Here is a 288,358-nt window from a genome sequence, read left to right on the forward strand (position 1 = left end):
AGTTAAAATATATATACACGGGGGCGGAGCTAACCGCTGGATCGGCAGGACGTGCATTGCAGGAGCTCTTCCATCATTTCTAGTTTACAAGTATTTAATTATATATTTCTGAGAAAATTCTACTCTATATTGGGACTACCTATGACAAATCTGCCCAGGAGTATATCTAATTCGTTTGTGAGCTTTTGTTGTGACTCCGTTCCTGACCTATGTTATCCAGTGTGGCCCTGAGGAGGCTGACATACTGCGCCATAGCTGAAGTCATAGCATCTTTTATAGTTCTATCTAGCTAACTTTGGAGCCTAGGCTGCTGTTTCCCCCCACACCCATATTTATGGGAGAAGCTACGATAAGCTCTATCATGGAAGATCTTTCTACAAGGCTTATTGCCCTCTTTGTAGACTTCGAGGAATCGCTGCTGCAGGAGCTGGCTAACATCCGGCAGTGTGCCGGTCTGGAGGATATTCTTGTGCCTGATGCGGCAAACAGGGAGAGAGAGGTGCGTACCCAGGGTTCTCGAGTGATTTCTCAGAGTTGTGGACAAGGCTCAGCTTCTGACTCATACAACCTAGAAGACTTTGTCCTTCCTTTATTTACTTGTTTTCCGGGAGATGCAGCTGAACCCCAGCAGAGTGTATTAAGTCTACCACCACGTGGCCATAGGGCAAGCCATGCAGAGACCAGCACTGCAGTAGTGGAAGCTAAGTTGGGTGATCGTGAGGATAAGTGCTGCAATTGGAGTGTGTTGTGCTTGAGACTGAGCGAGATCACAGAAACCCCAGTCCACTTGCTTGATAAGATACAGCAGCATGGGATTTGTTCTGGCTCTGTGCTAGGTTTGAAGATCTGGAGAGCAGGGGTGGGTTAAGTCACTATAACCCGCTATATAGGGATTCTACAAATTCATAAGGACAGCTGCAATTTAGATATATGTGCAATCCCATCTAATACTTGGACTGAAACATAACGAACTGCCAATTAGGTACTACATGCAGATTAACCAGCCTGAATGGAAAAATGTATATATTTATATAAATGTACCATGCAACAACTCCTATAGGCGATATATAACTATTTGACAAAAATGTTGGATTAAGTGTTCTGTTTTATAGTTTTCTTTATTCCTATATTAGTTCATGCTTCTATTATTTTTTTTTTTTATTTTTTTTTATTTTTTTTCTAGTCATCGTCCTGTTAGACTTTTTTGGTAGCCTAAGGTGGTAGACTATCAATCCACACAATGTATAAGCTCACCCTCCTACTATGCTATCAGTTAGTTAGTTTTTTTCTTGCCTTTCCTGCCTCTCCCTCAGTTGCGGCGAGATTACTGTAAATCCTAAATATAAAATGTCCTGATACAAGCTGTTATTACCGTTTACCACCACTAGAGGGGAGTCAAAGTCCAGTTACAGCCTGATCTACACGGCAAATTTATGTGGTCTGGCAGCCAAAGTCACTGTGTAATTACTTTTATTTTCCTCTAGACTTATTGTCCTGGGAATTCAGATTTGCTATATATAGTCACATATTATAAGTATAGATTTAGACCAGTTTTGGGACCCTCAGAAATACCCCCAGGCATCTTGAGCCAGTACCTGGTATATACTGTGGTATGTATTATGCCTGGATTCTTTATTTTTTAATCTGCAAGGTTATACTTGGTGAGATATAATTTTTGGTTATTTGTAATAGGCTTATATGTAACTATATATAACTCAATATGGAGCTATGCTCACTTCTAGACACATTAGCCGAAATCCAGTACCCTTCAGATGTATAGCTAAATATAATCATAACACTGGGTTTACAAGTTAGTCAGATGTCTATATATGGGGGGTTGGCTGAGGTACTGTCACCTCATACACTTAAGATATCTGAAATAAATGAAGCAGCTTTATACTATATTTAGGAGTATATTCCACTGCTGTCTGACTGTTATGCACATTGAGAGAGAAAAAGAGAAAAAAGTTGCTTTTTCATGTGTGAATATTTTAATATCTGCTTATTCCCACTTATTACAGTTTATATTATTATACAAAATATGTTAAGAACCTCGCTATTCTATTTGCAGGTATAGATGTGACTCCCATTATGTTTGAAATGTTCAAACTGCAAACTATTTCATTCCCATTACCCCTTTTGATGACAACTATCTCTAGACTACAGGTTGATGGTTTATTAGAGTGTTTTGTTTTTTTCTGTATGTATTATACTATATCTGATGACCTGTAATCTCTATGGTACAACAAGTTATAAATTTAAACAAATAGTTAAACTTATTTCTAAGCAGTTATTCCCCTTTTGTAACATGTTTGTACTCTTTTATATATTACTTCCTATGCTAGAAATATTCTATTTGTCAAGTTATATTCTTTACAAAGAAGAGAAATAAGACTATCTTTAGCTCATTATTATTGATGGCTGAAAATATATATTTTATTAGCTCACATATCCTACATGTCGTAATATAATGTACCTATTTGCTTGTCACTATAGATAATATGATTATACGCACTTGCAGTGTTGGAGAGGGCTATCATAGCTATGCTGAGACTCCTATAAGTAGTGGTTGTTTTGCTGTGCCGTCAGCGGCCGAGATGGCGCAGCATAGATCATAACCATAATTTTGAGGAGGGAGTCCTATACTGTTTTGATTTCTTCTTGCCCTAAAAGATACCTTTACATATTAATCTATATTGGTACTCCTGTAGCCCTTCTGGAAGTATTTTGTAATCCCAGTAGCGATTATAGTTTTTTATGAAACAAAGGAGAGATGATAATTGTCTCCTCGTATGAATAATATAATACGGTATGATCCTGTCCACTGTTGTTATTGATCATATAAGGTTAATAAGGGGTATTATGATGACCCCTATTTTATTTGATCCACTTTTTCCTTGTATGTACTTACTACAATCTGGACATAAGGTAAATTATGTATACTGAGGGGTTTAAATGGATATAGCACTTACTGTTTAAGATAGACTCATAACACAAGGACCATTTTAATAGGTTATATTTTGACCCTTAACTAACTGGACGGTATTGCCTCCACTGATATTACTCCACAAGGTTAATTCCCCTCCCGCACACATGGCTTACTTGGCAAGCGCAGGAAACCGTACCCCCTAGAACACGGCAGTAGTTATATTATCTATTTTTCTGCCTCTGAAACATTATTCTCTGGCCATATAGGACATAATACCCAAGTATATGTTTGCTATACTCACGCTAGTACATATTTTCTCATCTAATAAATATATTAATGGAACCCGCCCGCCCCCCCAGGGAGCTTATTTTCTAAGTGTTTACATGCCTGCCTTCTAACTAATACTGAGCTTAATAATTTACCTAGGGTCAGACTCTCCTGCTTGGGGGAGAATTAAATGTTAATATAGATGTAGTATAGATTTTGGATGAAATTCGCCCAGCCCTACATACACTCCTAGTACTAGTCCAGGTCCAACTCTACTATCTTATACTCTTTGTTTTTAGTTGGTTTTTATATTACTAGGCTCCGCCCCCCCCCCCTTTTTGGAGCTTATTTATTAAGCTAAGGGACACAGATCCCATCGATGACCCCCTAAAAACTACATAAGAGTTCTTCATTATAGTTATGTTTGATATACTTTTCTATAATATACGTATATGTTTATAGTCTGGAGGACCCAAAAAGGGCCCTATAGGTTGTTAATCCAAAAAACTTGAGGTCAGTTTTTCTGTTCTTTTAACCACACAGGAAGCATTACAATTTTACACATTATCTTTGACTATTTGTTCTGTAACACTTATTGTTTTTGAAATGTAAGTTTTCATTAATGATTCAAAATATGGCATGTCATGCTTACTGTATATGCTGTTATATACTTTTGACAATTGCCCTTGCGGGTTAAGGGCCTATGTCTGTGGTTACTATGCTCTGTATTGTTTTATTATTTACCTCAATAAAAATATTTAAAAAAAAAAAAAAAAAAAAAAAAAAATATATATACACAATTTGTGAGCTGCGTTTAACAGGAACGCAACAAAGTAGCAACTATCCGACTTGCAAACAGCTGATTGTCGGAAGGAGGGCGGGAGATAGAAAATTAACTGCGCAATACGAGTGAAGTAAGCTGCGCATGCGCACTGAGACCAACAGAGTCAAGATGGACGTCGGAACAGTGCTGCATAACGCAGCAGGGGATAAATAACCGATTACAAGCAAAGGATGCTTTGTAATCAGTAAAAACCAAAAGCAATCAAAACCGGAAGGAGAGGATAAGGTAAAAAACTAAAAAGGAAAATTTTTTATATAACCAACGAAAATGATTAATAAAAACAGAAAAAACTAACCAACAAAATATCTGATAAAAGTTAAGTATAACACTAATATAAACAAAAAACAAACACAATAAAAAACTTTATTATGTATAAAAATTATGATACTTATCTTTCTGATGCAGTAAAAGAAAGAGGATGTATTGCTGTATTTTGGACAGTTTATAGGACTTATTTTTAATCTGATGGGTTATGTGGTTTTAGTTTAATCAGTTCTCTATCCTGATTGGTCACTGATTTATTTTCTGTTGTACTGTCTACTTTTTAAATTTGACAGTTTGTTGTATTTTTATCTATACTTTAAATAACTGCATTTTAATAGTAAAGAAAGAGAATGCAAAATATGAGTCTCTGGTCTTGTAATAAAATCCATTGCTGTTCCCACACAGGACTGAGGAGTACCAGAAAACTTCAGTTGGGGGGAATAGTTTGCAGGCTTAACAGCATTAAGGTATGTTTCAGTCATCTTTTGTCTAGTCAAGACAAGATAATGCTAGAAGACTGACAAGAATCCCCATGTGGGAAGGGTAAGCCCATGTTCTGAGACTCAGTATAGGACTAAAGGCTTATTTAAGAGGGCTCAATAGGCTGGTTGACACTGTTGCAGGGCAATCGATTATTTTATTTAACAAAATACTCATTATAGACACTTTTTAAACACTTTTGGTGTGTTTATTACAGGGTTTTTATTCCACATGGCATTATTTTAGTCACCTAAATTGGGATTCTGAAGGCCTCACAACTCCGGAGTGGAGTGGGAGGGGCCTAATTTTGCGCCTCAGTTGCGCAGTTAATTCTGACAGATTGTTCATGCTGCTTCACATGGAGGGTTCAGAGACTGTTTGAGGACTTCAAGAGGCTTGCTTTTCACAAATCTAATCCCTAAGGGCAGGTAGGGCCACAGCAGGCTGCTGTGGCAAGGTGTTGTAGTTTATTAACCGGTTGTAGGCTTTAGACTGCTCCGGTTTGGGTATTAAAGGGTTAATCAGGCTGACACTTCTTGTGCAATCATATCGAAGCATTAGGCACATACTGTGAAAATTTCAAGTGATTTGGTTCATTTTTCACCGTTTTGTAAAATTGTGTGCGCTTTTTATTACTTAAAGGCACAGTACCGTTTATTTCAAATTGTGTTTTTTATTTGATTAAAGTGTTTTCCAAGCCTGCTTGTGTATACAGGGAGTGCAGAATTATTAGGCAAATGAGTATTTTGACCACATCATCCTCTTTATGCATGTTGTCTTACTCCAAGCTGTATAGGCTCGAAAGCCTACTACCAATTAAGCATATTAGGTGATGTGCATCTCTGTAATGAGAAGGGGTGTGGTCTAATGACATCAACACCCTATATCAGGTGTGCATAATTATTAGGCAACTTCCTTTCCTTTGGCAAAATGGGTCAAAAGAAGGACTTGACAGGCTCAGAAAAGTTAAAAATAGTGAGAAATCTTGCAGAGGGATGCAGCACTCTTAAAATTGCAAAGCTTCTGAAGCGTGATCATCGACAAGACAGGGTCGCAAGAAGCGTGTGGAAAAACCAAGGCGCAAAATAACTGCCCATGAACTGATTAAAGTCAAGCGTGCAGCTGCCAAGATGCCACTTGCCACCAGTTTGGCCATATTTCAGAGCTGCAACATCACTGGAGTGCGCAAAAGCACAAGGTGTACAATACTCAGAGACATGGCCAAGGTAAGAAAGGCTGAAAGACGACCACCACTGAACAAGACACACAAGCTGAAACGTCAAGACTGGGCCAAGAAATATCTCAAGACTGATTTTTCTAAGGTTTTATGGACTGATGAAATGAGAGTGAGTCTTGATGGGCCAGATGGATGGGCCCGTGGCTGGATAGGTAAAGGGCAGAGAGCTCCAGTCCGACTCAGACGCCAGCAAGGTGGAGGTGGAGTACTGGTTTGGGCTGGTATCATCAAAGATGAGCTTGTGGGGCCTTTTCGGGTTGAGGATGGAGTCAAGCTCAACTCCCAGTCCTACTGACAGTTTCTGGAAGACATCTTCTTCAAGCAGTGGTACAGGAAGAAGTCTGCATCCTTCAAGAAAAACATGATTTTCATGCAGGACAATGCTCCATCACACGCGTCCAAGTACTCCACAGCGTGGCTGGCAAGAAAGGGTATAAAAGAAGAAAATCTAATGACATGGCCTCCTTGTTCACCTGATCTGAACCCCATTTAGAACCTGTGGTCCATCATCAAATGTGAGATTTACAAAGAGGGAAAACAGTACACCTCTCTGAACAGTGTCTGGGAGGCTGTGGTTGCTGCTGCACGCAATGTTGATGGTGAACAGATCAAAACACTGACAGAATCCATGGATGGCAGGCTTTTGAGTGTCCTTGCAAAGAAAGGTGGCTATATTGGTCACTGATTTGTTTTTGTTTTGTTTTTGAATGTCAGAAATGTATATTTGTGAATGTTGAGATGTTATATTGGTTTCACTGGTAAAAATAAATAATTGAAATGGGTATATATTTGTTTTTTGTTAAGTTGCCTAATAATTATGCACAGTAATAGTCACCTGCACACACAGATATCCCCCTAAAATAGCTATAACTAAAAACAAACTAAAAACTACTTCCAAAACTATTCAGCTTTGATATTAATGAGTTTTTTGGGTTCATTGAGAACATGGTTGTTGTTCAATAATAAAATTAGTCCTCAAAAATACAACTTGCCTAATAATTCTGCACTCCCTGTAATACTAATCTGTTAAACATGTCTGACACTAAGGAAAAGCCTTGCTCTATGTGTTCAGAAGCCATGGTGGAACCCCCACTCAAAATGTGTCCCAAGTGCACTAATGTGTCTATACACTTTAAAGATCATATTGTGTCACTTAAAAATATAGCCCTAGATGATTCTTTGACTGAAGGTAATGAGGATAGTCCGCCTTCCTCTCCCCATGTGTCATCACCAGTTACGCCCGCTCAAGCGATACCTAGTACCTCTAGTGCATTGGCACCTATTACATTGCAACAACTAGCGACAGTCATGGATAATTCCCTTGCGGCCTTTCTATCCAAACTGCCAGTTTTCCCTAGCTCTGTTTTAAGAACCGATGAGGAGCAGTCGGAAGCTTTGGGAGGTTTATCTGATGTACCCTCACAACACTCTGAAGTAGGGGCGAGGGACGTGATGTCTGAGGGAGAAATTCAGGAAAGGTTTCTCAGCGGGCAGAATCAGATTCACTAGCGTTTAAATTTAAATTGGAACACCTCCGCGTATTGCTTAGGGAGGTTTTATCAACTCTGGATGATTGTGACCCTATGGTGGTCCCAGAGAAATTGTGTAAAATGGACAAATATCTAGAAGTCCCTGTATACATTGATGCATTTCCGATCCCTAAGAGGATGGCGGATATTGTTGCTAGGGAGTGGGAGAGACCAGGTGTACCTTTTGTTCCCCCCCCCCTATCTTTAAGAAAATGTTCCCCATAACTGATCCCAGGCGGGACGCGTGGCAGACAGTCCCTAAGGTAGAGGGGGCAGTTTTGATACTAGCCAAAAGCACAACCATCCCAATTGAAGACAGTTGTGCTTTTAAAGATCCTATGGATAAAAAGTTAGGTTTACTAAAGAAAATATTTGTTCAACAAGGTTTCCTTCTCCAACCTATTGCCTGCATTATTCCTGTAACTACTGCAGCGGCTTTTTGGTTTGAGGCACTGGAGGAGTCGCTCCAGAGGGAGACTTCATATGACAAAGTCATGGATAGAATTAATGCTCTAAAGCTGGCTAATTCTTTTATCACAGATGCCGCTTTGCAATTAGCTAAGTTAGCGGCGAAAAATTCTGGTTTCGCCATTATGGCGAGCAGAGCGCTTTGGCTCAAGTCATGGTCGGCTGACGTGTCGTCCAAAACAAAATTACTAAATATCCCTTTCAAAGGAAAGACCCTTTTCGGGCCCAAGTTGAAAGAGATTATTTCGGATATCACCGGGGGAAAGGGCCATGCTCTCCCGCAAGATAGGCCTTTTAAGGCTAAAACAAGGCTAATTTTCGTTCCTTTCGCAACTTCAGGAGCGGTCCTGCTTCAACCTCTGCAACCGCAAAGCAAGAGGGTAACGCTTCACAGCCCAAGGCAACCTGGAAGCCTTTGCAGGGCTGGAACAAGGGTAAACAGGCCAAGAAGCCTGCAGCTGCTACTAAGACAGCATGAAGGGGTAGCCCCCGATCCGGGACCGGATCTGGTAGGGGGCAGACTCTCTCTCTTCGCTCAGGCTTGGGCAAGAGATGTTCCCAATCCCTGGGCATTAGAGATCGTTACTCAGGGATATCTTCTAGAATTCAAGGACTCCCCTCCAAGGGGAAGGTTCCACATTTCTCGTCTGTCTACAGACCAGACAAAGAAAGAGGCGTTCTTACGCTGTGTAGAAGATCTACTCAAGATGGGAGTGATATTTCCAGTCCCAATTACAGAACAAGGACTGGGTGTTTACTCAAACCTGTTTGTGGTTCCCAAAAAGGAAGGAACTTTCAGGCCAATCCTGGATGTAAAAATTCTAAACAAATTCCTCAGAGTTCCATCATTCAAGATGGAGACCATCCGGACAATCTTACCTATGATCCAGGAAGGTCAATATATGTCTACCGTGGATCTAAAGGATGCGTACCTACATATTCCTATCCACAAAGATCATCATCAGTTCCTAAGGTTCGCCTTTCTGGACAAGCATTACCAGTTCGTGGCCCTTCCCTTCGGGTTGGCCACCGCTCCCAGAATTTTCACAAAAGTGCTAGGGTCCCTTCTGGCGGTATTAAGACCACGGGGCATTGCAGTAGCACCTTATTTGGACGACATCTTAATACAGGCGTCGTCTTTTCCCAGAGCCAAGGCTCATACGGAGATTGTTCTGGCCTTTCTAAGGTCTCACGGGTGGAAGGTGAACATCAAAAAAAGTTCTCTGTCCCCGCTCACAAGGGTTCCCTTCCTGGGAACATTAATAGACTCAGTAGAAATGAAAATATTTCTGACGGAGGTCAGAAAGTTAAAGCTTTAACTACTTGCCGAGTTCTTCATTCCATTCCTCGGCCATCTGTAGCTCAGTGCATGGAGGTAATCGGATTAATGGTAGCGGCAATGGACGTAGTCCCTTTTGCTCGAATACATCTCAGACCACTGCAACTGTGCATGCTCAAACAGTGGAATGGAGATTTTGCAGATTTGTCTCCTCAAATACAACTGGACCAGAAAACCAGAGATTCTCTTCTCTGGTGGTTGTATCAGGAACACCTGTATCAGGGAATGTGCTTCCGCAGACCGGAGTGGATCATTGTAACGACCGACGTCAGTCTGTTAGGCTGGGGCACGGTCTGGGACTCCCTGAAAGCTCAGGGTCTATGGTCTCGGGAAGAGTCTCTGCTCCTGATAAACATTTTGGAACTGAGAGCGATATTCAACACGCTTCAGGCATGGCCTCAACTAGCGGCGGCCAAATTCATCAGATTTCAGTCGGACAACATCACGACTGTAGCGTACATCAATCATCAGGGGGGAACAAAGAGTTCCCTAGCGATGTAGGAAGTAACCAAAATAATCAGGTGGGCGGAGGATCACTCCTGCCATCTATCTGCAATTCACATCCCAGGTGTAGACAACTGGGAGGTGGATTTTCTAAGTCGTCAGACTTTTCACCCGGGGGAGTGGGAACTCCACCCGGAGGTTTTTGCTCAGCTGACCCATCTATGGGGCATTCCAGAGTTGGATCTGATGCCGTCCCGTCAGAACTCCAAACTTCCTCTCTACGGATCCAGGTCCAGGGACCCCAAGGCGGCATTGATAGATGCTCTAGTAGCGCCTTGGTCCTTCAATCTGGCTTATGTCTTTCCACCGTTTCCCCTTCTCCCTTGTCTGGTAGCCAGAATCAAACAGGAGAAGGCTTCGGTAATTCTGATAGCGCCTACGTGGCCACGCAGGACTTTGTATGCAGACCTAGTGGACATGTCACCTGTCCCACCTTGGACACTGCCAACGAGGCAGGATCTTCTAATACAGGGTCCATTCAAGCATCCAAATCTAGTTTCTCTGCAGCTGACTGCTTGGAGATTGAACGCTTAATTCTATCTAAGCGTGGTTTCTCTGAATCAGTTATAGATACTCTGATCCAGGCTAGAAAGTCTGTCACCAGGAAAATTTACCATAAGATATGGCGGAAATATCTTTGTTGGTGTGAATCCAAGGATTACTCGTGGAGTAAGATTAGGATTCCAAGGATATTGTCTTTTCTCCAAGAAGGATTGGAGAAAGGCTTGTCAGCTAGTTCCTTAAAGGGACAGATATCTGCTCTGTCTATCCTTTTACACAAGCGTCTGGCGGAGGTACCAGACGTTCAAGCGTTTGCTCAGGCTTTAGTCAGAATCAAGCCTGACTATAAACCTGTGGCTCCGCCATGGAGTCTAAATTTAGTTCTTTCAGTTCTTCAAGGGGTTCCGTTTGAACCTTTACATTCCATAGATATTAAGTTATTATCTTGGAAAGTTTTGTTTTTGGTAGCTATATCTTCTGCTCGAAGAGTTTCAGAATTGTCTGCTTTGCAGTGTAATTCACCCTATCTGGTGTTCCATGCAGATAAGGTAGTTTTGCGTACCAAACCTGGTTTTCTTCCTAAAGTTGTTTCTAATAAGAATATTAACCAGGAAATCATTGTTCCTTCCCTGTGTCCTGATCCAGGTTCAAAGAAGGAACGGCTATTACACAATCTTGATGTGGTTCGTGCTTTGAAATTCTATTTGCAAGCAACCAAGGATTTCAGACAAACATCATCCTTGTTTGTTGTCTATTCTGGTAAGAGGAGAGGTCAGAAAGCGACTGCTACCTCTCTTTCCTTCTGGCTTAAAAGCATCATCCGATCATCCGATTGGCTTATGAGACTGCTGGACAGCAGCCTCCTGAGCGAATTACAGCTCATTCCACCAGAGCTGTGGCTTCCACATGGGCTTTCAAGAATGAGGCTTCTGTTGAACAGATTTGTAAGGCAGCGACTTGGTCTTCACTGCATACTTTTGCCAAATTTTACAAATTCAATACTTTTGCTTCTTCGGGGGCTATTTTTGGGAGAAAGGTTTTGCAAGCAGTGGTGCCTTCTGTTTAGGTTACCTGTCTTGTTCCCTCCCTTCATCCGTGTCCTAAAGCTTTGGTATTGGTATCCCACAAGTAAGGATGAATCCGTGGACTGGATACACCTTGCAAGAGAAAACAGAATTTATGCTTACCTGATAAATTACTTTCTCTTGCGGTGTATCCAGTCCACGGCCCGCCCTGGCAATTAAGTCAGGTTAATAAAATTTTTTGTTTAAACTACAGTCACCACTGCACCCTATGGTTTCTCCTTTTCTCCTAACCTTCGGTCGAATGACTGGGGGGTGGAGCTAGGGGGGGAGCTATATGGACAGCTCTGCTGTGTGCTCTCTTTGCCACTTCCTGTAGGGAATGAGAATATCCCACAAGTAAGGATGAATCCGTGGACTGGATACACCGCAAGAGAGAGTAATTTTCAGGTAAGCATGAATTCTGTTTTTTTCATCAGGATAAGGCTGTTTTGCGGACTTCGTTTAAATTTCTTCTTAAGGTTGTGAATTCTAACAACATTAGTTGGGAAATTGTTGTTGCTTCCTTGTGTCCTAATCCCAAGAATGCTCTTGAAAGATCTTTGCATTCTTTGGATGTTGTAAGAGCTTTGAAATATTATGTTGAAGCTACTAAAGATTTCAGGAAGACTTCTAGTCTATTGGTTGTCTTCTCTGGTTCTAGGAAAGGTCAGAGAGCTTCTGCCATTTCTTTCGCATCTTGGTTAAAGCTTTTGATTCATAAAGCTTATTGGAGGCAGGACAATCCCCACCTCAGAGAATCACAGCTCATTCTACTAGATCAGTCTCCACTTCTTGGGCTTTTAAGAATGAAGCTTCAGTTGATCAGATTTGCAAAGCAGCAACTTGGTCTTCTTTGCATACATTTACTAAATTTTACCATTTTGATGTATTTGCTTCTTCTGAAGCAGTCTTTGGTAGAAAAGTTCTTCAGGCAGCTGTTTCAGTTTGTTTCTTCTGCTAATGTTTTAAGTTTTTTTTCTTTCAATTTATGAGAGAAACTTATTTTTTGTGGATTTTTTTCAGTGGAAAATGGCTGTTTTTATTTTATCCCTCCCTTTCTAGTGACTCTTCTGTGGACTTCCACATCTTGGGTATTTCTATCCCATACGTCACTAGCTCATGGACTCTTGCCAATTACATGAAAGAAAACAATTTATGTAAGAACTTACCTGATAAATTAATTTCTTTCATATTGGCAAGAGTCCATGAGACCCACCCTTTTTCTGGTGGTTTATGATTTTTTGTAAAAAAGCACAATTATATTTCCAGTTCCTCTCTCTTTGTATGCTTTTTTTTACTCCTTTTTCTATCACCCCACTACTTGGCTATTTGTTAAACTGAATTGTGGGTGTGGTGAAGGGTGTATTTATAGGCATTTTGTGGTTTGGGAAACTTTGCCCCTCCTGGTAGGATTGTATATCCCCTTACGTCACTAGCTTATGGACTCTTGCCAATATGAAAGAAATTAATTTATTAGGTAAGTTCTTACATAAATTATGTTTTTTTACTTTTTTGTTTTTATGATGATGATAGTCTATAGGAATCCATAACATGTGGAATATAATGCCTGCCACTAGGAGGAGGCTAAGAACCCACACGCGTTTTAATCCCTGCCACCTCCCATCTGTCCTCAGTTTTGTTCTTGGCCTCCCAGGAGAAGGTTGAGAATAAAGGGGCGCTACCTTCTATCTTATGTATTATTGTATGGGAGCTCAGACCCACTACCCCTGGGGCTTATTCAGAAAGATGCAAGAAATTGAACTCCAACACTCTGATACAGGGATACTGGGTTATGTGCACAGAATCTCCCTATTTGATTTCAGCCGTAACTATCCTCAGGCATCATAGGGAAATGTCCCTGTGGGATTAAAGGTATTCCCTCTCAGATCCTCTGCTGTACCTTTACAAACACTGGATGGGCTCTATACTAGATACAGCTACAGACATCTGCTTGTAAGCTCATTGGAGTGCTTCACTCAGGTAAGTCATCACACATTCTCAGGTATAGCATAGCCAGGGGATATAGCCTGACTAAACAATTGTTTCAACTAAAATTGCTGTCAGTGCCCTCGTACCATCAGGGTCTGCCTAGGAACCCTCATACAATTTTTGCAGCTCTTTTGGGTCACTTTTTGTCTATTTGTAAAAATGGGTGGTCAGCGGTTCCCTCTGAAACTTTATGGTTAGCCTCTACTGGGAACTCTATGGGGGTATGTTTATTTCATTTTTCACTCATATCACCTTTTTACTTTTCTAATCTCAACATTTTTAGCCTCTCTGAGGCATCAGGAGTACTATGGGCGATAGCCCTGCCCTCTCACTTTTGCCTTTTATTTCCATGTCACTCCGGCCTCTGTCTCTGGGCAGAATAGAAGGGTTCTCAGTCTCTAATATTATTTGTGTGTGTTTTTCTGCAATCCGGGTCCCAAAAAGGGGTAATTTGGTAATTTTTTGGGCTTTGGGTGTCAGTTTTTCTCTGGGTTCACCTTGCCTTATTTAGGCCTAGATTTGGAGTTCGGCGGTAAAAGGGCTGTTAACGCTCCGCGGGCTTTTTTATGGCCGCACCATAAATTTAACTCTGGTATCGAGAGTTTAAACAAATGCTGCGTTAGGCTCCAAAAAAGGAGCGTAGAGCATTTTTACCGCAAATGCAACTCTCGATACCAGAGTTGCTTACGGACGCGGCCGGCCTCAAAAACGTGCTCGTGCACGATTCTCCCATAGGTTTTTTTTCAGCTCAAACAGCCCCATTGTTTCCTAACACCTGCAAAAAAGCAGCGTTCAGCTCCTAACGCAGCCCCATTGTTTCCTATGGGGAAACACTTCCTACGTCTGCACCTAACACTCTAACATGTACCCCGAGTCTAAACACCCCTAACCTTACACTTATTAACCCCTAATCTGCCGCCCCCGCTATCGCTGACACCTGCATATTTTTTTTAACCCCTAATCTGCCGCTCCGTAAACCGCCGCAACCTACGTTATCCCTATGTACCCCTAATCTGCTGCCCTAACATCGCCGACCCCTATATTATATTTATTAACCCCTAATCTGCCCCCCTCAACGTCGCCGACACCTGCCTACACTTATTAACTCCTAATCTGCCGAGCGGACCTGAGCGCTACTATAATAAAGTTATTAACCCCTAATCCGCCTCACTAACCCTATAATAAATAGTATTAACCCCTAATCTGCCCTCCCTAACACCTACCTTCAATTATTAACCCCTAATCTGCCGAGCGGACCTCACCGCTACTATAATAAATGTATTAACCCCTAAAGCTAAGTCTAACCCTAACACTAACACCCCCCTAATTTAAATATAATTTTAATCTAACGAAATAAATTAACTCTTATTAAATAACTTATTCCTATTTAAAGCTAAATACTTACCTGTAAAATAAACCCTAATATAGCTACAATATAAATTATAATTACATTGTAGCTATTTTAGGATTAATATTTATTTTACAGGCAACTTTGTAATTATTTTAACTAGGTACAATAGCTATTAAATAGTTAAGAACTATTTAATAGTTACCTAGTTAAAATAATAACAAATTTACCTGTAAAATAAATCCTAACCTAAGATATAATTAAACCTAACACTATACTATCATTAAATTAATTAAATTAAATACCTACAATTACCTACAATTAAACCTAACACTACACTATCAATAAATTAATTAAATAAACTACCTACAATTACCTACAATTAACCTAACACTACACTATCAATAAATTAATTAAATACAATTGCTACAAATAAATACAATTAAATAAACTAGCTAAAGTACAAAAAATAAAAAAGAACTAAGTTACAAAAAATAATAAAATATTTACAAACATAAGAAAAATATTACAACAATTTTAAACTAATTACACCTACTCTAAGCCCCCTAATAAAATAACAAAGCCCCCCAAAATAAAAAATTCCCTACCCTATTCTAAATTAAAAAAGTTACAAGCTCTTTTACCTTACCAGCCCTGAACAGGGCCCTTTGCGGGGCATGCCCCAAGGATTTCAGCTCTTTTGCCTGTAAAAAAAAACATACCATACCCCCCCCAACATTACAACCCACCACCCACATACCCCTAATCTAACCCAAACCCCCCTTAAATAAACCTAACACTAAGCCCCTGAAGATCTTCCTACCTTGTCTTCACCATACCAGGTTCACCGATCCGTCCTGGCTCCAACATCTTCATCCAACCCAAGCGGGGGTTGGCGATCCATCATCCGGTGCTGTAGAGGTCCAGAAGAGGCTCCAAAGTCTTCCTCCTATCCGGCAAGAAGAGGACATCCGGACCGGCAAACATCTTCTCCAAGCGGCATCTTCAATCTTCTTCCATCCGGTGCGGAGCGGGTCCATCTTGAAGCAGGCGACGCGGATCCATCCTCTTCTTCCGTTGTCTCCCGACGAATGACGGTTCCTTTAAGGGACGTCATCCAAGATGGCGTCCCTCGATTTCCGATTGGCTGATAGGATTCTATCAGCCAATCGGAATTAAGGTAGGAATTTTCTGATTGGCTGATGGAATCAGCCAATCAGAATCAAGTTCAATCCGATTGGCTGATCCAATCAGCCAATCAGATTGAGCTCGCATTCTATTGGCTGTTCCGATCAGCCAATAGAATGCGAGCTCAATCTGATTGGCTGATTGGATCAGCCAATCGGATTGAACTTGATTCTGATTGGCTGATTCCATCAGCCAATCAGAAAATTCCTACCTTAATTCCGATTGGCTGATAGAATCCTATCAGCCAATCGGAATTCGAGGGACGCCATCTTGGATGACGTCCCTTAAAGGAACCGTCATTCGTCGGGAGACAACGGAAGAAGAGGATGGATCCACGTCGCCTGCTTCAAGATGGACCCGCTCCGCACCGGATGGAAGAAGATTGAAGATGCCGCTTGGAGAAGATGTTTGCCGGTCCGGATGTCCTCTTCTTGCCGGATAGGAGGAAGACTTTGGAGCCTCTTCTGGACCTCTTCAGCACCGGATGATGGATCGCCAACCCCCGCTTGGGTTGGATGAAGATGTTGGAGCCAGGACGGATCGGTGAACCTGGTATGGTGAAGACAAGGTAGGAAGATCTTCAGGGGCTTAGTGTTAGGTTTATTTAAGTGGGGTTTGGGTTAGATTAGGGGTATGTGGGTGGTGGGTTGTAATGTTGGGGGGGGGGGGTATTGTATGTTTTTTTTTACAGGCAAAAGAGCTGAACTTCTTGGGGCATGCCCCGCAAAGGGCCCTGTTCAGGGCTGGTAAGGTAAAAGAGCTTGTAACTTTTTTAATTTAGAATAGGGTAGGGAATTTTTTATTTTGGGGGGCTTTGTTATTTTATTAGGGGGCTTAGAGTAGGTGTAATTAGTTTAAAATTGTTGTAATATTTTTCTTATGTTTGTAAATATTTTATTATTTTTTGTAACTTAGTTCTTTTTTATTTTTTGTACTTTAGCTAGTTTATTTAATTGTATTTATTTGTAGCAATTGTATTTAATTAATTTATTGATAGTGTAGTGTTAGGTTAATTGTAGGTAATTGTAGGTAGTTTATTTAATTAATTTATTGATAGGGTAGTGTTAGGTTTAATTATATCTTAGGTTAGGAGTTATTTTACAGGTAATTTTGTTATTATTTTAACTAGGTAACTATTAAATAGTTCTTAACTATTTAATAGCTATTGTACCTGGTTAAAATAAATACCAAGTTGCCTGTAAAATAAATATTAATCCTAAAATAGCTATAATATAATTATAATTTATATTGTAGCTATATTATGATTTATTTTACAGGTAAGTATTTAGCTTTAAATAGGAATCATTTATTTAATAAGAGTTAATTAATGTCGTTAGATTTAAATTATATTTAACTTAGGGGGGTGTTAGTGTTAGGGTTAGACTTAGCTTTAGGGGTTAATACATTTATTAGAATAGCAGTGAGCTCCGGTCGTCAGATTAGGGGTTAATAATTGAAGTTAGGTGTCGGCGATGTTAGGGAGGGCAGATTAGGGGTTAATACTATTTATGATAGGGTTAGTGAGGCGGGTTAGGGGTTAATAACTTTATTATAGTAGCGCTCAGGTCCGCTCGGCAGATTAGGGGTTAATAAGTGTAGGCAGGTGTCGGCGACGTTGAGGGGGGCAGATTAGGGGTTAATAAATATAATATAGGGGTCGGCGGTGTTAGGGGTAGCAGATTAGGGGTACATAAGGATAACGTAGGTGGCGGCGCTTTGCGGTCGGAAGATTAGGGGTTAATTATTTTAAGTAGCTGGCGGCGACGTTGTGGGGGGCAGGTTAGGGGTTAATAAATGTAATACAGGGGTCGGCGGGGTTAGGGGCAGCAGATTAGGGGTACATAAGTATAACGTAGGTGGCGGTCGGCAGATTAGGGGTTAAAAATTTAAATCGAGTGGCGGCGATGTGGGGGGAGCTCGGTTTAGGGGTACATAGGTAGTTTATGGGTGTTAGTGTACTTTAGGGTACAGTAGTTAAGAGCTTTATGAACCGGCGTTAGCCAGAAAGCTCTTAACTCCTGCTATTTTCAGGCGGCTGGAATTTTGTCGTTAGAGCTCTAACGCTCACTTCAGAAACGACTCTAAATACCAGCGTTAGAAAGATCCCATTGAAAAGATAGGATACGCCAATGGCGTAGGGGGATCTGCGGTATGGAAAAGTCGCGGCTGAAAAGTGAGCGTTAGACCCTTTAATCACTGACTCCAAATACCAGCGGGCGGCCAAAACCAGTGTTAGGAGCCTCTAACGCTGGTTTTGACGGCTACCGCCGAACTCCAAATCTAGGCCTTGGTGTCTAAGGTGAATTTTGGGCTGCCTTTCAGAGTAGAGAGCTTCTTAACATTGTTGTGTTTTCATACTTTAACATCTTTGCAACTCATGGATTCTACTATATCTACCCCTCCTGTAATTATGTCTGATCCATTGGAGGGTGGATCTACTGACCATATCTCCATTCAAAGTCTTTGTGTAATTTGCAAAACTTCCAGTATGTCAGGTTAACCAGCTATGCAATAGTTGTGTACCTCACATTGTTCATGCAACTCAGCCACAAACCATTATCTCCTCCAAGGGCATATGTTCTGCTCCTGTGTATACTACACAAGGAGCAACTACTGATTTTCTCCGAATTTAAAAGTAGGCTGCAGCAAAGTCAGAATATTTGGTGGCTATACCCAAACCAAACGAGCACAAGCGCAAATCTGAGGATTTGTCTACATCATTTGATTTGAAAATGCAGGTCTCCTCCGCTTAATCTCAAATTCCTAACATCTTACAGAGCTCTGATTCTGCAGAGTAAGATTCTTCTGTTTCAGAGGGGGAGTTGTCATCTGAGGATCAGGGTGCAATACCTAACCCTGAATTTGACTCAGTCTTCAGATTTAAAGTGGAGCAACTTTGGGCATTTCTGAGTCAAAACCTGCAGAAAATAAATCTGTTAATCAATTGAATGTCGTTTTCAAGGCCCCTCCAAAAATTTCTGAAGTATTTCAGGTTCCAGATAGTGTCTGATTTCATCACCAAGGAGAGAAAAGACTGACATTCCATTTGCTTTCCTTTCATTCTGGTTTAAGAGGATGTATCCTATTCCAGGACATAATGTGGAATTGTGGGAAACCATTCCCAAGGTTTATGGTGCTACAGTATTTCTGCATTGGCAAAATGCACTGCTATCCTCATGGAAGTTAACACACAGGACTCTTGCTTAAAGGGACACTGAACCCAATTTTTTTTCTATTGTGATTCAGATAGAGCATGCAATTTTAAGCAACTTTCTAATTTACTCCTATTAAATTCTTTTCATTCTTTTGTTATCTTTATTTGAAAAGCAAGAATGTAAGTTTAGATGCCGGCCCATTTTTGGTGAACACACTGTGTTGTTCTTGATGATTGGTGGGTAAATTCACCTACCAATAAACAAGTGCTTTCCATGGTTCTGAACCAAAAAAATAGCTTAGATGCCTTCTTTTTCAAATAAAGAAAGCAAGAGAACGAAGAAAAATTAATAGGAGTAAATTAGAAAGTTGTTTAAAATTGCATGCTCTATCTGAATCACAAAAGATTCAGTGTCCCTTTAAACCAGCAGTGGCTGTGATGTTTTGTGGCGGCGGCCCTATCGTGCGATTATTTATCTAATCTGGCAGCAGAGTCTTCTCCTTAATATCTTCAAAATTGCATTAGCGCCATCAAAATGTGTAATGCTTTCATCTGTAATGCAGTTTTGGACTTGATTAAGATTGACGTTAAAATCATATCCATGGCAGTTCTTGCAAGAAGAGCTATATGGCTAAAATCTTGATCTACATACATGATGTCTAAGAACAGGTTAAGGACTCTTTCCATACAAGGAAGGATTATTTTTGGATTAAGAATTAAGACGGTAACAGGAGGTAAAGCTTTCTTTTCCAATGACATGGAGAGTCCATGAATCCATTCAATTACTGTTGGGAAATTCCTTGCTTGGCCACCAGGAGGCGGCAAAGAACACCACAGCCAGAGCTTAACTGTCCTCCCATTACCCATACTCCCACAGTCATTCTTTGTCTTTGTAACTAGGAGGAGGTGAAGATGGTGCTCTGAAGATATGTCTTTTAATGGGTAGTTTCCCTTCAATATAGGATGGGGGTTTATGCTTTCCCATGTAAACTTCTTACAGTATTGGTAGCTGCTACAGGTTGCAGGGAACTTCTCTGTCCTCTGTCAACCAGGCAGCCAGTGTTATGTTTAACGCTTTTCCTTTCTCCTCAGGTCCCTGTCAAAATATCTGGATGTAGCTGTCAAACCTGGAGGGCTGTGTTTGCCCCACAGCATAGGCTCATAAGGCAAGTGTCTTTCCATATACAGGACACAGGAGGACACACTTAAAGGAGTATGAATCTATTTTTCCTGAGCCTGGGGATTTATTAATTTTCCCTTATTTCAAGGGTTATTTATTACAAGGATATTATTATATATTATTGTAGCCAATGGCACTGGAAAACTTAAAGCTGGTAGTTTCCTTCTTGTGAACAAATCAGTAGGGATTGAGGCTGTTAGTGTATTTTATAGTGTAGTCACTTAATCTTTATTTCATAGAAGGGATTATGTTTTAGATCAAACAGTGAAGGATATATGTGTAAAAAAAGCTTAATTTTTTTTAATCTTAGCCCCTTTTTTTCTATATAGAAATGGCTCTAACTATTTGTTTATGGTGCAGTAGTTATTTTGTAATAAGCACTGTTTATCCGCTCTGTGATCACGTGACCGTAATTCTACTTCCGGGTTACGGAGCAGTGAATTTAGTTTTATCTGTGTAGCAGAAGAGACATTAATCCTTTTCATTTGCTGTTGCTTGTTTTTATTTCCGGATCCTTACCACTACTTGGGGGAGTTCAGGAGAGTCTCTCAAACTGACAAAATATTTTTCATGTAATTGGCAAGAGTCCATGAGCTAGTGACGTATGGGATATATAATCCTACCAGGAGGGGCAAAGTTTCCCAAACCTCAAAATGCCTATAAATACACCCCTCACCACACCCACAATTCAGTTTTACAAACTTTGCCTCCTATGGAGGTGGTGAAGTAAGTTTGTGCTTAGATTTCTACGTTGACATGCGCTTCTCAGCATTTTGAAGCCCGATTCCTCTCAGAATACAGCGAATGTCAGAGGGATGTGAAGGGAGTATCACCTATTGAATGCAATGGTTTTCCTCATGGGAGATCTATTTCATAGGTTCTCTGTTATCGGTCGTAGAGATTTATCTCCTACCTCCCTTTTCAGATCGACGATATACTCTCATATACCATTACCTCTACTGATAGCTGTTTCAGTACTGATTTGGCTATCTGTTATATGTGGATGGGTGTCCTTTTGGTAAGTATGTTTTTTATTACTTAAGACACCCCATCTATGGTTTGGCACTTTATACATTTATATAAAGTTCTAAATATATGTATTGTACTTATATTTGCCATGAATCAGGTTCATGTATTTCCTTGTGCAGACTGTCAGTTTCATATTTGGGGAAAATACACATTTTAAGAAATATTTTCTTACCTGGGGTTTAGTCTTTTTTTCAAATTGACTATTTTTTTCTTGCAAATTGCAGACAGTATTAGGCCCGCGGGTGCAAAATTTTTTGGCGCGAAAAGTACATCCGTTGACGCAAGTTCGTCACTTCCGGCGTCGTAGTTGACGCGGAAGCCTTACACACGGTTGCGTCGTTAGTGACGCAAGTGTGTCATTTCCGGATATTGTTGGCACCAAAAAATGTTCTCTTAAGTTTTGCATCATACTTGCTGCCAAATTTTTCTAAATTCTCTTGGCATTCTTTTAGAATTCTACAGTTTCTTCAGGATGGTTTGGATAAGGGTTTGTCTGCAAGTTCCTTGAAGGGACAAATCTCTGCTCTTTCTGTTTTATTTCACAGAAAGATTGCTAAACTTCCTGATATTCACTGTTTTGTACAGGCTTTAGTTCGTATTAAGCCTGTCGTTAAATCAATTTCTCCTCCTTGGAGTCTTAATTTGGTTTTGAAGGCGTTACAGGCTCCTCCATTTGAGCCTATGCATTCTTTGGACATAAAACTTCTTTCTTGGAAAGTGTTGTTCCTTTTGGCTATCTCTACTGCTAAAAGAGTTTCTGAGCTATCTGCTCTTTCTTGTGAATCTCCTTTTCTGATTTTTTTTATCAGGATAAGGCGGTTTTGCAGACTTAATTTAAATTTTTGCCTAAAGTTGTGAATTCTAACAACTTTAGTAGAGAAATCGTTGTCCCTTCCTTGTGTCCTAATCCTAAGAATTCTTTGGAAAGATCCTTACATTCTTTGGATGTGGTAAGAGCTTTGAAATATTATGTTGAAGCTACTAAAAATTTCAGGAAGGCTTCTAGTCTATTTGTTATATTTTCTGGTCCTAGAAAAGGACAAGAGACGTTTAAAATTGGTTGCAGCCTGTCGGCACCTTCCGTCTCAGTCATTCCCTTCAGTGGCTATTTTCTCGTTTTCACATGAGACCTCTACAGCTTTGTATGCTGAACCAATGGTGCAGGGATTATACAAAGATATCACAATTAATATCCTTAAATCCCAATGTACGACACTCTCTGACGTGGTGGATAGATCACCATCGTTTAGTTCAAGGGGCTTCTTTTGTTCGGCCAACCTGGACTGTGATCACAACAGACGTGAGTCTTTCAGGTTGGGCAGCTGTTTGGGGATCTCTGACAGCACAAGGGGTTTGGAAATCTCAAGAGGCGAGATTACCAATAAATATTTTAGAACTCCTTGCAATTCTCAGAGCTCTTCAGTTTTGGCCTCTGCTAAGAGAGAACCGTTCATTTGTTTTCAGACAGACAATATCACAACAGTGGCATATGTCAATCATCAGGGAGCCCCAAGCTATGAAAGAAGTATCTTGGATACTTGCTTGGGCGGAATCCAGCTCCTGTCTAATCTCTGCGGTGCATATCCCAGGTGTAGACAATTGGGAGGTGGATTATCTCAGCCGTCAGACTTTACATCCAGGGGAGTGGTCTCTCCATCCAGATGTGTTTTCTTAGATTATTCAGTTGTGGGGTCTTCCAGAGATAGATCTCATGGCCTCTCATCTAAACAAGAAACTTCCCAGATACCTGTCCAGCTCCAGGGATGTTCAGACGGAAGCAGTGGATGCGCTGACACTTCCTTGGTGTTATCAACCTGCTTACATTTCCCCCCCTCTAGTTCTCCTTCCAAGAGTGATCTCCAAAATCATCATGGAACAATCATTTGTGTTGCTGGTGGCTCCAGCATGGCCACACAGGTTTTGGTATGCGGATCTGGTTCGGATGTCCAGTTGCCAGCCTTGGCCACTTCTGTTAAGGCCAGACCTACTGTCTCAAGGTCCGTTTTTCCATCAGGATCTCAAATCATTAAATTTGAAGGTATGGAAATTGAACGCTTAGTACTAAGTCATAGAGGTTTCTCTGACTCAGTGATTAATAAAAACTATGTTACAAGCTCGTAAATCTGTCTCTAAAAAGATTTATTATAGAGTTTGGAAGACTTACATTTCATGGTGTTCTTCTCATAAATTCTCTTGGCATTCTTTTAGAATTCCTAGAATTTTACAGTTTCTTCAGGATGGTTTGGATAAGGGTTTGTCTGCAAATATCTGCTCTTTGTTTTATTTCACAGAAAGATTGCTATACTTCTTGATATTCACTGTTTTGTACAGGCTTTAGTTCGTATTAAGCCTGTCATTAAATCAATTTCTCCTCCTTGGAGTCTTAATTTGGTTCTGAAGGCTTTACAGGCTCCTCCATTTGAGCCTATGCATTCTTTGGTCATTAAACTACTTTCTTGGAAAGTGTTGTTCCTTTTGGCTATCTCTTCTGCTAGAAGAGTTTCTGAGCTATCTGCTCTTTCTTGTGAGTCTCCTTTTCTGATTTTTCATCAGGATAAGGCAGTTTTGCGGACTTCTTTTCAATGTTTACCTAAGGTTGTGAATTTTAACAACATTAATAGAGAAATTGTTGTCCCTTCTTTATGTCCTAATCCTAAGAATTCTTTGTAAAGATCCTTACATTCTTTGGCTGTGGTAAGAGCTTTGAAATATTATGTGGAAGCTACTAAAGATTTCAGGAAGACTTCCAGTCTATTTGTTTTATTTTCTGGTCCTAGGAAAGGTCAGAAGGCTTCTGCTATTTCCTTGGCTTCTTGGTTGAAACTTTTAATTCATCAAGCTTATTTGGAGTCGGGTCAGGCCCCGCCTCAGAGAATTACAGCTCATTCTACTAGATCAGTCTCCACTTCGTGGGCCTTTAAGAATGAAGCTTCAGTTGATCAGATTTGCAAAGCGGCAACTTGATCCTCTTTGCATACATTTACTAAATTCTACCGTTTTGATGTATTTGCTTCTTCAGAAGCAGTTTTTGGTAGAAAAGTTCTTCAGGCAGCTGTTTCAGTTTGATTCTTCTGCTTTTGATTTAAGTTTTTTTCTTTCATTTATGAGAATAAACTTATTTTTTTTTGGGTTGTGGATTAATTTCTGTTTTAATTAATGGCTGTTTTTTATTTTTATCCCTCCCTCTCTAGTGACTCTTGCGTGGAGTTCCACATCTTGGGTATTTGCTATCCCATACGTCACTAGCTCATGGACTCTTGCCAATTACATGAAAGAAAACATAATTTAGGTAAGAACTTACCTGATAAATTCATTTCTTTCATATTGGCAAAAGTCCATGATGTATTTGCTTCTTCAGAAGCAGTCTTTGGTAGAAAAGTTCTTCAGACAGCTGTTTCAGTTTGATTCTTCTGCTGATGTTTTAAGTTTTTCTTGTCATTAAAGAATAAACTTATAATTTGGGTTGTGGATTATTTTTTCAGCGGAAAATGGCTGTTTTCTTTCATGTAATTGGCAAGAGTCCATGAGCTAGTGACATATGGGATATACAATCCTACCAGGAGGGGCAAAGTTTCCCAAACCTCAAAATGCCTATAAATACATCCCTCACCACACCCACAATTCAGTTTTTACAAACTGAATTGTGGTGAAGTAAGTTTGTGCTAAAATTGCTACGTTGATATGCGCTTCTCAGCATTGTTGAAGCCCGATTCCTCTCAGAGTACAGCGAATGTCAGAGGGACGTGAAGGGAGTATCACTTATTGAATACAATGATTTCCCTAACGGGGGTCTATTTCATGGGTTCTCTGTTATCGGTCGTAGAGATTCATCTCCTACCTCCCTTTTCAGATCGACGATATACTCTCAATTTACCATTACCTTTACTGATAACTATTTCTGTGCTGGTTTGGCTATCTGCTATATGTGGATGGGTGTCTTTTGGTAAGTATGTTTTTTATTACTTAAGACACCTCAGCTATGGTTTGGCACTTTATGCATTTATATAAAGTTCTAAATATATGTATTTTACTTATATTTGCCATGAGTCAGGTTCATATATTTCCTTCTGCAGACTGTCAGTTTCATATTTGGGTAATATAAACATCTTTTATAGAAAAAAAAAAAATTCTTACCTGGGGTTTAGTCTTTTTTCAATTGACTACTTCTTGCAAATTGCGGGTGGCATTAGGCCCGCGGGTGCGTCAAATGCTAAACTTTAATGCGTCATTCCTGGCGCGAAAATATTTTTGGCGCGTAAAAATACGTCTATAACGCAACTACGTCATTTCCAGCGTCATACTTGACGCCGAGACCTTTCAAGCGGTTGCGTCATTAGTGAAGCGAGTGTGACATTTCCGGTTATTTTTGGTGCCAAAGAGTTTACGTTACATTGTGCGTCATACTTGGCGCCAAACTTTTTCATTATTTCAATACCCCATTGATGTTTGCCTCTTGATTTTTTCTCTATCAGAGGCCTATGCTATTTGCTTTTTTTCCCATTCCTGAAACTGTCATATAAGGAAATAGATAATTTTGCTTTTTATGTTGTTTTTTTCTCTTACATTTTGCAAGATGTCTTTATCTGATCCTGCCTCAGAAGTTTCTGCTGGAACATTGCTGCCTGACATCGGTCCTACCAAAGCTAAGTGCATTTGTTGTAAAATTGTTGAAATTATTTCGCCGAATGTCATTTGTAATAGTTGTCATGATAAACATTTACATGCAGTTAGTGTATCCATCAGTAATAGCACATTGCCAGTTGTAGTTCCTTCAACTTCTAATGTGCATGATATACCTGTAAATTTTAAAGAATTTGTTTCTGATTCTATTTTGAAGGTTTTGTCTGCATTTCCACCTTCTAATAAACGTAAAGGTCTTTTAAAACATCTCATTTAGTTGATGAAATTTCAAATGACCAACAACATAATTTATCCTCTTCTGATGAGGATCTATCTGATACAGAAGATCCTTCCTCAGACATTGACACTGACAAATCTACTTATTTATTTAAAATAAAGTATATGCGTTCTTTGTTAAAAGAAGTGTTAATTATTTTGGATATTAAGGTAACCAGTCCTCTTGACGTTCAGTCTAATAAACGTTTAAATGCTGTTTTTAAACCTCCTGTGGTTTCTCCAGGGTTTTTTTTCCTATTCTCGAGGCTATTTCTGATATGATTTCTAAGGAATGGAATAAGCCAGGTACTTATTTTATTCCTTCTTCAAGGTTTAAAAAATTGTATCCTTTACCAGCAAAATCTATAGAGTTTTGGGAAAAAATCCCCAGTTGATGGGACTATTTCTACTCTTGCTAAACGTACCACTATTCCTATGGAAGATAGTACTTCCTTTTAAGGATCCTTTAGATAGGAAGCTTGAATCTTATCTAAGGAAGGCCTATTTATATTCAGGTCATCTTCTTAGACCTGCAATTTCTTTGGCTGATGTTGCGGCTGCATCAACCTTCTGGGTGGAGAATTTAGCGCAACAGGAATTGGATTCTGACTTATCTAGCATTATTCGCCTATTGCTAATCATTTTATTGTGATGCAATTTTTGATATTATCAAAATTGATGTTAGATCCATGTCTTTAGCTACTTTAGCTACAAGAGCTTTGTGGCTTAAATCTTGGAATGCTGATATGACATCTAAATCTAGATTACTATCTCTTTCTTTCCAAGGTAATAATTTATTTGGTTCTCAGTTGGATTCTATTATTTCAACTGTCACTGGGGGAAGGGAGTTTTTCTGCCTCAGGATTAAAAACCTAAGGGTAAATCTAAGGCTTCTAACCATTTTTGTTCCTTTCGTCAGAATAAGGAACAAAAACTCAATCTTCCCCCCAAGGAGTCTGCTTCCAATTGGAAGCCTTCCTCAAATTGGAATAAATCCAAGCCATTTAGGAAACCAAAGTCAGCCCCTAAGTCCGCATGAAGGTGCGGCCTTCATTCCAGCCCAGCTGGTAGGGGGCAGATTAAGGTTTTTCAAAGATATTTGGATAAAATCTGTCCAAAATCAATGGATTCGGAGCATTGTCTCTCAAGGGTATCGAATAGGATTCAGTGTAAGACCTCCTGTGAGAAGATTTTTTCTCTCACGTATCCCAGTAAATCCAGTAAAAGCTCAGGCTTTCCTGAAGTGTGTTTCAGACCTGGAGTCTTCAGGGGTAATCATGCCAGTTCCTCCTCAGAAACAAGGTTTGTTTTTTTTTGTTTTTTCAAAACTATTCATTGTACCAAAAAAGGAAAATTTTATTCAGACCAGTTCTGGATCTGAAAAATTTTGAATCGTTATGTAAGAGTACCAACTTTCAAGATGGTGACTATAAGGACTATTCTGCCTTTTGCTCAGCAAGGACATTATATGTCCACAATAGACTTGCAGGATGCATACCTTCATATTCCGATTCTTCCAGAACATTATCAGTTTCTGAGATTCTCTTTTCTAAACAAGCATTACCAATTTGTCGCTCTTCCATTTGGCCTAGCAACAGCTCCAAGAATCTTGTAATCAGAGAACAGGGTATTGCGGTGTTTCCTTATTTGGATGATATCTTGATACTAGGTCAGTCTTTGCGTACTGCAGAATCTCACACAAATCAACTAGTGTTGTTTCTTTGGAAAACATGGTTGGAGGATCAATTTACCAAAAAGTTTCTTGATTCCTCAGACAAGGGTCACCATTTTAGGCTTCCAGATAGATTCAGTGTCCATGACTCTGTCTCTAACAGACAAGAGACGTTTAAAATTGGTTGCAGCATGCCGGCACCTTCAGTCTGTCATTCCCTTCAGTCTCAGTCATTCCCTTCAGTGGCTATGTGCATGGAAGTTTTAGGTCTCATGACGGCAGCATCGGACGTGATCCCCTTTGCTCGTTTTCACATGAGACCTCTACAGCTTTGTATGCTGAATCAATGTACGACACTCTCTGACATGGTGGATAGATCACCATCATTTAGTTCAAGGGGCTTCTTTTTTTGGCCAACCTGGACTGTGATCTCAACAGATGCGAGTCTTTCAGGTTGGGGAGCTGTCACAGCACAAGGGGTTTGGATATCTCAAGAGGTAAGATTACCAATAAATATTTTAGAACTCCTTGCGATTCTCAGAGCTCTTCAGTTTTGGCCTCTGCTAAGAGAGAACCGTTCATTTGTTTTCAGACAGACAATATCACAACAGTGGCATATGTCAATCATCAAAGTGGGACTCACAGCCCCTAAGCTATGAAAAAAGCAGATACTTGTTTGGGCGGAATCCAGCTCTTGTCTAATCTCTGCGGTGCTTATCCCAAGTGTAGAAAATTGGGAGGCGGATTATCTCAGCCACCAGACTTTACATCCAGAGGAGTGGTCTTTCCATCCAGATGTGTTTTCCTGGACTGTGATCTCAACAGATGCGAGTCTTTCAGGTTGGGGAGCTGTCACAGCACAAGGGGTTTGGATATCTCAAGAGGTAAGATTACCAATAAATATTTTAGAACTCCTTGCGATTCTCAGAGCTCTTCAGTTTTGGCCTCTGCTAAGAGAGAACCGTTCATTTGTTTTCAGACAGACAATATCACAACAGTGGCATATGTCAATCATCAAAGTGGGACTCACAGCCCCTAAGCTATGAAAAAAGCAGATACTTGTTTGGGCGGAATCCAGCTCTTGTCTAATCTCTGCGGTGCTTATCCCAAGTGTAGACAATTGGGAGGCGGATTATCTCAGCCACCAGACTTTACATCCAGAGGAGTGGTCTTTCCATCCAGATGTGTTTTCTTAGATTATTCAGTTGTGGGGTCTTCCAGAGATAGATCTCATGGCCTCTCATCTAAACAAGAAACTTCCCAGACACCTGTCCAGGTCCAGGGATGTTCAGGCGGAAGCAGGGGATGCGCTGACACTTCCTTGGTGTTATCATCCTGCTTACATTTTCCCGCCTCTAGTTCTCCTTCCAAGAGTGATCTCCAAAATCATCATGGAACAATCATTTGTGTTGCTGGTGGCTCCAGCATGGCCACACAGGTTTTGGTATGTGGATCTGGTTTGGATGTCCAGTTGCCTGCTTTGGCCACTTCCGTTCGGCCAGACCTAATATCTCAAGGTCCGTTTTTCCATCAGGATCTCAAATCATTAAGTTTGAAGGTATGGAAATTGAACGCTTAGTACTAAGTCATAGAGGTTTCTCTGACTCAGTGATTAATACTATGTTACAAACTCGTAAATCTGTTTCTAGAAAGATTTATTATAGAGTTTGGAAGACTTACATTTCATGGTGTTCTCATAAATTCTCCTGGCATTCTTTTAGAATTCCTAGAATTTTACAGTTTCTTCAGGACGGTTTGGATAAGGGTTTGTCTGCAAGTTCCTTGAAAGGACAAATCTCCGCTCTTTCTGTTTTATTTCACAGAAAGATTGCTATACTTCCTGATATACACTGTTTTGTACAGGCTTTAGTTCTTATTTAAGCCTGTTATTTAATCAATTTCTCCTCCTTAGAGTCTTAATTTGGTTCTGACGTCTTCACAGGTTCTTCCATTTGAACCTATGCATTTTTTGGACATTAAACTACTTTCTTGGAAAGTGTTGTTCCTTTTGGCCATCTCTTCTGCTAGAAGAGTTTCTGAGTTATCTTATTTTTTTCCTAAGGTTGTGAATTCTAACATTAGTAGAGACATTGTTGTCCCTTCCTTGTGTCCTAATCCTAAGAATTCTTTGGAAAGTTCCTTACATTCTTTGGATGTGGTAAGAGCTTTGAAATATTATGTGGAAGCTACTAAAGATTTCAGGAAGACTTCCAGTCTATTTGTTTTATTTTCTGGTCCTAGGAAACGTCAGAAGGCTTCTGCAATTTCCTTGGCTTCTTGGTTGAAACTTTTGATTCATCAAGTTTATTTGGAGTCGGGTCAGGCCCCGCCTCAGAGAATTACAGCTCATTCTACTAGATCAGTCTCTACTTCGTGGGCTTTTAAGAATGAAGCTTCAGTTGATCAGATTTGCAAAGCGGCAACTTGGTCCTCTTTGCATTCATTTACTAAATTCTACTGTTTTGATGTATTTGCTTCTTCGGAAGCAGTTTTTGGTAGAAAAGTTCTTCAGGCAGCTGTTTCAGTTTGATTCTTCTGCTTTTGATTTAAGTTTTTTTCTTTCAAATGAAATAAACTTATATTTTTGAGTTGTGGATTAATTTTTTTCAGAAGATTATGGCTGTTTTTATTTTATTCCCTCCCTCTCTAGTGACTCTTGAGTGGAGATCCACATCTTGGGTATTGATATCCCATATGTCACTAGCTCATGGACTCTTGCCAATTAAATGAAAAAAAACATAATTTATGTAAGAACTTACCTGATAAATTAATTTCTTTCATATTGGCAAGAGTCCATGAGGCCCACCCTTTTTATGGTGGTTATGATTTTTTGTATAAAGCACAATTATTTCCAAATTTCCTTTGTTGATGCTTTCTACTCCTTTCTTTATCACCCCACTGCTTGGCTATTCGTTAAACTGAATTGTGGGTGTGGTGAGGGGTGTATTTATAGGCATTTTGAGGTTTGGGAAACTTTGCCCCTCCTGGTAGGATTGTATATCCCATATGTCACTAGCTCATGGACTCTTGTCAATATGAAAGAAATGAATTTATCAGGTAAGTTCTTACATAAATTATGTTTTTTATTTTATCCCTCCGTCTCTAGTGACTCTTGCGTGGAGTTCCACATCTTGGGTATTGATATCCCATACGTCACTAGCTCATGGACTCTTGCCAATTACATGAAAGAAAACATAATTTATGTAAGAATTTACCTGATAAATTAATTTCTTTCATATTGACAAGAGTCCATGAGGCCCACCCTTTTTTATGGTGGTTATGATTTTTTTGTATAAAGCACAATTATTTCCAAATTCCTTTGTTGATGCTTTTTACTCCTTTCTTTATCACCCCAATACTTGGCTATTCGTTAAACTGAATTGTGGGTGTGGTGAGGGGTGTATTTATAGACATTTTGAGGTTTGGGAAACTTTGCCTCTCCTGGTAGGATTGTATATCCCATACGTCACTAGCTCATGGACTCTTGCCACTATGAAAGAAATGAATTTATCAGGTAAATTTCCTACATAAATTGTTATTTAGACCTCTATCAGAACTAATCTATATCGTTCTTCTACGAGGGTTGGTAAGAGCACTCAGCCTTTGCTTGGAGCGTATATGTGTGCCACAATTTAATTTGCAAGATATTTTTGCAAATTTAATTTATATCTTATTTTTAATTTTGTTGTGAAATCTTTATTTCCTTCATGGAGGACAGTGTTATTCTGGAGACAGGTTTTCTTTACCTACGGGGGATATTTGTTTATATTGTGAGGAGGATCATGTATTTCCACCTGCACAACTTTGTTCTATTTGTTTGTCTTCTATGCTACAGGCAAAATAAAAAAAAATCTAAGACAACTGTTTCTAAAAAACGTAATCCGTCAGAGCCCTGTACTTCTCAGGATTCTGCTGCCCTTGACATGCTTAAATTCTCTCCTCAGTCCCCTTCCATTATTGTTGCACTGGCAGTGCCCTGGGGCTCAGCTCAATCTTTCTGGGGGAATTTTTTTACCAGGAGATTTGCAGCACAGTTTCAAACTGCTTTATCTGCTGCGTTGAGAACCTTACCTGTTGCAGGTAAGAGGAAGAGAAAGACTAAGCATTTTAGTTCTTGTATCTCTTCTATTTCCAAAGATGCTTTAGTCGGTTTACCCTCAGAGGCATCGAAAGTATGATGATCCTCAAAAAATTGAGATGAAGTATCTGACTGATTTGGAAAAACTAGTAAAATCTGAAGAAGTAAATTTCAGATTTAAACTTGAACACCTTCATTTATTACTCAAGGAGGTATTAGCTACCTTGTATTTTCCAGAATCTAAACCATCGGTGATTACTAAAATTCCTAAACTAAATAAGGTTTATGATGTTAAGTCCAAGTCTCTGGAATTTTTTCCTGTTCCAGACCGTATGTCTGACATTTCTAAGGAATGGGAGAAACCCAGGATTCATTTTTCTCCATCCCCTAATTTTATCACCTTTCTCTTCTCTGGCAACCAGTTGCAAGTATTGCTGCTGTAGCTGGGGCCGCCACATACTGGTGTGATTCTCTATCTGATCTAATTTCTTTTTTAAGATACAATGAGTCCACGGATCATCTTAATTACTAATGGGATATACACCTCCTGGTCAGCAGGAGGAGGCAAAGAGCACCACAGCAGAGCTGTTAAATAGCTCCTCCATTCCCTCCCACTCCAGTTATTCTCTTTGCCTACATTAGTGATAGGAAGAGTTAAAGTGAGGTGTTAGATTAGATACTTCAATCAAGAGTTTATTATTTTTAAAGTAGTGCCAGAGTGTGCTGCTTTTTCCTAGGGTGTAGCCGTAGTCCATATCAGTCTCTACAGGAGAGCTTTTGGTGGCTTTAGAGCAATGGGAACTTGTGGGACATAATTCTCACTGCGCCTTCCATACTGATGCTGCCCTGCCTAAGAAAACCTGAAGGAATTTTACTCAGGACTTTCATTTCTTTCCAGGTTCATGGGAGGGAGAGGACCTCTTAAACCTGGGTACTGCCTTGCTGCCAGGCAGACAAGGAAGTAAGTGCTAACCTTTTTTTCTGGGGGTAAAGGATCTCAGAGAAAGCTTGGGCACTTTATTAAATTTCCATCTATCCTCGTATTCAGATCAGACTCTCCTAACGTTAGAAGGGGACATTAAGGCAGTTAAGATGTGGAATTGTCTATCAAGCCTAAGGGAAAGACAACAGAGCTTACGACATAGAAACTGTGATCATCAAATGCATAGAAAGCTTTGCATGCAGTATCTGTTCGCTTGCTCTCGGTGGCTATGTTTAGCCTATGACGACCGGGAGATTTCATATGGATTTTTTAATCAGGCACTGGCATGTTTTTTATTCCCAGGCGGTCTCATCTAATAATAGAACCGCCTGGGTGTTTACATGTGGGTTTGCAGTGTATTGCGATATTGATGGACTAGCCTTCTTTAAATTGAGTTCAGTTCTATCCTGGTTATTACATAAGGTCTAGACTGTTGCCCCCGGTGCAATGACTAAAAATGGGGACCGGGAGAGGACTTGGGGTTCGCTCATGAGGGGCGGAGCTTGTATATGTTGCCAAGGTGTTCTCTCCTCCCTCCTAGCTGTTGTGGCTATACGCTAGGAGTGGAGGATGGCGCCATATAGTAAATATTTATTTTCTAACACTTCCGGTTTTGGGAAGTTCAGACGAAATTGTCTAAATACTTGTGGTTCAGACTGCGCTATTATGAGGTCAGGAAGGCTGTCCAACACCTCAGCGGTGTCTAGCTGATGTTTGGACAGAGTTTAACAGTACTGACGAAGTTTGCATACTTGTTTAGCTATGTCTGCCCTTTGTAATAATAAAGAGTTACTCTTTAACATTTCAAGAATACCACTTGCTATATGTTAGTTTTCACTAATACCTATTAAGTATTTTATTTAATTGAACCTGCTATATGTGAAGCAGGTTGTTTAAAGACATGTACATTATTTTTTATCACACATGCAGTGCCCTGCGGTTCCTTAAGATTTTCATGAATTGCTGCACTAGAAAAATCATGGCGAAGTCTAGGGACAGCAATGACGGCTGCTAGGTTCGCTTGCCTCTACACACAGAAATTAGTTGCTTTTAGAATTTAAAGAGACAGTAACGTTTTTTGTGTGTGTTCATTTTTATTACAAATTTTCACTCTCTTTTCTGATCCTACTCCTTTTAGGGAGTTTGCTGTTTAGGAGTCTATTAACCTTTTTCTCCTATAGGGTCAAAAAAAAAAAGTCCACATGCAATACCCTGCGATTCCTCTCACACTCCTTCCGGAGTTGCTCTGCTTTTCTGGCATTATATGTTTTTCCCACGGGGTAGAGAACATTACTAGAGGAATTATTTTCAATCATCTAGGGTGATTGATTCAGTGGTTGCTATTCCGACTGGTTCTTTCCTGTTACCTGGAAGAGGAAGATACTTCGGAATAATTTGAGAGAGTATTCTCAGATTCAAATAAATAAGATTGACGAAATTCAGGGTATGCTGCAGCTTTCTCCCCAAGCGTCCCAAGCTTTACTGCCCACTCAAGCAGTACTCTGCACTTCTGCTTTAGCGCACGCTGGAGTTACCTTAAGACATAGTTGATCTCATGTTTTACACAATTTCTGATGTGTCGTCTGCTTTCCTAATGCTGCATGGCAAGCGTAAGAGGAAACGCCAGACATGCAGTAACTGAGGTTTCTGAGTCTCTATGGCATAGCTTAGTGACTAGCCCATCTGCTTAGAAAGCAGTAGGTTGAGAGTTCAATTCCACCACCTAGGTGCTGTTACTTTGTATACAATCGAAATGTCAGATTCAGAGAATTCATCCCCTCTGACTGACACAGAGGTTGTAACTTTTAGGTTCAAGTTAGATCACCTCCGCCTCTTGCTCAGGGAGGTTTTTGATTACTTTAGACAGCTGTGTCCCCACAGAAGTGGTGTTCCCTGTAAAATATTTCTAAGTCCCTTCTTATCTAGACGTAATTCCTGTTCCAAAGCGTACTTCGGAGATCGTTACTATGGAATGGGAGAGACCAGGCATCCCCTTTTCTCCCTCTCCTATTTTTAAGATGATTCCCATAGCCAACTCTTTCCTAAGAGAAGGGGCTTTTTCCACCTTAGCCAAAAGCACTACTATTCCCAAAAAGGATAGTTATGCTTTCGACGATCCTTTGGATAAGACGTTACTTAAAAGGATTTATATTCACCAGGGTCTGCTATTGCAGTCAGCTGCGTGCATTGCTACCGTCACTAGTGCAGCAGCGTATTGGTTTAATGCTCTGTCTGAGATTCTCAGGACTGAGACTTCCTTGGAGGAGATCTAAGACAGGATAAAAGCTCTGAATTTAGCTAATGCTTTTATTACGGATTTCTATCCTGGCCTGCGGAGCCTTATGGTTAAAACCGTGGTCGGCGGTCGTATCGTCTAAGCTTCTAGCGATTCCTTACAAGGGGAAGAACTTGTTTGGACCTGGGTTGACAGAAATAATTTCTGATATCACAAGGGAAATTTTTTCTCATCTTCCTTTAAACCGGAACAATTTAAACATACTTGGAGACCCAACCAGTCTTGGAATAAGGGTAAACAATCCAAGAAGCCTGCTGTTGAATCCAAAACAGCTTGAAGGGCATGCCACCGATCCGGGACCGGATCTGGTAGGGGGCGGTCTTTACTTCTTCGTCCAGGCTTGGGTTCGGGACGTTCAGGATCCCTGGACAATAAAAAGTGTTTCAGGGATATGTATTTGAGTTCAAACGTTTTCCTCCCAGAGGCAGGTTTTTTTCTTTCAAGATTATCTGCAGACAAATGGAGAGGCGTTCTTACATCGGGTAGGAGACCTCTCTGACCTGGAAGTGATTGTTCCCGTTCCAGTACCGGAACAGGGTCAGGGGTTTTCTTCCAATCTGTTTGTGGTTCCCAAAAATGAGGGAACCTTCAGACTAATTTTAAATCTGAGTCTAAATACATTCTCAGGGTTCCGTCCTTCAAGATGGAAACTATTCGTTCCATTCTTCCCTTAATCCAGGAGGGTCAATTCATGACATCTCTGGATTTATAGGAAGCGTTCCTACATGTCCTCCTTCTTAAGGACAGGTTTCTATGATTTGCCTTCCATTATAAACACTTCCAGTTTGTGGCTCTTCCTTTCGACCTAGCCACCATTCCCAGATCTTCTCAAGGGTTTTGGAGTCTCTGTTGGCGGTACTCCGGTCACGGGGCATTGGGGTGGTGCCTTATCTGGATGACACTCTATTCCAGGCGCCATCTTTTCAACAAGCAAAATCCCACACCGATTTAGTGTTATCTTTCCTGTGACCTCACGGATGGAAGGTAAATTTTGGGAAAGAGTTCCCTAGTCACAAACAATGGAGTCACTTTCTTGGGATCCATAATAGACTCCTTGTCCATGTAGATTTTTCTGACAGAAGTCAGGAAATAAAAGATTATAGATCCTTGTCTAGCCTTTTAAGTCCACTCCTCGGCCGTCAGTAGTTCAGTGCATGGAGTTAATCGGGCTAATGGTGGCAGCATTGGACATCATCCCGTTTGTTCGTTCCATATTAGACCTCTGCAGTTAAGCCTGTTCAGGCAATGGTACGGTGATTATGCGGACTTGTCTCCTCGAATATCTCTGGAGCAGGAGACAAGGGACTCTATTCAATGACGGTGGTTTCTGGATCATCTTTCCCAGGGGTTGTCACCTTGGCGACTTCCGTTGCGGAAGGACCTTCTGATTCAGGAGCCCTTTTTTCATCCAAATCTAGTTTCTCTGTAGATGACCGATTGGAGATTGGATAATTTTATCCAAGCGGGGTTTTTCTGATCGTTCATAGAGACCATGTTTCAGGCTCTTAAGCCTGTGACTAGAAGGATTTACCATAAGATTTGGTGCGTATATCTTTTTATTGGTGTGAATCCAAGGGCTACTCATGCATTAGGGATAGGATTCCTAGAATTTTTGTCTTTTTTTTCCAAAAAGAATGGGAGAGAGCTTTTCGACGAGTTCCCTAAAGGGACAGGTCTGGGCTTTATCTATTTTGTTGCACAAACGTCTGGCGGGTTTCCCAGATGTTCGTTCATTTGGTCAGGCCTTGGTCAGGATCAGGCCTGTATGCAAGCTAGTTACTCCTTCATGGAGTCTTAATTTAGTTCACAAGGTTTTTTTCATGGAGCTCCCTTTGAGCCTATACATTCCTTAGTTATTATCTTGTTATCTTGGAATGTTTTATTTTTTTTGTTGCTATTTCTTCTGGTCGGAGAGTGTCAGAACTTTCGGCATTATAGTACGAGTCTCCTTATTTTATTTTATTTTCCATTCAGATAAGGTGGTTTTTCGTACTAATCTAGGTTTTCTTCCTATGGTTGTTTCTAATGGATCATTAATCTGGAGATTGTTGTTCTTTCGTCAGTCATTTTTTCTTGTTTGTGTATTTCTCAGGAAAACATAAAGGACAGAAAGCTACGGCTACTTCTCTTTCTTTTTGGTTGAATAGTATCATAGGTTTCACATATGAGACTGCTGGGCAGCAGCCTCCCGGGAGAGTTTCGGTTCATTCCACAAGTACTGTTGCTTCCTCATGAGCATTCATAAATGAAGTTTCAGTGGCACAGTTTTGCAAGGCTGCAACTTGTTCCTCTCTTAAAAAAATGTCTATGTTCTATAAGTTTGCCTTTTTTTTCTTCGGCTGAGGCCGCTTTTGGGAGAAAGGTGCTTCAAGCAGTGGTGCCTTCCATTTAGGTTCCCTGTCTTGTCCCTCCTGTATCATCTGTGTACTCTAGCTTGGGTATTGAATCCCATTAGTAATTAAGATGATCCGTGGACTCATCGTGTCTTAAAAAAGAAAAGAAAATTTATGCTTACCGGATAAAAAAAATTCTTTTTTGACACGATGAGTCCACGGCCCGCCCTGTGTTAGGCAGGTTATGGATTATTTTAAACTTCAGACACCTCTGCACCTTGGCTTTTCCTTTCTCTTCCTAACTTCGGTCGAATGACTGGAGTGGAAGGGAAGGGAGGAGCTATTTAACAGCTCTGCTGTGGTGCTCTTTGCCTCCTCCTGCTGACCAGGAGGTGTATATCCCATTAGTAATTAAGATGATCCGTGGACTCATCGTGTCAAAAAAGAAATACATTTATCAGGTAAGCATAAATTTTCTTTTTAGAAGAAACTTCTTTGTAGGATATTCAGGATATGATAAAGACTTTAACACTAGCTAATTCCTTTATTTGTGACGCTAATATGCAGGTTGTTCGCCTGAGAGCTAAGTCCTCAGGTTTTGCTATTCTTTCTCGTAGAGCATTATGGCTAAAGTATTGGTTGGCTGACATGGTTTCCAAGTCTTGACTTCTTCTCTTACCTTTTAAAGGAAAGTCTTTGTTCGGTCCTGGACTGGATTCCATTATCTCCACAGTCACTGGAGGTAAGGGTGTTTTCTCTTGTAAGGTGTATCCAGTCCACGGATCATCCATTACTTGTGGGATATTCTCCTTCCCAACAGGAAGTTGCAAGAGGATCACCCACAGCAGAGCTGCTATATAGCTCCTCCCCTAACTGCCATATCCAGTCATTCTCTTGCAACTCTCAACAAGCATGGAGGTAGTAAGAGGAAAGTGGGGAAATGTAGCTGTTATCTTACTTCAATCAAAAGTTTATTATTTTTAAATGGTACCGGAGTTGTACTATTTTGTTCCAGGCAGAGAAATAGAAGAATCTGCCTGTGATTTCTATGATCTTAGCAGGTTGTAACTAAGATCCATTGCTGTTCTCACACATGACTGAAGAAAGAGATAACTTCAGCGGGGGAATGGCTTGCAGGTTATCCTGCTATGAGGTATGTGCAGTTAAGATTTTTCTAGAAGATGTGAATGCTAGAAAATGCTGCTGATACCAAATTTATGTAAGGTAAGCCTGAATACAGTGATTTAATAGCGACTGGTATCATGCTTACTTTCTGAGGTAATACTCTTGTATATTTACAATATAAAACATTTGCTGGCATGTTTAAACGTTTTTATATATACTTTGGTGATAAAACTTTATTGGGGCCTAGTTTTTTCCACATGGCTGGCTTAAATTTGCCTAGAAACAGTTTCCTGAGGCTTTCCACTGTGTTACTATGAGTGGGAGGGGCCTAATTTAGCGCTTTTTTGCGCAGTAACTTTTACAGACTGAGACATCCAGCTTCCTCCAGGAGTCCCCTGAATGCTATAGGACATCTCTAGAGGGCTCTTAGGCTTTCCAAAATCGTTTGTTGGGGAAGGTAGTCCCACAGCAAGGCTGTGGCAGTTTGGTGTGACTGTTAAAAAACGTCTATGGTTTTTTTGATCCGTTTTTTTGATCCGTTTTTTGAACTAAGGGGTTAATCATCCATTTGCAAGTGGGTGCAATGCTCTGTTAGCTTATTATACACACTGTAAAAATTTCGTTTGATTTACTGCCTTTTTTCACTGTTTTTCAAATTCTGACAAAATTTGTTTCTCTTAAAGGCACAGTACCGTTTATTATATTTGCTTGTTAACTTGATTTAAAGTGTTTTCCAAGCTTGCTAGTCTCATTGCTAGTCTGTACAAACATGTCTGACATAGAGGAAACTCCTTGTTCATTATGTTTAAAAGCCATGGTGGAACCCCCTCTTAGAATGTGTACCAAATGTACTGATTTCACTTTAAGCAATAAAGATCATATTCTGTCTTTAAAAAATGTATCACCAGACGAATCTGACAAGGGGGAAGTTATGCCGACTAACTCTCCCCACGTGTCAGATCCTTTGACTCACGCTCAAGGGACTCACGCTCAAATGGCGCCAAGTACATCTAGGGCGCCCATAGCGTTTACTTTACAAGACATGGCGGCAGTCATGAATAATACACTGTCAGTGGTATTAGCCAGACTACCTGAATTTAGAGAAAAGCAAGATAGCTCTGGAGTTAGACGAAATACAGAGCATACTGACGCTTTAAGAGCTATGTCTGATACTGCCTCACAATATGCAGAAGCTGAAGAAGGAGAGCTTCTTTCTGTGGGTGATGTTTCTGACTCAGGGAAGATGATGCAACCTGATTCTGATATCTCTACATTTAAATTTAAGCTTGAACACCTCCGCGTGTTACTCAGGGAGGTTTTAGCTGCTCTGAATGACTGTGATACAATTGCAGTGCCAGAGAAATTATGTAGACTGGATAAATACTATGCAGTGCCGGTGTGTACTGATGTTTTTCCAATACCTAAAAGGTTTACAGAAATTATTACTAAGGAATAGGATAGACCAGGTGTGCCGTTCTCTCCCCCTCCTATTTTTAGAAAAATGTTTCCAATAGACGCCACCACACGGGACTTATGGCAGACAGTTCCTAAGGTGGAGGGAGCAGTTTCTACTCTAGCAAAGCGTACTACTATCCCTGTCGAGGACAGTTGTGCTTTCTTAGATCCAATGGATAAAAAGTTAGAAGGTTACCTTAAGAAAATGTTTATTCAACAAGGTTTTATCCTACAGCCCCTTGCATGCATTGCTCCTGTCACTGCTGCTGTGGCGTTCTGGTTTGAGTCTCTGGAAGAGGCTTTACAGGTAGCGACTCCATTGGATGATATACTTGACAAGCTTAGAGCACTTAAGCTAGCCAATTCTTTTGTTTCTGATGCCATTGTTCATTTGACTAAACTAACGGCTAAGAATTCTGATTTTGCTATCCAGGCGCGCAGAGCGCTATGGCTTAAATCATGGTCAGCTGACGTTACTTCAAAGTCTAAGCTGCTTAACATTCCCTTCAAGGGGCAGACCCTATTCGGGCCTGGTTTGAAGGAGATTATTGCTGATATCACTGGAGGAAAAGGTCATGCCCTTCCTCAGGATAGGTCCAAATCAAGGGCCAAACAGTCTAATTTTCGTGCCTTTCGAAACTTCAAGGCAAGTGCGGCATCAACTTCCTCTAATGCAAAACAAGAGGGAACTTTTGCTCAGTCCAAAACGGTCTGGATACCTAACCAGACCTGGAAGAAAGGTAAGCAGGCCAAAAAGCCTGCTGCTGCCTCTAAGACAGCATGAAGGAAAGGCCCCCTATCCGGTAACGGATCTAGTAGGGGGCAGACTTTCGCTCTTCGCCCAGGCGTGGGCAAGAGATGTCCAGGATCCCTGGGCGTTAGAAATTATATCCCAGGGATATCTTCTGGACTTCAAGGCTTCCCCCCCAAAAGGGAGATTTCACCTTTCACAATTATCTGCAAACCAGATAAAGAGAGAGGCATTCTTACACTGTATACAAGACCTCCTAGTTATGGGAGTGATCCATCCAGTTCCAAAGGAAGGACAGGGACAGGGATTTTACTCAAATCTGTTTGTGGTTCCCAAAAAAGAGGGAACCTTCAGACCAATTTTGGATCTAAAGATCTTAAACAAATTCCTCAGAGTTCCATCATTCAAGATGGAGACTATTCATACCATCCTACCTATGATCCAGGAGGGTCAATACATGACTACAGTGGATTTAAAGGATGCTTATCTTCACATTCCGATACACAAAGATCATCATCGGTTTCTCAGGTTTGCCTTCCTAGACAGGCATTACCAGTTTGTAGCTCTTCCCTTTGGGTTAGCTACAGCCCCAAGAATTTTTACGAAGGTTCTGGGGTCGCTTCTGGCGGTTCTAAGGCCGCGGAGCATAGCAGTGGCCCCTTATTTAGACGACATCCTGATTCAGGCGTCAAACTTCCAAATTGCCAAGTCTCATACTGACATAGTGTTGGCATTTCTGAGGTCGCATGGGTGGAAGGTGAACGAGGAAAAGAGTTCTCTATCCCCCCTCACGAGAGTTTCCTTCCTAGGGACTCTGATAGATTCTGTAGAAATGAAAATTTACCTGTCGGAGTCCAGGTTATCAAAACTTCTAAATTCCTGCCGTGTTCTTTATTCCATTCCTCGCCCTTCGGTGGCTCAGTGCATGGAAGTAATCGGCTTAATGGTAGCGGCAATGGACATAGTGCCGTTTGCACGCCTACATCTCAGACCGCTGCAACTCTGCATGCTCAGTCAGTGGAATGGGGATTACACAGATTTGTCCCCTCTACTAAATCTGGACCAAGAGACCAGGGATTCTCTTCTCTGGTGGCTATCTCGGGTCCATCTGTCCAAAGGTATGACCTTTCGCAGGCCAGATTGGACAATTGTAATGACAGATGCCAGCCTTCTAGGTTGGGGTGCAGTCTGGAACTCCCTGAAGGCTCAGGGATTGTGGACTCAGGAGGAGTCACTCCTTCCAATAAATATTCTGGAACTGAGAGCGATATTCAATGCTCTTCAGGCTTGGGCTCAGTTAGCAACTCTGAGGTTCATCAGATTTCAGTCGGACAACATCACGACTGGGGCTTACATCAACCATCAAGGGGGAACAAGGAGTTCCCTAGCGATGTTAGAAGTCTCAAAGATAATTCGCTGGGCAGAGATTCACTCTTGCCACCTATCAGCTATTCATATCCCAGGTGTAGAGAACTGGGAGGCAGATTTTCTAAGTCGACAGACTTTTCATCCGGGGGAGTGGGAGCTCCATCCGGAGGCGTTTGCACAATTGATTCATCGTTGGGGCAAACCAGAACTGGATCTCATGGCGTCTCGCCAGAACGCCAAGCTTCCTTGTTACGGATCCAGGTCCAGGGTCCCCAAGGCAACGCTGATAGATGCTCTAGCAGCGCCTTGGTTCTTCAACCTGGCTTATGTGTTTCCACCGTTTCCTCTGCTCCCTCGTCTGATTGCCAAGATCAAGCAGGAGAGAGCATCGGTGATCTTGATAGCGCCTGCGTGGCCACGCAGGACTTGGTATGCAGATCTGGTGGACATGTCATCCTTTCCACCATGGACTCTGCCACTGAGACAGGATCTTCTACTTCAAGGTCCTTTCAACCATCCAAATCTAATTTCTCTGAGGCTGACTGCCTGGAGATTGAACGCTTGATTTTATCAAAGCATGGTTTCTCTGAGTCAGTCATTGATACCTTAATTCAGGCACGAAAACCTGTCACCAGGAAAATCGATCATAAGATATGGCGTAAATATCTTTATTGATGTGAATCCAAGGGCTACTCATGGAGTAAGGTCAGGATTCCCAGGATATTATCTTTTCTCCAAGAAGGATTGGAAAAAGGATTGTCAGCTAGTTCCTTAAAGGGACAGATTTCTGCGCTGTCTATTCTTTTGCACAAGCATCTGGCGGATGTTCCAGACGTTCAGGCATTTTGTCAGGCTTTAGTTAGAATCAAGCCTGTGTTTAAACCTGTCGCTCCACCTTGGAGCTTAAATTTGGTTCTTAAAGTTCTTCAGGGGGTTCCGTTTGAACCTCTTCATTCCATAGATATCAAACTTTTATCTTGGAAAGTTCTTTTTTTGGTAGCTATTTCCTCGGCTCCTAGAGTTTCCGAGCCTTACAATGTGATTCTCCTTATCTGATCTTCCATGCAGATAAGGTAGTTCTGCGTACCAAACCTGGGTTTTTACCTAAGGTGGTATCTAATAAGAATATCAATCAAGAGATTGTTGTTCCGTCTTTGTGTCCTAATCCTTCTTCAAAGAAGGAACGTCTATTACACAATCTGGACGTGGTTCGTGCTTTAAAGTTTTACTTACAAGCTACTAAAGATTTTCGTCAAACATCTGCTTTGTTTGTTGTCTACTCTGGACAGAGGAGAGGTCAAAAGGCTTTGGCAACCTCTCTTTCTTTTTGGCTAAGAAGCATAATCCGCTTAGCCTATGAGACTGCTGGCCAGCAGCCTCCTGAAAAGATTACAGCTCATCCTACTAGAGCTGTGGCTTCCACATGGGCCTTTAAAAATGAGGCTTCTGTTGAACAGATTTGCAAGGCGGCGACTTGGTCTTCGCTTCATACTTTTTCAAAATTCTACAAATTTGATACTTTTGCTTCTTCGAAGGCTATTTTTGGGAGAAAGGTTTTACAGGCAGTGGTACCTTCCGTTTAAGTACCTGCCTTGTCCCTCCCTTCATCCATGTACTTTAGCTTTGGTATTGGTATCCCACAAGTAATGGATGATCCGTGGACTGGATACACCTTACAAGAGAAAACACAATTTATGCTTACCTGATGATAAATTTATTTCTCTTGTGGTGTATCCAGTCCACGGCCCGCCCTGTCATTTTAAGGCAGGTATTTTTTAATTTTAAACTACAGTCACCACTGCACCCTATGGTTTCTCCTTTCTCTGCTTGTTTTCGGTCGAATGACTGGATATGGCAGTTAGGGGAGGAGCTGTATAGCAGCTCTGCTGTGGGTGATCCTCTTGCAACTTCCTGTTGGGAAGGAGAATATCCCACAAGTAATGGTTGATCCGTGGACTGGATACACCACAAGAGAAATAAATTTATCAGGTAAGCATAAATTGTTTTTCTTATTCAGGATAGAAGATCTAAACCAAAAGGTCGTCAAACAGCTAATTTTTGTTTCTTTCGTAATAAGGGACAGAAATCTTCAGCTTTCTCAGTTGAATCAACCTAAGAATTCCTGGAAGTTAAATCAGACTTGGAATAAGAATAAGCAATCCAAGAAGCCCTTATCTGACAATAAGTCAGCGTGAAGAGACAGCCCCCTTTCTGGGACTGGATTTTTTGGGGGGCAGACTTTCTTTTTTTCCAGGAAGCTTGGATTTGCGATGTTCCAGACCCTTAGGCTGTGAACGTTTTCTCCCAAGGATACAAGATAGGCTTCAAATCTTATCCTCCAAGAGGAAGATTCCTTTGATCAAGACTCTTTAAACCTAGTGAAAAAGAGAGGCAATCTTAAATTGTGTAAAGGAACTATCTTCTCTGGGAGGGATTGTCCAGGTTCCTCCATCAGAACAAGGCCTAGGGTTTTATTCAAACCTCTAAGTCATTCCCAAAAAGGAGGGAACTTTGTCCTATCCTTGATTTAAAGAGTCTCAACAAAGTTTTTAATTTCCTGTCTTTCAAGATGGAAACTATAAGATCCATTCTTCCTTTGGTCCAGTATGGTCAGTTTATAACAACAATAGACCTAAAAGACGCTTACCTTCTTTTTCCTATTTAGTTTCCAAGGTTTGCTTTTCTAAACAAACACTTCCAATTTGTTACTCTTCCTTTTGGCCTGGCTACAGCTCCCAGAATCTTTACAAAGGTAATAGGAGCTCTTTTAGCGGTGGCCAAGACTCTCAGGGAGTTGCTGTTGCTTATTACCTGGACGATATCTTGGTTCAGGCTCCATCTTCTCCTTTGGCAAGATCTCACACGGACTCTCTCATCTCTTCTACGCTCTCTTGTCCAGATTTATCTTCCACCCATGTGTTCACTGGTTCCCAATACCAGAGTTTGTTTCCTAGGGACAATTATAGATTTGGTGTCCATGAAGATATTTGACGGATCTGAGACGATCCAAACTTCTTTCAACCTGTCTTTCCCTTCAATCCTCTGCATGTCCTTCAGTGGCTCAGTGCATGGAATTGATTAGTCTCATGGTAGCGATCATGGACATTATTCCTTTTGCCCGTTTTCATCTGAGACCTCTTCAACTATGTATACTCAGACAGTGGAACAACGATCATTAGAGTAGATCTCAAAAGATCGTCCTAGACAACCACACAAGAGAATCTCTCTCTCTTTGTGTCTTTGTCAGGACCATCTGCCCCAAGGCATGTGCTTTCTGAGACCGTCTTGGGAGATTGAGACTACGAATGCCAGCCTCCTAGGCTGGGGCGCAGTTTGGGGTCCCTTAAAAGCTCAAGGATCCTGGTTACCGGAGGAGTCTGTCCTTATCAATATTCTGGAGTTAAGAGCAATTTGCAATGCTCTAGTAGCGTGGCCTCAACTGAGTTCTACGATTACGGCTTTCTGAGCCGAAACATGTCAGCAGTCAATCCCTGAATGGAGCCCACACCACTCACATCGCCACTGGTGATCCAAGTTTGCTTCCCTACTTGGGAGAATATTTTTACCTGCTAATAAACGTTTTCAACTACACAACGGTGTGTGCTGGTGCACCTCATCCTTTCTTTCCTGCTACTCAACTGAGTTCTGTCCGGTTTATCAGATTTCAATCGGACAACATAACATCTGCAGCTTATATCAACCATCAGGGAGGAACAAGGCATTCAGTAGCCATGAAGGAAGTCTCTCGCATCATTCAATGGGCAGAGTCTCACGATTGTCAGATTTAAGCAATTCATATTCTGGGAAGCGGACTATCTGAGCAGACAGACTTTTCACCCAGGGTAGTGGGCTCTTCATACAGAGATATCCCTCAGGTGGGGTGTTCCGGAGTTAGATCTTATGGCTTCTCACCTCAATTTCAAGTTACCAATATACAGGTCCAGATAGAGGGATTGTCAAGCGATGTTGGTGGACGCATTAGCGGCCCCATGGGACTTCAGTCTAATTTATCTGTTTCCCCCCCCTTTGCCCTTCTTCCCAGGGTAATAGCTTGCATCAAACAGGAGCAAGCTTTAACGATCCTAATTGCTTCAGCTTGGCATGCGGACCTAATAAAGATGTCATCCTCTCCTCCGTGGAGATTACCTCTGGGGTTGGACCTTCTCATTCAAGGCCCGTTCCTACATCAAAATTTAGATTCTCTGAGGCTGATTGCATGGAGATTGAACGCTTAGTCCTATCTAAAAGAGGTTTTTTAGAAAAGGTCATTGGATTCCCCTGGTCTCATACAATTGCACTCTCTTCCCTAGTTTCTGGCTTCGGCGGGGGGGGGGGGGTGGATTCTTTCTGGGTTGTCCTTGTCCTTCCCCTTCCTTTTTCTCTTGTTTTGTTCTCCTTCCTCCCCCTTTTTTTTTCCCCCCCTCTTCCTTCTTCTCTTTCTCTTTTTTCTTTTTTGGCCTTGGCAACCCATGGTTGGGTTGACTAATTCAGAGATAAAATTTTGCAGAATTTTTACTTGCTCACTGTTCTTGATTTAAATGTAAAACAATTTTGAACTGTTTGATTTTTGTGATTTCTTCTGACATTTGTTTTTGTAAATTACTGTTGACATTTAAATAAAACAATTAACAATAATAAAATGGAAAATATGGGAGATAATTACATGTGAGGAACCTAGGTGTCTTAGGCTCTTGAGAAATTTCTGAGATATTTGAGAATTTATATGTTATGTGCAAATGAGAAATATTGAAGATAATTCTCTGTTGAAATTGTATTGCCTGTTTCTGTTCCTGATTCCTTGGGATCATATTTTGTGATGTTATTGTATGATGTAATACTTGATGTTCACATGTGTTTCTCTCAATAAAAAAAAAGAAAAAAAAAAAAAAAAAAAGAAAAGGTCATTGACACTCTGATCCAAGCTTGAAAACCTATAACTCATCGCATATATCATAAGGTATGGCATTCATCTCTCGCCTGGTGCGAATCACTGGGTTTTCTTTGGCACAAGGTGACAGTTCCTCATATTCTGTTATTTCTCCAAGAGGGTTTGGAGAAGGGTTTGTCGGCTAGTTCCTTAAAGGAACAGGTGTCTGCCCTTTTCAGGTTCTACAGGTATACCCCGCTCATACAGCGGGTTAGGGACCGGAGCCCCGCTGTAAAGTGAAAACCGCCTTAAAGTGAAACAAGGCAGTTTTAGCTTTCTTTTCACTTGCCAGTGTGTTTAAAAACTTGAAAAAATGTTTGAACTAACATATATTAGGGGTGCAATAGGGCTAAGTTTAGTTTAACACTAGCACAGCAAGTAATAAATACTGTACTTGTAAAATAGTGACAATTACTGTAGTAAAATTTTCCAAACTATAGCACTGAGACACAGATTGCACTGTAAAGCTGTAAACAGAGTGAATTGCGCATAACAAAATGGTGCCAGTCACTTTTCTCGCAAACTCACAATGATTACAGCACTATTTCATATTCCTTGGAGGTTGAACTTCAGCTCCACAAAGCGCTGTATTAGCGAGTCCCTGTAAAGTGAGGTATACCTGTACTTCATAAAAATGTATCTAATTTCTTTCATGTAATTAGCAAGAGTCCATGAGCTAGTGACGTATGGGATATACATTCCTACCAGGAGGGGCAAAGTTTCCCAAACCTCAAAATGCCTATAAATACACCCCTCACCACACCCACAATTCAGTTTTACAAACTTTGCCTCCGATGGAGGTGGTGAAGTAAGTTTGTGCTAGATTCTACGTTGATATGCGCTCCGCAGCAAGTTGGAGCCCGGTTTTCCTCTCAGCGTGCAGTGAATGTCAGAGGGATGTGAGGAGTATTGCCTATTTGAATGCAGTGATCTCCTTCTAAGGGGTCTATTTCATAGGTTCTCTGTTATCGGTCGTAGAGATTCATCTCTTACCTCCCTTTTCAGATCGACGATATACTCTTATATATACCATTACCTCTGCTGATTCTCGTTTCAGTACTGGTTTGGCTATCTACTATATGTAGATGAGTGTCCTGGGGTAAGTAAGTCTTATTTTCTGTGACACTCCTAGCTATGGTTGGGCACTTTTTTTTATAAAGTTCTAAATATATGTATTCAAACATTTATTTGCCTTGACTCAGAATGTTCAACTTTCCTTATTTTCAGACAGTCAGTTTCATATTTGGGATAATGCATTTTAACATTTTTCTTACCTTAAAATTTGACTTTTTCCCTGTGGGCTGTTAGGCTCGCGGGGGCTGAAAATGCTTCATTTTATTGCGTCATTCTTGGCGCGGACTTTTTTGGCGCAAAAATTCTATTTCCGTTTCCGGCGTCATACGTGTCGCCGGAAGTTGCGTCATTTTTTGACGTTATTTTGCGCCAACAATGTCGGCGTTCCGGATGTGGCGTCATTTTTGGCGCCAAAAAGCATTTTAGGCGCCAAATAATGTGGGCGTCTTATTTGGCGCGAAAAAATATGGGCGTCACTTTTGTCTCCACATTATTTAAGTCATTTTTTATTGCTTCTGGTTGCTAGAAGCTTGTTCTTTGGCATTTTTTCCCATTCCTGAAACTGTCATTTAAGGAATTTGATCAATTTTGCTTTATATATATGTTGTTTTTTCTCTTACATATTGCAAGATGTCTCACGTTGCATCTGAGTCAGAAGATACTACAGGAAAATCGCTGTCAAGTGCTGAATCTACCAAAGCTAAGTGTATCTGCTGTAAACTTTTGGTAGCTATTTCTCCAGCTGTTGTTTGTATTGATTGTCATGACAAACTTGTTAAAGCAGATAATATTTCCTTTAGTAAAGTACCATTGCCTGTTGCAGTTCCTTCAACATCTAAGGTGCAGAATGTTCCTGATAATATAAGAGATTTTGTTTCTGAATCCATAAAGAAGGCTATGTCTGTTATTTCTCCTTCTAGTAAACGTAAAAAATCTTTTAAAACTTCTCTCCCTACAGATGAATTTTTAACTGAACATCATCATTCTGATTCTGATGATTCCTCTGGTTCAGAGGATTCTGTCTCAGAGGTTGATGCTGATAAATCTTCATATTTATTTAAAATGGAATTTATTCGTTCTTTACTTAAAGAAGTCCTAATTGCTTTAGAAATAGAGGATTCTGGTCCTCTTGATACTAAATCTAAACGTTTAAATAAGGTTTTTAAATCTCCTGTAGTTATTCCAGAAGTTTTTCCTGTCCCTGATGCTATTTCTGCAGTAATTTCCAAAGAATGGGATAATTTGGGTAATTCATTTACTCCTTCTAAACGTTTTAAGCAATTATATCCTGTGCCGTCTGACAGATTAGAATTTTGGGACAAGATCCCTAAAGTTGATGGGGCTATTTCTACCCTTGCTAAACGTACTACTATTCCTACGTCAGATGGTACTTCGTTTAAGGATCCTCTAGATAGGAAAATTGAGTCCTTTCTAAGAAAAGCTTATCTGTGTTCAGGTAATCTTCTTAGACCTGCTATATCTTTGGCTGATGTTGCTGCAGCTTCAACTTTTTGGTTGGAAACTTTAGCGCAACAAGTAACACATCGTGATTCTCATGATATTATTATTCTTCTTCAACATGCTAATAATTTTATCTGTGATGCCATTTTTGATATTATCAGAGTTGATGTCAGGTTTATGTCTCTAGCTATTTTAGCTAGAAGAGCTTTATGGCTTAAAACTTGGAATGCTGATATGGCTTCTAAATCAACTTTACTTTCCATTTCTTTCCAGGGTAACAAATTATTTGGTTCTCAGTTGGATTCCATTATTTCAACTGTTACTGGTGGGAAAGGAACTTTTTTACCACAGGATAAAAAATCTAAAGGTAAAAACAGGGCTAATAATCGTTTTCGTTCCTTTCGTTTCAACAAAGAACAAAAGCCTGATCCTTCATCCTCAGGAGCAGTTTCAGTTTGGAGACCATCTCCAGTTTGGAATAAATCCAAGCCAGCTAGAAAGGCAAAGCCTGCTTCTAAGTCCACATGAAGGTGCGGCCCTCATTCCAGCTCAGCTGGTAGGGGGCAGGTTACGTTTTTTCAAGGAAACTTGGATCAATTCTGTTCACAATCTTTGGATTCAGAGCATTGTTTCAGAAGGGTACAGAATTGGTTTCAAGTTGAGACCTCCTGCAAAGAGATTTTTTCTTTCCCGTGTCCCAGTAAATCCAGTAAAAGCTCAAGCATTTCTGAAATGTGTTTCAGATCTAGAGTTGACTGGAGTAATTATGCCAGTTCCAGTTCCGGAACAGGGGATGGGGTTTTATTCAAATCTCTTCATTGTACCAAAGAAGGAGAATTCTTTCAGACCAGTTCTGGATCTAAAAATATTGAATCGTTATGTAAGGATACCAACGTTCAAGATGGTAACTGTAAGGACTATCTTACCTTTTGTTCAGCAAGGGAATTATATGTCCACAATAGATTTACAGGATGCATATCTGCATATTCCGATTCATCCAGATCATTATCAGTTTCTGAGATTCTCGTTTCTGGACAAGCATTACCAGTTTGTGGCTCTGCCGTTTGGCCTAGCTACAGCTCCAAGAATTTTTACAAAGGTTCTCTGTGCCCTGCTGTCTGTAATCAGAGAACAGGGTATTGTGGTATTTCCTTATTTGGACGATATCTTGGTACTTGCTCAGTCTTTACATTTAGCAGAATCTCATACGAATCGACTTGTGTTGTTTCTTCAAGATCATGGTTGGAGGATCAATTTACCAAAAAGTTCTTTGATTCCTCAGACAAGGGTAACCTTTCTGGGTTTCCAGATGGATTCAGTGTCCATGACTCTGTCTTTAACAGACAAGAGACATCTAAAGTTGATTTCAGCTTGTCGAAACCTTCAGTCACAATCATTCCCTTCGGTAGCCTTATGCATGGAAATTCTAGGTCTTATGACTGCTGCATCGGACGCGATCCCCTTTGCTCGTTTTCACATGCGACCTCTTCAGCTCTGTATGCTGAAGCAATGGTGCAAGGATTACACGAAGATATCTCAATTAATATCTTTAAAACCGATTGTTCGACACTCTCTAACATGGTGGACAGATCACCATCGTTTAATTCAGGGGGCTTCTTTTGTGCTTCCGACCTGGACTGTAATTTCAACAGATGCAAGTCTCACAGGTTGGGGAGCTGTGTGGGGATCTCTGACGGCACAAGGAGTTTGGGAATCTCAGGAGGTGAGATTACCGATCAATATTTTGGAACTCCGTGCAATTTTCAGAGCTCTTCAGTTTTGGCCTCTTCTGAAGAGAGAATCGTTCATTTGTTTTCAGACAGACAATGTCACAACTGTGGCATACATCAATCATCAAGGAGGGACTCACAGTCCTCTGGCTATGAAAGAAGTATCTCGAATTTTGGTTTGGGCGGAATCCAGCTCCTGTCTAATCTCTGCGGTTCATATCCCAGGTGTAGACAATTGGGAAGCGGATTATCTCAGTCGCCAAACGTTGCATCCGGGCAAATGGTCTCTTCACCCAGAGGTATTTCTTCAGATTGTTCAAATGTGGGAACTTCCAGAAATAGATCTGATGGCGTCCCATCTAAACAAGAAACTTCCCAGGTATCTGTCCAGATCCCGGGATCCTCAGGCGGAGGCAGTGGATGCATTATCACTTCCTTGGAGGTATCATCCTGCCTATATCTTTCCGCCTCTAGTTCTTCTTCCAAGAGTAATCTCCAAGATTCTGAAGGAATGCTCGTTTGTTCTGCTGGTAGCTCCGGCATGGCCTCACAGGTTTTGGTATGCGGATCTTGTCCGGATGGCCTCTTGCCAACCGTGGACTCTTCCGTTAAGACCAGACCTTCTGTCACAAGGTCCTTTTTTCCATCAGGATCTGAAATCCTTAAATTTAAAGGTATGGAGATTGAACGCTTGATTCTTGGTCAAAGAGGTTTCTCTGACTCTGTGATTAATACTATGTTACAGGCTCGTAAATCTGTATCTCGAGAGATATATTATAGAGTCTGGAAGACATATTTCTTGGTGTCTTTCTCATCATTTTTCCTGGCATTCTTTTAGAATACCGAGAATTTTACAGTTCCTTCAGGATGGTTTAGATAAAGGTTTGTCCGCAAGTTCTTTGAAAGGACAAATCTCTGCTCTTTCTGTTCTTTTTCACAGAAAGATTGCTATTCTTCCTGATATTCATTGTTTTGTACAAGCTTTGGTTCGTATAAAACCTGTCATTAAGTCAATTTCTCCTCCTTGGAGTTTGAATTTGGTTCTGGGAGCTCTTCAAGCTCCTCCGTTTGAACCTATGCATTCATTGGACATTAAATTACTTTCTTGGAAAGTTTTGTTCCTTTTGGCCATCTCTTCTGCCAGAAGAGTTTCTGAATTATCTGCTCTTTCTTGTGAGTCTCCTTTTCTGATTTTTCATCAGGATAAGGCGGTGTTGCGAACTTCTTTTGAATTTTTACCTAAAGTTGTGAATTCCAACAACATTAGTAGAGAAATTGTGGTTCCTTCATTATGTCCTAATCCTAAGAATTCTAAGGAGAAATCGTTGCATTCTTTGGATGTTGTTAGAGCTTTGAAATATTATGTTGAAGCTACGAAATCTTTTCGTAAGACTTCTAGTCTATTTGTTATCTTTTCCGGTTCTAGAAAAGGCCAGAAAGCTTCTGCCATTTCTTTGGCATCTTGGTTGAAATCTTTAATTCATCTTGCCTATGTTGAGTCGGGTAAAACTCCGCCTCAGAGAATTACAGCTCATTCTACTAGGTCAGTTTCTACTTCCTGGGCGTTTAGGAATGAAGCTTCGGTTGACCAGATCTGCAAAGCAGCGACTTGGTCCTCTTTGCATACTTTTACTAAATTCTACCATTTTGATGTATTTTCTTCTTCTGAAGCAGTTTTTGGTAGAAAAGTACTTCAGGCAGCGGTTTCAGTTTGAATCTTCTGCTTATGTTTTTCGTTAAACTTTATTTTGGGTGTGGATTATTTTCAGCAGGAATTGGCTGTCTTTATTTTATCCCTCCCTCTCTAGTGACTCTTGTGTGGAAAGATCCACTTCTTGGGTAGTCATTATCCCATACGTCACTAGCTCATGGACTCTTGCTAATTACATGAAAGAAAACATAATTTATGTAAGAACTTACCTGATAAATTCATTTCTTTCATATTAGCAAGAGTCCATGAGGCCCGCCCTTTTTTTGTGGTGGTTATGATTTTGTATAAAGCACAATTATTCCAATTCCTTATTTTATATGCTTTCGCACTTTTTTATCACCCCACTTCTTGGCTATTCATTAAACTGAATTGTGGGTGTGGTGAGGGGTGTATTTATAGGCATTTTGAGGTTTGGGAAACTTTGCCCCTCCTGGTAGGAATGTATATCCCATACGTCACTAGCTCATGGACTCTTGCTAATATGAAAGAAATGAATTTATCAGGTAAGTTCTTACATAAATTATGTTTTTCCAGATGTTCAGTCTTTTATTCAAGCTCTGGTCATAATCAGACCTGTGTTTTAATTCTGTTGCTTCTCATTGGAGCCTCAATCTAGTTCTTCGTGTTTTTCAACAGACTCCGTTTGAGCCTATGCATTCTGTTGATATTAAACTGTTATCTTGGTTTTGTTTTTATTAGCTGTTTCTTCTGCTCGTAGAGTTTCAGTATTATCTGCTTTACAGTGTTATCCTCATCTTATTTTTCATGCAAATAAGGCTGTTCTTCGTACCAAATTGGGATTTCTTCCTAAAGTTTTCTCTGATCGCAATATCACTCAGTAAATACTAGTTCCTTCTTTTTGTCCTAATCCTCCTTTTCATAAGGAACGGTTGTTACATAACTTGGATGTTGTATGTGCCTTAAAGTTTTACCTCCAGGCAACTAAGGATTTTAGACATTCTCCTGCTCTGTTCATAGTATACTCTGGTAGACTCTGGCTAAGAAGTTTCATTTGTTTGGCTTATGAGGAAGCAGGTCAGCAGCCTTCTGAGAAAATTACAGCTCACTCTACCCATGTTGTGTCTTCTTCTTGGGCTTTTAAGAACGAAGCGTCCATGGAACAAATCTGTAAGGCGGCTACTTGGTCCTTTTTGCATACTTTTTCTAAATTTTATGTTTGATGTTTTTACTTCAGCTGAGGCTTCTTTTGGGAGAGAGGTTTTTCAAGCTGTGGTGCCTTCAGTTTAGATCCCGATGCCTTTTGTTCTCCCTCCATGTCCATTCTGTACCCTCTCTGGCTTGGGTATTTGTTTCCAACAGTAATTGAATGGATTCAGTTTTGTTCCTTTCCCTCCTCAAGAGGTCTTCCTCAAGTCAGAGTTTTCCAAACCGGTCTGGAAACCTGAATATTCCTAGGACAAAAATAAGCATTCCAACTCAAAATCTGCACGAAGGTGCAGCGGCCAGAATCTGTTCTGGTTGGGTGCAGATTGAGTCTTTTTCAGGCAGCGTTGTTTCATTCAGTCCAGGACCCCTTGGGTTCAAAACATAATTTCCCAGGGCTACAGAATAGGCTTTCGTTCCAGGACTCCTCGAGGACTATTTCATCTGTCTCTTATTCCCAGAAATCCTGTGAAGGTGGCGGCCTTCATCAAATGTGTCCAGGATTTGGAGTAGATGGGAGAAATTTCTCTGGTACCTGTTTCAGAACAGGGACAAGGATTCAATTCCAATCTCTTCATTGTCCCAAAGAAGGGCACCTACCTTAAGCTGGAGTTAATTCACACTATTTAGCCCTTAACCCCTTAATGACCAGACCAATAACATGTCTGACATTGAGGAAAGCCAATATTCCATGTGTTTAGAAGCCATTGTGGAATCCCCACTTAAAATGTGTCCCTCATGTACTGAAAGGGGCCTTACATTACAAAGAACATATTTTAGCTGATAAAAGTATGTCTCCGGATGATTCTCAGTCAGAAGAGAATAAGGTTATGCCATCTACTTCCCAAGTGTCACACTTTTAACGCCCGCCCAAGCGATGCCAAGTACTTCTAGTGCGTCTAATTCTTTCACCCTGCAAGATATGGCTGCAGTTATGTCTACTACCCTTACAGAGGTATTATCTAAACTGCCTGGTTTACAGGGTAAGCGCAGTAGGTCTGGTATTAGAGTACATACTGAGCCCTCTGATGCTTTATTGGCCATCTCCGATGTACCCTCACAGTGTTCTGATTTGGGGGTGGGGAATTGCTGTCTGAGGGAGAGCTTTCTAATTCAGGAAAGATGTTCCCTCAAACAGACTCAGATATGACGGCCTTTAAGTTTAATCTTGAACACCTCCGCTTGTTACTCATGGAGGTTTTAGCGACTCTGGATGATTGTGACCCTATTGTAATACCACCAGAGAAATTGTGTAAAATGGATAAATATCTAGAGGTCCCTGCTTACACTAATGTTTTTCCAGTCCCTAAGAGGATTTCTGACATTGTTACTAAGGAATGGGATAGACCAGGCATTCCGTTCTCTCCCCCTCCTACTTTTAAGAAAATGTTTCCCATATCTGACACCATTCGGGATTCGTGGCAGACGGTTCCTAAAGTGGAGGGAGCTATTTCTACCCTGGCTAAGCATACAACTATACCTATTGAGGACAGTTGTGCTTTCAAAGATCCTATGGATAAAAAATTAGAGGGTCTTCTAATGAAATTGTTTATTCATCAGGGTTTTCTTCTACAACCTTATAGCGTGCATTGTTCCTGTAACTACTGCAGCAGCTTTTTCTGTTTGAGGCTCTAGAGGAGTCTCTTAAAGTTGAGACCCCATTAGATGATATTTTGAATAGAATTAAGGCTCTCAAGCTAGCTAATTCTTTTATTACAGATGCCGCTTTTCAAATGGCTAAATTAGCAGCAAAGAATGCAGGCTTTGCCATTTTAGAGCGTAGAGCATTATGGCTTAAGTCCTGGTCTGCTGATGTCATCAAAATCTAAGCTGTTAGCTATTCCTTTCAAAGGTAAGACCCTATTCGGGCCTGAACTGAAGGAGATCATATCCGACATTACTGGAGGTAAAGGCCATGCCCTTCCTCAGGACAAGACGAATAAAATGAGGGCCAAACAAAATAATTTTCGTTCCTTTTGAAACTTTAAAGGTGGACCCTATACTTCCTCCTCTGCCACAAAGCAGGAGGGGATTTTGCTCAATCCAAGTCAGTCAGGAGACCTAACCTGGAATAAAGGTAAACAGGCCAAGAAGCCCGCTGCTGCTACCAAGACAGCATGAAGGGGCAGCCCCTGATCCGGGACCGGATCTAGTAGGGGGCAGACTTTCTCTATTTGCTCAGGCTTGGGCAAGAGACGTTCAGGATTCCTGGGCATTAGAAATCGTGACCCAGGGGTATCGTCTAGAATTCAAAGATTCTCTCCCAAGGGGGAGATTTCATCTTTCACGTTTGTCTGTAAACCAGACAGAAAGAGAGGCGTTCTTACGCTGTGTAGAAGACCTATATATATATATATATATATATATATATATACCATGGGTGTAATCTGCCCAGTTCCAAAAGTAGAACAGGGGCAGGGGTTTTACTCCAATCTGTTCGTGGTTCCCAAAAAAGAGGGAATCTTCAGACCGATTTTAGATCTCAAAACTCTAAACAAATTTCTCAGAGTCCCATCCTTCAAGATGGAGACCATTCGGACAATTTTACCAATGATCCAGGAGGGTCAATATATGACCACCGTGGATTTGAAGGATGCGTATCTTCATATTCCTAACCACAAAGATCATCATCAGTTCCTCAGGTTCGCCTTCCTGGACAAACATTACCAGTTTGTGGCCCTTCCTTTCGGGTTGGCCACAGCTCCCAGAATCTTCACAAAGGTGCTAGGGTCCCTTCTGGTGGTTCTAAGGCCGTGGGGCATAGCAGTGGCGCCCTCTCTGGACGATATTTTGATTCAGGCGTCAACTTACCATCTAGCCAAATCTCACACGGACATTGTGTTGGCTTTTCTAAGATCTCATGGGTGGAAGGTGAACATAAAAAAGAGTTCACTTGTTCCTCTGACAAGAGTTCCATTCCTAGGAACTCTGATAGACTCGGTAGACATGAAAATTTTTCTGACGGAGGTCAGAAAATCAAAGATCTTAACCACTTGCCGAGCACTTCATTCCATTCCTCGGCCGTCAGTGGCTCAGTGTATGGAGGTAATTGGACTAATGGTAGCGGCAATGGACATAGTTCCGTTTGCTCGCTTGCATCTCAGACCACTGCAACTGTGCATGCTCAGACAGTGGAATGGGGATTATGCGGATTTATCTCCGAGGATAAATCTGGATCTAGAGACCAGAGAGACTCTTCTTTGGTGGTTGTCACAGGATCATCTGTCCCAGGGAATGTGCTTCCACAGGCCAGCATGGGTCATAGTGACGACGGACGCCAGTCTCTTGGGCTGGGGTGCAGTCTGGAATTCCCTGAAGGCTCAGGGTGTGTGGACTCAGGAGGAGGTCCTACTTCCAATAAATATTATAGAACTGAGAGCGATATTCAACGTGCTTCAGGCGTGGCCTCAGCTTGCTTCAGCCAAATTCATAAGATTCCAGTTGGAAAATATCACGACTGTAGCATATATCAATCATCAAGGGGGAACAAAGAGTTCTCTAGCGATGATAGAGGTTTCCAAAATAATTCGATGGGCAGAGACTCACTCTTGCCATCTATCAGCAATCTATATCCCAGGAGTGGAGAACTGGGAAGCGGATTTTCTAAGTTGTCAGACTTTTCATCCGGGGGAGTGGGAGCTCCATCCGGAGGTGTTTGCACAATTGATTCATAAATGGGGCACACCAGAATTGGATCTGATGGCATCTCGTCAGAATGCCAAACTTCCTTGTTACGGGTCCAGATCAAGGGATCCTAAAGCAGTACTGATAGATGCTCTAGCAGTACCGTGGTCGTTCAACCTGGCTTATGTTTCCTCCATTTCCTCTCCTACCTCGTCTGATTGCCAGAATCAAACAGGAGAGGGCTTTGGTAATCTTGATAGCGCCTGCGTGGACTTGGTATGCAGATCTGGTGGAAATGTCATCTCTGCCACCATGGAAACTGCCACTGAGACAGGACCTTCTCATTCAGGGTCCGTTCCAACATCCAAATCTAGTTTCTCTGCGGCTGACTGCCTGGAGATTGAACGCTTTATTTTATCTAAGCAGGGATTCTCTGAATCGGTCATTGATACCTTGATTCAGGCTCGAAAGCCTGTCACTAGGAAAATTTATCATAATATATGGCGTAAATATCTTTATTGGTGCGAATCCAAAGGCTACTCATGGAGTAAGATCAGGATTCCTGGGTTTTTGTCCTTTCTCCAAGAAGGATTGGAGAAGGGGTTATCAGCTAGTTCCTTAAAGGGACAGATTTCTGCTTTGTCAATATTACTACACAAGCGTCTGGCAGATGTCCCCGACGTTCAGTCGTTTTGTCAGGCTTTGGTTAGAATTAAGCCTGTATTTAAACCTGTTGCTCCGCCATGGAGTTTGAATTTAGTTTTAAATGTTCTTCAAGGGGTTCCGTTTAAACCCATGCATTCCATAGATATTAAACTTCTATCTTGGAAAGTTCTGTTTTTAGTAGCTATCTCTTCTGCTCGAAGAGTTTCTAAACTATCTGCATTACAATGCGACTCGCCTTATCTTATATTCCATTCTGATAAGGTGGTTTTGCGTACTAAACCTGGATTCCTTCCTAAGGTTGTTTCAAATAAGAATATTAATCAGGAAATTGTTGTTCCTTCTCTGTGTCCTAACCCTTCTTCTAAGAAGGAGCGTCTGTTACATAATTTGTACTTGGTTCGTGCCTTGAAGTTTTACTTGCAAGCGACCAAGGATTTCTGTCAAACATCTTCTCTGTTTGTTGTCTATTCTGGAAAACGTAGAGGTCAAAACGCTACGGCTACCTCTCTTTCTTTTTGGCTGAAAAGCATCATCCGTTTGGCATACGAGACTGCTGGACAGCAGCCTCCTGAAAAAACTACAGCTCATTCCACTAGAGCGGTGACTTCCACATGGGCTTTTAAAAACGATGCTTCTGTTGAACAGATTTGTAAGGCTGCGACTTGGTCTTCCCTTCATACCTTTTCCAAATTTTCCAAATTTGATACTTTTGCTTCTTCGGAGGCTATTTTTGGGAGAAAAGTTCTTCAAGCAGTGGTGCCTTCTGTTTAGTTATCTGTCTTGTTCCCTCCCGTTCATCCGTGTCCTGTAGCTTTGGTATTGTATCCCATGAGTAAAGTATGAATCTGTGGACTTGTCGTATCTTATAGAAGAAAAGGAAATTTATGCTTACCTGATAAATTGATTTATTCTATGATACGAGTCCACGGCCCGCCCTGTCAATTTAAGACAGATTATATTTTATGGTTTAAAACTTCAGTCACCTCTGCACCTTTTAGTTTCTCCTTTTTCTTCCTATACCTTCGGTCGAATGACTGGGGGCTGGAGTCAAGGGAGGAGTTATATAGACAGCTCTGCTGTGGTGCTCTTTGCCACTTCCTGTTAGCAGGAGGATAATATACCACAAGTAAAGGATGAATCCGTGGACTCATCGTATCATAGAAGAAATCAATTTATCAGGTAAGCATAAATTTCCTTTTCTTTCATGTAATTAGCAAGAGTCCATGAGCTAGTGACGTATGGGATATACATTCCTACCAGGAGGGGCAAAGTTTCCGAAACCTCAAAATGCCTACAAATACACCCCTCACCACACCCACAAATCAGTTTTACAAACTTTGCCTCCTATGGAGGTGGTGAAGTAAGTTTGTGCTAGATTCTACGTTGATATGCGCTCCGCAGTAGGTTGGAGCCCGGTTTTCCTCTCAGCGTGCAGTGAATTGTCAGAGGGATGTGAGGAGAGTATTGCCTATTTGAATTCAATGATCTCCTTCTACGGGGTCTATTTCATAGGTTCTCTGTTATCGGTCGTAGAGATTCATCTCTTACCTCCCTTTTCAGATCGACGATATACTCTTATATATATATATATATATATATATATATACCATTACCTCTGCTGATTTTCGTTTCAGTACTGGTTTGGCTTTCTACAACATGTAGATGAGTGTCCTGGGGTAAGTAAGTCTTATTTTCTGTGACACTCTAAGCTATGGTTGGGCACTTTTTTATAAAGTTCTAAATATATGTATTCAAACATTTATTTGCCTTGACTCAGGATGTTCAACATTCCTTATTTCAGACAGTCAGTTTCATATTTGGGATAATGCATTTGAATCAATCATTTTTTTTTTCTTACCTTAAAATTTGACTTTTTTCCTGTGGGCTGTTAGGCTCGCGGGGGCTGAAAATGCTTCATTTTATTGCGTCATTCTTGGCGCTGACTTTTTTGGCGCAAAAATTTTTTCTGTTTCCGGCGTCATACGTGTCGCCGGAAGTTGCGTCATTTTTTACGCTCTTTTGCGCCAAAAGTGTCGGCGTTCCGAATGTGGCATCATTTTTGGCGCCAAAAGCATTTAGGCGCCAAATAATGTGGGCGTCTTGTTTGGCGCTAATAAAAATATGGGCGTCACTTTTGTCTCCACATTATTTAAGTCTCATTATTTATTGCTTCTGGTTGCTAGAAGCTTGTTCACTGGCATTTTTTCCCATTCCTGAAACTGTCATTTAAGGAATTTGATCAATTTTGCTTTATATGTTGTTTTTTCTATTACATATTGCAAGATGTCCCACGTTGCAACTGAGTCAGAAGATACTTCAGGAAAATCGCTGCCTGGTGCTGGAGCTACCAAAGCTAAGTGTATCTGCTGTAAACTTTTGGTAGCTGTTCCTCCAGCTGTTGTTTGTATTGAATGTCATGACAAACTTGTTAATGCAGATAATATTTCCTTTAGTAAAGTTCCAATACCTGTTGCTGTTCCGTCAACATCTAATACTCAGAGTGTTCCTGATAACATAAGAGATTTTGTTTCTGAATCCATTAAGAAGGCTATGTCTGTTATTCCTCCTAGTAAACATAAAAAGTCTTTTAAAACTTCTCATTATCCAGATGAATTTTTAAATGAACATCATCATTCTGATTCTGATAATGGTTCTTCTGGTTCAGAGGATTCTGTCTCAGAGGTTGATGCTGATAAATCTTCATATTTATTTAAAATGGAATTTATTCGTTCTTTACGTAAAGAAGTTCTAATTGCATTAGAAATTGAGGATTCTGGTCCTCTTGATACTAAATCTAAATGTTTAGATAAGGTCTTTAAATCTCCTGTGGTTATTCCAGAAGTTTTTCCTGTTCCTGGTGCTATTTCTGAAGTAATTTCCAGGGAATGGAATAATTTGGGTAATTCATTTACTCCTTCTAAACGTTTTAAGCAATTATATAATTGTGCCATCTGACAGATTAGAGTTTTGGGACAAAATCCCTAAGGTTGATGGGGCTGTCTCTACTCTTGCTAAACGTACTACTATTCCTACGGCAGATGGTACTTCCTTTAAGGATCCTTTAGATAGGAAAATTGAATCCTTTCTAAGAAAAGCTTATTTGTGTTCAGGTAATCTTCTTAGACCTGCTATATCTTTGGCGGTTGTTGCTGCAGCTTCAACTTTTTGGTTGGAAGCTTTAGCGCAACAAGTAACAGATCATAATTCTCATAGCATTATTCTTCTTCTTCAACATGCTAATAATTTTATTTGTGATGCCATCTTTGATATCATTAGAGTTGATGTCAGGTATATGTCTCTAGCTATTTTAGCTAGAAGAGCTTTATGGCTTAAAACTTGGAATGCTTATATGTCTTCTAAGTCTACTCTGCTTTCCCTTTCTTTCCAGGGTAATAAATTATTTGGTTCTCAGTTGGATTCTATTATCTCAACTGTTACTGGAGGGAAAGGAACTTTTTTACCACAGGATAAAAAATCTAAAGGTAAATTCAGGTCTAATAATCGTTTTCGTTCCTTTCGTCACAACAAGGAACAAAAGCCTGATCCTTCATCCTCAGGAGCGGTATCAGTTTGGAAACCATCGCCAGTCTGGAATAAATCCAAGCCTTTTAGAAAAGCAAAGCCAGCTCCTAAGTCCACATGAAGGTGCGGCCCTCATTCCAGCTCAGCTGGTAGGGGGCAGATTACGTTTTTTCAAAGAAATTTGGATCAATTCCGTTCACAATCTTTGGATTCAGAACATTGTTTCAGAAGGGTACAGAATTGGTTTCAAGATAAGACCTCCTGCAAAGAGATTTTTTCTTTCCCGTGTCCCAGTAAATCCAGCGAAGGCTCAAGCATTTCTGAAATGTGTTTCAGATCTAGAGTTGGCTGGAGTAATTATGCCAGTTCCAGTTCTGGAACAGGGGCTGGGGTTTTATTCAAATCTCTTCATTGTACCAAAGAAGGAGAATTCCTTCAGACCAGTTCTGGATCTATAAATTTTGAATCGTTATGTAAGGATACCAACATTCAAAATGGTAACTGTAAGGACTATCCTGCCTTTTGTTCAGCAAGGGCATTATATGTCTACAATAGATTTACAGGATGCATATCTGCATATTCCGATTCATCCAGATCATTATCAGTTTCTGAGATTCTCTTTCCTAGACAAGCATTACCAGTTTGTGGCTCTGCCGTTTGGCCTAGCAACAGCTCCAAGAATTTTTACAAAGGTTCTCGGTGCCCTTCTGTCTGTAATCAGAGAACAGGGTATTGTGGTATTTCCTTATTTGGACGATATCTTGGTACTTGCTCAGTCTTCACATTTAGCAGAATCTCATACGAATCGACTTGTGTTGTTTCTTCAAGATCATGGTTGGAGGATCAATTTACTAAAAAGTTCATTGATTCCTCAGACAAGGGTAACCTTTTTGGGTTTCCAGATAGATTCAGTGTCCATGACTCTATCTTTGACAGACAAGAGACGTCTAAAATTGATATCAGCTTGTTGAAACCTTCAGTCACAATCATTCCCTTCGGTAGCCTTATGCATGGAAATTCTAGGTCTTATGACTGCTGCATCGGACGCGATCCCCTTTGCTCGTTTTCACATGCGACCTCTTCAGCTCTGTATGCTGAACCAATGGTGCAGGGATTACACAAAGATATATCAATTAATATCTTTAAAACCGATTGTACGACACTCTCTGATGTGGTGGACAGATCACCATCGTTTAGTTCAGGGGGCTTCTTTTGTTCTTCCGACCTGGACTGTAATTTCAACAGATGCAAGTCTTACAGGTTGGGGAGCTGTGTGGGGGTCTCTGACGGCACAAGGGGTTTGGGAATCTCAGGAGGTGAGATTACCAATCAATATTTTGGAACTCCGTGCAATTTTCAGAGCTCTTCAGTCTTGGCCTCTTCTAAAGAGAGAATCGTTCATTTGTTTTCAGACAGACAATGTCACAACTGTGGCATACATCAATCATCAAGGAGGGACTCACAGTCCTCTAGCTATGAAAGAAGTATCTCGAATTCTGGTTTGGGCGGAATCCAGCTCCTGTCTAGTTTCTGCGGTTCATATCCCAGGTATAGACAATTGGGAAGTGGATTATCTCAGTCGCCAAACGTTGCATCCAGGCGAATGGTCTCTTCACCCAGAGGTATTTCTTCAGATTGTTCAAATGTGGGGACTTCCAGAAATAGATCTGATGGCCTCTCATCTAAACAAGAAACTTCCCAGGTATCTGTCCAGATCCAGGGATCCTCAAGCGGAAGCAGTGGATGCATTGTCACTTCCTTGGAAGTATCATCCTGCCTATATCTTTCCGCCTCTAGTTCTTCTTCCAAGAGTGATCTCCAAGATTCTGAAGGAATGCTCGTTTGTTCTGCTGGTAGCTCCAGCTTGGCCTCACAGGTTTTGGTATGCGGATTTTGTCCGGATGGCTTCTTGCCAACCGCGGACTCTTCCGTTAAGACCAGACCTTCTGTCGCAAGGTCCTTTTTTCCATCAGGATCTCAAATCCTTAAATTTAAAGGTATGTAGATTGAACGCTTGATTCTTAGTCAAAGAGGTTTCTCTGACTCTGTGATTAATACTATGTTACAGGCTCGTAAATCTGTATCTAGGGAGATATATTATAGAGTCTGGAAGACTTATATTTCTTGGTGTCTTTCTCATCATTTTTCCTGGCATTCTTTTAGAATTCCGAGAATTTTACAGTTTCTTCAGGATGGTTTGGATAAAGGTTTGTCTGCAAGTTCTTTGAAAGGACAAATCTCTGCTCTTTCTGTTCTTTTTCACAGAAAGATTGCTAATCTTCCTGATATTCATTGTTTTGTACAAGCTTTGGTTCGTATAAAACCTGTTATTAAGTCAATTTCTCCTCCTTGGAGTTTGAATTTGGTCCTGGGGGCTCTTCAAGCTCCTCCGTTTGAACCTATGCATTCATTGGACATTAAATTACTTTCTTGGAAAGTTTTGTTCCTTTTGGCCATCTCTTCTGCCAGAAGAGTTTCTGAATTATCTGCTCTTTCTTGTGAGTCTCCTTTTCTGATTTTTCATCAGGATAAGGCGGTGTTGCGAACTTCTTTTGAATTTTTACCTAAGGTTGTGAATTCCAACAACATTAGTAGAGAAATTGTGGTTCCTTCATTATGTCCTAATCCTAAGAATTCTAAGGAGAAATCATTGCATTCTTTGGATGTAGTTAGAGCTTTGAAATATTATGTTGAAGCTACTAAGACTTTCCGAAAGACTTCTAGTCTAGTCTATTTGTTATCCTTTCCGGTTCTAGGAAAGGTTAGAAGGCCTCTGCCATTTCTTTGGCATTTTGGTTGAAATCTTTAATTCATCATGCTTATGTCGAGTCGGGTAAAACTCCGCCTCAAAGGATTACAGCTCATTCTACTAGGTCAGTTTCTACTTCCTGGGCGTTTAGGAATGAAGCTTCAGTTGATCAGATTTGCAAAGCAGCAACTTGGTCTTCTTTGCATACTTTTACTAAATTCTACCATTTTTATGTGTTTTCTTCTTCTGAAGCTGTTTTTGGTAGAAAAGTACTTCAGGCAGCTGTTTCAGTTTGAATCTTCTGCTTATATTTTCAGTTTTTATCATTTAAACTTTATTTTGGGTGTGGATTATTTTTCAGCGGAATTGGCTGTCTTTATTTTATCCCTCCCTCTCTAGTGACTCTTGCGTGGAAAGATCCACATCTTGGGTAGTCATTATCCCATACGTCACTAGCTCATGGACTCTTGCTAATTACATGAAAGAAAACATAATTTATGTAAGAACTTACCTGATAAATTCATTTCTTTCATATTAGCAAGAGTCCATGAGGCCCACTCTTTTTGTGGTGGTTATGATTTTTTTGTATAAAGCACAATTATTCCAATTCCTTATTTTTTATGCTTTCGCACTTTTTTCTTATCACCCCACTTCTTGGCTATTCGTTAAACTGATTTGTGGGTGTGGTGAGGGGTGTATTTGTAGGCATTTTGAGGTTTGGGAAACTTTGCCCCTCCTGGTAGGAATGTATAGCCCATACGTCACTAGCTCATGGACTCTTGCTAATATGAAAGAAATGAATTTATCAGATAAGTTCTTACATAAATTATGTTTTTTCTAACTTTGACCCCCAAACACATCTACAACCATTAAAAAACAGCCATGCCAAATAGTTTCTAAATTTTGTCCTGAGTTTAGAAATACCCAATGTTTACATGTTCTTTGCTTTTTTTCACGTTATAGGGCAATAAATACAAGTAGCACTTTTCTATTTCCAAACCATTTTTTTTTTTTAAATTAGCGATAGTTACATTGGAACACTGATATCTGTCAGGAATCCCTGAATAACCCTTTACATGTGTATATATATATATATATATATATATATATATATATATATATATATATATATATACATATTTTTATTTTTTTTTCTAGTAGACAACCCAAAGTATTGATCTAGGCCCATTTTGGTATATGCCACAATTTCACCGCCAAATGCGATCAAATAAAAAAAATCATTAACTTTCCTACTAACTTTTTCACAAATTTTAGGTTTCTCACTGAAATTATTTACAAACAACTTGTGCAATTATGGCACAAATGGTTGTAAATGCTTTTCTGGGATCCCCTTTGTTTAGAAATAGCAGACATTTATGGCTTTGGCATTACTTTTTGGTAATTAGAATGCGGCTAAATGCCACTGCGCACCACACTTGTATTATGCCCACCAGTGAAGGGGTTAATTAGGTAGCTTGTAGGGTTAATTTTAGCTGTAGTGTAGTAGACAACCCATAGTATTGATCTAGGCCCATTTTGATATATTTCATGCCACCATTTCACTGCCAAATGCGATCAAATAAAAAAAGAAAATCGTTAACTTTTTCACTAAGCATTCTCACTGAAATTATTTACAAACAGCTTGTGCAATTATGGCACAAATGGTTGTAAATGCTTCTCTGGGATCCCATTTGTTCAGAAATAGCAGACATATATGGCTTTGGCGTTGCTTTTTGGTAATTTGAAGGCCACTAAATGCCACTGCGCACCACACTTGTATTGGGCCCAGCAGTGAACGGGGTTAATTAGGTAGCTTGTTGGGAACTTGAAGGGTTAACTTTAGCTTTAGTGTAGAGATTAGTCTCCCACTTGACACATCCCACCCCTTGATCCCTCCCTGACCACTCTCAAACGGCTCTCTTCCCTCCCCCACCTCACTATTGTCACCGTCATCTTTAGTACTGGCAGAAAGTCTGCCAGTATAAAAATAAAAAGGTTTTGTTTAGTTTATTAATTTTTTTTTTATATATATATATATCTTCTGCAGTGTAGGATTCCCTCTTACCACCCAACCTCCCTGAGCCCCCCAAACAGCTCTCTGACCCTCCCCTCTCTCACTATTTGCTGCCATTGTGGGTACAGGCAGCTGTCTGCCAGTACCCACTTTTCAATAAAATGTGCCCATTTTTATATATTATATATCTTTTCCGCAGTGTAGCTGCCCCCCCACTCAATACCCAACCCCCTCCCAAATTCTGTCCCCAACATTATTTCCCCCCTCCCTCTCACACCACCCTCTCGCCCAACTTCAAATGTGCACATATGTGCAGATCGCACCCGCACGATTGGCTCTTTCTGCATCGGTGTGCAAAAAAAGGTATTGCAGTGATGCCTCAATATTGAGGCATCACGGCAATACCTTGAAAGTGTCTGGAAGCGATCAGGATTGCATCCACTGCTTGAAACCCCTGAGGACGTGCATGGTACGTCCTTGGTCATTAACTGACCTTTTTTATAGGACGTACCCTGTATGTCCTTGGTCCTTAAGGGGTTAATATAACAATATTGGTTATGGAAAGCTGGGGAATGGGTAGTAAAGGCATTATCTATCTTTTTAAACAATAACAATTTTAGTGTAGACCGTCCCTTTAAGCCTGCAGATAAGGGTGGGGTTATTGTCCTCTTAGATAAAGATAAGTACAACAAAGAATGCTTAAAACAACTGAATGCTATGACTACATATAAACTTCTTAATCATAACCCCATTTAGAAATGTAAGGCTATCTTGGTTAATTTTGCAAGGAGATGACTGGAAAAGGGCATTTTGAGTAAAAAAGAATTTGTTTTCTTTTGTTCTGCTTTCCCTAAAGTCTATATTTTACCCAAGATCTACAAAAAACAAGAAGATCCACCAGGGAGACCGATTGTCTCTGGTGTGAATTCTTTAACTAGCAATGTATCTCTATATATAGATAGGATGCTACAACCCTATGTATGCACTAGTAAATCAAACTTGAAAGCCACTATGAGCATACTACAAACACTAAATGATATAAAGTGGGAACCCAATTGGTGGCTCGTAACAGCAGACTTCACCTCATTATATACCATTATCGAAAAACATAAAGGTCTAAAAGCAGTTAAAAGCCTAATCTAAAGACCAACTAGATTTCATTTTGCAGGGGATAGAGCTCATATTGGACACTAACTTTTTTTGGTTTAATGACCAATACTATCTTCAAGTCAGTGGTACTGCTATGGGCACCAGATTAACTCCGTTATGCCAATTTGTTTATGGCAGCTTGGGAGGACACATTTGTGTTTTCTTCTCCCCTTGGAGCGAGTCTGGTATCCTATAAGTGGTGCATTGAAGATTTATTCTTTATATGGAAGGGATTGCAAATAGAGCTGGAAATATTTATGAATGCCTTTACAACAAATGGAATATTGACCTTAAATGGCAGTGTAGTCAGGATTCTATTTTATTTCTAGTTTTGGAAATTTACATTAAAAATGAACATATCCATACAAAATAATATTTTAAACCAGTAGATGTGAATAATTACATCAAACTTAATAGCTGTCACCTAAGGAGATGGCTACTAAACGTACCGAAAAGCCAATTTCGGAGATTAAAGAGAAATTGTAGTGAGGACAGGCAATGATTTTCAATGATTTTTAAAAACAGATTTTTAGAAAAATCATATACAGAAACTTTTATAGATGAGGTTATCGAGGAAGTTTCATAGAAAGACAGATCAGAGTTTCTTCACTATAAAAAAGAGAAAAGTTAACTAATATCTGAAAATAATCAGGGTAGCCCAATAATTCTCGATGATAGTGTACAAAATAAGGAAGTAATTAATATCATTAACAAACACTGGGATGTCTTGAGGAAGGACAGAAGTTTATAGTGTATCTTATCCGACAAACCAAAAATAGTTTTTAAGAAAGCACCAAATATTAAAGATAAAATAACCTCTAGTTATTTAAGAGAAGAAAAGAACATTTGGCTGAGTAGAGATAAAAAAGGTTTTGTCAAATGTGGATCATGTATGGGGTGCAAGAATTCTAGCACTCAAAATAAGACCTTAAAGGAGTTTCAAGTGACTAATAAGAGCAACAACAAATGATATACAATAGAACAATTGATTACCTGTCATTCTAATAACGCTGTGTACCTTGTGGAATGCTTTTGTCATCTACAGTATGTTGGTCGTACCAGTAGAAAATTGTTCAAAAGTTTCCAAAAACACGTATATGATATAAAAAAGGGATACGATCTCCATACTGTATCTGAGCATTTCAAGAGGGTACACAACAAAGACCCTAGGCATATATGGAAATATATGGGCATTAAAAAGATAATGCCTCATTGGAGAGGAGGCATTCTAGCCAATACTTTAGGCAGATCCGAGATGAGATGGATTTTAAACTTAAACACCTTTATACCTAGTGGGCTAAACAAAGGCTTTGAGCTATTCCATTTCTTATAGGTATACTTCCGATCCTTTTAAAATATACTTTTAAAACTACTTTTTAACCCCTTAACGACTGAGGACGTGCAGGGTACGTCCTCAGAAAAAAGGCAGTTAATGCCTGAGAACGTACCCTGCACGTCCTCAGTGTGGAAAGCAGCTGGAAGCGATCCTGCTCGCTTCCAGCTGCTTTCCGGTTATTGCAGTGATGCCTCGATATGGAGGCATCCTGCAATAACGTTTGTAAGCCATCCGGTGCAGAGAGAGCCACTCTGTGGCCCTCTCTGCACCGGAGATCGGTGGCTACCGGCGTTGGTGGGTGGGAGCCGGACCGGGAGGCGGGTGGCGGCCATCGATGGCCATGTGGATCTGAAGGGGGGCGGGATCGTGGGCGGGGGTGGCTGGGGGCGCGCACGGGCGCGCGCGCGTGCACGGGAGGGTGGGGGCGGGCGCGTGCACGGGGAGGGAGCGGGTGGGAACCGCTACACTGCAGAAAATGGGGAAATAAAAAATATAATCAAAATAAAATTATATACAATGAGCAAGGTGGTGGGGGTTTGTTTGTGGGGGGTGGGGGGTTGGGGGAAGCTACACTACAGAAAAAAACCAAAAAAAACCAAAAAAAAGCACTTTTTATTGTAAACTGGGTACTGGCAGACAGCTGCCAGTACCCAAGATGGCCCCCAATAAGGCAGAGGGGAGGGTTAGAGAGCGGTTTTGGGGGGGATCAGGGAGGTTGGGGGCTAAGGGGGGGATCCTACACAGTAGCATATGTAAATATGCTAAAAAAAAAATTCATTTTTTTTTAAAAACTCTTTTATTTTAGTACTGGCAGACTTTCTGCCAGTACTTAAGATGGCGGGGACAATTGTGGGGTGGGGGAGGGAAGGGAGCTGTTTGGGAGGGATCAGGGGGTGGGATGTGTCAGATGGGAGGCTGATCTCTACACTAAAGCTAAAATTAACCCTGCAAGCTCACTACAAACTCCCTAATTAACCCTTTCACTGCTAGCCATAATACACGTGTGAGGCGCAACAGGATTTAGTGGCCTTCTAATTACCAGAAAGCAACGCCAAAGTCATATATGTCTGCTATTTCTGAACAAAGGGGATCCCAGACAAGCATTTACAACCATTTGTGCCATAATTGCACAAGCTGTTTGTAAATGATTTCAGTGAGAAACCTAAAATTGTGAAAAATTTTACGTTTTTTTTAATTTGATCGCATTTGGCGGTGAAATGGTGGCATGAAATATACCAAAATGTGCCTAGATCAATACTTGGGGTTGTCTACTACACTACACTAAAGCTAAAATTAACCCTACAAGCTCCCTAAAAGCTCCCTAATTAACCCCTTAACTGCTGGGCATGATACACTTGTGGTGCGCAGTGGCATTTAGCGGCCTTCTAATTACCAAAAAGCAACGCCAAAGCCATATATGTGTGCTATTTCTGAACAAAGGGGATCCCAGAGAAGAATTTACAACCATTTATGCCATAATTGCACAAGCTGTTTGTAAATGATTTCAGTGAGAAACCTAAAGTTTGTGAAAAAATTCGTGAAAAAGTGAACAATTTTTTGTATTTGATCGCATTTGGCGGTGAAATGGTGGTATGAAATATACCAAAATTGGCCTAGATCAATACTTTGGGATGTCTACTAAAAAAAAATATATACATGTCAAGGGATATTCAGGGATTCCTGAAAGATATCAGTGTTCTAATGTAACTAGCGCTAATTTTGGAAAAAAATGGTTTGGAAATAGCAAAGTGCTACTTGTATTTATGGCCCTATAACTTGCAAAAAAAGCAAAGAACATGTAAACATTGGGTATTTCTAAACTCAGGACAAAATTTAGAAACTATTTAGCATGGGTGTTTTTTGGTGGTTTTAGATATGTAACAGATTTTGGGGGTCAAAGTTAGAAAAAGTGTGTTTTTTTCCATTTTTTCCTCATATTTTATAATTTTTTTTATAGTAAATTATAAGATATGATGAAAATAATGGTATCTTTAGAAAGTCCATTTAATGGCGAGAAAAACGGTATATAATATGTGTGGGTACAGTAAATGAGTAAGAAGAAAATTACAGCTAAACACAAACACTGCAAAAATGTAAAAATAGCCTTGGTCCCAAACGGACAGAAAATGGAAAAGTGCTCTGGTCACTAAGGGGTTAAAATATGTTTTACATTTTTTCAAACGTTTCATATTTAAATTAGGAGATAGTTGTTCCATATTTGTACACCAACTATGATCCGTATACTATATCTCCTTAGTATAATTTGTTTTCTTATGAGTATGCCCCTTTATATATTGGTCTGTACATACACTTAACATGTGTCCTGTGAGAATGGCATCTACCTTAGAAATAGGTTATCTCTTTTAGTCTAGCAGATAGAATCCCAAGTAATATCGCATATATATTTTTTTGATATTTTTACAATATATTTTTACAATACGTTTTATAAATTTAGAATGCTGTTTATAAATAGAAATGTTATTCAATGAGATAAGGATTTTTATCTGAAATTAGTACTATAAGTATGATTCCTGAACAATACACAGATATGATATCCGCATATTACGCTATAAACAAGACAATCGTGACCACCAGAAGACGATTATGTGACCGCCACGTAACAAATGACATCATGCATTTTTGGCGAATCAGAAGATATCTGAATATTTAAAAGACGGCACTTTTTGAAACCAATTATCCTTGAAAAAGCTGGCTGTTTTCCAGCAAAATGTACATCAGATACTAGACATTTATAGGACTTTACAAACGTTTGTATTGATGGTAGGAACTTTGGGGCTATCTGATTAATTTGCTTAGAGCCATTGGCCGCACATAGAACTGTTGCTTCTAACCTTGTTCCTAGACTGACACATTTTGTATTTCATGTCCTTTTGCTTTTAATAAATTTTATTTCCCTACCTACCTTGGGATAACCAGAGCATTATTGGGAGTTGCTACTGAGAGCCGTGGGGCTTTATACCTGCCTGACTTTCCTCTAAGAGCTTAGATATAGCTCTCGATAGTGTGAGTACTATTCCTTTTGGTACTGGGTACTGGTCCATACATTCTTCACTATTGTTCTCTCTTTTCTCTCCTATATGGTCTATTATGGAATATACAACTATCAAGCATTTATGAGACTCTAACACATCCTAATTCCATACACATTGGATTTTTCACATATCCTTTCCTATTTGGATACACTGTATATTTTAGTGTATACAGTTACAAAGTAATACCTGTTTATTGCTGGAAAATGTTTTGTGTTTTTAACCCCCACACTTAGGGGTCGGCCACTAGCATGGGGTGTCAATCATCCTGATCGTATTGGATTGGTGGTGGACAAGTTAAGGAGCTGCTGCCTCTTAACTTTAGTTTCCCTCAAGCAAGAAACTTTGGGCATAGAAAGCAGCATCCGCTGCTTGTTAAATCCCCTTAATATAATTCTCTAGCCACAAGACGAGAAACAAGAAGTCATAAAAATATTTTAAATTATATTATTATTATTATTGGTTATTTGTAGAGTGCCAACAGATTCCGCAGCACTATAAACATAGGCAGAATACAAGATAACATTTACAGGGATCAGACGGGTAGAGGGCCCTGTCAAGAGTCGCACTGTTGTAGTCAACTCTAAAGAAGGTGATCTAAAAACAGCATGGCTCTTAGGATTATATGCTAAGGGGGTTCAAGGTGATAGCAAAGGAGGAGAGGAACTGGTATAAAGAAAGGTTAGTGTAGGTTGTATGCATCCCTGAACAGTAGAGTCTTTAGAGAGCGTTTGAAGTTTTCAAAACAAGGGGAGAGCCTTGTGGAGCGAGGCAGAGAGTTTAGTGGGAGCCAATCTGGAGAAGTCCTGTAAGTGGGAGTGTGAGGAGGTAACAAGAGAGGAGGAGAGTAGGAGGTCATGAGCAGAGCGAAGGTGATGGGAGGCAGAGTATCTGGAGACAAGGTGTGAGATATAGGGGGGAGCAGTTGAGGGCTTTGTATGTCAAAATGAGAATTTTGTGTTTAATCCTGAAGGCAAGAGGAAGCCAGTTAAGGGATTACAAGATTGGTGCAGCAGATGAAGAGCGATGTGAAATGAGCCTGGCAGAGTCATTTATTATGGATTGTAAAGGAGCTAGTCAGCAGCTGGGGAGACCAGAGAGGACAGAGTAGCAGTAATCGAGGCAGGAAAGGATGAGAACATGGCTTAAAATCTTAGTTGTGTCTTTTATAAGGAAATGTCTAATTTTAGAGATGTTTTTATGGTGGAAGCAGCAGGATTTAGCCAATGACTTAATGTGAGGAGTGAAAGAAAAATCTGAGTCAAGTGTGACCCCAAGACATCGGGCATGCGGGGTAGGGGTATTGATGGAGTTGTCGCCATTTATAGAGAGATTGGGGGTGGAGATTTTGGAAGAAGGGGGGGAAATAAGGAGCTCAGTTTTGGAGAGATTTAGCTTGAGGTAGTGAGAGGACATCTAGGAAGAGATGTTCGAAAGACAGTTAGTGGCACGGGTAAGCAAGCAAGCAAGGAAGGAGAAAGGTCTGGTGCAGAAAAGTAGATTTAGGTGTCGTCGGCATACAAACGATATTAGAACTCATGGGACTTTATTAGGGAACCTAATGATGACATGTAGATTGAGAAGAGAAGGGAGCCTTGCGGTACCCCAAAAGAAAGTGGTAAAGGGGGCAGAGGAGGCCCCAGAGAAGGCTACACTAAAGGCATGGTTTGACAGGTAGGAAGAGAACCACAAGAGGGCTGTGTCACAAATGCCAAAGGACTGGAGGGTTTGGAGCAAAAGAGGGTGGTCAACAGTATCAAAGCCTGCGGACAGATCAAGGAGGATAAGCAGAGAGAAGTGGCCTTTTTGCTGTAAGTAGGTCGTTGGTAACCTTAACGATTGATATAAGATTAAATAATCATAACAATGAATATAAGAAGCACAGCAGGTATTTTTAAATATTTATTAGCACAGATAAAATATTTTATATAGATTAAGCCAAAGTAGTCAAATAGTCCATCCGGTGTAGAGACAACAGTTGAATTGCTGTGTCTGTCTTTTAATAGTCTAATCCATGTAGGGTATCAGGGTGATAACAAGCTGTGTTGAAATCGGCTATAAACTCTCTCCTGTAGGCTGGGTCTTTTCTGCCTTTTGTGTAGTTGGTATTTTCACAGATTGGATATAAAGGAGGGAACCCCTGCCAAAGTAGTCAAATAGTCAATCCAGTGTAGAGACAACAGTTGAATTGCTGTGTCTGTCTTTTAATAGTCTAAATCCATGTAGGGTATCAGAGTGTTAACAAGCTGTGTTGAAATCGGCTATAAACTCTCTCCTGTAGGCTGGGTCTTGTCTGCCTTTTGTGTAGTTGGTATTTTCACAGATTGGATATAAAGGAGGGAACCCCTGTTTTGTACTTTCCGTGTAGTTGGTACGTGCTGATGGTGTCCTCAGAGGGTCTTGTGTAGTCAGCTGTTGCACGGCTTGTACTTCTGGTTGTCAGATCCTCATAATGTCATTTCAAAGTTTAAAGTATTTAATCCTGTCAGAGTTATCTAGACAATAGAGAAATAATAGTTTAGTTTGGATATAACATTAGGAATGATTTCTATATGCAAGAGTGGTATAACATACTGTGTAAAACACTAATGAATGCTGATTGCCCAAGATGACAAATTCTCATTGTCACCAAGCAAAATGTACATTGTTTTACTAAGTCAGAACATTTTATGGACATAAAACTTGAAAAATATCTCTGATGGCCAATTAGGTAATATCCAACTTTAAAATAACAATTGAAAAAACATCAAAATGCTTTTTGGTAGTTTTTTGCTGCCACAGTATTTTTAAACTCCAGCCCTCTTGGACCCATAACAGTTGGCATATGAGAAGGGAATTAGAAATTATCACCTAGATTACGAGTTTTGCGTTAGAGGCTATGCAGTGCTAACGAGCAGTTTATGCTCACCGCTCACTTACAGACAGCGCTGGTATTAAGGGTTTTTACAACCCAGACAAGAAGTGAGCATTGAGCAAACTTTTGCTCATTACTGCACTCCAATACCAGCGCTGCTTACGTTAGCGGTGAGCTGGTGTAACGTGCTCGTGCACAATTTCCCCATAGGAATCAACGGGGAGAGCCGGCTGTAAAAAAGCAGCGTAAAGCTCCTTAACGCAGCCCCATTGATTCCTATGGGGAAATAAGTTATGTCTACACCTAACACCCTAACATGAACCCCGAGTCTAAACACCCCTAATCTTACACTTATTAACTCCTAATCTGCCGCCCGACATCGCTGACACCGACATTATATTATTAACCCCTAATCTGCTGCTCCGGACACCGCCGCCACCTACATTATACTTATGAACCCCTAATCTGCTGCCCCCAACATCGCCGACACCTATATTATATTTATAAGCCCCTAATCTGCCGCCCCCTATGTCGCCGCCACCTACCTACATTTATTAACCCCTAATCTGCTGCCCCTAACGTCGCCGCCACTATAATAAACATATTAACCCCTAAACCACCGCACTCCCGCCTCGCAAACATTAGTTAAATATTATTAACCCCTAATCTGCCGGCCCTAACATCGCCGCCACCTACCTACATTTATTAACCCCTAATCTGCCCCCCCATGTCGCCGCCACTATACTAAATGTATTAACCCCTAAACCTAAGTCTAACCCTAACCCCGCTAACTTAAATATAATTTAAATAAATCTAAATAAAATTCCTATTATTAACTAAATTATTCCTATTTAAAACTAAATTTCTTTCATGTAATTAGCAAGAGTCCATGAGATAGTGACGTATGGGATATACATTCCTACCAGGAGGGGCAAAGTTTCCCAAACCTCAAAATGCCTATAAATACACCCCTCACCACACCCACAAATCAGTTTTTACAAACTTTGCCTCCTATGGAGGTGGTGAAGTAAGTTTGTGCTAGATTCTACGTTGATATGCGCTCAGCAGCAGGTTGGAGCCCGGTTTTCCTCTCAGCGTGCAGTGAATGTCAGAGGGATGTGAGGAGAGTATTGCCTATTTGAATTCAATGATCTCCTTCTACGGGGTCTATTTCATAGGTTCTCTGTTATCGGTCGTAGAGATTCATCTCTTACCTCCCTTTTCAGATCGACGATATACTCTTATATATACCATTACCTCTACTGATTCTCGTTTCAGTACTGGTTTGGCTTTCTACTACGTGTAGATGAGTGTCCTGGGGTAAGTAAGTCTTATTTTCTGTGACACTCTAAGCTATGGTTGGGCACTTTTATATAAAGTTCTAAATATATGTATTCAAACATTTATTTGCCTTGACTCAGGATGTTCAACGTTCCTTATTTCAGACAGTCAGTTTCATATTTGGGATAATGCATATGATTTTATCATTTTTTCTTACCTAAAATTGACTTTTTTTCCTGTGGGCTGTTAGGCTCGCGGGGGCTGAAAATGCTTCATTTTATTGCGTCATTCTTGGCGCGGACTTTTTTGGCGCAAAAATATTTTTCTATTTCCGGCGTCATACGTGTCGCCGGAAGTTGCGTCATCTTTTTGACGTTTTTTGCGCCAAAAGTGTCGGCGTTCCAGATGTGGCGTCATTTTTGGCGCCAAATAATGTGGGCGTCTTTTTTGGCGCTAAAAAATATGGGCGTCATTATTGTCTCCACATTATTTAAGTCTCATTATTTATTGCTTCTGGTTGCTAGAAGCTTATTCACTGGCATTTTTTCCCATTCCTGAAACTGTCATTTAAGGAATTTGATCAATTTTGCTTTATATGTTGTTTTTTCTATTACATATTGCAAGATGTCCCAGATTGACCCGGAGTCAGAAGATACTACTGGAAAATCACTGCCTGGTGCTGGATCTACCAAAGTTAAGTGTATCTGCTGTAAACTTGTGGTATCTGTTCCTCCAGCTGTTGTTTGTAATGAATGTCATGACAAACTTGTTAATGCAGATAATATTTCCTTTAGTAATACTACATTACCTGTTGTTGTTCCATCAACATCTAATACTAGTGTTCCTGTTAACATAAGAGATTTTGTGTCTAAATCCATTAAGAAGGCTATGTCTGTTATTCCTCCTTCTAGTAAACATAAAAGGTCTTTTAAAATTTCTCATTTTTCAGATGAATTTTTAAATGAACATCATCATTCTGATTCTGATAGTGGTTCCTCTGGTTCAGAGGATTCTGTCTCAGAGGTTGATGCTGATAAATCTTCATATTTATTCAAAAAGGAATTTATTCGTTCTTTACTTAAAGAGGTTTTAATTGCATTAGAAATAGAGGATTCTGGTCCTCTTGATACTAATTCTAAACGTTTAAATAAGGTTTTTAAATCTCCTGTAGTTATTCCAGAAGTTTTTCCTGTCCCTGATGCTATTTCTGAAGTAATCTCCAGGGAATGGAATAATTTGGGTAATTCATTTACTCCTTCCAAACGTTTTAAGCAATTATATCCTGTGCCATCTGACAGATTAGAGTTTTGGGACAAAATCCCTAAAGTTGGTGGGGCTATCTCTACTCTTGCTAAACATACTACTATTCCTACGGCAGATAGTACTTCCTTTAAAGATCCTTTAGATAGGAAAATTGAATCCTTTCTAAGAAAAGCTTACTTATGTTCGGGTAATCTTCTTAGACCTGCTATATCTTTAGCGGATGTTGCTGCAGCTTCAACTTTTTGGTTAGAAGCTTTAGCGCAACAAGTAACAGATCATAATTCTCATAGCATTGTTAATCTTCTTCAACATGCTAATAACTTTATTTGTGATGCCATCTTTGATATCATTAGAGTTGATGTCAGGTATATGTCTCTAGCTATTTTAGCTAGAAGAGCTTTATGGCTTAAGACTTGGAATGCTGATATGTCTTCTAAGTCAACTTTGCTTTCCCTTTCTTTCCAGGGTAATAAATTATTTGGTTCTCAGTTGGATTCTATTATCTCAACTGTTACTGGAGGGAAAGGAACTTTTTTTACCACAGGATAAAAAATCTAAGGGTAAATTTAGGTCTAATAATCGTTTTCGTTCCTTTCGTCACAATAAGGAACAAAAGCCTGATCCTTCATCCACAGGAGCGGTATCAGTTTGGAAACCATCTCCAGTCTGGAATAAATCCAAGCCTTTTAGAAAACCAAAGCCAGCTCCCAAGTCCACATGAAGGTGCGGCCCTCATTCCAGCTCAGCTGGTAGGGGGCAGATTACGATTTTTCAAAGAAATTTGGATCAATTCAATTCACAATCTTTGGATTCAGAACATTGTTTCAGAAGGGTACAGAATTGGCTTCAAAATAAGGCCTCCTGCAAAGAGATTTTTTCTTTCCCGTGTCCCAGTAAATCCAGTGAAGGCTCAAGCATTTCTGAAATGTGTTTCAGATCTAGAGTTGGCTGGAGTAATTATGCCAGTTCCAGTTCTGGAACAGGGACTGGGGTTTTATTCAAATCTCTTCATTGTACCAAAGAAGGAGAATTCCTTCAGACCAGTTCTGGATCTAAAAATATTGAATCGTTATGTAAGGATACCAACATTCAAAATGGTAACTATAAGGACTATCCTGCCTTTTGTTCAGCAAGGGCATTATATGTCCACAATAGATTTACAGGATGCATATCTGCATATTCCAATTCATCCAGATCACTATCAGTTTCTGAGATTCTCTTTCCTAGACAAGCATTACCAGTTTGTGGCTCTGCCGTTTGGCCTAGCAACAGCTCCAAGAATTTTTACAAAGGTTCTCGGTGCCCTTCTGTCTGTAATCAGAGAACAGGGTATTGTGGTATTTCCTTATTTGGATGATATCTTGGTACTTGCTAAGTCTTCACATTTAGCAGAATCTCATACGAATCGACTCGTATTGTTTCTTCGAGATCATGGTTGGAGGATCAATTTGCCAAAAAGTTAATTGATTCCTCAGACAAGGGTAACCTTTTTAGGTTTCCAGATAGATTCAGTGTCCATGACTCTGTCTCTGACAGACAAGAGACGTCTAAAATTGGTTTCAGCCTGTCGAAACCTTCAGTCTCAATCATTCCCTTCGGTAGCCTTATGCATAGAAATTCTAGGTCTTATGACTGCTGCATCGGACGCGATCCCCTTTGCTCGTTTTCACATGCGACCTCTTCAGCTCTGTATGCTGAACCAGTGGTGCAGGGATTTCACAAAGATACATCAATTGATATCTTTAAAACCATTTGTACGACACTCTCTGACGTGGTGGACAGATCACCAACGTTTAGTTCAGGGGGCTTCTTTTGTTCTTCCAACCTGGACTGTGATTTCAACAGATGCAAGTCTGACAGGTTGGGGAGCAGTTTGGGGGTCTCTGACAGCACAAGGAGTTTGGGAATCTCAGGAGGTGAGATTACCAATCAATATTTTGGAACTCCATGCAATTTTCAGAGCTCTTCAGTCATGGCCTCTTCTAAAGAGAGAATCGTTCATTTGTTTTCAGACAGACAATGTCACAACTGTGGCATATATCAATCATCAAGGAGGGACTCACAGTCCTCTGGCTATGAAAGAAGTATCTCGAATTCTGGTTTGGGCGGAATCCAGCTCCTGTCTAATTTCTGCGGTTCATATCCCAGGTATAGACAATTGGGAAGCGGATTATCTCAGCCGCCAAACGTTACATCCGGGCGAATGGTCTCTTCACCCAGAGGTATTTCTTCAGATTGTTCAAATGTGGGGACTTCCAGAAATAGATCTGATGGCTTCTCATCTAAACAAGAAACTTCTCGGGTATCTGTCCAGATCCAGGGATCCTCAAGCGGAAGCAGTGGATGCATTGTCACTTCCTTGGAAGTATCATCCTGCCTATATCTTTCCGCCTCTAGTTCTTCTTCCAAGAGTAATATCCAAGATTCTGAAGGAATGCTCGTTTGTTCTGCTGGTAGCTCCAGCATGGCCTCACAGGTTTTGGTATGCGGATCTTGTCCGGATGGCCTCTTGCCAACCGTGGACTCTTCCGTTAAGACCAGACCTTCTGTCGCAAGGTCCTTTTTTCCATCAGGATCTCAAATCCTTAAATTTAAAGGTATTGAGATTGAACGATGAGGTTTCTCTGACTCTGTGATTAATACTATGTTACAGGCTCGTAAATCTGTATCTAGGAAGATATATTATAGAGTCTGGAAGACTTACATTTCTTGGTGTCTTTCTCATCATTTTACCTGGCATTCTTTTAGAATTCCGAGAATTTTACAGTTTCTTCCGGATGGTTTGGATAAAGGTTTGTCTGCAAGTTCCTTGAAAGGACAAATCTCTGCTCTTTCTGTTCTTTTTCACAGAAAGATTGCTAATCTTCCTGATATTCATTGTTTTGTACAAGCTTTGGTTCGTATAAAACCTGTCATTAAGTCAATTTCTCCTCCTTGGAGTTTGACTTTGGTTCTGGGGGCTCTTCAAGCTCCTCCATTTGAACCTATGCATTCATTGGACATTAAATTACTTTCTTGGAAAGTTTTGTTTCTTTTGGCCATCTCTTCTGCTAGAAGAGTTTCTGAATTATCTGCTCTTTCTTGTGAGTCTCCTTTTCTGATTTTTCATCAGGATAAGGCGGTGTTGCAAACTTCTTTTCAATTCTTACCTAAGGTTGTGAATTCTAACAACATTAGTAGAGAAATTGTGGTTCCTTCATTATGTCCTAATCCTAAGAATTCTAAGGAGAAATCATTGCATTCTTTGGATGTAGTTAGAGCTTTGAAATATTATGTTGAAGCTACTAAGAATTTCCGAAAGACTTCTAGTCTTTTTGTTATCTTTTCTGGTTCTAGGAAAGGTCAGAAGGCCTCTGCCATTTCTTTGGCATCTTGGTTGAAATCTTTAATTCATCATGCTTATGTTGAGTCGGGTAAAACTCCGCCTCAAAGGATTACAGCTCATTTTACTAGGTCAGTTTCTACTTCCTGGGCTTTTAGGAATGAAGCTTCTGTTGATCAGATTTGCAAAGCAGCAACTTGGTCTTCTTTGCATACTTTTACTAAATTCTACCATTTTGATGTGTTTTCTTCTTCTGAAGCAGTTTTTGGTAGAAAAGTACTTCAGGCAGCTGTTTCAGTTTGATTCTTCTGCTTATAATTTCAGTTTTTTTCATTATAAGATTTAAACTTTATTTTGGGTGTGGATTATTTTCAGCGGAATTGGCTGTCTTTATTTTATCCCTCCCTCTCTAGTGACTCTTGCGTGGAAAGATCCACATCTTGGGTAGTCATTATCCCATACGTGACTAGCTCATGGACTCTTGCTAATTACATGAAAGAAAACATAATTTATGTAAGAACTTACCTGATAAATTCATTTCTTTCATATTAGCAAGAGTCCATGAGGCCCACCCTTTTTGTGGTAGTTATGATTTTTTTTTGTATAAAGCACAATTATTCCAATTCCTTATTTTTTATGCTTTCGCACTTTTTTCTTATCACCCCACTTCTTGGTTATTCGTTAAACTGATTTGTGGGTGTGGTGAGGGGTGTATTTATAGGCATTTTGAGGTTTGGGAAACTTTGCCCCTCCTGGTAGGAATGTATATCTCATACGTCACTAGCTCATGGACTCTTGCTAATATGAAAGAAATGAATTTATCAGGTAAGTTCTTACATAAATTATGTTACTTACCTGTAAAATAAACCCTAAGATAGCTACAATATAACTAATAGTTACATTGTAGCTAGCTTAGGGTTTATTTTTATTTTACAGGCAAGTTTGTATTTATTTTAACTAGGTAGAATAGTTACTAAATAGTTATTAACTATTTAATAACTACCTAGCTAAAATAAATACAAAAGTACCTGTAAAATAAAACCTAACCTAAGTTACAATTACACCTAACACTACACTATAATTAAATTAACTAAATTAACAACAATTAAATACAATTAAATTATCTAAAGTACGAAAACCCCCACTAAATTACAGAAAATAATAAACAAATTACAATATTTTTAAACTAATGACACCTAATCTAATCCCCCTAACAAAATAAAAAAGCCCCCCCCCCAAAATAAAAAAGCCCTACCCTACACTAAATTACAAATAGCCCTTAAAAGGGCCTTTTGCAGGGCATTGCCCCAAAGTAATCAGCTCTTTTACCTGTAAAAAAAATTACAAATCCCCCCCAACATTAAAACCCACACAACCAACCCTACTCTAAAACCCACCCAATACCCCCTTAAAAAAAACCTAACACTAACCCCTTGAAGATCACCTGACCGGGAGAAGTCTTCATCCAACCGGGCCGAAGTCCCCAACGAAGCCAGGAGAAGTCTTCATCCAAGCCGGGTGAAGTGGTCCTCCAGACGGGCAGAAGTCTTCATCCAGACGGCATCTTCTATCTTCATCCATCCGGCGCGGAGCAGGTCCATCTTCAAGACATCTGACGCGGAGCATCCTCTTCAATCGATGGCTAACACAGAATGAAGGTACCTTTAAGTGACGTCATCCAAAATGGCGTCCCTTCAATTCTGATTGGCTGATAGAATTCTATCAGCCAATCGGAATTAAGGTAGAAAAAAATCCTTTTGGCTGATGCAATCAGCCAATAGGATTGAGCTCGCATTCTATTGGCTGATTGGATCAAACTAATTTTTGCAAGGCGGGAGTGCGGCGGTTTAGGGGTTAATATATTTACTATAGTGGCAGCGATGTCCGGTTCAGCAGATTAGGGGTTAAAAATTTAATTTTAGTGTTTGCGATGTGGGGGGGCCTCGGTTTAGGGATTTATAGGTAGTTTATGGGTGTTAGTATACTTTTTAGCACTTTAGTTAAGAGTTTTATGCTACGGCGTTGTAGTGTAAAACTCTTAACTACTGACTTTAAAATGCGGTACCAGGCTTGACAGGAGAGGGTCTACCGCTCACTTTTTGTCAGACTCGTAATACTGGCGCTATGCAAGTCCCATTGAAAAAAGAGGATACGCAATTTACGTAAGTGGATTTGCGGTATTTCCAAGTATGGACAAAAAAGTAAGTGGTGAGTCTGTACCTTCAAGACTTGTAATACCAGCGGGCGTTAAAAAGCAGCGTTGGGACCGGCCAACACTGCTTTTTAAGCCTAACGCACAACTCATAATCTAACCGAATGTGTTGTCTTGTTTGAGAGGAAGACATTTTGGGAGTACTCCTGAAGGCAAAGGTATCAAGTTTTGTTGAGTAACTGAACATGAGCTATTTATAAGAGACAAGAAGTACAATTTTGACGTTGAGCTTATTATGATAGAGGAAGTTCCTAGTCTTTAGGTTACTGGAGATGAGAAATAAGTTAATGCTTACTCATTGGCATGGTTGCTTTGTTGTAGTAAGGTGATGAAAAAGATAGGAAGTTGATGACAATAGATAATAGATTAAGGGATAAGTATGGAAATAAGAGAGATTTGCATATAATCAAATTTGGAAATTAAAAGGACATGTTTAGGGAATAATACAATTCATCTAATTCATGGGGGCCCATTTATCAAGCTCCGGATGGAACTTGAGTGCCAATGTTTCTAAAGTCCGCTGCTCCATAACCTGTCCACCTGCTCTGAGCAGGTGGACAGACTTCACCGCAATTCAACCGTGGCGAATCTGCAGGGGGAGGCATTGCACCAGCAGCATTCAGCGAGGTCTGATCAGGTCCGACAGACCTTTGTTAAATAGGCCCCATGTTGTAGAAATGTTTGTATCAGTATGAAATGCTCCTCCTGAACAGGAGATAGACAGTAAGCCAATCAGCCTTAGCAAGGGTTAAACACATACGCCTAGATTACGAGTTTTGCGTTAGAGGATGTGCGGTGCTAACGAGCAGTTTATGCTCACCGCTCACAGACAGCGCTGGTATTACGGGTTTTTACAAACCCGGCGTTAACCACAAAAAAGTGAGCGAAGAGCAAAATTTTGCTCCACATCTCACCTCAATGCCAGCGCTGCTTACGTTAGCGGTTAGCTGTTAAAACGTGCTCGTGCAAGATTTCCCCATAGGTATAAATGGGGAGAGCCGGCTGAAAAAAAACACCTAACACCTGCAAAAAAGCAGCGTAAAGCTCCTAACGCAGCCCCATTGATTCCTATGGGGAAAATACATTTATGTCTACACCTAACACCCTAACATGAACCCCGAGTCTAAACACCCCTAATCTTACACTTATTAACCCTTAATCTGCCGCCCCCGACATTGCTGACACCTACATTATATTATTAACCCCTAATCTGCCTCTCCGGACACCGCAGCCACCTACATTATACTTATGAACCCCTAATCTGCTGCCCCCAACATCGCTGACACCTACATTATATTTATTAACCCCTAATCTGCCACCCCCAATGTCGCTGCAACCTAACTACATTTATTAACCCTTAATCTGCCGCTGCCGCCGCTGCCGCCAACGTCACCACCACTATAATAAACATATTAACCCCTAAACCTAAGTATAACCCTAACCCCCCCTAACTTAAATATAATTTAAATAAATCTAAATAAAATTACTATCATTAACTAAATAATTCCTATTTAAAACTAAATACTTACCTATAAAATAAACCCTAACATAGCAACAATATAACTAATAGTTACATTGTAGCTAGCTTAGGGTTTATTTTTATTTTACAGGCAACTTTGTATTTATTTTAACTAGGTAGAATAGTTATTAAATAGTTATTAACTATTTAATAGCTACCTAGTTAAATTTACCTGTAAAATAAAACCTAATCTAAGTTACAATTACACCTAACACTACACTACAATTAAATTAAATTAAATTAATGACCTAAATTAAATACAATTAAATTAAATTAGCTAAAGTACAAAAAAAACACTAAATTACAGAAAATAATAAAGAAATTACACGATTTTTAAACTAATTACACCTAATCTAATCCCCATAACAAAATAAAAAAAGCCCTCCCAAAATAAAAAGAACCCTACCCTACACTAAATTACAAATATGCCTTTAAAAGGGCCTCTAACACTAACCCCTTGAAGATCACCTTACTGGGAGACATCTTCACCCAACCGGGCAGAAGTCTTCATCCAACCGGGCAGAAGTGGTCCTCCAGATGGGCAGAAGTCTTCATCCAGACGGCATCTTCTATCTTCATCCATCCGGCGCGGGTCCATCTTCAAGACATCCGACACGGAGCATCCTCTTCTTTCCACGGCCGACGACTGAATGAAGGTTCCTTTAAATGATATCATCCAAGATGGCGTCCCAATCAGAATTAAGGTATAAAAAATCCTATTGGCTGATGCAATCAGCCAATAGGATTGAACTGGCATTCTATTGGCTGATTGGAACAGCCAATAGAATGCCAGCTCAATCCTATTGGCTGATTGGAACAGCCAATAGATTGCCAGCTCAATCCTATTGGCTGATTGGAACAGCCAATAGGATTGAACTTCAATCCTATTGGCTGATTGCATCCGCCAATAGGATTTTTCTACCTTAATTCCGATTGGCTGATAGAATTCTATCAGCCAATCAGAATTGAAGGGACACCATCTTGGATGACGTCATTTAAAGGAACCTTCATTCAGTCGTCGGCCGTGGAAAGAAGAGGATGCTCCGCGTTGGATGTCTTGAAGATGAACCCGCTCTGCGCCGGATGGATGAAGATAGAAGATGCCGTCTGGATGAAGACTTCTGCCCGTCTGGAGGACCACTTCTGCCCGGTTGGATGAAGACTTCTCCCGGCTTCGTTGAGGACATCGGCCCGGTTGGGTGAAGACGTCTCCCGGTAAGGTGACCTTCAGGGGGTTAGTGTTTTTTTTAAGGGGGGATTGGGTGGGTTTTAGAGTAGGGTTGGTTCTGTGGGTGGTGGGTTTTAATGTTGGGGGGGTATTTGTATTTTTTTTTAACAGGTAAAAGAGCTGATTACTTTGGGGCAATGCCCCGCAAAAGGCCCTTTTAAGGGCTATTTGTAATTTAGTGTAAGGTAGGGGGGCTTTTTTATTTTGTTAGGGGGATTAGATTAGGTGTAATTAGTTTAAAAATCTTGTAATTTGTTTATTATTTTCTGTAATTTAGTGTTTGTTTTTCTTTCATGTAATTAGCAAGAGTCCATGAGCTAGTGACGTATGGAATATACATTCCTACCAGGAGGGGCAAAGTTTCCCAAACCTTAAAATGCCTATAAATACACCCCTCACCACACCCACAATTCAGTTTTACAAACTTTGCCTCCGATGGAGGTGGTGAAGTAAGTTTGTGCTAGATTCTACGTTGATATGCGCTCCGCAGCAAGTTGGAGCCCGGTTTTCCTCTCAGCGTGCAGTGAATGTCAGAGGGATGTGAGGAGAGTATTGCCTATTTGAATGCAGTGATCTCCTTCTAAGGGGTCTATTTCATAGGTTCTCTGTTATCGGTCGTAGAGATTCATCTCTTACCTCCCTTTTCAGATCGACGATATACTCTTATATATACCATTACCTCTGCTGATTCTCGTTTCAGTACTGGTTTGGCTATCTGCTATATGTAGATGAGTGTCCTGGGGTAAGTAAGTCTTATTTTCTGTGACACTCCTAGCTATGGTTGGGCACTTTGTTTATAAAGTTCTAAATATATGTATTCAAACATTTATTTGCCTTGACTCAGAATGTTCAACTTTCCTTATTTTTCAGACAGTCAGTTTCATATTTGGGATAATGCATTTTAATTTAACATTTTTTACCTTAAAATTTGACTTTTTCCCTGTGGGCTGTTAGGCTCGCGGGGGCTGAAAATGCTTCATTTTATTGCGTCATTCTTGGCGCGGACTTTTTTGGCGCAAAAATTCTATTTCCGTTTCCGGCGTCATACGTGTCGCTGGAAGTTGCGTCATTCTTTGACGTTATTTTGCGCCAAAAATGTCGGCGTTCCGGATGTGGCGTCATTTTTGGCGCCAAAAAGCATTTAGGCGCCAAATAATGTGGGCGTCTTATTTGGCGCGAAAAAATATGGGCGTCACTTTTGTCTCCACATTATTTAAGTCTCATTTTTTATTGCTTCTGGTTGCTAGAAGCTTGTTCTTTGGCATTTTTTCCCATTCCTGAAACTGTCATTTAAGGAATTTGATCAATTTTGCTTTATATGTTGTTTTTTTCTTTTACATATTGCAAGATGTTCCACGTTGCAACTGAGTCAGAAGTTACTTCAGGAAAATCACTGCACAGTGCTGGAGCTACCAAGCTAAGTGTATCTGCTATAAACTTTTGGTATCTGTTTCTCCAGCTGTTATTTGTATTGCATGTCATGTCAAACTTATTAATGCAGATAAAATTTCCTTTAGTACTGTTACATTACCTGTTGCTGTTCCGTCAACATCTAATTTTCAGAGTGTTCCTGATAACATAAGAGATTTTATTTTTTAAATCCATTAAGAAGGCTATGTCTGTTATTTCTCCTTCTAGCATACATAAAAGTCTTTTAAAACTTCTCTTTTTTCAGATGAATTTTTAAATGAACATCATCATTCTGATACTGATAATGGTTCTTCTGGTTCAGAGGTTTCTGTCTCAGAGGTTGATGCTGATAAATCTTTGTATTTGTTCAAGATGGAATTTATTCGTTCTTTACTTAAAGAAGTGTTATTTGCATTAGAAATAGAGGATTCTGGTCCTCTTGATTCTAAATGTAAACGTTTAAATAAGGTTTTTAAATCTCCTGTAGTTATTCCAGAAGTGTTTTATCTCCCTGATGCTATTTCTGAAGTAATTTCCAGGGAATGGAATAATTTGGGTAATTTATTTACTCCTTCTAGACGTTTAAGCAAATTATATCCTGTGCCATCTGACAGATTAGAGTTTTTTGGGACAAAAATCCCTAAGGTTATGGGGCTGTCTCTACTCCTGCTAATGTACTACTATTCCTACGGCAGATAGTACTTCATTTAAGGATCCTTTAGATAGGAAAATTGAATCCTTTCTAAGAAAAGCTTACTTATGTTCAGGTAATCTTCTTAGACCTGCTATATTTTTAGCGGATGTTGCTGCAGCTTCAACTTTTTGATTAGAAGCTTTAGCGCAACAAGTAACAGATCATAATTTTATAGCATTATTATTATTCTATAACATGCTAATAATTTTATTGGTGATACCATCTTTTGATATCATTAGAGTTGATGTCAGGTATATGTCTCTAGCTATTTTAGCTAGAGAAGCTTTATGGATTAAACTTGGAATGCTGACATGTCTTCTAAGTCATCTTTGCTTTCCCTTTCTTTCCAGGGTAAATAATCATTTTAGTTCCTTTCCTCACAAGGAACAAAAGCCTGATCCTTCATCCTCAGGAGCGGTATCAGTTTGGAAACTATTTCCAGTTTGGAATATATCCAAGCCTTATAGAAACCTATAGCCAGCTCCTAAGTACCTATGAAGGTGCGGCCCTTATTCCAGCTCAGCTGGTATGGGGCAGATTACGTTTTCTTCAAAGAAATTTGGATCAATTCCGTTCTTAATCTCTGGTTTCAGAAACATTGTTTCAGAAAGGTACAGAATTGGCTTCAAGTTAAGGCATCCTGCTAAGAGATTCTTTTCTTTCCCGTGTCCTAGTTAACACAGCAAAGGCTCAGCATTTCTGTAATGTGTTTCAGATCTAGAGTTGGCTGGAGTATTTATGCCAGTTCCAGTTCTGGAACAGGGGCTGGGGTTTTATTTTATCTCTTCATTTGTACCAAAGAAGGTCAATTCCTTCAGACCAGTTCCGGATCTGTCATTATTGAATCGTTATGTTAGGATACCAACATTCAAGATGGTTACTGTAGGACTATCCTGCCTTTTGTTTAGCAAGGGCATTATATGTCTACAATAGATTTACAGGATGTGTATCTGCATATTCCGATTCATCCAGATCACTTTTAGTGTCTGAGATTCTCTTTTTAGACAAGCATTACCAGTTTTGTGGCTCTACCGTTTGGCCTAGCCTCAGTTCCAAGAATTTTTTTCAAAGGTTCTCGGTGCCCCTTTTTTCTGTAATCAGAGAATAGGGTTTTGGTATTTCCTTATTTGGACGATATCTTGGTACTTGCTCAGTCTTCTCATTTTCGAAGAATCTCATACGAATCGACTTGTGTTGTTTCTTCAAATTCATGGTTGGAGGATCAATTTACCATTCAGTTCATTGATTCCTCAGACAAGGGTAACCTTTTTAGGTTTCTAGATAAATTCAGTGTCTATGACTCTGTCCTTGTCAGACAAGAGAAGTTTAACATTGATATCAGCTTGTCAAAACCTTCAGTCACAATCATTCCCTTTGGTAGCCTTATGCATGGAAATGTTGGGTCTTAGGACTGCCGCATCAGATGCGATCTCCTTTGCTCGTTTTCACATGCGACCTCTTCAGCTCTGTATGCTGAACCAATGGTGCAGGGATTACTCAAAGATATCTCAATTAATATCTTTAAACCGATTTTACAACACTCTCTGACATGGTGGACAGATCACCATCGTTTAGTTCAGGGGGCTTCTTTGTTCTTCCGACCTGGACTATAATCTCAACAGATGCAAGTCTTACAGGTTGGGGAGCTGTGTGGGGGTATCTGATGGCACAAGGGGTTTGGGAATCTCAGGAGGTGAGATTTCCGATCAATATTTTGGAACTCCGTGCAATTTTCAGAGCTCTTCAGTCTTGGCCTCTTCTCAAGAGAGAGTTGTTCATTTGTTTTCAGATAGACAATGTCACAACTGTGGCATACATCAATCATCAAGGAGGGACTCACAGTCCTCTGGCTATGAAAGAAGTATCTCGAATTTTGGTTTGGGCGGAATCCAGCTCCTGTCTAATCTCTGCGGTTCATATCCCAGGTATGGACAATTGGAAAGCAGGATACATTGTTTCTTGTTCTTTGGCGTCCTTCCAAGAATCTGCACACCAGTGAGGAGAGCAACATATGCTGGACTCTTAAGGGGGAGGTTGTGTGGTTAAGCTTCTGCACTCCTTACCACGGTCTCTAGCATTGTATATAAGCTCAATTTGAGCAATTACTTGATTGTATTGCCAATCCGATTGTATTTGGTGGTCTCTGCAGCTCTTGTGGCGCTTTTTATACTTATATTTTAATAAATCCATTTTATTCAAATATCCGGTTCAAGCAACTGTTTACCCAACAGTATAACATTGGGTGTGCGCATAAACCTGAGCTTGGCTATAGCTCCATCCCATGTGAGTAAGCACTTGTACACACGCATTCTACATTTGAAAAGGTTACAGAATTACGCTATGTGGCATTTCTTTCTTTCTTTTCATATGAGGACCAAAAGAAAATAGAAGCGTGAAGATTGTAGAAGAACATACATATCCTTATATGAACTTTTATAAGCATTTAGTTTATTTTAAGTATACTTTATCACTTGTCACGTTCATTACTTTATCACATTTATGTCACATTTCTTTGGTTTTTGTGATATCCTGGTATTTGCTATCAATTGGAAAGCAGATTATCTCAGTCGCCAAACGTTGCATCCGGGCGAATGGTCTCTTCACCCAGAGGTATTTCTTCAGATTGTTCAAATGTGGGAACTTCCAGAAATAGATCTGATGGCTTCTCATCTAAACAAGAAACTTCCCAGGTATCTGTCCAGATCCCGGGATCCTCAGGCGGAGGCAGTGGATGCATTATCACTTCCTTGGAAGTATCATCCTGCCTATATCTTTCCGCCTCTAGTTCTTCTTCCAAGAGTAATCTCCAAGATTCTGAAGGAATGCTCGTTTGTTCTGCTGGTAGCTCCGGCATGGCCTCACAGGTTTTGGTATGCGGATCTTGTCCGGATGGCCTCTTGCCAACCGTGGACTCTTCCGTTAAGACCAGACCTTTTGTCTCAAGGTCCTTTTTTCCATCAGGATCTGAAATCCTTAAATTTAAAGGTATGGAGATTGAACGCTTGATTCTTGGTCAAAGAGGTTTCTCTGACTCTGTGATTAATACTATGTTACAGGCTCGTAAATCTGTATCCAGAGAGATATATTATAGAGTCTGGAAGACTTATATTTCTTGGTGTCTTTCTCATCATTTTTCTTGGCATTCTTTTAGAATACCGAGAATATTACAGTTTCTTCAGGATGGTTTAGATAAGGGTTTGTCCGCAAGTTCCTTGAAAGGTCAAATCTCTGCTCTTTCTGTTCTTTTTCACAGACAGATTGCTATTCTTCCTGATATTCATTGTTTTGTACAAGCTTTGGTTCGTATAAAGCCTGTCATTAAGTCAATTTCTCCTCCTTGGAGTTTGAATTTGGTTCTGGGGGCTCTTCAAGCTCCTCCATTTGAACCTATGCATTCATTGGATATTAAATTACTTTCTTGGAAAGTTTTGTTCCTTTTGGCCATCTCTTCTGCCAGAAGAGTTTCTGAATTATCTGCTCTTTCTTGTGAGTCTCCTTTTCTGATTTTTCATCAGGATAAGGCGGTGTTGCGAACTTCTTTTGAATTTTTACCTAAGTTGTGAATTCCAACAACATTAGTAGAGACATTGTGGTTCCTTCATTATGTCTTAATCCTAAGAATTCTAAGGAGAAATCGTTGCATTCTTTGGATGTTATTAGAGCTTTGAAATATTATGTTGAAGCTACTAAGTCTTTCCGAAAGACTTCAAGTTTATTTGTTATCTTTTCCGGTTTTAGAAAGGCCAGAAAACTTCTGCCATTTCTTTGGCATCTTGGTTGAAATCTTTAATTCATCTTGCCTATGTTGAGTCGGGTAAGACTCCGCCTCATAGGATTACAGCTCATTCTACTAGGTCAGTTTCTACTTCCTGGGCGTTTAGGAATGAAGCTTCGGTTGATCAGATTTGCAAAGCGGCAACTTGGTCCTCTTTGCATACTTTTACCAAATTCTACCATTTTGTTGTATTTTCTTCTTCTGAAGCAGTTTTTGGTAGAAAAGTACTTCAGGCAGCGTTTTCAGTTTGAATCTTCTGCTTATGTTTTTTCATTAAACTTTATTTTGGGTGTGGATTATTTTCAGCAGGAATTGGCTGTCTTTATTTTATCCCTCCCTCTCTAGTGACTCTTGTGTGGAAAGATCCACATCTTGGGTAGTCATTATCCCATACGTCACTAGCTCATGGACTCTTGCTAATTACATGAAAGAAAACATAATTTATGTAAGAACTTACCTGATAAATTCATTTCTTTCATATTAGCAAGAGTCCATGAGGCCCGCCCTTTTTTTGTGGTGGTTATGATTTTTTTGTATAAAGCACAATTATTCCAATTCCTTATTTTATATGCTTTCGCACTTTTTTCTTATCACCCCACTTCTTGGCTATTCGTTAAACTGAATTGTGGGTGTGGTGAGGGGTGTATTTATAGGCATTTTAAGGTTTGGGAAACTTTGCCCCTCCTGGTAGGAATGTATATTCCATACGTCACTAGCTCATGGACTCTTGCTAATATGAAAGAAATGAATTTATCAGGTAAGTTCTTACATAAATTATGTTTTTTCGTACTTTAGATAATTTTAATTAATTGTATTTAATTTAGTTAATTTATTTAATTATAGTGTAGTGTTAGGTGTAATTGTAACTTAGGTTTTATTTTACAGGTAAATTTGTCTTTATTTTAACTAGGTAGTTATTAAATAGTTAATAACTATTTAATAACTATTGTGCCTAGTTAAAATAAATACAAACTTACCTGTAAAATAAAAATAAACCCTAAGTTAGATACAATGTAACTATTAGTTATATTGTAGCTAGCTTAGGGTTTATTTTATCGGTAAGTATTTAGTTTTAAATATGAATTATTTAGTTAATTGTAGTAATGTTATTTAGATTTATTTAAATTATATTTAAGTTAGGGTTAGACTTAGGTTTAGGGGTTAATACATTTAATATAGTGGCAGCGACGTTGGGGGCGGCAGATTAGGGGTTAATAAATGTAGGTAGGTGGCGGCGATATTAGGGATGGCAGATTAGGGGTTAATAATATTAAACTAGTGTTTGCAATGCGGGAGTGCAGCGGTTTAGGGGTTAATATATTTATTATAGTGGCGGCGATGTCCGGTTCGACAGATTAGGGGTTAAAATATTTATTTTTAGTGTTTGCGATGTGGGGGGCCTCGATTTAGGTGTTAATAGGTAGTTTATGGGTGTTAGTGTACTTTTTAGCACTTTAGTTAAGAGTTTTATGAAACGGCGTTGTAGTGTAAAACTCTTAACTACTGACTTTTAAATGCGGTACCAGGCTTGACAGGAGAGGGTGTACCGCTCACTTTTGGTCAGACTCGTAATACCGGCACTATGCAAGTCCCATTGAAAATATAGGATACGCAATTAACATAAGTGGATTTGCGGTATTTCCGAGTCTGGCCAAAAAAGTGAGCGGTACACCTGTACCTGCAAGACTCGTAATACCAGCGGGCGTTAAAAAGCAGCGTTGGGACCGGCCAACGCTGCTTTTTAATCCTAACGCACAACTCGTAATCTAGGCCATAGTTAATGAGAAAAAATTAAATGGTCTAATTCATTAAATAATTTTATTATTTCATTAACATATTCATTGAAATATGGTTGAGAAGAGAGATTGGGAAGAAAGAACGGCCAAAGTCTGAACCTTAATATACCCGAACAAAGAACATCAGTGAGAAGACAATGAAAGAGAAGTTATTGAGATAAATAAATACAAAGCTGTATATTTGGAAATGATCCATTAGACACTTCAGCCTCTTTTTCCCTGTTCCATTTTTTCCCTGAACTCATGTTTAAAGGACCAGTAAATTCAAAATTCAAAATGATCATGATTCCAATAGATCATGCCGTTTTAAACAACTACTACTATCTCATTTGTATCTTTTTTCTTAGTAACATTTCTTGAAAAACATACATAGGTAGGCTCACAAGCAGTAATAAACTACTGGGAGTTAGCTGGTGATTCATGAGTGCATATATATATATATATATTTATTCTCTTTTGCTCATCTGGTGTGTTCAGCTATCTCCCAGTAGTGATTCTTCAATAAAGGATACCAAGAGAATGAAGCCAATTTGCTAAGAGAATTACATTGTAAAGTTGTTTGTTCTGTCTGAATCATGAAAAAAATGGGTTTCATCGTATCCCTTTAAGTACTGTAACCCAAGCAGTTGCTGAACAATTAAGTTGAATATCCCCAATGCTCAGGATGTGTTCGTTCTCACATGGCACTTATATGGTTTTTACTTATGTCATATGTATTGCCAGTCGGTATTATTAAAATAAAAAGGGACCAGAACCTAACACTTAAACCAAACAAACCAAAACAGAAATGATGAGAGAGTTTTACATTTTCAATTACAGGTAATAGGATACAATAAATAATGAAAGTATATTGTAATGTTTATATTACAATCACATTGTTGCATACCTCTAACAGTACTTGATACTGAAATGATTGCTAAACACAGAGTAAAGCAGACAAATAATAAACAACAAAACACAGCACTTACCAGCTTAGGACATTAAATGGCAATGGGAGACCTCATGGATTTCCACTTGTCACAAGCTTCTGTGATGGTGAGTTCACCGCGCTAAAGAGATAAGTAGATTTGTCAGTGAGAACAAGTAACAGTGTTGCACCAATAGTAAAACCATATCTGCTGCACAACTAGGGATTGTACATTGTATAGTGCAGATAATGGGTTTGCTGTTCATTTCAATTATATATAAAAATAAGTAACCAGCGCCTAGGACTGATATCTGCTCACTATATCTTGCTGTTCATTTCAGTCAACAATGATGCTTGTTTTGTGTGTTTGGTCTGTACTTTATTTCTAAAGGCAGGAGCTTATTTTACTAACTGTAACAGTAACTTGCAGGATTTAGCCCCAATATTGTATTAAAGGGACATGATACTCATACTCAAATGTTGAAACACATGAAAGTGATGCAGCATAGCTGTAAAGAGCTGACTAGAAAATATCACCTGAACATCTCTATGTAAAAAAATAAAGATATTTTTACCTCAAAATGTCCTAAGTATTCACACCCCATTGTAAATGACTTAAAGCAGCAAACCAGTATGATTGTCCTGGGACCTGTAACGGAAATTTACTATGAATGAAATCTCATGAGAGTTAAATGAAATCTCATAAGATCACAGTAAAAGGATTTATGAACTCAGCACTGCTGATGTTGATTGGCTGCTGTTCATTTCTTCCTTCCTTCCTTCCTTCCTTTTTTTTTTTTTTTTTACCTGCAGCTGGACAGCAGCTGAAGTATATGAAGTTTATGCAGCACTTACTCTGGTGAGCTGAGGAAATTGTGAGGTAAAAATATCTTTTTTACATAGAGATGTTCAGGGTATATTTTCCTGTCAGCTTTTTACAGTTATACTGCATCACTTTCATGTGATTTAGCATATGAGTATTTTGTCCCTTTAACTGAGTTGTAGCGATAACTGAAATGTATATTGCAGATTACATAACATAATGATGCAAGAGCAGAGTGAAGTGAACAGAAGGCAGTCATTGTTTTTTGTCCTTACTTTTCTGCGGCTTGGCATCCTCTTCTCCCCTCTCTGTGTTGGCAGCGATTCCTGCACGCTATGGCCTGTGCCAGCAGACGGGCTGCACATCTTAAGGAGAACATGGGGAGAAACAACAATTACATTTGACAATAGCCTCAGACCAATGCAATAGAGATTTACTGTGCATTACTCTGTTATTTGGTTGCAGGTCTGTCTGATAAGGCTTAAAGGGAAATTGGACTCAGAGCATATATAGGAAATTAAGCACTGCATTACAAAATATGTTTTTGATCATCACATAACTTAACACTATTTTTTAGCACCATTAACAAGGTTTTGCAGATCAAAAGCATTTCAGGTATACACCCCCTACAATGCCTGGTGGTATCCACGTTCCTGATCTAATTTTCTGTGGCCAATTAGGGACAAATGTAAAAATAATTGCACTCTGTGCTAACTAATCACTGTGCAGCATGTTGCAGATTCAGTTAACTTAACCATACTTAAGTATGATGTACGCACTTCATCATACTTTTAGTCATTTTTTAACAAAAGGTACATTATTTTGCAGTGTTCTCTACTGAAGCCAATTATGAAAATATGTAACAGAGTTGAACTAAATTCTGCAGTGTGCACTTCCAATTCTCAAAACTGTGAAAACCCCAATTTTTAGAAATTCAGATAGAGCTTGTCATTTTAAAAAAAATAGATTTATTTCTATTTTCTTAAAGCATAAACCAAGGTAGGCCCATAAGTCTTTAGGAGTCTGCACATGTATTTAGCGCTCTATAGCAGCAGTATTGCAACAACATATAGCATTGCTTCAAATATTGTTGCTAATGCTGCTGCCATAGAGTACTAAAGACATGTGCACTCATAGGTTTACACTTCAACAAAATATATCAAAAGAACAATGTAACTGATAATAGAAGTAAATTGGAAAGTTGCTTAATATTGCACACTTTATCTAGACCATGAATGTTTATTTTGACTTTACTGTCCCTTTAAATAACAGTAAAAGGGGGCAAAGTAAATAATTAAAGAACATTACAAAGTACAGTATTTTTAAACACAATTAAACATTTTATATCACGTGTTTCATGTCCATTTGTATTGGTTATATTTTCCCATTTTGTCACTAGGTGATTTGAGATAATTGTTACATACCTCTAAAAGTACTTAATAGAGAAATGATTGATAAAGACTGATTGAATAAACCAGACAGATAATAAACATTAAAACAAAACTCTTACCAGGTCAGGACGTTCAATGATAAGGTCAGACCTCATGGATTTCCATTTCTCATAAGTTTCTGTGATGCGGAGTCCACCGCACTAAAGAGATGTGTAGATGTATTGGTGAGAACAAGTATACCTGACATTGATGCTTGTTTTATATTTTTCTTTGATTTAAAATCTTATTTATATATATATATATATATATATACGTGTGTGTGTGTATACTGTACATATAAAATGATCTTAAGTCATTGTTAATGTTATTACTTTTTTGCGGCTTAGCTTTATCTTCTCCCCACGCAGTGGTGGGAGGGATTCACCCAGGTTATAGCCTCTGGTTGCATCAGAAGCTAAGTCATATATGTTCTTCTTTAGATCTGTCAATGAAACAAATAGTTAAATTAAAGTTACATTCTTCTATTCATTAGTGATACAAACAGAGAGATGATAGAAAGATAACTTTCGTTAGATTTTTTTTGGCTGAAGTTACCCACTAAGGGATATAAAGTATTTCACACTAAAGGGACATGAAAGCCAAACATTTTTTTTCATGATTCAGATAGAGAATACAATTTTAAACAACATTCCAGCATTAAGGTATGTGCAGCCTTTTTTTCTGAGGAGACTTGGTGTATCAGAACTAGCTGGCATTATTTCCTTGTATGGGAATGGGATAAGCAGTAAAACCTATTTTAATAAGAGGGGTGTTACTGGAGTCCCTATATTATATTTATCATTAGTTGATATTTGGGCATTATGTGACATGGGGAGACAATATAAAAAACGATGTTTTATGTTTTTTATTTTTGGCACTTATAACTTATTGTTTTTATGCTTGAGTGTTGTATTGTGTGTGTATTTTTACTTTAGTGCAAAACCGCATTCCCATGCGGTGTTGTTTGGGGCCTACTCCGACTTTTGACCTTAAGGGGCGGAGCCTATTTTGGCGCACTTCATTCACACTTAGCAGCAGCAAACAGTAACTCAGTGGCTCCTGTACTGTGTAGCTGGTCTGAAGGGTTGGAAACTTGATTCAAAGTACCCTGGAGGCAGGTAGGTGTTACAGCAGTGCTGTGGCGAGGTGCAGAGGGTATTTTTACTTCTAAAGCTTTATTTCTGCCCTTGCTTCTGGGTGCAGTAATTTTTGGATTAACCAACGATATTAAGTTAAATTTGGCAATAATTTAAAGTTTTTTTTGTGCATTTTGGAAAAATTGTTCATTTTTTCTTTTCTTAAAGGCACAGTACACGTTTTTTCGAATGTTTATTTTATGCTATAAATAAGTGTTTAAAAGACTTTTGTGGTATTACTAGTCTGTTCAACATGTGTGACATTGAGGTTTCTCATTGTTCTATGTGTTTAGAAGCTATTGTGCAACCCCCTCTAACATTGTGTAACTTTTGTACTGAAAGGGCTTTACAATGTAAAAAGCATATTTTAAATAAAGTAAGTGTGCCTAAGGATGATTCTCAGTCTGAAGAGAATCAGGATATGCCATCCAATTCTCCCCAAGTGTCACAACCTTTAACACCTACACAAGCGACGCCTAGTACTTCTAGTGCGTCTAATTCCTTTACTCTGCAGGAGATGGCTGCAGTTATGTCAACTACCCTTACAGAGGTATTGTCTAAATTACCAGTGTTGCAGGGTAAACGCAGTAGGTCAAATATTAATGTAAATACTGAATCCTCTGATGCTTTATTAGCTATTTCCGATGTTCCCTCACAGTGCTCTAAGTTGGGGATCAGGGAATTACTGTCTGAGGGTGAAATTTCTGATTCAGGGAATGTTTTGCCTCAGACAGATTCGGATGCTATGTCATTTAAATTTAAGCTTGAACACCTCCGCCTGTTGCTTAGGTATGTTTTAGCAACTCTGGATGATTGTGATCCTATTGTGATTCCTCCAGAGAAATTGTGTAAAATGAATAAATATTTGTAAGTTCTTACTTACACTGATGTTTTTCCGGTTCCTAAGAGAATTTCTGAAATTATTAGTAAGGAATGGGATAGACCAGGTATACCGTTTTCTCCCTCTCCTAATTTTAAGAAAATGTTTCCTATATCAGATACCATTCGGGACTCATCGCAAACGGTCCCTAAGGTAGAGGGAGCTATTTCTTCCCTAGCTAAGCGTACTACTATACCCATTGAGGATAGTTGTGCTTTCAAGGACCCTATGGATAAGAAATTAGAGGGTCTACTTAAGAAATTATTTGTTAATCAGGGATTTCTTTTACAAACTACGGCTTGCATTGTTCCAGTAACTACTGCAGCAGCTTTTTGGTTTGAGGCTCTAGAAGAGTCTCTTAAGGTTGAGACTCCATTAGATGACATTCTAGATAGAATTAAGGCTCTTAAGCTAGCTAATTCTTTTATTACTGATGCCGCTTTTCAAATTGCTAAATTAGCGGTAAAGAATGCAGGATTTGCTATTTTAGCACGTAGAGCATTGTGGCTCAAATCTTGGTCTGCTGATGTGTCATCAAAACATAAGCTTTTAGCTATTCCCTTTAAAGGTAAGACCCTTTTTGGGCCAGAATTGAAGGTGATCATTTCTGATATTACAGGAGGTAAGGGCCATGCCCTACCTCAGGATAGGTCGGTTAAAATGAGGGGTAGACAGAATAATTTTCGTTCCTTTTGGAACTTTAAAGGAGGACCCCCTGCTTCTTCTTCCACAAAGCAGGAAGGGAATTTTTCCCAATCTAAGTCAGTCTGGAGACCCAATCACAACTGGAATAAGGGTAAACAATCCAAAAAACCCACTGCTGGTCCTAAGACAGCATGAAGGGGTGGCCCCCGATCCGGGACCGGATCTAGTAGGGGGCAGACTTTCTTTCTTTGCTCAGGCTTGGGCAAGAGATGTTCAGGATTCCTGGGCACTAGAAATAGTGACCCACGGTTATCAATTGGAATTCAAGGATTTTCTCCCAAGAGGGAGTTTTCATCTTTCAAAATGATCTGCAAACCAGATAAAGAGAGAGGCGTTCTTACACTGTGTAAAAGACCTTTTTACTATGGGGGTAATCTGTCCTGTTCCAAAATTGGAACAGGGACAGGGGTTTTACTCAAACCTATTTGTGGTCCCCAAAAAAGAGGGAACGTTCAGACCCATTTTGGACCTCAAGTGTCTAAACAAATTTCTAAGAGTTCCATCATTCAAGATGGAGACAATTCGAATGATTTTGCCAATGATCCAGGAGGGTCAATATATGACTACAGTGGATTTGAAGGATGCTTACCTTCATATTCCAATCCACAAAGATCATCATCGGTTTCTAAGGTTTGCCTTCTTGGACAAAAATTATCAGTTTGTGGCTCTTCCGTTCGGGTTGGCCACAGCACCCAGGGTCTCTTTTGGCGTTCTCAGACCGCAAGGGATAGCGGTGGCGTCTTATCTGGACAATATTCTGATTCAGCCGTCAACATATCATCTGTCAAAATCTCACATGGACACAGTGTTGTCTTTTCTGAGAACTCACAGCTGGAAGGTGAACATAGAGAAGAGTTCACTTGTTCCACAGACAAGGGTTCCTTTCTTGGGAACTCTAATAAACTCGGTAGCCATGAAAGTATTTCTGACGGAGGTCAGAAAATCAAAGATTTTGAATACTTTCCAAGCACTTCAGTCCATTCTTCGGCCATCAGTGTATGGAGGTAATCGAATTAATGGTAGCGGCAATGGACATCGTTCTGTTTGCTCGCTTTCATCTCAGACCACTGCAACTGTGCATGCTCGGTCAGTGGAATGGGGATTATGCGGATTTATCTCCAAAGATAATTCTGGATCAAGAGACCAGAAACTCTCTTCTTTGGTGGTTGTCGCCGGATCACCTCTCCCAGGGGACTTGTTTCCACAGACCCTCGTGGGTGATAGTGACAACAGATGCCAGCCTTCTGGGCTGGGGTGCAGTTTGGAATTCCCTGAAGGCTCAGGGTGTTTGGGCTCAAGTGGAGTCTCTACTTCCAATCAATATTTTGGAACTGAGGGCAATATTCAATGCGCTTCAGGCGTGGCCTCAGTTGGCTTCGGCCAAATTCATCAGATTCCAGTCGGACAACATAACGACTGTGTCATATGTCAATCATCAGGGGGGAACAAGGAGTTCCTTAGCGATGATAGAAGTATCCAAGATAATCAGTTGGGCAGAGGCCCACTCTTGTCATCTGTCAGCAATCTACATCCCAGGGGTAGAGAACTGGGAAGCAGATTTTTCAACCGGGGGAGTGGGAACTTCACCCGGAGGTATTTGCCTTATTGATTCTCATATGGGGCAGACCGGAATTAGATTTGATGGCATCTCGTCAGAATGCCAAGCTTCCAAGATACGGATCCCGGTCAAGGGATCCTCAGGCCGAACTCATAGATGCCTTGGCAGTACCTTGGTTGTTCAGCCTAGCTTATGTGTTTCTGTCGTTTCCTCTCCTCCCACGCGTGATTGCTTGAATCAAACAGGAGAGAGCTTCAGTGATCCTGATAGTGCCTGCGTGGCCACGCAGGACTTGGTATGTGGATCTAGTGGACATGTCCTCTCTGCCACCGTGGAAACTTCCGTTGAGACAGGACCTTCTCATTAAAGGTCCTTTCCAACATCCAAATCTAATTTCTCTGCAACTGACTGAGTGGAGATTGAACGCTTGATTTTATCAAAGCGAGAATTCTCTGATTCAGTTATCAATACTTCGATATAGGCTAGAAAGCCTGTTACTAGAAAAATCTATCATAAGATATGGCGTAAATATCTTTATTGGTGTGAATCCAAGGGTTACTCATGGAGTAAAGTTAGGATTCCTAGGATTTTGTCTTTTCTCCAAGAAGGATTGGAGAAAAGGTTATCAGCAAGTTCCTTAAAGGGACAAATTTCAGCTTTGTCAATTCTGTTTCACAAACGTTTGGCAAATGTATCAGATGTTCAGTCTTTTTGTCAGGCTCTATCTAGAATTAAGCCTGTATTTAGACCTATTACTCCTTCCTTTGCATTCCATAGACATTAAACTATTATCTTGGAAAGTTCTGTTTTTGGTTGCTATTTCTTCTGCTCGAAGAGTTTCTGAGCTTTCAGCATTACAGTGTGATTCGCCTTATCTCATATTTCAATCTGATAAGGTGGTTTTACGTACCAAATCTGGGTTCATTCCTAAGGTTGTTTCGAATAAGAATATTAATCAGGAAATTGTTGTTCCTTCCTTGTGTCCTAATCCTTCTTCTAAGAAGGAGCGTCTGTTACATAACTTGGACGTGGTCCGTGCCTTAAAGTTTTACTTACAGGCAACTAAGATTTTCCATCAATCATCTTCATTATTTATCGTTTATTCTGGAAAGCGTAGGGGTCAGAAAGCTACGGCTACTTCTCTTTCTTTTTGGTTGAGTAGTATCATCCACCTGGCATATGAGACTGCTGGACAGCAGCCACCTGAAAGAATTACGGCTCATTCTACTAGGGCTGTGGCTTCCACATGGGCCTTTAAAAATGATGCATCTGTTGAACAGATTTGTAAGGCTGCGACTTGGTCGTCCCTTCACACTTTTTCCAAATTTTACAAATTTGATACTTTTGCTTCTTCTGAGGCTATCTTTGGGAGAAAGGTTCTTCAAGCAGTGGTGCCTTCCGTTTAGGTTCCAGTCTTGTCCCTCCCTTTCATCCGTGTCCTATTGCTATGGTATTGGTTTCCCACAAGTAAGGATGAAATCCGTGGACTCGTCATATCTTTGTAAAAGAAAACTAAATTTATGCTTACCTGATAAATTACTTTCTTTAACAATATGACGAGTCCACAGCCCACCCTGTTCTTTTTAAGACAGCTTTTAACGAGTTCCAGACTGCCCCCCGGCCCAACAGGCTGGCATCCATGGTAACGATCACCCAGGAAGGTCTCCGAAAGCATGTGCCCTGGGACAGATGTTCCTGAGAAATCCACCACTGGAGAGAATCCCTTGATGACTGATCTAACTCTGTTCTCTGAGATAGATCCGCATGGTCGCCATTCTATTGTCTGAGCATACACAACTGGAGAGCTCTCATATGGAATCGAGCAAAAGAAATGATGTCCATGGAAGCCACCATCAGACCGATTACCTCCATACATTGAGCCACTGAAGGATGTGCAGAAGCCTGAAGAGAGATGCAAGAGAAAATGATTTTGTTTTTCCTGACCTCTGTCAGAAAAATCTTAATCAATAGAGAATCTATTATGGTCCCTAAGAACACTACTCTTGTAGCAGGGGAAAGGGAGCTTTTCTCCAGATTCACATTCCATCCGTGGGAACGAAGAAAAGACAACAATATCTCTGTGTGAGATTTTGCTAGTTGAAAAGATGGCACCTAAACCAATATGTCGTCCAGGTAGGGCACCACAGCAATTCCACGAGAATGGATCACTGCCAAAAGAGCCCCCAGAACCTTTGAAAACATTCTGGGAGTTGTGGCTAGACAAAATGGAAGGGTCACAAACTGGAAATGTCCAGAAAGGCAAATCTCTGGAATCTGTGATGGTCCCTGTGAATAGGAACATGAAGATAAGCATCCTTTAGGTCTATGGTTGTCATGAACTGACCCTCTTGTACTAAAGGAAGAATGAAGTGTATAGTCTCAATCTTGGGAATAAAAACAGCCCTGGAAAAATTGAAGACCAGCCCTACCTATATTCAGTCTGTACGCTTGCAGAATGATAGATAGATAAATAGTTAGATATATATATAAATATATATATATAAATATATATAGATGTACACACACACCAGCCAGCCTGAAAATCTAGGAGCCATTCCTATACATACATACACTATATAAATATATGTCTCTATATATGTCCCAATATGAGATAGCACACTTAAAACAAGTTAACAGTTATACACACATACATATATATATATATATATATATATATATATACACACACACATATATATATATACACATATATATATATACATACACACATATACCCCATACCCATAGATTCAGACACACAACATACACACACACCTCATAAACATAGATTCAGACACTCAACATACACATAGTTTCAGACACAGCATACACACACCACATACATGCAGACACACAACACACACAGCATACGCACACTACACAGCATTCACTTGTATACAGACACACAAAACTTGAACATTTTACTACATACACATGTATTTAATACAGAAGGGACAAATAACTACTATCCTACAGCTTTAATCTAGATGGGGCTGTTTTTTGTTTTTATTTCAGGCATTGAATAAGCTGTGCTTAGCATTGTGTGTGCCTGAAAATAGAATAAATAAACTAGGTATGTCAGCCCAGTGTCACTGACCTTTGAGTGCTGAGTTCCGGGGAGAACAAAACTTCACAGACTGCAGATGTGTTCCTTCCCTGCGTGGCCATTCAAGCAGCCAATACAAGGAGCAGGGGGGGAGGGCAGCGTTAGCTGCTTTAAATCTGTCAAAAAAACAAACTGAACTAGTGCGGCAGCTCCTGAGTCCTGTTAATTAACCGGCTGAGGCAGTGAATACAATACATAAAACTGGCTGCTGCACTAGTTCCTCACTGGCTTACCTTCTATTCTCTCTGCTAGCAGGGCAAGTAACATGACTTACAGCTCTCACATAAATTCCCCCAGCTCACAGGCAAAGGTGACAGCTCTTGTCATCTCAGTCAAGGAGGATGGAAGCGGCCAGTGAGTGAGTAAACTTACAACCCCCCCACCCCACATATATTCCACTATCTGCCCGCAGCCTCTATCACAGATTGACAGATATGTCACTTACTGAGCTCTGAGAGATGAATCAGGGTTTCCTACGGCTAGATTTAGAGTTTTGTCGGTAACGACCCGCGTAGCTAACGCCGGCTTTTTTCTGGCCGCACCATAAAAATAACTCTGGTATTGAGAGTCCACATAAAGGCTGCGTTAGGCTCCAAAAAAGGAGCGTAGAGCATATTTAATGCAGCTTCAACTCTCGATACCAGAGTTGCTTACGCAAGCGGCCAGCCTCAAAAATGTGCTCGTGCACGATTCCCCCATAGAAAACAATGGGGCTGTTTGAGCTGAAAAAAAACCTAACACCTGCAAAAAAGCCGCGTTCAGCTCCTAACGCAGCCCCATTGTTTGCTATGCGGAAACACTTCCTACGTCTGCACCTAACACTCTAACATGTACCCCGAGTCTAAACACCCCTAACCTTACACTTATTAACCCCTAATCTGCCGCCCCCACTATCGCTGACCCCTGCATATTATTATTAACCCCTAATCTGCCGCTCCGTAAACCGCCGCTACTTACATTATCCCTATGTACCCCTAATCTGCTGCCCTAACATCGCCGACCCCTATATTATATTTATTAACCCCTAATCTGCCCCCCACAACGTCGCCTCCACCTGCCTACACTTATTAACCCCTAATCTGCCGACCGGACCGCACCGCTATTATAAAAAAGTTATTAACCCCTAATCCGCCTCACTAACCCTATAATAAATAGTATTAACCCCTAAACTGCCCTCCCTAACATCGCCGACACCTAACTTCAATTATTAACCCCTAATCTGCCGACTGGAGCTCACCGCTATTCTAATAAATGTATTAACCCCTAAAGCTAAGTCTAACCCTAACACTAACACCCCCCTAAGTTAAATATAATTTACATCTAACGAAATTAATTATCTCTTATTAAATAAATTATTCCTATTTAAAGCTAAATACTTACCTGTAAAATAAATCCTAATATAGCTACAATATAAATTATAATTATATTATAGCTATTTTAGGATTAATATTTATTTTACAGGCAACTTTGTAATTATTTTAACCATGTACAATAGCTATTAAATAGTTAAAAACTATTTAATAGTTACCTAGTTAAAATAATTACAAAATGACCTGTAAAATAAATCCTAACCTAAGTTACAATTAAACCTAACACTATACTATCATTAAATTAATTAAATAAAATACCTACAATTACCTACAATTAAACCTAACACTACACTATCAATAAATAAATTAAATACAATTCCGACAAATAACTACAATGAAATAAACTAACTAAAGTACAAAAAAAAAAAACTAAGTTACAAAAAATAAAAAAATATTTACAAACATAAGAAAAATATTACAACAATTTTAAACTAATTACACCTACTCTAAGCCCCCTAATAAAATAACAAAGACCCCCAAAATAAAAAATGCCCTACCCTATTCTAAATTACTAAAGTTCAAAGCTCTTTTACCTTACCAGCCCTGAACAGGGCCCTTTGCGGGGCATGCCCCAAGAAGTTCAGCTCTTTTGCCTGTAAAAAAAAACATACAATACCCCCCCCCCAACATTACAACCCACCACCCACATACCCCTAATCTAACCCAAACCCCCCTTAAATAAACCTAACACTAAGCCCCTGAAGATCATCCTACCTTGTCTTCACCTCACCAGGTATCACCGATCCGTCCTGGCTCCAAAATCTTCATCCAACCCAAGCGGGGGCTGGCGATCCATCATCCGGTGGCTGAAGAGGTCCAGAAGAGGCTCCAAAGTCTTCATCCTATCCGGGAAGAAGAGGCGATCCGGACCGGCAACCATCTTGATCCAAGCGGCATCTTCTATCTTCATCCGATGACGACCGGCTCCATCCTGAAGACCTCCACCGCGGACCCATCTTCTTCCGGCGACGTCCAACTGAAGAATGACGGTTCCTTTAAGGGACATCATCCAAGATGCCGTCCCTCGAATTCCGATTGGCTGATAGGATTCTATCAGCCAATCGGAATTAAGGTAGGAATATTCTGATTGGCTGATGGAATCAGCCAATCAGAATCAAGTTCAATCCGATTGGCTGATCCAATCAGCCAATCAGATTGAGCTCGCATTCTATTGGCTGTTCCGATCAGCCAATAGAATGCGAGCTCAATCTGATTGGCTGATTCAATCAGCCAATCAGATTTTTCCTACCTTAATTCCGATTGGCTGATAGAATCCTATCAGCCAATCGGAATTCGAGGGACGCCATCTTGGATGACGTCTCTTAAAGGAACCATCATTCTTCAGTTGGACGTCGCCGGAAGAAGATGGGTCCGCGGCCGCGGTGGAGGTCTTCAGGATGGAGCCGGTCGTCATCGGATGAAGATAGAAGATGCCGCTTGGATCAAGATGGTTGCCGGTCCGGATCGCCTCTTCTTCCCGGATAGGATGAAGACTTTGGAGCCTCTTCTGGACCTCTTCAGCCACCGGATGATGGATCGCCAGCCCCCGCTTGGGTTGGATGAAGATTTTGGAGCCAGGACGGATCGGTGATACCTGGTGAGGTGAAGACAAGGTATGATGATCTTCAGGGGCTTAGTGTTAGGTTTATTTAAGGGGGGTTTGGGTTAGATTAGGGGTATGTGGGTGGTGGGTTGTAATGTTGGGGGGGGGGTATTGTATGTTTTTTTTTACAGGCAAAAGAGCTGAACTTCTTGGGGCATGCCCCGCAAAGGGCCCTGTTCAGGGCTGGTAAGGTAAAAGAGCTTTGAACTTTAGTAATTTAGAATAGGGTAGGGCATTTTTTATTTTGGGGGTCTTTGTTATTTTATTAGGGGGCTTTAGATTAGGTGTAATTAGTTTAAAATTGTTGTAATATTTTTCTTATGTTTGTAAATATTTTTTTATTTTTTGTAACTTAGTTCTTTTTTATTTTTTGTACTTTAGTTAGTTTATTTCATTGTAGTTATTTGTCGGAATTGTATTTAATTTATTTATTGATAGTGTAGTGTTAGGTTTAATTGTAGGTAATTGTAGGTATTTTATTTAATTAATTTAATGATAGTATAGTGTTAGGTTTAATTGTAACTTAGGTTAGGATTTATTTTACAGGTAATTTTGTAATTATTTTAACTAGGTAACTATTAAATAGTTCTTAACTATTTAATAGCTATTGTACATGGTTAAAATAATTACAAAGTTACCTGTAAAATAAATATTAATCCTAAAATAGCTATAATATAATTATAATTTATATTGTAGCTATATTAGGATTTATTTTACAGGTAAGTATTTAGCTTTAAATAGGAATAATTTATTTAATAAGAGATAATTAATTTCGTTAGATGTAAATTATATTTAAGTTAGGGGGGTGTTAGTGTTAGGGTTAGACTTAGCTTTAGGGGTTAATACATTTATTAGAATAGCGGTGAGCTCCAGTCGGCAGATTAGGGGTTAATACTATTTATTATAGGGTTAGTGAGGTGGATTAGGGGTTAATAACTTTATTATAGTAGCGCTCAGGTCCGCTCGGCAGATTAGGGGTTAATAAGTGTAGGCAGGTGGAGGCGACGTTGTGGGGGGCAGATTAGGGGTTAATAAATATAATATAGGGGTCGGCGGTGTTAGGGGCAGCAGATTAGGGGTACATAAGGATAACGTAGGTGGCGGCGCTTTGCGGTCGGCAGATTAGGGGTTAATAAGTGTAGGTAGCTGGCGGCGATGTTGTGGGGGGCAGATTAGGGGTTAATAAATATAATATAGGGGTCGGCGGTGTTAGGGGCAGCAGATTAGGGGTACATAAGGATAACGTAGGTGGCGGTCGGCAGATTAGGGGTTAAAAAAATTTAATCGAGTGGCGGCGATGTGGGGGGACCTCGGTTTAGGGGTACATAGGTAGTTTATGGGTGTTAGTGTACTTTAGAGTACAGTAGTTAAGAGCTTTATGAACCGGCGTTAGCCCAGAAAGCTCTTAACTACTGACTTTTTTCCTGCGGCTGGAGTTTTGTCGTTAGATTTCTAACGCTCACTTCAGACACGACTCTAAATACCGGAGTTAGAAAAATCCCATTGAAAAGATAGGATACGCAATTTACGTAAGGGGATCTGCGGTATGGAAAAGTTGCGGCTGAAAAGTGGGCGTTAGACCCTATTTTGAGTGACTCCAAATACAGGAGGTAGCCTAAAACCAGCGTTAGGAGCCTCTAACGCTGGTTTTCACGGCTAACGCCAAACTCCAAATCTAGGCCCTAGTGATTGGTGACAAGCGCTGCACATCCTCAGACTCTCACTGTGACATTCTGAAGTTCAGACTGAAGATCCCACCACCTAAACTTGCAGGCTGCAGCGGCGCGCCAAAAACTTGAATGAAGCCACATGATGACACTCACTGGTCATGTGGTGCACTATGCTATTGGGCACAATTTAGTCACGAGGATACTCAGTATTATTGGCTCTTTCCAATCCAATTCCTGCCCCAATACGGGAAACATGAATGGCAGTGGGCAGGGAGAGAGACAGAGCAGAGAGTCCCCCTGATGCAAAGATGCCAGTCTATTGGAGCGGGGGTGGCCACTGGCCACACATCTTATGCCAGCTAACTAGCTAAGCAGCTGCCTGCTTCTCTGTGCTCAAAAAGCAGCCGCGGCCACTCTGCTCCCTCACCTGCTCTCTAGTCCAACAGTGTGGGCTGAATGATCGGCCCTCTGTGTATTCTGCAGGCAGCTCAAAAAGCAGGTCATTGATACTTGCCTTGGCCACTGCGCTCCCTCATACTGTGCTGCGGTGCGGCCTGTGCTGTGCTCACTGCTTTCTCTTTACACACTATGTGCATCTGCCGGCCCACCAGCTGCCAGCACACCAGGATTTTTCCTGGTATCCCGGCGGCCCAATCCGGCCCTGGTAAAATGGCATCTGCAATAAAAGAATTTGCCAATTTAAGAGCTTTAATCCTATCTTGAATTTCATCCAAGGAAGTCTCTACTTGAAGAGAATCAGACAAGGCGTCAAACCAGTAAGGTGCCGCACTAGTCACGGTGGTAATACACACCGCAGGTTGCCATTAGAGAACTTGATGAACATAAATCTTTTTCAAATAAGCCTCCAGCTTCTTGTCGTTTTGGATCCTTAAAATAGCAACTATCTTCAATAGGAATAGTGGTTCTCTTAGCCAGAGTGGAAATGCCCCCTTCAACTTTGGGTACAGTATACCAAGGGTCTTTAATGGAGTCCTTGACAGGAAACATTATCTTAAAAATGGGAGATGGGGAAAAAGACACCCCTGGTTTCTCCCATTCCTGTGAGATAATTTCCCTAGTATGGTCCGGCACAGGAAAAGCCTCAAAAGGTTCATCAAAGAAAGTATTGTTTACTAGATTTCTTAGGAGTGACAATGACAGGGGTATCGGAGTCATCTAAAGTAGCTAAAACCTCCTTTAACACAAAGGTGTTCAAGCCTAAATCTGAAGGATACCACCTCAGTCTGAGAAGAAGGAATTATACTGTCTGAATCGGAGATTTCACCCTCAGAAAGTCCCGATGTATCTTGCTTGTCAGGCTTATGAGAAAGGGCAACTTGGGAAGCAGAACTGAGGACAGGCACCTTACTTTCTGAATTTCTAGATTTCCTCTTGCATTTGCCCTATAATCTGGGAATGGCAGCTAATGCCGCAGATACCGCTGAAGATACCTGGGCAGTAATTTCTGCTCTAAAAATAAACTCCACTAGAAGTTGTAGAGGAAACGCAAGGCACTGAATGTGATGCCATTCAGGCTTGGAACGTAGCAGGAAAAAGCTGAGGTATTTAAACAGCATCATCCTGAGAGACATTAGGCTCAAAAATGTTAACATAAAGAACAAAATTGCATAGGAGCTGCAATTTGTGCATCTGAACATAATAAGCATGAATTCATGAGAGCAGGCTCTTGCTCCATATCAGACATGTTGTGAAACAGTAAATAAACTTGTACAGAAAAGTTTTAAAGATTTTAATATTCAATTAAAATAAGCCAAGGAAAAAATTCACTTTAAATTTTATCCCAAATTTGGATCGATCCCCAGCTAAAATTATGTGAGAAAAGTTAAGAAAAAACATTTAATAAACATCAAATAAACTTCTAATATACCCCACAGGCAACCCCACACCTCAATTACTGAGGTGCCTTACCACTAGCAATTAAGACCGGATCACCCAGAAATGGAGAAAAACAACTTTTTCCTCAGAAACGTTATGAAGTAAATCCGGTCATGTGACCACAACTGCCAAGCTCAAATTACTGCTGTAACACAGAGGCGCACTAAAAATAGCTTCCTGGTATATTTTAAAGCAAAGGGGAAATGAATAAGCTGCTGAAATAGAAAATTTAGCCTTAAATTTAAACTTGTAGGGCGCGATCAAATATAAGGTGCAGGTTTCGGCGCAAGCGTGGGAACCCGCGCCACCCGTAATTTCACCTCGCACATCGGGGTATTACAGGTGGTAGTGTCTTCTTCCAAGTGGCAACCTCTTCTTTCTTCTTCCAGGATCCAGCCGGCGCGGAGTTGAAGACCGATGACCGCAGAGCTGAAGACAGGCGACTCTGGAACTGAAGACCAGTGACCACGGATCCATGGAGCGCGGAGGATCCTCTTCATACGATCTCCGCCATACACTGAATAGGAATTCAAGGTACGCAATTAAAAATGGCGTTCCTTGAATTCCTATTGGCTGATTTGAGCCTTCAAATTCAAATCAGCCAATCGGATGAGAGCTACTGAAATCCTATTGGCTGTTCAGATCAGCCAATAGAATTTCAGTAGCTCTTATCCTATTGGCTGATTTGTATAGAGTCGCCAGTCTTCAGCTCCGCGGTCATCGGTCTTCAACTCCGCCCTCCGCTCTGCGCCGGCTAGTTCCTGGAAGAAAAAAGAAGAGGTCGCGCTTGGAAGAAGACTTCACCGCCTGGAACAGGACCTTCTCTGCTGGACTTCAGGACAGGTGAGGACCACTTGGGGGTTAGACTTAGGGTTTTTTAAGGGGTTTTTAGGGAGTTTTATTTTATTTAGATAGGGTGGGCAGCAAAAGAGCTGAATGCCCTTTTAAGGGCAATGCCCAACAAATGCCCTTTTTTTAGGGAAATGGGTAGTTTAGAGTTTTTAGTGTTAGTTTTTTTGGGGGGTTTGGTGGGTGGGGGATTTACTGTTAGGGGGGGCTTTGTCTATTTTTTTGGCAAAACAGCTGATTATCTTGGGGCAATGCCCTGCAAAATGTCCTTTTAAGGGCTACTGGTAGTTTATTAGATTAGGGGGTGTTTTTATTTTAGGGGGGGTTATTTTCATAGGGATTAGGTGTAATTTATTTAAAATTTTGTAATTTTATTTATTATTTTCTGTAATTCTTGCTTAAAGGGACAGTGTACTCCTGAATTTTGATTAGACTGCCCCTTTAATTTATACTTAGTTTATTTGTATTTTAAAAATAGTGTTTTTTTTTAATTTAATAGTAACTTAAGTATTTGTAAATTAGGTAATTTTAGTTTATTTAAGGGGGTTAGGTTTATTGCATTGTGGGCTATGGCGGTTTAGGGGTTAATAGACTTTATTAGTTATTGCGGTGGGGGATTGGGGTTGACAGGTAGATAGACATTGCGCATGCGTTAGGTGTTAGTTTATTTTTGCAGGCATTTTCGGGAGTTACGGTGCTACCATACTCGGCGCAAGGCTTGCTGCGGCTGCCTTTTATGGCGAGGTAAAAATGGAGTAAGATTTTTCCATTTTCGCCACGTAAGTCCTTGCGCTGGATATTGGATACCGATTTGCAACGCGGCTCTATGTTAGCCTATGGGAGTAATAATTGCGGGCGATGGGTAACTTGTATGCTACGCCGTATAAGTAATACCAGAATCACGTAAAATCTGGCGGCGGAGGATTTTGCGGGCGACGCTGCATATGTAATGGAGGCCGTATTGTTTTATCAAGTAAATATGTGTCAGAAAATAAAGCCTAATAAAAACATTTTACCCTTTCTTTTTAAAAGAGTTTAAAAATAGTCTCACACATGCTACAGTGCCTGCTTCATGCCCCAGTGTAAACCATACAACAGGGTTATCTATGGTCCAAAAAAAAAAGCAGTATCTTTTCATTTGTTAAGTGCAAGGTCTCCCCAACTTGAAGAAAAAGCACTTACCTGCTCCGCTGTCCGGCATGTAGACAGTTACAAGGTATGAGAAGACACAGCTCCTCACAGAGACATTTGAAATAGAAAGAACAGAGTAGCCAAATCTGGCTTTCTAAACTAGGGCAGCAATTGTTAGAAAAACACAGTAAGTACCTCTTTACAAGTTCCTAACTGCTTTAAAGCCACCACAACCCGACTGCAAGGAATGACGAGGAATACGGCTATACACCAAAACTTGCTTGTAGATTAAATCAAAATTTTTCTTCAGACACCTAAACATTACCTCCTACATGCACCGAAGGCAAATAGAATGACTGGGGGTTAAGGGTAAGGGAGTGATACTTAACAGTTAAACTGTGGTGCTCTTTGCCTCCTCCTGCTGGCCAGGAGTGCTATTCCCAACAGTAATTACGCAAGCCGTGGACTCACCTTATCTTAGGAAAGAAATATGTTTTCATGATTTAGATGGAGAATTAAATTTTAAACAATTTTCCAATTTACTTCTTTTATCAAATTTGCTTAGTTCTCTTTGTATTCTTTACTGAAAAGGTTCAGGCACTGGGAGCTGCTGGTTGGTAGCTGCACATATATATTTGTCATTGGCTTACAGATGTGTGTTTAGCTAGCTCTCAGTAGTGCACTGCTGTTCCTTCAATAAAGGATACCAAGTGAATGACGCAAAATTGATAATAGAAGTAAACTGGAAAGTTGTTTAAAATGTATGTTCTATCTGAATCATAAAAGAACTATTGTTAGTTTTGTGTCTTTTTAATATACCTGAACAAAGAACGGCAGTGAGAAGATACTGAAAGAAAACTCATAGGGGCCCATTTATCAAAGGGCTTGCGGACCTGATCCGACACTGCGGATCAGGTCCGCAAGACCTCGCTAAATGCGTAGAGCAATACGCTCTCCACATTTAACATTGCACCAGCAGCTCACAAGAGCTGCTGGTGCAACGCCGCCCCCTGCTGACTCGCGGCCAATCGGCCGCCAGCAGGGAGCTGTCAATCAACCCGATCGCATTCGATCGGGTTGATTTCCGGCGATTCCTGTCCGCCTGCTCAGAGCAGATGGACAGGGTTATGAAGCAGCGGTCTTTAGACCGCTGCTTCATAAGTTGTGTTTCTGGCGAGTCTGAAGACTCGCCAGAAACACGGCCCTTCAAGCTCCATACGGAGCTTGATAAATGGGCCTGATGGAGATAATTAGAACTAATACAGAGCTGTTCATTATAAAAAGATCCATTAGACTCTCCAGATTCAGATTGCACAGGCTTATAATATGGTCCATACCTCCCTTATACTCATTGCCAGTCTGTAATGTTATTACCTTTCACTGATGTAGCATTGTCCAATACTGGTATTTCCATATACGTGGGTCTCTTTATGTCCTTTAGAATAAAAATTAGAGGAAAAAATACAGTTATTTGAAATAGGGTATAAGAAACAGCACTTTATTTGTCCATAGCTTAAGATCAAGTCAACAGAGATTTACAACACATTAACCTGTTATTGAGTTGCAGGCCTGTCTAATGATAAAAGGAGACATTAAATCTATAGCAGGGGTCGCCATCCTTTCGGACCTCAGGGACCACTAAACTTACAATTTTGAATCCCGTGGACCACTAACATTAATTTTTTTTAAAAGGTACAAACCGCTATTTGTGTGTGTGTGTGTGTATATATATATATATATATATATATATATATATATATATACACATACTGCACATAACCAGTATAACCGTAGCTAAGTTTACATTATGAATATATTTACACATTTTTAAAAATTATTTTTTGGAACTAACTGAATGACAGAACTGAGAGAATACTTCCAAATGACAGATGAAGGGTGAGTGCCAACTTTCTGCCTCTCTGGAAACAGAGAGGCAGAAGGTGAGAAAAAAAAGAATTATGTTTAAAAGGACCACAAGACTTCCAAGTTACCTCCCCAGTTAGGAATTATTCAAAACTACTTATGATTGGGGACAGACATTGGAGTCATAAATTAAGTTTATATCAGAAAGCTCTCAATATGGATGTGAGCTAACCACGACTGATGTTACTGGCAATTACTATAATACTGGTGAGATATGGCTGATCTGCTGGATGGCAATTACTTGAATTCAGGTCGAATGGCTTTGTGCGCAGGAAAATTATTAGAATGAAAAAAAATTAATATTTAATAAAAAAAAAAAAAGATGGAGGGGAGGCAGACAAACAGTGATGTAAGTTCATCTGAAGTAATTAGGAAAACTACTACAAAGAGACAGGTAAAGGGAAGAAAATAAATGAAATATAAGAGAGAAATAGTTTTTTTAAGATTTTCTTTTTTTATATACTTTAATTCCACTATTTCAAGCCAAGACTTTACCAACCTCTGCTGGCTTTAGAATGGAAGCATCTTCCCCTGAGCAGCGTGCCAGACGGGAGGAGTTAAAAATACAATCTAGCTACACAAGTTGTGCAGTACTATGCAACGTGCAAAGGGAGATTGTTATTTAACTCCTCCTCCACCGGTTTTCACTGATGTCCAGCCAGGCACTGTAGGGAGTTGCGGCACGACGGGGGTTACACCATCACAGAATATTAATTCCTGCTTGATGGTGTCAAGGAACACCAACATCTTCTCGTGGACCACCAGTGGTCCATGGACCACTGGTTGGCGACCGCTGATCTATAGTATATGTCAGTAATTAAGCACTGCATTGCACAAGAAATGTATTATTTAACATGAAAGCATTTAACACTACATTTAACTTTTGAAAAATCAAGAGCAGTTCAGGGATTCACCCAGTCTCCTTTTTTGTGACCAATTATGGACAAATGTATAGGAGCATGTACTTTGTACTAACCAATCACTGTGTAGATTGATGAAGATTCCCTTAAAAGAACAGTAAATACCTTGAGATTTTAATATAAAATGTTACTTACAGTATATGTAGTAAAACAAGTTTGCATTATACTTTCATTTTATATTTTGTCCTTTTTCATAAAATGTATCTGTAAAAATTGTAGCTTTTCTAATTCTCAGAATTGGAATTACACACTGCAGACTTCTCAAGGCCAACCCTGCTACATATATTTTCCTTATTTACTTCAGCATAAAACAATAGCAAAACAATGTACTTTATACTAACATAATGGCCTTGCCTTCTGCAGACTCAAGCCCGTGAAAATGGTGGGTGAAGTTTGGCTATGGGAATAACAACTACAGCAAATACGATGTTAATTTGTTTTAAAATTTTTTAGACTTGGCTAATATGTTAGTCAATAGAAGGACAACAGAAATGTCTGGTAATTACATTTGCGTCTCAGTAACAGTCAGACATGCACTTGTTTTATTTGTCTCTAGACTCATCTTCTCATCCATTGTCCAATATATTAAATTAACATTCTCTTGCACAAATTATATGCTGATGTTTAAACCCGGTGAAGGGTTAACCAGTTTACCGCTCTCGAGTTGGACCTTATCCATATGTTTCACCTCTTAGCTGGGGTCAATAATGCAACAGTTACAGTACATGCCCTAACAAATTAAAGCATGCATTTTTGGCACTAGAATAGCTATTTAACCCCTTCAATGCGCATGGCGAGCTATGTTCGTCATGCACATAGCAGCCTGCAGGTTCATGACGATGCCTCTTTGTCATGCAGGGGGATCGCCATTAAAACTCTGTTTTCAGCAATCTCTACACTACAGGGGCTGGTGACCTAGTGGGTGCCACTCCCAGGCTCCATGGTCTCTATCTCCTCTCTCTCTCCCTCTCTCTCTCCCCCCCTCTCTCTCTCCCTCTCTCTCTCTCTCCCTCTCTCTCTCTACCCCCCTCTCTCTCTCCCCCTCTATCTCTCCTCCCTCTATCTCTCCCCCTCTCTCTCCCCCCTCTCTCTCTCCCCCCTCTCTCTCTCCCCCCCCCTCTCTCTCCCCCCCTCTTCTCTCTGGTGACCTAGTGGGTGCCACTCCCAGGCTTCATGGTCTCTCTCTCCCATCTTTCTCTTTCCCCCCTCCCCCCTCTCTCTCTCCCCCTCTCTCTCTCCCTTTCTCCCCCTCTCTCTCCCCCCCTCTCTCTCTTCCCCCCTCTCTCTTGTGCGCGACCGTGCCTGACCATGCCCCCTCATGCCGGCCACGCCCCTCCATTCTGGCCACACACCCTTCATGCTGGCCACGTCCCCTTCACGGACCGGCACACCCGGCAATGCCCCCTTCCTGCCGGGCCATGCCCCCTGCTTACACCCGGCCACGCCCACTTCTGACGCAGATTAGTTAGGGACTCAAAGGCCAGGTGTGTTTGTCCTTGTGCTGTCTCTACTGCGCATGGCAGCTTCGGACAAACACACTTGGCCTTTTATTTAATAGGAAGTGTGTATATACATATACATAATTTTCAAGTGACATAAACAACAAACAAATTTAATTGCACTAATTAGTGTACAATTCAAGATTTAGTGATTTATTATATAAAATTACAAATATAATTATGCCTGACCATAAAGAAAAATGTAAGAATAAGCAGACGTAATTCAATTCCATTGCTGTTGTAAACATACTTGAAAACGAGAGAAATCTCAATGTATCCTTCCTGGTAAAATATTTTACAAATAAATAATAAATAAAATAACTGGTGGTAACAAGAAGAATCTCCATTAACCCCTTAATGACAACTGACGTACCAGGTACGTCATGCATTAACAACCAGTTAATGACAATAGACGTACCTGGTACGTCAGTTGTCTAAGAGAGTGCTGGAAGCGATCGCAATCGCTTCCAGCAGCTCTCAGGGTATTGCAGTGATGCCTCCATATGGAGGCATCCTGCAATACCTTTTTAGAAGACTCCGATGCAGAGAGAGCCACTCTGTGGCCATCTCTGCACCGGTAGCGATGGTGCCGGTTCGTTGGTGGGTGGGAGCATAACAGGGAGGCGGGTGGGTGGCCCATCGCTACCCGGCATCCGGTTCCTGTAAGTGCAATGTGCATGCCGGGTGCCGGGAGCGTGCGCGCGTGCGCGATTAGCTGGCCACACTGACACCAATGAGGAGGGAAGAGGGGGGAAAAAAGATGTTAAAAATATAAATATATAAGGATCTGGGAGGGGGAGGGGGTTGGGGTATTGTATTGCTACACTACAGAAAATATTAATAATTGCAAAAAGAGAAAAAGATACTTTTGTTTTTGGGGGCAAATTGGGTACTGGCAGACAGCTGCCAGTACCCAAGATGACGGCAAATAGGTAGGGGAGAGTGTTAGAGAGCTGGGGATCATGGAGGTTGGGGCTAAGGCAGGGGTCCATCACAGCTAAAACATTTTTTTTTTTTTTATTAAACAAAAAGAAAAACTCCTTTTATTTAGTACTGGCAGACTTTCTGCCAGTACTTAAGATGGCGGGGACAATTGTGGGGTGGGGGAGGGAAGAGAGCTGTTTGGGAGGGATCAGGGGGTGGGATGTGTCAGGTGGGAGGCTGATCTCTACCCTAAAGCTAAAATTAACCCTGCAAGCTCCCTACAACCTACCTAATTAACCCCTTCACTGCTGGGCATAATTTACGTGTGGTGCGCAGCAGCATTTAGCGGCCTTCTAATTACCAAAAAGCAATGCCAAAGCCATATATGTCTGCTATTTCTGAACAAAGGGGATCCCAAAGAAGCTTTTACAACAATTTGTGCCATAATAGCACAAGCTGTTTGTAAATACTTTCAGTGAGAAACCTAAAATTGTGAAAAATGAATTTTTTTTTAATTGTTTGCTCGCATTTGGCGGTGAAATAGTGGCATAAAATATATCAAAATGGGCCTAGATCAATACTTGGGGTTGTCTACTACACTACCCTAAAGCTAAAATTAACCATGCAAGCTCCCTACAACCTACCTAATTAACCCCTTCACTGCTGGGCATAATTTACGTGTGGTGCGCAGCAGCATTTAGCGGCCTTCTAATTACCAAAAAGCAACCCCAAAGCCATATAAGTCTGCTATTTCTGAACAAAGGGGATCCCAAAGAAGCATTTACAACCATTTGTGCCTTAATTGCAGAAGCTGTTTGTAAATAATTTCAGTGGGAAACCTAAAGTTTGTGACAAAATTTGTGAAAAAGTGAACTTTTTTTTTTATTTGATGACATTTGGCGGTGAAATGGTGGCATGAAATATACCAAAGTGGGCCTAGATCAATACTTTGGGTTGTCTTCTAAAAAAAAATATATACATGTCAAGGGATATTCAGGTTTTCCTGACAGATATCACCGTTCCAATGTAACTAGCGCTAATTTTGAAAAAAAGGGGTTTGGAAATAGCAAAGTGCTACTTGTATTTATTGCCCTATAACTTGCAAAAAAAGTAAAGAACATGTAAACATTGGGTATTTCTAAACTCAGGACAAAATTTAGAAACTATTTAGCATGGGTGTTTTTTGGTGGTTGTAGATGTGTAACAGATTTTGGGGGTCAAAGTTAGAAAAAGTGTGTTTTTTTCAATTTTTTCCTCATATTTTATATTTTTTTTATAGGAAATTATAAGATATGATGAAAATAATGGTATCTTTAGAAAGTCCATTTAATGGCGAGAAAAACGGTATATAATATGTGTGGGTACAGTAAATGTGTAAGAGGAAAATTACAGCTAAACACAAACACAGCAGAAATGTAAAAATAGCCTTTGTCATTAAGGGTAAGAAAATTGAAAAATGGTCTGGTCATTAAGGGGTTAAAGTCTATAGAGCTGTTTTATGTTACCATCAGTTTACACAGTTTACAACAGCTATGAAAACAAAGACTAAAGGTGCTAATTTTACAGATTGTAGCAGCAATTTGCAGGATTTTTCCCCAATAGTGTATTATATCTGTTGTAGTAACAATGTAAAGAACATATTACAGATTGTTATTGTAATTACTTTTCTGCGGCTTGGCATTATCTTCTCCCCTTGCAGTGATGGGAGAGATACCCGCTCATTATGGCCTCTGGTTGCAGGAGCAGCTGGGCTGTACATCTCCTTCTTTAGATCTGTATGGGAAACAAATAATTAAAGTTAATTTTCTCTATTCATTAGTAATACAGACAGACAGATGAAAGATAGCTTTAGTTTGATTATTTATTTTTTTTGGCTAAAGTTACCCACACAATACTGTGCTTTTAATTGAGGATAGAGAGAGCGATAGATGTATAGATGGAATTAGTGCTGCAAAATCTGTTGGCACTACAAATACCTGATAATAACAATAACAATAGATAGATAGATACATAGATAGGCTTTTACATATATATGCATACATACACATGTCTAAATATGTTTGTATGTATATATATATATATATATATATATATATATATATATATATATATATATATATACACATATACAGTATCTCACAAATGTGAGTACACCCCTCACATTTTTGTAAATATTTTATTATATCTTTTCATGTGAGAACAACAAAGAAATTATACTTTGCTACAATGTAAAGTAGTGAGTGTACAGCCTGTATAACAGTGTAAATTTGCTGTCCCCTCAAAATAACTAAACACACAGCCATTAATGTCTGAACAGTTGGCAACAAAAGTGACTACACCCCTAAGTGGAAATGTCCAAATTGGGCCCAAAGTGTCAATATTTTGTGTGGCTACCATTATTTTCCAGCACTGCCTTAACCCTCTTGGGCGTGGAGTTCACCAGAGCTTCACAAGTTGCCACTGGAGTCCTCTTCCACTCCTCCATGATGACATCACGGAGCTGGTGGATGTTAGAGACCTTGTGCTCCCCCACCTTCTGTTTAAAGGGACAGTCTACACCAGAATTTTTATTGTTTAAAAAGATAGATAATCCCTTTATTACCCATTCCCTAGTTTTGCATAACCAACACAGTTATATAAATACACTTTTTACCTCTGTGATTACCTTGTATCTAAGCCTCTGCAAACTGCCCCCTTATTTTAGTTCTTTTTACAGACATCCGTTTTAGCCAATCAGAGCTGGCTCACTGGAACTCCATGTGCGTGAGCACAGTGTTATCTATATGATACACATGAACTAAGACCCTCTACTGGTTAAAAACTGTCAAAATGCCCTCAGAGAAGAGGCGGCATTCAAGGGCTTAGAAATTATCCTATGAACCTCCTAGGTCTAGCTTTCAACTAAGAATACCAAGAATAAAAAGCAAAATTGGTGATAAAAGTAAATTGGAATATTGTTTAAAATGACATTCTCTATCTAAGTCATGGAAGTTTATTTTGGACTAGACTGTCCCTTTAAGGATGCCTCACAGATGCTCAATAGGGTTTAGGCCTGGATACATGCTTGGCCAGTCCATCACCTTTACCCTCAGCTTCTTTAGCAAGGCAGTGGTCATCTTGGAGGTGTGTTTGGGGTCGTTATCATGTTGGAATACTGCCCTGCGGCCAAGTCTCCGAAGGGAGGGTATCATGCTCTGCTTCAGTATGTCACAGTACATGTTGGCATTTATGGTTCCCTCAATGAAGTGTAGCGTGTAGCTCCCCAGTGCCGGCAGCACTCATGCAGGCCCAGACCATGACACTCCCACCACCATGCTTGACTGTAGGCAAGACACACTTGTCTTTGTACTCCTCAACTGGTTGCCACCACACACGCTTGACAACATCTGAACCAAATAAGTTTATCTTGGTCTAATCAGACCACAGGACATGGTTCCAGTAATCCATTTCCTTAGTCTGCTTGTTTTCAGCAAACTGTTTGCAGGCTTTTCTTGTGCATCACCATAAGAAGAGGCTTCCTTCTGGGACGAAAGCCATGCAGACCAATTTGATGCAGTGTACGGTGTATGGTCTAAGCACTGACAGGCTGACCCCACACCCCTTCAACCTCTGCAGCAATGCTGGCAGCACTCATATGTATATTTCCCAAAGACAACCTCTGGATATGACGCTGAGCATGTGCACATAACTTCTTTGGTCGACCATGGCGAGGCTTGTTCTGAGTGGAACCTGTCCTGTGAAACCGCTGTATGGTCTTGCCCTCCGTGCTGCAGCTCAGTTTCAGGGTCTTAGCAATCTTCTTATAGCCTAGGCCATCTTTATGTAGAGAAACAATTTTTTATTTTTTTCAGATCCTCAGAGAGTTCTTTGCCATGAGGTGCCATGTTGAACTTCCAGTGACCAGTATAATAGAGTGTGAGAGTGATAACACCAAATTTAACACACCTGCTCCCCATTCACACCTGAGACCTAACTAATGAGCCACATGACACCGGGGAGGGAAAATCGCTAATTGGGCCCAATTTGGACATTTCCACTTAGGGGTGTACTCACTTTTGTTGTCAATGGTTTAGACATTAATGGCTGTGTGTTGAATTATTTTGAGGGTATAGCAAATTGACACTGTTATACAGGCTGTACACTCACTACTGCACATTATATCATTATATCAAAGTGTCAATTCTTCAGTGTTGTCACATGAAAAGATATAATAAAATATTTACAAAAATGTGAGATACTGTATGTACTGTATAGTGTATGTATATATATATATATAAACATTTTAAATTAGGGGGAGATAAAAGGCGAGTTTAAAATCCTCCACTACACACAAAATATAGAAAAAATAACTCATTGTGTAGTTCATTAACAAATCTAGACAGGCCCAGAGGCTTGTTTTCCCACAGAAAACCTCTGAATTACATTGTTTCCAATGCAGCAAAGGATTATGGGTAAGATATACAAATTAAGTACACAATGACACACCTTTTTACTTAAGTCTGCTTTTCAGCAGGTTCCCTTTACGCCAAAGTATCGCTGTTCACACAGTTTATAAACTTAGCTAGGGTTAGTGCAGTGATTCATAACCATCCCAGGACAGACTGTTTCGTGGTTATTGCCACTCATCAGCTGGGAGAAGGTTAGAATCACTGCTGGGTGAAGTTGATTCCAGGCAGAATACAACAACATTTTAAATTAGGGGGAGATAAAAGGCGAGTTTAAAATCCTCCACTACGCACAAAATATAGAAAAAATAACTCATTGTGTAGTTCATTAACAAATCTAGACAGGCCCAGAGGCTTGTTTTCCCACAGAAAACCTCTGAATTACATTGTTTCTAATGCAGCAAAGGATTATGGGTAAGATATGCAAATTAAGTACACAATGACACACCTTTTTACTTCAGTCTGCTTTTCTACTGCACATGACAGCTTTGGACAAACACACTTCGCCTTTTATATTATAAGATATTTTAATTACATGCCTTAAGATTACTACATTTTCATGTAAGCTAATCTTACCACCGCCGCATTAGTCCTAAATTGCTAATCCTGATGAGCAAAATGCCTATTTTATGTTCCTATGTTCTTCACATAGAAAAAAAATGTACTATTAAAAAATAATTAAAAAAAAGAAACTGACAATTATAAGTTTAACAAATCATGACATAGACTAGATATATCAATGCAGATTTTATCTAAATAAAAGAAATTAGGTGGGTGCAAAAGGTCCTCAGTCCAAACGTTAGTAGTAAGTGCCAGAGAGAAGGGTTCCACACCCAATCAGATGTGCAATTACTTGATGTACCCTCAATCAATATGAGGTAAGTAGACAGTATCAGTCAGGCACTACCAGAATATGGATCAAAGTGTCGGGTTACGGAATCCTCAGGTACTACTGCTTGTGTAGACAGAAACTTCCAATTTGGCCCTCAAAAACCTCTCCCTCCGTCCGTATACAGACCGTTAGGTTCACAGATATGGAGAAAAATACAAGCCAGAAGGGGTTGCTCTCAACGCTGTACTCCGCTACTGATAAAGCCAAGTTTGTTTGGCAAAACGCGTCAGGGGGGTGTTGTGGGATGATGGGGTCCCAGTTTGTGTTATTTTAAAATATCTGAAAATCAGTATATTCAAATATAATTGCTGATAACAACTAACAGCCATGATAATGATTACAAATGGCAACAAGTTAGTAGATGGGTTAACTTGGTATTGATAGAGTTGCACAAAACATATGTTGCAAATTTATAATAGCAAGCCTATATATATATATATATATATATATATATATATATATATATATATATATATATATATATATATATATATATATATATATATATATATATATATATATATATATATCCAGTAATACGGGTTGCATATGAATTAAGCTGAATCACAATTTCAAGACTTATAAACAATAGGTGTTTGCAGTAACATAAGCTACAAACTTGTATGTATATTTATACTCATATAGTAAGCTTATTCTATCTAGTAAACCCGGGATATGAAATATTAAGTAAATCATATAACCAACTAGAAATTTATGCTGATATTCAGCAATAAAGGAGTATCATCACGACATAGGTTGCAAACTTATACGTATATCTACATAGCAAACTTGCATATTTTGTCAGCTACCCCAATGATTGCAAATGGCAGCAAGCAAATAGATGGGCTAACTTGATATAAATATAGTTGCAAGCAACATATGGTGCCAATTTACATTTATATAACTAACCGATACCTATAATTACAAACTTATATGTATCCAGCAACACGGGTTGCATATGAACTAAGCTGGAGCACAATTTTGAAATTTATAAATAATAGGTGTTTGCAGTAACACAGGCTGCTAATCTATATGTATATTTATATTCATATAACAAACTTATATCTATCCAGTGAACACGGGGGGAAAAATATTGGGTTAACCATATACAAAGGTAGAAATCAATTTGATATTCATCAATAAGGAGAATCATAATGAAGACAGATAGCAAACATATTTATATCCACACAACCAACTTGTATATTCTATCTAGCAATATAAGTGGTGCAATATTATGATATTTATAAACAGCTACGCTGACAATGACAACTAGCAACCAATATGACACCGATATAAGGGTTAAACTGGTATAGCAAGGATATGACTTATCAATACCAATAATAATACCAGAGTAATTAAACTATGATCACAATCTGGACCAAAGTGACGTCCAAACCCCACTGAGATATCCAGCTCCTAGCCTCACCCAATATATATCCCAATACCAATAATCCAATAATATCCAAGTAACTAAACTCTGATTCAATTCTGAACCGGAGTGACAACTTAACCCATACGCATAATAATATGAACCTAAAGGCAATTTAAATATTTTAACCTAAGTGTCACTGTAACATTACACATAAAATACAAAGGCCATATTATTGACATTAGGAGACACTTTAGAATCAACCAGCTGAATTTCAGATAAGAATTTGAATGTGTCTGTTGTTAACCCATCTTTTATAAGAATCAATAAAAGTTAAATTTTATTTTACCGAGTCCCTGCTTGGAAAATAGTCTGGGCACAGAGTGTTAATGCAGTATTCCTTTTCTGGAACCTTGTTCTAACACTTTCTTGTATGTTGAATGAATACTAGCACCACTCCTCAGTATATCAGATACAACAGAGGGAATAACGATATCCCAAATTATTTACAATATAAGAGGAGCATGCCTTTATAGTGCCCTAGTCTAATTGTGTGTAAAAGGACTGATCTAACAAATATCTATTAGCCTGAATGATTTTTTGACTAAAATTATGATTTGGGGGGCCCAGCCCCCCTAATTTAATACCTAATAACTCTGTAATTATGTTAGATCTAACAAAACAAATAGCTGATCATACTTGATCTAACAAATATATATAAAATAAAATAAAATTTTGTCAATTTTTTTTTATAAGGTGGGCTGATGATGGGTTAGCTTCCCCCCACCCCCCAATAATTGTTAAAACCACTCCTTGTATGCTAGATCTAACCAAAACAACAATTGGTCAAACCTGATCTAACAAAGATCTAATCAACTAAATGAAGTTTGTTTTAAAATGTTAATTTGGGGGGCTAACCCAGCTGATTTGTAATGAATACAGTAAGTGCAAGGTGTAAAATTGCTTTTCTCATAACAAACATAGCAGATGTGTTCTCAGATACTGTAGCTTTATTGCACACGTCTGTCTTTCTGGCTTTTTATTTCAATTTTGAAACCTTTATATCTCAGTAACTGCTGATCATTTTTTCACCACAAAAACACCTACCACTCAAGATATTTGTTAAGCAGATATATTTTATAAACGATTAATGCAGCAGTTATTGATAAAGATAATTGCTTTAACCCCTTAGTGACCAGACCACTTTTCAATTTGTTGACCATCTGGGACCAAGGCTATTTTTGCATTTCTGCGATGTTTGTGTTTAACTGTAATTTTCCTCTTACTCATTTACTGTACCCACACATATTATATACTGTTTTTTCTCGCCATTAAATGGACTTTCTAAAGATATGATTATTTTCATCATATCTTATAATTTACTATAAAAAAAAATATAAAATATGAGGAAAAAATGAAAAAAAAATGCACTTTTTCTAACTTTGAGCCCCAAAATTTCTTACACATCTACAACCACCATAAAATACCAATGCTAAACAGTTTCTAATTTTTGTCCTGAGTTTATAAATACCCAATGTTTACATGTTCTTTGCTTTTTTTGCAAGTTATAGGGCAATAAGTACAAGTAGCACTTTGCTATTTCAAAACCATGTTTTTTCAAAATTGGCGATAGTTACATTGTAACACCAATATCTGTCATGAATCCCTGAATAACCCTTCAAATGTATATATTTTTTAAAAGAAGACAACCTAAGGTATTAAACTTGGGGTATTTTGACTTTTTTCATGCAACCATTTTACCACCAATCTATGCCAAAGTTTGGGGGGGGAAAAAAAATAATTTGATTTTTTGACAAAATAGCAATTTAAGAATACATTTACTGATAATATTAAGGGTTACTGCCAAATAACACCCTCATATGTCTTCAGCAACATCTCCTGGGTACAGTGATACCACCCATGTACAGGTGTGTCGGGTTCTCTGGGGGCTAAAAGGCCTTAATTTTAGGAAGCGCATTCCAGTTTTTCAACTTGGAATTTTCACATCGGTCATCATGCACCCATGTCCTATTTGGGACATTTCTGAAGCTGGTCAATGGAATTTACCCCCATCAAACCATATATTTTTGAAAAGTAGACACCCTAGGGTATTTCAAATGCTTGTATTTTAACACTTTCCATGCACTAATTCAACCACCAGTCTTTGTCAAACTTTTGGGTAGTCATTATTTTGTGTTATTTTTCACACACATTGTACTTTAGGCATGGATTCTCAGTTCCTGTTATGTGTTACTACCAAAAAAAACCTCAATATGTGTTCAACAACATCTCCTGAGTACAGTGATACCACCCATGTATAGGTGTGTCGGGTTCTCTGGGGGCTAAAAGGCCTTAATTTTAGGAAGCGCATTCCAGTTTTTCAACTTGGAATTTTCACATCGGTCATCATGCACCCATGTCCTATTTGGGACATTTCTGAAGCTGGTCAATGGAATTTACCCCCATCAAACCATATATTTTTGAAAAGTAGACACCCTAGGGTATTTCAAATGCTTGTATTTTAACACTTTCCATGCACTAATTCAACCACCAGTCTTTGTCAAACTTTTGGGTAGTCATTATTTTGTGTTATTTTTCACACACATTGTACTTTAGGCATGGATTCTCAGTTCCTGTTATGTGTTACTACCAAAAAAAACCTCAATATGTGTTCAACAACATCTCCTGAGTACAGTGATACCACCCATGTATAGGTGTGTCGGGTTCTCTGGGGGCTAAAAGGCCTTAATTTTAGGAAGGGCATTCCAGTTTTTCAACTTGGAATTTTCACATCGGTCATCATGCACCCATGTCCTATTTGGGACATTTCTGAAGCTGGTCAATGGAATTTACCCCCATCAAACCATATATTTTTGAAAAGTAGACACCCTAGGGTATTTCAAATGCTTGTATTTTAACACTTTCCATGCACTAATTCAACCACCAGTCTTTGTCAAACTTTTGGGTAGTCATTATTTTGTGTTATTTTTCACACACATTGTACTTTAGGCATGGATTCTCAGTTCCTGTTATGTGTTACTACCAAAAAAAACCTCAATATGTGTTTAACAACATCTCCTGAGTACAGTGATACCACCCATGTATAGGTGTGTCGGGTTCTCTGGGGGCTAAAAGGCCTTAATTTTAGGAAGCGCATTCCAGTTTTTCAACTTGGAATTTTCACATCGGTCATCATGCACCCATGTCCTATTTGGGACATTTCTGAAGCTGGTCAATGGAATTTACCCCCATCAAACCATATATTTTTGAAAAGTAGACACCCTAGGGTATTTCAAATGCTTGTATTTTAACACTTTCCATGCACTAATTCAACCACCAGTCTTTGTCAAACTTTTGGGTAGTCATTATTTTGTGTTATTTTTCAAACACATTGTACTTTAGGCATGGATTCTCAGTTCCTGTTATGTGTTACTACCAAAAAAAACCTCAATATGTGTTCAACAACATCTCCTGAGTACAGTGATACCACCCATGTATAGGTGTGTCGGGTTCTCTGGGGGCTAAAAGGCCTTAATTTTAGGAAGCGCATTCCAGTTTTTCAACTTGGAATTTTCACATCGGTCATCATGCACCCATGTCCTATTTGGGACATTTCTGAAGCTGGTCAATGGAATTTACCCCCATCAAACCATATATTTTTGAAAAGTAGACACCCTAGGGTATTTCAAATGCTTGTATTTTAACACTTTCCATGCACTAATTCAACCACCAGTCTTTGTCAAACTTTTGGGTAGTCATTATTTTGTGTTATTTTTCACACACATTGTACTTTAGGCATGGATTCTCAGTTCCTGTTATGTGTTACTACCAAAAAAAACCTCAATATGTGTTCAACAACATCTCCTGAGTACAGTGATACCACCCATGTATAGGTGTGTCGGGTTCTCTGGGGGCTAAAAGGCCTTAATTTTAGGAAGCGCATTCCAGTTTTTCAACTTGGAATTTTCACATCGGTCATCATGCACCCATGTCCTATTTGGGACATTTCTGAAGCTGGTCAATGGAATTTACCCCCATCAAACCATATATTTTTGAAAAGTAGACACCCTAGGGTATTTCAAATGCTTGTATTTTAACACTTTCCATGCACTAATTCAACCACCAGTCTTTGTCAAACTTTTGGGTAGTCATTATTTCTTTCATGTAATTAACAAGAGTCCATGAGCTAGTGACGTATGGGATATACATTCCTACCAGGAGGGGCAAAGTTTCCCAAACCTTAAAATGCCTATAAATACACCCCTCACCACACCCACAAATCAGTTTTACAAACTTTGCCTCCAAGGGAGGTGGTGAAGTAAGTTTGTGCTAGATTCTACGTTGATATGCGTTCCGCAGCAAGTTGGAGCCCGGTTTTCCTCTCAGCGTGCAGTGAATGTCGGAGGGATGTGAAGAGAGTATTGCCTATTGAATGCAGTGATCTCCTTCTACGGGGTCTATTTCATAAGGTTCTCTGTTATCGGTCGTAGAGATTCATCTCTTACCTCCCTTTTCAGATCGACGATATACTCTTATATTTACCATTTCCTCTACTGATTCTCGTTTCAGTACTGGTTTGGCTTTCTACAAACATGTAGATGAGTGTCCTGGGGTAAGTAAGTCTTATTTTCTGTGACACTCTAAGCTATGGTTGGGCACTTTATTTATAAAGTTCTAAATATATGTATTCAAACATTTATTTGCCTTGACTCAGAATGTTCAACTTTCCTTATTTCCAGACAGTCAGTTTCATATTTGGGATTATGCATTGAATTATCATATTTTTTCTTACCTCAAAAATTTGACTTTTTTCCCTGTGGGCTGTTAGGCTCGCGGGGGCTGAAAATGCTTCATTTTATTGCGTCATTCTTGGCGCGGACTTTTTTGGCGCAAAAATTCTTTTCCGTTTCCGGCGTCATACGTGTCGCCGGAAGTTGCGTCATTTTTTGACGTTATTTTGCGTCAAAGATGTCGGCGTTCCGGATGTGGCGTCATTTTTGGCGCCAAAAGCATTTAGGCGCCAAATAATGTGGGCGTCTTTTTTGGCGCTAAAAAATATGGGCGTCATTTTTGTCTCCACATTATTTAAGTCTCATTATTTATTGCTTCTGGTTGCTAGAAGCTTGTTCACTGGCATTTTTTTCCCATTCCTGAAACTGTCATTTAAGGAATTTGATCAATTTTGCTTTATATGTTGTTTTTTTCTTTTACATATTGCAAGATGTTCCACGTTGCAACTGAGTCAGAAGTTACTACAGGAAAATCACTGCACAGTGCTGGAGCTACCAAGCTAAGTGTATCTGCTATAAACTTTTGGTATCTGTTTCTCCAGCTGTTATTTGTATTGCATGTCATGTCAAACTTATTAATGCAGATAAAATTTCCTTTAGTACTGTTACATTACCTGTTGCTGTCCGTCAACATCTAATTTTCAGAGTGTTCCTGATAACATAAGAGATTTTATTTTTTAAATCCATTAAGAAGGCTATGTCTGTTATTTCTCCTTCTAGTATACATAAAAGTCTTTTAAAACTTCTCTTTTTTTTCAGATGAATTTTTAAATGAACATCATCATTCTGATACTGATAATGGTTCTTCTGGTTCAGAGGTTTCTGTCTCAGAGGTTGATGCTGATAAATCTTTGTATTTGTTCAAGATGGAATTTATTCGTTCTTTACTTAAAGAAGTGTTATTTGCATTAGAAATAGAGGATACTGGTCCTCTTGATACTAAATGTAAACGTTTTAATAAGGTTTTTAAATCTCCTGTAGTTATTCCAGAAGTGTTTTATCTCCCTGATGCTATTTCTGAAGTAATTTCCAGGGAATGGAATAATTTGGGTAATTTATTTACTCCTTCTAGACGTTTAAGCAAATTATATCCTGTGCCATCTGACAGATTAGAGTTTGTTGGGACAAAAATCCCTAAGGTTATGGGGCTGTCTCTACTCCTGCTAATGTACTACTATTCCTATGGCAGATAGTACTTCATTTAAGGATCCTTTAGATAGGAAAATTGAATCCTTTCTAAGAAAAGCTTACTTATGTTCAGGTAATCTTCTTAGTCCTGCTATATTTTTAGCGGATGTTGCTGCAGCTTCAACTTTTTGGTTAGAAGCTTTTAGCGCAACAAGTAACAGATCATAATTTTATAGCATTATTATTATTCTATAACATGCTAATAATTTTATTGGTGATACCATCTTTTGATATCATTAGAGTTGATGTCAGGTATATGTCTCTAGCTATTTTAGCTAGAAAAGCTTTATGGATTAAACTTGGAATGCTGACATGTCTTCTAAGTCAACTTTGCTTTCCCTTTCTTTCCAGGGTAAATAATCATTTCGTTCCTTTCCTCACAACAAGGAACAAAAGCCTGATCCTTCATCCTCAGGAGCGGTATCAGTTTGGAAACTATTTCCAGTTTGGAATATATCCAAGCCTTATAGAATCCTGTAGCCAGCTCCTAAGTACCTATGAAGGTGCGGCCCTTATTCCAGCTCAGCTGGTATGGGGCAGATTACGTTTTCTTCAAAGAAATTTGGATCAATTCCGTTCTTAATCTCTGGTTTCAGAAACATTGTTTCAGGAAGGTACAGAATTGGCTTCAAGTTAAGGCCTCCTGCTAAGAGATTCTTTTCTTTCCCGTGTCCCAATTGACACAGCAAGGCTCAGCATTTCTGAAATGTGTTTCAGATCTAGAGTTGGCTGGAGTATTTATGCCAGTTCCAGTTCTGGAACAGGGGCTGGGGTTTTATTTTATCTCTTCATTGTACCAAAGAAGGTCAATTCCTTCAGACCAGTTATGGATCTATCATTATTGAATCGTTATGTTAGGATACCAACATTCAAGATGGTTACTGTAGGTCTATCCTGCCTTTTGTTTAGCAAGGGCATTATATGTCTACAATAGATTTACAGGATGTGTATCTGCATATTCCGATTCATCCAGATCACTTTTAGTGTCTGAGATTCTCTTTTTAGACAAGCATTACCAGTTTTGTGGCTCTACTATTTGGTCTAGCCTCAGTTCCAAGAATTTTTTTCAAAGGTTCTCGGTGCCCTTCTTTCTGTAATCAGAGAATAGGGTTTTGGTATTTCCTTATTTGGACGATATCTTGGTACTTGCTCAGTCTTCTCATTTTCGAAGAATCTCATACGAATCGACTTGTGTTGTTTCTTCAAGTTCATGGTTGGAGGATCAATTTACCAATCAGTTTATTGATTCCTCAGACAAGGGTAACCTTTTTAGGTTTCTAGATAAATTCAGTGTCTATGACTCTGTCCTTGTCAGACAAGAGAAGTTTAACATTGATATCAGCTTGTCAAAACCTTCAGTCACAATCATTCCCTTTGGTAGCCTTATGCATGGAAATGTTCGATCTTAGGACTGCCGCATCAGATGCGATCTCCTTTGCTCGTTTTCACATGCGACCTCTTCAGCTCTGTATGCTGAACCAATGGTGCAGGGATTACTCAAAGATAACTCAATTAATATCTTTAAACCGATTTTACGACACTCTCTGACATGGTGGACAGATCACCATCGTTTAGTTCAGGGGGCTTCTTTGTTCTTCCGACCTGGACTATAATCTCAACAGATACGAGTCTTACAGGTTGGGGAGCTGTGTGGGGGTATCTGACGGCACAAGGGGTTTGGGAATCTCAGGAGGTGAGATTTCCGATCAATATTTTGGAACCCCGTGCAATTTTCAGAGCTCTTCAGTCTTGGCCTCTTCTGAAGAGAGAGTTGTTCATTGTTTTCAGATAAGACATTGTCACAACTGTGGCATACATCAATCATCAAGGAGGGACTCACAGTCCTCTGGCTATGAAAGAAGTATCTCGAATTTTGGTTTGGGCGGAATCCAGCTCCTGTCTAATCTCTGCGGTTTATATCCCAGGTATGGACAATTGGAAAGCGGATTATCTCAGTCGCCAAACGTTGCATCCGGGCGAATGGTCTCTTCACCCAGAGGTATTTCTTCAGATTGTTCAAATGTGGGAACTTCCAGAAATAGTTCTGATGGCTTCTCATCTAAACAAGAAACTTCCCAGGTATCTGTCCAGATCCCGGGATCCTCAGGCGGAGGCAGTGGATGCATTTTTCACTTCCTTGGAAGTATCATCCTGCCTATATCTTTCCGCCTCTAGTTCTTCTTCCAAGAGTAATCTCCAAGATTCTGAAGGAATGCTCGTTTGTTCTGCTGGTAGCTCCGGCATGGCCTCACAGGTTTTGGTATGCGGATCTTGTCCGGATGGCCTCTTGCCAACCGTGGACTCTTCCGTTAAGACCAGACCTTTTGTCTCAAGGTCCTTTTTTCCATCAGGATCTGAAATCCTTAAATTTAAAGGTATGGAGATTGAACGCTTGATTCTTGGTCAAAGAGGTTTCTCTGACTCTGTGATTAATACTATGTTACAGGCTCGTACATCTATATCCAGAGAGATATATTATAGAGTCTGGAAGACTTATATTTCTTGGTGTCTTTCTCATCATTTTTCTTGGCATTCTTTTAGAATACCGAGAATTTTACAATTTCTTCAGGATGGTTTGGATAAGGGTTTGTCCGCAAGTTCTTTGAAAGGACAAATCTCTGCTCTTTCTGTTCTTTTTCACAGAAAGATTGCTATTCTTCCTGATATTCATTGTTTTGTACAAGCTTTGGTTCGTATAAAACCTGTCATTCAGTCAATTTCTCCTCCTTGGAGTTTGAATTTGGTTCTGGGAGCTCTTCAAGCTCCTCCGTTTGAACCTATGCATTCATTGGACATTAAATTACTTTCTTGGAAAGTTTTGTTCCTTTTGGCCATCTCTTCTGCTAGAAGAGTTTCTGAATTATCTGCTCTTTCGTGTGAGTCTCCTTTTCTGATTTTTCATCAGGATAAGGCGGTGTTGCGAACTTCTTTTGAATTTTTTACCTAAAGTTGTGAATTCCAACAACATTAGTAGAGAAATTGTGGTTCCTTCATTATGTCCTAATCCTAAGAATTCTAAGGAGAAATCGTTGCATTCTTTGGATGTTGTTAGAGCTTTGAAATATTATGTTGAAGCTACGAAATCTTTCTGTAAGACTTCTAGTCTATTTGTTATCTTTTCCGGTTCTAGGAAAGGCCAGAAAGCTTCTGCCATTTCTTTGGCATCTTGGTTGAAATCTTTAATTCATCTTGCCTATGTTGAGTCGGGTAAAATTCCGCCTCAGAGAATTACAGCTCATTCTACTAGGTCAGTATCTACTTCCTAGGCGTTTAGGAATGAAGCTTCGGTTGACCAGATCTGCAAAGCAGCAACTTGGTCCTCTTTGCATACTTTTCCTAAATTCTACCATTTTGATGTATTTTCTTCTTCTGAAGCAATTTTTGGTAGAAAAGTTCTTCAGGCAGCGGTTTCAGTTTGAATCTTCTGCTTAGGTTTTTCATTAAACTTTATTTTGGGTGTGGATTATTTTCAGCAGGAATTGGCTGTCTTTATTTTATCCCTCCCTCTCTAGTGACTCTTGTGTGGAAAGATCCACATCTTGGGTAGTCATTATCCCATACGTCACTAGCTCATGGACTCTTGTTAATTACATGAAAGAAAACATAATTTATGTAAGAACTTACCTGATAAATTCATTTCTTTCATATTAACAAGAGTCCATGAGGCCCACCCTTTTTTTGGGGTGGTTATGATTTTTTTGTATAAAGCACAATTATTCCAATTCCTTATTTTATATGCTTCGCACTTTTTTTCTTATCACCCCACTTCTTGGCTATTCGTTAAACTGATTTGTGGGTGTGGTGAGGGGTGTATTTATAGGCATTTTAAGGTTTGGGAAACTTTGCCCCTCCTGGTAGGAATGTATATCCCATACGTCACTAGCTCATGGACTCTTGTTAATATGAAAGAAATGAATTTATCAGGTAAGTTCTTACATAAATTATGTTTTTGTGTTATTTTTCAAACACATTGTACTTTAGGCATGGATTCTCAGTTCCTGTTATGTGTTACTACCAAAAAAAACCTCAATATGTGTTCAACAACATCTCCTGAGTACAGTGATACCACCCATGTATAGGTGTGTCGGGTTCTCTGGGGGCTAAAAGGCCTTAATTTTAGGAAGCGCATTCCAGTTTTTCAACTTGGAATTTTCACATCGGTCATCATGCACCCATGTCCTATTTGGGACATTTCTGAAGCTGGTCAATGGAATTTACCCCCATCAAACCATATATTTTTGAAAAGTAGACACCCTAGGGTATTTCAAATGCTTGTATTTTAACACTTTCCATGCACTAATTCAACCACCAGTCTTTGTCAAACTTTTGGGTAGTCATTATTTTGTGTTATTTTTCACACACATTGTACTTTAGGCATGGATTCTCAGTTCCTGTTATGTGTTACTACCAAAAAAAACCTCAATATGTGTTCAACAACATCTCCTGAGTACAGTGATACCACCCATGTATAGGTGTGTCGGGTTCTCTGGGGGCTAAAAGGCCTTAATTTTAGGAAGCGCATTCCAGTTTTTCAACTTGGAATTTTCACATCGGTCATCATGCACCCATGTCCTATTTGGGACATTTCTGAAGCTGGTCAATGGAATTTACCCCCATCAAACCATATATTTTTGAAAAGTAGACACCCTAGGGTATTTCAAATGCTTGTATTTTAACACTTTCCATGCACTAATTCAACCACCAGTCTTTGTCAAACTTTTGGGTAGTCATTATTTTGTGTTATTTTTCACACACATTGTACTTTAGGCATGGATTCTCAGTTCCTGTTATGTGTTACTACCAAAAAAAACCTCAATATGTGTTCAACAACATCTCCTGAGTACAGTGATACCACCCATGTATAGGTGTGTCGGGTTCTCTGGGGGCTAAAAGGCCTTAATTTTAGGAAGCGCATTCCAGTTTTTCAACTTGGAATTTTCACATCGGTCATCATGCACCCATGTCCTATTTGGGACATTTCTGAAGCTGGTCAATGGAATTTACCCCCATCAAACCATATATTTTTGAAAAGTAGACACCCTAGGGTATTTCAAATGCTTGTATTTTAACACTTTCCATGCACTAATTCAACCACCAGTCTTTGTCAAACTTTTGGGTAGTCATTATTTTGTGTTATTTTTCACACACATTGTACTTTAGGCATGGATTCTCAGTTCCTGTTATGTGTTACTACCAAAAAAACCCTCAATATGTGTTCAACAACATCTCCTGAGTACAGTGATACCACCCATGTATAGGTGTGTCGGGTTCTCTGGGGGCTAAAAGGCCTTAATTTTAGGAAGCGCATTCCAGTTTTTCAACTTGGAATTTTCACATCGGTCATCATGCACCCATGTCCTATTTGGGACATTTCTGAAGCTGGTCAATGGAATTTACCCCCATCAAACCATATATTTTTGAAAAGTAGACACCCTAGGGTATTTCAAATGCTTGTATTTTAACACTTTCCATGCACTAATTCAACCACCAGTCTTTGTCAAACTTTTGGGTAGTCATTATTTTGTGTTATTTTTCACACACATTGTACTTTAGGCATGGATTCTCAGTTCCTGTTATGTGTTACTACCAAAAAAACCCTCAATATGTGTTCAACAACATCTCCTGAGTACAGTGATACCACCCATGTATAGGTGTGTCGGGTTCTCTGGGGGCTAAAAGGCCTTAATTTTAGGAAGCGCATTCCAGTTTTTCAACTTGGAATTTTCACATCGGTCATCATGCACCCATGTCCTATTTGGGACATTTCTGAAGCTGGTCAATGGAATTTACCCCCATCAAACCATATATTTTTGAAAAGTAGACACCCTAGGGTATTTCAAATGCTTGTATTTTAACACTTTCCATGCACTAATTCAACCACCAGTCTTTGTCAAACTTTTGGGTAGTCATTATTTTGTGTTATTTTTCAAACACATTGTACTTTAGGCATGGATTCTCAGTTCCTGTTATGTGTTACTACCAAAAAAAACCTCAATATGTGTTCAACAACATCTCCTGAGTACAGTGATACCACCCATGTATAGGTGTGTCGGGTTCTCTGGGGGCTAAAAGGCCTTAATTTTAGGAAGCGCATTCCAGTTTTTCAACTTGGAATTTTCACATCGGTCATCATGCACCCATGTCCTATTTGGGACATTTCTGAAGCTGGTCAATGGAATTTACCCCCATCAAACCATATATTTTTGAAAAGTAGACACCCTAGGGTATTTCAAATGCTTGTATTTTAACACTTTCCATGCACTAATTCAACCACCAGTCTTTGTCAAACTTTTGGGTAGTCATTATTTTGTGTTATTTTTCACACACATTGTACTTTAGGCATGGATTCTCAGTTCCTGTTATGTGTTACTACCAAAAAAAACCTCAATATGTGTTCAACAACATCTCCTGAGTACAGTGATACCACCCATGTATAGGTGTGTCGGGTTCTCTGGGGGCTAAAAGGCCTTAATTTTAGGAAGCGCATTCCAGTTTTTCAACTTGGAATTTTCACATCGGTCATCATGCACCCATGTCCTATTTGGGACATTTCTGAAGCTGGTCAATGGAATTTACCCCCATCAAACCATATATTTTTGAAAAGTAGACACCCTAGGGTATTTCAAATGCTTGTATTTTAACACTTTCCATGCACTAATTCAACCACCAGTCTTTGTCAAACTTTTGGGTAGTCATTATTTTGTGTTATTTTTCACACACATTGTACTTTAGGCATGGATTCTCAGTTCCTGTTATGTGTTACTACCAAAAAAAACCTCAATATGTGTTCAACAACATCTCCTGAGTACAGTGATACCACCCATGTATAGGTGTGTCGGGTTCTCTGGGGGCTAAAAGGCCTTAATTTTAGGAAACGCATTCCAGTTTTTCAACTTGGAATTTTCACATCGGTCATCATGCACCCATGTCCTATTTGGGACATTTCTGAAGCTGGTCAATGGAATTTACCCCCATCAAACCATATATTTTTGAAAAGTAGACACCCTAGGGTATTTCAAATGCTTGTATTTTAACACTTTCCATGCACTAATTCAACCACCAGTCTTTGTCAAACTTTTGGGTAGTCATTATTTTGTGTTATTTTTCACACACATTGTACTTTAGGCATGGATTCTCAGTTCCTGTTATGTGTTACTACCAAAAAAAACCTTAATATGTGTTCAACAACATCTCCTGAGTACAGTGATACCACCCATGTATAGGTGTGTCGGGTTCTCTGGGGGCTAAAAGGCCTTAATTTTAGGAAGCGCATTCCAGTTTTTCAACTTGGAATTTTCACATCGGTCATCATGCACCCATGTCCTATTTGGGACATTTCTGAAGCTGGTCAATGGAATTTACCCCCATCAAACCATATATTTTTGAAAAGTAGACACCCTAGGGTATTTCAAATGCTTGTATTTTAACACTTTCCATGCACTAATTCAACCACCAGTCTTTGTCAAACTTTTGGGTAGTCATTATTTTGTGTTATTTTTCACACACATTGTACTTTAGGCATGGATTCTCAGTTCCTGTTATGTGTTACTACCAAAAAACCCCTCAATATGTGTTCAACAACATCTCCTGAGTACAGTTATACCACCCATGTATAGGTGTGTCGGGTTCTCTGGGGGCTAAAAGGCCTTAATTTTAGGAAGCGCATTCCAGTTTTTCAACTTGGAATTTTCACATCGGTCATCATGCACCCATGTCCTATTTGGGACATTTCTGAAGCTGGTCAATGGAATTTACCCCCATCAAACCATATATTTTTGAAAAGTAGACACCCTAGGGTATTTCAAATGCTTGTATTTTAACACTTTCCATGCACTAATTCAACCACCAGTCTTTGTCAAACTTTTGGGTAGTCATTATTTTGTGTTATTTTTCACACACATTGTACTTTAGGCATGGATTCTCAGTTCCTGTTATGTGTTACTGCCAAAAAACACCTCAATATGTGTTCAACAACATCTCCTGAGTACAGTGATACCACCCATGTATAGGTGTGTCGGGTTCTCTGGGGGCTAAAAGGCCTTAATTTTAGGAAGCGCATTCCAGTTTTTCAACTTGGAATTTTCACATCGGTCATCATGCACCCATGTCCTATTAGGGACATTTCTGAAGCTGGCCAATGGAATTTACCCCCATCAAACCATATATTTTTGAGAAGTAGACCCCCTAGGGTATTTGAAATGCTGGTATTTTCACACTTTCCATGAACTTATTTAACCACCAGTCTTTGTCAAACGTTTGGGTAGTCATTTTTTTGTGTTATTTTTCACACACATTGTACTTTAGGCATGGATTCCCAGTTCCTGTTATGTGTTACTGCCAAAAAACACCTCAATATGTGTTCAACAACATCTCCTGAGTACAGTGATACCACCCATGTATAGGTGTGTTGGGTTCTCTGGGGGCTAGAAGGCCTTATTTTTAGGAAGCGCATTCCATTTTTTACACTTCCCCTTTTCACATCCCATGCACCCATGTTCTATTTAAGACATTTCTGAAGCCGGCCAATGTAATTTACCCCCATAAAACCATATATTTTTGAAAAGTAGACATCCTAGGGTATTTCAAATGCAGGTGTTTTAACACTTTCCATACACTAATTCAACCACTAGTCTTTGTCAAACTATTGGGCATTCATTTCTTTGTGTTATTTTTCACATACATTGTACTTTAGACATGGATTCACAGCTCCTGTTATGTGTTACTACCAAAGAAGACACCAATATGTGGTCACCAACATCTCCTGAGTTCAGTGATACCACCTATGCATAGGTTTGGTGGCTTGTTTGGGCGGTGCAATGCCAAATGTCTGACATGTGTTTGTGATTTTTTTTCACATTTAACATATTTTCTTTGCCTATTGTCTTTTTTGGGGGTCTTTTAACATACCCCAATTTATTTGTTTTCCATAAATGTGATTATATTTAAAAAGTTGACCCCCCGGGGGGCGGAGCTAAGCCACAGACTTAGATGGCAGCCTTTTTCTAGAGCTCCGTAGTCCCTTAACATTTCGCATAAAATTAACGCTCTTGCTATAGCTGAAATTAAAGAAAAAGCACATCGGAGTATCTAAGGTAACAGTTAGTGCATAAAAGAGAGGAAGTTACAAGGAGCCGCTTCCATAATCAACGCACAAGCCGGAGCTGCGGCCCAGCAAGCGCCTCGTGACATACCCAAAACCGAGCGCACAACCTGAAGCCAGTGATCATTTGTCCCCACCTTATGGTCACTGACCTGACAACCCGCTCGGACTTGCTCAGGTAGACACTGGAGGGTCCGGTCTGATATCGTCATTGCCATCTGAGACGCCGGGCCGCATCTACGTGATTGAATTGGGCCTAGCAGCCGAAAACCATTACCCAGACCACGGAGCTGCCGCCAAGCTGATAACCGCAGCTTCATGTAAGTTACCGAAGTGGGGTCACATAACTTCCCGGGGAAGGGGAGCAGGACACTTAAACCGAAGCCCACATAAACTGACATAAGAGCACTGCTCAAAATCTAACACAGCAAATATTAAGCTGCAAAAGAAAATAAGCAGACTTTGACCCCATCAGAGAACTAATATACACAGTAGAAGGGTGCATAAATACGCTGAACAGACTCAGATTGATAAAACGGAGACCCACAGACTACTGTCCCTACACCCAGAAAAGGATACTTAAAGCAATCTACACAGACCCCTGTGAACTCTGAAAGGGAGGGGGCCCTGGGTGTCCATTACGAAGCTATATAGAATGACAAGTAAAAGAACTGCCAAGCTTTTGAAAAGCACACAATCAACAGCTATGGAGAACTACTTTACACCAGCAGACCCTGGACCCACGACATGTAGCACAGGGCAGGATAACACCAAACATACAGCAGAGGTGCAGGTTCACGAACCTGAGGTGCAGATGAATGCCCCATCCTATATAACAAAAGAAGACATAAGACACCTCTCCTCAAAAAATGACATCAAAGTGGCCATGCAGGATTTCAAGGCCATGTTTGGGGAACTAAAAAGGGATATCACAACAGTCAAACAACGAGTCACTTTAATTGAGGAGAAACAAGAAACGTTAAGCTCTGATATGCAACACCAAAGCAGCTATATTCAGGCTCAAGATGGCACAGTGCAGGTCCTCATGGACCGTGTGGAAGACCTCGAAAACAGAAGCAGGAGGAACAACCTTAGGCTAAGGGGTATACCAGAAACGGTTGATCCCCCTGTCCTCCAGACTTACATTCAAGACTTTGTGAAACACCTTAAAAGAGATGATTCAGCGCCAGAAGTGCAGATTGAAAGAGCACACAGGGCCCTTAGGCCCAAACCGCCAAGCAGAGCTCCCCCAAGAGACGTTATAATGAAGCTGCTGTCATTCAAGGAAAAAGAAGAAATATTGAGACTAGCTAGAACCCAACAGCCCCTCAACTTTAGAGGCACAGAAATTCAAATTTACTCAGATTTATGCCCAACAACGCTCCAGAAAAGAAAAGATATGAGATTTGTGACAGCAGTCCTCAAAGACAAGAAGATCCCTTATAGATGGGGATTCCCAACCTGCCTAATTGCAACGAAAAACAACACGACCCATGTCCTTAAAGCAATAGAGGACCTGCCAGGCTTCAATCAAGCACTTGGTCTTCACATTAATCCACCACAGGACATAGGTGACATCAGTCGCAGAGCACCAGGAAGGCAGCCCAGAGAAGATCACCCACCTGCAGAGCAATAGACTTTTGATTTTTTTTTCTTCTCTTTTGGGAAAAAAGGGAAGGGTATAAGAGAGAATGAGAAAGGAAAAAAGGGTAAAGACTGCCAATGCTAAGGACTAATGTATTGCACTATGTACACTAACCAGACGAAAGACACAGAGGTGCCTATCAGGTCGTATGTTTTATTTGTTGTGCATTTCTGATTGTCTGATTTATATTTGCCTACTGTATTACTAGTTTGTGTTCAAGTTTAGAAGTTAACAAGTAGAGCACTTAAACACGGTCTAGTGGAACAACTACACCCAATATAGCATTCTTAACATTTAGAGTCACTTAAGAGAGCGGGCATACATTGCACTAGCAACATAAGAGCACGCTTACCAACCTGACACTTTGAAAAAGACCCCAACATCAGCGCCTACATCCCCTCCGATGTATTAGGACAAGTCACCTTGGATAAGACAGAGGGATTTCAATTAGTGGCACATAACCGGGAGGCCTTCATAGTATTAACCATGTAATTGTAATAACTGTACATACCCGGGAAGTAACACAAAGCACTTGAGAGGCAGGTCTCTTAAACGTAAGATAAGCACATTCTATACAACAAAAAGGAAAGAGCTAGCAATAGGAGAAATTATATGTCAGCTCATTTATCTTAATAGTGTACATTGTGTTTGATTGATTTTATGGTTTGTTTGCATTGTATTGGCACTTATTCTCTCATACTCCAGTAAATTTAGTGTAACTAGAGAACGTTAATTTACTAAGTTAAGTACATAAGTTCATATTTCCAGCGAAATAACAGGGACAATTACCCTCTGATTTGTTGAAGTAATTGTAAGAGTCAATACCATTGCTTCTTCTTGTCTTCACAGTGAAGACAATTAACCCCTGACCCTACTAACTCTTGACTTTTGGACTCACCTCTCCCTACTGGTTCACTACCCCTCCTTATCCTTACTAACACTACTCCTCGTATCTTCACACTTACACCTACCTTTCGCTCCCTTTCTCCCCTATCTCCCCTCCACCTATCCCCCTTTCACCTTTTAAGTTTGTTTTTTTTTTTTTTTTTTTGTTTTTTCCCTCTCTCACTCCCCTCTCCCCCTTTCCCTCTACCCCCTCATCTCATCTGCACTAGACCCCTTATACCCTACACAAAATCCTACACAAAATGACGCAAAGGCTGAGGAGGCGCAACCCACGACCAGTGGAGCTTATTACTATTAACGTAAAGGGTATGAACAGCCCCTCTAAACGCTCCATAATTGTCAGAGATATGCATAGAATGGGCGCAGACATAGTATTTGTGCAAGAGACGCACTTCTCAGCAAATCAGGAGCCACATTGGAACTCACACCGATACCCTAATACTGTTTTCGCTTCGGGGCCTCACAAAAAGAATGGGGTGGGAATACTTTTCAGTGCTAACACACCATTCCAGAGTATCCAAACATATAAAGATCCGGACGGCAGGTATCTAGTGGTTACAGGTTTACTACATCATAGACCTATCACTTTAGCGAACATCTACTGCCCGAATCACTCCCAGCACCTCTTCTTACCAAGAGTTATCCGTAAAATTCTAGAATTGAAGGTGGGCATCCTGTATGTTGGTGGTGACTTTAATGCATCTTTAGTCCCGCTTGTGGACACTTCAGATGGCCTCTCTAGCGTCCCGCATAAGACCTTGAAACGTATAGTCACTTCTCTAACTGATTTAGGTATACATGACGTATGGAGGACACACCACCCCTCAGCTAGGAATTATACTTTCTACTCACATCCTCACAGAAAGTATACTAGAATTGATTATCTTTTTACAGACTCGATAGGCCTTACTATCACTAAAAGCAGCAACATCTACTCAATAACCTGGTCGGACCACGCACCAGTGGGGTGTTCTATCCTGTGGCCCACTGTTCCAATCACGCCCTATATATGGAAGTTAGATGACACTCTTTTAGATGACCCACTATTCAGTGCAGAGTTAAATAAGGCCATCATCGAATACTTCCACCTTAACGCAGACAACCATATACCAGACACAACGATTTGGGAGGCACACAAATACACCATAAGAGGAATACTCATCAGTAGGGCAGCAAGACTTAAGAAAGCAAGACAGGAGAGATATCAAACTCTATTATCACAGGTAGAGAAGGCAGAACTTGACCACAAAGAGCAGCCAATAGATGACACACTCACAAGAACACTGACCATAGCTAGAGAAGGGCTGGTTAAATTCCTGCAAGAAGAATACCAGAAGCAAGCTCTTAAATTAAGGCAATTGTACTATGAGCAAGGAGACAAGGCTGGGAAATTATTAGCAAGGGCACTAGCACGTAAAAAACTCAAATCCCATGTCCACCAGATGTCAGACGAGGAAGGGAATATTAAAACAGACGCAAACTCAATAGCGGACACCTTTAGAAAGTATTATCAATCATTGTATAACATAAAACAGTCAAATAGCGAAGTTGAGAATCTAGCAGGGAGGGAACGGGAAGAGGTGAAGATAGTAGAGTACCTTGAAAAAGCTGAGCTCCGCAAAATCACAGAGGATGACAAAGAAATTTTGGACTCCCCTGTCTCTCTTATAGAGATTAAACAAGCAATTAAAGATCTTCCTACGGGAAAAAGCCCAGGACCAGACGGCTTCGGCCTTAAGTATTATAAAAAATATGTTGATATCCTAGCCCCAGAGTTATCAAGGATGTTCCAGACCCTATCAAACTCCCCAAACCTACCAAGCACTATGCTAGAGGCATATATTACAGTAATTCCAAAACCTGGCAAACCGCATGACAAACCGGAAAACTATCGTCCGATCTCACTTTTGAACTCGGACGTGAAAATCCTTGCCAGGGTTATAGCCAACCGCCTCAATAGGCTACTACCAACCTTGATCTCAACTGATCAAGTAGGATTTGTTCCAGCCCGCGAGGCGAGAGACAATACCCTGAAAATTTAGCAAATGATTACGTATGCCCAAGTTCACCATCAACCACTCGCCCTGGTCACAACGGATGCTGAAAAAGCGTTTGACCGGGTGAACTGGCTTTTCATTCGCCAAACGCTGAGGAGGTTCGGGTTTGGGAATAACTTTATAAATATGGTTCTGTCTTTATACTCGAACCCAAACGCCAAAATCAGAGTCAATGGCACGCTCTCAAAGACTTTTGATATCAGAAACGGGACCAGGCAGGGCTGCCCCCTATCACCGCTCTTATTCGCCCTCACCATTGAAGTTTTGGCGAGCAGAATCAGAGCGAACACTCGCATAAAGGGTTTCGCAATTGCAGGGACAGAGCATAAGCTCTCTATGTACGCGGACGATGTCCTACTGACACTATCGGACTCCCCCAACTCACTGAGGGAGGCCCTGTTGGAGTTCTCTGCCTTTGGCGAGGTCTCGAACTTCCTCTTGAACCCTCAGAAATCAGAGGTACTGAATATTACAGAACCAGCAGCGACTTTTGGCCCCCATTTGACTGAGTGCCCTATAAAGATAGCACAGCATACTATCAAATATCTGGGGATTCTTATCTCTCCTGACATACACGAAATCGCAGAGATCAACTATAAACTCATTCGGGACGATGTTATTAAAGACCTAAATAATTGGAAAAATAAAACCATCTCGTGGATGGGGCGAACGAGTGTAGTTAAAATGAACATCCTCCCAAGGGTGTTATACGTCATGCAAACAATACCGATTACCCCAAAGACACCATTCATCCAGCAAATACAGTCAGCCGTCGAGTCCTATATTTGGAATGGGTTAAAGCCCAGAATTAAAAGGCAAACTACCTACCTGCCCAGAGACAGAGGGGGGCTGGGTGTACCTCTACTGAGGGAATACCAACGAACCATATCTTTGCAAAGATTGGTGGAGTGGAGTCAGAACCTATGCAATAAAGCATGGGTGCAGATAGATAATGATATTATGAAACGCAGCAACACTGGTGCTCAGGCCTGGGTCTCAGCTAAAAATCGCCCACCCGTAATACCGCAGTTCCCCTTACTCTCGGAAGTGTTTTCAACATGGGACAGACTAATTAGAATAGGCCCACAACTATCGTCACTACACTCACCAAACACACCCATACGGGAAAACCCAGATTTGGGAATCGAGAGCACCCCACATACTGTGGGAACACACTACACACTGCGGGAGATCTCTATAGCTAATATTCTGCACCAGGGGAAGCTCAAAACCCAGGCGGAGCTGGTTGAGTGGGCCCCAGACATTTTCACCTCGTGGTTTAGGACGACTCAGGTAAAACACTACTTTGACACACACAAAGATAAGATGGCACTATCTAGGAATAGATCACCATTAGAGATCCTTTGTGTGATGCCACAAACACCAACCCACCTCATTTCAAGGATCTACAAACTCCTTATATCAAGGGAAGGAATCACCCTTCCGAGCTACACGTTAGCCTGGCAGGATGAGCTGGAACAGGAGATAGAATATGGTGACTGGCTTAAGATCTTCGGGAGAGCTAGGAGAGCGTCCATATCCATGAAACTGCAGGAGGCCCACTATAAATTGCTTAGCAGATGGTACCTCACTCCCCACAGACTGCAAAAAATCTACCCCCACGCAAATGGGGGGTGTTGGAGAGGATGCGGGGGAGAGGGAACTCTTCTTCACATCTGGTGGAGCTGTCCACACGTAGTTTCCTACTGGGAAGAGGTGCTGGGAGACATGAGCAGAATTCTGGGATTAATCATTCCACCGAAACCCTCATACCTGATCTACCACGAACTCCCCAAAATAGTGGGGGAACACAAATATCTGCTGTTCCTGCTCATGTTGAACGGCGCAAAAGAACTGATTCCTAGGCACTGGAAAACAACCCGGACACCAGGACTGTCAGAATGGAGAGTCAGGGTAGGGGACTTACTAAACCTTGAAAGATATCACTACCTTAAGATTGGTAAACTTGCTACTCATGAGATGATGGCCCTGACTTGGGCAGGTAAGGGACTATAAAGCAATGCAAGAAAGGCACCTACCGAACTAACAGAAATCAGCTTACGACAATTGACATAAGGCAACCCTTGCCTACTGACTCCCCTCCCACCTCCTACCAGACTACACTCCCTCTTATCCCCTCTTCCCTCTCCCCAGCACCCTCTCCCTTTCCTATCTCCCCTCTCCCTCCCCTTTTTTTTTTTTTTTTTTTCTCCTCTCCTCCCTCCTCTTCTCTTTCTCTTCTCTCCCTCTCCCCTCTCTCTCTTTCTTCCTCTCCCCCTTCCCCCAATCCCTTGAATATTAACACCTCTTTCCCATAATTTCATTTTCACTTGCCCTGCGCCCATAAGGGCGACAACCTCAGGAACTTGATACTCAGCGAAATGTCTGAAAAAGCTGAGGTCATAATTGTTACAGTTTGTATAATCCTGATGTTAAATTTCAATGAACATGTTACCATATATATGTTAATTATCCCACACAACGGGTTTTATTACTTGTTGTAACGAGCTCAAAGTCCAGCTTTAAAGAAGCTCGAACAACCTAGTATCCAAACACTATTGCCTTGTATAATATAATAATAATATGCATATGTACATCGTGTTAATTTATGTATTGATATTTTGCATTATTACTTTGTTGTAAAGCTTCCTTATTTTTTTTTTCTCATAAATAAAGCTTGTTTGAAAACAAAAAAGTTGACCCCCCAAGGTATTATACATGGAGTGGTTTGATGACTTTGATGCAACCGTTTTAGCCCAAAAAATTGGAGAAAGTATATGGTGGTAATTTTTCAATTTTCATTGTTACAGACACATTGCTTTTTTACTATGATTTAGGAGAGACTGTTGTAAGTTATTGCAAAAGAATACTTCAGGTTGTTTTCTGCAAGGCACCCTGAGTACACCTATGCCCCCCATGCATAGGTTTGCCAGGATTTTGGGAAGGTTATGTTACATGATTTTAGTTATTAAAAATGAGAGTATTTCTTCTGATAGGCCTATCTTTAGTTTGGGGCCTATCACATACCCCACTTTTATTTATTGCATTCAAAGTGTATATTTTTTAAATGTTGACACCCCAAGGTATTGTATATGGTGTGCTTTGATGCCTTTGAAGCAACCGTTTTAGCCCAAAAAATTGGAGAAAGTATATGGTGGTAATTTTTCAATTTTCATTTTTACAGACACATTGCTTTTTGACTATGATTTAGGAGAGATTGTTGTAAGTTATTGCAAAAGAATTACTTCAGGTTGTTTTCTGCAAGGCACCCTGAGTACACCTATGCCCCCCATGCATAGGTTTGCCAGGATTTTGGGAAGGTTATGTTACAATTTTATGACTTGTGATTTTAGTTATTAAAAATGAGAGTATTTCTTCTGATAGGCCTATCTTTAGTTTGGGGCCTATCGCATACCCCACTTTTATTTATTGCATTCAAAGTGTATATTTTTTAAATGTTGACACCCCAAGGTATTGTATATGGTGTGCTTTGATGCCTTTGAAGCAACCGTTTTAGCCCAAAAAATTGGAGAAAGTATATGGTGGTAATTTTTCAATTTTCATTTTTACAGACACATTGCTTTTTGACTATGATTTAGGAGAGATTGTTGTAAGTTATTGCAAAAGAATACTTCAGGTTGTTTTCTGCAAGGCACCCTGAGTACGCCTATGCCCCCATGCATAGGTTTGCCAGGATTTTGGGAAGGTTATGTTACAATTTTATGACTTGTGATTTTAGTTATTAAAAATGAGAGTATTTCTTCTGATAGGCCTATCTTTAGTTTGGGGCCTATCGCATACCCCACTTTTATTTATTGCATTCAAAGTGTATATTTTTTAAATGTTGACACCCCAAGGTATTGTATATGGTGTGCTTTGATGCCTTTGAAGCAACCGTTTTAGCCCAAAAAATTGGAGAAAGTGTATGGTGGTAATTTTTCAATTTTCATTTTTACAGACACATTGCTTTTTGACTATAATTTAGGAGAGACTGTTGTAAGTTATTACAAAAACATACTTCAGGTTGTTTTCTGCAAGGCACCCTGAGAACACCTATGTCCCCCATGCATAGGTTTGACAGGGGTTTTGGTTAAAAAAAAACAGGCCCAATTTTAGAAAAAAATAGAGTAGTGAAATGTAAAAATCTGGCACAGTAAAAGTAAAAAAAACAAAAAAACATCTAACTGTAAACATAACCAAAAAAATATATATATATATGTAACAGCAAATGTATTTATTTTTTTAAAAATTGACCATTGTATGGTACCGCTTGAAGCAGTCCCCAATGCAGAGTGCAGGCTGTCCAGGGCAATCAGGACAGTAATATATGGTGTCCCTTCTCTTCCCCCTCTTGGTACAGACTCTGCATTTTTTTTGTGGTTTCTGCTTTGTGGCAGTAGGGGGGATTTTAAAAATAAAATGGGTAGCCCCAACTCTGCTCTCTCCCATCACCGCCCGGGGAGCAGGTGCATCATGGTACAAAATCCCCGTAATAATCTGGAGCTGAAACTGTAAAAAAGTCTTTTTAACTCTGGGGTTTGCTTTTTTGAACAACAAAAAAGCGTTGTGGGTTGCAATCTGCATTAGGTAAATTGCAACCTTTTTGTACCAGGCCCTTGTCTTCCGCATAATTAGGTAGGGCTGCAGCAGCTGATCAGCCAGATCAACCCCACCCATATGCCGGTTATAAGACTTGATGCACACTGGCTTCCTTATGATCTCAGCTCTGCCACGTACAGAAACCGCCACCGTCCTCTCTGTGTGGATGGTGGTAAGAAGGTATACATCCTTCTTGTCTCTGTACTTCAGTGCCAACAGCTCCTCTTGGCGCAGAGCTGAGGTCTCCCCCCTTCGTAGCCGGGTGCGTACAAGCTGTCCTGGGAAACCTGCGCGGTTCTTTTTAATTGTACCGCAAGCTACTGTATCAAAGCAATACAGTAGCTTGAACAAAAGGACACTTGTATAAAAATTGTCTAAGTACAAGTGATACCCTTTGTTCATTAGGGGTAATATCAGGTCCCAGACAATCTTGCCAGTGGTTCCCATATGTTCTGGGCAACCTGGAGGGTCAAGGTGGCTATCCTTTCCCTCATACACCCGGAAGGCCTGAGTATACCCAGTCTCGCTGTCACAGAGCTTATACACCTTTACCCCATATCTGGAGCGTTTGGAAGGAATATACTGCTTGAATCCCAGCCTTCCCTTATACTTCATTAGGGATTCATAAACGCATATATTCCTTCCAGGTGTATAAGCCTCTGCAAACCTGGCAGAAAAGTGGGTTATCAGGGGGCGGATTTTATACAGCCTGTCAAATTGGGGATGCTCCCTAGGGGGGCACAGGCTGTTGTCGCTGAAGTGCATGAAATGCAGAATCATTTCATACCTCTTCCTCGACATAGTCTGGGAGAAAATGGGGGTAGAGCAGATGGGGCTAGTACTCCAGTAGGAGCGAATGGAGGGTTTCTTTATGATGCCCATCAGCATAGTCAATGCCCAGAATTTTTTGAATTCTGGCACATTGATGGGGGCCCATTGCTGCTTTGCCAAATATGTTCCAGGCTTTGCAGCACGGAACTGATGGGCATATAAATTAGTTTGGGCGACAATGTTCCCCAATATATCATCGCCCAGAAACACTTCCAGAAACTGCTGGGGGCTAAAACCTGCCACATCTATATTTATGCCAGCATTTGCTGTGAAGGGTGGGATATCTGGCCTCTGGAGATGAGGCGTTACCCACTCTTCAGCAGCAATGGCAGCAACACGCCTCCTTCTGGCAGGGGGGCTAGCAGGGGGGCTGGCAGGGGGGCTAGCAGCCACAGATACATCACTATCAGTTGAGACTGCAACTAGTGATGTATCTGAGCACATGGCAGGGTCAAAATTGGGGTCTGAGTCAGAAATAGAGGCATCTGCCTCCTCAGCACTATATCTTTTCTGTGACATTTTTGTATCTGTCACAGAAAACAATTACTAAAAAAAATTAAATTAACTAAATTAATTAACTAAATTAACTAGCAAAAATGTACAGCTATGCTACTGCCAGTGATTTATAGCGATCACTGGCAAGCTAGAGGTTAATGGCTCTGAAAATTAAATTAAATTAACTAAATGTTTCTGAAAAGAGCCTTTGGGTTTTTAAAAAATTACAACAACAAAATTAACCCCTAAAAAAATGCACAGACAGCAAAAAAGTACAGCTATGCAACTGCCAGTGATTTATAGCGATCACTGGCAAGCTAGGGGTTAATGGCTCTGAAAATTAAATTAAATTAACTAAATTAATTAACTAAATTAACTAGCAAAAAAGTACAGCTATGCTACTGCCAGTGATTTATAGCGATCACTGGCAAGCTAGGGGTTAATGGCTCTGAAAATTAAATTAACTAAATGTTTCTGAAAAGAGCCTTTGGGTTTTTAAAAAATTACAACAACAAAATTAACCCCTAAAAAAATGCACAGACAGCAAAAAAGTACAGCTATGCAACTGCCAGTGATTTATAGCGATCACTGGCAAGCTAGGGGTTAATGGCTCTGAAAATTAAATTAAATTAACTAAATGTTTCTGAAAAGAGCCTTTGGGTTTTTAAAAAATTACAACAACAAAATTAACCCCTAAAAAAAATGCACAGACAGCAAAAAAGTACAGCTATGCAACTGCCAGTGATTTATAGCGATCACTGGCAAGCTAGGGGTTAATGGCTCTGAAAATTAAATTAAATTAACTAAATGTTTCTGAAAAGAGCCTTTGGGTTTTTAAAAAATGACAACAACAAAATTAACCCCTAAAAAATGCACAGACAGCAAAATGCAGCAAAAAAAAAGTGCACCTATGCTACTGCCAGTGATATATAGTGATCACTGGCAAGCTAGGGGTTAATGGCTCTGAAAATTAAATTAAATTAACTAAATGTTTCTGAAAAGAGCCTTTGGGTTTTTAAAAAATTATAACAACAAAATTAACCCCTAAAAAAATGCACAGACAGCAAAATGCAGCAAAAAAAAAGTGCACCTATGTTACTGCCAGTGATATATAGTGATCACTGGCAAGCTAGAGGTTAATGGCTCTGAAAAGAGCCTTTGGTTCTATATTTTTTAACAAATAAAAGAAATAAATCTCTCTCTCTGCTAAATACAGGTCTCTCTCTCTCTCCAACAAAATGGCAAGTGAGGAGAGGGAGGGAGATCCACACTGATCATAGTCAATATTTACAAATATTGACATGATCAGACAAATGGGGTATTTTATTATTATTTTTTTTTTAGGGTGGGAGGCTCAGATTGGGTGACCCTAGCTTGCCCCTATGATGAGGCAGGCTAGGGACACCCCCAGAGGCCCCATGATGCACTGGGCATCGCCATCTTGGATGCCTAGTGAAGGGGGAGGGGGGGGCTATTTAGGGCTTTTTTTTTAATATACGTTTTTTTTTATTTTTTATTATTACTTTTATTTTATAACTAACTAAGTGCCTCGACCCACCGAGGCACTTAGCACACAATCAGAGCATCGGAAGCGTGTCCGATCGCTTCCGATGCTCTGAAACACTGCCGGGCTCCACGTGGAGCGAAACCGGAAGTGATCACTCGTGGGGGAGTGATCAATCCGGTCCCGGCACTCGGGAACAGTATTGCAGGATGCCTAGACCTCAAGGCAAGCCTGCAATACTGTTAGAGCAGCTGGAAGCGATTCCGATCGCTTCCAGTGCTCTGTTAAACCGACGACGTATGCCATATGTCCTCGGTTGTTAAGTGCTTTTTTTTTGAGGACGTATGGCATACGTCGTCGGTCGTTAAGGGGTTAATGTTAAGAGAGAGGAAAAAATAGTATTTTTGAACACCTAACAATTAAAAAAATAATGAATACAGTCTGAAAGTGCCCATAAAACTGCCAAATACACTGCTCTGAAAATATTGCATTGTGTTTCCAATTACTTGTTATAACCACTACAGAGTATAAACATTATAGGAAGGGATCATTTATGTTTATTTTTGTATTTAGAAATGATGGTTTTGCTCATTCGAAACATCACTAATTGCTCTCTCTCTTTATAGTCAAAGGACAATACATTCTAAATATTCATTTTGGGTCGTGGTTTAAAAAATCAAAGCCAACTATTTAATTTACACAAACAAACCTAAAAGGAGCGGTTTCCAACAAGTCAATGGGAATATGTTAAGACAAATAGGGTACAATGTCTACTTAAACATTAAGAACCATTAATCTTATTGCACAGTATGTTATTTAAGCAGTAAATTGTGCTTACAATTTGTATCCAATGACACATTTATTAATCTTTCGCCTTCTCCATATCAGGGTCACACATAGAATGTCACAATTTAACCCCTTGTTATAAAGCTATTACACTTAGAGAACTGGAAGCTCGAAAGCTTTGTAAAAAGCCTTTTCAGTTTTAGGGCCTCATTAATGTTACTATAATTACAGATGTGCAGTCATAATAAATTCCAGACTTCTCATGTGTAGGAGCTCTCATGAACATATTTAGAAATCAGAACCAATCACATTAAATCTCCCTCTAAAGCAGACATCCTCAAACTTGGCCCTCCAGAGGTTTTGGAACTACATTTGCCATGATGCTCAGCCAGCTGATATGCTGGCTGAGCATCATGGGAAATGTACTTCCAAAACCTCTGGAGGACCAAGTTTGAGGATGACTGCTCTAAAACCTACTCTGTTTTGAACAAAGTACTTAAAAAACTATGTTCTGAAACTTGTTGCGTCCATTTAAAAAAAATGTAGGGGTATAATAAAAAAAAAACCCCACACTACTGCACTCAAAACTTGTTACTATAAAGAAGATGGCGCGATGAGTGTGTTCCCCATACTAAATATGCTCATACATTCTTATGACTGATATAAACATTTACACAAAGCATCAAAACAACTGCAGAATTTTCTCCATCTCTTAAGTCCACCATCCCCTTGAGTTATAATATTGTTTGTTAGTATGGATACAGCTCCCAGAGGAGATTATTACTAAAATACAAAAGGTCGTTGCTCTCACCCTTCAAATTCTGGATCACACGGAGATCTATAATCTGGTTCTGTTCAATAAAAAGTTTAGTGGGCTTCATGCCTCTAGAATACATTTTCCTCCACAACAACAACAAAACTTCTCTCCTGTAGCACAGTTTGCTGCACAAGTGACAGTTGAGACTCTTCTTAGGCTTTGTCACCATGTGACCATTATGACATCATCAACCACTGAATGTTCTCCTGTAGCATAGAATGCTGCACAATTGACAGTTGAGACTCTTCTTAGACTTTGTCACCACTTGACCATTATGACATCATCAGCCACTGTAAGTTACACTTAGCAAAAGCCAAACAAAGGCTCTGAAATAATGATAATGTTATAGAGACCATATTATTTATAGGATTCTGAGTAACAACAGTCTATTTAGCACTATTACACATTATGTGACTAACTGATCCTTCATTGTGAGAGTCATCATAGTCTCTAACATCTAATATCTGATTTCTACGGTAAACAAATAAATAACAGTGCTGGTATCTACTTATTTACACTCAAATTTTCTCTCATTTAAATTTTAATAAAAGAAAAAATATTACAACATTTATACAATAAGTAAAACTAATAATCAGTTTAGAGTGGCACTGGGCATGCAAAAACAATGACAAAAAAAGGAATGGTGAAAGAGCAACACATTACCGTGCTAAAAATATTAGTGCTGGCTTGAGACCTGAAATAAATAGTTAGGCTAGAATAAAAGTATAACAAAACAAATTAAAACATTAAAATAAAGTATAATTATACTCATTTATAAAAATATTAATTGTAAAATATATGAGTATAGTTGAAATAAATGTATGAAAAGTGTTTTAAAGAGATATACTGTATATGACAAGGTGTTTGACTGGGAATGGCTCAAAGTTCTACACATATGTGTATATATGTGTATAGATTTTAGCAGCTCTAATTCCTATTGGCTGATTCAAAATTTTGAGCCAATAGGAATGCAAGGGACGAAATCTTGAATCGTGTACCTTGCATTGAAGGTTGGTCCATGCTGGATGTGTTCAGGATGGACCCGCTCCGCGCCGCCGGGATCAAGATAGAAGATGCCGTCTGGATGAAGATTGAAGAGGCCTCTTGGATGAAGACTTCTCCCGCCTGGATGAAGACTTCAAAAACTGTAAGTGGATCTTACGGGGTTAGTAATAGGTTTTTTTAAGGTTTTTTTTTTAGTTTAGGGTTTGGGCAGCAGAAGAGCTAAATGCCCTTTTAAGGACAATGACCATCAAAATGCTCTTTTCAGGGCAATGGGTAGCTTAGGTTTTTCATTTTGGGGGGTTGGTTGGGTGGTGGGTTTTACTGTTGGGGGGGCTTTGTATTTTTTTTTACAGGTAAAAGAGCTGTTTAACTTAGGGCAATGCCCTACAAAAGGCCCTTTTAAGGGCTATTGGTAGTTTATTGTAGGCTAGAGGTTTTTTTATTTTGGGTGGGCTTTTTTATTTTGATAGAGCTATTAGATTAGGTGTAATTCTTTTTTATTTTGGATCATTTCGGTTGTTGTTTTTCGTAATTTAGTGTTTGTTATTTTTTGTAATTTAGTCTTTTTTATTTTTGTAATTAGATACTTTGTAATTTTAGGATTTTGTTAATGTGTAGTTTAGTTTAATTTAATTGGTAGTTAGTTTAATTTTAGATGAATAATTATATTAGTTTAATCGTTAGTTTTTAATTTGACAGGTAAGTTTTAATTTAATTTAAGATAGGGACATTGTAATTTTAATCTAAAGTTAGGGGGGCATTAGGTTTAGGGGTTACTAGTTTAATTTACTTTATTGCAATGTGGGGGCTTTTAGTTTAGGGGTTAATAGCTTATTTTAATATATTTTGTCGTGGGGGCTTGCGGTTTAGTGGTTAATAGGCTTATTATAGTGGCGGCGGTGTAGGGCTTAATAGCTTAAAGTGATGGTAAACTCACTTAAGTTAATTTACATAGTATGAAAGCACTTTTAAATATATGCATATTGATGCTTGTATTTCTGTTACACACACACTATATCTATTCTTATACCCATTTTTATGCGCCTCTGTTCCCTGCTTCTATACTGCCTCCGTATCTGAAATTCTTATGCTTCAGTTTGACAGGCAGCTATTGCATCCAATAGGAGCTGCACCATACACCCTATGTTACATACTGCCAGCAAGCTCCCGTGCTGGTAACTTCAAGCCAAATCTGTTTGAGGTAAAACTGCGCAAGTGCAGTTCGCTACGCTCTTTGCGCTGCTTACTCGCTACAAAGCAAACACATGTGCCGATGTTGTCCCTGCAGCAAACAGTGAATCTCTACGGTGAAGCAGTGTTTAAGCAGCGCAAAGAGCATAGTGAACTGCACTTGCGCAGTTCTACTTCAAGCAGATGCGGCTTCAAATTACCAGCACGGGAGCGTGTCAGCACGGGAGAATTTCAGATACGGAGGCAGTATAGAAGCAGGGAACAGAGGCGCATAAAAATGGGTATAACAATAGATATAGTGTGTGTGAAACAGGAATACTAGCATCAATATGCATATATTTAAAAGAGCTTTCATACTATATAAATTAACTTAAGTGAGTTTACCATCACTTTAAGTATAGTGAGGGTGGACGGCAGATTAGGGGTTAGTAATATTTAAATAGTGTTTCCGATGCGGGAGGGCGGCGGTTTAGGGGTTAATAACTTTGATAGTGGTGACGATGTTGGGGAGCTGTGGAATAGGGATTAATAATTATTTTTAGTGGCGGCGATGTCGGGAGCAGCAGATTAGGCGTTAATAACTTTAATATAGTGTTTGCGATGCGGGAGGGCCTCGGTTTAGGGGTTAATAGGTAGTTTATGGGTGTTTAGTGTACTTTGTAGCAGTTTAGTTACAGATTTGTAGCGTAAAACTCATAACTACTGCTTTTAGATGGCGGTACGGAACTTGTCGTTTTTTTAGCCAGAATGCAAAACTCGTAATGGCAGCGCTATGGGAATCCCATTAAAAAACGTCATTTTTAAGAGTGTGGTACTGACGTTGCATTACAGGCTAAAAGGTTTGCGGTACACCTATACCAGCAAGACTCGTAATGTCTGCATTGCTGATTTAACGCTGAAAATATCATATTTTCAGCGTTAAAAGACGAACGCACAGACTTGTAATCTAGCTGTTTGTTCTTTATTCATGAGAAAATTTTATTTTTATATCAATATCCATATATAGCAAAGGAGGATGGTAGAAGCACTCCTGGTAAATTGTAAAGGCCCAAAACCGGCCCGTGGTACCCCGGGTGCACTCCAAGTGTAATACAAATCAGCAAAGTAAGGGAGTCACTCACAGGGTCTTGTAGTTAAGAACAAAGTCTATATTGACGTTTCGGGGTTGCCCCCGTTTTCAAAATAGGCATTTTTTTAAACGGGGGCAACCTCGAAACGTCAATAAAGACTTTGTTCTTAACTACAAGACCCTGTGAGTGACTCCCTTACTTTGCTGATTTATATCCATATATATATATATATATATATATAATGATAAATATTTTATATATATATATATATATATATATATCCAAATGGTCGTAAAGCACTCACAGAAACATATTGTAATATCCAACAATTCATTTCTGCCTGCGGTGCGTGTCAATGTATCAATTACAGTCAGCCAAATAAGAAGGCACTCACTGGATCTTGAAATGCTTATCCTTTAATTTTATGTGACGCTTGGGGTTCCCCCTGTCCTCAGACAAAATTTATAATTACAACAGTGCACTTACCAACAGTTAAAGGGACACGGAACCCAATTTTTTCTTTTGTGATTCAGATAGAGCATGCATTTTTCAGCAACTTTCTAATTTACTCCTATTATCAAATTTTGTCATTCTCTTGGTATCTTTATTTAAAATGCAAGAATGTAAGTTTAGATGCCGGCCTATTTTTGGTGAACAACCTGGGTTGTTCTTGCTGATTGGTGGATAAATTCACCCACCAATAAACAAGTGCTGTCCAGAGCTCTGAATAAAAAAAATAGCTTAGCTGCCTTCTTTTTCAAATAAAGCTAACAAGAGAACGAAGAAAAATTGATAATAGAAAGTTGCTTCAAATTACATGCTCTATCTGAATCACAAAAGAAAAAGTGTGGGTTCAGTGTCCCTTTAAGGCAGCGTTCCGGAAGTCCCCGTGACCATGTGATCCAATAACACGTCATTGGTTGCTAATGGTAACCGGACCCTGCTCAGCAGACATCTAGTGAACATTAACAACAAAGTAATAAACAATTCAATTACAGAACTCTTTCTCATGTAACATAGCGGTTCAATTCAAGGATCCTGGAAGCAAATTGTGCCTTCGTGTTTCTTTTTAAACTTTTTAGTTATAAACTTAAGCACATATTTAGATACTTATATTATTGTGTATTAAATATAATACATACTAACTATATTTACTTCCAGCTACTACACTTTTTTTTATATAAACAGGATCTACTGTCTTCCTATCTTGGTTATTTCATATCTATGCTAAGTATATGCCTTGCTCCTATATTTTGCAGGATATATATATATATATATATATATATATATATATAGTTCAGTTTAGCAGGTGGAGAGCAGTGAGCACTCTCACTTCAAAAACAGCTTGCCAGGGTGCAAACAGGAGAAAACATCAATAAACAATGGCTTGCACTCACTGGTCTTTTCAAAAACGTGCCTTTAAGGCACGTTTTTGAAAAGACCAGCGAGTTCAAGCCATTGTTTTTTGATATATATATATATATATATATATATATATATATATATATATATATATATATATATATATATATATATATACTGTATATATCCTACAACTGTGTTGTATGCAGTCAAAGTATTCCATCTTCTATACATGTTGGGCTATTTCCTAATGCATTGTCCAACTTATGAAGTATTACATTTATATTGGCTATATCCAATCATTACTGCTGTTCATATTATTTCTACTCGTCTGTTGTATTCAAGGATTAGGTTCTCAGCTATTCCTCAGAGAGCAATTATAAAGCAGTCTGAACAGATATATGCTAAGTTGGTGAAACTAAAAAGAAAGGAGAAGGATTTAATACTTCATGGATTGTACCTTTAAGAATATCATAGAATTTTTTTTATTCTACGGGAGTTCAGAATCATAAATACTCCGACCATAGGCGGGAATAATCCCAATTTCTGTTTAAAATAGTGTAATAAACTGAAAAAAGTGCTCTTTGGATTTAATTCTTCTAGTAATTGAAGAAGTTACCACACTATTAGAATTAAAAAGAATTGAAATTAGACACTATGAGGATTTACATCTCAACAAATTGGAGATGGAAAAAGAACAACATTGGATTGCTAAACTGAAAGAGGAAATAGACAAATATGAATATAAATTAATTACATTAAAAAATTGTAAATTGGAGGATGTTATACCGTGTAAATAGACCTTGGAGGCAGAGGTATACCAGAACCAGACCACTTGGAACAGTGCACAGCTCTGGAAATAGTTCAGATTTAGATAAATCTAATCTGTCAACACTACCTATAACTTCCACCAGAAAGGGTATGACAACGCGGTCAAAAAACGAAGGGGACAGAGGAGCCATACCAAGCGGGGGGCTTTAAACAGACCTCCCTGACCACCCAGGAGGGAGCACATGATGAGGAGCTAGTCGTCAACTTAAGTAATCTTATGCTCTCATATGAAGAAAAAAATGTTCTGAACAAGGTCTTGTCATTCATTCCTACAACAAGGTCCAATGAATTTGATGTATATATATATATATATATACAGGGAGTGCAGAATTATTAGGCAAGTTGTATTTTTGAGGATTCATTTTATTATTGAACAACAACCATGTTCTCAATGAACCCAAAAAACTCATTAATATCAAAGCTGAATATTTTTGGAAGTAGTTTTTAGTTTGTTTTTAGTTATAGCTATTTTAGGGGGATATCTGTGTGTGCAGGTGACTATTACTGTGCATAATTATTAGGCAACTTAACAAAAAACAAATATATACCCATTTCAATTATTTATTTTTACCAGTGAAACCAATATAACATCTCAACATTCACAAATATACATTTCTGACATTCAAAAACAAAACAAAAACAAATTAGTGACCAATATAGCCACCTTTCTTTGCAAGGACACTCAAAAGCCTGCCATCCATGGATTCTGTCAGTGTTTTGATCTGTTCACCATCAACATTGCGTGCAGCAGCAACCACAGCCTCACAGACACTGTTCAGAGAGGTGTACTGTTTTCCCTCCTTGTAAATCTCACATTTGATGATGGACCACAGGTTCTCAATGGGGTTCAGATCAGGTGAACAAGGAGGCCATGTCATTAGATTTTCTTCTTTTATACCCTTTCTTGCCAGCCACGCTGTGGAGTACTTGGACGCGTGTGATGGAGCATTGTCCTGCATGAAAATCATGTTTTTCTTGAAGGATGCAGACTTCTTCCTGTACCACTGCTTGAAGAAGGTGTCTTCCAGAAACTGGCAGTAGGACTGGGAGTTGAGCTTGACTCCATCCTCAACCCAAAAAGGCCCCACAAGCTCATCTTTGATGATACCAGCCCAAACCAGTACTCCACCTCCACCTTGCTGGCGTCTGAGTCGGACTGGAGCTCTCTGCCCTTTACCAATCCAGCCACGGGCCCATCCATCTGGCCCATCAAGACTCACTCTCATTTCATCAGTCCATAAAACCTTAGAAAAATCAGTCTTGAGATATTTCTTGGCCCAGTCTTGACGTTTCAGCTTGTGTGTCTTGTTCAGTGGTGGTCGTCTTTCAGCCTTTCTTACCTTGGCCATGTCTCTGAGTATTGCACACCTTGTGCTTTTGGGCACTCCAGTGATGTTGCAGATCTGAAATATGGCCAAACTGGTGGCAAGTGGCATCTTCGCAGCTGCATGCTTGACTTTTCTCAGTTCATGGGCAGTTATTTTGCGCCTTGGTTTTTCCACACGCTTCTTGCGACCCTGTTGACTATTTTGAATGAAACGCTTGATTGTTCGATGATCACGCTTCAGAAGCTTTGCAATTTTAAGAGTGCTGCATCCCTCTGCAAGATATCTCACTATTTTTGACTTTTCTGAGCATGTCAAGTCCTTCTTTTGACCCATTTTGCCAAAGGAAAGGAAGTTGCCTAATAATTATGCACACCTGATATAGGGTGTTGATGTCATTAGACCACACCCCTTCTCATTACAGAGATACACATCACCTAATATGCTTAATTGGTAGTAGGCTTTCGAGCCTATACAGCTTGGAGTAAGACAACATGCATAAAGAAGATGATGTGGTCAAAATACTCATTTGCCTAATAATTCTGCACACAGTGTATATATATATATATATATATATATATATAAACAATGAGATTAAAGGAACACTTTAAAAATCAGAATGAACAATGAAAAGCGTTCAAGGGGAAGAGCACATTTGAAAAAAATGTAGCCACACCAGCAGATAACAGCAATTTTAGAAAGTTTGTTTACTCACAGGCTATGAGCAAAAAATGACAATATTTCAGGAATTACCCATTTAAGTTAACGTGGAGGAGGTTAGTTTTGATTTACTGGATGTGAAAATATATAATGGTCCTGGTAGACTTTAGTATGGATCTGTATAAGAAACCCTCTGACCGCAACTAAAATAGTGCTCATTCATCCCCTTTGATTAAATCCCTACCTAAGAGTCAGCTTCTCAGGGTTAGAAGGATAGTCTCAGATGAAATTAAAGCTCCAATAAGATGAAGGGAGATGGGTGAACAGTTTATAACTAGGGGCTATCCAGAATCACTAGTGGAGGACAGTATTAATTAAGTGTCCAAACTTAAAGGGACACTGTACCCAAAATTTTTCTTTCATGATTCAGATTGAGCATGAAATTTTAAGCAACTTTCTAATTTACTCCTATTATCAAATTTTCTTCATTCTCTTGGTATCTTTATTTGAAATGCAAGAATGTAAGTTTAGATGCCGGCCCATTTTTGGTGAACAACCTGGGTTGTCCTTGCTGATTGGTAGATAAATTCATCCACCAATAAAAAAGTGCTGTCCAGAGTACTGAAACAAAAAAAAAGCTTAGATGCCTTCTTTTTCAAATAATGATAGCAAGAGAATTAAGAAAAATTGATAATAGGAGTAAATTAGAAAGTTGCTTAAAATTGCATGCTCTTTCTGAATTACAAAAGAAAAAATTTGGGTTCAGTGTCCCTTTAAAAGGAGTGAAATACTCAAAACAGCTAAAAGAAATAGACAACAGGGTGAGAGGATTTTGTTTATAACACAATTGAGTAGTCAGAGTAAAATGGTTTAAAAAATCAGAAGGAATCACTAATATTTAGTAAAACAATGTAATCCAGATATTAAAGCTTTCCAAAAAAAACATGATTGCTTTAAAATGAGTACCATATATAAGAGATAACCTTATAAGGGCAGATATTGACCCTATTAAAAAAGAGAAAATAGGTTATATCACTAGGAAAAATCTAGGAAGTTATCCATGTTTGGGTTGTGTGAATTGTAGTAGCATAATAAAGGGATCCTATATTTTGCACCCCATGTCAGGTAGGAAGTATACATTAATGATTTTTACACTTGTAATACAGATTTTGTGATCTACTCCATTAAATGCCTATGTGGAAATATATATATATATATATAATGTGGGAATAGGGGAAACCATTTGCAGGGTGCGTGACTGCATAGTTGAGCATAGAGCTAGCATACGATCAAAAGATATGGAAGCCCCTGTATTGCATCATTTTACACTAACTGGCCACTCTGTATCTCAAATGCACTTTCAAATACTGGAACAAGTTAGATTACCTAGACAGGGAGGTAATAGGGAGCTATTATTAAAAAAGAGAGAAAAATTTTGGATCTTCCATCTTAACTCCTTAGTACCTATTGACATGAATTAAAGAAATTAATTGGTCTCTTTTCTTCTAAAAATAGATACCTTGTTCTAAAAAGGGTCTTGCAGATTTAGGGGCACCGCACACTTTTTTGGCCTTACTGCAAATCAACTTACGCAAATTGCGTATAGTCTTTTTTTCTACGGGACTTCCATACCGCCGGTATTAAGAGCTTGTCCTGGGAGGCCAAAAAGTGAGCGGTACACCCTATCCCGTCAAGATTCGTACCGCATTCTAAAGTCAGTAGTTATGAGTTTTACACTACAAAGCTGTAGCATAAAACTCATAACTAAAGTGCTAAAAAGTACACTAACACACATAAACTACCTATTAACCCCTAAACTGATGCCCTCCCGGATCGCAAACACTAAAATTTAATTATTAACCCCTAATCTGCCGCTCCGGACATCACCGCCACTATAATAAACATATTAACCTCTAACCCGCCGCACTCCCGCCTCGCAAACATTATTTAAATATTATTAACCCCAATCTGCTGTCCCTAACATCGCCACCACCTACCTACATTTATTAACCCCTAATCTGCCGCATCCAATGTCGCCACCACTATATTAAATTTATTAACCCCTAAATCTAAGTCTAACCCTAACCCTAACACCCCCTAACTTAAATATAATTAAAATAAATATAAATAAAACCTACAATTATTACCTAAATTATTCCTATTTAAAACTAAATACTTGTAAAATAAACCCTAAGCTAGCTACAATATAACTAATAGTTACATTTTATCTATTTTTCGCCTAGATTTAGAGTTCTGCGTTAGCCGTCAAAACCAGCGTTAGGGGGTCCTAACGCTGGTTTTGGCCTACCGCTGGTATTTAGAGTCTTGTAGGTAAGGGTCTAACGCTCACTTTCCAGCCGCAACTTTTCCATACCGCAGATCCCTTTACGTCTATCTTTTCAATGGGATCTTTCTAACGCCGGTATTTAGAGTCTTGACTGAAGTGAGCGTTAGAAATCTAACGACAAGACTCCAGCCGCAGAAAAAAAGTCAGGAGTTAAGAGCTTTCTGGGCTAACGCCGGTTCATAAAGCTCTTAACTACTGTGCTCTAAAGTACACTAACACCCATAAACTACCTATGTACCCCTAAACCGAGGCCCCCCACATCGCCGCCACTCTATTAAATTTTTTTAACCCCTGTTCTGCCGACCGCACACCTCCGCAACCTACATTATCCCTATGTACCCCTAATCTGCTGCCCCTAACATCGCCGACCCCTACATAATATTTATTACCCCCTAATCTGCCACCCCCCAACGTCGCCGCTACCTACCTACAATTATTAACCCCTAATCTGCTGACCGGACCTCACCGCTACTATAATAAATGTATTAACCCCTAATCCACCTCACTCCCGCCTCAAAAACCCTATAATAAATAGTATTAACCCCTAATCTGCCGACCGGACCTCGCCGCTACTCTAATAAATGTATTAACTCCTAAAGCTAAGTCTAACCCTAACCCTAGCACCCCCCCTAAGTTAAATATAATTTAAATCTAACGAAATAAAATAAATCTTATTAAATAAATTATTCCTATTTAAATCTAAATACTTACCTGTAAAATAAACCCTAATATAGCTACAATATAAATAATAATTATATTGTAGCTATTTTAGGATTAATATTTATTTTACAGGCAACTTTGTATTTATTTTAACCAGGTACAATAGCTATTAAATAGTTAATAACTATTTAATAGTTACCTAGTTAAAATAATTACAAAATTATCTGTAAAATAAATCCTAACCTAAGTTACACTTAAACCTAACACTACACTATCAATAAATTAATTAAATAAACTATCTACAATTATCTACAATTAAATCAACTAAACTAAATTATAAAAACAAACAAACACTAAATTACAAAAAAAAACAAACACTAAATTACAAAAAATAAAAAAAGATTACAAGAATTTTTAACTAATTACACCTACTCTAAGCCCCCTAAAAAAATAACAAAGCCCCCCAAAATAAAAAAATGCCCTACCCTATTCTAAAATAAATATTTTACAGCTCTTTTACCTTACCAGCCCTTAAAAGGGCCTTTTGCGGGGCATGCCCCAAAGAATTCTGCTCTTTTGCCTGTAAAAAAACATACAATACCCACCACCCACATACCCCTAATCTAACCCAAACCCCCCTTAAAAAACCTAACACTAAGCCCCTGAAGATCTTCCTACCTTGTCTTCACCACGCCGGGTATCACCGATCCATCCAGAAGAGGGTCCGAAGTCTTCATCCTATCCGGCAAGAAGAGGTCCAGAAGAGGCTCCGAAGTCTTCATCCAATCCGACAAGAAGAGGAGATCCGGACCGGCAAACATCTTCATCCAAGCGGCATCTTCTATCTTCTTCCATCCGGCGCGGAGCGGGACCATCTTGAAGCAGCCGACGCGGATCCATCCTCTTCTAACGACGTAATAAGTCCGAATGAAGGTTCCTTTAAATGACGTCATCCAAGATGGCGTCCCTCGAATTCCGATTGGCTGATAGGATTCTATCAGCCAATCGGAATTAAGGTAGGAAAAATCTGATTGGCTGATTGAATCAGCCAATCAGATTGAGCTTGCATTCTATTGGCTGTTCCGATCAGCCAATAGAATGCGAGCTCAATCCGATTGGCTGATTGGATCAGCGAATCAGATTGAGCTTGCATTCTATTGGCTGTTCCGATCAGCCAATAGAATGCGAGCTCAATCTGATTGGCTGATTGGATCAGCCAATCGGATTGAACTTGAATCTGATTGGTTGATTCAATCAGCCAATCAGATTTTTCCTACCTTAATTCCGATTGGCTGATAGAATCCTATCAGCCAATCGGAATTCGAGGGACGCCATCTTGGATGATGTCATTTAAAGGAACCTTCATTCGGACTTAGGACGTCGTTAGAAGAGGATGGATCCGCGTCGGCTGCTTCAAGATGGTCCCGCTCCGCGCCGGATGGAAGAAGATAGAAGATGCCGCCTGGATGAAGATGTCTACTGGTCCGGATGCCCTCTTCTTGCCGGATAGGATGAAGACTTCGGACCCTCTTCTGGACCTCTTCTTGCCGGATAGGATGAAGACTTCGGACCCTCTTCTGGACGGATCAGTGATACCCGGCGTGGTGAAGATAAGGTAGGAAGATCTTCAGGGGCTTAGTGTTAGGTTTTATAAGGGGGGTTAGGGTTAGATTAGGGGTATGTGGGTGGTGGGTTGTAATGTTGGGGGGGGTATTGTATGTTTTTTTACAGGCAAAAGAGCAGAATTATTTGGGGCATGCCCCGCAAAAGGCCCTTTTAAGGGCTGGTAAGGTAAAAGAGCTGTAAAATATTTATTTTAGAATAGGGTAGGGCATTTTTTTATTTTAGGGAGCTTTGTTATTTTTTTAGGGGGCTTAGAGTAGGTGTAATTAGTTTAAAATTCTTGTAATCTTTTTTTATTTTTTGTAATTTAGTGTGTTTTTTTTGTAATTTAGTTTAGTTGATTTAATTGTAGATAATTGTAGATAGTTTATTTAATTAATTTATTGATAGTGTAGTGTTAGGTTTAATTGTAACTTAGGTTAGGATTTATTTTACAGGTAATTTTGTAATTATTTTAACTAGGTAACTATTAAATAGTTATTAACTATTTAATAGCTATTATACCTGGTTAAAATAAATACAAATTTGCCTGTAAAATAAATATTAATCCTAAAATAGCTACAATTTAATTATTATTTATATTGTAGCTATATTAGGGTTTATTTTACAGGTAAGTATTTAGCTTTAAATAGGATTAATTTATTTAATAAGAATTATTTTATTTCGTTAGAATAAAATTATATTTAATTTAGGGGGGTGTTAGTGTTAGGGTTAGACTTAGCTTTAGGGGTTAATACATTTATTAGAGTAGCTGTGAGGTTAATAATTGTAGGTAGATGGCGGCGGCGACATTGGGGGCGGCAGATTAGGGGTTAATAAATATAATATAGGGGTCTGCGGTGTTAGGGGCAGCAGATTAGGGGTACATAGGGATAACGTAGGTTGCGGTGGTGTACGGAGCGGCAGATTAGGGGTTAAAAATAATATGCAGGGGTCAGCGATAGCGGGGTCGGCAGATTAGGGTTTAATAAGTGTAAGGTTAGGGGTGTTTAGACTCGGTGTACATGTTAGGGTGTTAGGTGCAGACTTAGGTAGTGTTTCCCCATAGGAAACAATGTAGCTTCGTTAGGAGCTGAACGCTGCTTTTTTGCAGGTGTTAGGTTTTTTTCAGCTTAAACTGCCCCATTGTTTCCTATGGGGAAATCGTGCACGAGCACGTTTTTGAAGCTGGCCGCGTCCGTAAGCAACGCTGGTATTTAGAGTTGAAGTGGTGGTAAATATGCCTGTACGCTCTCTTTTTGGAGCCTAACGCTGCCCTTCAGAGAACTCTAAATACCAACGTTGTTTAAAAGGTGCGGGGGAAAAAAAAACATGCGTAGCTAACGCATCCCTTTGGCCGCAAAACTCTAAATCTAGGCGTTTGGTTTTATTTTTATTTTACAGGCAAGTTTGTATTTATTTTAACTAGGTAGAATAGTTACTAAATAGTTATTAACTATTTAATAACTACCTAGCTAAAATAAATACAAATTGACCTGTAAAATTAAACCTAACCTGTCTTACACTAACGCTGCAATTAAATAAATTCCCTAAATTAAATACAATTAACTAAATTCCAAAAACAATTAGCTAAATTACAACAAAACCCCCCCCCCCACTAAATTACAGAAAATAAAAAACAAATTACAAGATCTTTAAACTAATTACACCTAATCTAATAGCCATATCAAAATAAAAAAAGCCCACCCAAAATAAAAAAACCCTAAACTAAACTACCAATAGCCCTTAAAAGGGCTTTTGTGGGGCATTGCCCCAAAGAAATCAGCTCTTTTACCTGTAAAAAAAATACAAACACCCCCCCAACAAAACACCCCCCCCAACAGTAAAATCCACCACCCACACAACCAACCCCCCAAATAAAACCCTAACTAAAAAAACCTAAGCTCCCCATTGCCCTGAAAAGGGCATTTGGATGGGCATTGCCTTTACAAGGGCATTTAGCTCTATTGCAGCCCAAAGCCCTAATTTAAAAATAAAACCCGAATATATCCTGAAGGATTTTGAACGGATGCCAAAGAGTGAACATTATAAAAAGTCTAATCTTAACATAAAAGAAAAAATGGCCCTTAAAAATTTGAAAAATAACTGGTGATACGCCAGGCTGATAAGGGTGGTGGGATTATACTACAGGATTTTTCAGATTATTTGGTAGAAGCATATAAAATACTTGGCTTTAATAACTATTATAAAAAATTGGCCTCAGCTCCAACAGATATTTAAAAACATAGATGGGGATTATAAATTTTGGTTTTCAAGAATGGATCATTTCTAAATCAGAAAAAAATTACCTAGTCCCTGTAAAACCTAATTGTGCCTTTTACTACGATCTCCCGAAAAGCCACAGACACCCAGGGCCAGTGTCCCCATTGGAGACCCATTATTGCGGGGATTGGTTGTTTTACGGACAATTTGGCAGCCTATGTGGATTATTTTTTACAGAAATAAGTACAGTACTCGCATTGGATTCACACATTAAAGACTCTCCTGATTTACTTATGAAAATGGATGGTTATGTCATACAGGAGGATTACCTGTGGATCTCATGTGACGTACATGTTTTGTACTCGAATATTCCATATGGATTAGGTTTAAAAGCTATCTCTGAATATCTTGCTGGGGATATGTATATACCTGAATTGCAGAAAGAATTGATCTTACAGCTAATTGCTTTTATATTGCAGCACAATTATTTTGTGTTCCAAGATGATTTTTATCTACAGATGAGAGGTACTGCCATGGGGAACAGGTTCGCTCAGTTTTGCCAATTTATTTATGGGCCTATTTGAACATATTTACATCTATGGGTTGGCATTCCGGTCGAACCTGGTCTACTATGGCAGGTATATAGACAATCTGTTGTTCTTATGGAAGGGGGACAAATGCTCTGCACATTCATTTGTGGAACATCTAAACTCCAATGATATAGGGCTAAGCTTCTCTAGTAACGTGGAGAGAGAATCTATAGTTTTTTTAGATCTGTGTTTATCATTATCTGTTGAGAACAATCCACAACTCATTTTAAGACCGTTTATTGCAATAGCTACTTAAAGGGACACTGAACCCAAATTTTTTCTTTCGTGATTCAAATAGAGCATGAAATTGTAAGCAACTTTTTATTTTACTCCTATTATCAAATTTTCTTCATTCCTTTGGTATCTTTATTTGAAATGCAAGAATGTAAGTTTAGATGCCGGCCCATGTTTGGTGAACAACCTGGGTTGTCCTTGCTGATTGGTGGATACATTCATCCACCAATAAAAAAAGTGCTAATCAGAGTTCTAAACCAAAAAAAAAGCTTAGATGCCTTCTTTTTCAAATAAAGATACCAAGAGAACGAAGAAAAAATGATAATAGGAGTAAATTAGAATGTTGCTTAAAATTGCATGCTCTATCTGAATCACGAAAGAAAAAATTTGGGTTCAGTGTCCCTTTAAACTACAAAAGCAATCACTTCACTTCTTGGAAGAATAATGTCCCTTACGGACAATTTAAAAGGATATGTAGGAATTGTAGCCTACTAGAAAATTATGAATCCTAAAGTACGGTTCTTAAAGAAAGATTTATAGAAAAAGGTTAACCCAGATAAATTATTGAAGCTGGATATGAGCGTGCAAAAAACGATAACAGACAGTTATATTTTCTGCCCAATAAAATTAGGAAACCCAATTGGAATCATCAAGAAGGGCCAATGTTCATTACTCAATATAATGTAAACCACATGAAAATAAAAAATATATATTTTTTTAAAATATTGTGGTTTGTTACTTAGGGATCCAATATTGGGCAAATCCTTGAACTCTACACCAAGATGTGTCTTTAGACGGGCACCTACCTTGAAAAATCCCTTAGCCCCTAGCAAAACTATTGTAAATAAAGACAAAAACAATAACAAAAAAGATTAATGATACAACATTGGTATCCAGTGGATTAATTGCCACTAAGGGTATCTTTAAGTGGCACATAAGAAACTGCAATATGTGTAAATATATCAGCCATGGTTGCAATCAATTTTCTTCACATACCACTAAAAAAACATTCTATTTCTCAACACCTCACATGCACTAGCACTTTTGTAGTTTATCTTTTAACGTGTAAACTTTGTGGGATTCAATATGTGGGTCGTACCTGCAGATTGATTAGGAATAGTTGGAACGAACACTACAGAAACATGAAGAGCAACTTTAATTTTCATAGTGTACCTAAACACTGTCATATGACCCACAATGGCAATTTGAATATTTACTCTATTTGTCCGATAGAGACTATTCCACAATCTTATCTATACAACAGATACAATAGGTTGAGACAAAGGGAGACATATTGGATCTACAAGCTGAAAACCCTGTTTCCCTTTGGACCATGAATATGGATCTAGCCGCTTTTTGATTTGATTGATTTTTTTCTACACTATTTATCTTCTATATCACATATTTATTGTAGTTTAGGTATTTGATATAAGATTATACTACACCAGTTTTTAGCCACATCTTTTAGCTCTATTAGATTTAAACTATTAGGACGAATCTTTTTGATTATTCTGTTTGACCTGAATATTTACTTAATTTTAATTTTATAAACTTTATATTAGCACGGATTATTTGTAGATAATTTTCTTTGTTTTATGCACTCTACTCATACACCCTTTAGGTCTTCACATATGTCATTATTACATATTTCTCTATTACTTTTCACTACACTTCTATGTCTCTTGAGCTGAGTTGATTGTAGACCGGCTCTTGTAATGTTATGTATTTATCCACAATTAATTGCAAGCACATGCACACACACACACACACACACACACACATATATATATATATATATATATATATATATATATATATATATATATATATATATATATATATATATATATATATAGTTGTTATGCATATCCACATACATTTATTATTTAATCTTATTTATTAACCTTATATCAGACACTCTCCATTAATATTTTTAAGATATTCTTAAAACCTCCTCTTTTTATCTTTAGTAAGTTACACATATTATATTTGATTTTATTTCTGCCCATGTTCTGATATTATCTTATATCTTCTTTGAGCCTTTCTTTTTACTTGCACTTTTTGATCTCCCTTTATGTATATACATACTATCTCTAGTATCATTGTTTTTCTATATTTTATCCCTACTCTCTGTCATCGGTTTTTAAATACGGCAGGTCTGAATGTCTAGACCTGAACGTGCATTCTTTGCATGGGTTATCTCGTAAAACTAGCGGCTAGATTTAGAGTTGGGCGGTAGCCGTCAAAACCAGCGTTAGAGGCTCCTAACGCTGGTTTTTACCGCCCGCTGGTATTTGGAGTCAATAAGGAAAGGGTCTAACGCTCACTTTGCAGCTGCGACTTTTCCATACCGCAGATCCCCCTACGCCATTTGCGTATCCTATCTTTTCAATGGGATCTTTCTAACGCCGGTATTTAGAGTCGTGGCTGAAGTGAGCGTTAGAAATCTAACGACAAAACTCCAGCCGCAGAAAAAAGTCAGTAGTTAAGAGCTTTCTGGGCTAACGCCGGTTTATAAAGCTCTTAACTACTGTGCTCTAAAGTACACTAACACCCATAAACTAACTATGTACCCCTAAACCGAGGCCCCCCCCCCACATCGCCGCCACTCTATTAAAATTTTTTAACCCCTAATCTGCCGCTCCGTACACCGCCGCCAGCTACGTTATCCCTATGTACCCCTAATCTGCTGCCCCTAACATCGCCGACCCCTATATTATATTTATTAACCCCTAATCTGCCGCCCCCGCTATCACTGACACCTGCATATTTTCTATCAACGGCATCTTCAATCTTCTTTCTTCCGGATCCATGTTCATCCCGCCGACGCGGAACATCCATCTTCACTGACGACTTCCCGACGAATGACGGTTCCTTTAAGGGACGTCATCCAAGATGGCGTCCCTCGAATTCCGATTGGCTGATAGGATTCTATCAGCCAATTGGAATTAAGGTAGGAAAATTCTGATTGGCTGATGGAATTCCAGGGACGCCATCTTGGATGACGTCCCTTAAAGGAACCGTCATTCGTCAGGAAGTCGTCGGTGAAGATGGATGTTCCGCGTCGGCGGGATGAACATGGATCCGGAAGAAAGAAGATTGAAGATGCCGTTGATAGAAGACTTCAGCCGGATCATGGACCTCTTCAGCTCCCGCTTGGATGAAGACTTCAGTCGGATCATGGACATCTTCAGCCCCCCGCTTGGGCTTGGATCAAGACATTGGAGGAGCTCTTCTGGATCGATCGGTGAACCCGGCATGGTGAAGATAAGTTAGGAAGATCTTCAGGGGCTTAGTGTTAGGTTTATTTAAGGGGGATTTGGGTTAGATTAGGGGTATGTGGGTGGTGGGTTGTAATGTTGGGGGGGGTATTGTATGTTTTTTTTTACAGGCAAAAGAGCTGAATTCTTTGGGGCATGCCCCGCAAAGGGCCCTTTTCAGGGCTGGTAAGGTAAAAGAGCTTTGAACTTTTTAAATTTAGAATAGGGTAGGGCATTTTTTTATTTTGGGGGGCTTTGTTATTTTATTAGGGGGCTTAGAGTAGGTGTAATTAGTTTAAAATTGTTGTAATATTTTTCTAATGTTTGTAAATATTTTTTTATTTTTTGTAACTTAGTTCTTTTTTATTTTTTGTACTTTAGTTAGTTTATTTCATTGTATTTATTTGTAGGTATTGTATTTAATTAATTTATTGATAGTGTGGTGTTAGGTTTAATTGTAGATAATTGTAGGTATTGTATTTAATTAATTTATTGATAGTGGAGTGTTAGGTTTAATTGTAACTTAGGTTAGGATTTATTTTACAGGTAATTTTGTAATTATTTTAACTAGGTAGCTATTAAATAGTTATTAACTATTTAATAGCTATTGTAGCTGGTTAATATAATTACAAAGTTAATAAAGACTTTTTATACTTTTATACACTTGCTATTGTGTGTATTTTTTTTTCACCTCCTGTGATAAATTATATCGTTGATCCTGGTTCCTGTTGAGGATTGCTGTTTTAAGTCTACTGGGCGACGTTTTGGCTCCAGTTTGCTGAGATTGCACCTGCAGGTGCCCACCATCTTGTAAGTGCAAGCAATTGGTATTATTTTCCCCTTGTCTTGATGATATTGGGCCATGTCGTGTTGCTTTTTCCTTTATCCATAGGCACATATACATTGGAGTGTCAGAGGATTCCTGACTGTCTCTGCGCTTTGGATACAGTGTGCTGAACCACTGAGAAGTGTCAGTCTGCTCTACTAGCACCAGTGGGGTGCTTTATGTTTGTGAGTATTCACATTCTCATATTGCTGCTCATTTTACCTGTACTGGCGATATTAGGCCATGGTGGCGCCTCTGTTTTTTATTCTTTTTTATAATTACAAAGTTGCCTGTAAAATAAATATTAATCCTAAAATAGCTACAATATAATTATAATTTATATTGTAGCTATATTAGGGTTTATTTTACAGGTAAGTATTTAGCTTTAAATAGGAATAATTTATTTAATAATAGTTAGATTTAAATTATATTTAAGTTAGGGGGGTGTTAGGGTTAGAGTTAGACTTAGCTTTAGGGGTTAATACATTTATTATAGTAGCGGTGAGATCCGGTCGGCAGATTAGGGGTTAATTATTGTAGGTAGGTGGAGGCGACGTTGTGGGCGGCAGATTAGGGGTTAATAAATATAATATAGGGGTCGGCAGTGTTAGGGGCAGCAGATTAGGGGTACATAGGTATAATGTAGGTTGCGGCGGGGTACGGAGCGGCAGATTAGGGGTTAATAATAATATGCAGGTGTCAGCGATAGCGGGGGCGGCATATTAGGGGTTAATAAATATAACATAGTGGTTGGCGATGTTAGGGGCAGCAGATTAGGGGTACATAGGGATAACGTAGCTGGCGGTGGTGTACGGAGCGGCAGATTAGGGGTTAATAATAATATGCAGGGGTCAGCGATAGCGGGGGCGGCAGATTAGGGGTTAATAAGTGTAAGGTTAGGGGTGTTTAGACTCGGGGTACATGTTAGGGTGTTAGGTGCAGACTTAGGAAGTGTTTCCCCATAGGAAACAATGTAGCTGCGTTAGGAGCTGAACGCTGCTTTTTTGCAGGTGTTAGGTTTTTTTCAGCTCAAACAGCCCCATTGTTTCCTATGGGGGAATCGTGCACGAACACGTTTTTGAAGCTGGCCGCGTCCGTAAGCAACGCTGGTATCTAGAGTTGCAGTGGCGGTAAATATGCTCTACGCTCCCTTTTTGGAGCCTAACGCAGCCCTTTTGTGAACTCTAAACACCAGCGGTATTTAAAAGGTGCGGGAGAAAAAAAGCCAGCGTAGCTAACGCACCCCTTTGGCCGCAGAACTCTAAATCTAGCCGTAGGTTTTTATACTATTCTTTTGATCTGGGAATCCTTTTCTGACCCTATATCGGGTGAGATTAGAACCATCAGTGCTTGTTAACATACATTACAGGTAGATTTAATTTCTCCCGGTTTACATGATTAATTTTGTAATACTTTTTACTATTAAAGGGACACTGAAGCCAATTTTTTTCTTTCATGATTAAGATAGAGCATGCAATTTTAAGCAACTTTCTAATTTACTCCTAATATCAATTTTTTTTTTATTTGAAAAGCAAGAATGTAAGTTTAAAAGCCGGCCTATTTTTGGTTCACAACCTGGGTTGTCCTTGATGATTGGACAGCACCAATAACAATAAACAAGTGCAGTCCAGGATTTTGAGCCAAAAATTGTCTGTCTCCTTAGCTTAGATGCCTTCTTTTTCAAATAAGGAGTAAATTAGAAAGTTGCTTAAAATTGCATGCTCTTTCTGAATCATGAAAGAAAAAATTTGGGTTTAGTATCCCTTTAAGTTTACAATACGGCGCCCTTTTGAGACTAATCAAGCCCCCTTAAAAAGATAGTTTATTGGTTAGTTATACCTTTGACGTCAGAATAGGTGTGCAATCCCTGCACCTTGTGATTAGTTATGATATCAGAATGGGTGTGTTATCCAGCACACCACTCAATTGGTTATGTTTTAAATTTAGCAGCTGATTGTTTGTATAGCCTGAGGAAGCAGTGCTGTGACACTGAGAAAACGCGTTGCTGTATGGTTTTAACTGTGTTTTAATAAAACCTTTTAACCCTATCTTGCTGCTACGTAATTCCTGTTTGGATACAGTACCAGAGAAGTCCTCCTGTGATCCATTGGTCACCCTTGATATTGGCTTTCCTTCGTTCCCTGGGATCGTTAGAAAAGGATTGCTCCTGCTGTGGTGCTGTTTGTGAGTCTGCTGGACGACTCAGAGGATCCGGCCTGTCTGTTGAGCATGTTATAGTGCTTTTCCACATGTGAGTAGATCTAATCTACCCCCTCACCCTCGCTGCTTGTTTTTCTACTGATCGTATACCATGAGGCACATTCTACTTTTTGTATTTTAGACCTGCTGTACACACACACACACACACACTGCTGAGAGACGCTGCCAACTCCTACTGTACACTCACACACTGCTGAAGATGCTGCCAACACCTACTGTACACTCACACACTGCTGAGAGACGCTGCCAACTCCTACTGTACACTCACACACTGCTGAAGATGCTGCCAACACCTACTGTACACTCACACACTGCTGAGAGACGCTGCCAACTCCTACTGTACTGTACACTCACACTCATATGCACCCACACCACACATACACACACTCATATGCACCCACACCACACATACACACACTCATAAGCAAGCACGCACGCACGCACACAGTACACCACATACATATAAAGGTAATTTACCCTTGCTTGTTTTTCTATTGATCTATACCATGAGACACATTCTACTTTTTGTATTTTAGACTAAACCCAAATTTTTCTTTCATGATTCAGATAGAGCAGGCAATTTTAAGCAACTTTCTAATTTACTCCCATTATCAAATTTTCTTCGTTCTCTTGCTATCTTTATTTAAAAAGCAGGAGTATGATGCATAGGAGCCGGCCCATTTCTGGTCGAGAACATAGGTTATGCTTGCTTATTGGTGGGTAAATGTCAGCCTCCAATAAGCACATGAACATAAAATGGGCTGCCTGCTATGATTTACATTTCTGCTTTTAAAGATAGCAAGCGAATGAAGAAAAATTGATAATAGGAGTAAATTAAAAAGTTGCTTAAAATGTCATGCTCTATCTGAATCATGAAAGAATTTTTCTTTTGGGTTCAGTGTCCCTTTAACCCATTTCATCCAAAAAACACGTTATGAACTACAGGGATTAGAAGTTGCTTAAAGATACTTTCATATTGTAACCTCCATGCTGTATGTATTAAGATACTGTCAATCTTACCATTTGATTCTAACCTTTGTATTTGCATAGCTTAATGTTGTTGTTTTTGATCAACATTGAACTGAGAGAGTCTGTTACTTTTGATTGCCCAGTAAAAAAAAGTGGACAACAATATTGTATGATGTGCTGTCTGATGTGGGCACATAACAGAGGAGCTGCAAGCAATGAAGCCTTATCTGAGGTTAGACGTAAGCATGTGTCTTTCAGGTGCTGCAGGGCTATGGGGTTTGACCACATTCCCCCAATCACCCACTGGTGAGCCAGTACTTTTGTGAACTATTTGACCTTATGTTTTGTCACAAAATAATCTGAGATTATTAGTGACTATATACTCAAAAATAAAAGCCTCCATATTGCTGTTAGTATTTTGCCCTTGGGAGCTGAGACAAAGTATTATGCAGCAGCATCCAGATTTCCCACGATACACATGCCTGGTATGTAAAACCTTAAAAATAATTTATGCTTACCTGATAAATCACTTTCTTTCATACAGGTGTTGACAGTTCATGATCCATTACTCCTGGGAATAACTCTTCCCTACCACTAGGAGGAGGCAGATCCCCAAACCCCCAAGAACTCTATAAAACCCCTCCAACCTCACCAGTACCTCAGTCTCGTCTTTGCCTCCACTGGAGGTGGTTGAAGAATGAAGATGTGCATTTGGTTTTTCAGTGAGTGGGGTTCTCAGATCGAGTTGAGGACCGTTTCCCCAGTACAGTGTTTGAGTGATGTATTTGGAGTATCTAAAGTGACATATTTCAAAAGTGGGGATTTCGTCACAAGTCTTTCAATGGTCTGAGTGATAGTGTTCATACTTTTTGGCACCCTTTTCTATTATAATATATATTAAGTTTGATGCTTGCATCCCTTTACAAATGTGCTGTCTGGATGCAAGATATACTTGTCTTGTTTTACTGACTTTTAAAGTGTTTTTTTTTTTCATAAGGGGTGTCTCCCTTTCTTCAAGAACACTTTTAATGGGGATATTATCCTTTAGCATGTATTTATAAAGCCGTCAACCGCAAAAACGCTGGAATTCCGCTGTGTATTTGTGGCGAGCCTGATTCGCCTTAGTTATCAAACCCTACAAACCGTCAAAAGTAGAATTTAGTGACGTAACATACAATCCGCCAGACTCAGTCCGACACAGATTGATGCTTACTTCACTACAGATGTTCCGAACGCAAGTTCGGCACAATCTGACTACTTTTGGAAGTTATCAAATTCCTACCAGGTACGCTCGGCACTATTCCGGCCCAGCGTACCTGGTTTTCAATCCGCCGCCCTGGAGGCCACGGATACCATAGGAATCAATGGGAGTCGGAAAGCAGCGAAAGCTTATGTTCGCTGCTGCCCGATATCCCATTGATTCCTATGGTAATGTCTACACCTAACACCCTAACATGTACCCCAAGTCTAAACACCCCTAATCTGCCCCCCCTACACCGCCACCACCTACATTATACTTATTAACCCCTAAACCGCCGCTCCCAGACCCCGCCACAACTAAATAAAGTGTTTAACCCCTAAACCACCACTCCCGGAGCCCACCGCCACCTACCTTATACTTATTAACCCCTAATCTGCCCCCCCCACATTATATTTATTAACTCCTAATCTGCCCCCCTACACCGCCGCCACTATATTAAATGTATTAACCCCTAAACCTAAGTCTAACACTAACCCTAACACCCACTAACTTAAATTTAATTTAAATAAATCGAAATAAATTATTCCTATTTAAAACTAAATTCTTACCTATAAAATAAACCTTAAGATAGCTACAATATAACTTATAGTTACATTGTAGCTATTTTAGGATTTATTTTTATTTTACAGGCAACTTTGTATTTATTTTAACTAGGTAGAATAGTTATTAAATGGGTTCCGGGAGCGGCGGTTTAGGGGTTAATAACTTTAGTTTGGTGCGGCGGTATAGGGGTAAAACAGTTAGGCCTAGATTTAGAGTTCGGCGTTAGCCGTGAAAACCAGCGTTAGAGGCTCCTAACGCTGGTTTCTTACGCACTCCGGTATTTAGAGTTTATTTACCGCGACTCAAAATACACCTAACGCTCAACTTTCTACCGCCACCTCAGACCCAGTAGTAAACATATACCGACAAAAAAAACATCCACGAATCACAAAACAAATATTACACAAAGTACACTTACACTCATACAAACACTACACTATCTTTATTTTTCATATTTATTTTGTTTTCGTTAAAATACAAAGGATTAAAGTTGCGAGATCTCGGGTGTTTGAAATAAATCCACAAAAATCCATTTTCCCATTGACTTACATGGACATACGGGAAAAGACCCTCATATACCTACATCTAACTAATAACATTATCACAAACATACACTCATCGATGCATACAAACAATATACACCACATGACATACACAAAATTTTTATTTATTACAAAAAGAACACGATTTAGTTACTTTTTCACACAAGCTCATGACGTCACTCACTTTACGAGGAAAACCAGTCTTAGAAAAAAAATTTAGAAATCTTTAGAGCCTCCATTGACTTCTATTGGGAAGACGTGCTCGTGCACGCGAAACCCTCATTTCCCTAACGCACGCAAATAGCGTAGACTGAAAAACTCCAAATACCAGCGCTAGAAAAAACATGATTTCATGTGTTAGACCTAGCGATGATAAATAGATCAAGAAATGACTATTTCCCTATGGTGGACTTATGGTTTTTAATTATTAAATATTCACAACACCATAAATTTGTTTCACACTTTTAGATTACATCAACTACAAATCCACATCACTAGTAACACATTATTATTTCAATAAAATTACATTTAAAATTAAAATAAAATTCTATACACATTTCTGGATTCACAAACACTACACAATGGGAAACACCTCTCATTTACCTTTATTATTGCATTTCAGTTATTCAACTCATATGCTTGCAGCAACTGCATATTTACATAGGCTTAACACATAATCACTCATGGATGCACATACATTACTTTTAACATTCACTCATACATGTGCATTCAAATGATGGGGGAAAAACACATTACATTCTCTAGAGGAATCACAAAACACAACATATGGATTTTACAGTACTTTTAACATCATGATTCCATCACCAGAAACCATTAGGAATTACGTACAACAAGAACATCATTACACCAGATTACAGATGTCACTTTATGGGAAGGAACAACAATGCCAGACCGCTATATAGAAGTCAGCATATGTGGGACACAATCACAATATATACGTATATGTACATAACACGCATCACCCATCACGCAACCACAAAGCACACATTTAGATTTTATTCAGCACACAATAACAATGTAGTCAAATACAACAACACAATGAGGATTTCACAACTACATAGGCAGGTTAATAATATCATGACGTCATTACAAGATTTAACCATACACATCACAGATTCACCACTGTACCGCCCCTTTAGGAACTTTAACACTCAATACTACAATACTACATATACGTAAACAACTGTTTGGAACAGCATTATTATGGAGATTTCAATGGGACAATTAAGAAATATTGTCAGATCGCAAATCACTTATATATATAATACTACAGATGACAGCCGGAAGTTATTCAGTATTAGTGCCATTTTTATGGCACGCATACAATATTGTCAGATCTAAAATCACTTATATATACAATACTACAGATGACAGCCGGAAGTTCTGATTTTTTATGGCGATTTGAATGGGACGCATACAATATTCACATCTCGGCAATCACTTATATATACAATACTACAGATGACAGCCGGAAGTTATTCCGCATTAGTGCGATTTGAAAGGGACGCATACAATATTGACAGCTCGGCAATCACTTATATATACAATACTACAGATGACAGCCGGAAGTTATTCAGTATTAGTGCGATTTTAAAGGGACGCATACAATATTGACATCTCGGCAATCACTTATATATATATAATACTACAGATGGCAGACGGGAAGTTCGGAATTATTATTGCGATTTTAAAGGGACGCATACAATATTGACATCTCGGCAATCACTTATATATACAATACTACAGATGGCAGACGGGAAGTTCGGAATTATTATTGCGATTTTAAAGGGACGCATACAATATTGACAGCTCAGCAATCACTTATATATATAATACTACAGATGGCAGACGGGAAGTTCTGAATTATTATTGCGATTTTAAAGGGACGCATACAATATTGACAGCTCTGAAATCACTTATATATACAATACTACAGATGTTACTTTATCGTTTACAAACAATGTTGCAGCAACATTGATCGATCACATTCGATGCACATTATACACAACTATGCACTTTCATTCATGTTAGCCTGGACGTGTGCTTGTTACTATAAGATCGCGTTTAAGAAATATTTATTACGCATATGATCAAACATTACAAACATGCACTGTATGTGTGATATTTGACACTTTCACATTGAGAATCATTGTTTGAAACTAACATTTCAGCAAACAACAAATAAACGCCCACTGTGAAAGCATTCGCGCCGCTCACATACAAACAAGTGAATACAATCAGCAATCATTACAAACTCAATACCATTGGACTAATTGTACTATAAATCCCCCAAACAACATGGCCAATGCATCACTTGTGATCCACATCAGATCAAGTGCATACCTTGTTACGCTGTTTTGAAAGATGGATGACGATGACATGGTAGACACTGCTGGTGCTGCTATTGGCGAACTAGCTGTTGGTCGAATCAGGCAGCCTCGGCGGCTCAGACCGAGACGAAGGGGTCGTCTGGTTCGAGGTCCTCGTGTCTACAGGGTGAGACCCACCTTGGAAAACATGAGTGACTTTGAGGTTTTTGATAAGTATCGGCTCGATCGCGAACAGCTCATTGGCCTTTACGATCTTCTTAAACCTCATTTGGAGCCACGTATACAAATAAGGACTGCTGTTCCCCCCATGAGTAAGATGCTAAGTTGTCTATACGTCCTGGCCTCCGGGAGTTTTCAATCCGGAGAACTGTACATGCATGGCCTGGCTCAAGGTACATTCTCTGGGGTGTTTGATAACTTTCTGGACGCCATGGTACGTATCAGTAAGCAATACATAGGATTCCCACAGAATGATGGTGATTGGAGGCGCCTGAAGCGGGAATTCTTTGATATTGCTCAATTGCCCAATGTCTTGGGAGCCATAGATTGTACCCACATTGCGCTGCGTGCTCCAATTGATGACTTGCCCTTCAGAAATCGCAAACATTTTCATAGCCTCAACGTGCAGTATGTTTGTGACGCACGGATGAGGATTATGCATGTGTATGCGAATTTTGGAGGGGCTTGTCATGATGCCCGCATCCTCTCTCTGTCGTCCCTGTGGAGCCAGTTTGAGGAAAGACAAATGCCCCCTGGTTATCTCGTTGGTGAGTATTTGTGCTCAACATGGTTAATAATGTTGACAATTGGCCCTGTATTTTTTAACTGTTAGCGTCATGTTCAGCTATAGGATTAAATTTAACCATTTGTTATTTACCGACGCTAATGTCTATTTTTATTTAAATGCAGATATGTAGCATGTCTTACCTTAAGTGTTCAGATAGAGAATGCAATGTAACCATGTATTTAGCATTTTACACAAGGTTTGTTTTCAGAACAATACGCATATGTAGCATGTCTTAGCTGAAATGGGAAGCTATTATCTCATGCAATTTAACCCTGTCATTGTCTCTTTCTGCTAATGTCTATTTTTATTTAAATGCAGATATGTAGCATGTCTTACCTTAAGTGTTCAGATAGAGAATGCAATGTAACCATGTATTTAGCATTTTACACAAGGTTTGTTTTCAGAACAATACGCATATGTAGCATGTCTTAGCTGAAATGGGAAGCTATTATCTCATGCAATTTAACCCTGTCATTGTCTCTTTCTGCTAATGTCTATTTTTATTTAAATGCAGATATGTAGCATGTCTTACCTTAAGTGTTCAGATAGAGAATGCAATGTAACCATGTATTTAGCATTTTACACAAGGTTTGTTTTCAGAACAATACGCATATGTAGCATGTCTTAGCTGAAATGGGAAGCTATTATCTCATGCAATTTAACCCTGTCATTGTCTCTTTCTGCTAATGTCTATTTTTATTTAAATGCAGATATGTAGCATGTCTTACCTTAAGTGTTCAGATAGAGAATGCAATGTAACCATGTATTTAGCATTTTACACAAGGTTTGTTTTCAGAACAATACGCATATGTAGCATGTCTTAGCTGAAATGGGAAGCTATTATCTCATGCAATTTAACCCTGTCATTGTCTCTTTCTGCTAATGTCTATTTTTATTTAAATGCAGATATGTAGCATGTCTTACCTTAAGTGTTCAGATAGAGAATGCAATGTAACCATGTATTTAGCATTTTACACAAGGTTTGTTTTCAGAACAATACGCATATGTAGCATGTCTTAGCTGAAATGGGAAGATAGAATAATATAGAAAATTTTTTATTGGTATGTTTCTGACAAGTTTTAATATGGATTATGGTTTTTAAATAAAAAAAAATTATACAACAATATACTAGTTTAAGTATTCTGTTTGAATTATGTTCTGTTCAAAATTTATAGGTGATTCTGGGTATATGAGCCGGCCTTGGCTCATTACCCCCTTGCGTAGCCCGACTGATGTGTCTGAGGAGCGCTACAATAGGGCTCATAAGAGAACCAGGGCGGTGGTTGAAAGGATGTTCGGGCTCCTGAAGATGAGATTCAGGTGCCTGGACCGTTCTGGAGGAGCACTCCAGTACAACCCAAAGAAGGTGGCGAAGATCGTTGTAGCCTGTAGCGTCCTGCATAATATTGCACAGCGGGCTGGGATGCTGCAGGCCGTCCCGGTGGACAGAGACCTCCTCAGAGATGAGGAGGATGATCCTGTTCTAGAGGGGGAATTCCAGGACGAGGGACTTGATGTCAGAGCAGACGTCATCAACCGCCACTTTAGACGGTAAAGAATAGAAGTTAGACTGTGTAGTATTTTCAATAGATGTGAACTCTAGGGAAATGACAAGTAGAGAATTGTGCAAACATGTTAGTATTGATCAAATGTTAGAATAATTTTTAATTTTCATAATATAGGTGATGCTCTGGGCATTGGGTCCTATAGCGAGTCTTTGCCACCTGGTTTTTAAAGAGGACATCAGATGGTAAGTAGAAATGTTTGGACTGTTGCTGGCATGATTTGTACACAAAAACATCATATGGCATACATTTTAAGAAATAGATTTTTGTTTACACATTACTTAAAATGTACATAATCAGAAAGGGATACTCTAGAATGACTATGGTTCAATGTCACACAGAGGTTTTTTATGCTCAATATGACTCATCTTCACACTTGCTAGAAAATAACACAGGTTCATACACAGGCTTAGTAAGCTAGTGACAGATATTTATTATGAAATGGGGGGTGGGAGAGGGGTACAGAACTGATTCACACACTTGTATGATTTTTTTTTTAAAGAAAATGACAAGCTTGTTTACTGTTCAAAATTAGTTTACAGAAATTGTCTTAGAGAATTCAATTTTCAGATTAATGTCCCTTTAAGTTGTTTTATTCATTTTTTTTTTTTTTTTTTTTTATTTTTTAAACAAGCTTTATTGGCAAAAAAGTTATGGAAACATACAATCCTGTCATGTTTAACATTGATACAAACAACCAGTTCCTCCGGACATTAGTAAATATATCTTAATACTTCTATCATCAATTTTTAGATATGTCAGAGAATCAGAATGTCCAGGAGAAGATAGACAGGCTATCTGCATAGTCCAAAGCTTGTAGTTTTTTTTTTTTTTTTTTATACAACCAATCAAATAACATTGAACAAAGGGAGAGAAAAGAAAAGTACAAAAAGGAAAAGAAGGCAAATAAAATAAAACATGTTACGTAACTCGTAATATTTTATGAGGTAAGAGTTGCATTATAGGGTATAGCGCAAGTCATGGGTCGTGGTATGTAGTGTCATCTAGAATCCTGGAATATAACAGGGATGGGGCTCATTCATGAGCGCAGCCCAGATATCTAAATGTCCCTCAGGACCTACCACCTAGTAAGAGTTATAAGGGGGCGAAATTACTCAATAAGTTGTCCCTTCAATCCCATGAATATAGGTCTCCCAATAGAAGGACATTGCACAGTAGAAGTCAAGTCTGTTGGTTTGAGTGTAGTGGTATTTTTCAAGGGATAGTAGAAGTGAAACCTGTTGTGCCCATTCTTTTGTAGTCGGGACAGCTTTCTGTTTCCATAGTCTCGGCACTAGTTGTTTTGCACTGCTAAGCATAATATATAGTAACTTGGATTTATATTTACATTTAATTCGTGGGGGTTTGTTGAATAGCAGAGTAAGAGGGTCAAAAGGGATCTCGTGTGCGAGGGCTTTTTGGATCTCAGAGTGTGTATTTTTCCAGAAGGGCTGGAGGACTGGGCAGTCCCACCATATATGATATAGTGATCCTACCTGTTCACAGCCTCTCCAGCACAGAGGGTCAGAGAGTCTGTAGATTTTGGCCAGCCTACTCGGGTATAGATACCACCTACATAGTAGTTTCATGTTTGTCTCGGTTATGCTCATTGAGGATGGCGCTTTCCCCATGTGTTGGAAAATACAGTCCCATGTCTCAGGTGAGATACTGAGACCTAGTTCTGTTTCCCAGGTTCGGGTGTATGATGGGAGGTTTCTAGAGTGGATGGTCGTTAAAATTTTATATGTCATAGAGAGTGCACCTTTCGTTGACTGCGTGGACCAGCAAAGTGTTTCAAAAGGGTTTAAGCTCCTAACTATGTTAGTCCTGTCTACATGATGTGAGATAAAATGTGACATTTGAAAGTATTCAAACCATTTGTTGAAGTATGGAATGCTTCTCTCTACTAAAGTGGATCTAGGTAATACATTGCCCCCCTCCAGCAGGGAAAGACAGGGTAGTCCCGCTGAAATGCCATATGTGTCATTTGCCCAAACCTGTTGGCAAGGTGGGAAGGTCTTATTGTGACATAGGGGGGTTAATGGAGAAGGTATTGTGGACACCCCCTTCAGGGATTTTGTAAGGCAGTCCCATGTTAAAAAAGTGTCTTTTATCAGGGAGGTGGGGGATGTCAACATAGCTCTGTCGTGTTTGTGGAGCCAACATTGTGTGCCTAGACTTTTTGAGCCAGCTAAATCATGCTCAAGCTTCACCCATTCTTTGTCTTGCACATTTTTGCACCAGTCTATCAATCTGGTGAGAAAGGCCGCTTGTTGATAAAACAAGAGGTTGGGCATTCCAAGTCCTCCTCTGTGACGTGGCCTATAAAGTGTAGCTTTTGCTATCCTGGGGTGTTGATGTGCCCACAAAAAAGCATTGACTAATTTTTGTGCTGCACTTATATAATGCTGGGGGAGGTGGGTAGGGACCGTCTGAAATAAATAGAGGAAGCGGGGCAAGATACTCATCTTGAAAGCATGCGCTCTACCGAGCCAAGATAAGCATTTGCCCCGCCAACCTTTCAATTCTGCCTTCACCGAGTCGAAGAGGGAGAGATAATTCAAGTGGAATAAGGAATCGTGTGTGTGTGAGATTTGAATTCCCAGGTATTTGATAGAGGTATGCTCCTGTCGGAATAGATATTGCTCTGTGATTTGGGTAGCTTTTTGATCTGGAAGTCCCACACTTAAAAACTCTGACTTTAACATATTAATTTTAAAATTAGATAGGGAACTATATCTCTCTATTTCAGGTATTAAGAAGGAGAGCGATTCTAAGGGTGAGGTTAGGGTAAAAAGAACATCGTCAGCATACAACGTTGTTTTGTATTGAGTGTCACCTACTTGGAACCCCTTTACTCCTGAATTATTCCTAACGTTAGCAGCTAGAACCTCCATGGCCAATACGAATAGCAGAGGGGAAAGCGGGCAGCCCTGTCTTGTGCCGTTAAGGATGGGGAAAGGGTCTGATATAGAATCATTTAATTTAATACGGGCTTTAGGTGAATGATATAAGGCAAAAATTTTCCCTATAAGCTTATCTCCAATTCCAAATCGTGCTAATGTAAGTTTTAAGAATTGCCAATCTAGTCTATCGAACGCCTTTTCGGCATCGATGGCCAGGAAGATAGAAGGGATAGTATGAGTTTGAGCATATTCAAGGAGATTAAGAATCTTGGTAGTGTTGTCCCTCGCCTCTCGGCGAGGTACAAATCCCACCTGATTCAGGTGGATCAATTGGGGTAGCAGCTTGTTGATTCTTAGGGCGATGAGTTTTGCAAACAGCTTGATGTCAGTGTTTAAGAGCGAGATAGGGCGGAAATTGGCAGGGGAGTCAGTGGGTTTGCCCGGTTTAGGGGTAACTGTGATATGGGCTTCTAACATTGAGGAGAGAAAAGGGTGTGCCTGGTCGGCTATATTGAATAATGTGCATAGGTGGTGGATTAGGAAGGGTGCAAATTTTTTATAATATGAGTTTGTGAACCCGTCAGGGCCTGGACTCTTACCCGTCGGTAATTGTTTAAGAGCCGCCATAATTTCTGCCGCCGAGAAAGGTGCCTCTAGGTCAGATGCCTGCTCTTCTGTTAACTGAGGTAAGGGGGTGCTTGAAAGGTATGTTTTGATGATATTTTCATCATCACCCGAGGTGTGGAATCTCGGGAGGTTATAAAGTTTTGAGTAATAGGCTAGGAATTGGGAGAGTATCTCGGGGGTTGTGTTGACCGTCTTATTTGTTGGTGTTTTAAGTGCATTAACAAAGGTTTTCAATTTTTTGAGTTTTAAGGATCGTGCGAGGAGTTTTCCTGCTCTATTGCTTTCAAAATAAAATTTTTGTTTTGTTTTTAGCGCTAGTGTGTTGGCCTCTTGCATTAGCTGTTCTTGTACCTTTTTCCTAGCCTTGTCTAAATTTTCTAGGGTGTGAGTGTCTGTAGGGTACAATTTATGTTGGTGTTCTAGTTTGGCTAAGAGATCAGTGGATGATTTGTAAAGTAACCGTGCTTTTTGCCTAATATGTGCCTTATACTTAATAAATTCACCTCTAATGTAACATTTGTGGGCCTCCCAAACTATGAAGGGGTCCGTCTCTGGTAATGAATTTAGCTGAAAATATTCCGGTAGCATTTTCTCTATTTTATTTTTGAAATCAGGATTGTTTAATAAGGTATCGTCTAACTTCCATTGAAAGGTGGTTTTTGGTGCTGAGGGCCATATTAGTTGTGTCAGCACTGCGGAGTGGTCTGACCAGACTGTGTGGGAGAGCTTAGAGGTGAGAACAAATGATAAGCCTTTTTGATTTGTCAGGAGGTAATCAATTCTACTGTATGAACGATGTGGGGAGGAGAAAAAGGTGTAGTCCCTTCTGGTTGGGTGTTTAAATCTCCATATATCGAATATCGTTTGTTCGTACATGAGTTTCCAAAATTGTTTAAGTGCATGTTTGGATGTAGAGGGCTTGGGATTTGTGGTGTCTATATCCGGGTGTATGGGCATGTTAAAGTCCCCCCCTATATAGAGCGTGCCTATAGTGTGATCTAGGATCTGTGCAAAATATTTTCTGAAAAAGGGGAACTGCTTCTTGTTCGGGGCGTATAGATTAACCAGTGTAACCGGTGAGCCGTACAGTAGACCAGTCACGCACAAAAACCTTCCTTCCGTGTCTGTATGTGTTTGGATCGGGGTGAAAGAGATGTGTCTGCTTATAAGAATGCTCACTCCGTTCCTTTTATGATCAAATGAACTATGGAAATGTTGTGTATAGTGTCCACCAAAATATTTCGGTTCTTTAAGTTTTAGGAAGTGCGTCTCCTGTAAGAATAAAATGTCACCTCCTTTCCGACGGAGGTCTAGCATAGCTATGGAGCGTTTCTGTGCTGAATTGAGACCTCTCGCGTTCTGGCTTATTAATGTAATGTTCTTGCTGTTAGTAGTCATGATTAGTCAGTGAGGGAATATCTGTCATTTTGTAAAAGTGTCTAGGTAGCAAAGTCTCGCTAGTAGTCTGTGCGTGCTTACACCCAGCCAGCTGCAACTCAAAATCTGCATTTCTCATACGTAACATAAACAATGTAAACAAATGATAACCAAAAAGTGAGTAGTACAATTTACATTTCAACAAGGAGTATCTTAATAAAAATAACGCCATAAAACGTTTGTTAGTTAGGAGGAGGCGATAGCCGGCTCCGCTTAGAGATATACAGTAAGTTCTAACAAATGCCTATAATTCACATTTACATAGCTGTAGTAAAATTAAACATACTAGTCTGGAACATTATGCATAAGACTCAAGTTGTACTGGTCTGCCCAGTGGAAGGGCTTCAGCATTTATAGTAATACAAACAGAAGAAAGAAAAGACCAAACAAAAAGGATACTTATCGGCATCTAGCAGGTCAGGACTCGGGAAGTCAAACAGGGACAATACTCAAGGTGTTGATGTCCAGGTAGATTTTACTAGAGTATTGACCCATACAATCGTCCCAGTCTCTCAGCTGAGGACCTTAAAAGTCGTATCAAGGAGAGGAGCTTGGGGACCTGACCGGTGGGCGTACACTGTGTTTAGGGGCCACTTTTTGCCAGCCTCCTCGATCTGTCCTAGCCGTTCTTTTCTTTGGGGGCTCCTGAGAGTCCTCTGTAGGTGATCCAGTGGGTGCTTCAATCTCTAAGGCCGAGCAGAAATCCCCGATATCTTCCATAGATTTACAGTTTAGTTTCCTGTTTCCGTGTAGAACGTATAAGTGGAAAGGAAAGCCCCATCTATATAGGATCCTCTTTTGTCGTAAAAGTGTGGTTAGTGGAGCTAATTCCCTTCGTCTTTGCAATGTCCTTTGTGATAGGTCTTGAAAAAATTGTAGAATAACCCCTCTAAACTTAACCGGCTGGTTCTTTCGGGAGAGGTTCAAAAGCTCCTCTTTTTCTCCGAAGTCCTTAAACTTCATGATGACATCCCTTGGGGGTGCTGTGTCAGGGGGTCTGGGCCTCAAAGCTCTATGGGCTCTAACCCAAGGGATATCTGTGGTCGGAGTAGTGCTCCTAAGATGTGCAAAGAGGGCTGGGAAGTAAGTCGGAAAGTCTTTCGGGAGCACCGCCTCAGGGATACCTCTTATTCTGACATTTTTCCTACGGCTGCGATTCTCAAGATCTTCTATCTTGTCGTATAAGTCAGAGAGCAATTCAGCATGATGTTTTGTGGCACCCTGAGTCGTATTGATTTCTCCTTGTAGGTGGTCTGTAAATTCTTCTAATGCTTCAACTCTGTTGCCCATAGAGTGCAGGTCCTGTTTCATTTCTGCTATTTCCTCTCGGATACATGAGCGGATAGTGTCCGCAATGTCTTGCTTGGATGCCAGTGTGGAGAGAATAGTGTTTGGCACAGAGGTGCTTTCCTCAAGGGTTTCCCCTATTTTTTGTGGTGTTGTCACCTTTTGTATAGGCGACCTGATCTTTTCAGAGATCATTGCTGCTTTAGTTCCTGTGGGGGAGAAAAATTGGTCCACCGCATTATCCCTATTGCTGTTTATTTTCTGTGGTTTAATGGGCTTTGTTGAGCGTTTAGGATTCATTATAGAATAATACTCGCTAGGCAGTTCAAAATTGTCGGTTAAGCTCTCAATTCCGCCTTAACAGCGCACTTTCTGTTTACCCCTTGCGGCCTCTGACTGCGTGTGGGGATGGCAAGATGGCGGCCTGTTACGGGAGGACCTCTAGGTCCGGCAGCCCGCGGGCAAGATATCTCTCTCGGGGAGGGTATGGGAGGGCTCCCTTCTATCACCGCTATTTACCTGCGGTCGTCCAAGTCTGTTAGGTCTGGGCCTCTCTCTCCCGGCACAGCTGGGGCCCTTCACTGTCTGTTGCGTTGCGGCGTCTCAGGGTTTACAGCGTGTGACACGGGCACTGCGAGTAGCGACGATCTTACCGCTGAGATGGCACTCCGGGGTCTCAAATTCAGCCTCCAACCTCCCTGGGCAAGTACTTATCAGTTCCTCATAGTTTAGGATGCGTAGTATCAGAAATGTGACTTAAATAGGCATAGCTGATGGAGCCGGTTAACGGAGCTATGGAGTTAAGCAGCCATCTTAGCTGCGGCCAGCTCCGCCCCCCTGTATGATTTTTTTTTATTAAATTTATTACATTAGGGAGATGACTTAATCTAAAGACTGAAAGGGAACAATTTGAAGCCTGACAGTCAAGATTGCCCAGACTGACAGTGGGGAAAAAGCCAAGATTGAAATTGAAGTATACCAATGGGATCATGTCTGGCATTATCTTTCAATTCTGCTGACCTTGAAAACCATACAAAGACATGTTCACATGGTAAGTGCAAACTATTTGATAGAATAAGGCTGTGGAGACATCCTATTGGAGACACTTAGATGATTTTCTATTTTGTAGATGGTATTTCCCAGTCCTCTATTGAACTGATGAATAAGACACCTATTGAAGATCAACTGTTTACCCCTGAATTGACTTTCAAAGACCATGCATTATCCAGGTTGGTGCATGCTAGTTAAGAATCACATGAAGAATGTTGATTATTGTTAGCTTACATACATTAGTCATACTTATTTCATCATTAGATATTTAGGGATCACAATCAGAAAAAGGAATACATATTATAGTTGATATAGAGGTATTTGAATGGACATGAAATATTAGATTTATGTTCAGCATACATATATTGTTGAAATGTGATATACATTATTATGTATAATTTGAATTTTGGATATTTAAATAGAATTTTTAATCAACAATATAATGGTGTATGTATTTCATTAATTTTAAATCAATTTAATGATTATCTTTAAAAAATGTTGATCAAAGTTAGAGCATAGACACCATATGATTTTAAATGTATTTTATGAATATTTGACAACGTGTGTATTAACTTTGTTCCATTTTTATTATTTTTCTTTTCAGATTGGCATCTGATGACTTCCAGGAATATTTAATTTTTTTCGATTAATTATATTTTGACATGTTAATACTAAACATTTTATTATTAAATACATTATTTTGAACAGATTCTACTAAATATCAATATAATCTGTAAATAAATCAAACTTGGACTCCCATGACTGGTAGTTGGCTATTTGACAAGCACAGGCATAAGATAAAATAATGCTTTAATATTAGAAAATAAAATGCTTCCGAGAATATAAATATATATTTTATAACATTAATTGGGGAGTCAGATTCTTCAATGCTTTTATATTGAAAATGTATATATTACAATTATTTAGGATATGTAGTAAAATATTTTTTTTTTAACATATAATAAGGTGAAGTGGTTCAATTACATGAAAGTGACAGTGTTGTTGAATGTAAAAATAATTGTATAAGATCATGTATCTTCCTTAGGTATCTAAAAAAATTAATAGAAATTATTTAAATTATTACATTTATGAATGGTAGGTCATTTAACTTGATAATTTTTAAAAATTAGTTATTGGATGCCAGGTTAATCTATGTAATTTTCTAGTGGAGTCATTTAACTATACTTAGTAATATTATGTATTTATTACAATCTTACCTCTTGGGTTAGACATCAAATATCTATATACAATGTAAATTCCCCTTTTGTTTATTTTGTCAATGTTAAATAAAAATACCAAATGTTTGGGTCCTTAAAGGGACAATCACAAAGTATATTTTGTATAGATTCTTAAAAATATCATACAAGAATTTAAACATATTTAGAAAGTACTATAGAATTACATTCAGTCTTTAAATATACTTGTTTTATAAAAAAAATGCACATATCTTAGTCAATGATATAAGGCATCTATATGCAAACAACAATCAGCATCAAAATAGCCTATGTAGAGATGTATTTAATCCAAGAATATATATAATTACAATATAATGATTGAATAACAAAACATATTAAGTTGTTCAAATATAAGAATATTATACAAAATGCATACATAACATATAGCTTAATGTCCCTCTACGCTGAAGGCTAAAAAAGACATCATTTAATAAATATATTTCAGTCAGTGTGTAAAACAATCTAGAATTTAATCTTAATTTGCTTTACTCATATGTTAGACTCATTTAGCAAAAGGAAGGTGCCTAGGTTTATGATATTTTAAGCATTATTGTGAAATGTTTATTTAAAGGGACCTGAACTCAAAATATACTTAAAGGTAGACAGTTAAAAAATTAATGATTTATACATTCTGAATGAGTATTCTATTGGAATCAACTTTAAAACTTGTCTCATATTATGAATGCTCATTGTGATGTTGCTATCATTACTTTAAAAATAAGGCAGTAAATAGCTAATTTATTTGCTTCAGTACTCTGGACAGAACTTGATTGTTTGGAATAATTGATGCAACAATCGTCAAGGACAACCCATGTTTTTATAAAACAATTGTCCGTAATATAAAATATCATTATTGATTTGCAAAGAAACATAACAAGATAACTGTTAAAATTTGATAATCTGATTAAAGAATAAAGTTGATTAACATTTCATGCTCAATCACCAATGCTAAATTTGTTTGGACAGTGTCCCTTTAAGAGATTTAAAGAGTGTATTTACTTATCTTGATATCTTCACATACTTTGCTTGAAAAGCATATCGAGATCGGCTCAGTAGATGAAGATTGGTGGATGCACAGAGATGCCTTATGTGATTGTCTCAACCATGTGCATTTAAATTTCTTATGTTGAGGATATCTAAATACTAATGGAAAATGATTCACATTTTAAAGTCTAAACAATCTTCTATCTCTACAGATCATTTGATACAATTGTTTGTAATGTCTCTTTAAAACTAAAGACGCCATTGCACAATAACATATATGAGCACTTCAGACAAATACAAGCTCGAGGTTTATTTGCGAATAACAAAGCTGTAGTTTAATATTTATAAACAGATTATCCAAGTTACTGACATTCTAACCTGAATTTTAACATTAATAAATATTGCGTGGGAAACGCATCTTGAAACACCAGATTAGCATCTTTAAACATTAGAGTCTAATGTCAGGCAATAGCACACAATCAATGTGCATTATAAAGACATTTAATAGAGCAATGTCAATACTTCACAATAAATGTATTTAAAGAACAATAAAGACATACAATATGAAATGTGTATTTGTATTAAAGAAACAGACCGTTATTAAACCGAGAAATGTCGACAACATTAATAATGTGACAGTATTAGATTTTAAAGAGTATTTAATCATTAATATTTAACGGATCACGGATATTAAATCTGCGTCACACATATCCGCATGACAGGCCCATGAGTTACAAATAAGTATACATGAAAAAAGAAGTTACAGCACCACCATGAGGTATGTGTAAGGAAGTTACTAAGATATGAAACATTAAGGAACGGCCAATCAGAGTTCATCACACAAACACAACTTGAGTCAGGATGGTCTCACACACATTCTAACAATATTTCAAACTTTTATCCAATCAGATGTACAGATAAATTGTCCCATGGTGCATCTCATGTTTACTTCACCATATAAAAGTCCATTACACGTTGCCATCTTTGTCAGTTCTCTGATGCCTGCTGGTGTATTTGTTTTTATATATTAAATATATATTATATATACGCAACTCGGCAGGCATGTCAGTTCCCAGGTTCACCAAGGAGGAGAGCGCTGCACTGGTCCACGCCGTCAAGGACTTTTATCCCCAGCTGTTTGGGAACAAGAGGAGGTTGACAGATGCGCACGTTAAGAAGGCCCTCTGGGAGTCTATCACCAATGCGGTTAGATTGGTGTGTGACGTCCAGAGGACCCAGGAACAGATCATGAGGAGATTCGGAGATATGAGGTTGCGTTTATCGAAAAAAGTAAACCTCATAAGGGACTGGGTACAAGCCCGTAAAAGAGGTGGCAAAAGAGAGGCCCCGCGGAAACTGTACCTACTCCCTTATGAGGTGACTTTATGCGAGCTCCTCAATCTCCGGGTCCCCAAAAGATTTAGATCCTCGCCATCCTCGGCCTCCTCTTCTTCCCTCCCAGCTGCGGGATCTGAAAGTCCTGACGCGGGGGACAGGGCAGATGCTTCTCCGTCCGGTGGCCTGGGAGGAGATGATAGAGAATCTGAACCAGGTAATTATCCAACTTCATATAATATTCTTATTTTTTTTATTATCCAAAAATGTGTATATAGTCAGATACTAAACCTATACAGATCTCACAACATACACTACATATGATGTTTAGATATCTGATTTTAGATTATTGACACATGAAATAGGAATGATGTTTCTTGCGCTCTACAGAATATGCGTCACAGAGCGGAAATGTAATTTCTCATCAACGTTAACATGGGTTTGCGGAAAGTGGCATTGCTTTATACATATTGGTGAAATGACGGATGCGTAATTCCGCTTGGAATCATTGCGCAATGATCGCGAAAATGGCATTTCTCATCCACGTTAACATGGGTTTGCGGAAAGTGGCATTGCTTTATACATGTTGTTAAAAATTAAATGGGAATTCTTAGATTAGTGAAGAATACAGTATTCTTATTTTCAATATTATAGCTAATAAAAAACCAATAATACAAAACAATTATAACATATGGCCATCAATTGATGATTATGTAATAACAAGCAGATATTCTTAAAGATACAGTAAACAACACAACTGATTGAAAATAAGAGTCCAGGATATATTTTTAATTAATTTAATTGAGGAAACTATTAACTCATGGGACTACCAAAGGATTAATATTTTTCAATTGATTTGTTATTAATGTAAATTTTTTAAACATGGCATGATTAGTATTAATGATATGCAATCCTCATTTAATATATTACAGATATGGATGTGGCTGCTGGATCCTCAAGCCAGGGCTTGTCACAGTATGGTATGTCTCTTTTTAATTGACATTTGTCTTAGAAACATGGACTGAACATTACATACTAAATACACATTGTTCAATATTTAGATGTAATGTCTATTTAATAGATGAAAATTAAATAATTATTCGGATATCCTTAAATAACATATTACATTTTAATTGCATGCTCAATACCATTCATGACATCAACATATGGAGTAGATAATTCATTAACAACAACATTGTGGAATCAATTTAATTTTACATTAAAGGGATACTGAGCTACAATTATTAATATTGTCATTCAGATACAGTATGCAATATTAATAAACACAAAAATATAATACTATCATCATATGTGACATATTCTATTGCTAAATGTATTGTAAAATAAAGAAAGTACGTTTATGTGCATCTAAATTTTGGTTGACCAACCTGGGTTTTTATTGATGATTGGTGGATACCTTCAACAAACAATATTTATTGAATCCAATATTCCTTATCTGCCTTTAAGATTAATATCGAGCAACATTCTAATTATAATAGGAGTCAATGTTAAATCATTTTTTACAGTTTGAACATAGAAATCAATTATTTAAATTAATCATGTCAGTGTCCCTTTAAGACAAAATAGATTCATTCATCTTTACATTCTTTTTATTAAAAACTATTGATATATAAATCACATTCTCTGTTGGAGTTACTTTATAGATATCTGCATACTCTAACAGCACCATGATTACATATTTGTAATAATCAATTTTGTTTTGTATTGTGATAAATATGTGTTGTGTCCTAAACAAGATTACTGTACATTGCAAAAATGGCTCGATGTGACACATGTGTTTGTTTAGATTTGTCAACAGATGCTACTCAATATGTGGTTTGTGTGTATTCTTGTAACTTCTTAAGGACATATGACGGAATTATTCCGTCATAAAACAATTGAGCAAAGTGAAAGGCGTGTCCTTAAAGGGTTAAGAACATTGATCATTGGGTATATTTAGATATGCAATAGCAGCATCTGAGATGACTTTGATGTCTAATGTAGTCTGACATTAAACATATGTTCAATACAGATATTTTTACAGAATCCCCTTGATTCAATCAAGCATTTTCTGGTGTAATGACTGCTCTATTCTTCACATTTTAAAGTTGATTAATGTTAAAATTCTAGACAGATGTGATTTAGTGATATCCCAAATGTGTTTAATAATATATATCTATATCATTCATAGAGAGAGTTGGTGTGGTGAGCCCACAGGAATCCAGCAGTGACATAGAGACGCCTTTGCGGTCTCCTGGTAAGTCCATTGACTCATTTATATGTAATTGAAGGTGTATTGCTAATCAATATTATGATCATGATTCTGATGAAGCATAACATTATAAAAATTCAAAATATTTATCTTCTGATTATATATTAATTTATTTTTCATATTGAACGATTAATAATTTCTACTTTATTAGTCTACACATTTGTTATTCATAAGATGTATAACATATGTTTGTTTCCATTAGATTTTTTGACAACAGTCATCAAGTGATACACACATGAGAAATCTTAAATGTTCTATGTACTATGCTTTTATGAATTTAACATTAATACAAACAATACATTAAAATTAATATTCATTGACAATAACAAATCTATTGTCATTTGTATGCTCCATCAAAATGATGTAAATCATAACTTTGTGTGTGTATATCTTTAATGCAACATTGATGTGCGTATTTGAGCAACAGTAACATATGTTATAATATCTGATCTTAACGTGTACACAACATGTTATGTTTTACAGAGATTGCTGTCACATGTGGGACGGAGGAGGAAGAGGCTGCCTTGGAGTCTGATGGTATGTGAAATATATCTATCATGTTTCCAACATGTTTTTTTTTTGGAAATCATTTTATTGAAGACATTAAAAGTCTACAGCTTTTGCCCTTTAAAAAGGAATATTATTTGTCTGTTCAAATACACTACTGCCCCCTTTCTATATCAGGCAGCATGAAATTCTGCTTGTATATTTATTTTGAAAAATTTCTAATTCATGCCATCATTATGTCACATGCATATTCCATGCCAAAAAACAATAATAAGGTTCAAATTGTACAGACAGTCATTGATATTCATCTGAGTGCCTATATACATACCATATCCTCATTTCAGAATTGTTTAAAAATTCAAACACACTTCAAAGTATATTGAAAACATAATCAATTTGAAATGCGTTGATTTGATGTCAGGATGTATGAGATGTTAATATATTTTCTTTACATTTTCAGATGGATCCACCACTTCTGGTCATCTGGTTTCCGCCCCTGCCCAGTCACAGACCCCTCCCCAGGCACACACCCCTGACCATGGCAACACACCCCTGCACAGACCCAGAACCCTGCCCATGACCAAACTCATGACCATGCCCAGACCACTGCCAGCCCTTCACATATTTCATATCCTGTCCATCCCAAAAAACGCCCATACACCCCCCTTCGCCGCTCTCCCCGTATTCTGGCCCGTACAGCTGCCCAGACCCAAACTCCCCACTCCCCAGCTGTACGGCCTACCCCGGAGCGGCAGCTCAGCCCTCCCCAAGCCATTCACATCCCTCCCCAAGCCAATCCCATCCCTCCCCCCTGTCTCAACCTTCATTGTCCTGGGTGTCAGATTGTCCTTCCCAGGCACAGCTGTAAGTATCATTCTAAATACACTTTATAAGATACTTAAAGGTACAGTGAAGTTAAATTGTGATTCAAATCCAGCATGCAATGTTAATCAAATTTATAATTTCATACTCTTATTAATTATTCGTCATTCTCTTGATATATTTTTGTAAAAAAAGTAATTACTATAATTAGTTTAAACAATAAAATAAATCTGGCCATCATTTCTTTATTGTTGGATGAATGTATCCATCAACCAGCATGCACAAACAAAGTTGATAAACAAATATTTGCTTCCATAAAAAGCAACATTCTTGCTTTCAAAATATAGCTTGAGAATTAAAACATATAATGAATATGTGTAATTTATAAAGATTTGTCATGTCATGCTCTATCTGAATGAGTCCATTAAATATTTAGGTTCAGTGTCCCTTTAATTGGATATCACTACATATACCAATCACCACTACTTGGATCCAAAATTTTATGTACAAATGTGGATACATTATCTCTTGTCTAACCCAGTGGGAATGTAATTTCTTCTGGTTGCTATGTTTACACAGCTTGTCCTCAATGCAAAAATGTTTAAGGATAGGTGTGCCTACCACAGTCTAAATTTAATTTTTAAATTTCTGATGTAAGTACAATGTAAATCCTTTAACAAGATTTGATACACTCAAGCTGTATAAGTGGATCATCTAAAACCAATTAAAGGGGACAACATGTTTGAGTAACATGTCCCTTTAATGATTTCTGTCTGTCTGAATAACCTAATTCATGTGTAAAGAATAAATGTAAACTAATTAATGTAAATAATTATTTGTCTTTATGATGACAATGTATGTATTAAAATTTTTAGTCTGTTGTGTAATTATCCTTAATATTTAATTTTATTTTATTTTAGGCTGTGACTCAGCATGGCTCATGCTAGAAGGGATAGCAAGAGTAGAGCAGGCCGTGTTGAGGAACGCAGCTGTCCTGAGAGGGATGAACGACACCATGCAGGCCCAGCTCCGGGTTCAGGACTTGACTCTGCGTGAAATTATGCAATTACGTTCAAGGCCTGAATCTGGAGCTGGACATGCACAGGACAATGAAGAGGATGACCAGTAAGTGGAGGATCTGGATATGCTCCATGGTGGCAGATAAGAATCCTCCGTCCACATGTTGAATTTTTATTGTTAGTGTTGCCATTTGGCCTTTTTTTCTGTTTATTGTTGTGCCTGTTGCACTCTTTTACCTTGTCATATGTCTCCAATGGGGCTATGCTGGCCCTTGGCAACTCTCTTCATGGACTGTGATGCACTGTGTTACCTTGCCATGTGTCTCCAATGGGGCTATGCTGGCCCTTGGCAACTCTCTTCATGGACTGTGATGCACTGTGTTACCTTGCCATGTGTCTCCAATGGGGCTATGCTGGCCCTTGGCAACTCTCTTCATGGACTGTGATGCACTGTGTTACCTTGCCATGTGTCTCCAATGGGGCTATGCTGGCTCTTGGCAACTCTCTTCATGGACTGTGATGCACTGTGTTACCTTGTCATGTGTCTCCAATGGGGCTATGCTGGCCCTTGGCAACTCTCTTTATGGACTGTGATGCACTGTGTTACCTTGTCATGTGTCTCCAATGGGGCTATGCTGGCCCTTGGCAACTCTCTTCATGGACTGTGATGCACTGTGTTACCTTGCCATGTGTCTCCAATGGGGCTATGCTGGCTCTTGGCAACTCTCTTCATGGACTGTGATGCACTGTGTTACCTTGTCATATGTCTCCAATGGGGCTATGCTGGCCCTTGGCAACTCTCTTCATGGACTGTGATGCACTGTGTTACCTTGCCATGTGTCTCCAATGGGGCTATGCTGGCTCTTGCCAACTCTCTTCATGGACTGTGATGCACTGTGTTACCTTGTCATATGTCTCCAATGGGGCTATGCTGGCCCTTGGCAACTCTCTTCATGGACTGTGATGCACTGTGTTACCTTGCCATGTGTCTCCAATGGGGCTATGCTGGCTCTTGCCAACTCTCTTCATGGACTGTGATGCACTGTGTTACCTTGTCATATGTCTCCAATGGGGCTATGCTGGCCCTTGGCAACTCTCTTCATGGACTGTGATGCACTGTGTTACCTTGCCATGTGTCTCCAATGGGGCTATGCTGGCCCTTGGCAACTCTCTTCATGGACTGTGATGCACTGTGTTACCTTGTCATGTGTCTCCAATGGGGCTATGCTGGCCCTTGGCAACTCTCTTCATGGACTGTGATGCACTGTGTTACCTTGCCATGTGTCTCCAATGGGGCTATGCTGGCTCTTGCCAACTCTCTTCATGGACTGTGATGCACTGTGTTACCTTGTCATATGTCTCCAATGGGGCTATGCTGGCCCTTGGCAACTCTCTTCATGGACTGTGATGCACTGTGTTACCTTGCCATGTGTCTCCAATGGGGCTATGCTGGCCCTTGGCAACTCTCTTCATGGACTGTGATGCACTGTGTTACCTTGTCATATGGCTCATAGATTCCTTATTTTTACAAGATTATTTATAAACGTTGTGTATGTTTTCTTACATACTAATAAAATACATTTTATTTCACAAATAATTGTCCTCATTCTTCCTGTTATTTTTTGAAAGCTCTAGTTTATGTTGTTGATCCTTAAAGGGACCTACCAAATATATTTGTTATACTGAAATCATATATGTAAGACAATAGTAAATGACTTTAAGATTAACATCTCCAATGTAATCTTATTATTTGTCTTTATATTATTTTCTCTTAGCTCTATCATTGCCTGATTATGATTAGCAGAGTAATTTCTTTATATATGTATATATAGATTGGTATTTGTGTATATATGTATATTTAAATGTTCAGATCCATGTGTGTATTTAGAAAGTCTGCATGAATTGATGCACCTTTACCAAATGATCTGAGTATTGATAAAATGATATAATCCCTGTAAAGTCTTCATTTTATTGAAATAGTATTGACTATGTGTATGCTCTTTTTAAAAACAAAATAATGTCCCTTTAAGTGATGTTGATCACAATTGTTAATGAATGTATTTCCATTTGTAAAGCGTTTTTGTCCTTTTTACAAGAACAAAGACATATAATTTTATTAATAAACAATCTTATTGTAATGTTGACAGCACCTGTATTTCATTTTCAAATCTATATTAGTGTAAAGGTGTAACCAAATAAATCTCTGTGTGTAATGCAAATAATTTAGATGATGAATATTAGTTAACTAATATGTTAACAAAATACATCTCCTCCCATATATGGCTATAGGTAGGCTGACAATAATTAAACCTGAATAAATGACACGTTTAATCAATACATGTATAACTATTGTTATTCAACAACAATCCAAACATATCTTAAAACATCAATGGCATATGTATTTCTCATGTGTATCTTTTAAATGTTAAAGATATACACCATAGCTATAGTTCAAGGTACAGTCAAGTCCGAAAAGATGATTCAGGATTTGTTGTCATTCCTAGATAGCAATCTACACACATACTAGTTCCTAAAATATAAATACGTTTCTTAGTGATATGCCAAGCTGTCACTGAGTCCTTGTATTGTCAGCGGTTTTTCAGCGATCTCGGATGCGCCATGTTGCTTAAGACGTCACCTGCCAGGCTGTCCAATGATTCCTTGTATTGACTGACGTTCTTACGTGATCAGGAATATGCCTTTTATTGGATTGCGTTTTGACGCGATCAAGGATGCGCCTTTTATTTTGGGCGTTCTTACGTGATCAATAATGTGCCTTTCATTGGATGGCGTTCTTACGTGATCAAGGAAGCGCGATGTTAAGACGGCACATGTAAAGGTAAAAAAACGTCTGATTGGATTACGTAGTCCCGCAATATTTGTGCACGTTAAAAACGTTTGTGACTGCATCCAATTTTAAAAAGCTTGCGAATATGTATTATTTGCATCATGTTACATTGTTGACCCGTAGCTGATAAAGACCACCACATTCTCTTTTGCTGTATGTCTGGTTGAATCAACGAACTAAAGAAAAATGTTTTCATGCATAGGATATTTCTAGGCAAGTGCAAATCTCTACAGTCCATGTTTAATATGTTTGTCAACAATATGTTCCTTTTTCTTAAAAAATTAATGTTGTGTTTAATGTTGAATATATCTAATTAATAAATAAGCGCTATTGTGTTTGAATAAAGTAATCAATATGCATTTATCTTTATCATATGCTAAATATATGATGCTGACTTCTTCTAAATGTAATTTCGTTGTATATTTTATTAAAGGTTCATTAGACACTCACATTATAAATCAAAAGCTTGGATTTTGTCTCTAGTTAGATAGTCCATTGTTTAACCAATACGTTTATTTTTTCTTCTGTTCTAAGAAAATGTAAGTAATTTTCTTACTCCTCGCAAAGCCTCTGAGTTTCATGTGAGTACATTCTCCAGCTTTCTCCAGTTTGTGTAAAGGGTCTTTTCATATGTTAATGATGGTGTATTGTGTTGTTTTACGGTTGTAATGGGGGTTTCGTCTATATTTTCAATATAGCTAACCCTATTTTATTTTCAAGTGTTTGAAGCTTTTTAAGATTGATATCAGTATATGTTAATCTTGTTGTTTGTAGTAGTGTCTATTACATACAGTTATGTTAAAAATATAGGATACTGTCCCTTGAATGCAAATGTTGTTTTTTGTATCATGTATGAGATCCACATAGTTTAATCTTCAAATATATTATTGTTAGCATATTTTCACCCCCCCCCTCCTAAAAGGACTTTAAACCATATTCATTGTTAAATAAAAATGTCTTTACAATAAAATATTAACACAATAATGTCTCTTAAAGAAAATAGACTTTATTTAACACGTCAATATAAATGTGATTTCAATTTTTTTTTATTTGACAAAGTACATGTAGATATACCAACAAGTTTAAAATATGTGTTAGCATATGTAATGTTGTTAAAGGGACAGTTTAGAAAATATATAATGTTTGTCATTATTCTAAAAGTCAATTCTGTAATATCAAGGATATCAAATGTTTCTCAACAATTGAACATTTGTCTGGGTTTATTTAAATTTGCTATCTAAACTTATGAGGTTGGTGTGCTCATTTCTTCCATCTTGAAGAGTGCTTGTAATCATTATACAATTTGAGCACTAGAGGGCATTTTGATAGCATTTGTATATGTAAAACCTTGGGCTCATACAGCATATTATTGACCATGTATTGATCATTGATATCTAAAATGTTGTTATGTCAGAACAACAAATAAGTGGTCATTTTTCATAGTCATAGATACAAGGGTAAGCACATAAGTCACACATGTATTTCTCCATGTTTTGTTGTTTCAAACTTTATAATGCGTAATACAGTGTATTCTTTGTAATCAATAATTTTCTGACTGTCCCTTTAAGCTGTGTTATTGGCATTCAAACAGTAATATGCCATCATGGAAAATTGTTATGGTAATTGAGTTAGCGATTGGGGAAACAGTTTGGACATCACATCACAGAAACCAATCAATATCATGAACAAGGATAGGTATGTGATGATGTGGTTTTCACACACTTATAACCCACACTCTGCAAACAATCTGCCTCCATGGACCCGGCCCCATAGAAGTCGATTATATACAGAGTGTGGTCCACAAGTGTATGAAAACCACATCATCACATACCTATCCATTACACATTAAATTAAAAAAAGCAGTGAAGATGAAAAAAATACTTACTTCCTCTTCCTTCCCCTCTTCCCACGGGGCTGAGGCTCTGGGAGAGGCAACTGCCGACTCCGAAGAGTCCTCCTTGGAGCTGTTGTGGGAGGAGTGGAAGGAAGAGTACTGGGATGACCAAGGTGAGGAGTAGATGGCTGGGGAGGAGAAGATGGATGAGGAGGAGAAGATGGCTGAGGAGGATGAGTAGATGGCTGAGGAGGAGGAGGAGTAGATGGCTGAGGAGGAGGAGTAGATGGCTGAGGAGGATGAGATGGGCCGGCAGGAGGAGATGGCCCAGCAGCAAGAGGCCCAGCAACAAGAGGCACAGCAACAGGAGGTAGACCAGCATGCGCCTCCCGGAAAAAAGTGAACATTTGTTGATGAAGATTAAATATTCTTGTTTGGCCTTCTTCTATTCTATTCAGTATGTTGATGATTTCATTTTGGCCTTGAATAATCTGATTTTGGCCATCAAGTATTCTGTGTCGTCCTTCTATATTTTCTATCCGGGAGGTACGCATCTGGTCTATGTACTCCAGTAGAACCCGCACCTCCGCTATTTCCTCTTGTTGTGCATGTTGAACCCGTGCACGGCGGGGTGCCCGTGCACGGCGGAGTGCGGGTCTTTGAGGGACCTCGGGTTCCGCGGGTTCCGCGGGTTCCTCCTGTGCTTCCGGGGCCTCTTGATCATCTCCCGTGCGCTGTTCGTCACGGGGGGCCTCTTCCCTCCGAAGTGGAAATTCCTCACCACCACTCTCATCCCGGGGAGATGCAGGAGGCTGTGCTGCCTCGTCCCCAGACTCTGTATATAAAAAAAAAATGAAAAAAAAAATGTATATATTAGCATATTTGCAAATAAAGGTTTAAATGACTTAGCTTACGATACAATTACAAATGCAGAATCATTAATCCACTTTGAAATCTAACAAACAATCAATACTATTTCCGCTTTTTATAAACCGTGTTTGTGATATCTCTGGTCAATGTGAATGTTTTTGCTTTTTTTTTCAGTCTGTTTAAATGCACACCTAACCTATAGCCTAGATACTGATGTAACCGCAAAGTAATAGAATGCGTGTAAACAACGTTATAGCATTAATCTGATCCTTAACACATGAAACCCAATGTTTTATCTTTCATGATTTAGAAGCATACATTTTGTATCAACTTTCGAATGTACTTTTCTTATCTAATTCGCTTCATTCTCTGGATATTCTTTGCTGAAAAGCATATCTAAATATGCTTATAAGATGCTGATTGTTAGCTGAATATAGCTGCCTCCTGTGATTGTTTCACCGTGTGCATGGCTATTTCTTCATTAAAATATATCTCAAGAATGAATCAAATGAGGTAATATAAGTACATTTGAATGTTTTGTCAAATTGTATTCGCTACCTCAATCATGAAAGTAAATGTTTGCGTATAGTGTCCCTTGAAATACATTTGTATGTGAAATTATTGTTCAATAAGCTTACCGTCAGATGAGAGTGGCAGGTTCCCGGTATCGATTCCTCCGATACCGACTACTTCCACCTCGGAGATGCTGGGACGCAACATTTCCTCCCATCGGCAGTAGTCCATTTCAATGGCAGGGCCGCCACCGGTCCCTGCGGCATGTCGGGCCTCCAGGCTTAACTTTTTTTTCAGTTCAAGTTTACAGTCCCGGTACCGATGTTTGATAGAATCCATATCGCGGTTCCGGCCACCCACTGCATTGACTGCATTCCTAATCTCGTTCCAGAGCCTCCTCCTGTCAGTCGGGGTGGTCTTTTGGTGCTGCAGCATCCTATGCCTGGCCATATAGGCCTCTACGAGGGCCTCCTTCTCCTCCATCGAAAACCTCGCCTCCCTGGTCGCCTTGGCCTTCCCCTGTGATGATGCCCTCTGTTTCCCGGACTGTGAAGCCCTACTCTGACCGCCACTGGGCCCAGCCACTTGGTCATCTTGAACCAAGTGGCTGGGTCCACCCACCGCTTCCACCCCCGCTTCCTGCCCCCCCTTCCTGCCCTGTTCCTCTCCCCCTCCCTCTACTCCCCCCTCTACCTGTCCCCTGCCTGGCCTCCATCTCTTCCCTAAACTAAACCCCAAATAATCAAACAAAAAGTGAGTGTGATGAAATTAAAGGGGGTCAAAATAAAGAACTAAAAAGACAAAAAAGGTGCTTAAAGTGTGAGAGGGATGTAAAAAACAAAGAGGGTAAGGAGTCTTTAAATAAACGAAAAGAATAAGACTAAAAGGAGGATATGTAAACTAAATGTAACTAGGGGATGGGTATGGGATGGGTATGGGGTATGGGATAAGAGTAAATGGGATGAAAGGGAATGGGACTACAAGGAATGGGGTATGGAGTGTAGTATGAGGGGGTAGGGGGTATGGAGTGTATGTAGTGTTATTGATAAGTGTATGTATGTATTGAATGTGTTTGCGTGTAAATGTGTTAAGTGTACAGAAAAATCACTCGCTCGCTAACTCACACTACTTCTAATTCTCACTAACAAACACTCCCACTAACGCTCACTAACTACCACTAACTGACGCTCACACTAACAACTCTCACTAATAACTCCCACTAACTCACTCACGCTCCCACTAACAGACTCTCTCCCACTCCCACTAACTACCACTAACTCACTCACTCTCTCACGCTAACACTACCAACTGACTCTCTCACGCTAACACTAACTCTCAAAAATTCGCAAACTCTCTATTCTTAAACCTCCAATCTCCAAAGACCCAACAGCAACACAGTCAAAGAAGCCATGCTTGTGTGGTGCTTATATACCCTGTGTAAATATTTAATGATGTACCTATTTGCGTTGTAAATAGTGTTCAGGTGTGCTTTATTAGCAATTAATATTATTGCAATGTGTATTAGGTGTGTGAATTTGCGCATGCTCATTTTGAGTTGGTATTTGTGGAATGTGTAGAATGCGATGATGTCATAGTGGTCGTTTTCTCTAACATTGTCCAATAGTATTCTTTTTAAATGTGATTTTGCGATGGTGTGTTCTTTGTGAAGTGTTGTATATGTATGTTTGTCCTAATATATAGTGATATTGAATACGATCTTTTTTCTAGTGTATGTATATAATTTTTAATCCTTGTTGTTATTTAGCGATTTTCCGCATCTTAAAGTATATGCGTATTCCCCGTATAAAATTTTATTAAAACATCCCCCGCTTGTGAATGTGTAATGCTTGTGTGATTTGTTGATTGATTGTTGTTGTGACATTTGCGGCGTGTTATTGTTGTGCATGATGTGGTATGCGTCATATGACTGAGCTGTGCGTATTCTCGCGAGATCGAGTGTTAGGTGAAAAAAGCTATTTTTTTGCTTTCCCATTGATCTCTATGGGAGACTGTCTTACGCGGGCAGTATTACGCGTGTGACATACACGCGTTAGGAGCATCGTTAGATGGTCTTATTTTAACTCTAAATACCGGAGTCAAACAATGCCATGCGTTAGACATAAACACGCGTGGCGTTAACAGCCCTTTTACCGCCGAACTCTAAATCTAGGCCTTAGTATAGTGTGGGTGTTTAGTGACAGGGTACAAAGAAAGATGTAAAAAAGCCGAAGAGCAGTGAGATCGATGACTGTTAGTTAACAACAGTCCGCTGCTCATCGCACCATACTTGGTGCGCGGTTTTTTGACAGCTTTTTTTGGTAACTTTGGAGAACATATTCAGGTCTGCGGCAGCGATGTTAGGCGAACTTAGGTGAGTGTATTGGTGCCGTTGAATGCAAGAAAGTCGACGGCTTGATAAGTAGATGCCTTTAACTTAGTTTTAAGCATTTATCTTATCTTGCAGTTTTGGAGCCTTGAAATTCTGTCCCTAAATCTGCCTTTGAAGCTGGGTCATTTGAATATTTTACTACTATATATGGTAAGGTATTTCCTTCAGCAATCTTATGCAATAAATGTACAGGTGGCCCTCGGTTTACGACGGTTCAGAATTCCGCCCTTTTTTTCAGTCATGTGACTGCTATTGAAAAGCACTGAGAAGCAGTGCATTGATTAAAATAAGGGCAGGCCAGTAGGTGGAGCTGTCCGCTTGTGTTGCAGCAGAGATATGCAAGCCAAGCAGGCTGAAATTAATCAGTGTAACCAGACCTGAGCTATCGAGCAGCTTTCAAAGGAACAATATCTAGCAGCCACTTGCCTTTTATCTTCCTGCCCAGCTGCTTGAAGGTCAGGGTGCCTATTAATCAGTCCAGACTGGAATGCATAGCATAGCTGCAGACCCAATATTATCTAACATGCGAACAATGCAGAGAACTGTTTGCAGAAAAATAAATAAATGTTTTGTTCATTAAACTTAGTTTGATGAAAAATTCTGTATTGTGTGATTATTTTATTAGGTTTATAATGCTGTTTAGCAAATGTTTTTGTTAATTAAACTTAGTTTGATGATATATTCTGTTTTGCGTGATTATTTTATTAGGTTTATAGCTTTAAAAATAATGTATTAGGTGTTACTTACTTACTCAATTTTGAGAGGGGACTGGAACCTAACTCCATCACTTCCCATTGACTTACATTATAAACTGGGTTTCAATTTACAACGGTTTCTATTTACAACCATCCATTCTGGAACCTAAACCTGGTGTAAACTGAGGGCTACCTGTATTATTGTTTTTAATGCATTCTGGCCAAATAAATAACTTTTTGTGCTTGACTTCATTCGAACAACAGTGCTGAAATGATGATGGGCTATGCCTCTTTCAAATAAGAGTAAAAGGTCAGTTTAGAATTTACCTTCTTGTTCTTAGCCTGCTAAGGTTAATATTTCTAGTTTTAAGTCTGCTGTGTCCTCAGAGGGGATATTTTTTCCTTGTTGATCAAGAGCTTTACTTTGATCATTTTACGGACATCCTTTTATTACATTTTATGTTTGCATATTCATTCTCTTTATAAGGGAATGTTTGCTTTCTTACTTGCTTTAGAGGTTACATGATCCTTACGTAGATGGGGATATACCCGTTAAAAGTTATATACTGTAATTCCTTGGTGTGTTTCTTGTGCCTGTTGCTGACATAATATCCAGAAATTGGACTAAATCAGGTATTCCTTTTTCTTCTTCTCAAAGGTTCTATTATTGAGCTTTTGGAAGCTAGTCCCAAAATGGTTGGGGCCATTTTTACTCTGGCTATATGGCCTAGCAATATCCCAACGGTAAGTAGAGAAAACTCCTTGCTTAGTGTGACACAGCTCACCTGACGTACCGCTGCCACGGAGACACCTCTCCGACTTCCCAGCGTGAGACCCGATAACACTCGAGCCTGCTCACGGACTCACTGCATCCAAAGCTGCGTGATCCGTTAGGAATGTCTTGTCCGCTGTACCGTGCATCAGCCTACGGCTTTCGGTTTTCCTCCAGAAATGTCACCACTAACGCGGTGGAGCTGTCACATGTGGGGTATCAGCCAATGGGTATCGACTGGCAGTCCCGGTATCCGAAGTGATCTTCTGGCAATAAACAAAGTGTAACTGGGAGAAGAGGCGATCAATCCGGAAGGTAGTAAAAATAAAACGTAACTTTTATTCAAAGCACAGGTATAAAATAACTTCAGAGCCACAGTTAATGTTCATAGGTGTTGTGTATCAGATTGGCTTACGCGTTTCGGCGTGAGCCGTAGTCATAGCCTATACAACCTGATACACTGCACCTTTTAAACCTTAAAACGCACAATGATTGGATAATAACAAAGTCAGCAAAAATTTGCATAAACACACCTTTGAGTAGCAGTAACGCATGACAGTACAAAGCAATTCTGTAATTGAATCACAGAAAAACAAAGTATCGACAGGTATTTCACTATTATTATATACAAAATCATGTATAGTAAGATGCATCCTAGGGTAAAAGTGTGAAGAACACCAAAGTACCAGCAAATATTCATATTCAATAACGGTGGGAAAACAGATATTAAGGAGACCTGGGGCTAATAAATAGTGGCACGGATAACTCATAGAGTTTTGGAATGTATTATTGAAATTCGTAATGTTGCAAAGTTAAATATATATATATACACATAATTGGAAGGGAAGGTAGAGAAGACCAGGCTTGGATAGATGGACTTATGCTATATGTAACCAAAGCTGACTGGTGCTACTGTATTTAGGATAAGGAATAAAGATTAAATCTATCACTCAAATCTAAAAGCACACAGTTGAATAAACATAAACATAATGGATACCTAAGCTTAAACATACTCAATAATTCCCTCAGGTTAGGTAAAGGAAAAATACATGATTAAAAACATATTTCTTCATTTTATTGCCAAAAATTAATTAAATCAAATTCAGAATTAAGTCCTGAGGGCAGTCTAGTCTTTAACCTAAAAATCCAAAACATTTCTTGCCGTTCAAGCCTTTTAGTGTGGTCCCCACCTCTACCTACCAGAGGAATTTTTTCAATAATGTTCCAAGCAAAAGTATCAGTACTCTTGTTGTGGTAATGAAAAAAAATGCTGAAACAATGGTGTTTTGCTTTACCAAGGTGGATAGTAGAAAAGTGCTCCCCGTCTCTAGTTGTGAGCCCCACGTATTGTAGGGAACAAGCTGTACAAGTGATTAAATATACCACAAAATTACAGGTACAGTTCAGGCAGTTGCGGATATCAAAAGTTTATCCTGTTACCTCAGATTTAAATTGTGCTCCCAAGAGCACATGTTCACAGTGTTTGCACCTGGATTTACCACATTTGAACATACCCTTGTGTTGTAACCAAGTAGAAACTTTGGGTTTTTGTTTGATTACTTCAGAAGGTGCTACATAATTCCCTAGTGTTCTAGCTTTTCTGTAAGCACACCTCATACCTTTATCAACTACTGGGACCAAAAGGTCTTCGGCCACCAACATCCTAAAATGTTTACGCACTATATTACACACCTTGTTATAGTGTGCACTATAGTTAGTGATAAATGTAACTCCATCGAATCTATTATTGACTGTCAAGTCCTTATCTTTCAACAAAAGATCCCTGTCCAAATGCTGTACCTCTTGTCTGGCTCACAATACCACATGCTGTTTGTAACCCCTATCTCTCAGTCTATTGCATAGAACATCGGCCTCTATTTCATATTGATCACTATTGGAACAGTTTCTTTTTGTGCAAATGAATTGCCCCTTTGCCACAGCATGGGGCACATGTGAGGGATAACAACTTTTGGCACTCAATAAAGAGTTGACTGAGATTGGCTTCCGATACACACTTGTATCAATTGCTGCATCGGGTAATCCCCTCAATCTTAGGTCAAGGAAGTTAATAGTATCACAATGGTATTCATGTGTGAATTAGAGGCCTACCTCGTTGTTATTTAACTATTCCACAAAAAAGTGAGCCGATGACTGATCTCCCTGCCAAACCAGGAGCAGATCGTCGATATAGCGATTATACAGACTGATCTGCTCCCTGTAGGGATTGGAATCTGCAAAGATGTGGGACGGCTCCCACCATCCCATGAAGATGTTAGCGTAGGACGGGGCAAACTTAGCCCCCATAGCCGTCCCACATCTCTGCAGATACACCTTCCCATCGAAACTGAAAAAATTATGCGTCAACAAGAAACTAGCAACTTCCAAGACATATTCTTGAAAGCTAGAGGTATAATCAGTATAGTTGTAAAGAAAATATTTCAATGCTTCCAACCCTAGACTGTGTCTAATAGAGGAATACAATGAACTGACGTCAATGGTGAGCCAACTAAATTGGCCTTCCCATTTGACATCTCCAATTATCCTCCAAAATGTGTTTCGTGTCATGGAGGTAGCTGGGTAAGTTCTTAACCAAAGGTTGTAAGACCTCATCAAGCCACATAGTGTTATGTTCCTGTCCCTTTAAATCAGGATGTTCAGGTATTCACATTCCTATATAAGGCCCCTCCTCCAGTCTACCTATGCTTGGTAATTTGTATTCACTTAGCTATAAGCTGAGCAACAACGAAGACACCTTGCTGATATTCCTATCCAAGGAATTTACTCTTACTAACTACAATTGCTGTGTGCTTTTCTACTTTGGATCGTCATTTATCAAGTTTCCTTGTTTTGTCCGGAATCCTCAAAGTATCTCTTACTTGTTAATTCTGTTTCTCCCGGCTTATACATTGAAGCCGTGTATCGGCGTCTGACGTCACCGTAAGTCTCTGGAGCTCTCTCTCACTCTGGCTGCAAACAACCAACTCCTGTGCTTAATAGCAACTCACCTTGAAGCTGCGGTAACCGTTACTATTTCTTACTCTCTGAAGTTGGTAACGTATTATACCTTAATTCACTTACTACTTTAAAGGACTTTCCTGCATGTTTTACAGTGTGACGCTTATGCAAATACAGCTACCTTTTACTATCTGATTGCCTGTAATATCTATCGATTCAGCTTGACGAACTGTGCTTAATTATTCTATGTGCCTTATCAAATAATCATACTGTTGGTTGTGAAGGACTGCCTGCTGTTTACATGAATACTAACAACGTTATAGACTAACTAAGGACTGCCTGTTAACTAAAACAACATAACCTGTTATAGAGCTCTCTTGCTTAATTTATATAGAAACACTTCCTGGTTGCAACCTGTGTTATTTGAGGCTGACATACACCTACTAATACTTAATCTTATCTATATCTTTCTTTTATCTACTATCTCTATTATTATCTGCATATTGCAAACTGCTATTGCAATCGGGATAATATACCTTTAAATCTCATTTCTTCCTCTCTGCATAATTATCTGCATATTGCAAACTGCTATTGCAATCGGGATAATATACCTTTAAATCTCATTTCTTTCACTCTGCATCCATGCAGCAGTGACCCTCAGATCTATGAGCAAAAACTAGGTTCTTGATTACATCTAATGAACCTAAAGGTTTGGTGTGAGACTGAGTGGTCCTGCAGTTAAGGATATCAAATACTTGCACCTATCATAACATATTACCAAGCCTAACATATATCCTACAGCATGGATATCACTGAACTTACAAACCGTGTTGGTTCCCTTGCACAAAGCATGGACCATATGCTACAAGGCCTCAGAGAAATTAAAATTGAAAATGATCACATTAGGAAGTTTATTAATGTGCACTTATCTGATAAACCTGCTCCTGTTGATTTAACACCTGAACCAATTGTATCTCCACCTGAAAAATTCTTTGGTGACAGGACTCAGTTTAGAGAATTTAAAAACTCCTGTACTTTGTACTTTTCTTTAAAACCCCGAACCTATGCATCTGATCGGGTCAAAGTTCTAACGGTCATCTCATATCTCAGAGGAGAGGCTAAATCATGGGCTAACGCCTTCTATGAGAACAATGACCCCATATTGGACTCCTTAGATGCCTTTTTCTCTGCCATGTCCCTATTATATGAAGACCATCATAAGCAGAATACTGCTGAGACTGCTCTTAGGAGCCTACGACAAGGTAAAAGAGCAGTAGAAGAATATATCACGGACTTTAAAAGATGGGCACCAGACACCCAATGGAATGAACCTGCTCTGAGAAATCAGTTCAGAACAGGTCTTTCTGAAACATTAAAAGATGAATTAGCCCGTGGTGCAGTTCCTGTGGAATTAGAGAATCTTATGACCTTATGTATCACTGTTGATAGAAGGATAAGAGAACGTAGATCTGAAAGGGCACTATCTGATCCTGTTGCCAAGAAAATCCCGGTATACCATCCTGTGGTCACTGCACCATCTAAATCAAATGATGAACCTATGGAAGTTGCTGTCATGAGGGGTCCTCTAAAACCAGAGGAAAAAGCCAGAAGGAAGCTACATAACTTGTGTTTATATTGCGCAGCAAAGGACCATGCTGTTAGAGACTGTCCTGTGCTTATCAGACAGAAGAGGGGTAAGAATCTTCAGCACCAAAATTGCCTTAATAAATTGTCTGCGCTTACCACTCATTTACCAATTTCTGTTCTTTTGCAGTGGCGTCTACAGAAGACAAAAACCCAGGCCGTTATTGACTCTGGTGCATCTGGGAATTTCATTGACCAAGCATTTGTAACAAAACATAAAATACCCACAATAAAAAAAGATAGTGCACAAGCCATAAGATTGGTTGATGGTTTTCTTATGAATACGGGGCCTATCACCCATCACACTACACCCTTACAAGTTATCACACAGAAGGGCCATACTGAGACATGTACATTTGACATTTTGCCCTCTAGTTTATACCCGTTAATTTTTGGTATCAATTGGTTGATAAAGCATGATCCTGATATTTCTTGGAAGCAAGGTGTTGTGAATTTTAATTCCACTTACTGTAAGGAAGTCTGTTTTCCCAAAGCTTCTGTGTGTTGTATGACCGATCATGTTTTACCTGAATGTTATAAAGAATTTTCCGATGTGTTTGACAAAGTAGAAGCTCAGAACTTAGCCCCCCATAGGTCATATGACTGTCCGATAGACTTACTACCGGGCAGTTCCATTCCCTTTGGTCATATATACCCTATGTCAGAACCTGAATTGGTTCATTTGAAACAGTACTTAGAGGATAACCTTAAGAAAGGTTTTATAAGACCTTCCACCTCTCCAGCGGGTGCTGCAATGTTTTTTGTTAAAAACAAGGACGGATCACTTCGTCCTATTATCGACTACCGACAACTTAACAAATGCACCAAGAAAAACAGGTACCCACTCCCACTTATCCCTGAACTTATAGAACGGTTGCAAGGAGCTAAAATTTACACAAAATTAGATCTTAGAGGAGCTTATAACTTGATAAGAATGAGGAAAGGCGATGAGTGGCTAACAGCTTTCCGCACACGTTATGGACTGTATGAATATACAGTAATGCCTTTTGGGCTGTGCAACGCTCCTGCAACGTTCCAGTGTTTTATAAATGACGTATTTCATGACTTACTTGATGTCTGTATGGTCATTTATTTAGATGACATTTTAATCTATTCTGACAATATAACAAACCATCACACCCATGTCAAACTTGTTTTGTCCAGACTTCGTACACACCATCTCTATGCCAAGTTAGAGAAATGCATTTTTAATACCACTACTATCTCCTTCTTAGGATACCATGTTTCCCCTTCTGGTATCGCCATGGAAGCAAACAAAGTGGAAGCTATTACTAACTGGAGCACCCCCCGTACAAAAAAAGATGTTCAGAGATTTCTTGGGTTTGCAAACTTCTATAGGAAGTTTATCAAGGGCTTTTCTGAGATTGCTAGACCCTTGACTAAATTAACTCAGAAAAAACCTGGTTTCTCTTGGAATATACATGCTGAGAACGCATTTAAAATATTAAAGGAGAGGTTTGTAACAGCACCGATACTCAAATTCCCAGATCCCAGTTTACAGTACACGCTTGAGGTTGATGCTTCTGAGTACGCTCTTGGAGCTGTACTCTCACAAAGAGTTTCACCCAAGGAAGCACTGCATCCAATATCATATTACTCTAGGGTAATGAGCTCAGCCGAGCTAAATTATGCTATTGGTGAAAAAGAGCTTCTCGCTATAAAATCAGCACTAGAGTTTTGGAGACACCTCCTTGAGGGTACTAAACATACTATTCTTATACTTACGGATCATAGAAACCTTGAATATTTAAAAACCAGCAAAACGTTAACATCTAGACAAGTTAGATGGAGCCTCTTCTTTTCAAGATTTGATTTTACCATCACTTACCGCCCAGGTTCCAAAAATACAAAAGCAGATGCGCTTTCAAGGAAGGATCCAAAACCTCAACATTATATACCTCCAGATCCTATCATTCCACAAAATAAGTTCATTGGATTAACTTCAATCACTGAAACCTCTATAAAAGAGTATCAGAGAGCAGATCCAAAACTCCCATTAGCAGATCTACAAAAACACAGTAGTAATCTGTATTACCATGGAAACCAGATATACATACCAGAACCTCTACGTAATGAATTGATGCATTCTGCACATGATTCTCTCCTTTCAGGACATCCTGGACTTCATAAAACACTACGCATACTTCAAAGAGACTATTGGTGGCCCAATATGAAAAGTTCTGTCTCTTCTTATATTCGATCCTGTTCAGTCTGCGCTACTTGCAAACATACTAGAACTCGTCCTTATGGACTTCTACTTTCATTACCAGTTCCTGAGAGACCTTGGAAGGACATAGCAATGGACTATATAGTAGAGCTACCCCCATCCTCTAACCATAACACAATTCTAGTCATTGTTGATCTGTTTTCTAAAATGGCACATTTTATCCCACATATGGGTTTACCAACCGCATCCGAAACAGCCATACTGTTCTTGAATCATGTTGTAAAGTTACATGGACTACCCGACTCCATCACGTCTGATAGAGGATCTCAATTCACCTCTAAGTTCTGGACTCAGTTATGTTCTATTCTCAAGATTACTAGGAGATTAAGTACTGCTTATCATCCCCAGACTAATGGTCAGTGCGAAAGGACTAACCAGTCTCTTGAACAGTATCTGAGATGCTATTGTACCAACCAACAGGATAACTGGTTCGCTCTGCTACCTACTGCAGAATTTGCACATAATAACATGGCCAACGCATCCACAAAAACTTCGCCATTCTATATTAATTATGGTTTTCACCCTTCATATCATCTTTTCCACAGAACCGATTCCTTGCTACCTACGGTTGATCAGACAGTCAATACTATTGCTGAGGGTTTTTCTGTTCTCAAAACAACCTTACAAGAAGCTCAAGCTTCACAGAAACATCATTATGATTTAAGACGCTCAAAACCCCCTCTTTATAAACCTGGGGATAAGGTTTGGCTAAGTACCAAACACCTGAAACTCTGTATTCCAAGTAAAAAACTTGGAAGTCTCTTCATAGGTCCCTATGACATAGTTAAGGTTGTTAATCCAAATGCTGTGACTCTTCAGCTGCCTCCTTCTCTCAGGATACATCCTACATTCCATGTGTCCCTCTTGAAACCTTTCTCTCCGATAAGGGATCCCCCTCATCCTTCGTTGACTAACCCTCCAGTTGTGGATGATGTTGAGTATGAGGTGGAATCTATTTTGGACTCTCGTTTATACCGCAATCAACTCCAGTACCTGGTACGATGGAAAGGTTTTGGGGCTGATGAGGACTCCTGGGAACCATACTCTAATTTGTCGGCACCCCGTCTTCTTTCAATTTTTCATCGAAGACATCCCGACCGACCCAAGCCTTGATCCGCGGAGCGGCTCTTTTTAGGGGGGCATCCTGTTATGTTCCTGTCCCTTTAAATCAGGATGTTCAGGTATTCACATTCCTATATAAGGCCCCTCCTCCAGTCTACCTATGCTTGGTAATTTGTATTCACTTAGCTATAAGCTGAGCAACAACGAAGACACCTTGCTGATATTCCTATCCAAGGAATTTACTCTTACTAACTACAATTGCTGTGTGCTTTTCTACTTTGGATCGTCATTTATCAAGTTTCCTTGTTTTGTCTGGAATCCTCAAAGTATCTCTTACTTGTTAATTCTGTTTCTCCCGGCTTATACATTGAAGCCGTGTATCGGCGTCTGACGTCACCGTAAGTCTCTGGAGCTCTCTCTCACTCTGGCTGCAAACAACCAACTCCTGTGCTTAATAGCAACTCACCTTGAAGCTGCGGTAACCGTTACTATTTCTTACTCTCTGAAGTTGGTAACGTATTATACCTTAATTCACTTACTACTTTAAAGGACTTTCCTGCATGTTTTACAGTGTGACGCTTATGCAAATACAGCTACCTTTTACTATCTGATTGCCTGTAATATCTATCGATTCAGCTTGACGAACTGTGCTTAATTATTCTATGTGCCTTATCAAATAATCATACTGTTGGTTGTGAAGGACTGCCTGCTGTTTACATGAATACTAACAACGTTATAGACTAACTAAGGACTGCCTGTTAACTAAAACAACATAACCTGTTATAGAGCTCTCTTGCTTAATTTATATAGAAACACTTCCTGGTTGCAACCTGTGTTATTTGAGGCTGACATACACCTACTAATACTTAATCTTATCTATATCTTTCTTTTATCTACTATCTCTATTATTATCTGCATATTGCAAACTGCTATTGCAATCGGGATAATATACCTTTAAATCTCATTTCTTCCTCTCTGCATAATTATCTGCATATTGCAAACTGCTATTGCAATCGGGATAATATACCTTTAAATCTCATTTCTTTCACTCTGCATCCATGCAGCAGTGACCCTCAGATCTATGAGCAAAAACTAGGTTCTTGATTACATCTAATGAACCTAAAGGTTTGGTGTGAGACTGAGTGGTCCTGCAGTTAAGGATATCAAATACTTGCACCTATCATAACACATAGAGAGTATTTCAGAGAGGGAACCAATCCCACTGACTATCGGCCTCCCCCGGACTTTGGTTAGTGACTTGTGGACCTTGGGCAGATGATGGAATATAGGCATTCTGGGATGCTCAAAATGGAGAAACTCCATGGTATTGCTGTCCAAGATCCCCAAGTCACCACCTTTGTCCACGAGATGCAACAGCTCTCTCTGATAGCGCAAAGTGGGATCACCCTGTAACAATTCATAATTATCTCTGTTGTTCAATTGCCTGTGGGCCTCAGAAATATAATCACTTTTGTTAAGTACAACCACTCTCTTTATAAGGGAATGTTTGCTTTCTTACTTACTTTAGAGGTTACATGATCCTTACGTAGATGGGGATATACCCGTTAAAAGTTATTTACTGTTTAATTCCTTGGTGTGTTTCTTCTGCCTGTTGCTGACATAATATCCAGAAATTGGACTAAATCAGGTATTCCTTTTTCTTCTTCTCAAAGGTTCTATTATTGAGCTTTTGGAAGCTAGTCCCAAAATGGTTGGGGCCATTTTTACTCTGGCTATATGGTCTAGCATTCCTTAGGAAGATAGTTCTTCCATTTTAGTCTCTTTAGTTAGGAAGTTTATTTCCTTCCTTAAAATGACTTATGTGCAAGCAAGTTATATTTTCAACCCAGTGATTTATTGCTGATGCGGCTGTTGCTTGTTCTTGTCTTCCTTGGCAGTTTTCATACGATTCTGCCAGTGAGATTTATTTTTAACCTTTTATGTTGTTTAGATGTACAAAAGCTTTCTTTTGTTGTCTCACATTAAGAGTATGTCTTTAGCTGTTCTTTTTAGAAGCACATTATAATTAGAATCTTGTCTGCTGAAATGATATATCTAATTTCAGTCTTATCTCTTTCGTTACAGAGAAAGATTTTATTTGGTTTTAGTTTGGATTTCCATTATCTCCACAGTGTCTTAGGTTAAAGAGTTCTTCTTGCTCAGGGCTAGTAGTCCAAGAGATTATTTTAAGCTCAGATTTGTGTTTTGTCCCTTTCATTAGAACAGGGCTCAGAAAACTCAGTTCTTCTGGTTTCATCTGGAAATAATACACTAGTATCTGCTAAATCTTTCAGTGCCTTTAACTGGATTTGAGCACTATATCCTCTGCTTGCAAGGCTGCAAAGCTAGATACCAGACCAATTTGTTTGCTCTGTGGAATGCTGACAGGGGCAGTGCCCATTAGTTGAATTGGAACAGGCCTAAGTAGTTTAAAGGTACAGTAAAGTAAAAAAAAAAATCTTTCATGATTTAAATAGGGCATGTAATTTTAAACAACTTTCCAATTTACTTTTATTATCAATTTTTCTTTGTTCTCTTGGTATTCTTAGTTGAAAGCTAAATCTAGGAGGTTCATGACCACTAATTTCTTAGACCTTGAAGACTGCCTCTAATTTGAAAGCATTTTGACAGTTTTTCACCACTAGAGGGAGTTAGTTCATGTGTTTCATATAGATAACATTGAGCTCAGGCACGTGAAGCTCCTAGGAGACAGCACTGAAAATGCAAGTCTGTCAAAAGAACTGAAATAAGGGGGCAGTTTGCAGAGGCATAGATACAAGGTAATCACAGAGGTAAAAAGTATATTATTATAACTGTGTTGGTTATGCAAAATTGGGGAATGGGTAATAAAGGGATTATCTACCTTTTTAAACAACAGAAATTCTGGTGTTTACTGTCCCTTTAAGATCTTATCCCCCATCCAAGTCTGCATGTAACTGCAGCCCTCCATTGAGAGGCTTTTGTAGGGGTTAGGTTACTCCTTTTTTAGGAAGCTTGGTTTTAATCTGTTGAATTTTTACAGTCTCTGGATATCGAAAAGGTTTCAGATCAAGGCCTCCCAAGGGAGTTTTGTTTTCCTGTTCTATGTTCCTAGGAACTCTGCATGCTCAGGTAGATAGGATTTCCAACCAATTCATTGCTCCATATGTAGGAAGGAAATTTCAGATCTATCCAGATCTAGAAACTTTAAACAAGTTTCTCAAGTTTCTATTTTCGAAATGGAAACAATTTAAAATTTTCTGTGAGGTCTGTTTATGTCCTGTTATCTTTTATGTTCTTATTTCTATGAAGATTATCGGTTTCTGAGATTTGCTTTCTTGAACAAGCTTTTACAGTTTGTTGCTCTTCAATTTGGCCTGGCTACAGCTCTCAGAATATTCTCTAAGGTACTGGATATGTCTTATCTCAAATCAGTTTTCAGGGTATTTCAGTGTTTCCTGGTCTGGGTGACATCTTGGTTCAAGTTTTGTCTTTTCATTTGGCAGTATTTCTCCCCTGCAGAAGGTAGATTCATCAACAACAGGGTTGGAGAATCATTTTTCCAGTTTACTGGTTCCTCAGATAAACATGGCTTTTCTGGGGGTTTTATAGATTCACTTTCTATGAGGCTTTCTTTGGCAATGCTACAACGGACGGTTGAACCAGGGGTTTGTCTGTTAGAATCTTCAGTCTGTTTTTTTTTTGCTTCAGTTGCTTTGATGTGTCAGGTCTCATGTTTTTGCCCTTGGTTGTTATTCAGTTTTCTCACTTCTATGAGTCCTCTTCAGCTTTTTATATTTTTCCAATTATACAAGGGCTTTTTGTCCGTAGTCTGAGGTCTAATTTATACTCCAGAATAAGTCTGTTTCTGTCTTGGTAGATAAGCTATTAGTTCTTTATACAGGGAACTTCTTTTGTCTGTAATCTCTACAGATGTAAGTTTTTTTCAGGATGGGGGGCAATCTGGGGGTTTTAGAAGGTATAAGGAGTTTGGTTTCCTCAGGAGGCGCGGTTACCGGCTGATGTTTTAGATCTCTGTGCTATATTCAGGGCCCTTCAGAGTTGGCCTCTATTGAAAAGGATTTATTTGCTCTGTTTCAGACTATGTTACATCTGTAAATAATGTTAATCCATAGGGGGAATTTATAGTTTCCTAGTTATCAGAATAGTATCTTTATTTCTTTCCTGGGAAAAAGCTTATTGCTGTCTGATTTCTGTTCATGTTCCAGAATTGTATAACTGGAAAGCAGTTATTCCGTTTGAAAAAGTGGTCTCTTCATCTGTTTATGTTCTATCAGATAATAGATATTTAGGATCACCCAGAGATAGATTTGATGACTTCCCGGTTGAATCTCAATGTTCTCAGGTACTATGTATGATCCAGGGATCATTGAATTGTGTACGTGGATGCTCTGGTAGTTGAGTGGTAATTCTGGCTAGCCTATATTTTCTTTCCACCTCTGGTCTGGTCTTTTATTCCAGGCTGATTGCCAAGTTTTAGCAGGAAGAGCTTTGGTGATTCTGTTTTGCTCCAGCTTGTTCCTGCAGTATTTGGTATGCAGATCAGGTTCTGTTAACCACTTTCTCTCTTTGGCTGCTTCTTTTGCATTCAGACCTATTTTAGGGTCATCCTTTCTATCCGGATTCTAGTTTTCTTGGCTTGATCGCATGGAGATATAATCAAAAATCCTTTGAGCTATTTGTTACAAAGGCTTGTAAGTCTGACTAGGGGAATTGTTATTCAAAGGTCTTGAGAGCCTTTATTTATTGGTTTTCAAATAAAGTTTTTTTCCTGGCATTCTTTTTTGAATTTCTAAATTTCTTGCTGTTTTTACAGGATGGTTTGGATAAGGGTTTATCCACCAGTTCTTTTGAAGACTCAGTTTTCTGTTCTTTTTAGTTATGTCCTGTAAGAAGATTGTTATCTTTCTGATATTCATGGTTTAGTCCTAGCCTGGCCTAGGATTAAGCTGGCTATTATTCAATTTTTTCCCCCTTGGTACCTTTATTTGATCATGAGGATTTTGCAGGTTCTTTCTTTTAAGCCTATGTATCAGGTGGATTTTAAACTTGTTTTTGGAATATCTTTTTTATTTAGCTATTTGAGCTGTGTTCCTCATCTTTTTTTTTTCTTACTCATTAAGTTATATTTTCTGTCTAAGTTGAGACATTGTTGTTCCTTCTTGATTATTCAGAGTGGTTGCCCCATGTTTTGGATTCTGTTAGAGTTTAGTATTGTTATGTTGACACTACTTAGGTTTTCAGGCAAACTTTTAGTTCCTTTTGCTGGTTGTAGGAAGTTCAGATATTTTCAGCTGTTTCTTTGGCTTCTTGGTTGAAGTTTTTGATTCATTAAGTTTTGTTGTAGGCAGGTCAGCCTCCACCTAGATGGCTATCTGCTCATTTTTTTCAAACCAGTTGCCACTTCTTGTGTTTTTAGAATGTTTTATCAGAGGACCAATTTTTGCTAGGCAGCTATTTTGTCTTCTTTGCATATTTTTCTACCATTTTAATGTTCTTGCTTCTTCTGAGGAAGCCTTTGGTAGGGTGTCCCATCAGGCAGTTGTCTTAGGTTGATTTATTTTTGCTTGCTGGTTATTTTTTATTGCCTTTTCTATAGGTTCTATTAGGGTTGTGGATTTAGTTTCTAAGTGAAAAAACATAACTTATGCTTACCTGATAATTTAATTTCCTTCTGTATGAGGAGAGTCCACAGCATTCCGTACTGTTGGGAAATACTGTACCTGGCCTGGAGGAGGCAAAGACACCCCAGCCAAAGGCTTTAATTTTCCTCCTACTTCCCTCATATCCTAGTCATTCTGCAAAGGGAACAAGGAACAGTAGAATAAATATCAGGGTATAAATGATGCCGGAAGAGAAAAACAAATTTTGGTCCGCCCATCGGAGTATACGGACGGGGGCCGTGGACTCTCATACAGAAGGAAATTAAATTATCAGGTAAGCATAATTTATGTTTTCCTTCTTAAGATGAGGAGAGTCCACAGCATCATTCCTTACTGTTGAGAAAACTATACCCAAGCTCTAGAGGACACTGAATGATAATGGAAGGGGTAAAGAAAAGGCAGACCCTAATCTGATGGCACCACTGCATGTAAAACCTTTCTCCCAAAAGCTGCTTCAGCCGAAGCAAAAATGTCAAACTTGTAGAAATTTGAAAAAGAATGTAAGGAGGACCAGGTAGCCGCCTTACAAATCTGATCCATAGAGGCCTCGTTTTTAAAGGCCCAAGAGGAAGCCACCACTCTAGTATAGAAATTTGAAAAAGAATGTAAGGAGGACCAGGTAGCCGCCTTACAAATCTGATCCATAGAGGCCTCGTTTTTAAAGGCCCAAGAGGAAGCCACCGCTCTAGTGGAATGAGCCGCAACCCTCTGAGGAGGTTTAAGTCCCGCTGACTCGTTAGATAAGCGTATAACACTCCTCAACCAAAAAGATAAGGAAGTCGAAGAAGCCTTCAGACCCTTACGCTTCCCAGAATAGATAACAAACAAGGAAAAGGTTTGCCTAAAATCCTTAGTAGCTTAAAGATAAAACTTCAAAGCTCAAACCACATCCAGATTAGGAAGTAAACGTTCCTTCGAAGAAGGATTAGGACATAAGGAAGGAACCACAATCTCCTGACTGATGTTTTGGATTCTGTTAGAGCTTAGTATTGTTATGTTGACACTACTTAGGTTTTGAGGCAAACTTTTAGTTCCTTTTGCTGGTTCTAGGAAGTTCAGATATTTTCTGCTGTTTCTTTGGCTTCTTGGTTGAAGTTTTTGATTCGTTAAGTTTTGTTGTAGGCAGGTCAGCCTCCACCTAGATGGCTATCTGCTCATTTTTTTCAAACCAGTTGCCACTTCTTGTGTTTTTAGAATGTTTTATCAGAGGACCAATTTTTGCTAGGCAGCTATTTTGTCTTCTTTGCATATTTTTCTACCATTTTAATGTTCTTGCTTCTTCTGAGGCAGCCTTTCGTAGGGTGTCCCATCAGGCAGTTGTCTTAGGTTGATTTATTTTTGCTTGTTGGTTATTTTTTATTGCATTTTCTATAGGTTCTATTAGGGTTGTGGATTTAGTTTCTAAGTGAAAAAACATAACTTATGCTTACCTGATAATTTAATTACCTTCTGTATGAGGAGAGTCCACAACATTCCGTACTGTTGGGAAATACTGTACCTAGCCACCAGGAGGAAGCAAAGACACCCCAGCCAAAGGCTTTAATTTTCCTCCTACTTCCCTCATATCCTAGTTATTCTGCAAAGGGAACAAGGAACAGTAGAATAAATATCAGGGTATAAATGATGCCGGAAGAGAAAAACAAATTTTGGTCCGCCCATCGGAGTATACGGACGGGGGCCGTGGACTCTCATACAGAAGGAAATTAAATTATCAGGTAAGCATAATTTATGTTTTCCTTCTTAAGATGAGGAGAGTCCACAGCATCATTCCTTACTGTTGGGAAAACTATACCCAAGCTCTAGAGGACACTGAATGATAATGGAAGGGGTAAAGAAAAGGCAAACCCTAATCTGATGGCACCACTGCATGTAAAACCTTTCTCCCAAAAGCTGCTTCAGCCGAAGCAAAAATGTCAAACTTGTAGAAATTTGAAAAAGAATGTAAGGAGGACCAGGTAGCCGCCTTACAAATCTGATCCATAGAGGCCTCGTTTTTAAAGGCCCAAGAGGAAGCCACCACTCTAGTATAGAAATTTGAAAATGAATGTAAGGAGGACCAGGTAGCCGCCTTACAAATCTGATCCATAGAGGCCTCGTTTTTAAAGGCCCAAGAGGAAGCCACCGCTCTAGTGGAATGAGCCGCAACCCTCTGAGGAGGTTTAAGTCCCGCTGACTCGTTAGATAAGCGTATAACACTCCTCAACCAAAAAGATAAGGAAGTCGAAGAAGCCTTCAGACCCTTAGGCTTCCCAGAATAGATAACAAACAAGGAAAAAGTTTGCCTAAAATCCTTAGTAGCTTAAAGATAAAACTTCAAAGCTCAAACCACATCCAGATTAGGAAGTAAACGTTCCTTCGAAGAAGGATTAGGACATAAGGAAGGAACCACAATCTCCTGACTGATGTTACGATCAGACACCACCTTAGGTAGAAAACCAAAGCAGGTATGAAGGACACACCAGATAAGGAGGCTCACATTGCAAGGCAGCCATTTCATAAACTCTGCGTGCCGACGCAATAGCCAAAAGAAAAAGAACCTTCCAGGACAACAATTTGATGTCAACCAAATACATAAGCTCACAAGTAGCCCATTGTAAAAACTGAAGAACAAGATTCAAACTCCAAGGTAGAGCGTTAGATCTAAACACAGGTCTGATCTTAATCAGAGCCTTAACGAACGATTGCATGTCAGGGAGCTCTGCGAGCCTCTTGTGCAGCAAAACAGAAAGGGACAAAATCTGTCCACTCAGGAAACTGGCAGAAAGGCCTTTCTCCAGACCCTCCTGGAGAAAGGAAAGAATTCTGGCAGCCTTAACCTTATGCCAGGCTAAACCACGCTCTTCACACCGGAATAAGTAAGCTCTCCACACCTTATGATAGATGCAGTGAGTAACAGGCTTACGAGCCTGAATGAGAGTGTCAATAACCCTCTCAGAGAAACTTCTCTTGGCTAAGACTAAGCGTTTAATCTCCATGCAGTCAGTCTCAGAGAATATAGATTTTTTAAAATAATAATTTTTATTGAGGTCAAATTCACAAGGCAATGTACAACGAGAATTACAAGTATCATATGAAGACAAAAACATGTTGGAAGAGAGCCTTCCGGTTCAGGTATTGTACATGCAATAATCTTGAATCAGTACAAAGTATAGTCAACTCATGTAGGTATAGTGCTCAACATACAACAAAATGTTTTCAATGTTATAAATATATTAACCATTGTTAGAGAAGTAATTTTCACAGAGAAGTTGTGAGTCAGAGACTAAGTCAGGATGATTAACAAAAAGTGCTTACATGTCAAGGGACAGGGGGGGGGAAGCTAGTAATGGAAACATCCCCTGGAAGGGGTGAGCATTGAGGTGGAGGGGGTAAGGGGGAGGGAAGGAAAAGAAAAAAAATAGTTGGGAGGGGGGAATAATACAGTCCCCTCCCAGCTGGCGTGAACAACTTTTGGTAGCGGGTACCGTTCTTTTACATGGAATGTATCGCATCCTCCCCCAGTGAATCACAGGGCTCCCAAATCAAAGCATAAAGGTCTGCTTGTTGGCGGGAATGATATACGTAGCTTTCCATAGAACGAAAGTAGGATATAAGTTGAATTAGGGCCTGCCAGTTAGGGGGGTTTGGTTTCTTCCAATTGCGGGCTATTAGAAGTTTCCTCGCCATTGTTATCGTGATCAAAAGAGCGTGGCTAGGCGCAGAGAGGGACCGAAGGCCGGCATGTACCAGGGCCGTTTCCGGAGGTAAAGACGTTAACAGGCCTAGGCGGGAGCATAAGACCTCCAGTTTGCTCCACAGTGGTGCAATGGTGGGACAAGCCCACCAGATATGATGGGGGTCACCCACTTGCTGACATCCTCTCCAGCAGAGGGGGGAACTACTTGGGAACATTTTGTGTAGCTTGGTGGGCACATAGTGCCATCTGGTCAGTAACTTATAAAACAGTTTGTATAGCGTCATGCAGTGGATTGAAGATTTGGTGTGCTGGATTGCATCAGTCCAGTCTTTAATTGAGAGTTCCACTCTCCAATCCCTCTCCCAGGCCACCATCTGTCTGTTTTTATTAAGTTTTGAGGTGTCGAGAAGGATCTGGTAGTGAGAGGATAAGGGGGAAATGTGTTGAGAGCCTGCAGTAATCCGAGATTCCCAAGGCATCAGCGGTCGAAGAGGGGCGGTCATGAAGCCCCATGACTTCAAAATAGAGAGAAACAGTAAGAGGTCAAATCTGAACCTGGGCTGGATGGCATGAGTGTGGACTAAGTCCTCTAGGGGCACTGGGTTTCCCCCCCGAGAGTAGGTCCGTCAATTTAAGAGTAGAGAGAGCTCTACGCACCGCAAGTCCCATGAATGGGAGGCCCAGCAGGAGACCTGATACTGAATGACAAGATGAGGGGTGGGGGGAGTCCAAGGCGTGATGACAAAGACAAACCAGGAGGTCCTGCAGTGCTGTATGATTTTGTTATGGATCGGGAATTCCGCGGCGCAATGGGAAGGAATCCAGAAAAAGTCCATCAGAGTTAGATGGGCCGGTAAGGAGGCCTGTTCTAGCTTGAGCCAACGGGGTACGGCCTCATTAGTGTTCCATTCTAATATGTGGCAGAGAAGGGCAGCCTCGTAGTAAAGTCTCACACTTGGGAGACCAAGGCCCCCAGCCAGAACTGGATGTTGTAATAGAGATGCAGCAATATGAGGCTTCTTCCCATTCCATATATACCGGTTAATCACCGCTTGGAATTTATTGATCAATGAGAGTGGGATCTTTTCGGCAAACATCTGAAGAAGTATGTTATTTTGGGGAGCTGCATCATCTTAATCGCTGCAATTCTCCCAAACCAGGAAATTTCATCATACCTTCTGGAATACAAGTCCTTTTGAAGCTGAGTGAGAAAGGAATGAAAATTCTTAGTTAGAACTATGTAGGTATCATGGGAGAGAAATACCCCCAGATGTTTGAGGCCTTACATGGACCATTGAAATTTGTATCTTTTCCTGAGGGAGTTTAGTACGATTTCAGGTAGATTTAGAAGGTAGGCTTCAATTTTACTGAGATTCAGTTTGTAATAAGATATACTACTAAACTTGGCTAGGAGGTCAAACAGTGCGGGAAGGGACTCCTCCGACTCTGTGATGAAAAGGGTCAGGTCATCCTCATAAAGGGCTAGTTTCTGGGGGGTATCATAAAGGACTAGACCCACAATTTGGGTTGAGTGCCGAATTGCTGCTGCCAGCGGTTCAATGGCAAGGGCAAAGAGCAAGGGGGACAGGGGGCAACCCTGCCTTGTGCCGTTTGCAATCTGCAAAGTGTCAGAGCAAAAGTCCAGGCCCCTTACCCTTGCTGTAGGGCTGGAATACAAGGATCCTATTGCGGTGATGAAGTATTCAGGAAGGCCAAATACTTCTAAGGCCATGAACATATAGTCCCATCTCACCCTGTCAAACGCTTTCTCCACGTCCATTGACAGGGCGAGAAAGGGGATATCCATATCTGCGGCTTCAGTGAAAATGTTCAAGAGGCATCTCGTATTATCGGGGCCTTGTCTGCCAGGGATAAATCCAACCTGGTCCGGTCCAATAAGTTCCAGAAGGAATCTGTTTAATCTGGTGGCCAGTATTTTAGCATATAGCTTTATATCAACATTTATTAGAGAAATCGGCCTGTAACTTTCGCATAAGGAGTGGTCCTTCCCTTCCTTAAGAATTGTGATGATTGAGGCCTCAAGAAATTCTGGGCGCAGGCCCTCTGAGATGAAGGCAGATTTAAAGAATCTGATGAGGATAGGGATCAGCTGCGTGGAGTAAGTTTTGTAGAATAGGGTTGTAAACCCATAAGGTCCTGGGGCTTTGTTTAATTGTAGCAAGGAAATCGCTTGCTTCAGTTCTTCAGCGGTCGGGGGCCCTGAAAGGTCCTGGGCGTCTTCCCCTGACAGGACAGGGAGGGAAAGGGAAGCCAGGAACTGCTCAATCTGCGGTCTTGGAGCTTTAGGGATCTCGGTGGAGGAGTCCAAATTGTACAGTGTGGTGTAATACTGTGTGAATGCATTCGCAATTTCTGTCGTGGCATGAACAGGCCCTCTTTGGGTTTTGAGGAGTCTATCTCGTGGGGTCTCCCTTGTTGTGTTTTTCTAGGGAGCGTAGTTCCGAATATAATTGAGCAAGGGGTTTACCCAAAAGTTTATGGTTTTTTGAGCTTTTTATGGGGTCATCGGTCATAGCATTATCATTGGTGAGAAGAAGTCAGAAATGACCCCAGAGGTGTCTGCTCCAGCTGGTCCAGTAATCAAGGAGGGATGAAGTCTCCAGCTAGAAGGAGGATGACCCTGAAGAGGATGGTTAGTGAGGACAATGGAGACCATGTCATGGTCTGACCAGGGGCAAACCTGAATAGAGGGGTGGACGAGTCTATCTAGAAAGGGGGAGTGACATAACAAATAGTCAATTCTTGAATAGCAGAGATAGGGGTTAGAATAGAAAGTAAAGTCTCTCTCCGAAGGAGACAGACAACTCCACATGTCATACAGACCATACTGGTACATTAAAGATCTAAACTGGCTTGAGGCACGCTTGGTCGCGGGGTCCAGGGGCTTGTGCTTGGGGGATCTCCTATCTAGGAGTGGGCCCCATACAATGTTTAGATCTCTTCCAATTAAAAGAGTACCCCTGTTCATTTGGTCTATCAGAGGGAGAATCGTTTTCAGGTAGGTGAGTTGACCCACATTCGGGGCGTATAAAGAGGTCAAAGTATATTGAGCTCCGTCTAGTGTGCAAACCATCAGCAGATATCTGCCCTCTGGGTCTCTCTCCATGTGTTGGATCACGCAGTCAACTGACTTGTGGACAACAATGGCGACACCTCTGTTTTTTGTTGGGTGTGAAGCTGACAGGCAGATTGGGAAAAGTTTAGAATTCTGCATGAAAGAGGAGCCCTGAGGCCAATGGGTCTCCTGGAGGAAGGCAACTTTTACTTTGGTTTTCAGGAGGTATCTAAGGAGAAGGCTCCTCTTAGTAGGTGAATTCAAGCCTTGGGTGTTCAGGGTGGCAAACTTAAGAGCCATATTGAGGGAAGAGCAACAAAGAGAGGGAAAAAAAAGAGGGAGGAGGGGATTATTGGGAAGGTTTGGGGGAGAGGGAAGGAAAGGAGCATTAGTTGATACTCACTAACTAATGGGACGTGGTCTCTTTAGGAAGAAAATTATTTGTTCCTAGTATGGAGTAGTAAATAAGGTCTGCGTTGTACCTCCCTGTAAAGCGGAGGACGAAGCAGATCCAAAAGTGGGGGGGGGGGTGGAGGGAGTGCCAGGGACACAGAAAGTAACTTAGGTAAAGGTAATTTCCGGAGATATAAGGCCATAGGGGCCCAGAGGGACGAGCCCAGATTTTGAGAAGGTCTTTCACAATGGGCATTTAGTACAGCAACATCAACTTTCTCTGAAAAGATGAAGTTATCAACTGATACAATTCAAAAAGAAGAACATTTAACAGTAGAATAGCATCACACAAAAAGAAGAGGAAAGGAAAGAAGAGAAATCACAAAAAGGAGAAAGAGCAGGAGAAGAGAAAAAGAAACAGAAGAAATGCATATGGAAATATGTAGATCTAGGATGGCATAGATCGAACTAGGTAAACCATAGTATTGAGGTAGTGAGATCCCTATTTCTCCATCTCGACCTACCTTTTCATTTACCAAATATTTTTAGGAGGGAACTGCAGGGCAGAGGCAGGGGCAGGCCGGCCGGCCTTCCTCCACTAAGGGAGGGATATATCCCAAGAAGCATGGGAGAATTAGAGGATTGGCAAATAGCCATGAGGCCTCCCCCCACAGCCGCCCAACAGTATCCCGTCTATAGCTCTATACCTTAAACATTATAAATTAACATTTCCAACATAATGCTCGGGGGGATGCTAATGACAGCAGTCCCCTCCTCTTACTCTTGTAGGGACAAAGTCTGGGACAATTCGTCTCTCACAAAGGTCCGGAGATCATGTCCTGATCCAGGGCTGTATACCTGCGGGAGAAAAAGATAGAGAACAGCAAAAACAGATGCGAGGACTCTTGCCCCAGTTCTCCAACACAAGGTTAAAGTGTCCGCCATTATCCCTCAAGAGTCATTGAACTAAAGATCAAAAAGTATACAAATGTTTGTGAATGAGTCCACCTAGACTAGGGGGTCTAAACATTGCCAACATGAGCCTTCAGGAAAAAGTGCACTAGTTCTGTAGAGTCTCAAAATAAGGGGTCAGGAGAGGTGGATCTCAGGCTTCAATCAGCTTCCCCGATAGGGGGCAAAATTTTAGAAGAGGAGGTTTGTGGAGGGTTTCTATCTTTTTCTCTGGGAGGAAGTTGTTGCCATGGTGGTGCCTCTGCTCTCAGTTCCCCGGCGGGGGCTTTGGGGGCTGTTGGTGGCGATTTGTCTGGTAGATGGCCCCATTTGGATAGGAGATTTCTGGCCTGCTCTGGGGAGGTTATGATGTGCTGGAGGTCGTCTTTAGTGACAAAAAGAAAGCCCCACCTATACTTGATTTCCTTATTCCTGATGTTATGAGCTGCTTATTCTATTTTCATTATTTTATATGTTTAACCAAATTTTTCCTTTTCTTTTACTGAACTCTTCTCTGAAACTGCAGATATATTACTTCTGTATTTTCCAGCAATTCACTTATAACCTAATAAGCTACGTATCTGCATTTTTCTAACAACTTGCTTCTAACCTAATAAGTTACACAAACATATAACTTTGTTTTGGCTTTTTCTCATAGATTGTTTTTTAAATGTCTTAAAATCAAGGCCTCTTTGTCTAGTATTATTTTTCCAACCCAATTAGTGTCTGGCCAAATTCCAAGAAAGCATATCTTAATAATTCTAACATAGAGAACCTGTTTTTTTTAGCAACCACTAACCACGTGAGATTTGTTGGCCAATTAGCTCTCTGCTTTGTAAGTTACTGTAATAGTATAAAAATGCATGTATATGAAATTGGGTAGTCTTGCGTTGCTGTGTTTTGTGCTGGGACACTGTTGCAACAGTGTAATAAAGTTTACCTCTCCTGAGGTGAGCCCTTGTTTGATAAATATCTGGTCTGGACCTCTTTATTACTGCACCTGAGACGAGCTCACTCATGGCAGTAACTTGGCGACTCTGGTGGGACGTGCTTCAGGTGGACCTTCCGTGTCTCCCTGGCTGGGAACCAACATCTGCGCGCACCCATCTGATTCAGGTCTATAGCTTACCTGTGGGAGGTTTTGTCTTGTTGGCTGGGGAGTCCCGGGGGGTACGATAATGGAGTACATCCTGAGGAACAGATCACAAAAGGACACAATCTACCCCTTGGACCAGTCTGTTAGTGACTTCTTGTCTTTTGTGTTCATGTACGTGTAATATATGTTGTGGGTCTTTTACCCTGTTTTTTTTTGTTTGTATATTGGATCACTGTTTAAATTCAGTGGGACATCTGTCTGGCAGTTAAACACCATTAGGGTGCCAGCCCACTATAAAATAAAGTTTCAGATGACAGGAGATTTTTACAGAGCCAGAAATAGTGATCCAAGACATATTGTGACTTGAGACTATAGTGCTAATCTCTCCTGCTAAGCAGGGACGTTGAGGAAGTGTCCGTCCGAAAACTGCAGGGACTTGATTAGGGATTAGAGTGGGTGTGGATTTTGAGGAGTTAAAGTGCCCCTGCTTTTGGTCGAATTTTTGAACAGGGATATAGTAATGCGATCCCAGCTGTCTAAAGTAGACAAAAACTCTCCCCTTGCTAAAGTATATGAAAATTAGGGAAACCTCACTACTGCTTGGTTATAAAAAAAATAGACTTTATACTTTGTGCACATAGCTCTGAGTTTCCAATACTCTAGGCATTGATCCTGAATTAAGGTAGTCGAGATTTGGGTCCCTAAATTAATTGCCCTCCGCAATCTTCTGGTTGATATATGCACTGGCCAGATGGACTACTATTATCTTTTTGAGAATAGTAGGGTTGCGGACGTCAAAATCTAAATGAAAATGTGTTTTCTGTGTCACTAAATGTTTGATGTATGTTAAAATTGCGTAAGAATAAATGCTGGGAGTGAAATATTTGAGGTATGTGAGATGATATTATTTTTTGTGTACAATCGCTGCAAAAGAAAGCTGGCCTTGATGTTTGATGCAGGCTGGAGCTGTGAGTGTGTGTGTGTGTATCAGGGATTCTTAGTTAAGAAATTTGATGCTGTAATGATTTGCTTGTTGTTGCTGTAACTTGGTTTTAAAGTCATAAGTATGTTCTTAATTTTGTGTGCCAATAATAGCATTTTTTTTTTAAGTGATATTTGTTTTATGCATGGTCTGATGAGAGATTTAATGTGTTTGTATCTGTTTGAGGCATATAAAATATATATTTTTTGCAAGTGAAGTAACTAAGGACTTTGAAAGTGCGATAGTGTGTGTGATTTTTGGTCACGCTCTAGTAAATATGAGAGTTTTTCTGGAATATGATTAATGGGTTACGTATGTTGTATTTGCAAGAGTTTGTGGAAAAGATTAAAAAAAACTTGTCTTGTTTGCCATTGGAGTTCTGCTTCTTTGCTGTATTATGGACTGTATGTCTTTAAATATATCTAAAGTATTTGGGTCTGTTTATTTTGCAATAAATATTTAAGTAAATGCAGGTTGTGATGCAGTGGGGAAGTGGAGTTTTGATGGTAAATAAGACAATAAGGTTGAATATGTAATATACATGATAAATGGTCAGCCCTTATGGGGACAGTACACTGTAAAATTGTTTTTATATTAATGTATTTTCAATTTTATTACTTAAAGGACCAGTTCACTAATGGTAAATGAGTTCATGAGCAGCAATAATACTGTATTAACAAGTAAAGGAGATAATAATACATAAAATGTTTGTAAAAATATATATATTTTTTTTTACATTTTTTATCTTCTTCTTTGCAGTTCAGCTAAATGTCCCTGGAATGCCCTGATAAAAGGGCAGTGCTACAATGCTCTATTACCCTGCCCCATGGCCAATCAAAGTGCTTTAGTAAATGATATGCTAAAGACAGTAAACCTCCAATGTGCACACACAATCAGCAGCTAACAAAATAAATTAAAATATCACTCCCCACACTTACATTTAACTGTCTCTGGGAGCATAATAATTGCATAAGACCTGGATGATTTTTTATATATTTTTTTAGTTTGTTTTACAATACTTTGGTTACATAACCACCTTGTGCAGAGACATTTTCCTCTGTGTGTGTGTGTGTGTGTGTGTGTGTATATATATATATATATATATATATATATGTATATGTTTGTGTGTATATATATATATATATATATATATGTGTGTATATATGTATATATAATATAAAACCTGCCATTTAGATAGCAGACATTTAGGCAGTGTAAATCAATCCTCTCTGTAATGTGAACTGAACTGATGACAGCTGCCTGCAGTCTGTGCGCTGCAATCTTTGAGTAGGGTTGCCACCTTTTCTTAAAAAAAATACCGGCCATGGGTCAGGGGGGGGAAAGGGCGGAGCCACAAAAGATACCTCACTTCCAACCTGTAGTATATGGGATTATCCTTTGTAAACACGACCCCCCATCCCTGTATAGTATATAATACTCAATAGATATACACCAGTGACCCTAGCACACTGTTCTGACATAAGGATACTTATTGGGCAATAATGTATAACCCACTCACCTAGGTTTTTTTAAGCAATATCCAAAGGATCCAGTCTGACAAGATATTAATAGTCATATTGTGTAAGGTGAAAGTCAATAATGTAATCACATATGAACATGGTTATTTGCACCTTAACATTAGCTGACATTTATTGTGAAATATATGCATTAGTTAACACATCCAGGCCTCGATCTGATATGCAGCGTTGCCCGCAAAAGCCGGCAACGCCAAATTTTGCGCTGGTTTGGTATCACATATACGGCGTAACCTAGAAGTTACACACGTATATTTCTGCCTTCGGTCGTAGTTTTTTGGCCCATAGGCAGGTATACCAAACCAGTGCAGTTTGGTATCCAATATACAGCGTAAGGACTTACGTGGCGAAAATGGAGAAATCTTACTCCATTTTCACCTCGCCACAAATTGCAGGCGTAGTAAGCCTTACGCTGTGTATTGGAGCCCCGTAACTCCCTAAACTACCTGCAAAATAAAACCTAACACCTAACGCATGCGCAATGTCGATCTACCTGTCAACCGCGATCCCCCGCCGCAATCCCTAATAAAGTATTTAACCCCTAAACCGCCGCTCCCGGACCCCGCCGCCACCTACATTAAATGTATAACCCCCTAATGTGAGCCCCTACCCCGTCGCCATCTACATTACCTACCCCCTAATGTGAGGCCCTTTGTATTGATCTGTGATAATATGTAAAGCTCTGTGATATGCAGCAAGTATTTAAGTAAACATTTAAGACCTCTAAGCAGGATAAATAATTGTGGAGTGTTACAAGTTACTAAGTGTGCTTGCTAGCAAGATAAACACAAACTTAATCACTTGTGTTAATTTAGCCTGAGGGATAAGACCCAATAATATGAGTAGTACTAATGAGCTTTATCTTAGGCAGGTCTTATATAGTGCAACAGGAAGCATTAGGGTTAAACATAAATAGTATAAGTCTGTAAAGTCAGATTCACTGGTGACAGGTGAAATATGGAACCCAGACTGCACAGATACAAACAGGAGTTTTACTTTCAATTCAACTGTTGTTTAAAGAGTAATGTCAAATGAGTAAACAGACTTAAGCTCTCTATATATACAGAACCTTAATTCAGAAGCAGAGCCTGAGAGGAATCCCAGATGCGGTTAGGTAGAATACTTGCAGGGATTAGTGAGCGTGCAGCGTGGTAATGGCTCCGTGTAGCTGGGAGTCTGTATGCTGTCTGTTTAGACAGGGAGAGTGTGTCAGAGCGGTAGCGTGAATCGGCGCTGCGGTGACGTCAGCGGCTGTGGCAGCTTGAAGCAGAGGCTGCTTGTAACGGCAAAAGGTTTCTCTGATCAGGAGAATCTTGTTTTGGTACTCTAGGTAAGGAGTTGAGCTGCTTTACTTTGGCAATAAACTTCAATAAACCAGCAATGCATCTTGGTTACAAGGAGATTAAATAAGGAAACCTGATCAGCTTAATTAAAATAAAAGGTGGTATGACAGGTTAGATACGCTGTGTAAGGTGGAATGGATTTAGACATGACACCCTTACACTGTCGCCACCTACATTACCTACCCCTAATGTGAGCCCCTTACACCGCCGCCACCTACGTTACCTACCCCCTAATGTGAGCTCCTACCCCGCCGCCAGCTATATTAAAATTATTAACCCCTAATCTAATCCCCCTACCCCGCCACCAGCTATATTAAATACATTAACCCCTAATTTAATCCCCCTACACCGCCGACAGCTATATTAAATACATTAACCCCTAATCTAATCAGCTCTATTACCAGCCCTTAAAAGGGCCTTTTGCGTGGCATTGCCCCAAAGTAACAGCTCTATTGCCAGCCCTTAAAAGGTCTTTTTGCGGGGCATTTCCCCAAAGTAATCAGCTCTTTTACCAGCCCTTAAAATGGCTTTTTGTGGGACATTGTCACAAAGTAATCAGATCTTTGGCCTCTAATCTAAATCCCCCTACACCGCCGCCACCTATAATAAATGTATTACCCCCTAATCTAATCCCCCTACACTGCCGCCACCTATATTAAATAGATTAACCCCTAATCTGACCCCCCTACACCGCCGCCATCTATATTAACTATATTAACCCTAATTATATTAGGGTTAATATAGTTAATATAGTTATTATATATATTAACTATATTAACCCTAATTATATTAGGGTTAATATCGTTATTATATTATATATATTAACTATATTAACCCTATCTAACTCTAACACCCCCTAACTTAATTTTTATTAAAATAAATATAAATAAAATTAATAATATTAACTAAATTATTCCTATTTAAATCTCAATACTTACCTATAAAATAAACCCTAAGATAGCTACAATATAATTAATAATTACATTGTAGCTATTTTAGGGTTTATATTTATTTTACAGGTAACTTGGTATTTATTTTAACTAGGTACAATAGCTATTAAATAGTTAATAACTATTTAATAGCTACCTATTTAAAATAATTACCAATTTACCTGTAAAATAAATCCTAACCTAAGTTACAAATACACTTAACACTACACTATCAATAAATTAATTAATTAAATAAACTACAAATATCTAAACTAAAATACAATTAAATACACTAAACTAAATTACAAAAACAAACACTAAATTACAAAAAATAAAAAAGATTACAGGATTTTTAAGCTAATTACACCTATTCTACGCCCCTTAATAAAATAATAAAGCCCCCCAAAATAATTTTTTTTTTTTACCCTATTCTAAATTACAAAAGTTAACAGCTCTATTACCAGCCCTTAAAATGGCCTTTTGTGGGGCATGCCCCAAAGTAATCAGCTCTTTCGCCTGTAAAAAAAAAAACACAATACCACCCCCCAACATTATAACCCACCACCCACATACCCCTACTCTAAACCCACCCAAACCCCCCTTAAAAAACCTAACACTAAGCCCCAGAAGATCTCCCTATCTTGAGTCGTCTTCACCCAGGCGGGCCAAACTCTTCATCCAATCCGGGCGATGTTTTCATCCAAGAGGCAAAGAAGAAGTCTTCCATCCGGGCGATGTCTTCATCCAAGCGGCAAAGAAGAAGTCTTCCATCCCGGCGATGTCTTCATCCAAGTGGCAAAGAAGAGGTCCTCCATCGGGGCAAAGATTTTTGTTTCAGTGCATAGCGCATGCTCCACCCCCTGACTCCATGTTGAGCAGTGAGCAGTTTTTTTTTTTCTCTTAGAGCTTGAATACATATGGGTCAGTGATATCTCTCAGTTTGCAACTTATTTGAAGAGAAAAAAAAACCATTTGCAACATGCAATACCACTCCTGTATTAGAACACACTGTTACACAGACCTGTATGTATTCAACTCAGAAGGCAAATCCACATCGGCATGAAGCCTCAATCACCTGGAAAGCAAATGTAACTTTTCCCCACTGCTAGTCTCACAGATAGGGTTGCCACCTAGCCGGTATTTTACCGGCACAGCCGGTAATCAGTGATAAAGAGCCGGTGCCGGTATTAGTGAAATGCTGGCAATGCTTAAGCCATTTTTTTTTTCTCCCGCTTTTTATTGAAGCCCAGTATTCAGAACATTGTGCCCACCAAGCCAGGCTTTCAACAGGACCCCTCCCGCAAGGAGAGCAGTAACGTGATTATTTCTCTCAGGCAGTCAGGAGGGCAGCCTATGAGCCTAGTGAGGGGGTCCTGTTTGGTAGAGCGGCTAGAGGGGTATACGTGTCGGGCTATGTTTGGGAGGCGTGTTAGACAGTACGGGAGATTTAATAACTTAGTCAGGTTTTGTGGGTGCCGGCAGTTTTTAAAGTGCCGTAAGTCACTGGCGACTCCAGAAATTTGTACTTACGCAGATTTCTGGACATCGCTGGTTTATCCGACTTACGGCACTTTAGCAATTGCCGGCGGGGTATATTGGATAGCTTGAGTTGCGAGCTGAAACTACGGGCGGCAGGGGTTCCCTCGCTTGTGCCGCAAACTACGATCTATATCGGATAGCGCCCCTACACACAAACGGTAAAGGTTTATACATACATATAATGTATACATTATAAAACACACTTTCATTATTTTATGGATGTGTGAAACAACTTTTTTTTACTCAAGATCACGTTCATAGAATATACAGTAATATCCACTACCCACATTAATTTCTAAGCACATAATAAAACACTACTGTGCATTCATTTGTAGTTTTTTTTTTTTTTTTTTTTTTTTATTTTATTGAGGTTGTGCGGAATAATACAACTTATATGAAATAACATATCTTAAGACAAACTAAAAATAATTCACAGTATAGATAATACAATACAGAAGACTGGAACCTCTTTTCCTTTTTAACACGGCCTAAAGAAAGCATGTTTCCTCACTTGAGATTGAAGGCAACTCTTGTGCCACTCATAATGTGCAACAAACTTTGAGGGAGGAAATTGATTAGATTGAACGGTTACTTTTAGACCTATAAGCTTAGGATAGGGTGAAAATTAACATATAAAGTGATAACCACAATAAAGGTACTATTCCCAAATGGAAATAACATGATGAAACAAACACTCAGAGACTCTTTTGGAGACCTATGTTAGTCAGCCCTGCTGAGTAGAATGTAGTAGTTAGAGTCACTACTGTGGTAATATGTAAAAGTAAATGCTAGGGGGATATTTATGTTGCGGCATAGGCAAGATGAGCCGCCTAGTTAACCCTTCTAAATTAGGAGGTATATTGTGGGGGGGGAGGTGGTAGGTTGAATACTATGATTAAAATATATAGCGTAGGAGACTTTTAAAATGCAGAGTATTAACTATAGGTAGAAAAGGCAACCCTCAAGGGTTAAAACTATATGTTGGCAACTAAAAATTCAATGGTAACTCTAGGAACATTAATTAACTGCTAAAATTGTATGTGCATAAAGAGCCTTCTCAAAGCTCCCAATAAGATAAATAGGGCAGAGGATTAAAACCTATATGAACTGACCTAGTGGTACTGCGCATGGTGGCAAGAGATAACATATTAACAGCATATTTGAAACCTATCAAGGTGTACAGAAATACAAAGGCTCATTAAACTCTTTAGATATATATCAAGGCTGAGAGGAATTAGTCTGGTGGAGTTTAATAACTCCCTGTCATATAGTGGTCAGTGAGCTAATCTGGCTGTATCCCATGACCATAATAATTACTACAGCATGAGGGTTCCTTATTAGAAGCTAAACTGCACCATCTCGGCCGCCGATGGCACAGCAAGACTGAATTATAGTAGTAGAAATAAGAAAATTGTGATAGGAACCCCCAATCAGTAAACTTATAAGGCAATCTTAGAATTCAAATTGAATGACTTAAAATAATGGCCCAAAGGTTAATGGCTATTTTCCTGTATAGAGTGTATGATCATATGTAAAATCCTCGCGAGACCTTAATTTATAGACTAGCCCATTAGTCCTGTTAGGAGTAAGCTATTCGTCATAATCTAAGAATTTAGATAGGACCGCAATGCACACATTTTTAAGGCATTATAACTCACACATAGATGTGTCCTAATTAACTTCAAAAGACCAAATCACTCCAGCATGCACACATTTTTAAGGCATTATAACTCAAACATAGATGTGTCCTAATTAACTTCAAAAAGACAAAATCACTCCAGCATGCACACATTTTCAAATATACAAACAAAAAATAGTAAACCTATGATAAGAACCATTCACAGTCCAGCGTCAAAACTATGTAACCGCCATGCAGTGTTTTTAGTGACAAAGTTCTAATGTAGGCACTCAAACATGTACAGTTCTAGCCTGCTTCAGGGTGGGACAAGAACAGTTAGCAGCAAATGGCTCATGGAGTATAAGGGTCACTTTTGAAGGCATAAAAAAACCAAAAGATATGGATAGGGGGTGTATAAATCAGCCTTGTTATCCTTTAGTGCCAAAAGTAATATAATGGTATCAGCCAGTGTCTTGTGTAAACCATATGAAACAGGGTACAAACACTAGTAATAATATGGAGTTTTTTGACCATAGCAAGGTGGCAATAAAGCAGTCTTATAAAACTAATGCAGGCTGTACATTTTTGCAAATACTCTCTCTGTCAATTTTTTAACTCAGGTGAGAGATATGGCTGTGACACAGTCCGCTAATGTAGTAAACCTTTTACCCCACCCCGGATCGAGAGGCTTGATATAGTCTTTGGGCAACTTTACTGGGGCTCTGTACTGTAGTCGAAGTGTTGCACTGGCTAAGGCAATCAAGTAATGAGGAAAGTTCCAACATCTCTGGAAGATATATGCCTTTAGGCTGTGTCCCCGGCGAGAATAGATAAAATTCAGAAGCGTATGCTGTTTGCGGCCCCGCTTCCCCATGGCTCACCATCTTAGCAAGGCATACCGCACCCAGATCCAAAATGTCCCAGTCAGGCAGTACACGAGCTGTAGAAGTAAGTGCCGCTTGCGGCCACGTTTCTTCCAGGCTGACGACCCGATTATCAGTTAGAGATTCTATTTGCAGCCTGTCCTCCACTATATATGTAACAGTAGCGAACAACTGGGACTCACCGCTCTCCCTGTTGACATGACTCATGCAGTGTGACAAACTCTGGGGCCCCAAGACGACACCCTCCGCACATTCTCTCTGACTGAGATTCGGCTGGGTAGACAACTGGATATCACAGAAGTCGCTCATGTGGAGCGCTGCGTCAAGGGTCTCCTCAAATGCAGCATGGTGCTTCACCAGTATGCGGGCTAGTTCTGCAACAACGTCACTGGCATTCATTTTGTAGTAATCCGTTTCCATGAGCTTATACCTGTTATGTTGATGACTCCAGTATTTTGCCCACGTGGTAGAGTTAAGAGTCTGGTATTCCGCATATAACCTCTGTTTAGTGCCGTTATTTGCCTTACATGCCTCAGAAAGTGCTCATGCCCTCTTAGATGCCATAATATGCTTGCAAAGTCAAGTTAAATGCATTAAGTTAGTCTATAATCCAGGAGCTCTGTATAAACACGACTGCTCTCTACGGCGGTTAGCCCCGCCCCCCCATTCATTTGTAGTTTGATCACTATGTGGAGAGTAAAGTCAATGCCCTTTACTATTTAGTAAAGTATGCAAGTAAGTAATTTAAACAATATATGGCTCATTAGAACTGCTTTATTGTTTGTTTGTTTAAATATTTTTAGCAGTAAGATGCGCAGATATTTTTATGATAAAGTATATACTTTATCATAAAAATATCTGTGCATCTGACTGATAATACAGAGGTCCATATACAGAGATGGCAGAAGCGCTGTTTATTCCAAGAAAATTGTTTGTGACCAGAGGTCACAATTTAAGGTTGGAGGAAAGGAGATTTAAACAGAAACGTTTTTTCACTGTAAAAGCAATAACATTTTGGAACTCATTACCAAAGGAGGTAGTGAATGCCAATACCCTAGATACATTTCTGTCTATAAACAAAATTCATGGATATGATTGCTAGTATTAAATGGGTCACCTTTTAATGGGATTATTTAAGCTTAACTGGAGCTTTTTGTATATATTTTAGATTTGTATAGGTTGAACTCGATGGACTTCTGTGTTTTTTCAACCTCATCTACTATGTTACTATGTTATGTTAGTAAATATATACTTACTAACATAAGTGCTAACTGTTCTGATGCTAGTACATTAAATATCTTTAATAAGCCTGAGCAGCATGTGCCAGCTCATGTGTAGTACATAGGCAGGTATGAGTAAAGTACAGCCCGTCTGTCAATGGTCAGTGGCCAGTAAAGTGCAAGCAAAGACTTACCAAAGCCAGTTTGTGCTGAGAGCAGCAGTCCTGCATGTCAGGAGGATACCCATAGCTCCTAAGTAAAGCCGCTCTACCAAACAGGACCCCCTCACTAGGCTCATAGGCTGCCCTCCTGACTGCCTGAGAGAAATAATCACGTTACTGCTCTCCTTGCGGGAGGGGTCCTGTTGAAAGCCTGGCTTGGTGGGCACAATGTTCTGAATACTGGGCTTCAATAAAAAGCTGGAGAAAAAAAAATGGCTTAAGCATTGCTGGCATTTCACTAATACCGGCACCGGCTCTTTATCACTGATTACCGGCTGTGCCGGTAAAATACCGGCTAGGTGGCAACCCTATCTGTGAGACTAGCAGTGGGGAAAAGTTACATTTGCTTTCCAGGTGATTGAGGCTTCATGCCGATGTGGATTTGCCTTCTGAGTTGAATACATACAGGTCTGTGTAACAGTGTGTTCTAATACAGGAGTGGTATTGCATGTTGCAAACGTTTTTTTTTTCTCTTCAAATAAGTTGCAAACTGAGAGATATCACTGACCCATATGTATTCAAGCTCTAAGAGAAAAAAAAACTGCTCACTGCTCAACATGGAGTCAGGGGGTGGAGCATGCGCTATGCACTGAAAGCAGGGAAACAAAAAAAAATATTTAAAGGGGTACAAACTGATATAAAATCTGAGATTTAAAAAAAATATTTACAGAGAAAGAAAATGAGGTTAATATTTTTAAGTTGGGTAAACTGTCCCTTTAACTATCCTGCACCCCACTGTGAGTGTGGTTTCTTATGCTGGCTTGTTTACTTAGGCTGATTGTTAGCTGAGACTCCAGTATAAAACTTTTACTATAGGTGGGTATACCACAGACTAAATCAGCTAATTTAAATGCCAAAATAGAGGAAAGGAGCTTGTACAGGGACATCCTTTACACATTTATGTGCCACACGCAGTACACCTCTTACTCAATTAGAAAAATACACATTTCTCAAACCAACATCTCACTAGGTATGAGACATTGTTCCTTGTACCTTCTAATATCACTATCCTCCGCTGTACCTCTCTTAACCCAGCAACTTTGTTACCTCTGTCGGATGATGGTACCCCACACCATGACTGTTTATCTGTATCTCTCTTTTCCTCCAAACCAAGGGATGCCCTCTCTGATGTACCTCTATGTAGCCTGGATTGGACACTGTTCTGTGATGGAAGTTCGAGGATGGTGAATGGTTCTGCTGTAGTCATGACAGATTCTGTTATAGAGGCCAAGCCCCTCCCATCTCACTACAGTGCCCAATCAGCTGAGCTACATGCATTCACACGTGCTTGTCAACTCTCAAAGGACAGGTCAGTAAACATTTACACTGATAAGTAAATGCTTTAGGGAATGTACACGCCACTGGTCAATTATGGAAATTAAAGGGGTTTCTAACTTCTGCTGGTACCCAAATTGCCAATGCACCACAAGTTTTGCACTCCTTCAGGCCCATTTATCAAGCTCCGTACGGAGCTTGAAGGGCCGTGTTTCTGGCGAGTCTTTAGACTCGCCAGAAACACAATTTATGAAGCAGCGGTCTAAAGACCGCTGCTCCATAACCCTGTCCGCCTGCTCTGAACAGGCGGACAGGAATCGCCGGACATCAACCCGATCGAATACGATCGGGTTGATTGACAGCTCCCTGCTGGCGGCCGATTGGCCGCGAGTCAGCAGGGGGCGGCGTTGCACCAGCAGCTCTTGTGAGCTGCTGGTGCAATGTTAAATGCGGAGAGCGTATTGCTCTCCGCATTTAGCGAGGTCTTGCGGACCTGATCCGCAGTGTCGGATCAGGTCCGCAAGCCCTTTGATAAATGGGCCTGAATGACTCAATCCATTTACCCATTTCCATCTCTGTCATGCATTGCAAAGCACACACCCACTCACAGGACCCCATTTCACTCCGATCAAATTGCTTAGCATGCAGCTTCTCTGCCACTTATCCTTCTCTCAGTCACCCCCACTCACAAACCTCACCCTCTTGACACTACATTGTGTTCTCTTTACACTTCTCTTCCTGAACAAACTGTTCACCTCTGGACTAGTCTTGGTCTTACCTGTGACTCTCTTGGTATCTGGTCCACTCCAGATGGACGCCCTGCTCTACCTCAACCACACCTCTCTCTTATGCTATCCTTTCTGCATAACCAAACACACTGAGGTACCACACAAATTGCTGAAACCCTTAACAGACACTGGTTTGCCCCCCGGTATCCATCAAGCTGCAAAATGAGTTGTATTGAATTGTGTGACTTGTGCTCAACTCAATCCAAGGGGGGAACCTAAAGGCCCACCAGGCAGACGCCCATCGGCATTTCAACCTTTTGAATGTTTACAAATTGACTTTTCTGACATACCTCCCTGTAGGGGTTTCAAACATTTACTTGTGATAGTGGACCAACTTATTGGATGGGTTGAGGCCTTTCCTACTAGAACTGTGAAAGTCCAAGAAGTTGCCAAGTAAATGCTAAAAGAACTCATAACAGGTTTGGCCTCCCCAGAGTAATTGAATCTAACAGAGGAACACATTTCACAAGTAATATTATTCAGCAACTGACATTAGTCTTAGGCTTTACTTGGCATATCCATACCCCTTGGCATCCAGATAGTTCAGGCCAAGTGGAAAGAAAGAACCAGACCCTAAAACATACTATTGCTAAAATTTGTTCTCAAGCAAGCCTTAAATGGGTAGATGCTTTGCTCCTAGCACTGTTTTGAACTCGCACAAACCATAGGGGGACCCTCAAGCTCTTACCATATGAACTGTTGTTTGGTAGGCCACCTCCTTTGTATAGTGCCAACACCTTACACCTGCCTGACCTTGCAGTGGGTGATGCATAACTAACTGCTTATCTTTTGCAACTGCAAAAGCAATTACATTCTCTCCACAGACTCCACATTCTCTCTCTCAGTCTTTGCCATTGGATGTGCCTGCACATCCCTTCGAGTCAGGTGACTTCATTTTAGTCAAGACCTATCAAAAGAAGCCACTGCAGACTCTCTGGAAAGGTCCTTACTGGTTTTGCTGACTACTCCAACAACTATCAAAGTTGCCGAGGTTGACTCCTGGATCCACTACTCAAGGTGTAAAAGATACAGCCCAGACAGAGAAGCAACCTGCAACGGAATAAAGAAAGAAGAAGCTGGGGCAACCAAGGCCTCTGAAGAAGGGGTAACCAAGACCCCTGACGACGAATGATTAATTCAGACCCTTCCTGGTTTGAAACTCAGACTAACCAGAAATAGTAAAATCCCACTATCTGAATGAGTGAAACTGAAAGATTTGTCTTCCTTATTCTTATTTTCATTGTCTCACTCCTCTGTTGATATCTTGAGTAACATTCCTCAATATGTCTCCTTTGTATTGTGTCACACTTTTGACCATTCTCTCTTACTCTATTTCCCAATATGTGTCTCCTGGTCAGTGTGTTTGTTCTAACCCCTTTACTAAATAATCTTGTTCTGGTAACCTTGTATCTGTGGCAGTTTTCCCTCCCACTACTAGCTTCCCCTACAAGTAACTATACTCAAAGTTCGCAATTAAAGTCCTAAGGGGTTTGTTATCCAGTCTATTTGCATAGCACCCACTACTGAATGTGGTTTGAAAATTATGGAGTGGGTAACTGAGAAACGAAAGTGACCCCTCCTTGCTTGGTGTTCCTAATAACTACCTTTGCCACAACCCTTTTTACCCCATTATTCTTTTCCCCGTAATGATAATTTACCTAATGCCCAATTGTCCTCAGAGAACGGTCCCTTACGTGAATAGGGACTAAACTGACATGTTGTCCTACTCCAAACTATAGCCAATCACACTGAGGGCAACTGCTATATTTGTGCTCACATTCCTACTGATTATAAGGGGGTATTCCTCTCATGGATATTAATGTTGATTTGTTTACCTTTGATTTGTCTACTTTTATTCCTCCAGGTACACCATTGTTCAACCTATCAGGCAATTTTATCTCCTTGGGAGGCACCTCATATGGTACTATCTGCAGGGAAATTGGCCAAGGTATGGTGCAGTTGGGTGCCTCCCTATGTGAATATGTAATCTCCAGTAATGGCACTCATTTCCAGCTGGAAAATTCCTCTGGAATGATCTCGACTGTGAATCATTATCTCACTGCATATTTTTTTTTTGTTTCCTCCAGCGCCCCAATTGTAATTTTGTTTCCCCATCTCTTGTACATTCTTTCCTTAACACACCACCCCCTGGGTTGTATTGGATATGTGGACAGACAGCGGTGTCAGTCCTCCCTGGTAACTATACAGCTACCTGCTTCCTGGGTGTGGTAACCCCAGCCATCCGTGTTGTTTCTACGCTGCCCTTGGGCCAAATTCACAATAAATGTGAATCTGGAAGCTCTCTGCTCCCCCTTTGTCCAACAGTATGCTGGAGATTCAACTGATCGAGCTATCCTCCTGGCCGTTGGTTTCTACCTGAATCATCAGGACATTATCATGTTGTTTGTGATTCTACAGACCTTCATGAATGAGAGTGCAGGAGTTGTTCAGAGTGTGGCACAAGAGTAGAAGCAGCTTAGACAACTAGCATTGCAGAATAGGATGGCCGTTGATACCTCCTGACTTCCCAAGGGGGGGGGGGTGTAGTCTTGTGAGCAAACATGCCATGATACTGCCTGACAACCAACTATACACCATCAACTCTGCAAGAATGATGGGGATTGTTAATTGTTGTTAATGAATCTGGGAGGGGATGTTTCTGCACTATGTCATGCCACACCGCACACACACACACACACACACACACATATATATATATATATATATATATATATATATATATATATAGGAATGTTTAGGTAGTTGCCTACTCCACCCGACGGCGCTTAGCGTCCGGGAGTAGCGGAATAGTCTACTACTTAACAACTTCACTCCAACCTTGTTTTTGCTTACCCTCTTGTAGTCCTGTGAACCATCTTGGATGGGAGCACCCATGTACTAATAGCATTGCGATTGTCAAACCGCCATGAGTCAACATTGACTTTTTGTGATCGTGGCACTGACGTTTGCGATCAAAGGGGGGAATGTTATGAGCTGCTTATTCTATTTTCATTATTTTATATATTTAACCAAACTTTTCCTTTTCTTTTACTGAACTCTTCTCTGAAACTGCAGATATATTACTTCTGTATTTTCCAGCAAATCCCTTATAACCTAATAAGCTACATATCTGCATTTTTCTAAACTGCTTCTAACCTAACTTTTCCTTTTCTTTTACTGAACTCTTCTCTGAAACTGCAGATATATTACTTCTGTATTTTCCAGCAAATCCCTTATAACCTAATAAGCTACATATCTGCATTTTTCTAAACTGCTTCTAACCTAATAAGTTACATAACTTTGTTTTGGCTTTTTCTCATAGATTGTTTTCTAAATGTCTTAAAATCAAGGCCTCTTTGTCTAGTATTATTTTTCCAACCCAATTAGTATCTGGCCAAATTCCAAGAAAGCATATCTTACTAATTCTAACATAGAGAACCTGTTTTTTTTAGCAACCACTAACCACGTGAGATTTATTGGCCAATTAGCTCTCTGCTTTGTAAGTTACTGTAATAGTATAAAAATGCATGTATATGAAATTGTGTAGTCTTGCGTCTCCTGAGGTGAGCACTTGTTTGATAAATATCTGGTCTGGACCTCTTTATTACTGCACCTGAGACGAGCTCACTCATGACACTGAGAATTCTCGTGAAGTCTTGGTAGGCCTTCCGCTGTTGTAGTGTGTGAGGGGAGAAATCTGGGAAGATTTGTAGGCTCTCAAATTTCGAAGCTTTTAGAGACCCAGAGTTGACAGCTCTCAGGAATTTCTCCAGAAAAGTATAGTAATGCAGTCTTACAACTACATCCCTGAGTTTGTCATCTGACATGGCTCTCGGTCTAGTCGCTCTATGAGCCCCATCAATGAGAGATTCAGGATCTTGTAAAGGACCAAGAGCAGCTATAAACACTTCCTGTAGGTAGGTTTGCAAGTCCTTAGGGGGACACTTTCAGGTATACCCCTCAGGCAAACATTGTTGAACCTGGAGCAATATTCTAAGTCTGCCAGCTTCGACTCCAGAGCCGAAATTTGCCCTGCCAGGCACTCAGAGTATGATATTAGATTGGCGTGGTCGACTGTAAGATCTTCCTGCTTGCGCTCCAGGGTGTCTGTGCGTTCCCCAATTGTGGCTATATCTCTCCTCAGTTCTGAGCAGGACTTGTCAAATCTTTTGCAGATGGATTTGTGATGGGACGCCAGCATGGTTTTTTTCTGATCCATCATGTTGTTATTGGCTCCTGCGATATATCTGCCAGGCTTGCTGGTGGGGAGTGTTAAGGCCTCTTTCATTACTTGGTTCCGAGTGGCAGGTGGAATCGGACAGGTCATCCTCAGAGCATTGCTCTAGGTTCCTTCTGGGTTGTTAAAAATGTTCTCTCATTGTTTTTTTCGGGCTTAGAAGGCCTTTAGATTTTCTCCTTTGGGCTTGCGCCATTTTCCCACTGATATGAAGCTTACAGTAAGACAGGTTGGTGGGTGGTAAGTACCCTAGGAATGTGGTGAGAAAATGTGAGTTAGTTGATACTCTTGTGTTGCTGTAGAGTTATTCTGGTTCACCCCATGGGCCCCAGCCTTAGAACATTTTTTGTCAAGTCCCTGACAGGGTGGATTGTTGCTCCTATGTGTTGTAGGTCACTGAGCTCAGGATTATGGCGATACTTGTCAGCTGCGGCTAATGTAGTAGGAAAGCCACCCCTACACACTACTTCTCGGGGAAGATGCCCTCACAGGACCATCACGGGCAAGGGAAGTGGGATATGACCCACCAACCCTGAGGGCAGCGGGAAAGGGGGGGAGGAGCGTGTGATTATATGCTGAGTGCCGAATGAAGAGGTGCCTTCTAGTATCGGAGAGGTTGTCAGGGCAAAGGATACTCCGCTGGTTGTAATGCGTGCACCTTGAGTTCCTGCTAGAGCTAAATGCCCTGGGTGAGGGAATGGCTTATGAGGTGAAGAGAATTGTCAGGGCAGTTATCTATTTGTAGGCTGTATACCTGCCTGCATGACCTTACTTTTTCTTTTGTGCCTCAATCTGTTTGGGGGTTATGAGTGAGACCTTTAGCCAGTCAAATTAACAATGAGCTACCACGGTTCTATCAGGGTTTGCCAGCAGGGTTTCAAGGCTTAATTGGGCACCCAGTGATGCAGTTAACTCCGCCGCCAGAGAATCTAGATTTTGATGACCAAAAGGACCCTGTTCCAGCAGATCCCTGCAACAAGGTAACTTCCACGAAGAAGATGAGGACATCCCCACCAGGTCCACGAACCAAATCATTCGTGGCCACAATGGAGCAATCAGTATCACTGATGCCTGCTCATGCTTGATGCAGGCCACTATACGGAGAAGTGGTAAAAGCGTAAAAATGTAAATTAGATTGAACCTCCAAGGCACCGCTAATGCATCTATTAGCTCCGCCTGAGGATCCCTGGATCGCGTCCCATATCTGGGTAGCTTGGAATTGAGCCGGTACGCCATGAGATCATTCTCCGGCGTGCCCCACCTGTTGCAAATCTCTGCAAAACACCTCAGGATGGAGAGACCATTCCCCGAGATGAAAGGATTGTCTGTTGAGGAAATCCGCTTCCCAGTTGTCCACACCCGGAATGTGGATCGCTGACAGCGAGCAGTTGTGGGCCTCTGCCCACTACATAATACGAGATACTTCCCTCATTGCTAGGGAGCTTCTCGTTCCCCATGATGGTTGATGTAAGCCACAGAGGTAATATTGTCTGATTGGAATCTGATAAACTGGAACAAACCCAGAAGAGGCCAAGCCTTCAGTGCATTGAAGATCGCTCAAAGTTCCAAAATGTTGATTGAGAGGAGGGATTCCTCTCGAGTCCATAGGCCCTGTGCCTTCCTGGCACCTCAAACAGCTCTCCCTCCTGATAGACTTGCATCCGTAGTCACAATCTCCAAGGACAGTCTCAAGAAGGATGTCCCTTGGGACAGGTGATCTGGACAGAGCCACCAGGAGAGCGAGCCTCTCAACCGGTTGTCCAGAGAAACCTGTTGAGACAGATCCAAATGATCGCCGTTCCACTGTCTCAACATGCACAGCTGAAGTGGTCATAGATGGAATCTGGCAAACGGAATGATGTCTATGCTGGACACCATGGGGGCTAGTTATCAAGCCGTCTACTTTTCTGACTTCGCCGGCCCAATACGTCCGCCTAAGCTCGCCTACCTTCGCCGCCGCGGACCTGAAAAAATACGCCTAAGTTATCAAATAAAGCTGTCAAAAAGCCGCGGGGCGATGAGCAGCGGACTGTGACAGTTATCACTCATCCGATCTCGCTGCCCTTCGGCTTTTTCCCAGCTTTATTGCTAGCCTGTCACTAAGCACTCACACTAAACTTCACTGTTCTACCCCCTATACCGGCGCCCCCGGAGCCCCCCGCAACTCAATAAAGTTACTAACCCCTAAACCGCCGCTCCTAGACCCTGCCGCAACTCTGATAAATGTATTAACCCCTAAACCGCCGCTCCCGGACACCGCTGCCACCTACATTATACCTAGTAACCCCTATCCTGCCCCCCCTATACCGTCGCCCTCTATTATAAAATTATTAACCCCTATCCTGCTGATCCCGCACCTCTCCGCAACTAAATAAATAGTTTAACCCCTAAACCGCCGCTCCATGAACCCGCCGCAACCTATAATAAATTTATTAACCCCTATCCTGCCCCCCACTACGCCGCCGCCACTGTAATAAAATGATTAACCCCTAAACCTAAGTCTAACCCTAACCATAACGCCCCCCTAACTTAAATATTAATTAAATAAATCTAAATAAATTAACTCTTAACTAAATGAATCCTATTTAAAACTAAATACTTACCTTTAAAATAAACCCTAATATAGCTACAATATAAATAATAATTATATTCTAGCTATCTTAGGATTTATTTTTATTTTACAGGTACCTTTCAATTTATTTTAACCATGTACAATAACTATTAAATAGTTATTAACTATTTAATAGCTTACCTAGCTAAAATAAAGAGAAAACAGAATTTATGTTTACCTGATAAATTACTTTCTACAACGGTGTGTCCGGTCCACGGCGTCATCCTTACTTGTGGGATATTCTCTTCCCCAACAGGAAATGGCAAAGAGCCCAGCAAAGCTGGTCACATGATCCCTCCTAGGCTCCGCCTACCCCAGTCATTCGACCGACGTTAAGGAGGAATATTTGCATAGGAGAAACCATATGATACCGTGGTGACTGTAGTTAAAGAAAATAAATTATCAGACCTGATTAAAAAACCAGGGCGGGCCGTGGACCGGACACACCGTTGGAGAAAGTAATTTATCAGGTAAACATAAATTCTGTTTTCTCCAACATAGGTGTGTCCGGTCCACGGCGTCATCCTTACTTGTGGGAACCAATACCAAAGCTTTAGGACACGGATGATGGGAGGGAGCAAATCAGGTCACCTAGATGGAAGGCACCACGGCTTGCAAAACCTTTCTCCCAAAAATAGCCTCAGAAAAAGCAAAAGTATCAAACTTGTAAAATTTGGTAAAAGCGTGCAGTGAAGACCAAGTCGCTGCCCTACATATCTGATCAACAGAAGCCTCGTTCTTGAAGGCCCATGTGGAAGCCACAGCCCTAGTGGAATGAGCTGTGATTCTTTCGGGAGGCTGCCGTCCGGCAGTCTCGTAAGCCAATCTGATGATGCTTTTAATCCAAAAAGAGAGAGAGGTAGAAGTTGCTTTTTGACCTCTCCTTTTACCGGAATAAACAACAAACAAGGAAGATGTTTGTCTAAAATCCTTTGTAGCGTCTAAATAGAATTTTAGAGCGCGAACAACATCCAAATTGTGCAACAAACGTTCCTTCTTTGAAACTGGTTTCGGGCACAGAGAAGGTACGATAATCTCCTGGTTAATGTTTTTGTTAGAAACAACTTTTGGAAGAAAACCAGGTTTAGTAAGTAAAACCACCTTATCTGCATGGAACACCAGATAAGGAGGAGAACACTGCAGAGCAGATAATTCTGAAACTCTTCTAGCAGAAGAAATTGCAACCAAAAACAAAACTTTCCAAGATAATAACTTAATATCAACGGAATGTAAGGGTTCAAACGGAACCCCCTGAAGAACTGAAAGAACTAAGTTGAGACTCCAAGGAGGAGTCAAAGGTTTGTAAACAGGCTTGATTCTAACCAGAGCCTGAACAAAGGCTTGAACATCTGGCACAGCTGCCAGCTTTTTGTGAAGTAACACAGACAAGGCAGAAATCTGTCCCTTCAGGGAACTTGCAGATAATCCTTTTTCCAATCCTTCTTGAAGGAAGGATAGAATCTTAGGAATCTTAACCTTGTCCCAAGGGAATCCTTTAGATTCACACCAACAGATATATTTTTTCCAAATTTTGTGGTAAATCTTTCTAGTTACAGGCTTTCTGGCCTGAACAAGAGTATCGATAACAGAATCTGAGAACCCTCGCTTCGATAAGATCAAGCGTTCAATCTCCAAGCAGTCAGCTGGAGTGAGACCAGATTCGGATGTTCGAACGGACCTTGAACAAGAAGGTCTCGTCTCAAAGGTAGCTTCCATGGTGGAGCCGATGACATATTCACCAGATCTGCATACCAAGTCCTGCGTGGCCACGCAGGAGCTATCAAGATCACTGACGCCCTCTCCTGATTGATCCTGGCTACCAGCCTGGGGATGAGAGGAAACGGCGGGAATACATAAGCTAGTTTGAAGGTCCAAGGTGCTACTAGTGCATCCACTAGAGCCGCCTTGGGATCCCTGGATATGGACCCGTAGCAAGGAACTTTGAAGTTCTGACGAGAGGCCATCAGATCCATGTCTGGAATGCCCCACAGTTGAGTGATTTGGACAAAGATTTCCGGATGGAGTTCCCACTCCCCCGGATGCAATGTCTGACGACTCAGAAAATCCGCTTCCCAATTTTCCACTCCTGGGATGTGGATTGCAGACAGGTGGCAGGAGTGAGACTCCGCCCATTGAATGATTTTGGTCACTTCTTCCATCGCCAGGGAACTCCTTGTTCCCCCCTGATGGTTGATGTACGCAACAGTTGTCATGTTGTCTGATTGAAACCGTATGAACTTGGCCCTCGCTAGCTGAGGCCAAGCCTTGAGAGCATTGAATATCGCTCTCAGTTCCAGAATATTTATCGGTAGAAGAGATTCTTCCCGAGACCAAAGACCCTGAGCTTTCAGGGATCCCCAGACCGCACCCCAGCCCATCAGACTGGCGTCGGTCGTGACAATGACCCACTCTGGTCTGCGGAAGGTCATCCCTTGTGACAGGTTGTCCAGGGACAGCCACCAACGGAGTGAGTCTCTGGTCCTCTGATTTACTTGTATCCTCGGAGACAAGTCTGTATAGTCCCCATTCCACTGACTGAGCATGCACAGTTGTAATGGTCTTAGATGAATGCGCGCAAAAGGAACTATGTCCATTGCCGCTACCATCAAACCTATCACTTCCATGCACTGCGCTATGGAAGGAAGAGGAACGGAATGAAGTATCCGACAAGAGTCTAGAAGTCTTGTTTTTCTGGCCTCTGTCAGAAAAATCCTCATTTCTAAGGAGTCTATTATTGTTCCCAAGAAGGGAACCCTTGTCGACGGAGATAGAGAACTCTTTTCCACGTTCACTTTCCATCCGTGAGATCTGAGAAAGGCCAGGACGATGTCCGTGTGAGCCTTTGCTTGAGGAAGGGACGACGCTTGAATCAGAATGTCGTCCAAGTAAGGTACTACAGCAATGCCCCTTGGTCTTAGCACAGCTAGAAGGGACCCTAGTACCTTTGTGAAAATCCTTGGAGCAGTGGCTAATCCGAAAGGAAGCGCCACGAACTGGTAATGCTTGTCCAGGAATGCGAACCTTAGGAACCGATGATGTTCCTTGTGGATAGGAATATGTAGATACGCATCCTTTAAATCCACCGTGGTCATGAATTGACCTTCCTGGATGGAAGGAAGAATTGTTCGAATGGTTTCCATCTTGAACGATGGAACCTTGAGAAACTTGTTTAAGATCTTGAGATCTAAGATTGGTCTGAACGTTCCCTCTTTTTTGGGAACTATGAACAGATTGGAGTAGAACCCCATCCCTTGTTCTCCTAATGGAACAGGATGAATCACTCCCATTGTTAACAGGTCTTCTACACAATGTAAGAATGCCTGTCTTTTTATGTGGTCTGAAGACAACTGAGACCTGTGGAACCTCCCCCTTGGGGGAAGCCCCTTGAATTCCAGAAGATAACCTTGGGAGACTATTTCTAGTGTCCAAGGATCCAGAACATCTCTTGCCCAAGCCTGAGCGAAGAGAGAGAGTCTGCCCCCCACCAGATCCGGTCCCGGATCGGGGGCCAACATTTCATGCTGTCTTGGTAGCAGTGGCAGGTTTCTTGGCCTGCTTTCCCTTGTTCCAGCCTTGCATTGGTCTCCAAGCTTGCTTGGCTTGAGAAGTATTACCCTCTTGCTTAGAGGACGTAGCACTTTGGGCTGGTCCGTTTCTACGAAAGGGACGAAAATTAGGTTTATTTTTGGCCTTGAAAGGCCGATCCTGAGGAAGGGCATGGCCCTTACCCCCAGTGATATCAGAGATAATCTCTTTCAAGTCAGGGCCAAACAGCGTTTTCCCCTTGAAAGGAATGTTAAGTAGCTTGTTCTTGGAAGACGCATCAGCTGACCAAGATTTCAACCAAAGCGCTCTGCGCGCCACAATAGCAAACCCAGAATTCTTAGCCGCTAACCTAGCCAATTGCAAAGTGGCGTCTAGGGTGAAAGAATTAGCCAATTTGAGAGCATTGATTCTGTCCATAATCTCCTCATAAGGAGGAGAAACACTATCGACCGCCTTTACCAGCTCATCGAACCAGAAACATGCGGCTGTAGCGACAGGGACAATGCATGAAATTGGTTGTAGAAGGTAACCCTGCTGAACAAACATTTTTTTAAGCAAACCTTCTAATTTTTTATCCATAGGATCTTTGAAAGCACAACTATCTTCTATGGGTATAGTGGTGCGTTTGTTTAAAGTGGAAACCGCTCCCTCGACCTTGGGGACTGTCTGCCATAAGTCCTTTCTGGGGTCGACCATAGGAAACAATTTTTTAAATATGGGGGGAGGGACGAAAGGAATACCGGGCCTTTCCCATTCTTTATTTACAATGTCCGCCACCCGCTTGGGTATAGGAAAAGCTTCTGGGAGCCCCGGGACCTCTAGGAACTTGTCCATTTTACATAGCTTCTCTGGGATGACCAAATTGTCACAATCATCCAGAGTGGATAATACCTCCTTAAGCAGAGCGCGGAGATGTTCAAACTTAAATTTAAACGTAATCACATCAGGTTCAGCTTGTTGAGAAATGTTCCCTGAATCTGTAATTTCTCCCTCAGACAAAACCTCCCTGGCCCCATCAGACTGGTTTAGGGGCCCTTCAGAACCATTATTATCAGCGTCGTCATGCTCTTCAGTATCTAAAACAGAGCAGTCGCGCTTACGCTGATAAGTGTGCATTTTGGCTAAAATGTTTTTGACAGAATTATCCATTACAGCCGTTAATTGTTGCATAGTAAGGAGTATTGGCGCGCTAGATGTACTAGGGGCCTCCTGAGTGGGCAAGGCTCGTGTAGACGAAGGAGGGAATGATGCAGTACCATGCTTACTCCCCTCACTTGAGGAATCATCTTGGGCATCATTGTCATTGTCACATAAATCACATTTATTTAAATGAGAAGGAACTCTGGCTTCCCCACATTCAGAACACAGTCTATCTGGTAGTTCAGACATGTTAAACAGGCATAAACTTGATAACAAAGTACAAAAAACGTTTTAAAATAAAACCGTTACTGTCACTTTAAATTTTAAACTGAACACACTTTATTACTGCAATTGCGAAAAAATATGAAGGAATTGTTCAAAATTCACCAAAATTTCACCACAGTGTCTTAAAGCCTTAAAAGTATTGCACACCAAATTTGGAAGCTTTAACCCTTAAAATAACGGAACCGGAGCCGTTTTTAACTTTAACCCCTTTACAGTCCCTGGTATCTGCTTTGCTGAGACCCAACCAAGCCCAAAGGGGAATACGATACCAAATGACGCCTTCAGAAAGTCTTTTCTATGTATCAGAGCTCCTCACACATGCGACTGCATGCCATGCCTCTCAAAAACAAGTGCGCAACACCGGCGCGAAAATGAGGCTCTGCCTATGATTTGGGAAAGCCCCTAAAGAATAAGGTGTCTAAAAAAGTGCCTGCCGATATAATCTTATCAAAATACCCAGATTAAATGATTCCTCAAGGCTAAATATGTGTTAATAATGAATCGATTTAGCCCAGAAAAAGTCTACAGTCTTAATAAGCCCTTGTGAAGCCCTTATTTACTATCTTAATAAACATGGCTTACCGGATCCCATAGGGAAAATGACAGCTTCCAGCATTACATCGTCTTGTTAGAATGTGTCATGCCTCAAGCAGCAAGAGACTGCTCACTGTTCCCCCAACTGAAGTTAATTCCTCTCAACAGTCCTGTGTGGAACAGCCATGGATTTTAGTAACGGTTGCTAAAATCATTTTCCTCATACAAACAGAAATCTTCATCTCTTTTCTGTTTCTGAGTAAATAGTACATACCAGCACTATTTTAAAATAACAAACTCTTGATTGAATAATAAAAACTACAGTTAAACACTAAAAAACTCTAAGCCATCTCCGTGGAGATGTTGCCTGTACAACGGCAAAGAGAATGACTGGGGTAGGCGGAGCCTAGGAGGGATCATGTGACCAGCTTTGCTGGGCTCTTTGCCATTTCCTGTTGGGGAAGAGAATATCCCACAAGTAAGGATGACGCCGTGGACCGGACACACCTATGTTGGAGAAATGTACCTGTGAAATAAATCCTAACCTAAGTTACAATTACACCTAACACTACACTATACTTTAATAAATTATTCCTATTTAAACTAAATACTTACCTGTAAAATAAACCCTAAGATAGCTACAATATAATTAATAAATATATTCTAGCTATCTTAGGATTTATATTTATTTTACAGGTAACTTTGTATTTATTTTAGCTAGTTAGAATAGTTATTAAATAGTTATTAACTATTTAATAACTACCTAGCTAAAAGAAATATAAAATTACCTGTAAAATAAATCCTAACTTAAGTTACAATTAAACCTAATACTACACTATCATTAAATTAACTAAATAAACTACCTACAAAGAACTACAATGAAATACAATTACATAAACTAACTAAAGTACAAAAAATAAAAAAAGCTAAGTTACAAAAAATAAAAAATTAAGTTACAAACATGTTAAAAATATTACAACAATTTTAAGCTACTTACACCTAATCTAAGCCCCCTAATAAAATAACAAACCCCCCCAAAATAAAAAAAATCCCTACCCTATTCTAAATTACATAAATTTCAAAGCTCTTTTACCTTACCAGCCCTTAAAAGGGCCATTTGTGGGGGCATGCCCCAAAAAGTTCAGCTCTTTTGCCTGTAAAATAAAAATACAACCCCCCCCAACATTAAAACCCACCACCCACATACCCCTAATCTAACCCAAACCCCCTTACAAAAACCTAACACTAATCCCCTGAAGATCATCCTACCTTGAGTCGTCTTCACTCAGCCGAGCCACCGATGGAACTGAAGAGGACATCCGGAGCGGAAGAAGTTAATCCTCCAAGCGGCGCTGAAGAAATCTTCCATCCGATGAAGTCATCATCCAGGCGGCGCTGAAGAGGTCTTCTATCCGGGCGAAGTCATCTTCCAAGCCGGGTCTTGAATCTTCCTTCCGCCGACGCGGAACCACCTTCTTCACCGACGGACTACGACGAATGACGGCTCCTTTAAGGGACGTCATCCAAGATGGCGTCCCCTCAATTCCGATTGGCTGATAGGATTCTATCAGCCAATCGGAATTAAGGTAGGAAAATCTGATTGGCTGATGGAATCAGCCAATCAGATTGAGCTCGCATTCTATTGGCTGTTCCGATCAGCCAATAGAATGCGAGCTCAATCTGATTGGCTGATTGGATCAGCCAATCGGATTGAACTTGAATCTGATTGGCTGATTCCATCAGCCAATCAGATTTTCCTACCTTAATTCCGATTGGCTGATAGAATCCTATCAGCCAATCGGAATTGAGGGGACGCCATCTTGGATGACGTCCCTTAAAGGAGCCGTCATTCGTCGTAGTCCGTCGGTGAAGAAGGTGGTTCCGCGTCGGCGGAAGGAAGATTCAAGACCCGGCTTGGAAGATGACTTCGCCCGGATAGAAGACCTCTTCAGCGCCTCTTTGAAGATGACATCGGCCGGATCGAAGACTTCTTCAGCGCCGCCTGGATGATGACTTCATCGGATGGAAGATTTCTTCAGCGCCGCTTGGAGGATTAACTTCTTCCGCTCCGGATGTCCTCTTCAGTTCCATCGGTGGCTCGGCTGAGTGAAGATGACTCAAGGTAGGATGATCTTCAGGGGATTAGTGTTAGGTTTTTGTAAGGGGGGTTTGGGTTAGATTAGGGGTATGTGGGTGGTGGGTTTTAATGTTGGGGGGGGGTTGTATTTTTATTTTACAGGCAAAAGAGCTGAACTTTTTGGGGCATGCCCCCACAAATGGCCCTTTTAAGGGCTGGTAAGGTAAAAGAGCTTTGAAATTTATGTAATTTAGAATAGGGTAGGGATTTTTTTTATTTTGGGGGGGTTTGTTATTTTACTAGGGCGCTTAGATTAGGTGTAAGTAGCTTAAAATTGTTGTAATATTTTTAACATGTTTGTAACTTAATTTTTTATTTTTTGTAACTTAGCTTTTTTTATTTTTTGTACTTTAGTTAGTTTATGTAATTGTATTTCATTGTAGTTCTTTGTAGGTAGTTTATTTAGTTAATTTAATGATAGTGTAGTATTAGGTTTAATTGTAACTTAAGTTAGGATTTATTTTACAGGTAATTTTGTATTTCTTTTAGCTAGGTAGTTATTAAATAGTTAATAACTATTTAATAACTATTCTAACTAGCTAAAATAAATACAAAGTTACCTGTAAAATAAATATAAATCCTAAGATAGCTATAATATAATTATTAATTACATTGTAGCTATCTTAGGGTTTATTTTACAGGTAAGTATTTATTTTTAAATAGGAATAATTTATTAAAGTATAGTGTAGTGCTAGGTGTAATTGTAACTTAGGTTAGGATTTATTTCACAGGTACATTTCTCTTTATTTTAGCTAGGTAAGCTATTAAATAGTTAATAACTATTTAATAGCTATTGTACATGGTTAAAATAAATTGAAAGGTACCTGTAAAATAAAAATAAATCCTAATATAGCTAGAATATAATTATTATTTATATTGTAGCTATATTAGGGTTTATTTTAAAGGTAAGTATTTAGTTTTAAATAGGATTAATTTAGTTAATAAGAGTTAATTTATTTAGATTTATTTAATTAATATTTAAGTTAGGGGGCGTTAGGGTTAGGGTTAGGTTTAGGGGTTAATAATTTTATTACAGTGGCGGCGGCGTAGTGGGAAGCAGGATAGGGGTTAATAAATTTATTATAGGTTGCGACGGTGTAGGGGGGGCAGATTAGGGGTTAATAAATGTATTATAGGTGGCGACGGTGTAGGGGGGGCAGGATAGGGGTTAATACATTTAATATAGGTTGCGGCGGGTTCAGGGAGCGGCGGTTTAGGGGTTAATACATTTATTATAGTTGCGGTGGGCTCCGGGAGCGGCGGTTTAGGGGTTAATATGTATAGAGTAGCTTGCGGTGGGCTCCGGGAGCGGCGGTTTAGGGGGTAATAACTTTATTTAGTTGCGGCGGTGTAGGGGGGGTCAGATTAGTGGTGTTTAGACTCGGGGTACATGTTAGGGTGTTAGGTGTAGACAGCTCCCATAGAAATCAATGGGATGTCTGTCAGCAGCGAACTTGTACTTTCGCTATGGTCAGACTCCCATTGATTCCTATGGGATCCGCCGCCTCCAGGCTGGCGCTTTGAAAACCAGGTACGCTGGGCCGTAAAAGTGCCGAGCGTACCTGCTAGTTTTTTGATAGCTAGCAAAAGTAGTGAGAATGTGCCGCACTTGTGTGCGGAACATCTGGAGTGACGTAAGAATCGATCTGTGTCGGACTGAGTCCGGCGGATCGAAGCTTACGTCACAAAATTCTACTTTTGCCGGTCTCGAGCCTTTGATAACTAAGGCGTATCAGCCTCGCCACAAATACGCTGCGGAATACGCAGCGTATTTGAGGTTGACGGCTTGATAACTAGGCCCCCATGAGACCAATCACCTCCATACACCGAGCCACAGAGGGTCTTAAGGAGGCCTGGATGGCAAGACAAACAGAAGTTTGCTTGTAACGTCTCTGGTCTGTAAGGAATATCCTCATAGATATGGAGTCTATTATAGTACCCAGGAATTCCACCCTGGTACTGAGAATAAGAGAACTCTTTTCTAAGTTTATCTTCCATCCATGAGATTGAAGAAGAAACAGAAGAGATTTTGAATGGTCTTCTGCCAGACAGGATGGTTCTTGAACCAGAATATCGTCCAAGTATGGCACTACTGCTATACCTCTGGTTCCGACCAAACGGAAGAGCAATAAACTGGGAGTGCTGGTCCAGGAACGCACACCTTAGGAACTTGAAGTGATCCTTGTGTATTGGAATGTAAAGGTAAGCATCCTTCAGATCTATAGTGGTCATGAACTGTCCTTCCTGGAACCTATCTTGTATCCCTGAGTGATGACCTCCAGGACCCACGGGTCTAACACATCCCCAAACCAAATGTCTGAAAAGAGCGACAGTCTGCCCCCTACAAGATCCAGAGCTGGATCGGGGGCCGCCCCTTCATGCCGATTTTGTCTCGGCAGGCTTCTTGCTCTGCTTGGATTTATTCTAGGACTGAGCCGGTTTCCAAATCCCCTTGGATTGCTCTGGTTTTGCAGAGGGCTGCTGACGTTGGGATTTATCTGAACGAAAGGAATGAAAATTGGGACATTGTCCCTTAGGTTTGTTCTTCTTATCCTGCGGTAAAAAGGCACCTTTGCCTCCAGTAACCGTGGAGTCCAGGGCTGGACCAAATAGAATCTTTCCCTTAAATGGGAGGGAAGAAGTCATGTCCGCAGACCAGAACTTCAGCCAGAGTGCCCTATGGGCTTGAACAGAAAAACCTGAAGCCTTGGCATTCAGGCAAATAATTTGTATATTTGCATCACAAATAAAAGAATTAGCCACCCTTAATTCTTTTCCTGGATCACGTCGAGGGGACCCTCCACCTCGATCAATTCAGATAAGGAGTCGCACCAGTAGGTAGCCACTCCAGCAACCGCAGCAACAACCGCTGCCGGTTGAAACAAATATCCCGTATGTTGAAACATCTTTCTTAACAGAATTTCAATCTTCTTATCCATGGGCTCTTTAAACGACGAACTAGCCTCAAGTGGGATAGTACTGCGTTTAGCAAGCATGGAGATGCACCCTCTGAAGTATCAGAGGCGCCTTCATCATCAGATAATCTTGTATCAGATAAATCCAATAAGCTAATAGATAACCCCTGGGAAGGATAGCAATATTTGACCTTTCGCTTGCGCTTAGCAGGGTGACGTAAAGCATTAATGGCCGCAGACACTGCTGTTTGTAACTGCTCAGTAAAGTCTGGCGGTAAAAGAGCCCCTCTAGATAGAGGATAAGGAGTGCTACGGGAAGCTGCATGTGTACTAGGAGATGACTGTAGGGTGTGCACCTCACAGGACGGAAACTCCTCAGAGGTGGATGGCTCAGTGGTATCAAACATTAACTTTCTTCAACATGATTACTTTATCAAGGCATGTGATACATAATTGAGTCGGCGTGTATACCGTGGCCTCCTCACAATATAGACAGGTATTAGAGGGAGTACCCTCTAACACATCAGAATCCTCCATAGCTTGCGCTAAAAAAGCAGACTTGATTACTAAGAAAAAACGGCACCTTTATACCCCCAATGGCTGGGGCACTTACCACCTCCTATGACCCAGGCTAAACAGAGAAACCGCTTCTCCGGTAAACCGCACAGTCAGGAAAGAGGAAATAAGTGTGACCACACCCGGTCACATTGTGCGCAATGCAGGACCGCCCCTGCTATACTAGTAAAAAAGCGTGCCAAGCCTTTCAGGCTGCGCAGCTCCCAAAACGAAAGTGAAAACCCTGTACATCTGCCTGAGCCTCATCTCACACATGTCGCAGCATAATCAAATAAACTTTTGTGATTAATCCCCACTGTTCAATAACCCCCCTCCGGAGATATTAACCCTTGATTCCATACAGATAAAAGGAGCCACACTGTGACCCTGCGTTATCATATGTATATAAAATGAAATGATCTTACCGGAATCTATGCCATAGAACAGAAACATAGCCTCTCAAGTTTGATAGTCTTGTAGCATCGCTCCTGACATGGACTTGAGTGATGGAAGCAGGCAGTAAAACTCGTCAACACTGATTGCTTAGGAGCTGTTAATATGAGTCTGGATGTGTTCACAGAAAGATTCTCCCTGCATCTCAAGACTTTAATATTCATCAATGCTCTCACTGAGAGGCTGACAAGACTACTTAAAACTCCAGTCCCATTTCTAAGGGCAGATACCACTTCTCTGCCAACCTCCTGTGATGAAAGGCAAAGAATGACTGGGATATGAGGGAAGTGGGGGGAGTATTTAAGCCTTTGGCTGGGGTGTCTTTGCCTCCTCCTGGTGGCCAGGTGCAGTATTTCTCACCAGTAAGGAATGATGCCGTGGACTCTCCTCATATTAAGCAGGAAAAAGATGTTTCTTAGTTCCTACCCTTTTCTGTTATAACTCATGGACTTCACAGCTTGGGTATTCGTTCCCAGGAGTAATGGATTGTGGACTCTCACTACTTTGATTACGTGATAAATTTATTTCTTTCATGGTATTGAGGGTCCACAAGACCCCACCCTGTTTTTTTCTGGGATTTCTTTTTATTTCTGTTTTTGAACAAATCTTTTTTTCCCTACTCCTATTTTGTTGCCTCATTACTTTTCCTTTCGGTTTGTGCTTGGCTATATGTTAGACTGAGGTACTTGCACACAATCAAGTCTACACCATCCTGAAGAAACTGACTTCTAGGAATCCTAAAACAATGCCAGGAAAACCCCTGGAAGAACACCATTTAAAGTATACCTTCCAAATCTTGTGATAAATCTTTTGAGTCACATGCTTTCTAGCTTGTATCAAAGTGTTGATGGCTGAATTAGAGAAATCTCTATGCCTCAGAATAAAGCATTAAATCTCCATGACGTCAATCTTAAAAATTTGAGATCTGGAAGGAAAAGAGATCTTGCCGTTGTGGAAGAAACCATGGAGGAGAGCTGGACATCTGAGCTAAATCCGCATACCATGTCCTGCAGGGCCAAGCTGGAGCTATAAGGATTACTGATGCAGACTCCTGTTTGATTCAGGGCAATAATTCGTGTAAGAATTTATTTATTTTAATGGGCACACTAGGCATCTATCATTTGATCCTTTGGATGCCTGGATCTGGTACAACTAGCAGCTTGTGATTTAACCCCTTAAGGACCAAGGACATGCAGGGTACGTCCTACAAAAAAGGTCAGTTAATGACCAAGGACGTACGCTGTACATCCTCAGGAATTTCAAGCAGTGGAAGCGATCCTGATCGCTTCCAGACGCTTTCAAGGTATTGCCATGATGCCTCGATATTGAGGCATCACTGCAATACCTTTTTTTGCACACCGATGCAGAAAGAGCCACACGCGCGGGTGTGATCTGCACATATGTGCACATTTGAAGTTGGGCGAGAGGGTGGTGGGAGAGAGAGGGGGGAAATAATGTTGGGAACAGAATCTAGGAGGGGGTTGGGCATTGAGGGGGGCAGCTACACTACAGAAAAGATATATAATATATAAAAATGGGCACATTTTATTGAAAAGTGGGTACTGGCAGACAGCTGCCTGTACCCAAAATGGCAGCAAATAGTGAGAGGGGGGAGGGTTAGAGTGCTGTTTGGGGGGCTCGGGGAGGTTGGGTGGTAAGAGGGGATCCTACACTGCAGAAAATATATAATTTTTTTAAAAAAATTAAAAAACTAAGCAAAACCATTTTAATTTTATACTGGCAGACTTTCTGCCAGTACTAAAGATGACAGTGACAATAGTGAGGTGGGGGAAGGAAGAGAGCTGTTTGAGAGTGGTAAGGGATGGCTCAAGGGGTGGGATGTGTCAGGTGGGAGGCTGATCTCTACACTAAAGCTAAAATTAACCCTTCAAGCTGCCTTCAAGCTACCTAATTAACCCCGTCACTGCTGGGCATAATACAAGTGTGATGCGCAGCGGCATTTAGCGGCCTTCAAATTACCAAAAAGCAATGCCAAAGTCATATATGTCTGCTATTTCTGAACAAAGGGGATCCCAGAGAAGCATTTACAACCATTTGTGCCATAATTGCACAAGCTGTTTGTAAATAATTTCAGTGAGAAAGCTAAAGTTAGTGAAAAAGTTAACGATTTTGTTTTTATTTGATCGCATTTGGCAGTGAAATGGTGGCATGAAATATATCAAAATGGGCCTAGATCAATACTTTTGGTTGTCTACTACACTACACTAAGGCCTCTAGTTATCAAGCCGTCATCCGCAAATACGCTGTATTTCCGCAGCGTATTTGTGGCGAGGCTGATTCGCCTTAGTTATCAACCCCTACTGCCCGGCAAAAGTAGAATATAGTGACGTAAGCTTCGATCTGCCGGACTCAGTTTGACACAGATCGATGCTTACTTCACTCCAGATGTTCTGACCGCAAGTTCAACTCAATCTGACTACTTTTGGTAGTTATCAAACTACTACGAGGTACGCTCGCCACTATTCCGGGCCAGCGTACCTGGATTTCAATCCACCGCCCTGGAGGCGGCGAATCCCATAGGAATCAATGGGAGTCTGACCATAGCGAAAGCTCATGTTCGCTGCTGCCCGATATCCCATTGATTCCTATGGGAGATATCTGCACCTAACACCCTAACATGTATCCCGAGTCTAAACACCCCTAATCTGCCCCCCCCCTACACTGCTGCAACTAAATAAAGTTATTATCCCCTAAACCGCTGCTCCCAGACCTTGCCGCAACTATAATAAATATGTTAAACCCTAAACCGCTGCTCCCGGAGCCGACCGCAACTATAATAAATATATGAACCCCTAAACCACCGCTCCCGGACCCCGCCGCCACCTACATAATATATATTAACCCCTATCCTGCCCCCCCTATACTGCCGCCACCTATAATAAATTTATTAACCCCTATCCTGCCCCCCCCTACACCGCCGCCACTATAATAAAATTATTAACCCTTAAACCTAAGTCTAACACTAACCCTAACACCCCCCTAACTTAACTATTAATTAAATAAATCTAAATAATATTACTCTTATTAACTAAATTAATCCTATTTAAAACTAAATACTTACCTATAAAATAAACCCTAATATAGCTACAATATAACTAATAATTACATTATAGCTATTTTAGGGTTCATTTTTATTTTACAGGCAACTTTGTATATATTTTAAATAGGTACAATAGCTATTAAATAGTTAATAACTATTTAACAGCTACCTAGCTAAAATAAATACAAAATTACCTGTAAAATAAATCCTAGCCTAAGTTACAATTAAACCTAACACTAAACTATCATTAAATTAATTAAATAAATTAGCTACCAATACCTACAATTAAATACAATTAAATAAACTAAACTAAATTACAAAAAAAACAAATACTAAATTACAGAAAATAAAAAAATATTACAAGAATTTTAAACTAATTACACCTAATCTAAGCCCCCTAATAAAATAAAAAAAACCAAAATAATAAAAGTCCCTACCCTATTCTATATTAAAAAGTAATCAGCTCTTTTACCAGCCCTTAAAAGGGCTTTTTGCGGGGCATGCCTTAAAGTAATCAGCTCTTTTGCCTGTAAAAAAAAATACAACCCCCCAACATTAAAACCCACCACCCACATACCCCTACTCTAACCCACCCAAACCCCCCTTAAATAAACCTAACACTAACCCCCTACCTTGAGTCGTCTTCACCCAGCCGGGCCGAAGTCTTCATCGGATGGGGCAGAAGTGGACATCCGGACCGGCAGACATCTTCATCCAAGCGGCATCTTCTATCTTCATGCATCCGACGAGGAGCGGCTCCATCTTCAAGACCTCCGGTGCGGAACATCCTTCTTGCACAACGACTACCCGACAAATGGCTGGTCCTTTATATGACGTCATCCAAGATGGCGTCCCTCGAATTCCGATTGGCTGATAGGAATCTATCAGCCAATCGGAATTAAGGTAGGAAAAATCTGATTGGCTGATGCAATCAGCCAATCAGATTGAAGTTCAATCCGATTGGCTGATCCAATGAGCCAATCGGATTGAACTTCAATCTGATTAGCTGATATCATCAGCCAATCAAATTTTTCCAACCTTAATTCCGATTGGCTGATAGAATCCTATCAGCCAATCGGAATTTGAGGGACGCCATCTTGGATGACGTCATTTAAAGGACCAGTCATTCGTCGGGTAGTCGTCGCGCAAGAAGGATGTTCCGCGCCGGAGGTCTTGAAGATGGAGCCGCTCCTCGTCGGATGGATGAAGATAGAAGATACCGCTTGGATGAAGATGTCTGCCGGTCTGGATGTCCTCTTCTGCCCGGATAGAATGAAGACTTCTGCCGGTCTGGATGTCCTCTTCTGCCCCATCAGATGAAGACTTCGACCTGGCTGGGTGAAGACGACTCAAGGTAGGTAGATCTTCAGGGGGTTAGTGTTAGGTTTTTTTTAAGGGGGGTTTGGGTGGGTTAGAGTAGGGGTATGTGGGTGGTGGGTTTTAATGTTGGGGGGAGGTTGTATTTTTTTTTACAGGCAAAAAAGCTGATTACTTTGGGGCATGCCCCGCAAAAAGCCCTTTTAAGGGCTGGTAAAAGAGATGATTACCTTGTAATGTAGAATAGGGTAGGGACTTTTATTATTTTTTTTTATTTATTTTATTAGGGGGCTTAGATTAGGTGTAATTAGTTTAAAATTCTTGTAATATTTTTTTTATTTTAATTTAGTGTTTGTTTTTTTTGTAATTTTTAGTTTATTTAATTGTATTTATTTGTAGGTATTGGTAGTTAATTTATTTAATTAATTTAATGATAGTGTAGTGTTAGGTTTAATTGTAACTTAGGATAGGATTTATTTTACAGGTAATTTTGTATTTCTTTTAGCTAGGTAGTTATTAAATAGTTAATACCTATTTAATAACTATTGTACCTAGTTAAAATAAATACAAAGTTGCCTGTAAAATAAATATAAATCCTAAGATAGCTACAATGTAATTATTAATTACATTGTAGCTATCTTAGGGTTTATTTTACAGGTAAGTATTTAGTTTTAAATTGGAATAATTAATTTAATGATAGTGTAGTGTTAGGTTTAATTGTAGCTTAGGTTAGGATTTATTTTACAGGTAATTTTGTAATTATTTTAACTAGGTAGCTATTAAATAGTTAATAACTATTTAATAGCTATTGTACCTAGTTAAAATATATACAAAGTTGCCTGTAAAATAAAAATAAATCCTAAAATAGTTACAATGTAATTATTAGTTATATTGTAGCTATATTAGGGTTTATTTTATAGGTAAGTATTTCGTTTTAAATAGGATTAATTTAGTTAATAAGAGTAATATTATTTAGATTTATTTAATTAATAATTTAGTTAGGGGGTGTTAGGGTTAGTGTTAGACTTAGGTTTAGGGGTTAATAATTTTATTATAGTAGCGGCGGTGTAGGGGGGGGCAGGATAGGGGTTAATAAATTTATTATAGGGGGGGCAGGATAGGGGTTAATAAATTTATTATAGGTGGCGGCTGTATAGGGGGGGCAGGATAGGGGTTAATAAATTTATTATAGGTGGTGGCGGTATAGGGAGGGCAGAATAGGGGTTAATAGGTATTATGTAGGTGGCGGCGGGGTCCGGGAGCGGCGGTTTAGGGGTTAATATATTATTATAGTTGCGGTGGGGTCTAGGAGCAGCGGTTTAGTGGTTAACATATTTATTATAGTTGCGGCGGGGTCCGGGAGTGGAGGTTTAGGGGATAATATATTTATTATAGTTGCGGCAGGGTCCGGGAGCAGCGGTTTAGGGGTTAATATATTTATTATAGTTGCGGCGGGTCTAGGAGCGGCGGTTTAAGGGTTAATATATTTATTATAGTTGCGGTGGGGGTCTAGGTGCGGCGGTTTAGGGGTTAATATATTTATTATAGTTGCGGCGGGTCTTGGAGCGGCGGTTTAGGGGTTAATATATTTATTATAGTTGCGGCGGGGGTCTAGGAGCGGCGGTTTAGGGGGTAATAACTTTATTTAGTTGCGGGAGGCTCCGGTATAGGGGGTAGAACAGTGTAGTTTAGTGTGGGTGCCAGGGGTATCAATAAAGCTGTAAAAAAGCCAAAGAGCAGCGAGATTGATTATTGATAACTATCACAGTCCGCTGCTCATCGCCCCGTACTTGATGCGCGGCTTTTTGACAGATTTATTGATAACTTTGGCGAGCATATTCAGGTCCGCGGCGGCGATGTGAGGCGAGCGTATTTGGGCCGGCGAAGGCAGGTACGTACGGAGCTTCATAACTAGAGGCCTAGAGCTAAAATTAACCCTACAAGCTACCTAATTAACCCCTTCACTGCTGGGTTTAGGGGTTAATAATTTTATTATAGTGGCGGCGGTGTAGGGGGGGCAGGATAGGGGTTAATAAATTTATTATAGGTGGCGGCGGTATAGGGGGGGCAGGATAGGGGTTAATAAATTTATTATAGGTGGTGGCGGTATAGGGAGGGCAGAATAGGGGTTAATAGGTATTATGTAGGTGGCGGCGGGGTCCGGGAGCGGCGGTTTAGGGGTTAATATATTATTATAGTTGCGGTGGGGTCTAGGAGCAGCGGTTTAGTGGTTAACATATTTATTATAGTTGCGGCGGGGTCCGGGAGTGGAGGTTTAGGGGATAATATATTTATTATAGTTGCGGCAGGGTCCGGGAGCAGCGGTTTAGGGGTTAATATATTTATTATAGTTGCGGTGGGTCTAGGAGCGGCGGTTTAAGGGTTAATATATTTATTATAGTTGCGGCGGGGGTCTAGGTGCGGCGGTTTAGGGGTTAATATATTTATTATAGTTGCGGCGGGTCTTGGAGCGGCGGTTTAGGGGTTAATATATTTATTATAGTTGCGGCGGGGGTCTAGGAGCGGCGGTTTAGGGGGTAATAACTTTATTTAGTTGCGGGAGGCTCCGGTATAGGGGGTAGAACAGTGTAGTTTAGTGTGGGTGCCAGGGGTATCAATAAAGCTGTAAAAAAGCCAAAGAGCAGTGAGATTGATTATTGATAACTATCACAGTCCGCTGCTCATCGCCCCGTACTTGATGCGCGGCTTTTTGACAGATTTATTGATAACTTTGGCGAGCATATTCAGGTCCGCGGCGGCGATGTGAGGCGAGCGTATTTGGGCCGGCGAAGGCAGGTACATACGGAGCTTCATAACTAGAGGCCTAGAGCTAAAATTAACCCTACAAGCTACCTAATTAACCCCTTCACTGCTGGGCATAATACAAGTGTGGTGCGCAGCGGCATTTAGCGGCATTCTAATTAACAAAAAGTAATGCCAAAGCCATAAAAAAAATTTTAGAGTAAATTATAAGATATGATTAAAATAATGGTATCTTTAGAAAGTCCATTTAATAGCGAGAAAAATGGTATATAATATGTGTGAGTACAGTAAATAAGTAAGAGGAAAATTACAGCTAAACACAAACACCGCAGAAATGTAAACATAGCCCTGGTCGCAAACAGTCAGAAAATGGTGCTGTGAAAAGTGCTGTGGTCCTTAAGGGGTTAATATACTTTATAACATTTAAACCTCTAAATTTCTGCCTGTTTCTAAGCCACTACAGACTGCCTCTTATCACATGATTTTTTATTAGCTTTTCACAACAGGAGACTGCTAGTTCATGTGGGCCATATAGATAACATTGTGTTCACACCCAAGGAGTTATTTAAGATTTAGCACAACACAGTACTAAATGCAAGTCAATCAATAATAAATAAAAAATAATGTGATCAGGGGGCTGTCAGAAGATGCTCAAATACAAGGTAATCACAGAGGTAAAAAGTATATTACTATAACTGTGTTAGTTATGCAAAACTGGGCAATGGGTAATAAAGGGATTATCTATCTTTTAAAACAATAACAGTTATATTGTAAAAAAAAGGGTGTATGGACAGCGCTAAGTAAGATTAAAAATTACCACAACCAAAATATGTTAATATAATTAAAAAAGATTTTATTCATAAAATGCCATATACTTGATAAAAAATTATAATAAACTAAGATTATAGGGACCGGTCACACTTAAAAATATGTTCTAACATTATGTTGATAATACAAAACCACAAATATAGGTAAGTCTGAACAAATATTCATATATCACTTGAAAATAGGTTAAAACCTAAATTGCTATCTATAAAACCAACATCATAATAACGTTGTATGGTTATAAAAGTTCAGTGCCACCTATGTGAATTTGAGATGGAAGGTAGTAATCAAATACCACTTTGCATTAATGGTACAGATATTGTTAAGAAGTCTTTGTTGGATTAGCAAATTATGTCCCTTACGGCAGGTCTGACGATGTATATGTCTCAGTCGGAACTCCCACTATGCTGGTGTTTGGGGATATTAGCTTAAAACAGGAGGCTATAGGGTACCTTTCCTTATTTTGCAATAGTGTCCCAGTTTTTCAGTGTAAAACACTTACTGTACTCTTTAGACGTTGCTCCGTCTCTTACCCATCTTTTCTCTGTGGTTTAAATCACACACCTTTCACTCTGTCTGCTGCTCCGCTTGTGTTTCAGCGTTGCCGGTCTCTGATTGTAACAGCCAATAGAATACGAGCTCAATCCTATTGGCTGATTGGATCAGCCAATAAGATTGAAGTTCAATCCTATTGGCTGATTTCATCAGCCAATAGGATTTTTTCAACCTTAATTCCGATTGGCTGATAGAATTCTATCAGCCAATCGGAATCTAAAGGACGCCATCTTGGATGACGTCACTTAAAGGTACCTTCATTCGTCGGATAGTCATCATTGGATGAGGATGCCCCGGAGCCGGATGTCTTGAAGATGGACACGCTCCGCGCCGGATGGATGAAGATAGAAGATGCCGTCTGGAGGACCACTTCTGCCTGTCTGGAGGACCACTTCTGCTGGCTTCGTTGAGGACATCTTGCCGCTTGGATGAAGTCTTCTCCCGGTAAGTGGATCTTCGGGGGTTAGTGTTAGGATTTTTTAAGGGTGTATTGGGTGGGTTCAGTGGCGTCACTAGGGGGGTGCGGGCCGCACATGGGTGACACCCACCAGGGGGTGACACCACCCAAAAAAAATATATATTTCTTTTAAATTTTATTGAAATTCAAAGAAATACAATGTAGAGATGCATATATTTTTTTATTAGAGGGGCCAGCATTTGTAAACATTAGTGGGACTTGGGAAATTGAAGACACTTCATTTTTTTGCCCCTTGAGCCAGCGCTGCAATTTACACAGTTTTCCCGGCTGCTTTTGCTTGTTTGCACTTTGCTCCTCCCCTGCCCAATTTTACTATGAATGTTGTGGGCGTGCCGTGGGGCTTGCGAAGTTGCGCTGCTAGCCTAAACCTGCCTGCCTATCTGTGCTCACTGCTCAGTGACGTGTGGAGCAGTGGAGTCACTCACTGCTGTGCTGTCTCTCTAAACGGGAACTGGGAAATCATGAGGGGGATGCCTGGCACCTGACCGCATGACTGTCTGACACTGTCTCTAAAGTTAAAGAGCCACGTATGATGCCCACCCGACCGGTACAGTTACGGTATACTAAGTGCACACTGAAGAGGTAGGAGGGGAGGGCGGGCAGGGGTCTGGGGGTGGGCAGAGAGCAGAGGTGCTTGGCCTTAACTTAGAAGCAGTAGGCACACGGCCTGGGGCTGTGCACTAACAGACTTGGAACAGAGTCAGAGAGCAGAATTTTCATAGTTTGTGCGCCTAAACCTTTTCTTTAGTAATTTATTTTTAGAGTGCACTGTTTCTTTCATTTGATGCTCTGCTGAACCAGGGAGCATTTCTAGGCATGAGCTTTATAATTAATGCAGTGCAGTTTACATATTTTGTATGCGTGTGTGTCTAAGTTTTTGTGTCTGTCTGAGTGCTTTTGTGTGTGTGTGTGTCCAGGGCCGGACTGGGACCAAAAAAGGCCTGGGCATTTTGGGGCATAGAGGCCCACTCCCCCCCCACCACTTCTTATTTAACCGTACTTAAAGGGACACTGTACCCAAAAAAATTATTTCATGATTCAGATAGAGCATGCAATTTTAAGCAACTTTCTAATTTACTCCTATTATCAAATCTTCTTTATTCTCTTGGTATCTTTATTTGAAATGCAAGAATGTAAGTTTAGATGCCGGCCCATTTTTGGTGAACAACCTAGGTTGTCCATGCTGATTGGTGGATAAATTCATCCATGTAATTAGCAAGAGTCCATGAGCTAGTGACGTATGGGATATACATTCCTACCAGGAGGGGCAAAGTTTCCCAAACCTCAAAATGCCTATAAATACACCCCTCACCACACCCACAATTCAGTTTTACAAACTTTGCCTCCTATGGAGGTGGTGAAGTAAGTTTGTGCTAGATTCTACGTTGATATGCGCTCCGCAGCAAGTTGGAGCCCGGTTTTCCTCTCAGCGTGCAGTGAATGTCAGAGGGATGTGAGGAGAGTATTGCCTATTTGAATGCAGTGATCTCCTTCTACGGGGTCTATTTCATAGGTTCTCTGTTATCGGTCGTAGAGATTCATCTCTTACCTCCCTTTTCAGATCGACGATATACTCTTATTTATATACCATTACCTCTGCTGATTCTCGTTTCAGTACTGGTTTGTCTTTCTACAAACATGTAGATGAGTGTCCTGGGGTAAGTAAATCTTATTTTCTGTGACACTCTAAGCTATGGTTGGGCACTTTGTTTATAAAGTTCTAAATATATGTATTCAAACATTTATTTGCCTTGACTCAGAATATTCAACATTCCTTATTTTCAGACAGTCAGTTTCATATTTGGGATTATGCATTTGAATCAAACATTTTTTCTTACCTTAAAAATTTGACTCTTTTTTTTCCTTGTGGGCTGTTAGGCTCGCGGGGGCTGAAAATGCTTCATTTTATTGCGTCATTATTGGCGCTGATTTTTTTGGCGCAAAAAATCTTTTCCGTTTCCGGCGTCATACGTGTCGCCGGAAGTTGCGTCATTTTTTGACGTTCTTTTGCGCCAAAAATGTCGGCGTTCCGGATGTGGCGTCATTTTTGGCGCCAAAAGCATTTAGGCGCCAAATAATGTGGTCGTCTTATTTGGCGCTAAAAAATATGGGCGTCGCTTTTGTCTCCACATTATTTAAGTCTCATTTTTCATTGCTTCTGGTTGCTAGAAGCTTGTTCTATGGCATTTTTTCCCATTCCTGAAACTGTCATTTAAGGAATTTGATCAATTTTGCTTTATATGTTGTTATTTCCTTTAGTAATGTACCATTGCCTGTTGCAGTTCCCTCAACATCTAAGGTGCAGAATGTTCCTGATAACATAAGAGATTTTGTTTCTGAATCCATCAAGAAGGCTATGTCTGTTATTTCTCCTTCTAGAAAACATAAAAAATCTTTTAAAACTTCTCTCCCTACAGATGAATTTTTAAATGAACATCATCATTCTGATTCTGATGACTCTTCTGGTTCAGAGGATTCTGTCTCAGAGATTGATGCTGATAAATCTTCATTTATTTCATGTAATTAGCAAGAGTCCATGAGCTAGTGACGTATGGGATATACATTCCTACCAGGAGGGGCAAAGTTTCCCAAACCTCAAAATGCCTATAAATACACCCCTCACCACACCCACAATTCAGTTTTACAAACTTTGCCTCCGATGGAGGTGGTGAAGTAAGTTTGTGCTAGATTCTACGTTGATATGCGCTCCGCAGCAAGTTGGGGCCCGGTTTTCCTCTCAGCGTGCAGTGAATGTCAGAGGGATGTGAGGAGTATTGCCTATTTGAATGCAGTGATCTCCTTCTAAGGGGTCTATTTCATAGGTTCTCTGTTATCGGTCGTAGAGATTCATCTCTTACCTCCCTTTTCAGATCGACGATATACTCTTATATATACCATTACCTCTACTGATTCTCGTTTCAGTACTGGTTTGGCTATCTACTATATGTAGATGAGTGTCCTGGGGTAAGTAAGTCTTATTTTTTGTGACACTCCTAGCTATGGTTGGGCACTTTGTTTATAAAGTTCTAAATATATGTATTCAAACATTTATTTGCCTTGACTCAGAATGTTCAACTTTCCTTATTTTTCAGACAGTCAGTTTCATATTTGGGATAATGCATTTTAATTTAACATTTTTCTTACCTTAAAATTTGACTTTTTCCCTGTGGGCTGTTAGGCTCGCGGGGGCTGAAAATGCTTCATTTTATTGCGTCATTCTTGGCGCGGACTTTTTTGGCGCAAAAATTCTATTTCCGTTTCCGGCGTTATACGTGTCGCCGGAAAGTTGCGTCACTTTTTGACGTTATTTTGCGCCAAAAATGTCGGCGTTCCGGATTGTGGCGTCATTTTTGGCGCCAAAAAGCATTTAGGCGCCAAATAATGTGGGCGTCTTATTTGGCGCGAAAAAATATGGGCGTCACTCTTGTCTCCACATTATTTAAGTCTCATTTTTTATTGCTTCTGGTTGCTAGAAGCTTGTTCTTTGGCATTTTTTCCCATTCCTGAAACTGTCATTTAAGGAATTTGATCAATTTTGCTTTATATATATGTTGTTTTTTCTCTTACATATTGCAAGATGTCTCACGTTGCATCTGAGTCAGAAGATACTACAGGAAAATCGCTGTCAAGTGCTGAATCTACCAAAGCTAAGTGTATCTGCTGTAAACTTTTGGTAGCTATTCCTCCAGCTGTTGTTTGTATTGATTGTCATGACAAACTTGTTAAAGCAGATAATATTTCCTTTAGTAAAGTACCATTGCCTGTTGCAGTTCCTTCAACATCTAAGGTGCAGAATGTTCCTGATAATATAAGAGATTTTGTTTCTGAATCCATAAAGAAGGCTATGTCTGTTATTTCTCCTTCTAGTAAACATAAAAAATCTTTTAAAACTTCTCTCCCTACAGATGAATTTTTAACTGAACATCATCATTCTGATTCTGATGATTCCTCTGGTTCAGAGGATTCTGTCTCAGAGGTTGATGCTGATAAATCTTCATATTTATTTAAAATGGAATTTATTCGTTCTTTACTTAAAGAAGTCCTAATTGCTTTAGAAATAGAGGATTCTGGTCCTCTTGATACTAAATCTAAACGTTTAAATAAGGTTTTTAAAACTCCTGTAGTTATTCCAGAAGTTTTTCCTGTCCCTGATGCTATTTCTGCAGTAATTTCCAAAGAATGGGATAATTTGGGTAATTCATTTACTCCTTCTAAACGTTTTAAGCAATTATATCCTGTGCTGCCTGACAGATTAGAATTTTGGGACAAGATCCCTAAAGTTGATGGGGCTATTTCTACCCTTGCTAAACGTACTACTATTCCTACGTCAGATGGTACTTCGTTTAAGGATCCTCTAGATAGGAAAATGGAGTCCTTTCTAAGAAAAGCTTATCTATGTTCAGGTAATCTTCTTAGACCTGCTATATCATTGGCTGATGTTGCTGCAGCTTCAACTTTTTGGTTGGAAACTTTAGCGCAACAAGTAACACATCGTGATTCTCATGATATTATTATTCTTCTTCAACATGCTAATAATTTTATCTGTGATGCCATTTTTGATATTATCAGAGTTGATGTCAGGTTTATGTCTCTAGCTATTTTAGCTAGAAGAGCTTTATGGCTTAAAACTTGGAATGCTGATATGGCTTCTAAATCAACTTTACTTTCCATTTCTTTCCAGGGTAACAAATTATTTGGTTCTCAGTTGGATTCCATTATTTCAACTGTTACTGGTGGGAAAGGAACTTTTTTACCACAGGATAAAAAATCTAAAGGTAAAAACAGGGCTAATAATCGTTTTCGTTCCTTTCGTTTCAACAAAGAACAAAAGCCTGATCCTTCATCCTCAGGAGCAGTTTCAGTTTGGAGACCATCTCCAGTCTGGAATAAATCCAAGCCAGCTAGAAAGGCAAAGCCTGCTTCTAAGTCCACATGAAGGTGCGGCCCTCATTCCAGCTCAGCTGGTAGGGGGCAGGTTACGTTTTTTCAAAGAAATTTGGGTCAATTCTGTTCACAATCTTTGGATTCAGAGCATTGTTTCAGAAGGGTACAGAATTGGTTTCAAGTTGAGACCTCCTGCAAAGAGATTTTTTCTTTCCCGTGTCCCAGTAAATCCAGTAAAAGCTCAAGCATTTCTGAAATGTGTTTCAGATCTAGAGTTGACTGGAGTAATTATGCCAGTTCCAGTTTCGGAACAGGGGATGGGGTTTTATTCAAATCTCTTCATTGTACCAAAGAAGGAGAATTCCTTCAGACCAGTTCTGGATCTAAAAATATTGAATCGTTATGTAAGGATACCAACGTTCAAGATGGTAACTGTAAGGACTATCTTACCTTTTGTTCAGCAAGGGAATTATATGTCCACAATAGATTTACAGGATGCATATCTGCATATTCCGATTCATCCAGATCACTATCAGTTTCTGAGATTCTCTTTCCTAGACAAGCATTACCAGTTTGTGGCTCTGCCGTTTGGCCTAGCTACAGCTCCAAGAATTTTTACAAAGGTTCTCGGTGCCCTGCTGTCTGTAATCAGAGAACAGGGTATTGTGGTATTTCCTTATTTGGACGATATCTTGGTACTTGCTCAGTCTTTACATTTAGCAGAATCTCATACGAATCGACTTGTGTTGTTTCTTCAAGATCATGGTTGGAGGATCAATTTACCAAAAAGTTCTTTGATTCCTCAGACAAAGGTAACCTTTCTGGGTTTCCAGATGGATTCAGTGTCCATGACTCTGTCTTTAACAGACAAGAGACGTTTTAAAATTGATTACAGCTTGTCGAAACCTTCAGTCACAATCATTCCCTTCGGTAGCCTTATGCATGGAAATTCTAGGTCTTATGACTGCTGCATCGGACGCGATCCCCTTTGCTCGTTTTCACATGCGACCTCTTCAGCTCTGTATGCTGAAGCAATGGTGCAAGGATTACACGAAGATATCTCAATTAATATCTTTAAAACCGATTGTTCGACACTCTCTAACATGGTGGACAGATCACCATCGTTTAATTCAGGGGGCTTCTTTTGTGCTTCCGACCTGGACTGTAATTTCAACAGATGCAAGTCTCACAGGTTGGGGAGCTGTGTGGGGATCTCTGACGGCACAAGGAGTTTGGGAATCTCAGGAGGTGAGATTACCGATCAATATTTTGGAACTCCGTGCAATTTTCAGAGCTCTTCAGTTTTGGCCTCTTCTGAAGAGAGAATCATTCATTTGTTTTCAGACAGACAATGTCACAACTGTGGCATACATCAATCATCAAGGAGGGACTCACAGTCCTCTGGCTATGAAAGAAGTATCTCGAATTTTGGTTTGGGCGGAATCCAGCTCCTGTCTAATCTCTGCGGTTCATATTCCAGGTATAGACAATTGGGAAGCGGATTATCTCAGTCGCCAAACATTGCATCCGGGCGAATGGTCTCTTCACCCAGAGGTATTTCTTCAGATTGTTCAAATGTGGGAACTTCCAGAAATAGATCTGATGGCGTCCCATCTAAACAAGAAACTTCCCAGGTATCTGTCCAGATCCCGGGATCCTCAGGCGGAGGCAGTGGATGCATTATCACTTCCCTGGAAGTATCATCCTGCCTATATCTTTCCGCCTCTAGTTCTTCTTCCAAGAGTAATCTCCAAGATTCTGAAGGAATGCTCGTTTGTTCTGCTGGTAGCTCCGGCATGGCCTCACAGGTTTTGGTATGCGGATCTTGTCCGGATGGCCTCTTGCCAACCGTGGACTCTTCCGTTAAAACCAGACCTTCTGTCACAAGGTCCTTTTTTCCATCAGGATCTGAAATCCTTAAATTTAAAGGTATGGAGATTGAACGCTTGATTCTTGGTCAAAGAGGTTTCTCTGACTCTGTGATTAATACTATGTTACAGGCTCGTAAATCTGTATCTCGAGAGATATATTATAGAGTCTGGAAGACTTATATTTCTTGGTGTCTTTCTCATCATTTTTCCTGGCATTCTTTTAGAATACCGAGAATTTTACAGTTCCTTCAGGATGGTTTAGATAAGGGTTTGTCCGCAAGCTCTTTGAAAGGACAAATCTCTGCTCTTTCTGTTCTTTTTCACAGAAAGATTGCTATTCTTCCTGATATTCATTGTTTTGTACAAGCTTTGGTTCGTATAAAACCTGTCATTAAGTCAATTTCTCCTCCTTGGAGTTTGAATTTGGTTCTGGGAGCTCTTCAAGCTCCTCCGTTTGAACCTATGCATTCATTGGACATTAAATTACTTTCTTGGAAAGTTTTGTTCCTTTTGGCAATCTCTTCTGCCAGAAGAGTTTCTGAATTATCTGCTCTTTCTTGTGAGTCTCCTTTTCTGATTTTTCATCAGGATAAGGCGGTGTTGCGAACTTCTTTTGAATTTTTACCTAAAGTTGTGAATTCCAACAACATTAGTAGAGAAATTGTGGTTCCTTCATTATGTCCTAATCCTAAGAATTCTAAGGAGAAATCGTTGCATTCTTTAGATGTTGTTAGAGCTTTGAAATATTATGTTGGAACTACGAAATCTTTTCGTAAGACTTCTAGTCTATTTGTTATCTTTTCCGGTTCTAGAAAAGGCCAGAAAGCTTCTGACATTTCTTTGGCATCTTGGTTGAAATCTTTAATTCAACTTGCCTATGTTGAGTCGGGTAAAACTCCGCCTCAGAGAATTACAGCTCATTCTACTAGGTCAGTTTCTACTTCCTGGGCGTTTAGGAATGAAGCTTCGGTTGACCAGATCTGCAAAGCAGCTACTTTGTCCTCTTTGCATACTTTTACTAAATTCTACCATTTTGATGTATTTTCTTCTTCTGAAGCAGTCTTTGGTAGAAAAGTACTTCAGGCAGCGGTTTCAGTTTGAATCTTCTGCTTATGTTTTTCGTTAAACTTTATTTTGGGTGTGGATTTTTCAGCAGGAATTGGCTTGTCTTTATTTTATCCCTCCCTCTCTAGTGACTCTTGTGTGGAAAGATCCACTTCTTGGGTAGTCATTATCCCATACGTCACTAGCTCATGGACTCTTGCTAATTACATGAAAGAAACATAATTTATGTAAGAACTTACCTGATAAATTCATTTCTTTCATATTAGCAAGAGTCCATGAGGCCCGCCCTTTTTTTGTGGTGGTTATGATTTTGTATAAAGCACAATTATTCCAATTCCTTATTTTATATGCTTTCGCACTTTTTTTCTTATCACCCCACTTCTTGGCTATTCGTTAAACTGAATTGTGGGTGTGGTGAGGGGTGTATTTATAGGCATTTTGAGGTTTGGGAAACTTTGCCCCTCCTGGTAGGAATGTATATCCCATACGTCACTAGCTCATGGACTCTTGCTAATATGAAAGAAATGAATTTATCAGGTAAGTTCTTACATAAATTATGTTATTTATTTAAAATGGAATTTATTCGTTCTTTACTTAAAGAAGTACTAATTGCTTTAGAAATAGAGGATTCTGGTCCTCTTGATACTAATTCTAAACGTTTAGATAAGGTATTTAAATCTCCTGTGGTTATTCCAGAAGTTTTTCCTGTTCCTAATGCTATATCTGAAGTAATTTCTAAAGAATGGGATAAATTGGGTAATTCATTTACTCCTTCTAAACGTTTTAAGCAATTATATCCTGTGCCGTCTGACAGATTAGAATTTTGGGACAAAATCCCTAGAGTTGATGGGGCTATTTCTACCCTTGCTAAATGTACTACTATTCCTACGTCAGATGGTACTTCGTTTAAGGATCCTTTAGATAGGAAAATTGAATCCTTTCTAAGAAAAGCTTATCTGTGTTCAGGTAATCTTCTTAGACCTGCTATATCATTGGCTGATGTTGCTGCAGCTTCAACTTTTTGGTTGGAAACTTTAGCGCAACAAGTAACGGATCATGATTCTCATAATATTATTATTCTTCTTCAGCATGCTAATAATTTTATCTGTGATGCCATTTTTGATATTATCAGAGTTGATGTCAGGTTTATGTCTCTAGCTATTTTAGCTAGAAGAGCTTTATGGCTTAAGACTTGGAATGCTGATATGGCTTCTAAATCAACTCTACTTTCCATTTCTTTCCAGGGTAACAAATTGTTTGGTTCTCAGTTGGATTCTATTATCTCAACTGTTACTGGTGGGAAAGGAACTTTTTTACCACAGGATAAAAAATCTAAGGGTAAAAACAGGGCTAATAATCGTTTTCGTTCCTTTCGTTTCAACAAAGAACAAAAGCCTGATCCTTCATCCTCAGGAGCAGTTTCAGTTTGGAAACCATCTCCAGTCTGGAATAAATCCAAGCCTTCTAGAAAGGCAAAGCCTGCTTCTAAGTCCACATGAAGGTGCGGCCCTCATTCCAGCTCAGCTGGTAGGGGGCAGGTTACGTTTTTTCAAAGAAATTTGGATCAATTCTATTCACAATCTTTGGATTCAGAACATTGTTTCAGAAGGGTACAGAATTGGTTTCTAGATGAGACCTCCTGCAAAGAGATTTTTTCTTTCCCGTGTCCCAGTAAATCCAGTGAAAGCTCAAGCATTTCTGAATTGTGTTTCAGATCTAGAGTTGGCTGGAGTAATTATGCCAGTTCCAGTTTCGGAACAGGGGATGGGGTTTTATTCAAATCTCTTCATTGTACCAAAGAAGGAGAATTCCTTCAGACCAGTTCTGGATCTAAAAATATTGAATCGTTATGTAAGGATACCCACGTTCAAAATGGTAACTGTAAGGACTATCTTGCCTTTTGTTCAGCAAGGGCATTTTATGTCCACAATAGATTTACAGGATGCATATCTGCATATTCCGATTCATCCAGATCATTATCAGTTCCTGAGATTCTCTTTTCTGGACAAGCATTACCAGTTTGTGGCTCTGCCGTTTGGCCTAGCTACAGCTCCAAGAATTTTTACAAAGGTTCTCGGTTGCCCTTCTGTCTGTAATCAGAGAACAGGGTATTGTGGTATTTCCTTATTTGGACGATATCTTGGTACTTGCTCAGTCTTTACATTTAGCAGAATCTCATACGAATCGACTTGTGTTGTTTCTTCAAAATCATGGTTGGAGGATCAATTTACCAAAAAGTTAATTGATTCCTTAGACAAGGGTAACCTTTCTGGGTTTCCAGATAGATTCAGTGTCCATGACTCTGTCTTTGACAGACAAGAGACGTCTAAAATTGATTTCAGCTTGTCGAAATCTTCAGTCTCAATCATTCCCTTCGGTAGCCTTATGCATGGAAATTCTAGGTCTTATGACTGCTGCATCGACGCGATCCCCTTTGCTCGTTTTCACATGCGACCTCTTCAGCTCTGTATGCTGAATCAATGGTGCAAGGATTACACAAAGATATCTCAATTAATATCTTTAAAACCGATTGTACGACACTCTCTAACGTGGTGGACAGATCACCATCGTTTAATTCAGGGGGCTTCTTTTGTGCTTCCGACCTGGACTGTAATTTCAACAGATGCAAGTCTCACAGGTTGGGGAGCAGTGTGGGGATCTCTGATAGCACAAGGAGTTTGGGAATCTCAGGAGGTGAGATTACTGATCAATATTTTGGAACTCCGTGCAATTTTCAGAGCTCTTCAGTTTTGGCCCTCTTCTGAACAGAGAATCGTTCATTTGTTTTCAGACAGACAATGTCACAACTGTGGCATACATCAATCATCAAGGGGGGACTCACAGTCCTCTGGCTATGAAAGAAGTATCTCGAATTCTGGTTTGGGCGGAATCCAGCTCCTGTCTAATCTCTGCGGTTCATATCCCAGGTATAGACAATTGGGAAGCGGATTATCTCAGTCGCCAAACGTTGCATCCGGGCGAATGGTCTCTTCACCCAGAGGTATTTCTTCAGATTGTTCAAATGTGGGAACTTCCAGAAATAGATCTGATGGCATCTCATCTAAACAAGAAACTTCCCAGGTATCTGTCCAGATCCCGGGATCCTCAGGCGGAGGCAGTGGATGCATTTTCACTTCCTTGGAAGTATCATCCTGCTTTATCTTTTCCGCCTCTAGTTCTTCTTCCAAGAGTAATCTCCAAGATTCTGAAGGAATGCTCGTTTGTCCTGCTGGTAGCTCCGGCATGGCCTCACAGGTTTTGGTATGCGGATCTTGTCTGGATGGCCTCTTGCCAACCGTGGACTCTTCCGTTAAGACCAGACCTTCTGTCGCAAGGTCCTTTTTTCCATCAGGATCTGAAATCCTTAAATTTAAAGGTATGGAGATTGAACGCTTGATTCTTGGTCAAAGAGGTTTTCTCTGACTCTGTGATTAATACTATGTTACAGGCGCGTAAATCTGTATCTAGAGAGATATATTATAGAGTCTGGAAGACCTATATTTCTTGGTGTCTTTCTCATCATTTTTCTTGGAAATCTTTTAGAATACCGAGAATTTTACAGTTTCTTCAGGATGGTTTAGATAAGGGTTTGTCCCGCAAGTTCCTTGAAAGGTCAAATCTCTGCTCTTTCTGTTCTTTTTCACAGAAAGATTGCTATTCTTCCTGATATTCATTGTTTTGTTCAAGCTTTGGTTCGTATAAAACCTGTCATTAAGTCAATTTCTCCTCCTTGGAGTTTGAATTTGGTTCTGGGGGCTCTTCAAGCTCCTCCGTTTGAACCTATGCATTCATTGGACATTAAATTACTTTCTTGGAAAGTTTTGTTCCTTTTGGCAATCTCTTCTGCCAGAAGAGTTTCTGAATTATCTGCTCTTTCTTGTGAGTCTCCTTTTCTGATTTTTCATCAGGATAAGGCGGTGTTGCGAACTTCTTTTGAATTTTTACCTAAAGTTGTGAATTCCAACAACATTAGTAGAGAAATTTTGGTTCCCTTCATTATGTCCTAATCCTAAGAATTCTAAGGAGAAATCGTTGCATTCTTTGGATGTTGTTAGAGCTTTGAAATATTATGTTGAAGCTACTAAGTCTTTCCGAAAGACTTCTAGTTATTTGTTATCTTTTCCAGTTCTAGAAAAGGCCAGAAAGCTTCTGCCATTTCTTTGGCATCTTGGTTGAAATCTTTAATTCATCTTGCCTATGTTGAGTCGGGTAAAACTCCGCCTCAGAGATCACAGCTCATTCTACTAGGTCAGTTTCTACTTCCTGGGCGTTTAGAATGAAGCTTCGATTGATCAGATTTGCAAAGCAGCAACTTGGTCCTCTTTGCATACTTTTACTAATTCTACCATTTTGATGTATTTTCTTCTTCTGAAGCAGTTTTTGGTAGAAAAGTACTTCAGGCAGCGGTTTCAGTTTGAATCTTCTGCTTATGTTTTTCTTTAAACTTTATTTGGGTGTGGATTATTTTCAGCAGGAATTGGCTGTCTTTATTTTATCCCTCCCTCTCTAGTGACTCTTGTGTGGAAGATCCACATCTTGGGTAGGTCATTATCCCATACGTCACTAGCTCATGGACTCTTGCTAATTACATGAAAGAAAACATAATTTATGTAAGAACTTACCTGATAAATTCATTTCTTTCATATTAGCAAAGAGTCCATGAGGCCCGCCCTTTTCACGTGGTGGTTATGATTTTTGTATAAAGCACAATTATTCCAATTCCTTATTTTATATGCTTTCGCACTTTTTTATCACCCCACTTCTTGGCTATTCGTTAAACTGAATTGTGGGTGTGGTGAGGGGTGTATTTATAGGCATTTTGAGGTTTGGGAAACTTTGCCCCTCCTGGTAGGAATGTATATCCCATACGTCACTAGCTCATGGACTCTTGCTAATATGAAAGAAATGAATTTATCAGGTAAGTTCTTACATAAATTATGTTATTTATTTAAAATGGAATTTATTCGTTCTTTACTTAAAGAAGTACTAATTGCTTTAGAAATAGAGGATTCTGGTCCTCTTGATACTAATTCTAAACGTTTAGATAAGGTATTTAAATCTCCTGTGGTTATTCCAGAAGTTTTTCCTGTTCCTAATGCTATATCTGAAGTAATTTCTAAAGAATGGGATAAATTGGGTAATTCATTTACTCCTTCTAAACGTTTTAAGCAATTATATCCTGTGCCGTCTGACAGATTAGAATTTTGGGACAAAATCCCTAGAGTTGATGGGGCTATTTCTACCCTTGCTAAATGTACTACTATTCCTACGTCAGATGGTACTTCGTTTAAGGATCCTTTAGATAGGAAAATTGAATCCTTTCTAAGAAAAGCTTATCTGTGTTCAGGTAATCTTCTTAGACCTGCTATATCATTGGCTGATGTTGCTGCAGCTTCAACTTTTTGGTTGGAAACTTTAGCGCAACAAGTAACGGATCATGATTCTCATAATATTATTATTCTTCTTCAGCATGCTAATAATTTTATCTGTGATGCCATTTTTGATATTATCAGAGTTGATGTCAGGTTTATGTCTCTAGCTATTTTAGCTAGAAGAGCTTTATGGCTTAAGACTTGGAATGCTGATATGGCTTCTAAATCAACTCTACTTTCCATTCTTTCCAGGGTAACAAATTGTTTGGTTCTCAGTTGGATTTCTATTATCTCAACTGTTACTGGTGGGAAAGGAACTTTTTTACCACAGGATAAAAAATCTAAGGGTAAAAAACAGGGCTAATAATCGTTTTCGTTCCTTTCGTTTCAACAAAGAACAAAAGCCTGATCCTTCATCCTCAGGAGCAGTTTCAGTTTGGAAACCATCTCCAGTCTGGAATAAATCCAAGCCTTCTAGAAAGGCAAAGCTGCTTCTAAGGTCCACATGAAGGTGCGGGCCCTCATTCCAGCTCAGCTGGTAGGGGGCAGGTTACGTTTTTTCAAAGAAATTTGGATCAATTCTGTTCACAATCTTTGGATTCAGAACATTGTTTCAGAAGGGTACAGAATTGGTTTCTAGATGAGACCCTCCTGCAAAGAGATTTTTTCTTTCCCGTGTCCCAGTAAATCCAGTGAAAGCTCAAGCATTTCTGAATTGTGTTTCAGATCTAGAGTTGGCTGGAGTAATTATGCCAGTTCCAGTTTCGGAACAGGGGATGGGGTTTTATTCAAATCTCTTCATTGTACCAAAGAAGGAGAATTCCTTCAGACCAGTTCTGGATCTAAAAATATTGAATCGTTATGTAAGGATACCAACGTTCAAAATGGTAACTGTAAGGACTATCTTGCCTTTTGTTCAGCAAGGGCATTTTATGTCCACAATAGATTTACAGGATGCATATCTGCATATTCCGATTCATCCAGATCATTATCAGTTCCTGAGATTCTCTTTTCTGGACAAGCATTACCAGTTTGTGGCTCTGCCGTTTGGCCTAGCTACAGCTCCAAGAATTTTTACAAAGGTTCTCGGTGCCCTTCTGTCTGTAATCAGAGAACAGGGTATTTGTGGTATTTCCTTATTTGGACGATATCTTAGGTACTTGCTCAGTCTTTACATTTAGCAGAATCTCATACGAATCGACTTGTGTTGTTTCTTCAAAATCATGGTTGGAGGATCAATTTACCAAAAAGTTAATTGATTCCTTAGACAAGGGTAACCTTTCTGGGTTTCCAGATAGATTCAGTGTCCATGACTCTGTCTTTGACAGACAAGAGACGTCTAAAATTGATTTCAGCTTGTCGAAATCTTCAGTCTCAATCATTCCCTTCGGTAGCCTTATGCATGGAAATTCTAGGTCTTATGACTGCTGCATCGGACGCGATCCCCTTTGCTCGTTTTCACATGCGACCTCTTCAGCTCTGTATGCTGAATCAATGGTGCAAGGATTACACAAAGATATCTCAATTAATATCTTTAAAACCGATTGTACGACACTCTCTAACGTGGTGGACAGATCACCATCGTTTAATTCAGGGGGCTTCTTTTGTGCTTCCGACCTGGACTGTAATTTCAACAGATGCAAGTCTCACAGGTTGGGGGAGCAGTGTGGGGATCTCTGATAGCACAAGGAGTTTGGGAATCTCAGGAGGTGAGATTACTGATCAATATTTTGGAACTCCGTGCAATTTTCAGAGCTCTTCAGTTTTGGCCTCTTCTGAACAGAGAATCGTTCATTTGTTTTCAGACAGACAATGTCACAACTGTGGCATACATCAATCATCAAGGGGGGACTCACAGTCCTCTGGCTATGAAAGAAGTATCTCGAATTCTGGTTTGGGCGGAATCCAGCTCCTGTCTAATCTCTGCGGATCATATCCCAGGTATAGACAATGGGAAGCGGATTATCTCAGTCGCCAAACGTTGCATCCGGGCGAATGGGTCTCTTCACCCAGAGGTATTTCTTCAGATTGTTCAAATGTGGGAACTTCCAGAAATAGATCTGATGGCATCTCATCTAAACAAGAAACTTCCCAGGTATCTGTCCAGATCCCGGGATCCTCAGGCGGAGGCAGTGGATGCATTTTCACTTCCTTTGAAGTATTATCCTGCTTATATCTTTCCGCCTCTAGTTCTTCTTCCAAGAGTAATCTCCAAGATTCTGAAGGAATGCTCGTTTGTCCTGCTGGTAGCTCCGGCATGGCCCTCACAGGTTTTGGTATGCGGATCTTGTCCGGATGGCCTCTTGCCAACCGTGGACTCTTCCGTTAAGACCAGACCTTCTGTCGCAAGGTCCTTTTTTCCATCAGGATCTGAAATCCTTAAATTTAAAGGTATGGAGATTGAACGCTTGATTCTTGGTCAAAGAGGTTTCTCTGACTCTGTGATTAATACTATGTTACAGGCGCGTAAATCTGTATCTAGAGAGATATATTATAGAGTCTGGAAGACCTATATTTCTTGGTGTCTTTCTCATCATTTTTCTTGGCATTCTTTAGAATACCGAGAATTTTACAGTTTCTTCAGGATGGTTTAGATAAGGGTTTGTCCGCAAGTTCCTTGAAAGGTCAAACTCTCTGCTCTTTCTGTTCTTTTTCACAGAAAGATTGCTATTCTTCCTGATATTCATTGTTTTGTTCAAGCTTTGGTTCGTATAAAACCTGTCATTAAGTCAATTTCTCCTCCTTGGAGTTTGAATTTGGTTCTGGGGGCTCTTCAAGCTCCTCCGTTTGAACTATGCATTCATTGGACATTAAATTACTTTCTTGGAAAGTTTTGTTCCTTTTGGCAATCTCTTCTGCCAGAAGAGTTTCTGAATTATCTGCTCTTTCTTGTGAGTCTCCTTTTCTGATTTTTCATCAGGATAAGGCGGTGTTGCGAACTTCTTTTGAATTTTTACCTAAAGTTGTGAATTCCAACAACATTAGTAGAGAAATTTTGGTTCCTTCATTATGTCCTAATCCTAAGAATTCTAAGGAGAAATCGTTGCATTCTTTGGATGTTGTTAGAGCTTTGAAATATTATGTTGAAGCTACTAAGTCTTTCCGAAAGACTTCTAGTTTATTTGTTATCTTTTCCAGTTCTAGAAAAGGCCAGAAAGCTTCTGCCATTTCTTTGGCATCTTGGTTGAAATCTTTAATTCATCTTGCCTATGTTGAGTCGGGTAAAACTCCGCCTCAGAGGATCACAGCTCATTCTACTAGGTCAGTTTCTTACTTCCTGGGCGTTTAGGAATGAAGCTTCGATTGATCAGATTTGCAAAGCAGCAACTTGGTCCTCTTTGCATACTTTTACTAAATTCTACCATTTTGATGTATTTTCTTCTTCTGAAGCAGTTTTTGTAGAAAAGTACTTCAGGCAGCGGTTTCAGTTTGAATCTTCTGCTTATGTTTTTTCTTTAAACTTTATTTTGGGTGTGGATTATTTTCAGCAGGAATTGGCTGTCTTTATTTTATCCCTCCCTCTCTAGTGACTCTTGTGTGGAAGATCCACATCTTGGGTAGTCATTATCCCATACGTCACTAGCTCATGGACTCTTGCTAATTACATGAAAGAAAACATAATTTATGTAAGAACTTACCTGATAAATTCATTTCTTTCATATTAGCAAGAGTCCATGAGGCCCGCCCTTTTCTTGTGGTGGTTATGATTTTTGTATAAAGCACAATTATTCCAATTCCTTATTTTATATGCTTTCGCACTTTTTTATCACCCCACTTCTTGGCTATTCGTTAAACTGAATTGTGGGTGTGGTGAGGGGTGTATTTATAGGCATTTTGAGGTTTGGGAAACTTTGCCCCTCCTGGTAGGAATGTATATCCCATACGTCACTAGCTCATGGACTCTTGCTAATATGAAAGAAATGAATTTATCAGGTAAGTTCTTACATAAATATGTTATTTATTTAAAATGGAATTTATTCGTTCTTTACTTAAAGAAGTACTAATTGCTTTAGAAATAGAGGATTCTGGTCCTCTTGATACTAATTCTAAACGTTTAGATAAGGTATTTAAATCTCCTGTGGTTATTCCAGAAGTTTTTCCTGTTCCTAATGCTATATCTGAAGTAATTTCTAAAGAATGGGATAAATTGGGTAATTCATTTACTCCTTCTAAACGTTTTAAGCAATTATATCCTGTGCCGTCTGACAGATTAGAATTTTGGGACAAAAATCCCTAGAGTTGATGGGGCTATTTCTACCCTTGCTAAATGTACTA

This window comes from Bombina bombina, chromosome 2, assembly GCF_027579735.1.
Source record: "Bombina bombina isolate aBomBom1 chromosome 2, aBomBom1.pri, whole genome shotgun sequence".
Classification (NCBI taxonomy): Eukaryota; Metazoa; Chordata; class Amphibia; order Anura; family Bombinatoridae; genus Bombina; species Bombina bombina.